This window comes from Abramis brama (assembly GCF_963993115.1).
Source record: "Abramis brama genome assembly, chromosome: 18".
Classification (NCBI taxonomy): domain Eukaryota; kingdom Metazoa; phylum Chordata; class Actinopteri; order Cypriniformes; family Leuciscidae; genus Abramis; species Abramis brama.
Genome location: NC_139980.1, coordinates 24,584,519 through 24,839,130, shown reverse-complemented (window position 1 = coordinate 24,839,130; position 254,612 = coordinate 24,584,519). Strand labels below are relative to the sequence as shown.

At 36.9% G+C, this 254,612-nt stretch overlaps 10 protein-coding genes across 24 annotated transcripts; 5 read left to right on the top strand and 5 right to left on the bottom strand.

Annotated features, from left to right (window-relative positions):
* Positions 1–33,463: 33,463 nt before the first annotated feature.
* fam49a (family with sequence similarity 49 member A) lies at positions 33,464–71,252 on the bottom strand. 5 transcript variants are annotated; one of them, XM_084091161.1, is made up of 12 exons: positions 71,114–71,252; positions 44,909–44,963; positions 38,880–38,960; positions 36,417–36,538; positions 36,192–36,297; positions 35,953–36,089; positions 35,770–35,847; positions 35,551–35,667; positions 34,876–34,955; positions 34,392–34,518; positions 34,233–34,303; positions 33,464–34,152 (listed from the first exon to the last, which is right to left on the bottom strand). In XM_084091161.1, exons 3-12 carry the CDS (start codon positions 38,947–38,949, stop codon positions 34,089–34,091), a joined length of 972 nt encoding a protein of 323 aa, XP_083947287.1. In that variant the 5' UTR covers positions 38,950–38,960; positions 44,909–44,963; positions 71,114–71,252; the 3' UTR covers positions 33,464–34,088. The 5 variants fall into 5 exon arrangements, with proteins under 5 accessions (XP_083947287.1, XP_083947285.1, XP_083947289.1 ...); XM_084091159.1 differs by lacking the exon at positions 38,880–38,960 and adding an exon at positions 38,268–38,346; XM_084091163.1 differs by lacking the exon at positions 71,114–71,252 and adding an exon at positions 55,274–55,363.
* Positions 71,253–71,688: 436 nt separating this feature from the next.
* Positions 71,689–76,164, bottom strand: fbxo16 (F-box protein 16). Its single transcript, XM_084091400.1, has 9 exons — positions 76,034–76,164; positions 75,755–75,883; positions 75,559–75,594; positions 75,256–75,462; positions 74,368–74,532; positions 74,025–74,281; positions 73,195–73,297; positions 72,677–72,905; positions 71,689–72,490 (listed from the first exon to the last, which is right to left on the bottom strand). Exons 2-9 carry the CDS (start codon positions 75,833–75,835, stop codon positions 72,462–72,464), a joined length of 1,107 nt encoding a protein of 368 aa, XP_083947526.1. The 5' UTR covers positions 75,836–75,883; positions 76,034–76,164; the 3' UTR covers positions 71,689–72,461.
* A 2,680-nt stretch (positions 76,165–78,844) lies between these two features.
* Positions 78,845–95,107, top strand: fzd3a (frizzled class receptor 3a). 2 transcript variants are annotated; one of them, XM_084092101.1, is made up of 7 exons: positions 78,845–79,182; positions 80,293–80,710; positions 87,273–87,469; positions 87,543–88,560; positions 91,430–91,578; positions 92,657–92,884; positions 93,613–95,107. In XM_084092101.1, the coding sequence occupies exons 2-7, from the start codon at positions 80,516–80,518 to the stop codon at positions 93,863–93,865; spliced, it is 2,040 nt and encodes a 679-aa protein (XP_083948227.1). In that variant the 5' UTR covers positions 78,845–79,182; positions 80,293–80,515; the 3' UTR covers positions 93,866–95,107. The 2 variants fall into 2 exon arrangements, with proteins under 2 accessions (XP_083948227.1, XP_083948226.1); XM_084092100.1 differs by having other exon boundaries at positions 78,880–79,182; positions 92,660–92,884.
* Positions 95,108–95,976: 869 nt separating this feature from the next.
* Positions 95,977–155,152, bottom strand: cdc42bpab (CDC42 binding protein kinase alpha (DMPK-like) b). 7 transcript variants are annotated; one of them, XM_084092092.1, is made up of 42 exons: positions 154,299–155,152; positions 136,172–136,263; positions 133,372–133,455; positions 132,865–132,960; positions 132,285–132,433; positions 124,928–125,021; positions 124,626–124,826; positions 123,674–123,694; positions 123,272–123,520; positions 123,028–123,107; positions 122,416–122,576; positions 122,219–122,341; positions 121,945–122,078; positions 118,691–118,933; positions 118,410–118,520; positions 117,684–117,934; positions 117,192–117,297; positions 116,029–116,153; positions 115,714–115,819; positions 115,475–115,623; positions 115,132–115,223; positions 114,728–114,804; positions 114,481–114,528; positions 113,853–113,891; positions 112,219–112,335; positions 111,817–111,897; positions 110,875–110,980; positions 110,445–110,581; positions 110,131–110,270; positions 109,950–110,031; positions 108,596–108,815; positions 108,431–108,493; positions 107,518–107,810; positions 107,092–107,386; positions 106,896–106,993; positions 105,822–105,906; positions 105,549–105,672; positions 104,939–105,056; positions 103,882–103,999; positions 103,636–103,793; positions 102,421–102,495; positions 95,977–97,478 (listed from the first exon to the last, which is right to left on the bottom strand). In XM_084092092.1, exons 1-42 carry the CDS (start codon positions 154,474–154,476, stop codon positions 97,347–97,349), a joined length of 5,451 nt encoding a protein of 1,816 aa, XP_083948218.1. In that variant the 5' UTR covers positions 154,477–155,152; the 3' UTR covers positions 95,977–97,346. The 7 variants fall into 7 exon arrangements, with proteins under 7 accessions (XP_083948218.1, XP_083948222.1, XP_083948220.1 ...); XM_084092093.1 differs by having other exon boundaries at positions 95,983–97,478; positions 103,882–103,984; XM_084092096.1 differs by lacking the exon at positions 102,421–102,495.
* A 4,772-nt stretch (positions 155,153–159,924) lies between these two features.
* Positions 159,925–162,330, top strand: lft1 (lefty1). Its single transcript, XM_084092091.1, has 4 exons — positions 159,925–160,281; positions 160,511–160,754; positions 160,867–161,106; positions 161,739–162,330. Exons 1-4 carry the CDS (start codon positions 160,014–160,016, stop codon positions 162,061–162,063), a joined length of 1,077 nt encoding a protein of 358 aa, XP_083948217.1. The 5' UTR covers positions 159,925–160,013; the 3' UTR covers positions 162,064–162,330.
* Positions 162,331–163,947: 1,617 nt separating this feature from the next.
* Positions 163,948–173,652, bottom strand: hnrnpub (heterogeneous nuclear ribonucleoprotein Ub). Its single transcript, XM_084091081.1, has 14 exons — positions 173,515–173,652; positions 171,452–172,084; positions 170,271–170,385; positions 168,348–168,421; positions 167,899–168,038; positions 167,708–167,807; positions 167,485–167,597; positions 167,118–167,381; positions 166,559–166,678; positions 166,176–166,473; positions 165,809–166,078; positions 165,400–165,692; positions 164,759–164,857; positions 163,948–164,585 (listed from the first exon to the last, which is right to left on the bottom strand). The coding sequence occupies exons 2-14, from the start codon at positions 171,882–171,884 to the stop codon at positions 164,535–164,537; spliced, it is 2,370 nt and encodes a 789-aa protein (XP_083947207.1). The 5' UTR covers positions 171,885–172,084; positions 173,515–173,652; the 3' UTR covers positions 163,948–164,534.
* kif26bb (kinesin family member 26Bb) lies at positions 173,601–190,624 on the top strand. 2 transcript variants are annotated; one of them, XM_084091080.1, is made up of 15 exons: positions 173,601–173,742; positions 173,930–174,274; positions 175,371–175,745; positions 178,343–178,500; positions 178,629–178,800; positions 181,281–181,478; positions 181,794–181,887; positions 183,066–183,328; positions 184,077–184,257; positions 184,537–184,681; positions 184,817–184,976; positions 185,127–187,842; positions 187,918–188,087; positions 189,363–189,513; positions 189,655–190,624. In XM_084091080.1, exons 1-15 carry the CDS (start codon positions 173,692–173,694, stop codon positions 189,852–189,854), a joined length of 5,379 nt encoding a protein of 1,792 aa, XP_083947206.1. In that variant the 5' UTR covers positions 173,601–173,691; the 3' UTR covers positions 189,855–190,624. The 2 variants fall into 2 exon arrangements, with proteins under 2 accessions (XP_083947206.1, XP_083947205.1); XM_084091079.1 differs by having other exon boundaries at positions 185,124–187,842.
* Positions 190,625–191,601: 977 nt separating this feature from the next.
* Positions 191,602–203,631, top strand: cnstb (consortin, connexin sorting protein b). Of its 2 annotated transcripts, none has more exons than XM_084090695.1 (10): positions 191,602–191,743; positions 193,982–194,185; positions 196,116–196,210; positions 197,684–197,714; positions 198,986–199,072; positions 199,668–199,785; positions 200,215–200,236; positions 200,330–200,611; positions 201,767–201,902; positions 202,008–203,631. In XM_084090695.1, the coding sequence occupies exons 2-10, from the start codon at positions 193,984–193,986 to the stop codon at positions 202,217–202,219; spliced, it is 1,185 nt and encodes a 394-aa protein (XP_083946821.1). In that variant the 5' UTR covers positions 191,602–191,743; positions 193,982–193,983; the 3' UTR covers positions 202,220–203,631. The 2 variants fall into 2 exon arrangements, with proteins under 2 accessions (XP_083946821.1, XP_083946820.1); XM_084090694.1 differs by having other exon boundaries at positions 200,330–200,620.
* A 549-nt stretch (positions 203,632–204,180) lies between these two features.
* sccpdhb (saccharopine dehydrogenase b) lies at positions 204,181–214,998 on the top strand. The gene is made up of 12 exons (XM_084090693.1): positions 204,181–204,622; positions 205,507–205,616; positions 205,831–205,911; positions 206,445–206,574; positions 208,614–208,663; positions 209,277–209,407; positions 209,580–209,697; positions 210,819–210,938; positions 211,036–211,092; positions 211,195–211,306; positions 211,391–211,472; positions 213,122–214,998. The coding sequence occupies exons 1-12, from the start codon at positions 204,424–204,426 to the stop codon at positions 213,219–213,221; spliced, it is 1,290 nt and encodes a 429-aa protein (XP_083946819.1). The 5' UTR covers positions 204,181–204,423; the 3' UTR covers positions 213,222–214,998.
* Positions 214,999–220,869: 5,871 nt separating this feature from the next.
* Positions 220,870–244,137, bottom strand: snap25a (synaptosome associated protein 25a). Of its 2 annotated transcripts, none has more exons than XM_084090317.1 (8): positions 243,982–244,137; positions 233,408–233,551; positions 231,848–231,889; positions 229,532–229,580; positions 227,044–227,161; positions 223,705–223,824; positions 223,364–223,508; positions 220,870–222,366 (listed from the first exon to the last, which is right to left on the bottom strand). In XM_084090317.1, exons 2-8 carry the CDS (start codon positions 233,477–233,479, stop codon positions 222,298–222,300), a joined length of 615 nt encoding a protein of 204 aa, XP_083946443.1. In that variant the 5' UTR covers positions 233,480–233,551; positions 243,982–244,137; the 3' UTR covers positions 220,870–222,297. The 2 variants fall into 2 exon arrangements, with proteins under 2 accessions (XP_083946443.1, XP_083946444.1); XM_084090318.1 differs by having other exon boundaries at positions 233,408–233,541; positions 243,982–244,122.
* Between the last annotated feature and the right edge of the window lie 10,475 nt (positions 244,138–254,612).

Here is a 254,612-nt window from a genome sequence, read left to right as displayed (position 1 = left end):
TCATTTTGGCTTTAAGTGCTTATAGATTACACACACTGTAAAAAATACATTTAAGGTTGTGTATCATTGGAGAGAAGCCACTAACAAATGCATTTGGCAGAACATTCATTAAACAGGAGCAAGAACATGAAACTTCGATGCTATTTAAGTAAGGACCTATTAATTTCATGCCAACTGCAAGACAGACCACAGTGGTTTAACATCAGTGAAGGTTTGTCTCTTGATTGCTTCACATTTGCAGAAAGGTAACTGCTTGCATAATGTCATTCAACAAATTGAGATCATTTGCATCTGGGTTGGAGTGCTCCATTGCCTCTTCTGGACGGTTCTTATGGAAATACAATTCAAACCCTCTTATTAATGATAATAGCTGCTTCACATTTGAAAAAAAAGGGCCAATGCAAATGACAAGTATGTATACGTGCTTCATTGTTGGGTTTGCGATCAAGGTTTTATGCATAATGTACCCCAAAATTACGCAGTCTGGTGCATTTCATGTCATTTTCACTTAGAAAGCCCATTCATTATTAGAGGAATAACAGTGCCAGGGTGCTGGTGATATTCAATGATGCAACCCCTGCTAGATGTCAGGGAGTATGCCGTCCTGATTTCGTTAATAGTCTCATTTGGTTTATCTAAAAATCAATAAACTGTGTCTGTAACATGAAAGAGACATATCACTGATGGGACGTGGAGACATCAAAGTTTCCCGCCGAGCCAGAAGGTATCCCCATCCTTTTGAAGTTCTTAAAAATGAGCAGCCGTTCTCCACGCAGATGCTTCTCTGTGTCATTCATTTGCTGATATAATGAGGCCCAGTAATTATTTAATGTGGTTATTCAGCATAGAAGATCAATGAAGTTGGTTGGTTTCTATTTGGAGACTAGGGGGAAAAAAAGCTCTAAGCAAGTCTTTATTGAGGGAGAAAGTGTTGACTGCAATCACTGCAGCTTGGTGCACAAGACAGTATTGTTATTTTTATAGTTACCTTTACAACTAAAACTATAAAAAACGTTGTTTTTTATTAAAGGAGCTGTATGTAAGAAATGTATTTCAATTAATCATAAAATGGCCCTGATATGTCACTAGACATTAAGAAATCATGTTCATTTCATTTCAAATACTTATATCACTGACAACAGTAGTCCGGCCAGGATATTGTCATTTAAAAAGTGAAGTTGCAGCCCTCAACTGATGTTGATGTTGTCATCTTGTGTTTTGGCCTGAAGCGCCACCCTCCACCTATCTACCAATCACGAAGTCAGAAGTGTTTCGGCATCCGGGTTGCCAGCTCAGCTCTAGTTACCACAGCTGCAGCTACAAACGTTCGTGCTGGATCCTGCAGCCTATCTGGCAACCTCGAGTCAGGGGGGAGGGGGAGGGGATACACCGCTCTACAGTAATTTGAAAGTGATTGCAGTACCAGTTTTGGCCACAATCTTACATACTTTAAACAAAAAAGCTGAAATAAAATATAAATATTAGATGAAAAAATGTATACATTTTGAAATTTCGCCTTAATTGGCAACCAACTAAACTAAAACTGAATAAATTTAAACCCAAAAATATATATATATATTTTTTTTTTTTTTTTTTTTTTTGTGAATTGAAATAAAACAACAAATGCAAAATTTGAAATATTGCCTTGGCAATTAACTGAAATAAATAAAAAAGTAAAAAAATACAAAAAAAAAAAAAAGTAAATGAAAGATAATTCAAAATATTAATAAAAACTTTAATAGTACATAAATATTACTAAAACAACACTGCTGTATGGAGGCCAATATAACATAAACTTCTCTGGTCTCTTTCAACTATTATATTCTACATTATAATTAATTTAATTAAAGCAAAGTGATCTCAGGGAGGAAGAGAGTGGTTTAGAGTTTTTGTACAAAATAATTATTAAATGCAAAAAAAGAGGATCATAACACAACATAATTTGTATTAATGAAACCTTCTGTGAGTGCAACCTACATGCACAATATGTGGGAGTCAGATAATTGCAGATTTTCAACTTGGCAAAACCTCTGCAATTACCAAAGGCAAAATGTTCCACATGATTTTCCCAGAAGCTTCTAAATGATGTACAAAAACAGTGTAAAAATACTTCCATAACAGATACTTTGTAACTTGCCAGTGTTCTTGTTTTTGCTGTTTGGTGGAATATTGAAATGGGTGAATGATGAATGATGAATGTCTTCACTCGATAGCCAAGCCTCTCTGTAGGAATGTGTACAGGCTTTTCTCTTAGAGAGGAAATGGATAGTTAATGTGAGTGTCTATAAGCCAGATGTGTCCATGCCATTTCTCATAAAAAAACTGTCAATTATGGCTATGGGGCTCAGGGCTGAGATATTAACCCATGCCTTCAACAAACATGAACTATCACCAGCACTAAACGTCCTTTATATTTTAAGCTTATATATTCTCATTTTATTTTACATGTATTTCTTTCATTTTAAGTTTGATTTGTTTGCAGCGTGTGAATAACTCCGAATGATATCAGCTCTGCACATAAACCCCAGATGTGTCATCTGGCATTACCAGATGCAGTTTATCTCAGGGGGAGAACCTCTCAAACACACCGTTCATTCAATCAAAAATTGATGGAGTAATGATTCGAAAGCAATTCTAAGCTGCTGAACCACCTGGAGGGATTTCTCTGAAAACTATCAGCCATTGTAATAGATCATTTTAATGCATCCTGCTCTGTTGCAGTTTCAGCTGTATCTAATAAATTTAACGACAGAAAGGTAAAGGCACTGAGACTGATTAAATGAAATACTGCCTTGTTGTCAAGCCTAAGAATACATGAGAGGGTCAAATAAAACGGCTTTTATTTGGCTTTGAGACAAGATTATGTTCATTTATGAGAATGAATACTGTAAAGGATGTGGGCAACTATAATTTTCTAACATATTAACATCAAAGAACTAGCAAATGTCTAGAGAAAAAAAAACTCTGGTGCTGCGTTTCTCAAAAGCATTGTGAGCTAAGTTGATCGTAGAGACCACTGGGGCTAATGGTTCTACGATCTACTCAGGCTTAATGCTTTTGGGAAATGCAGCCCTGGTCTTTTACAGATAAGGAGGTGAAAATCTGTCAGTTAACATGCAGTAGGCTAGATTTAAAGGTGCATTGTGTAATATTTAGGAGGATCTGTTGACAGAAATGTATCATATACGTAACTAGGTTTTCAGTGGTGTATAAAGACCTTACATAATAAACCTTTATGTTTGTATTACCTTAGAATGAGCCATTTCTATCTAAATACACCGCGGGTCCCCTTACATTAAAATAGCCATTTTGTGCCGACATGTTTCTACAGTAGCCCTTAACGGACAAACGCGTTTCGTCACTATGTTGTTCTTCGTGCAAAGAAGCTAGCTAAAGTCAGCGAATAAAACACTGACACAATGATGAACAAGTAACAATAATATTCACAATAACATATCGTTTTACTGAATAATCAAGTAAACATAATTTCTGAATGTATCTTTGTAAAGAAACCTCATTGCATACTCTCTGCTGTCTCAGACGAAGACATATTTTCACATAACTTCTGTCACCATTAGATTTCGATAAAAATTACACAGTGCACATTTAAGTTCAATTAAGTTCACATATAATAACTTAGGACACTAAAAGACCTTTCTACTGACTCTGAAAAACACCAGGAGAAAGATGTCTATAGATCTCTATCACTTGTGAGAACATGCTATAGTCCTGCTGCAGGGAGGCTTGAGGACTGCAAATGTGAACAGAGCAAAACTGCAATGTCCTAATGTAAGATGCCTAAGATTCTACAGGGAGACACGAAGGACAGCTGATCGTCCTCGCAGTGATAAAACCATGTGTCCCCGTAGACCTGTTCAAGAAATTGCTAATGCCTTGGTGGAATAGTGGAGTAACATCTCACAGCAAGAACTGGCAAATCTGCTGTAGTTCATGGAGATGAGATGCACTGTATACTTAAAGCAGATTGTGTCACACCAGATACTGACCGCTAACTTGATATTTTTAAATCTATGGACATTAATCATCTCAAGTCGGTGGTTTTCTACTTGCAGTACTTGCACGCTGGGTCTCTGAGGGCATGGTGTGTACCAGGTGTATTTATTCCTGAAGGCAGGTGGGATTGCTGAGAATGTATATTGATCTGTAAGTAATTCAAATTCCCCACAAATCCTGTTTCACTGTGTAACACTGACTTCAGGATTTACTCTCCTGTCAGCAGCACAAGATGGATCTGAAATGAAATGGCCTGTAGAAATACAACCTTTGTGATCTGTGTTTAATATAGCTGGTTATAACCCAGCAACCTAGACGTAGATAATAATGAGTAAAATGAATGCATAAATAACCTTTAATATTTGTATAAATGTATTTTTAATCCTCAGATATCCAATTACTGATATTAACTACATATACATATATATATATATATATATATATATACACACACACACACACACACACATATATGTATATGTATGTATGTGTGTGTGTGTGTATATATATATATATATATATATATATATATAGTTAAGAACATTGTTAAGAATACATTATACTAAGAAGCCACTGGTCATAAATTGTGCATATTATTATTTTTATTTATTTTTAAAGAAACATTTGGAAAAAATATAAATTTCAGTATATAAGAAAACACTTTTACAAAAATAATTTTAAATATTTATCTATCTATCTATTATTTATTGAATAGGCTCTTTTGAGTGAATTACATCAACAACAACAAAAACACTGACCACTATACAGCCCACAGTTGCATTTTATGGAACACCTGCAGCATTCGTTAAAAACATCTTATATTTATGCAATTATATATATATATACATACAGTATACTTTTTTGCTAAATTTGATCCAAAACAGTTAGTAATGGTGGTCAGTGCATGTTCCTGGCAATATGTTATACAACACAATTGTTGTTAGAAGTGCAAATTAATGTTGTATAGCTTTAACACATATTTAGTAAAAACATAGGAATTTAAATATGTAAATATCTTAACTCAATATTGTGGATCTCTGAGGGTTAATATATTTTACCAATGTAAAGCCTCATTTTAAAGGGAATTCTACTAAGGACGAGAAAGCGAGAGAGCGAGATTCGTTTAGGGAACTTAACATCAACACAGTTCACACAGTAGATGTGACAAAGTTATGCAATTTTTTATCATGAGTGACTTACAGTGAGCTGCGAGAGCTTCAGGTCTGGAGGGCTGTGGCTGTTTTGTGAACTGAAAGAGAGTCTTGAAGCGTAAGGGATTATTTCCCCTCCCTTCCATGTCATGGGCATGGAGGCAATGAGCACTGCAATGCAGCAAAACAAATCCAGAGAATCAGTTAAGAATCTCTGATTGCCCGACTGCAACAAACAATGTGTAGTTGTGATTGTGTAGGAATGCAATCTCAATAATTGTCCTATTCCTGAGTAAAGTATAACCAAACCTGCAACTTCTGTTTTATAATCTCACTTGTAACCACTATCACCAAACAGTGGTGGATAAAGACTATGAGTTGCATTAGGCCTGAGATGTTGTATAATGTCACTAATTTCTAATGGATAAATAGTTTGTCATAAATCTGTCATTAAAAGTGTCATTTCACAAAGACAACATGATGTTCCCAAAAATTAAATAATTGTATTTTATACTGTCACTGTACTAAAACTAAAGTAAACATAAAATATTACCATTTGGTGACATATATGTGGAAAATTCCTTAAGCAAAAAAAAAAAAACATAAAAGAGTATATTTCAGTCAGGACCACTCTGTAGAGGCTCTAAGCGATAGTGGCAGGCTTCACTAAGCAAACCTTGCTGAGGTTTGAACCCCCGGAAGCCTAAAGCAATTAAAATTTATAAGCAACAGTTACATAATTCCACACGGAAGTAATACAAATACTGTAAAGAGTTTGTACAAGATTGAGCAACAATAATCTGGATACATAGATAAATCTCCATGGACAAGCAACTAAACAAACATGCGCCTGCATAAGGAGGAGTTGGGGTTGGAGAATGGAGGATGGGTGAGTGCGTGTCTGTGCGACAGACTAAGGCAAGTGAGAGTACGATAAACATTAATGTCTTGCTTAATTGGTAGTGGGAGGAGTTACGGCCCAGCTGAGCGTCAGCTGATGGAGGCATCATGCCGTGGTCTGCCTGAATTACACTTGAGCTCCATTCAAAACAAAACATTGGCAAGTCATCGAAATGTATGATAATGTCACAATGACCTACAGTGTTTGTCACTAATATTCAAGTAAATAATTCTAATAAATAATAATAATAATAATAATAATAATAATTCTATAATAAATGTAATATTGGTATTTTGCATTATTATATTTATTATGTTTTTGTCCTTATGACTTATGAGAATTATTAACATGTTACTGCCAGTAAAAGAAAAAGAAAAAAAAAAGAGTTAATATTTTCACAAACTCATTTACCATTGGCAGGTGCAACAAAAAGTTTGCACGATTATGATATTGTGAGTATCACCCTTTGTACTATTTGAACCTACAATCTACAATTACCAGCCCTGAACTTTGTTTAGTTTAGTTTAGTTATTTACTAAAAAAATTAAATAAGTCTTTAAGCTAGATTGGAAAAGTAGCAAGGGACCACCGAATTTAAACATGCAATATGTAAATTTGACAGCTAGCTAGTTTAACTCATGTGGTTGCCAGATTGAGGACACGCAACAGGAGCGAGCGCAAATAAAAATGGAAAGCGAGGAGGACTTAAATCATCGTAAGCTGCTGATTTATCTGCGTTTTAATATACCCCAGTTCAGAGATTTTTAGATGGATGCCGAGGCTTTTTAGGTCAGATAGAATCTGCGATCTCTGACCCAGTTCGTTTGCTGGCTTCCATGGCTGGAATATGCTGTCTTTAAATGGCAACCCGGGGTGTCGAAATACTATTGGGTAAATTGGCAGTGGGCAGAGAATCACACAGACCAAAACAAAAACAGACTTTCCGACACGGAACGCACATTTCAGAGTAGAATAACTGTCTGTAGCATTGTTTTTCAGATAAACGAGTATGTGAACTTAGCATGTTTCCTAAATATCTATTTTTCTAAAAAATCCATAAAGCACCTCCACTAGGCAACACTAACTGAGGACAATGCTGAGTGTCCCCAATGGGCCCCTTCTCTGTCTATACCACTCTGCCTAATCAAGGTAGTGCATCCTATATTTGAACACTGAACATGCACTGTTAGCATATGTTTGTTAAACCCAGAGTTCTGCAATGTTTCTCTCAAAAGCAGTCGACACAAATGGAACATTTCTGGCATCGGGAAACAGCCGAAGCAGGAAAACATTGGCTTGTTCGCTGACCTCAGTGGGTTGGGGTCAAATCATTGATGCACGCTGCATAGTCAATGCTTTCTGCTCTTTCTTTTTATATGCCAGCAACCATCTGGGGACGAAGATAAAAACTCAGGTTCATCATGGTGGGCAGCTCATCAACCTTAAAAATCTCTTAAAAACTCATGAAAAGATGATTTAGCTTGAAGCAAAAACAATATGTTACATACAGTATCATTTTAATTACATTCTGAAATGACTCGATTATGTCCTTCTTTCATAAATCAGTGATCTAGGGCACTTCTATAACAGGTTTGTTGGGGTTTGAGCCTTAGAGAATTAGGGGTATATTTGATAAGCATAAGCTCCTGAGCAAGATAGACAAGGATGACTGAGTGGAGTATAAGACCAAATATCACACGCACACACACACACACAGGAAAATTGTATCAAATTATCCAGTGTGGGCTGACTATTGCTATGGTAACAGACCATGCATTACATTCTCTGGAACCATTTGCTTACTTCCCTTGCACGGTCACACCGGTGCTGTCAGGGAACGAGGCCTGCCCCTTGAATATGCATGAGATGCCACCTGTCCACACCGCCAACTAAGCACCATGGCTGCAATATCCTGTGGATGCATCACGCTCATAATTAGCATCATCTCTCCCCTCGCAACAAACATGACTGACAGAGAGACCAAGACTCTCTTACAGCGAGGCCAGAGAAGGGGTTCTTGCTTTACCTTTTACTGCAGTAATTAAGCAGGAGCACTTGATGCATATATATATGGAGTAGATTAAAATCCAGGCAGATGTAAGAGCATTTTAACATAGCAAGGAGTTGGGAAAGAAATCAAAGTAGAGAGAATCTGTTCCTCTTTTAATCTCATCTATGATGGTACATGATATTATTAGTTAATTTTGGGCCCTGAGGCCCAGCCTCTCCTCTAGAAGAACGTCTGGGTGCTGAAACAAAACTGGTGAGTTAGTGCTTCAGAAGGATATGTAGTACTGTACACGAATGTTCTTACCCTTTCTGGTGATGAGTGAAAGTTGTGGCACACTCACACAAACACTCAAGGAAAAACACCCTCAGTTAATCTTCATCTTCACAGCCCTGGAGGATACGCATGCAGAGCATTAAACCTTCATTAAACTTTTAACTCATTCCCATCTCAGATTCATGCTGGGACATGGGTGAGATGAGTGTCCAGTAAGGAAAGTTCTCCTGTGGGAACGTATTCTGAAGCTCAACAACATCAACTCTGCCACAGAAACTCTCCCTGACACTGATTATCTTTTCAAAGCTTTTTTTAAAATACTGAATGTGGAGAACAGAGGTTTACACTTAATGCCAATCAATTTTGTGAGCAGGAGCCAAGTCTGAGACTGTTCATTCATCACTTAAGAGCTTTCTGGACATAAAATGATTACAGAAGTACACAAAATTAGAAGATACTTAAAGCTCAATTTTAGTTTCTCAGGTGGCAGGAACCTCTGGAGAAACTCGTGGCACCTTTTCAGGGTGCCTCAAAAATGTAAAGGAACTTCAATTGACACTACTGTAAGTCGATGGACCCTTTTCACAGACTGTGATGATGCGTTTTAACATCATCAGCATCGTAAATCCTTTTCATATATATATATTTTTTTTTACATTTATAACACTACACTTAGTATTATATTACCTTTGCATCAAATTACAAAAAAATTAGTTAACGCTGCTGTGAGGGTGTTTCTAATACATTGGATGTGGGAGTGACGGTAAAATTGCAATCTTTCTCTCTTCTGACTGCTATCAATCTCTCTCTCTCTATTTTATACTCTTTTGAAAGTTGTTTAAGCAAATTGAAACTCAAAAAAAATCTCATCTCTCATTCAACGCTATTTTACCCAACTATGACGACTTTCGCTTTTGAAAAAACCCAGAAATGTGAAAAGGGTCAATGTCAACTTTATTTATATGACACCATTATAAAAACAACAATTGTTAATCAATGTGCTGTAAAATGTGTAAGGACAAAAACTAAATCATATACAAAATAACAGATTACAAATATAAATCAAAAACAAGACCAACAACCACAAATCAATTATGAGAGAAAATTATATTTTTGATATATTTTTAAGCTTTGTTTATCATAGTGTAGGAGCAGTTGTAATAACTTTGGAACAGCCTTCCTGTTTTTCCGGTGTAATAATGGGAAAAGCACAATCACCTCTCAATATATATCTATCTGTCTCTCTCTGTACCTGTATATATTCTGTATTTACTGGAGGAAACGCTGACCGTTTTTAAAGCTTTTGCAGTAACTTATGGGCTCCATTTTGTAAGCTCCTCAGAGAACTGACCTTTTCGACAGGAAGCCTAAATATTCTCCAGAGGGTTTCAACCTCAAATGGTGCCTCGAGTCTCTTATCATTGTTACAGCGTAGGGCCAGATGTATTCTGTCAGCGCTTTTGTGCCATTTTTATCTCATTGCAAGATTTTTGTGGACCTCCAAAGCTAAATAAGAGCTATTTATTTCAAAGACTTGAATCATTAATCAGTCCTGAATTCATTAAAAATTCACACAACACATCTGGAGGTGACAAGTGTCACAAAACTCTTTCTCCATAAAAAGATGAATTAATCCAACTTATGCCAGTCTTTTAAACTCTAAGGGTGCCTGGTTCAATCCATATTAGCAGCATAAAGGCAAACGCTCCATCTCGCCTGTCAAATTCCTTGTTTCATTATTAAACATGCAGATTCTTTCCCTACAGCCAACACACGTCAGCAGAGCCCTTTAAAGAACATCTCATATATATCTGCCCACTCTTAAAGGATCTGAAAAGTGTACTAGCAGCCTTCTTTTAAGCTCAATCTTTTAAGACTGAACATGAGTCTGGCGAGTCTGCTCTGTATTTTCTACTGCACAAGAGGTGTGATCAACGGGCATAGTTCAAATGACTCTGTACGCAATTGGATAGTCCTTCAACCAATCAGACCGACGATCCAGGTGACGTACTTTGCAGAGAAAACTCCAGGCAGGAAACGTGTCAACAAACGTGTTGGTTTGGAGCATTGATCAGCGGTTTGCAGAAGCAGCAAAAAAAAAAACATGAAAGTGAGTGGTATTTACACCCACTCAAGCAATTTGTTTGCTAAACTAAAGAAGCCATTGAGCATCGTCGAGAGGTTAAAAGGAATTGGACTGGATTATACCCACCAATAGCGCCAGGTGGATAAGCCAGTTTGTGATTGGTCCCCGCAAATTTGTAAGGGAAGCAGGATAGAAGAACATACAGGTTTCCAGCCTGAGCTGCAGGGCGATATCAAATCGCCGGCAGATCGGGCTGGGTTTACCCAGTCTATTTCTCTGGCCCTATAAATGCTAACAGCATGGCTGTTCTGATGGCAGAACTCAATGGACTCATTGTCCATTCTGTGGCATTTATCAAGCAAATGGCAATGCAATCAGCCCACAACCAACAGCCTTAAACTAAACATGACGTATATGGAGTCTTCCACAAGGACAAACTAGGGGCAGTCCCTTATATGAGCCACTGTAGCCATGGCAACAAAACACTTGCAGTTATGTATGGTAATTTCAAATGCCAAGAGAAGCTGTCAAATGCCGTTCAACTCTCCAGAATGATTAGGATGGCTCCCACAACATTAACGTGACTATTAGGATATTTTGTGAGGCTGGTGTCAATAGGGAGGTTAATTCTTTCATTAAATGGCAGAAGGAAGTGAAGTTCACAGACAAGTTCACACATTATATCCCATAAAGGTCACATCACCAAAATGCATACTTAAAATATAAGCTATACTATACTTCTTTTCAATCACACAGCATCTCAAATACTGGTTTCCTAAAACATACTAGGGGTGCAACTACACCCTCATGTCACGATTCGATATATATCACGATACTGAACTCACGATACGATATTATTGCAGTACTCAAAGACATATGGTAAAATGTTAACAAAAAATTACTGTTGATTAAAATGCTAAATTTGGTATGAAAAGGCTTGATGACACCAGAATAAAAATATTCATGATTCTGAAGCTGAAAAAATACAGAATTATTTTAGACGAATATGCTTTGCACTCCGTCACTGACTAGATATATTTAAAATAATGTAGGCCACTTTTTACTGGTAACATAAGACATTTGGCATTATCAGGATCCACAAATATTCCCCCATTGCATTATTATACAAGTAAAAATTTATGAGCAATGTTTTGATATTGCCACAGTGTTTCCTGCACATTAAGCTGTGAAATAAAAGGATTTTAACAGCAAAAATCAGCTTTAAGTGACTTTTTTAACTTGTAAAAATTGTGAACAACAGTGACAGTCTTAAAGCATTACACTATGCTCATAATCCATCACTGCATTGCAGCATATGGCATTGCAATTATGTTGTTTACACAAAGTTGCAACAATTACATGAATAACTGAAAGCTACAGGAATATTCAGCATCTCGATCTGAGCTTTAAAGAGTCCTTTCACACTTTAATAAAGGAAAGCACTCTGTTACCCTGTTGAAAAGAACATGACCTTCCAAATGATTGATTTGTGCTTTGAACTACGGAAATATGAGCTTCTTATTGGAATAAAGTGCTGCAACTTGATTCTGGCTCGAGTGGAAAAAAGTACTTTACAACATTTATCAACATCAAAACTGCAATACAACTGAATATATAAACTATATATACATGAATATATGTAGGTAGAAATGTTTCAATTCATCTTTGGGTCTTTAAGTGCATTACAGAATACCCAAAATTGACTGCTCAAAATCATTGAAGCATAAAACTAATTTATAAATAATTAATTAAATTAAACTAAATGCATAGAAATAAATAATAAATAAAAAAAAAAAATTCAACATTACTATATTTCCTAATTCTAATAGACTATCCCCAGTTTTGCTTCTGTATTGGAAAACAACATAAAATGCTGATTAATAAAATGTTTTTGCCATGTATTTTATCTTATTTTTATTTATTTATTTATTTCCATGCGATAACTAAAGAACAGTTCCCATCGTTGTCACATAAAGATGATCTGGAATGCATCATAGCATTTTAGCACGGCTACTGTGTGAAAGGCGACTGGGTTCAATTCACTTGGCAATATCACGGCCAAATGGTATTGGGGAAGAGCTCTAATAATATCTATGCAAAGCGTACTCTTTTCAATTCCACAGCTGTGCAGCCGTGGCCCTGGTCATTATTATGGGATGACAATACCCTCTGAGCGCTATTGCAAGTCCTACAATAATTCCCATTTTACATTTTGCTAGCTGTGATTTGTCTTTTTGTTCTTCTCTGTCCTAATGTTCTCTCTTTGCCTCGCAGTTTTTGCTGCCAAGGATATGCAAATGAAAGAGCATACATTCCCTTTGAATCTTGAGCAATCACATATCTGTAGATACTCTTTGGTACGGGAAACCCACTGAAATAAGCCAGCAATGTGTGAGATTGAATGTTAATTAATAAGCAGCTTTCCGCACAATTACAGTTTTCCTGCAAAAGATGTTATTTTAAAAGGATTATATGTCAATTCTGCACAGCTCAGGATAATTGTAAATGTAAATATTTACAGGTAAGTTATATTATATTATGCGTTACATGCGTTAAATGATGTTCATGGTCAGTGTATTTTGGAAAATTATTACTCTATGATTTAACTGACTGCTGACTGTTTTTAACTTGACATTTCTGCCCTGGCAATTCATGAAGCGCTGAACTTTTGAAGGTGCTATGTTTAAAAAAAAAAGTGTTGAGCACTCCAGGGCAAAGGAGGTTAACGTGAACTCTGCTCTCGCTCTCCTCATGTGAACTCATGTGTGGATGCAGTATCTGTGGTCTGAGAGAGGCATTCTGTGAAAAAAAAACATGTTTTATTGGCTCGCATGTCATCAAAGCCTCTTTCAAGTCAACCCTGTCAGAATTTTTTTTATAGCATCTTATACTAATATGCACCTTAAAGGGTAGATAATGTACTAAGGTGCATCTAGAGCTTTCCCAGTGACAAGCTAAAGGTACAGTTTTTGCATTTGTTTCTGACAGTAAGCATTTATGCAAATATAAAAATATATATATAAAAAATAATAAATAATACATTTGGCATCATAAATTTAGCTTTTTTAGCTCAAATCAGGCAAAAAAAATAAATAATAATAATAATTCTCAGCCTGCTGCAGTTAATGCAACATTCTAAACAAACAAGATCTGCTCTTTTTACTGAACGACTTATATCACTATAGTCACCATATTGAGCATTACAATTTCTCCTGTTCATATGTCTAAAAGTGGAGTGTTTGATCCTACTTTAGATTTGCAGTAATTTTTTCAAATTGGGGGTTGAAAGGAGCAAAAAGCAGATCAAAGGAGAGATGAGCAGGAACTTAGATCTTTGTTTTAATGAGGCTGGATTTTATACAATTTAACAAGACAGAGTACAAATAATGAGCACCACAAGATTAATTCTATCTACACACACACACACCTTGTGCATCATGTGTAGAATTGGCCGCATTACATGAATATAAACCTAAGAGATGTAAGATCTTCTGTAAATCTTCATGTGGCTGTAACTAATCAATGATCTCTCTTATAAGATTGAATGTGTCTGCATGTTCCTCATCATTCTAAAGGCTATATAAAGAGGAGGGATTTTCTTATTTGTCTGCAATGAGTTTTGATGAAGCCCCTGGATATAAGTAGCCTATTTAGCATAAATTCATATCAAATAGTTTTTACGGTGTGATCCTAAATTGTCTTTAACACTGATTGTGGTAAAGAAAGCCTTGACCCAACCATACACAACTAGCATGATCAGATATTGGGCTATCCAAATTGTGTTCAGTAATAACTTTTTGAGCATATTTGCACCATTACCTGATTTTTTAAGAATTTCTTTCTTTTTTCCAAAGAACAGGGTGCTAAAACAACACAGACAATAAGTGCAAATAAATATCAGTGAGCACAAGTAATCCATTCTTTCTATGGTTCCCACAATGAGTCTAAGAAAAATATTTGTTCTTTACTTTAAAGCTTGATTCTTGCAACTTATTTTTTGGCTCAGCCTAATCTATTGCTCTACTGGTTTGGATTGTTAAACTCTCGGGTTCACGAAAGGTGTTTGTAATTGTAGTTTAATTTCGCCTTCTGAATCCATTACAGGGTTTTTAAACTCCACCATGAGAGAGAAGGACTATACAATAGTTTTAAAAAACATAAGATAAGCCAAATGGCATTTTCAAAGCATTTTCAGTAACACATTACATTTACAGTTTATTCATCAAAATCACGAATTAACAATTGATAATACATAATAATAATAATAATAATAACATGCTCTTTTACTAATACATTTTAGCAAGTTGCATTAATTAACAATGAAAAATAGTACTTTATTTTATTTCAAAATTAATTTAAGCTAGATTAACAAATGCTGTAAAAAGAACTGTTGTTCATTGTTAGTTTATGATACCTATAACATAAAAAAGCAACCCTTAATGTTAATGTGTTTTCAAAAGCAAAGTGTTGCATCTCTAAACACCAGCAGAGCAACAGAGACATATTCATTTTCTTTTCCCTGGGTACTATTGTTTTGTTTCAAGTAAACAAAGGAACTACATTTCCAAAAAAAGAAGTAACAATATAGGGCATTGCATTGCAATAAGACACACAAGAGTATTCTTGTTTCTGTGTAGCTTTAAATTACACCAGCAAAAGTCAATACGCACAGGGCAGCTCTTCACCATCCCCACAAACAATAATTTGATCATCTCAGTGTACTTTACTATACATAGCGTTTGCGGGAAGCTCATAGTGTTTGCATTATTTTCAGGCTGTTCACTTGAAGCCACTAAAAGCACTGACTACGGCTCATTAAATAAGATTCTATGGAGCTGCTGAATGACTGAAATAGAAAGTGGCAGGGCAGTTTTTCCAGATCCTGCACTTGGAGATATTTTGGGATCATGATGAGATATTGATTGCTGGCAGGGCGAAAGCTGATTGGTTGACTGGCTGGACACTCATTGATCTCTGGGTCTTGTTTGGGTGCTTGAGTTATGGGCTTCGGAAGGTCCTGAGGTTCTGGGTTTTTCACAAAGATGGACAACACCCTCTAACGGAGTATGCTCCATAAAATTTAGATGGGTAAGGACAATGGAAAAATGGGCGACTTATAATTACATTTACAAAATATAGGGGGGGATGTTTATGAAGTGCCACTGTCTTTCCACAAAAACAGTTTTCAACCACCAAAAACAATAAAACAACAGATCAGTCTTATGGTATTTTAGGTAATGAGTCCTCTGCGAATATTTAGCAGCACAGACTCACTCCAAACTAGGGCTGTCACGATTACTCGATTAAAGTCGAGCAGCCTACTCATCATCTTTTGCAATTTACCCGTGTCGAGTAACCAGCAAAATACCGGAAGCGGCGCATTCCACGGACGACACTTTTACACCGTTTTCTAAGGCTACGCGATATATTAAAATAATTTAAAATCATAATATTGCATAGTGCTATTGTGAAATCACAAAGGCTGCGATTCAGTTAAATAAATATATGCGCAGATTTTGTGTTTCATAGCTGAACTGTTATCATATGCGTGGAGCGCGTCTCGGGTTTCCATCTGGGCATGCTTTGAGTTTGGGTTGCTTATATTCATCTGGGAATGCAGAGTGTTGCTTTTCACAAGATTTGTAACGAAACCCATTTGTAAATCTACACCAACACAGGAGAATACATGCATATGTTTCTAAATATGCGAATTGTTGTTCATCGCGACTTCAAAATAAAAGTTTAAACCCTCGCTCTGAGTTTGCATGTTTTGATGTGCACATGTTCTTTTTCAAGAAATTACAGCGGCTGCTGCATTTCTATAGTACAGAAGTGACCAAACATTAAAGATTAAGTGACATTTGAATTAAATGTTGTTTGGCCAATAGTAAACAAGGATTTGATCATGCCATAGTGTAACAACAACAAACACCAGGCCGTTGGCGCCCTCTGCAGGCATTTGTTAATACGAAATGTAGGCTACATGTTTATTAGTTTATAGCTACATGTATATTTATTTTACATGGCGTATTTTAACAGTGTTGTTCAATAAAACCCATAGGATTACTTACTTTGATAAATTATAAATGATAATTAATATTGCTTTTTATTATATATTTGTATTGTTAGTCATTTTAAAGGCTATTTTTATTACCAAATTTTTTTTATCCGAATACTTGATTAATCCATGGAATAATCAGTAGAATACTCGATTACTAAAATAATCGATAGCTGCAGCCCTACTCCAATGCACATGACAGCAGCCAGGGTCAGCGTCTCCCCCTCTCTTCCCTTATTGCTCTCTGACATTCTCTGAAGTATTTGGGCAGGGCGCTCATGGCAAAACAAGCTTTTGCCTTAGTCTGCAGACACAAAATAAGCCACAAACAATTATTTGATGGTCATCTCAGGATACTTTGCTTTTTATAGAACTTGCTCCATTTCCCAGAGCCCTTTTATTTACTCCTGTCTATCACGTTGATATGATTCCAGTTCCATATTTAGGCCTTTGAACATCATTATTTTTTCCTTCTGTTAACTGTGTAGCCAGTCTGACTATAAAATCTTAGAACATAACTGATAGAGTCTTGGCTCAATTAGGATTTTTTTGAAGACAAATTAAGAAATGATTTAGCAAAGCAACAAATATATCTAGTTCTATTATTAAATAAACCTGGAAACTATAAATACAGCTGTCAGAAATGCCAGGGCTTAGCTCACACTACAAGATTTAAAATTTGAGGTCATGCCATTTTCTTGACTAGAGCAAATAAATGCAGCTTTTATTCAAACTATCCAGAGACAGTGCTGCCTTGAACCAAAGAATAATCCTAAGAAAAAAAACAAGGAGCATATAACCCATATCTTGGCACCAATACAGCAAGCCTTCTCATTTAGGATTGATTTTAAAATCCTTTTTTTAGTTTAGTGCTTTAGGACATTTCAGCGTGTCACAGTAATTGCCTTCCTAGATGGACCTTTAGATCTTAAAAGGGAAGACTACAAAATGTTGTGTGGTGTTGTATGGTGTGGAAGCTTTCATGTTTTACTGGAAAATTCCCTGTATTAGAAATCTGCTGTTCATCATTTGCGTTTGGAGTTCTTCAACATGGCTTTTGATATAATTTATTATGGGATCTTTGCTATTGTTTTGTTATTGATGATAATTGCTACATGATGCTCATATTTTGCTATGCTTTTATTTAAATGAAAATGGTAGCCTACTCGTTTTAGAGTCCTGAACTATCTTTTTAAGGCTTTTGGGTCATTCCATGTCAAATAAACCAAATTTCAAATTTTGTTAATATTTTTTTCTGAAGAAAGACATAAATAGTGATGAAAGTCAAATTAAATGTAATGGATGTATATTGACAGAGTAATCCACTATTTTGCAGAGTGGGGTTAAAAATGACAATCTCACATGAAATTAGGAGCCAAATTACAGGGGGGTAAAAATTACTTGGGGAGGGCTAAAAAAAATATCCCCATATCTATGCGATTGAACCATAAAGGACCTTAAAAAATGAAGATTCCAAAAGAAAAGTTAATTAAGAATTAGAATCTAGAAGGATATTTGGATATCTGTAATACTTTTAGAGTTACAGGCATGCAAACTTTTTTAAGGCAATGTTCTATACAATTGTGTTGAATAGAAAAAAACGAGATACATTTCAGGTTTCATCATTATATGTTGTTCAGATATTCCTCTTTAAAAGAAAAAAATATCAGCTGTATGCAAAGTGACCCACAATTGGTTTTCGACCACTAAAAATGGGTACAATTGACCAATTTATTCATAGAGCCGCATTAAGACTTCCATATCTTTGGGACTGAAGTATAATATATGGCCTTTAAAATGAAGATACCAAAAGAAAAGTTTGCTAAGAACTAGAATCTAAAAGGATATTAACATATCTTTAATACTTCTTGAGTTACAGGCATGCAAACTTGGAGCAAAAAACACAAGAAGTGCTTTTTCCCATTTTTGAACTGTCACCGTTGGCATACTGAAATAAAGATTTTACAAATAGACCTACCAATCTCTGTGCTACCATCTTTCTAATGTAATTTATACCCCTCTGTAATTTGGCTCCAAATCTCAGGTGAAAATTGTCATTCCCTCCTCCCTCTACAAAACAGATTGTCTACTTTCTTCTTTTAGTATTTCTTTCACCAGAATTTTTTTCATAAAAAAAAATTTTTGCAGGAGGCCTCTGGTTAAGTTCTTGTTCTGTAAGATGTGGGAAGACCTTTTGCATTAAAACAAGCTTTCCAATTTGCATGTCTTGTATTGGAGATGAATATACAATGGGATCAATAGTATCAAGTATTATGCTTATGATATATTCATTTCAGTTCTTTTTTTCTACTAAAACCTCAAAATACATTTTGACACAGGAAAATGTATTTGCTTTAAATATTACTCCAAAATTTTACAGTGTGAGTGTAATTACGACCTCCTACTGCTATATTACACCTTTTCAGACCAGAAACCAAACACATGGTTTGAAAGCTCGAGTCTTTTCCTCACAGATGGGAAAAACTACAAAAGCAGAAAAACTTCACGTCTGACCTTGCCCTTGTTCAATAATGCACGGAAACACAACATGAGTACAACGGTAATCCGTTCACTGAGACCTCAAGGTCCTGCTCCTGTCTGAGAGGATTTGTAAGTTGGAGCCTCCACTCTGCTCAGAGAGTTGCTCAGGGAGACGATTAGAATTCCCAAAGAGAAAGAGAAGCACAACAAACCCACTGCAGGGTGATGAGGATAATTAGAACACAGTTTTCAATATTGACCACAATCTATCCAGTATGATTTCACTGTCCTGTCTGACTATTGGTTTAAAGTAGATGCCTTAGGCCTACAACTTAATTGTAAAAAAAAAAAAAAAAAAATCCACGATTTTACAAGATTTAGCCTAACCAATATATATATATATATATAGTAGAGTAGAATATTGTATTCAGTAAAATTACAGTAGGATAGAATATTGTATTTACTGTGAAATCAATCCAGGTCATTTTCTGCTAAAACGCAACAAATTACTGTACAAAAATAACCATATCACAATGCATTAAAGCTTAAATCGTTTTTCATTTAAAGTGACCATTACGGTGATTAGTGTTCACTTTGTCTGGGAACTTGGACCGTATTTACTTTAAATTCAATTACTTTCCTCCCAGTCTATGTAATAGCCTACTGTTACGGAACACAAATGATTGCACTGTGTAACATGGAAAAGATAATCTAATCTTAGTGATTGATTCTAGTCTGATCATAACCTGCAATCTAAATATGTGCCAATATTATATGTTACAGAACAGAAATCAAATCATCTTTTATAAACAGTCATTGTGAGCTCCCTGATTACCATCACAGGTTTTTAGTACACACAGATATAAACAGTAGAGACCAAACTCATTAACTCAACGATGGTGACAATCAGAATTTTAGATTAAAAATGTTCATTTAAAAACAAAACTAAAAGTTTAACTAAAAATAACACAGCACAATTCTGCTACATTTAGTTTCCTGCTCACTGTTAAATACGGTACAATATAGAAAAAGTTTACACAACTACTGTACAAATTACTGTAAGCAACTAGTAGCCAGGAATTGAATTGTTGTAATGCAACAGAATCCTTTATAAACTGGTTGCTTTTAATGTTGTATTACTAAAGCAGCAGAACAATGACTGGCCAGACGTTCCATAATCACAAATAACTGGACTTAATTGTATTGAATGTGCTTGTAGTGTGCTTCAAAACTTAAAAGTATATATATATTTATTTTAAATTACTTGTAATAATATTAATTAAGTAAAATGTATTTAAAGAGAGAACACTTTCATGACTGTTTCTTAACCCTTTAAGTGTCACCCCCCTTTTTTTGAATAGACATGAAAATGCACATTTCGAACTTAAATGGTTGTAATTAAATAGAGTATAGACGTAAAATTGGTCTTGTTTTAAAGAAGACATTTGGCAGATTTTTGTTGAAGTGAAATAAATTAAGAAAGTGAAACAGAAAAAAAGTTATAGAAGTCTGAGTTTATGAAAATGTACAATGTAAAAAAATTAATTATTAATATTTTATATCAAATATATATTTTTCAAACCTGGGCGACTCTAAAACTGCTAAAAATTCAAAGCCAAAAATCTGAGTAAGTTGTGTTTCAAATTTTAGGTTGATATCTCAAAAAATGAGCTTTCAGTGAGATTTTGTTTGGGCGCAGTACCAAACATTTTCACTAGGTGACAACCAGACTCCATTACTGCCCATATAAGGGCGCCTCAATTTCCATAAGTGGTTTGAGTGATCTGAACCATTATTTCCACAATTTTCATACAATTTATGAAGTAGACATTCTATTCAGAAGTAGTATGGGAAGTTTGGCAGATTTTGAAATGAATCCAACCTCTAAAAAAACATAAAAAGAACACGTATGTGCGCTATAGCTCGCTGCCACATCACAAATGGTGAATCTATTATTTTTTTCTTTATATTTAAAACATTTTCATATCTTTTTTTCTAAAATAATTGAATGGATGATATCTTTTGAACACTTGGCATGAAAACAAACAAACAAAAGGTTTCAACCATTCTTTCATGATTTTTCATGTTCATTGCTATTTCAAAATAAAGGTCTGAACACACCTTAGGAATATGAAAATATTCTTTTTGCAAATTGATAAATTACGGCTCCTCTGTAATTTATTTTGAAAATCATTCACCAATGAAAACTAGAGTTTGTAAGCTTTCAAATGATATATAGTTTGTCAAGATTAGTTTATGTTTAGTATAGGATATTACTGTTTTAAATATGTAATGATTTCGGGCCCACCGGTGGGCCGGTGACACTTAAGGGCACACTTACACTTTGTAACGTCAAATTAAAAGTTTTCAAATACATTTTAAATCATTATGTTTTAATAATCTTTTATCATGCTTTAAAGAAATACAAAAATTGTGTAGACTAAAGGCCCGTTCACACCAAGATCGATAACTATATCGATAAAGATATAGTTCTAAAAATAATAAAGGAATAGCAGCACCACAACTATAACGATAACGGCACAGAGAAAAATGATCTTGGAATCACTTTCAGAACATTTTTTTCCAGCTGATGTACAATAAAAACAACAACAGCCAATCACAATCCATTTAAAGCAGCAGATTACAAAACTGCCCATGCACTTATAACAAACTGAACGATATTGCCTTATCATTCTTGGTGTGAACTTGATTGTCAGTGTAGTGTGTTATTCAATATTACATATAAAGTTTATATGCTTAAAATGTACCAAATTGCAACTTTATGATTACCAATGTGTAATTTCAAATATATTTAAATACATGGCATACAAGTATAAATAGAAATATCATTAAAGTACATTTTAGTTGACCATAAATGTTTGTCAGTATATTCAGTGGTTAAAGCACACTCATTTAACCAAATTTCAAAGACAGAAAGGTTATTATGAAATTACATATAAAGATGAATTTAAGTCCTTCTTAAGTGGGTCAAAAAAGCACTCTAAAGTTCAGCTATTCTTGTATTTAATATAAATTTGATCTCTAATACATTTTCACTTAATTGCAACGTAATCCAGCCCATGAAGTTTAGCTGACAAAACTAACAAATAATGAGACAAAATATGACCAATGGTGGCTTGAGGATTGAGCTGTGGAATTGATGCTTGTCCGTGACTATGGTACATTAGTCAGAATTAAGCTATTTCAAATACTCTGTGGGCAAACTCAGCTGGGCCTGGTTCATGGTTGTCCATTAATGAGACAGCCTAATACTTCAAACAGAATTTATGCAGAATTTTCTGGCAAGGGAAATGCATGGACTGCTCTGAGGATATTTATGTGACATTCTTTATGCGCACACTCTTCTAGACCAAACCAAATCAAAAAACAAAATGGACAGCCAAGGTGCGTGGCATGCACTCCATCTTAGTCAGGAAATCCAATGGAATCCAGACTGGCGTTGATCACCTGCCCGCAGTACTAAATCAAATGGCACAGAAATTATACAGAAGCAGAATTTCTCTTAATATTAAGGTTGGAATAGTTCTATAAAAAATGTGAAAGCACATTTTAGATGACTAGAAGACACAAACAGTGGAATTCAGGATAGTTGACAATAGTTTTGCTAAACGTGTATGTATGAAATTAAATGTTGGCGACATGATGGACGTACATTGCACATGATTGTCATCATACATTGCGAATGATGACACATAATAGACTATTACAAGATAGCAGAGATAGGTTTGCAAAGTTGAAAACGGAAGACATCGATAAAGCTATGTTGCCGCCTGTCATAAATAACACTGGCAGTGTCCACTGACTCACTCTGCTGTCAGATTTGTGTCACGAAATTCATGAGTCAGACAACAACAACTATAAAATCAAGACAGTATAAACAGCTTGCAACCCTGCATTAGTTAGCTCTATTACAAAATAGACCATTGCTAATGGTGTATGATAGGATGTCCGTGCTGAAAATACTCCTTCACTAAAGCTATGTTTGAGTGACGTCCTGTGTGATAAAGCAATCCACCCTTTTCGCAGAATTTCACACCCGCTAACCAAAATTAAACATACTCCCAGATGTTTGGAGGAGCATAGGAAAGAAACAAAAGCCATTCGCCCTATTAGAAGTCAGTGCACCATCAGAATAATTTTGAAACTGATATTTCAAAGTAAACAAATAAACAAACAAACTTACAGTTGGTTCACCCAAAAATGAAAATTCTGTCATTATTTACTCACCCTTTAAGTTCCAAACCTGTATGACTTATTTTCCAAACATGTATGAGAAAATGTCTTTGGAAATTTTGTCCATACAATGAAAGTCAATGGGGTCCAATGTTGAAATAATGTCACACAGGTTTAGAATAACATGAGGGTGAGTAAATGATGACACAATTTTTTTGGGTGAACTATTACTTTAACTCTCAAAAAAATTGATTTGAGACTTGACTTGAGACATTGAATTTTGTGATTTATCAGCAGTATGAGCCCCCGTGGGTGTGTTATAAACAGCAATCTTAATTTCCTTATGTCAGGTTTTAAGATACAACATGTTGTCATTAAGAATCACCTGCTTTTGAACATTTAGCGCTCAGTCTGTCTGACTCAACAGAATCCATGCGATAACATCTATTATCAGAGTTGCTGAGAAAGCAGCAAAAATGGTCCGGGTTGGGCCAGCCCTTGTCCGTTCTGCAACTCAGTTCATTAAAACCCTGAAAACCTGTCAGTTCTCACTTTCCCATCAGGTATCAGTGAACCAAGCCAGGGCCATGCAGAGAACAACAAAACACAACACCAACGGATGCCCGCTCACACACACAACCGTATGAGGACAGCGCCCATGCCATCTGTTTGCAAAAGAATTAGGCTAGCGCCTCAGCCTCTATAGCTCAAAACCAAACTCAGAAGCTTTTAATACATGATACTGGTTACCTGTCTGGCATATTGTGGTGGCAGAGAGGTGTAGAACTTCGTGGGGACATGCTATTCAACACAATATTAGTTTTTACGACCATTAAAACTCCCTGTGCAATAAATAAACATAGGCCCATCCACACACATAACGGTAGCCAAAAAGCACCAAGGTATCATTTGAAGTACTTTGGAATACAATGTGAATGCCATGGCACATATATATAGTCATCATTTAATTCCACTGTATTAAAGTATTGCTATCTGATGACCACCATGGTACCACTATAGTGATTTTTTAATGGAAAAAAATTAAATCATAATGCAAAAATTAACTAAATCGTAATTATCTCCACACACACACACATACACACACACACACACACACACAAAAAAAAAAATATATATATATATATATATTCACAAAAGTTTAGGCTACTTGCTTGGACACCAGAAGTCAATGTCAAAAGGCTCTCTATAGAAACCAGCATACATTGCCCAATCCAGCCTTAAGTGTAAACACCCAGAAGACTGTATAGGCTATTCCTCTATTATTGTCAACAATGTAAACAGGCTTCAGGCATGGTACTCAACTTTTACTGCCAAGTGCTCATGGGAGCCTGAATTCTCACTGTTGGACAATTCATCTAACAGCTTGTTCGCTGCGTCGAGCCCACAGGTTTGGTATTAGTGTTTCATTCGTAAACAGAGACCAAAATGTAACGTTTGCAGAGGGTTATGTATGGTAATGTTGAACTCAATTAGGCCTAGTTAATCAGAGGTTAATCTTTTAATTGCATTGCATGGCATTCATACTGAATCAAAGCTGATGTTAAAACTAATGTATCAAACATTATAAAGTAAATTAAGCCAGCAGCCATATCACCCTGTAGCCCAAAACTGGTTGCCCACTGAAGCCAAGCAGGGTTGAGCTTGGTTAGTACCTGGATGGGAGACCAGACTCCTGGGAAAACTAGGTTGCTGCTGGAAGAGGTGTTAGTGAGGCCAACAGGGGGCACTCACCCTGTGGTCTGTGTGGATCCTAACGCACTAGTATAGTGATTGGGACACTATACTGTCAAAAAGCACCATCTTTTGGATGAGACGTTAAACCGAGGTCCTGACTCTCTGTGGTCATTAAAAATCCCAGGATGTCCTTCTCATAAGGTTTTATGATTAGGCTTCCTAATCATCCCCATTTACTGATTGTCTGATCTGTCTCCTCTCCACCAATAAGCTGGTGTGTAGTGGGTTTTCTGGCGCAACATGGCTGCTGTCGCATCATCCAGGTGAATGCTGCACATTAGTGGTGGTTGAGGAGATTCCCCTCTTCTATTTAAAGCACTTTGAGTGCAGAGAAAAGAGCTATATAAATGTAACGAACGATTTATTATTAGCGATGATTATTCATCGCTGTCTTGAACTAAATCAGTTATTCATTGTGTGAGCGGGGAGACATATATTAGATATCTTTGTCAATTCATCAGGCTTGTCTTTTTTGTGAATAAAAGCTTTGAGCATTGGAAAATTATGATAATTCTGTTCTGCATATCATACGATACCACCATCAACCCACTCAAGTAATAATTGGACAGTGTAAACAACCAATAGAGTACAACAGTGACCATCTACTTCATCACTGGCCCTAGAAAACAAAGAAAGACTGCACATTTTAATTGACTTATGAACTATTCATCATAATTGAAAGATTCTGCAATATAAGACCTTTCAATAAGTCACTGATTAGAAGTATAAGTCAACACATTAAATACTTAAACATAAAAAAATACTCACTAGCCGATTTTGAAAATGGTTACCAGAGAAACTTGGGTAATTGGGGACCACACTAAAGCTACTAGAGATATGATTGAAGATCATACTCTACCAAACGTTCAAATGTTCCGAACACAACAAACTGCAAAAACATGCGCCTCGTTGCTAGGCGACACATGACAAACAAAAACAACACTGTGTTCTAAAATCGGTTTAAAAAAACAGCCCTCCGACTGAAAGGAATCCTGAATCTAAAAACCAAGCAGTAAAATCTCTCAACTCCGACTGCCTAAAATCTGCAAACTTGCTCTGACTCTGACTAACGTTGACTTTTTACCGTCAACGGTAAAAACCGTCTCTAAACTTCACGGTAAAATCGAAGTTTTACCGGTTTTAACCGTAAACCGGTAAAACCGTTTTACCGTCTCTAAACTTTGCGGTAAAATCTGTGCAAAAGTCGTGTAGTGTATTCCAACCTTTAGACACACCTCCTCTTTTTCCTTCGCTCTGTCGTAATAATGCTGACCAAGCAATATCTCCAATAAACCAGTAGCAAAGCAAACAAGCCAAGTAGTAGGCACGTTGAAGCAGTCATCTTCCTCCACCGATGTCACTTTTTTGTGTAATACTTTCCTCAGTCTTTATATTCCTAAACTGTTTTTACAAAATGAGAAATTGCGAACATTCCGCACGTTCCAAAGTAAACCGCTCCAAGTTCATCTACACGCGCTCAACTTCCGGTGTCACATATATGGGCCGCGCTGAGAACGTGCAAAATGATTGACACTTTGACAGACAGAAAGGACATCTGATTGGATAAAATATTGGAACTTTTATTTATTGTTACAGACACACACACACACACAGATAGTCCACTGCAAAAAAATAACCATAAAGGTAGGCTACATTAATGTAGGCTAAGTAGGCTAAATAATGACTGAATTTTCATTTCCGAATGAACAAATGGCAGTGGCAGGTCTGTCTTGAAAGGTTTCTTCTACTTTATAATTTAAAAGAGTTTCTCTCTGTTGGGTTTCTGGTTCTGCTGAGGTTGACCTGGCTAAAGGATCATTCTTAATGCCCCTTGATGTTCCTGGGTTCCTTATGCCCACAGGTGCAGGAGCTACACAGACAAGTGAAATGAGATGAGACAGGATAGAGGGAGGGAAAGAGGAGTGGGGAGGGAGAGAGTTACTGTCAGGAGAGTAAAAAGGGGAGCTGTGAGGGAGAGGCTAAAGATAGTGAGAGGGGGACAGAAGGGAGGGAGGGGACTGGGAAGAGTGACTGAAGAAAAGATAGCAGGATGCTGCAAGAGAGAAGATGGGAAGCTATGAAAGGGGAGGAGGAAGAGGTATCAACAGAAAGGGAGTGAATGGGGCACAGTAGAAAGACACACGATTGAACAAACAACCAAAAAAGAGCAGAGAGAGGGGGAAGCCCCGCAGGTCTGCTGGGGAAATTGCAGTGGTGAGGATTTATTGCCTCAAGATTAATTGGGTTCAACCCACGCTCAGAGAAAATCCATTAAAGTCAGCCTGTGTGAGGCTATACAGCAGCCCACATTCACTGTGCATTGTGCAGACATGAGAGAGGGATTTTTCAGACAAAACACCAGCTCTTAGAAAACAATAAGAAAGTTAAGTCATGCTAATTTGTAAAATGACTGAAACAATGGCTCATTTTAACAGTCCGATGCTATTAATAATACCATTTCCGGTCCTTAAATCTGATTGGCCATTTGGCATTCTAAGAATGCTAATGCATAGTGCAACCGCAATGAGACTTTAATTGGTTTATATCACTCCTCCTTTGGTAAATTGTAATTATAACATAAAAAGGTGAAATTATAAGTCATAACTATGACATAAAATGTCACAATTGTGACAAAAACTATGGAAATTATGAAAAAGGACTTTTTGTGTCATAATTCTTAATTATACTTATTTCATACTCTTGATTTATATCAGAATAATAGCGGTTTATCTCATAATTCTGAGTTTTTCATCTCATAATTGACTTACTACCTCATAACTTTGAGTCTTTGTCATAATTGACTCATGCCATAATCATGTCTTTTCATAAATATGACATATTAACCATTTCCCCCTTGTGTAGTAGAAATGGGTTTCCATAATATGCTAAGTAGAAGTGATTATTCTGGGAGATGATATAGATATATATTATGCTTATGATATAGTAAAATACATAACATGCCAAATTTTTAAACATTTTTACTATCAACTTTATTTCTTAAACCATACCATACTTGATGTAATTTTGGGGGTAAGAGGGTTGCGAACTAAGCTTCTGTTTTTATCTTCAGACAAAAATTTAGCCAGTTGGTTCATATATTTGCAATCATCAAGCTTGTGTGTCCAATACATCTTAATTATATGATGTCATCTAAATTCAAATCAATAGCTTAGTATGTTTTAAATGGCTGTTATTAGAAAATATAGGAATATTACATGATAAAAAAAGCTCTGAATTTATTTGTGTAATTGCATATATAATAATTGTGCCATTTTGGCACATACTGTAGGAGACATACTCGCAAAAATGCATTAGTCTTTCAATGCGGCTCTCTGAGCAAAATGATTTTCAAAATGTACTCTCATGGTACAGACTTGATGACTTGGATCATTTCAGACAGGGATTCCTGGCACAGAGCTGTGTGTGCGTGTGTGTGTGTGTGTTTCATGGTATTCCCCTCAACCACTACACACACACACACACACTCACTTCTCCTTCCACCCTATTGCAGTACGTCTCTCTGACACACACCAGCATTCAGAAGCCCACACTGCAGAACACGAACATCTGGTGCTGAATACCAATCGGAGAATTCTGGGACAAGACTAGGATGTGCACCCCTTCCACTGCAGTCAGCTGGACGCCCAGCAGAGACCCATTCCGTCTGAATGTGCTGCTATGATGTGGATAACAACAAAGAATCGATCACGCCCCGTTATGCTATAATAGCCGTAATACAGCTATTATGCTCACAAAATGAATCAATTCAAAATGACAAATATGACAAATTCCCCATGCATTTGAAAATGATGCGTCATTCCCTTCAGGGCACAGACATGATGGGACCAAAGCCACTGCAAGAGAAAAAAAGGATTCTGGTTTGTGTTTTTGAGGTGACTGACAATTGCAGCTGGAAACTGACCTTGAATGAGATGGTGATCTTGGAGGCGGTGGACGTTGTACGTCAATAAAACGCTCCCACACATTTCCGCAGGTGCCTACAGTTATAATCTGCCCTTTCATACAGTTCACTGACAGAGCTGAATGTCTTGATTACTCATTCATGATTAACACAGAGCTATGCATGTGGAATGAGAATGCACTCTTTCGCTGATTTTCACACCTTTCCGAATGAGCAAGGTTTAAGTGGATTATAAATTAATTTGTGATAATGACCAGATGACTGCACATTATCCCTTATATTACATGGCATGAATGCATGGACATGAAATCTAGATTTGAGGTGAAATTATTTTATAATTCAAAAAAATTGAATCTATGATCATCTTATTATCCACCACAATGTCCAAAACAACTGGCCTTGCAACAAGACGAATTACAGCGACATCTCTTCTCTTCTCTGATGATGCGTTTACTGGTGCGAGGGCGGGGCAACCTGTCAATCACATATCAATCACAGCAATAGCAAACCACAACCATCCAATCAATTCCCTTTGGGACAAAATCCCAAAGACAAATTTTTTTCTTGTTTGAGAATATGGAAGGAAAATATCACAATAGGGAAGGAAAGACTAGCGACTTTTGTTTCATGATGACTTTAAAACTGAAGTTCTCTGAGGTAATTTTCACTGCAATTAATAGCCTGAGACGCAAGATTAAATTATCCTAAAAGTCCTGCAGTGTGAAATGTGTTCTGACTGGAAAAATAATGAAAAATCACTCATATAAGCAGTATTACTGCGTTGCCTTGAACAACATTGAATATTAGAAAATATCAGACCGCTGAATTCCGCGATTGACCAATTTAGAATAGAGTATTCCAGAGCGCTGCGTGTCATATCATCAAGCTTGATGCATTTGCAGTGCAAGCATTGTTATTCTCTTTTGAGTCATTAACCCACCAAGCATCCACATGACCAATTTGAGCACACATTTAACTAATTTCCAGAAAACAAACATCATCTGGAATCAAAATAATTAAGAATGGTATAATTTATACACACCTACAACTGAAAGTTATTTCCATGCAATTAAAATAAGACATTCTGTGCGATTTAGACAGATGCTTTGTGGTCCTTTCCCATGAATGGTATTTTCACACAAACACCATGCACCATCTAATTGAGTGATTACATGGCTGTTACTTCTTTTGAAAACAAAGACAAATCAGTGTGGCCTTGCTTTGCCAACCACGCAGGGAGCAAGAACACCAATTATCTGGCATTACGTGACGGTTGGCAGCTGTGGAATGAAAAAAACAAAAACTTTAGGAATGTGTGGCAACAGAATGAAGAAAGCTGTTTGTTTTAATCAAAGGCAAAAAAGGCCCCAAGGTCTCTGTATGAATCTTGCCAGTTATGCAACATAATTCAAGATGGAAACGGGTATGTATCATTCATCAAGCCACGGCTTACGTAATGCGCCACACTTCACATAGAGCGCACAATGAATGCTTTCATGTATATTTCAGAAAAAGGAATCTATTATTCAGAAGGAGAGAGTTTGTGAGCGAGTTCTACCAAGTTTGAACCTGTGAGACGGATCTAGAGGTTTCACGGCACAGAGAGCTTTAACTTTTGCTTTAAGCTTTTCTATAAACTCTTCAAAAGTAAACAAACCACTGGTGAAAAACCTAAACAGAATGAGACACCGACTACAGCTTGGCTGTGCTGTGCTCCTTCAAACACTGCTGATCATTCTTGCCTATATTTTTTGTAAAAATAACTTAAATTAGAGAATGCATGAAGAACACAATAGGAGCTACTTTGTGTGAACTGGATTATATAGGAGTTTATTTTGCATTGTGGGCAGAAATGGATGGATTGAAACGGTTTGCCTTTAATGCCAAAGCTCTCATCAATGTGCTCTCCCATCCATGGAGAAAACATTTGATCATCTATTCAAGTTGTTCACATAATCCATATCCCCAGTGGTCGAGCATGTGCTGTGAATATTTAATCAATGTATTCAAAACACTGAAATATCCTTTCTTTTCCAATTTCTGCACCGTCACGCCCAACTGCTTTCGCATCGGTTAACTCCCTACAGGCAAAACACTGCATTTGATTTTCTCTGACACACAAAGGGAGAAGCACTATTTCTTGTTCTAAGTAAATAACACTCCGGTTTTTGCTTATAAAGGGCATTGTTGTATTAATATACAAACTTTTGCATTTTTACTAAATGTCCAAACTTAGTGTTGTAATTTATATTTGATAAGCATGGTCCAAAGTGTCAAAAAATAAAAAGAGCAAAGAGATCTATTGCCAAAAACAAGCAGTGGCCCTAATGATAATAAAAGAAAGACTGGGAAACCATGAATATGACTTTTTCAGTAATTATTAAGCATGTTTTTAAAGTAAGAGCCATATTGTCTCAGGCGAATTAGTCTATTTTTGAAACTTTGTTCTAATCGGACATTATTCAAAAATAGCCAAGAGGGCCTAAGAATATTTTAATATGTAATATCTTGACATTAAAAATCTGACATTTAAATTAGTTAAGAATGATTCACTTTAAGTGGACTAAAAGCTACATTGTTCCATTACAGAATCACCAAAAAACACCACAGATGATTTTTTGGGCCGTTTGATTTAAACAAACTTCTTTAATAAGTAATGATTTAATGGAGGAAAGAAGAACTCAGATTTTTTTTGACTGGTGCAATGTTCCTTGCACACTGAGTCTCATGGGTTTAGATCCTGTTGGTGACGCCAAGTTTCTGTTCAGAGGCAGCATGACTTCGCAGCGCCACCATCAGGCTCTGGCACCTGAAAGGATTTTCCTCCTCCATACTGAGACACCTCTCTTGATTGCATAACAATATGGAGCCATCAGTGGCCACTCCAGCAATAGTGCTGGGCCATAAACAATAACAGCATGGCGCATAAATGCCTGCCAGTCTCAGCTGAAGGCATGCGCTCAACAGTGTGCTTGCATGTATAACACTGGAATCCTTCATTTGGTGACAAAATTTAGCAAAAAATATATTTCAACGGATCTAACACATTTGAAATTTTCTGAAGATTTCGAATGATCATGAAATATGTGGAAATATCACAGTTTAAGTCTACAAACAGAGGAAACAGTGCATGCTTGTGTTATGCTGCAACTTAAGGGGATAGTTCATCTAAAAATGAAAATTCTGTAACCATTTACTCACCCTCATGTCATTCCAAATCTGTATGACTTTCATTCTTCTGTGGAACACAAAAGAAGATATTTTGAAGAATATTGGTTGTCAAACAGTTTTGGTTACCATTAATTTCTACTGTATGGGAAAAAAAATATATAATGAATGTCAGTGGGAACTGAAACTGTTTTCTTAACATTATTCAAAATATCTTCTTTTGTGTTCCACAGAAGAATGGCATACATGTTGGAACAACATGAGGATAAGTAAATAATGACGAGTTTTCTTTTCTTTTTTTTCTTAACGGCGACATGTGGTCTTGATCTTAAGAGCACAAAACCAAAAATTACATTCTGCCCTGCTGATTGATCGGGAAACAAAAGGATTTTTATAGGCATAAATAACCCTGAAATTCTTTAAGCCTGCCATATGTGTTTCTTGCCTTTTTTCTTTTTACTAATACGTACCACTGACATTTGTGAAGGCTCATTTCCCTGTAATTTTATGCACATTTCGAGGCTCGTAATCAGGAAACAGTTCTGACATCGCAATAAATATGCAATAAAACACCTCTGGACACACATTACACACTCACCCACATAAAACTATCCTCATGATATGATTGTTAACACCTCTCAGCCTGCACAATATTTGAGAGACTTATAAAACTGATTACTTCTAATGTTTCCGGAGATGGAAGGTTTTCAGACCTGGTCTAAAGACCAGAGTGAGAGACCACTAAATGGGAGTCTCTAATCCCATTTGCTGTAGAGCTGCATTGATGAGGGCCTGTTTTCACGGCTCTCAGTTCACACCCTCTAGCGGCTCTAAGCTGTTACAAAAACACATTAGCACTTTAACCGGCTAGTCATCCAATACATGAAAAAGCGTTCAGAGCATTGCCTGCATGTGTTTTTCACAACATGAATGTGAATCATACTGAATCTTGTGTAATGGAAAATGTAATAAATTTGATGAAAATGGAGAAAATCAAATGAAATGGCACATTATTGCTAGGAAATTCTAGTGATCATCAGTAATTACTGTCGAAGTGGAAATGTTTCTATAATAATAATTAATGACAAAAAATGGAGTGATGCTCACTGACTGTCTTGTGAAGTGAGAGTAGTGAAACACTGCCATCCAGTGTTGAAACATTATCAGTGTGATTTGCAGTCAATATTTTTTGTAACAATGCAAAAAGTCTTTTCTGTCACCTTTGTCAATTTTAGTGCATCTTTCCTGAATAAAAGTATTAAATTATTTACCCCAAATTATCTTAGTGACCCCAAACTTTTGAACAGTAGGGCATCTTTGTTAAATAGAGCACAAACATGTATATTTGGAAAACCCACACTGGACCAGTGTTGACTGCATATTAGTAGAACACAACCCAAAATATCACACATAATTGTTTTTTCAAAGTTAAAGATCATTAATCAAAAATATAATCAAAATGTCAATTTTATTTCAGATTTTAAAGCTGTATTGATGAGTATTGAATATGTTAGAAACAAAGAGGCACAAAGACATGAAGAACACACATCACGTAATAACAAAAAATAAAAGCTGACATCTCCACCTTCAGCCAAACCACAGATTTGGGAACAAATAGAAAAAAAAAAAATTGGTTACATCACATTATGGTATTTTTCTGAACTGAACTGGTCTGGTCTTATCTCGTCTTAATACAAAATACAAAAGCACAACCATCCCAACACACTTTACTCATTCAATAATGACAACACTTTAGCCAATGATTTCACTGTAACTCACAACCAATGCATCAGCCCCTTTGGTTAACATGATCACGGTTATTAATTTGAAAACAAAATGGCAAATGATTTTTTTTTCTCCATGAATTTTCATAAGGCTGCTTGGTTTTTATTCATTTGTGCTTGTCGACAGTATAGGCAATTTGTTTAGAATAAAGGTCTGCTTTCTTTACATTGCAGTAACTTGGAGGGAATGATTATGTAAATACACCCAAGTATTAACATCAAGTCCTTAAATAAATGTAAACATATACATCTTTTGAGGTCAGAATATTGACCCACTTCACTTAAAACCATTACTGGAGCATCGTTCGGATATTTTTTGGAGTAGACTCATCATTTAGGTGTTTTGTGGTGAACCTTTGGAGAAAAAAAAAAAAGATTTAAAAAATAAATACAAACCATAGAACTTGTCTTTAAGAACAGGAAGGGAAACTTACTTGAGGGCATTAAGGAGACCTTCAACATTATCTGCTGGTTGATCTTTTAAGACTTTAATGCAGCCTTTCATCTGGGAAAAGTATGTATATCACATATTATGGCGGAAAAGTCATTTTAAACACAATCAAATGTGGAAAAATATGAGAATGTAGACTTACATCAATTTTTGAGGATTTGTTGAAGGCACCGTTGGGATGCACATGGTCATAGAGGATAATAACCCCCACCATCACCCTCATACAAAACAGAAGTGTATCTTCACTGTTGAACCGACTCGTGTACTCTCTATTAGCAGAAGAAGGGCTCATTGTTATAATGATATACTTCAAAACAGGCATTTCACACCTTCAGACAAATTAATTTCCATGATCTTTCCAGTTGTCAATGCTTAATCAAAAGAAAAGCATACTTGACTGCCACCCAAAGAGTCACACAAGCGGTTTTCTTCAGCGGACAGACTGATGTTATCAGCAAGTTATTACTGTACACAAGCAGCCACCAATAGCCGTTGAAAGCCATTTTAAATTTTAGAATAGAAATTCCCATGATTTTATTGGATTGTTTTTAAGGCATCTGATAAGACATATGTGAAATATGATGTTAATTAAAACAGCAATATTAAAAAAGCATTGAGGTACTCACGGTGTCTCCAGCATGACCTTGCATACACTTGCCATAGTGCTCAGGCAGTCTGTGGTGTTCTCAAGAGGTAATGTCTTATTCTACAGAGAAAAGAATCATAGGAATAATTAAAGCAAACATTTCAATGCATGTATATTGATTATTATACACTACTGTTCAAACGTTTGCGATTAGTAAGGTTTTTGGAAAAAGACGTCTCTTATGCTCACCAAGGCTGCATTTATTTGATGAAAAATACAGTAAAACAGTAATATTGTGAAATATTATTATTTAAAATAAATGTTTTTATTTTAATATATTTTATTTTATGTGATGGTAAAACAGAATGATTTCTGAAGGATCATTTGAAAATTCAAAGAAACATTTGCAATTATCAATATTGAAAAAAGTTTTAATATTTTTGTGGAAGCTGTGATCCATTTTTTCAATGAATTCTTTGAAAGTTCAAAAGAATAGCATTTATTTGAAAATGTAAAAGTTGATCAATTTAATGTGTCTTTGCTGAATAAAAGTATAAATGTCTTTAATTAAAAAAATATATTATTGACCCCAAACTTTTGAATGGTAGTGTTCTACAGTATTTGTGAGGGAAATTAAAGAGCTAAAATTGTGACTGTAGAAAAAGCGAGAGAATGAAGATGAAATAGAATGTAATGGAAGGACAGCAGGCAGTACCTCCGTCACAAAGTTTGTTGTTGCCGTGCTCAGGGTCTTCAGCATAGGTGTGGCTTCAGCATAGAACAGAGACATTCTGTTTGCCATTTCATTATTGACCTCATTTTCAATATCAAGCTTGATACAGGAACAAAAAAAAAAGAAAAACACACACAAACATTGAAATTGCAGTTCACAGAATATTGCACGTCATGTCATGACTCATGTTCCTGCACTTACATTCATGTTGTTTAATCTGTTTCGACTGATTGTTCTTCTGTAGTAGCTGAAGTCGTTCTGGATGGCTGGAATTCTCATCTAAACAAATTACACATTTTAATAAGCAATTCCCAGAACAGAGCAATAAATTGTTTTTTTATTTTTTATTCCCCTAATATGAAAAGTGGTGTGTGACAAAAGCACCTTAAGCTCATCAAAGCGGAGGGTGAAATGCAGGATTTCAGCGAACTGTTTAGCAAGGGCCTGCTCCCTCTCCAGGTGCTGAGTAGGAGTGTACGGCGGACACGTCAGAGACTCCAAAAGGCTTTTCAGTGCTTCCTCTACATGAAAGATAGGAGAGAGGATACACAGAGCTTACGTTACATTTTTACTGGTCAAGGAGAAAATATGTGGCTATAGGTGATTCTAAATGAATAGTGTACCTAGTTTCAATGAAAAAGCATAGAACTTTTTTAGGCGGATAACAAGGGGACACACAGAGTTCCAAGCCCTCTCCTGAAGGAGCATGTCATTAGGATTCTGTATTGCCTAAAATGACACACAAATCACATGATTTAAAGTGGCATGAGAAATACAACCCACAAAATGCTTTAAACACAACTGATTGACCCACAAAGAAAAAGCAGAAATATTACAATCGGACGTACATCTCGAATTTCCTGACCCGCCCCCTTGTAGGCTTGCAGGCCGGTCAGGATGCTCTCTGACTCCTGGAGAACAGCATTCACCTGGTTCCACACCTCTCTCTCACAGTCTGTCGGCTGTGCGTCTGACACAAACAAACTTCATTATGCACTGCCAAACACTATTATTACATGCAATGGATTTCACTGCATTAGATATAATACCAAACCAAGTGGCATCTGCAAACTAATGGAGGATAGAGCTTTTTTAGCTCTACATATCTCCAACAGCCATTTTCACCATCTCATTTTTAGTAGGTCTGTAACCAAGTCATTATTTATTTTATTTTACTCAGTTAATGTCCAGTTCACACAGGTGTCCTAGAATAGTAACCACCACTAAATTTGACAACCAGAAAGTGGCCAAATACTTCAATTTTGATCTTCACATCATTTGTTTAAGAGTTATCGGGCCAGATTTACTAAACAGGGCAAATTAGCATGATAACCCAACTCCAAAAAAGCACAGATGGGAGTGGAGAGTTCTGCGTGTGATCTACTGATGACACGCAAATTAAAGAACACAGACTGAGTCAGATCATTTCCATAATGACCAACACAATCTACCAAGCGCAACGCAAATTAGCATCTGGTTTAAGACATGCCATGGTCAATTAACCTTGCATGATTAACTTAAATACTCTCCTACCATAAATTTTGTGTCTGAAAGGGAAACTCCTACAAATGTATATGCAATAATGTCAGCCGCAAAAATAACCATGTCCACGCCTTTTCTGCACTAATTTTTCACTGCGTGTCTTTAGTAAATCCTGACAGTAGTTTGGGTTACAATAGGGACAATAAGGACAATAGGGTTTGCGCTGGCGCAAGCTTTTTGTCAAGTTTTGTCTAGTGAAATGTTTTGCTTTTTCAGGTGAAATGGTTTGTGTTTGTCATTTTTCTTGAAAATAAATGACACTTGGTTTGATATTTTGTCATCTAACGTAATGTAACATTCATACATTAAGTTGCGGCTTAAGCACCCAAATATTTTTAGGGGCACTGTATTGTCACAACAAAAACAAACAAATAAATGTGACATTTGCATTTAAAAAAATATTTGCTTTCTTTAAACCAGAGATTCCCAATAATTCAACATTTCTCAGAGACTTCAAAAGTAAAGGTTTATGGGTTATATTGCCACTGAATCACAATCAAAAAACAACACCCCGACTTCAGTTAGTTCACTCTCAAATCTAGCAAATACTCAGGAAATGTTGAACATTTTGGGTAAAGCTCTGTTCAAAGTTTATGACAGAAAAATAATCAAAATCCAATGTTTAGTGTAATATAATTGGGTTTGAGTACATAGTCACACAGGATTTAAATGTTTACTCGATAAGTATACAGAGGGCAAGGATTGAAAGTTCTGAGATTTCAGAAAGACAAAAACAGAGACCAGAAAAATATCACAGAACAAGCAGGAGCTGCAAAGAGTAAGGAGATCATTTAAAGAGAATGGATCATGCAACATAGACATACATAGCCATGTTGGATTTGGGGTTAGTTACAAACACTGATTGGTAAGTCATGCACATTTAGGCTGCCAACAACAAATCAGATTTTCAGAATCTTCTTTGTATTTGCAATCCGAGTTTTTTTAGAATTAAAGACTTTATGTAAAAAGATGAGAGATGCAAACATATTGCCCTCATCTGCACAAAGCATTTGCACATGCAAAAGCATTGTGAAGCTCTGTTTTGCTGTTGCGTTGTGACAAGCAGATTTTCAAGGACAATTCTGACAATGGTACTTGCAAAATGTTAGTAGCTGGAAAAAGTGACAGACACCAGGCCAGGCAAAAGCTCTGCTCACTTTCAAAGTCAAGGAAAAAGTTTGGCCCCTGATCAAGCTCTGTGCAAGTGAGCACTTTTAACAGATTCCCCATTGGTTTCTGAAACAGAAAAGCAAGAAGAGAAAGAGAAGAAAAAAGGCAGAAAGAGAGAGAAAAAGAGAAAGGTGTTGCATGTCAAAGACAGTAATCAGGAAGTCAAGCTGAGCGTTAAAGAGTGATTCTCATGCTCCAACATACAGAATTCCCTCAGCTTCTCATGGACAAAATTGATTTTTTTCTCTTTATACTTTGAGAAATCAGCAATTTTTTTTGTAGTTAAATCGCAGGACAAGCTTTTAAACAAAGTGTCAGTGCAACTGCTCTGGGCTGCGTTTCCAAAAAGCATTGTGAGTTGATCATAGAACAACTGCCACCAATGCTCTCTACGATCAACTTGGGCTAACAATGCTTTTGAGAAATGCAGCCCTGGACAGCAGGAAGCATAAACTTTCACTACAAAAAAGCAAAGAGGGAAAACTGTCTCATAAGAGCTTTGAGACCATCAGTACAGCTCCTCATGCCACTGTTGGGGGAAAAAACAGCTGGTTATAGAGTCTTGCCAACCCCAGACTCCACCTCTCCTCAAAACTTACTTTCAAAGTCCAGGAAAAAATGTGGATAGTTCTCTATTTCCCTTGTAAGGACTTTTAGAAGATTACCCATTCCAGCGAAACCTAATCAAGATATAATGATGAAAAATACAAATAAAACAAATGAATCACAATAAAAAAAACAGTGACTTCATTAACAATATAGCGAGAATGGTGAGAAATGCAATTAGAGCTGTAATATACTTCTTGTTTAACAATAACTCATCAGAAAATGTTTCAGTAACATGTTCTAGAAAATCTAAGCACTCTAAATTGGCACATAACTGACAGATAAAAGGAGTATACTGGTACTTTTAACTATTTTTTAAATGCAACGTGCATATGTAAAAAACAAGCCTTTTAATAAACACCAAAAAACTGAAAACAGGAAAAGCATGTAGCACACAAGAGACTTAAGACATTGTCAATTTTACTTTGCTCTTCTCATTTGTACTTAAGAGATTGTTCCCTCACAGCCAGAGAATAAAATAGTTTGTTGTAAATGCTGTCATTTCAAATGAGGTTATAACAGCTGTTATAAATCACACTCCAGTATTGTTATTGAGTAACTGAGATGCTTCATCATTTCAAAGTTATAACTCTACTCTATTATAGCATATAGTGAGGAAAATAAGTATTTGAACACCCTGCTATTTTGCAAGTTCTCTCACTTAGAAATCATGGAGGGGTCTGAAATTGTCATCGTAGGTGCATGTCCACTGTGAGATACATAATCTAAAAAAAAAAAATCCAGAAATCACAATGTATGATTTTTTAACTATTTATTTGTATGATACAGCTGCAAATAAGTATTTGAACACCTGAGAAAATCAATGTTAATATTTGGTACAGTAGCTTTTGTTTGCAATTACAGAGGTCAAACGTTTCCTGTAGTTTTTCACCAGGTTTGCACACACTGCAGGAGGGATTTTGGCCCACTCCTCCACACAGATCTTCTCTAGATCAGTCAGGTTTCTGGGCTGTCGCTGAGAAACACGGAGTTTGAGCTCCCTCCAAAGATTCTCTATTGGGTTTAGGTCTGGAGACTGGCTAGGCCACGCCAGAACCTTGATATGCTTCTTACAGAGCCACTCCTTGGTTATCCTGGCTGTGTGCTTCGGGTCATTGTCATGTTGGAAGACCCAGCCTCGACCCATCTTCAATGCTCTAACTGAGGGAAGGAGGTTGTTCCCTAAAATCTCGCAATACATGGCGCCCTGGTCATCCTCTCCTTAATACAGTGCAGTCACCCTGTCCCATGTGCAGAAAAACACCCCCAAAGCATGATGCTACCACCCCTATGCTTCACAGTAGGGATCATCATTCTTCTTCCTCCAAACACGTTTAGTGGAATTATGACCAAAAAGTTCTATTTTGGTCTCATCTGACCACATGACTTTCTCCCATGACTCCTCTGGATCATCCAAATGGTCATTGGCAAACTTAAGACGGGCCTTGACATGTGCTGGTTTAAGCAGGGGAACCTTCCGTGCCATGCATGATTTCAAACCATGGCGTCTTAGTGTATTACCAACAGTAACCTTGGAAACGGTGGTCCCAGCTCTTTTCAGGTCATTGGCCAGCTCCTCCCGTGTAGTTCTGGGCTGATTTCTCACCTTTCTTAGGATCATTGAGACCCCACGAGGTGAGATCTTGCATGGAGCCCCAGTCCGAGGGAGATTGACAGTCATGTTTAGCTTCTTCCATTTTCTAATGATTGCTCCAACAGTGGACCTTTTTTCACCAAGCTGCTTGGCAATTTCCCCGTAGCCCTTTCCAGCCTTGTGGAGGTGTACAATTTTGTCTCTAGTGTCTTTGGACAGCTCTTTGGTCTTGGCCATGTTAGTAGTTGGATTCTTACTGATTGTATGGGGTGGACAGGTGTCTTTATGCAGCTAACGACCTCAAACAGGTGCATCTAATTTAGGATAATAAATGGGAGTGGAGGTGGACATTTTAAAGGCAGACTAACAGGTCTTTGAGGGTCAGAATTCTAGCTGATAGACAGGTGTTCAAATACTCATTTGCAGCTGTATCATACAAAGAAATAGTTAAAAAATCATATATTGTGATTTCTGGATTTTTTTTTTTTTTAGATTATGTTCACAGTGGACATGCACCTATGATGACAATTTCAGACCCCTCCATGATTTCCAAGTGGGAGAACTTGCAAAATAGCAGGGTGTTCAAATACTTATTTTCCTCACTGTATATATCATTACGCAGGCAGGCACGACAAGTGCATACTCTATAAACACATGATGTTGTCCACATGTTGCCAGAGCTCATAGGATTGGAACGGTGACATTAGTTGTGTCCCAAATGACGCACTATACACTATGTACTCAACGATGTAGTGTATGTAAGGTTATTTTGTCATTCAAAATTGAGGTCCAATAGCCCCTCCCCCTCCCGCTATGTAATTAAAGCTGCAACAGTTGAGTGCATGAAGTGTCCAACATTCCACACTGGGCCCGGTCCTAAATGGCATCCTAAGCACTCGAGTCCTTCCTACGAGTCCTCACTTTTGTAATGTAACGCCGCATTTATGTGACCACCCTTCTGAAACATAAATTGACAAAGTGACACCCTAAGGTCTCATGGACTTAACGGACACGTGCACGAGGCAGCCATTGTAAGTCGACAAGACATATGAAGTGTGCCATTTGGGACAGTGCCTTAGTTTTTTCGGTTAATTAAGTGCATCATCCGGGTATTTAAAATGTGACTTGTATTTTTCTTTTTGGAATTTTAAATGTGAACACTACCCGCACTATATATACTGCAAAACAGCATACAATAAAGCAAAAGTTTGTGAATTGGGATGCAACTATCGTTTCTGTCAGTGCTACAAAGGTGATCATTGCTGTAATGCATTGAAGTCATCACGAAACAAAAATGTAATAGTCTTTTCTTCTCTATAGGCTTATGCTGAACTTCACATGAATGAACAGGAAAACAGTTCTCATCATTGCATCCGCTTGTCAGAGAAAGTGTTAACAGCAGTATGAACTGACGGTGACATGTATAGTTGTTTTTACCGTGGGCGTTTTATGCGATTTAAATATCAAAATGTTAGTGAGAAGAAAAATAAAAAACTTTTAGAAATCAACTTGCATATGGGATGGACATCGGTTATGCGCATCTTTGCTCACTCCTTTGAAGGTATCTAGAGTAAAACAGCTCTATATTTAACAAAGCACATAAAAAGACCCAAACCGGAAGCAATGTGACCCGTTTTACAGATTACAGAAGTTTTTTGAGCATAACCCCTATTGTGACGTATAAAATGTAGGGCATTGGCTTGATTTTATGCACTGGAAATCGACTGAATCGTCGCTAATTGCTGCAATCTCAGGTGACTGACAGGCTGGAGGGGAGGGATTATTGTCATGCCCTCGCACTGGTTCACATCAAAGACTAAAAAATGATGAGGGCACATGAATTTAAAAAATAATGGGCACAGATAAATCATTTTTAACAAATGCTGCAATTTCTTGGTGACTTAAATATATGGCAGTGTCTCTTCACTGCTCCAGCAGAGGGAGCAAGTGCTCACTATAATAATATCATCATTATCTGGCAACAGTGCCAGTGAATCTCAGCTTACAGTAGTGGAGACAAAAACTTGGCACTTTCATGAATCTAATCTTAGCTAGGATATTTATTAAATCGGTGGTTGAGTGTGTAGCACATCTATCAGTAAGTTAAAAAAAGAATAAATAAAAATAAATAAAACCGCAACCTCTTTTGAACAAAGTTACATACTCAAGTCAGTTTGATCCTCCAGATGCTCTTCTGCGCAAGAGGATGTGAAGACAATACCGTTTCTGCTGTATGTGGTTAACCGCTACACATGAGTGCAGGCGATTCAAACAAGCTTCCTGTCAAACCTAAAGTGCTCCAACCATCGGAACAACTGCACTTGCAAAAGCATGAGAAACCGTCACTTTGGTGGCTGTGAAACAAAGCGGGCACAGAACAGTCTGGCCATTTCTAAGCCATGTCTGTGTGAGCGTGCATGTGTGTGCCAAGCATTATGAACCCTATTCATTATACAGAGTGAATCATCACAGCACAACATGCACAAACCCAGCACTCTCTGCCCACATTCTAATCTGCATATTAAAAAACATTACAAATGCATCTGAAAACCCATGCACACAGGCCTTGACCTGCATTAGTAATGAGGTGACCTTATGTTGTAAAAATGTTGGAGGGGCCTTGGCAGTCGTTTGTGCAGTGTAATGAAAACCAATTCAGTTTGTTCCTTGACGAATATTTCACAAGTGCTCTTACATGCTTTTGAGAGCCAGTATGGAAAAAAAGTGAAGCGTGAGGGGTACGAGTACATGTTTTATGTACTGGAATAACCAGGAAAGTTGGCGAGGGAGTGTCACACAAAATAACTTCCTGTTTAAAGAAACTAGAGTAAAAACAAACTGCCTAATTTTAATAATTGGTGCAGGATATTAGTACTAGCTGCACGTGTATGGTTTTAATAGGGCTGGGACAATAAATCGATTCATCGCGATTCGTGGATCGATTCCAATTTTTTCCGAATGCATCGCGATTCTCTCTCGAATCGATTCTGAGCTTAGTTTTCAACAGCAGATAGCGCTCTAGGCTAGTTTTTAACGGCACGCTCAAATGCTCACGAAGAAGAGCGCTCATGCGTTCGGTTGAGTCTGAGAATATACTTGCACCTCAGAATGCTTTTATGACATGAGATTAATCTATACAGCCTACTGCAAACACCCTTGTAATTTGCTTCAACCTTTTTGAACTTTATGAATGATTATTTTATAGAAGGTTCAAGTGGTGTGTGTGTAAGGAACTGGAAGCCAGCAGATTACGGCTGTTTCCAAAGCACGCAGTGCCATCTGCTGTTAAAAAATAAGCTCAGAATCGATTCAAGAGAGAATCGCAATGCATTCGGAAAAAATTGGAATCGATCCAGAATCATTTCTCGATTCACAATGCATCAATTTATTGTCCCAGCCCTAGGTTTTAAAATGTAAACTAATAACAATATTTTTTGTCACAGGATGCAAGTTGTCACAGGTAGAAGAGATTTAAAGGGATCGTCTTATTAGTCCACCCAAAAATAAAAACTCTGTCATCATTTACTCGCCCTCATGTCGTTCCAAAATTGTATGACTTTTTTCTTCTGCTGAACATAAAATAAGATCTTTTGGAGAACATTGTGAATCAAGCAACAGAGGAGCCCATTGATTTCCATTCTATGGCCAAAAAAAGAGAGACATTTTTCAAAAGATCTTTTATGTTTCATAGAAGAGAGACATTTATACAGGTTTGGAACTAAAAGAGAGCGAGCAAGGTGCCAGAATTTTCATTTTTGGACAAACTCTGCCTTTAAGTTCAGCCCAGCACTGGGTGTACATTAACACTGAGACCCCCATGGCTTCTGGAATAAGATAAAATCAAAAGCGTCTGTCCTTCGCAATTAAACCATGTATGCTGCAATTAAAGGCCATGCGAGCAGAACAATAATCCACTTTATCCGTGGCTGAAAAGACCTCTGTTAGCCTCTGCCTGCTGAGCAGCTCATAAACAGAGCAGTAAATGAACTTTTGCATCTCGGCTGGGCTTAAACAGAGCTTGGTCTTGCTCAGGTCCTGCATACAGCCGCAATACTAACAACCTCACAAATTACTGGTTTATTCACTTCCTAATGGGGTTCCCACAGTGAGCGTGTTTGTGTTTATCAATTCCTCATGTTACGAGAGGCACCGGCCTACACTACTACAACACTTCCTGCTTTGTAGAGGCTAAACACCACAGCTTTCATTCAGAGTTTACAGCAGTTGTTTATTGTAATAACGTCTGGCTGTTTCTAAGCTCATTTGCTTACACAGAACGGAAATGTTACATACTGTGGCAAGAGGAGCAGAGTTTATTGAGCCTATGCAGACACAGCAAACAAGCCTAATCGAAGTGTAATTGTGACTGTAAATCTGATATTGCCATTGTTAACATGATGCCTCTCAGGGAAGGCTGTTCAGCGTTACCTTTTCTGGAGGAGAATGTATGCTTGCTTTTAGATCATCCACTTGATTCTTGATTCTGAAAAACAAAACATACAGAGCCAAATCAGTCAAGTTGTGTGGAATGAGGAAAACAAACCACATATTTTGTATCAATCTGACAGCATAAAATGTAAACGGTAATTCACCACGCAAACTGTTTCTCACATTTCAAGCAAGTTGTGATAAAAATCATCTCACTATAAAGGTGTATATACTGCAATCTAGTTTGCACCGCTCTCTTGATGGGGAAACAAGTCACTGTGGAACAAGATTAAAATGTGCTAGATAATGATTATAAACAAACAATGACATGAATCAGTCATTTCAATACATTTATCATGGATAGCTCTCTGTGAGATTTAAAATGCACTTCACAGCTGTTTTATGTTAAGTGGGGGATTAAATATCTAGAGAAATTTCAGCCAAGTGTAACTAATGACAACCCAAAAACACTGGAGGGCAGGAACCATTAGAGACACTCTCTCTAAAGAGGCTCATATGCACATGACAGCAATGCACACTGTTTCTACAGCACCTTTCTACAATGTGGTATGGTTATCATTGGTTGTTAAAATTAGTCTTTCAACACATCACAGACAAATCATAAGTGCTTATGTAGCCTACATCTTCAACAATACGGAAAAGGAAAAGAAACAACATTCAAACAACATAGCAGCAGCAAGCAAAGAATGGCAAAAACCAAAAAAACTTGTCACACAAGTTAAGCTGCCAAATTAACAATCCATTTGTCAAGGAAAAAGGAAACTGCCTTCATGATAAACTCATCTACAAAGCAGGTCTCTATAGAGCTCCCCTGACAAAAGACGGGCTGATATCAACATGTGTTGACCTTTTTCCCTGCGAAGGCTTGAAATGAGCTTTCTTTCCTCCTTTGTCAGCATAAACTGATACTCACGGTCACCCTCCCACCAGACGGCGTTCTTGTTGCACGTTCTTTCCTTGATGTTCTTTTGAAGATTAAGATCACTGATCCCAGTTAAAACAGCGGCCTCTTCGGCCCTCACGCATCGCAACGGTGCTAATAAACCCAGACCTTCTAACAGACAGATAGAGAGATAAAGAAGTGCCTCCCTCTGGCTCGACTCCCATCTGTCAGTGTGCATAGTGCTCACACTCGCCACCCCCCTCCTCAAACCTGAGGACAGGGCATGAACAGACCCCACGGGGACTCTGCCATGGAGTCACACACCCTTATATGGGCATACGGCTGCTCAAGCATGAGCGGATGAGTGGTCTTCCCTTCCCTCCTCCTCTGCACCTTTCACTCACTAAAGAAGTCATCACTGTACATTTGTCTACTCCATGCTCTGCAAAACCAGTGGAATTTCTGAATGAAAAACACCATGATAGACAAATTCTTTCTGTGTTTTTGAATCAACACTATCTTGGTAGGATCTTCTTTAGCCCACGATGATCTGGGTCAAAGCAGCATGGGGATATTTTATCTGTGGTATTTCCCTCTCAGCAGGTCCAGGTATTGGAATCAGGAAAAGAGAATTCCCAGAGAATAAACATGTTTTTCAGAACTCGCAATGGAATTTTCCAGTGACCCCAATTACACAAGCTGCACTATGCTGAATAGCAGTTATCATTTGAGATTAAACTGAAAGGATGAATCAGGGAGAATCCCGGCTCTCAGATTATCAGCGTTCAAATTGAACATTTCTGCTCAGTTTATGAAATATGAGAATCTCTGCAACAAGCAGAAATTCAAAGATTGCGTAAATTGAAGGAAAAAAAGCACTGAAATAATAAGAGCTGTGGAATATAATTTTTTTTAATGATGCATCACAAAGTTGATGTCAATGATTCTGCATCGAAGCATAAAAACCAAATGATTTTTAAAAAATGTAATGAAGTAGGCCTAGTATAAACAATTATAAATTATTACCGGCCATTGGGAGGTGTGGCAAAAACTTAGTTTTAGGCCCTGTTTGTGTAAAAAAAATTTTTTACAAAAAGAACATGCATTAACGAAAAAATAAAGTGCAGGACATGCTTGATATAAAAAAAGTTAGGTGTTATTAAGTGCAATAAGACATGAAAACGATCTCAATGTGTTACTCGCACTGAATGACACACCCAAAGCACGCACACAGAAAGCTGCTTCTCTACACCATGCAATCCTGAATTCAGTTCTCTTTAGAGGCCTATTGCGCTAGAACGGTCAGCTACACAACTCTACACCAGTAAACTGGGGTGTGTGGTGGGCGTTCTGGCGCAACATGGCTGCCGTCGCATCATCCAGGTGGATGCTGCACATTGGTGGTGGTTGAGGAGATTCCCCTCTTCTATGTAAATGCGCTTTGAGTGCAGAGAAAAGCGCTATATATATATATGTAATGAATTATACAGAATTACTTCAATATATTATTATTTTGAAATAATTATTTTTAATAACAATGATATAATAAAAAATATATATTGTGATTATTAATATAGTAATTGTTATTAATAAAGCAATTGGAGGAAAAGATGCATCAAGAATCATTTTATAATCGGATCGTGAGGCAAGTGAAGATTCACACTTCTAGAAATAACATTCTTTCCAGAAAAGCTGGGCTGCCACACACACGCATGCATAAATCTGCCAGGATGCCAACAATCTCCATGACAACACAAGGACTATTGCACAGCAAAGCACATTTGAGTAACAGCTTTCCTCTGAGGCAACTGCAGTATGATGAACACAACGTCCTGACCTATAATCAAGGAGGGAGTGAAGTCTGCATCATTCTTAGCTGAACCTAACATGGAAGGTTTTTAGATGATCAAAACTAGATCACATTTTTGGATAAGTACATCATAAATTCCATCACATACTTGGCATTAGTTTAAAAAAATAATAATAATAAAAAAAAAGGTTTCCCCATGAACATCGGAAAAGAGGTTTAAAGACTCCATTCGTCCATGTCTTTAAAGTGCCAGTTAGGTTCCAGAAGTAAAAACTTCATTAACTTTCTCCATAGGGAAATAACGATTACTTATAAACCTATAAAGACAGACTTACTGTGAGCTATAAAGTTGTTAAAGGGATAGTTCACCCAAAAATGAAAATTAGCCCATGATTTACTCACCCTGAAGCCATCCTAGGTGTATATGACGTTCTTCTTTCAGACGAATACAATCTGAGTTATATTAAAAAATGTCCTGTCTCCAAGCTTTATGAGAGTGAATGGCTGAAGGAAATTTGAAGCCCAAAAAAGTGCATCCATCCATTATAAAAGTAATCCATATGGCTCCAGGGGGTTAACAAAGACCTTCTGAAGCAAAGCCATGCGTTTGTGTAAGAAAAATATCCATATTTAAACCTTTATAAACTATAAATCACTAGCTTCCGACAGACGGCCGTACGCATTGATTTACTGTGGAAGACTAACCCCTGATCCGACGCACAGCGTAATGACGCTCAGAGGAAAGAGCAAAACAAAACACTGGTCGCAAATTAGCCATTTTGAAGAGAAATGTCGGAGGATTTCTAAATAATTGAAGAGTAACTTCAGTTTGTTGCACAGCCCTATTAGTTTAAACCGCAAGATACGTTTAAGCTTACGACACTCCTACATCCTACGTCAAACATGCGTCACGGGTTACTCATGTGGTGCAAGTCGACTAGCGTAGTATACGGTCGTCTGGCGGAAGCTAGTTATTTTAGATTATAAAGTTATAACTTGGGTTGCACGAAACTGGGAAAATATGCGATATTGTTGTTGAGTATTGCGATAACGATATTTATTGCGATATTCCCTAGAGAAATGCTATTTTTATTAAGTTTTTTTTTATCATATGTAATGATCATCCTAAAATAAATGGGTAGGCTAATAGAAGAATATCTCAGTTTTTTCATAAGGAGTTAACGTTACACATGCAACACTTTGATTAATGGTTGTCTGTGAGACTATGTTATTGTTACTTGGCATTTCGTTAGCAGTTTTGGTAGATTTGGGCTTACACTTTTTGAAGTCTTCATATAGCTCCCTGAGGTTGCGTTCCAGATGATTGTGGAGATTAGTTTCCTCTCGACGTGGCCCAAATTTTTCGGCACGACTTAGTGACACCGTCACTTATGTTCACATATCGCGTTTTTGCGCGTGCAAATTCGTTATTTCACATGCAGGTGCGCGGCAAGTGCGCTCAAAATGGAAGCACATTTTTCCAGGCCCGCCTATGCCGTGACGAGATGAGATGAGAACATCTAAATTTTTCAGAATTCCGCAAGCTCACGCAGGTCATGGTTGCATAGCAATGACAGACGTAAGCACTTGTGGAAAGAAGGAGATAGCGGCGCGGCCGCGCTTTCCATGCGTTTTTAGACACGATATGTGAACGGCCCCTTGCACAGTACCTGCATTTATGACACGTCTTCTCTGTTGAAGCCAAAATATTGCCATATTTCAGACGTACAGTTCTTTTTAGGCACAGGTTCTTCGCTGTTGTCATTTTCCTCGCTTGTCTCTACTCCCGCCATTATTTTTTATTTTAAAATAAAAACTAATGGCGGGAGTAGAGACAAGCGAGGAAAATCTGATCAGTGGAGCTCTGAGCCACTAGGTTCCCCTTTGGGCCCGATCTAGTCAATAGCATAATAGCACCTACTGGGGAGGCGGGTATAAAGATAGTAAGGCCCCCCCTTTCGATTGGTCGAATTTGGATAAACAACCTATGCATGCATGCATCACACAAATGCTTGGCACATAAAATAAATGCAATTTATCGCACCTCTCTGCGATACGGATATCGCCTATACTATTATCGCGATAACGATAATTTTTCGATATATTGTGCAGCCCTAGTTATAACTATGGGTCTGCAAAAACCCCTGGCTTCGCTCCAGAAGGCCTTTATTAACGTAGATTTGCAGTTCAGAATCAGAACCAGAATGAGCTTTACGCACACTTGGAGAAAAAACGCACAAGAAATTTTTTATTTTGTGTCAATATGTTGAATTTTGGGGTAAAATCATACCCTATATATTGTATTGACAACTCAACAATTAAATAATTACTAGGGGTGTGATGGACACTTATCTCACAAGACGAGACAAGACACGAGATTGGGTTCACGAGAATGAGACGAGATGAGATTTTTGCACAATATTTTATAGAAATCCTCAATGACAAAGTTCATGACTGGAAAAATAGTCTGCAGGTGCATTTTGAAATGTTTTAACAAATAATGTAATTTCAGTTTTACTTTATGAGTATAAATTATCAAATGCATTGAAAGACAACAATATACAAGCACTGTAAAAGGTTTTGCCACATACACTGACTGGCTTTTCTCCTGTATGATTTCACAGGAGTCACTTCAGACTAGGGATGTCCCGATCCGATCACGTGATCGGAAATCGGGCCCGATCACGTGTTTTCAGACTCGATCGGAATCGGACGTTACCTCCCGATCAGGACTCGGATATATATGTATATATATTCTCATTATTTTTTAACACATCTATAGTTATGCGGTGGCACAGAGTTACGCCGGTTTCACACTGCACGCGTTAGCAGAGCGTAAGCAGCGCAGGAGCAGTGCGTATGGTGAGCAGGAGCAGGACACGCGCGTTTTGCTTTCACACTGGCAGCGTTTGTCACGCGCGGCTGAACCGCTGGTTGTGTAGGCTACAGACAGAGTACTCTATAATGGATAAGTTGGCATTGCTTTTTTTCGTTTTCAAATACATTTAAGAAAAAAGACTTGTCAAGAAGCTTATTTTATTAATAATTTCATATAACTTTTGGTTCATCTTTGTTTTTATTGTTCTGGCAACAAGTTTGTTTTTGGACATTTGTTTTCTTTTTAAATTGCTGTTGGTCATTTGATTGACTGTTTAAAACACAATAGATATCATCAATGCACTTTTTGGATAAAACTGCGGTGTATTATGGCCATGATCAATGTATTGTCACTTTAATTCAGCAAAAGCGGCGCAGCAAAAATAGACTCGGCGCCGAAACGATCGCGGCACTTCTGCTCTGCTACGCACTGCCGCGCCACCTCTGCGCGCGGTGTGAATGCTCTAAAGCCTGGTTTAATCTGTTAACATGGGCGGCGAAAAAAATACGCACTGCACGCTCTGCTAACAGTGCAGTGTGAAACTGGCGTAAGAGTTAGGAGTGCAGTTCCTAAAAGCACATTACTGGCTTTGCAAACACTGTAGCACTTTTATTTTTTATTTGTTTACATGCCTGCCGGGTATTTTAAGTTGAGGTGCTATTTGTTTATATATTAGACTTTTTTTATATTTACTGTTGCACTAAAGTCCAAAAGTGAAGAATTTATGTATTACTTGATTGTTCAAGCTACCTCACAGAAGTGCTCTGTTTGTTAACAGAGTTGTTGAATGTTAAAATAAGGTGAATTAAATAAAAAATAAGGAACATCCTGGATCTGTTTTTTCGCTCTTCTTTATTCTTTTTTTATGTATTAAGTATCGGATCGGGACTCGGTATCGGCAGATACTCAAAATCAAATGACTCGGACTCGGACTCGAGGGCAAAAAAACCTGATCGGGACATCCCTACTTCAGACCTTTCTGTACATTTATGTGCTTCCAGAACTTCTGATTGAGGCTGTGTGTGACCTCCTGACTGAACTACTTTCCAGAAATTGAACATAGAAATAAAAACAGTATAACAAAAATAAATAACATTTTTCTTAGTCTTATTAAGTGCAAACAATAAATGCAAGTGCAACCATAATCAAAGTACTGTAGTGCACAGACTCTCTTTATAATTGTTGTGAAATAGCTGTTTTATTTTGCACCAGCAGTTATAGGGTTAAAAAGGCCGGGTAGAGAGAAATGAGCGAGTGAGGCTGGTGGGATTGGGTTTGGCCGATTAAAAGTTCAGAAAAGGAGCCACCCTTGTCTGTCTTTCTTCAGGCGTTACAGTACTCTCTCAATATTTAAAGTGCAAACAGAGACCAAAACAGACCAGAGCCACAAATACACAGTCAAGAGATAGGTTTGATATTGAGAGACAGGCCTAATTTGCACACATCAGGGAGCTCATGTTTTACTTTCACTTAGGGATTCGCGATCGTACGTACTCCGTGTAAATAGAACGTCGGTGCGAAAAACATTTATCACATCGCTACGCAATCAGTGAACCGTGATTCCTGCTGCACTGTGTGCGATTGAAACTCGTGCTGGATGAGCAGAGCAGACGTTTACAATAGTTTTTATTTTTATAAAAACAGCAAAATGACAGTGGAGGCGGTGCCTGTAATGTAATGTGAATGTATGGTGAATGGTGGCCTATTCTATGCTAATTTCACCCTCACGCTCCGTCATGGCGATATCGTGAGACAGCTTTTCACTCGACTACCATCTTATATTATGCATAATTGGATGTTTTTAAATAAACAGTGAAAAAAACTGTACAAATTTTAGGGCTGGATGATACGACGATATATATAATATTGACAAGTGATCACCCTATATTGTATTTATATAAAGTGTTCACAGGAAAATTTGCTTTATGTATTTCCCCGGCGTCGAAATCAGGCACATTTGAATGCCAGAAAACACAATTCCTGGCTGCATGTTAATATCCATGGATCACTGGATCTTTGGTAAGTTGTAAGGAAAACTTAGAGTCCAACCTTTAGTTTAAACTGATAATCGTTAGTTTTACTCACGTTTTCTCAGTTTACCCTATTAAATCCAGTCATGTAGCAGGCTCTTTTGCCACTCGGTCCAGCGGGAAAATAACGTCAATGCATACCCTCTATAGAGTCGGTCTCCCTACACTCTCAAAATACTTGATATGGGGTGTGATATTTGAATATATAAGCATATTTTACAATAATTTACAATAATTGTACCTTAATATTTTTATCCGATTTTCAAGTACTTTTTTTGCTTCAAAGTTTGTAATGTTATGATTCACCTCATAGATGGTTGGCTGGGTTCATCATGACTTGAAATGAATATGGAAAAAATTATTCCAACTTATAATTTCCAGCTTTGAGGTCTTCTAGGTAGTAATATAGTCTCTTTCAGCAGACATAGACATCTAAAATCTTCAGGTAAAATGGACCTAAAACTTCAGGTTTTGAGACACATTCAACACCAGACAGTAATACCAAATAGCAAATAATGTTCATCCAAGCACTGTTATTGTTAACTAAAACGATTACAAATTGTTCTAATTTAAAGAAATCTAAAATCAAATGAATGTTATAAAAAAAACTTAAACAAAAATGAGAAATGATGTCTTGGCAACTAAGTTGAAGTCCTAAAATTACAAAAATTAAGAAAAACAAATTAAAGCTAAATACTAATATAAAAAAACCTAGCCTATTAAAAATGTTAAAAACTATTAAAAATTCTAAAATGTAAACATATAGGCTTATAAATAAAAACTCATTCTAAATATTAAAAAATACCATAAAAGTAAATAAATAATGCCAATATAACACTGGTACATCCATTTAAAGGCAGAAGACTAAAATATATAATTTAAATATATACATTTTTTCAAAACATTTTTATCCAGTTAAGTTATTTTTTTTTTGTCTCAAAACAAAAGAAGCTCAAATACACACCAAATGACTCAATATCAAGTACCAGAATCTAGACTGAGGAGCTGGGTCCATTTTTAAAAGCATTAGACTCTGACCAGCTGCTAACCTCCAGGACAAAGCTGTTTGACTGTGAGAGGCAGATGGGCTCTTCAAACGACCCAGGCCAAATGACCAACAGCATGAAATATTCAAGCAAACAACTCACAGTTCCCGTTCTCACTTGGCTGACACACATAGCAATCTAACTACAAATAGACAAGTGAGATTAGTTTAATAGTGTCCCAGCAATCATATCAGTGCAAGAACATAACATGGCATCTGTTGACAAACTGTGGCTGCTGACTAAAAGATGGATTACTTGACTTGATCCTTCTACTTACGTTCAGCAGCACAGTCAGAAGCAATTGTGATGAAACAGATGGTGCTCTGTCACAAAAACAATGTCTACACCATGAAATTGTAGCACCTCTAGGCAATGACTGGACTTTTAAATGATGACATCATGGATCTAAAAGATCTTTGTTGTAATCATGAGGCAAGATTAATTTACGTCTATATTCAAGGATATCTTTTATTTGATGTAGGATAAATGGGCAAAGACTGGGTAGAGCCTGCTTATAATTATCATCATGCAATGCTATGTAAAGGTAGGAAAAGTTGTCTTCCGAGTATCAATTTCTGATATCCATTCTGCACATCAGCATTGGCAAAGTGTTTTAACCCAGACATAAAGGCAACACATCAGCCATTCAAGAAGCTCTTAAGAGCCACTCCCCTCAGTTCATCCAGAGGTTAAGATGCATGAAGAGTCAATGAAGTGTAAAACTTTAAAAACCACCAAGTGTAGATGGACAAAAAAAAGCAGAAGGAAACAGTGAAATACAATGGCTTCAGTACAGCAAGTGAAAATATTAACTCAGTCTAATTAGTGTTACATACATAACAGGTCTTTTCCCCTTCTGAACTGGTAACATGCCAACGATAACATTTTGAAATGGGCAGGAGTCGTCTTTTTTTTTTTAACAGCAAGTAGTAGCAAAAATAGACTGGATGGCTAATCTCAAAAGAATGTGATTTTAATGATGGGCCAGTTCTGGGATTTGAAGTATGACTGAGGGGGGTTCCTGTAATCCCGTTTCCTTTAAGAGCACTGTAAACTCACAAGCAGCTCACATAAAACAAACACAAAACGAATTAAAAACTTGCCCACCCTTACATAGCCAACACTAAGATTACAACAGCTGTATCAGCTAGTCAGTTAACTATGCTGTCACAAGAAAATTCACAAATATATATTTTCAGGAGCTTACTAATGGCTCATTATTATCTCATTATTGTGCTTTAACACTTAATATAGAAGCACTTATCATCTTTGTTTTTAACAGATATGAAAATCTCAATATAGAAAATAATAAATGAAACATTTCATTCATAAAGTATTTGGTTAAATCAATACATGGCTACTTAATATATAAACCATTATACAAAATTGCTTGTGCTGCCTGTTATGTATTTTTGCATTACCTAATTACCACTAATGCACCAATTCTTTTGACAAACCAAAATGTTGTTGCAAGGTTTAGTGGTTTGGTGTTTTACAAACATTCATTAGACAGGCCATACATCACACTTTCCATTTGTCCCATTTTTTTTTAAACAAAAGTTGCTTCTTGTTGTAATTTTATTTTATAAGTAGACACAGCTAACAAACAACAACATGATGTTGTTGATACTGTATAATACAGAGTAGGAACATTAAGATATAAAACTGATCGGGAGTCTAAATATTGTGCCACTTACTGTATGCAATGTGTCAGCTTCACACACACAGCTACAGAAAACCAGGTGAGAAATAGAGCTTCCTCTGCGATAAAAACCCTGGAGAAAAGTAGCAAAGCGAGCTTACTTTACAATGTGTGGGAGTTCTTAATCTTTTAATGCTCAGTGCGGTCTCTGAGAACCACCAGAGTAGTGCAGAAAACACAGTGATAGAACACCACACAATAGACTCAAAAGTCTAGCCTACCCAATAACAGTGTAGTAAAAACAGCCATTTCCTGTCTGTCTCCACAACAAGTCCATTTGCTGCAAGCGGCTCATCACTAGTGGTTTCTCTCCATTCTGCTGTTGCTGAGATAGCATTCATAATGGAGAAATATTATATACTAACCTCATAAGGGGACATCTAAACATAGCCAAAGAAAAATATCAGATACTGTAACAGTTATAATGAGTGAATCATCAAAATACTCCCCGTCTTAAATCAATGCTTTAGCAACTTGCTTGCACAATTTCTGAAATAAAAACTTGTACTTGTACTTGTGTACTTGTACACGCGTGCAAACTGCACTGCCAAATGGTGTTTGTGTAAAGCATGCTCATATGGGGAGCTAATCTGCAAAAAGACTGCAAAAACACAGTATCACACCCCACGCTCAGAGAATGTGAAGCAGACTACAGACAGAACCAAGTGTTGTGGCTCACTCGCACTCACAACATTTTATATCACGATTTTTATTTAATTAATTGTGTAAGCACATCCAAGTATAAAACACTGGTACACGCACTAGGGGTTAAACGGATCGTTGTTGATCCGTACGGACCAGGCCCCATGGTTTGGCACGCATGTTATTTAAGGATCAATTGCAAGTTTAAACGTAATAGAGTGAAAGGTTATCATTTGCACGTTTTGTCTTCTAGTTTACACATTCAATAGATTTTAAATGGTGGTTTAGATTTTAAACCACAAGAAGAGGCAAGGGAGAACTTAATTCGGTATTGCGTGCTGTTATCTGCAGAGGTGGACAGTAACAAAGTATATTCACTTGAGTACTGTACTTAAGTACACTTTTTGAGTATCTGTACTTTACTTGAGTATTATTTTTTCTGGAAACTTTTTACTTTAACTTCACTACATTTGAAAGATAAATATCGTACTTTTTACTCCACTACAAATCTGTCAAGGTCCTTGAGTAGAAAGTAACATCAGTCAGTGGATGATTTTGGTTGCAGGGGTTGCATTTTGGTTGGAAATGAAAGTCGGGTTGACGTCAGAACCCTGCATCTCATTGACATCAGAACCCGACGTCAGATTGACGTTGGATATTGTTTGAAAATAAAAGTCGGGTTGACGTCAGAACCCGACTGATGTTGGTTTCTGACGTCAACACGATTTTCATTTTCAACCACAATACAACGTCTGTCCAATGTTGGAGATCAACGTCAATCTGACATTGGATTCTGACATAAACCTGATTTTCATTTTCAACGTTGGGTTTGGTTTTCTAAATGCGAATTTTGTCACTTTTTTGGAGCACACTAGCTTATACTGTAGATAACAGTAAGACTAACATATTCATACTAAAAGCCAAAAAACTTTAAATAGGGCAATATTTGAGGGAACAGCCATTTGGGTGTCGGAAACCATTGTGGACTTTATTGAGTGCACTTATTCAATCTCACATTCAATCCCACTACTGGAACTGTGTTCTAGAAATAAATTTGATATTGATATGAGGTTAGGTATGCAGGCATAGATTCAGAGGCATACGGTAGCCTACTTACATACAACAATGCAACAAAACAATGCATTGACATTTACTTTTTACTTTTGATACTTAAGTACTTTTAAAATCGAGTACTTCTGTACTTTTACTTAAGTAAAAATAGGTCTTTACAACTTTTACTTGTAACGGAGTAATATTTGACCAGTAGTATCTATACTTTCACTCAAGTAAGGAAGTTGTGTACTTCGTCCACCTCTGGTTATCTGTGTGCACAGCCGCACACACCCGAGGCGCGGACACAGACAGAGAGGTGCGTTTCAAGGCGGGCGTACACGGTGCGATTTGACTCCGCAGATGATTTTTTTCACTCAGGAAAAATCGAGTGGAAATCATCCTCGCATGGTCGCGGCTCGCAGCATGTGAGAGGAATTACGAGCACCTCCCGACCTCCCAATAATTTTTAAAAACGTTTAAAAAATTTGGGGAGTCGGCCCGAATTTCACCACCGTATACGTCCCCTAATGCCAAATCATACACAACCACGTCACAGGCTAGATCGATGGGGCTATACCTCAGTGGCAGCAACCATACAGTGTGCGCATACAGTCACACACACACGCACACACTTCTCTCTCTTTCTCACGTTTTTGTGTTGAAAGGAAAGGCTACAGTTCTCTGCTTTTCAACAAATCATTTGCACACACATTTCTGCCATTTTTCTATCTGAAGCTAGTTGCCTGCAACATTGAAAGCTCCGGTCTCTGTATTTAGCGCAAAAGCTCACGTGATTGCCGCCGACTCAGGATAAAATTCGTGCAGGACAGTCGTGCCGTGTACCCAGCTGCTTTGACGCAATTATTAGTTTAACTGACTCGTAACGTGTGCAATATCTCGCGACCTCCCGAGTGTCCGAACTCGCACCGTGTACGCCCGCCTTTAGATAGCGAAGACTCCGAAATGATTCCTCTTTCGTGTCCCCAATGCACTTGGATGGACACATACTGTACACATATATTATGTCAGTCAAAATACCCGTCTCGACAAGTATTCTCGTAAACACATTCGGTTATGTCTTAAGTGAATGAGCTGAGAAAGAAATCGGATGTGTATCATTATACTGGATCTGTGACAGCAGCCTATAATACCTGAAATTGTCTGCCATGTTAATCAAACTACAAAACACAGCTTTAACAAAGATTAATCTATATTAAATTTATACAGTGAACATAGTGTTATTTTACATGTAATTATTACATTTCTGTACCCGAAATGAATACTACAGCTAGACCTTATTTTTGTAACTTTATTTTGTATTTATCTATTGTCTTTTTACTGTCTGTTCACTTGCCTTTAATGTTATAACTTTATTAGTTAGGCTAGTAGTTTTTGCTGTGGTGTTGGTCGGAGTACTTAAAGTGAGCTTTAAGTAATAAATGGAAACAAAGTTATCCACCCAACCCAAAAAAATGTTCTTGCTGATCCGAAAAATGATTCGATCCGTAATATGATCTGAACCGTGAGTTTTGTGATTTGACTAGTACACACACAAACCATGACCATGCAAAGGGCTTGTGCGGCATAACAAATGCTGTGGGGAAAAATGCGGACGAAATCATGGAATCTAGTCATGAAAATGGAATTAACAGTATAATGCGGAATGTCATGGAATTTGGCAAATATTGGATGAATAAACCAACAGTAGTGCTGTACAATTAATACAATATGGACAAGTATCTGTGAATTTTAAAGCACAAAAACACTGCTATTTAAATATGAAGTCTGCATGTTCTGCATTTCTCTGTGAAAATGAGTGCCGCAGTTTCATCTACTACACATTCTTCAAGCACACGACACTCGTCTCACTATATGAGGTCACTTCACCTGAACATCCACTCCAGAGTCGGTCTCAGAATTCCCTTCACAAACATTTCAACATTTTGTTTCATATTAAAAATATCATCATATATACACAAACTCAGAAGTCTTTACAACAACCTGTCAAAATAAAAGTTTGGTTTAGCTTGAAGAAACTGTGACTAATGTACAGTAGAATATATTTCTCAAAGTTAGGGGTAATTAGGGGTGGGGGGAAAATCGATTCACATTGATTTTTATAGGCTATACTGTACCTGAATTGTATACATTTTTTCTATTGTATTTGTCCTATTGTTTGTAATTTGCTGCTTTGTTCCTATTTTTAATATAAAAAAATAAAATAAAATTGCCTGCCTTGCTTGACTGCCAGTCATGTGTGTAATGATTGCAGTCGGCTTAATAATAATATTGTGTTGACTGATATGGGAAGAAAAACTAAATCAATTCCAAAGTTCAAATTTAATTCAGTGGATTTTTTTTCTTCAAGACCCACCTATTCACCTGTCTACCACAGTTAAATAGGAAAAGTAACACAAAACAGTAAAACTAGAGTCAAATCTATGTATAGCCTAGCCTATATCGAATCGAAATTTGATTCAAAATCAATAATAGACTTTTAATCGAATCAGGAGGTACCAAAAGATTCCCACCTCTAGTAATAATAATAATAATAATAATAATAATAATAAAGGTATTAAAACTTTATTTTTTAGGACTATGACATTTTTCATCCATGTTTTAATTTTAACAGTAAACTACTTTTTTGACAAGTCGTGAAGCACTTTGTCAAAAAATTAAAAATGATTTTCATTTGATTACATTTTAAAATATGCATTAAGCTGTTGTTTTTTGTCTTCAGTTGACTCAATTTTAATAAAAAAAATATTATATTGTTAAAGTTCTATGAATTCAATTGATCAGACATGGTTTTTAATTATTTAAATTTAAAGAACCATTAAAACAGAATCCAGAAAAATTAAAACAGAAAATTGTGGGAAAGAATAAAAATGGATTTCAAAGGCTACCATGCTACTTCTTGTCATGAATACTGTGTCTTTAACTTTACCAGCCATGTCTACTTTAGACAATTACATTACACCCTCATACTGTTTGTCAGAACACCTACTCTTCATTGATTCAAATAGCATATAACTTCAAACACGGTTACAGAATTGTATAAAATTCTCAAATAATATGTTGTTTTATTTTAAAAGAACTTGCTTTCAAAACTGTAATATAACTTGTGTTTGTAGCTACAAATTGATCCTACAGCTTGCTAACTGCACAGGGTGGTCTAAAGCACAATAAAATATTTAGTGCCGACCTAGTGCAGAAAGGTCAGTGAGCCGTGCACAAGTGCATTTTGTTTGCTTTAAAAAAGCTCTCAGAACACCACAGAGCTTAAACCTGCTTCTTAAACTGACACCTGACACATACCATATCAGATGTGAAATTCTGCATCAGAAGACTAAAAGCAAAGGTCTGTCATAATAACGACTTCTTCAACCAATAAACTCAAGAGCATAAAAGGCTGAAAGGCACAAGGGATGCTCCACCCTGTATAACATAACAGAGACACCAAAGGGCGAGACCTCATGGTTTCATCCATTTTTAAAGACCTCTCTGTTTTGACTGTGTGAAGTACAGCAAACCTAAAATTGGGTTAGGAGAACTGTGCCTCCCTCGGGCTGCAGTAAATGTGACTGAGGCTTGAAGGAGACTGGTTCATTTTTGCCCCTACATGGGCACTGGTGGGCGGGAAATGTGGCAGGAGGCAGGGCGACATAAACACTGCCACAATGGTTGCCTTGCTTCCTCTGCCTTAACACTGTGCTCAATGGGGTCATGAGGGGTGGGGCAACACTTCCAAAACAACGCATCCCATTCAAACACCACATGTGAACCTCTGGTCCTAAAAATATGAGTGTTTATAGTGTCTAAAGAAATTTAGATCCTTCAGATAATGGCTTCTCTTAATTAAAGTATGCAAAACTTCATCTAGCCAATGTTGGCATTTTGGATTATCGGGCAGAGGAAAGAGTGTTGGAAAACAAAAAAACAGATTCAGTGCATAAACCGCTGGGGGTTTGGTATTCAGAGGCGGCCTCCGCAGCCCATCATAAAGCGTGTAGGACTTAGAGGCGTACAATTCTTCTTACAGTCCGCTTTTGGTCTGAATAGCACTTCTGTTTTGTGATCTTGGCATCTCAAAAGCTCTGAGATACAAAGAGCCATGTGGGGAAGAGCCTCATTAAAGCTTGTGTTGGTTATCTTACAACTACAGCTGCACAATTAATCAAAATAAAACTGTTATCGTGATGTGGTTTAGTGCGAATATCAAATCACAAAGGCTGTGATTCAATTAATTAAACATACTGTATATATATTAGAGATGCACCGATTACAATTTTCTAGGCCGATTCCGATTTCCGATTTTTCATTGAGTTTGACCTGCCGATACCGATTTTAGCCAATTCCGATTTAATTTTTTTCTAACCACTTTACAGCACACACAAATATTTATTTTCAGTCTTTTCTTTAACCCTTTCACGCCTATAGTTTAAAATATTCTAACTGACACCCCCACCCCCAGAGTGAGTTTTTTCAAGGCGAACGTTCCCTTTAATGTTTCCATGGCGACGCGTCACACGATACACTGCAGCCACAATAATACTGTATGACAGATGTGTCGCTTTTATTTCGCAAACTTGCAAAATATTCACAAACTTGCTTACCATGTCATCAACTAGCCTATCTGATATTCCGATTCTCAAATACGTGTAAGTGAGTGTGTTTGGTCGTTTAAAAACCTTTATAAATAATCTTGATCTATAACATGAGATGGGCGCCGCAATGTTGTCCTGTCAGTCGGATTTACAGCACGTGAATTCATCATTTTCTCCCGAAATAAATGCAAGATATTGGCCGGTGAACTGAGAAGAATAGAGTAAACTTTATAGTTAACGTACTTCCACTATGTTTGTCTGATATGAATAACACATGTCGGCAAATTATCACAAGTGAATGTATCAACTGTTTTCCCAAACTTGTAAAGAGAAATTTTAAGCTCCTTGCAGTTTTCCACCAAAATAAATGCTTGATAGTTTAATATTTGAAAATGAACAGATTAAGTATATTAAATATTAGTATTATAATTTTACAGCTGCACTGTAAAGTAAATTATAATTGTATATTATTGTTCTTATACACTTCTTTTTAAATAAAAACTAGGTTAGATTTTAGATATCCCAAATCTTGTAGTCCTACTTAGAGAGAACATACACTTACAAACCTTTGGGCTCATTATGGTCCCATATGTAATTAGCATTAGTGGTCGACCGATATATCGCCAAGGCCGATATTTGGCATTTTTGAAATATCGGCATCGGCCGATAAGTTTTTCTGATTGGCCGATGTGTTGGAAGCGGGACTTTTATTTTGACGGCGCTCTGGACTTTTATTTTGACGGGCGGCGCTGAGAACATCAGCGCCAACGGCAGCTCCTCAGATCACACAGCGCTCACTCACATTCTCCGTCTTCATTAATTTACGATCTCTATCAGTCATATCTAATACTTTGTTAGACAGAACTGGTAAACAAAGAAAGTAAATGGTAAGTAAAGTAAAGCGTTTGCTTTTATATTATTTGTAACACAAAAAAGACAAACAATCAGGCTAACATACTTTCTCATTTAACGTTACCTTCAACATTCAGCAAATGTGCATCTACGTCATTTAAACAAATCTCTGAATATAATAAACATTTAATTTCACAAACCTTGCAGATTTAATTGAATCCAGCTGTGATATCTTGTGAAGTGTGCATTACTGTCTGCGAGTGACGGTCGGTCCATGCGAAGTGAGTGAATGCGAACAGAAGATCAGCTTCACAGGAGACGCGATCAATATGCTGATATAACCAGTTGCCAACTGTGTCATATTCATATCTGTGATATATCCAGTTGCCAACTGTGTCATATTCATATCATTTTCACTGTGCTGTATGTAAAATTAGCGTTACCAAGTCTTTATTGAAAAAAAATATGATTACCAGCACGAAATTGCCAGATTACTGAGTGCCCTGTTACAGTGTTTACTTTCTTTTTATTCACATATTCATATTTCTAAACAATTATTTTGTGAAAAATACTGTAATAGGATTGCAGATTCAAGAAGTTGCCATCTAAAGTATAAAAGCATTTTTATTTTAAAGATTTGTTTTCTAATTTATTTCTAATTTATTAAATATTGATTAAAATAAATATATATAAAAATATCGGCTTTATATCGGCCACCCTATATAAAGCCGATGCTCTCAAAGAAAACCCTGCTCTCAAAGATATCGGCATCGGCCATCAAAAAAACAATATTGGTCGACCACTAATTAGCATGACTCTATGGTATGTTGAAAAACTACTTGCTTAACAAAAGCACTAATTATTCACCCTAGTACATAGTACAGTAGTTGTTGCAAAAAGGGTTTTAGCTTTGCAACTATTTTAGATTCCTGACTGACTCTATCAAAAAAATATCTGGGTCATGGAGGCTTCATGAACCAATTCATTGTTTCTTGGTGTCATAGGAAAAAGAGCACTTGGTATTTGGCTAACCCTTCCAGTCCAAATAAATAGATAGCAACAAATAAACAGTAAAGCAAGGGCCAGATTACATAAATTTAAACAAGTGAATCCAAATTAAAGACAGAGAGAGGAAGAGAGAGAAAGAGTATCTGAGCTATGATGGATTTCATTCACAGTGCTTTCACAGACTGTTACCATGGACAAAAACATCATAAATCTAACTTCCAGCAGCTGCTCGATTCGATGAAAAAGCAGCATCACTGAGAAGAGCCAGACAACTCTGGCGGCCAAGGTTACTGTCAAGTTTAAATGCCAGCTGAGGAGTCAGGTCTGGCAACACTCCAACTCACAGTGTACAGCTGAACACAGAGTTGTCACTTATAACCTACACGATCACCTGCAGATAGCAAAACCACACTTCTGTTTTCAACAGGAGGCCTACAAGCTTTCACAAACAGCCTACTTAATATATTATGTAAAAATATTACCAGTGGTTTCTGCAATCATTGCACTTCACATAAGCTACTTCCCCTGTGATTACCCTCAGCGTAATCGCCTGTCTGACAAACAGGGCAGAAATAAGAAAGTGTAAAACAAGCAGGAAAGTGTTGAAAGTGAACAACAGAAAAGATCACACTGGTGTTCCACATACGGCTGGGGGAAAAATTGACTCTTAGATGCATAGCGATGCAGATGTGGACGATTCTGAATCGATTCACAAATGTCACAAATGTATTTCTTTCTCTAATATCATAATATTGACGGAGCGCAAAATGCAGAACTCTGAAGCGTGCACGTGCAGTGCCCGGACACGGACAGTCTGTGGCGTGCACATAACAGAGACGCAAGATGGCTGAGCATGAAATCCAAACGGCACCCTCTTCGTTAAAAGCTAACGTATTGAAAATTGGCAATTTCATTGTGACCTATTTTGTATTTTTTGTATGATAGCTGCTTTCTGTATTGTTTAGTTTCCACATCAATATGCTGTAAACCGATCTGTTATACGTAGGTTTACTGTACTGCCCTCCACAGTCACAGTGTGTATCAGTGCAATGCCAGTTACAAAAAGTTACATTTTGACTGTGCTCTCTGCAGATGTTCATTTACTTTTTTTGTATAAGCTGTTTTTTATTGTGGTATACAGCAAAAATTTCTAGTCATAACTCTTTATTATTTAGTTGTGTATAAGAGCGGCTTTGTATGTTACTAATTATTCAGAAGTCCACATACATTATTTTTATTTGAGAGCTGCTGGTACATAATTCTATATTTTTTAATGAAAGCTGTTTGTGATTTTGCTACAGCAAAACGTTTTTGTTTGTTTTTTTGTCTGAAGGATTATATTGCTCATTGCACATAACAGGAGGATGTTGGTCAGAAGTCTACTATAGTATGTTAGAGATTCAGAATATGCTGAAGTGTATTCATTTACTACAAGTATGCTGCTAGTACAGGCACACATTTATTTTCCTGTTGGTTCTTTGCAATGTTGGGACATATGCTGGCAAATGCAACCTTACCGTTAATTGACTTGCCAAATCACTTCCATTTGTTTTATTAATAAAATTAATTTAGGATGTATTGTAAGTAAATTCTTTATGGGTTATTATAAATACTTTGCTTTAAAAGTACCAAGTAGTGACACACAAAAAAACATGCACCGACAATCGTTTTAGCATCGCAGCCCTCTGAATCGTAATCTAATCGAATCGAATCATAAGGTGCCTAGAGATTCCCACCCCATTCCACAATACAGCACATCTGACGCAGTGCTAACAACCTGCCATGCGTTTGGTTGAGTGCAATTGACCTGTTTTTGCGATATTTCAGAATGTAATAAAGTATTTCATTAAGGTTTGGAATGCACTGACACCAGATGTTAAAGTTAAGACCGCGGCAGATCATTTACCTACTTCATGTCAATAGTTCATCATGCATTCTTGAGTAGTAGACACGCAGATCAAATCAGGCTACTGGATTGTTCTGATATTAGTAAAATCTCCAAGCTGCAATTTGCTGATGAAGACTCTTATTAGAGCTCAGAGTTACTAAGCACATTATGAGTCTAAGAGTCCATCTGCGTCAAGCCGACAAAACCAGTAACTGAACTGCAGGTTTACTTCAACAAATGCAATAGGCCTAAGCCAGATGATAAGATGATAAGCAAGGTAGTCTCATCCATTTTTTTTTACAGATAAAATGTAAAGAAAATGATCTTTTTGATCATAAATTAGCATAATCTATTATAAAAGTACCGCACAGCATTAAACCAACTTTTCAAACTAAAGAAATGCAACACATGTTATGTAGCATTAAATACCAGTGGAGAAGTGGAAATCACATTTCAACTGAATCTACATTAAATAAAGAAAAATTTATTTTTGATAGGGATGCATTATTGATATAAATATGAGCAATAACTATAATTATTTTTACGTTATGGTTGATAACCAATAAAAATCTGATATTACAATTCTAAAATATTTTGTCCAAATAAATAAATAAAAATACAATAAATTATTTTAAATGCTAAAGGTGATTTTAGATATCCCAACATTTTTAATGATTACATTACATTTAGCAGTTTTATTAAATTATTAGTGTTTTTGAAGATTTAAGTAGCATTAGATGATGAAATGTAACCTAAATGTAAAATTAAATTATATGAGCAAGAACAATTAAATATCTAATATCAACCAATACAATACTTTTTTTTTCCCTAATAACCAATTTAATAGTGCATTCCTAATTTTTCCATGTTGTAATGGGAACAATATACTGTCGTAAATTAATCATGTAATCAGCTCTGAAAGCTTGACAAATCATGAGTAGACTAATCCAACCACACTTAGAAAACTCTGGACAGCTAAAACAACTGAGGGAGCATACTGTTTTGCTGCTACACATGCACTGAATTGAACAGACAAACGACCTCTGTGGATTAACAAGTGATTTTACACTTGGCCTTGTTGCCAGCTGGATGAGGCAGCGGAGGACTTTTGGACGACACACAATGTATTTACACACTGCCAAAACACTGCACATTCACTACTACCACTTGCATTCTCTTTGGCGATCTTTTGCATGCTCTGCCACCATGCTTGGCATGGCATGAGATGCCTAACAAAGACTGAAAAAGGAAAATTAACCAATTAATCAATTAGCTCCTCAGTAAGGAAGGCCTTGAAAATGAATGCAGCACATGTGCAGTTGTAATGCAAACTAATTTAGGCCCAAAATATTCCCACTGTTCAGATGCAGACTGACATATCAGAGTACAAAAAAGGCTTGAGCAAGCAATCTATAATCAGAAGAGAACAGAAAGGTATTTCAGGCAGTTTTGCATGAGTAATATTACCGAGTACTCGTCCATAAAAACTACATCATCAATCTTCAGGATGTCAATTTACATAAATTCCCATAATCGATCATTGTTAAAATTAACGATCAATTAATCGACTACCAGGTTATAATGTTACTTAACAACCATTTGCTTAAAAAAGACAAAATATGTGTTGTTTTAAAGCTTAGAAGCTTGGCTTTACAGTGAATATAGGGAATATGACCATCACTTAGCAAGTGCTTTTAAATTTGCTGCCATATTAGAAGTGCTCTATTTTCATAGCATAAAAAATAACTGCTTTACTTTAAAATGTGATCTGTAAAATCTAAGGGTGCTCCAATTGATCGGGCTCCAATCATTATCGGCCGAAATTAGCTTTATATAGTTTGATCGGTGGTCGATAAAGACCGATCAGATGACGCAAAACTCACAAGATTGCTTCACTACATTAACTGGTCTGGCAGTTCTACTAGGTGTCTGAAAACATCTTTGAGGAGAGTGGAGACATTGGAACAACAGAAACCCAGCAATAACAGCAAGAAACTAGAGCTGTGCAATTTTCTTTCCATCACAACGGTGCGCTTTATTTCCTACTTAAAAGTCCAAACTTAATGTCCAAATCAGCTAGATCAGTGATTGTGAATTTTAATCTTCAGGTTCACACCTAAATGGTTAAAAACACACAGATGTCAAAATGTCCATGTTAGTGAGTATTCACTTAAACCGTCAGTTATGTATTAAGTGAACATAAACAGTTGGAAAATAAGTGGCATGTGTATCAGTATATTGGATCGGTGCATTATGTCTTAAAGTGACAGCAGCCTATAGGCTATTCCTGCTGCCGTCTGAGTCATTAATGTTAATCAAAAAAGAAAAGACAAAGATAAAATCACTCTCTGCTCTTTAGTAGATTTAGTAGGATTAGGCTAATCTATATCTAATTTAGCCTATGCAGTGTTGTTTTACATTTGATTACTTTCTGTTGATAAAGACTGTTATTTTATTTTTATTATTTATGTCACAAAAATGCTATATTTTTTAAGCTCTAAGCTGTGCCTAATCACCTCTAAGAAAGGGAATGGAATATGTTGCACAAATAAACATATTCTCAAATAAAGAGTTGTCAATTCATGATACCTTCTCATCTCTTCATTTTTTATATTTAAAATACATTGTTGTTAAAACAAGTAATAAAAACTCAGTGAGTGTTTTAGCGCAATTTTCTGACGTCATGGGATCACAACACTAAGAGATAGTAAATCTTTTTAAGTTTTTTTTTTTTTTTGTGCGTTCCCGAGATTAGACCTTCCTTAACATAATGCCGAAAACCCGAAGTCTCTAGGTGGTCTGGTTGAGGAGGAGATAGAAGTGCAAGATTGGTGCGCACAGACAGAACAGAAATCATGAGTTAACAATCGCAATTTTGTCCGTTGGAAAATTGCGCTAAAAAATAGTATTATTTATTTTACTATCGGCCAATACTGCTTCTGGAAGCTGCGCTGGAAGTAACATCACTTATCAATATCAGCCAGGATTTTATTACTAGTTTATTCTATATACTTTTATTGTGCCTTTACAGTAAGTAGTTCTTATGTTCAGTAAAATCACTTGTTTGGAGGGACTTGTTTTTTGGACCCTTATTATGTTTAGAAATAAATGGCTAGCCTACCTAATCAATTGCAAGGCTTGGACACATACACTTACCCCAAGTTTCACAGACAAGGCTTAAGCTAGTCCCAGACTAAAATACATGTTTGAACTGTTTTAACTGAAAGCAACTGCACTGACATATCTTAAAATATGTCAGTGCCATTGTTTTGTCTCAAGATGCACACCGGTAATGATTTTTTCTAAGGCAAGTATAAATGCTCCTTAAATGCCCTAATTGAACTAAGGCCTAATCTTAATCTTAGCTCTGTCTGTGAAACCAGGCCTTAGAATATGTAACTACGGCGCCCGCACGTGTTTTGCGCATGAAGCCGCGGTCACACAAGACTTTGGGCACACAAAATTTCTAAAGACACAGTAATGATCGTGATATGCCATCTTTTTTTTATAAACATGAATTCAAAATATAACAAATTGTGATACATTCAAAATGTAAAAATAATCTACTCAACTTTACGACAAGAATATGCGTTCTTTTAATTCAGCCAAGAAGTCACACCGTGACATATCGATCTTTTATGTTTTATTCTTCACGTGATGCAAAATCACAGGTAAGAGTTCAGCAAACCTGATCTTTGGACCACAGCGAAATGCGAAACTGTTCGCATCGATAAGTTTTAATCGATTAGCTACATTATTATTGACAATTAATCGACAGTCGATTAATCATTAGCATTCCTACTTCAGGTGCTTCTGTGCTTTTCTAACCACAATGGAAACTTTGTCAGGATGGGAGACTGGTCAAACTATCCTGAAATAAGATCCCTGTCATTTCAAAGACATCATGCAAAGGCATAGCCAGAGGCTCAGCGCGCAGAGCACTGCAGCTGTCGCAATCCGTCTGGCAGCAGGCAGCGTTTCACAATTGATCTGGGACAACAATAATAAATCTAGAAACCCTCTGGCTGCACAAAGAACAAAAATTAAAGCCTTAGCTAAAGAAACTTGAAGTGCCCTAACAATTTGGCAACTTGTCAGATTCACTTCAAACTCCGGGGGTGTCCTAAATGGCACTCCATCCTTCCCTGTAAAGGATCCAATGGGTGGGATTTTAGCTTCCCAGCTCTCCTGAGTGTCAGTAAAGAAACAGCTGCCGTCGCTTGGTGTTGACAATAAAAACCTGGAGCTTCTCTTCCTCTGCTCAGCACTTTGAAAGAAGCTTTATCTTGAGAAATGCAACTGTATAGAACCAAGGCTACATTTTAGGGAAAATCACATTTAGTGCATGACTGGAATGTCAGTATTTTGGAAATTTTGGAAAATAGTCACAATAGAAAATGAAAACTATGCAAAAATGTTTACAAAGCAGTCATCTCAAGTAAAATGATCTTCCATTAGCACTCTTCGTTTACATTGAAATTACTGGTCAATGTCATTTCAGTAAACTGTACTGGGGTTAAACCTTCAAAATACACTTCCCGGCCAAAAAGAAAGACTCTGTTTGGATTTAAATAGGCAAATGCTAAAGAGTCTATGATTGGATCATTATTGCAGTGTTTTGCAAATTTTAATTGATGGAGCGTGTAGCTTTTCATTTCTTAAACAACCATGTAGAAAGACACATCATGGCCACATTTCAAGATGACAATGTCAAGATGCATCAGGCTCAAATTGTGAAAGAAAGGTTAGGAGGGAGCATGAAGAATCATTTTCACACATGAATTAGACTGGAGTCCAGACCTTATTCACTGAAAGTCTTTGGGATGTGCTGGAGTAGACTTTACAAAGTGCTTGACTCTTGCATTGTAAGTACAAGATCTTGATCAAAAATTGATGCATCTCGTAATGGAAATAAATGTTATGTTATTTCCATCAAGAGGTACATAAATTTTTGGTCAAGATCTTGATCACACCCCATCAAATAAGGTTAGAAGAACTGTTGCCAAACATATAACATGCTAGAAACATAATAATCACTCCAAGAATGATCCAGTCATAGACCCTTTAAGCATTTGCCTATTTAAATCAAAACAGCGACTTTTTGTGTGTCAGCAGTCTTCATCCTTGACAAAATACACATGAATTAGTCATTTCTTTGAGATATAGGCTAATTCTTTTCAAATCCTAATTTCCATTTAAAATCCTATACATACAAACGTGCTTCTGAATAACCAGCAAGCAGATAAACCGTTGGCACTTGGCAGTTAAACAACAACGTTGCTCGCACGAGACTGCCAAATGACATATCAATTTAACCGTCAGCGGGTGGGCTTCACTGTAAAATACCAGTACGCTCGTAAACCAAACAAATGAAAAAAAAAAAAAAAAAACGTACACATATATAGTATAGATACATAATGAATGTATAACATTGTAATGTCCTTTAAAACTGGTCAAATACTCATAAAAACCGTTAACCCAAATGAATCACTGAGTTCTAATGCCTTTCTCTTTTTGTAAATCATAAATATTATTGTTTCCGAAAATCGAAACAACACAACTAATAAAGTAAGACAAAACGTCATCTGGAACCAGGTCAATATCTAAAGACTTATATTTTTCTACCGTGAACTTAAGTCACTTCCTGCGGCTTTGAGAATATTGAGACGTTTGACAGAGCGTAGCTAACGCACTCTTGACTGAATTCAAGCGTATGCAGGAATAAAGGCTTTCCCCCCAATATTTTATAAAGATAGACACCTCTATAAAGTCATATTATACTTACCAATAATTCCGCAAATATAGTTTTCCTAGGGATTTCGCCTCTGTCAACTCTACCGACTCAACCCTCGGACAGCTCCACCTTACACTTTCCAACTTCAGTTGCAGTCAACTGAGTGTACTAGACATCTCAGCAACACAGCCATCCGCGTGAACACAGCGACAGGCGCTCCGATTCAAAATGGCCGCCTGAGAGTTAAGTTTTCATAATAAAAGTCCTGCGCCTGGTCATTCATAAGCTTTTGGACCTGGATAACCTTCAGATTTTCTCTTGCTATCTTTTTTTTTTAGGCTGATTTGATTGAGAAGTTTGGATGCTGAAATACATGGACTCTATATCACGGTATTTTTTATACATATTTCAACTGATCATTCCAGCATAATAATTTAAGATAACTAACAAAAAAATAGATACATTATTTCATTTACTTGTTTAGATAGTGAAATTGTGTATGCAAACACTGCTAACTTAGGCTTTATCTGATTAAAAGAGTATGTTGAAAAGAAATTTTGTATACCCAGGACCATTTAGGCCAGTGAAAAAATATGAGTACAGATTGATCAGTTTCACATATTTTAATATGACATAAATGTAATATGATTATTTAATATATTTGTTTTTTTGTTTTCCATGGTAAACACACTAGTAATCAGTTTAAAAACTCATAAACAGGTTATATTTGAGAGAAGGCAATATGATGAACAATAAATCAAAAGACATTTCAACCATTAGCTCAAGTTACCGTGAATAAAGATTAAAGGGAATCTGCGTCAGCTCCCAAAAATGAAAATGCTGTCATCATTTACTCACCCTCAAGTTGTTCCAAACCTGTGTGAATTTCTTCAGCTAGAAGAAACAGTTGATAGTAGCTATGGAAGTCATTGGCTACCGTCAACTGTTTGGTTACCCACATTCTTCAAAATATCTTCTCTTGTGTTCAGCAGAAGAAAGAAATTCACACAAGTTTGGAGCAACTTGATGGGGAGTAAATTATGACAGAATTTTCATTTTTGGGTGAACTATCCCTTTGATCTGAATCTCAGACGTTCTGAGCAAATAGGGACATCTAGTGGACAATAACAAATGTAAGGGACTCAGAGAAGACAAAAAAAAATAATAATATAAAACTAGAATAATATGGATGCATTGTGCTTTGTCTGGCAACAAAAAATGATGACATTATTATTAAGACATAATTATTATTAATTAAAGACATAATAATAAATTAACTTTGTATTCATAACTTCAAGGCGTTCATGTTGCTATCACAACATGATCCAGTAGATGGACTCTAGCTGTTTTATACAGTCTATTCTCCAGCTTCATTTGATTCTTCATAAATTGGACTCCTTCATGGCTGTCCTTCAAAAAGAGGCATAGCTGGAACAGAATAATGCTTATTATACCAAATTCTCTCATTTCTTTATAGTGTTATTTATAATTAATTATAATGATTTAAATATTTTTTGGTGCAATTTCACAGAGAATATTTTAAACCGCTGGTTAACTTAAACATAAAAGCACAGTATATTTTTTTATACTGGTATTGAAAGTACATTGGCTTACTTGGTGTGCTTCTATGGGATCTCTGTGATGCACGGAACCCCTCCTTACTCAGTCTGGGCACTGGAGGCCTTACAGGACCAGGACGTATCCCTGCATTCCACTGGGAGGTCTGGGAAAGTCTCTTTATGGAGTCCTTGTTAGCCGGAAGTGCTTGTAAATTGTGTGCTGCCCATTGCGGCCTGTTATGGGTTTGCTTTCCTGGTGCACTGAGATCCAAGGATAAAAACATCTGGGAAAATATACAAATAAAAGCCTTGTTTTCTCTTATATTTCTAATAAAACACATATATATTATAGCATATAATATAATGCATACAACATAATGTCTGTTTTCTTCCCCTAGCAACACAGTGCCTTCTGCCTCTGTGCAGCACATTTCCATGATATTCCACATATAGTCTGTTCAATATGCATGATGCCTCTTGGTTATGTGGTCTCTGGAGAATTATTTTCATGCTGCTGCTGATGATTTCTGTGCGCATCAACAGCACAGTCACATGACACTTATATTGGCTTACCAAAGATTTGGCCTTGCGCAGCTTGTATGTTGAGAAAGATGGTGCTTTCGTTGTTTTTTCTTGTCTTGTTGTGTTGGAAGTAGCACTTTTCCCCTTTTCCCCTCTGTAGCAATAAAGATGGCTTAGCATTTTCTGCTGTAATTGTAATATTTTTCAACATGCAGACAGCACATTTACAGATCACTAAAGTAGTGCAGCACACCTGTTAGTGGGTCACATGTAGTTTTGTGATATTATATTACCTAAGGACTCAACTCAAATATAGAACATACTGAATAAATATGTATATATTTATTTAAAAGTTTGGGGTTGGTAAGACTTTATAATGTTTTGGAAATACAACTTGTATGCTCAATAATGCTGCATTTATTTAAACAAAAATATTGTACAAGATATTATTAAAATTTTAAAAAATTCTTTTATATTTTAATATATTTTAAAATGTAATTTATTCCTGTCATGATAAAGCTGAGTTTTCAGCATAATTACTCCAGTTTTCATTATCACATGATCCTTTAGAAATCATTCTAATATGCTGATTTGATGCTCAAGAAACATTCCTTTTTATTATTAATGTTCAAAACAGTTGTTTCCACAAAAATATTAAGCAGCACAACTTTAAAAATTAATAATAAGAAGAAATGTTTCTGGAGCATCACATTTTTTCAAGTTTCTGTAACAATGTAAAAGTCTTCACTGTCACTTATGATCAATTTTATGCATTCTTGCTAAATAAAAGTATGCATGTCTTAAAAAAAATCGTACTGATCCCAAACTTTTGAACGGTTGTGTATCTATGTGTGTGTGCAAAACAAAATAGGTTCACTCACGTTATTCTTGCATGTTCAACTGGGTCAAGGTTATCCAAGTAGTTAAAGCGTATTATGTCGGTGGGATGCCTGTCTGAGTCTCTCCACGGAGGAAGGCCTTTGGCTGATTTCATCAAGTCATTCCCATCTTTACTTTTCCCATGCAGACCTGAGAGGACAGACTTGAACTCCCTGTGGCCGGTCACAGGATGTGACCCCATGATCTCACTGCCAATTACTTTCACCTCAGGAATAATAAATTCTTCCTTCACAGGCATCTGGAATATATGAGAGAACACAACAATTACATTTATTCCAGCATTTCTCAATGGATATTTCTCTCTTCCTCCACATTATCTCTTACCTTAGGCCTGCTAATATGAAGCTCTTGCACTGTCTCTATGTAATGCCTCTTCCATACACCTTGTTCAAATGGTGTTGGAGCAAAAGTTATGCACCAGCCTAGTTTCAGACATTTAGGCATCCACAGTTGGTCAAGCTCGACCAGGTTTTTCCAATGCCAGCTCACCTGTGAATGAAAATATTACAGTAATTAGATAATACACAGATGTCAAGCATAAAGTACAGTTCAAAAGTTTAGGCACAGTAAGATTTTGTTTGATAGAAAATAATAAATTCATTAAGCACGGATGCACTAAATTGATCAAAAGTGAGAGCAAAGATATGTATAATGTTACAAATAAATAAATAAATATATTAAAATATATTGAAAATAGACAACACATATTTTGTTTTTTGCACAATTACAATACTTTTACAGTTTTAATGTATTTTTAAATAAATTAAAATGGTTAAATAAATGCATCCTTGGAGAGCATTAGAAACTTATTTAAAAAACATTAAAAAGTAACAGTAACAGTAACACTTTAGTTTAGGGTCCAATTCTCACTATTAACTAGTTGCTTATTAAAATGCATATTACTAGGATATTGGCTGTTTCTTACTTACTAAGCACATATGAATGCCTTATTCTGCATTACCATATTCTACATCCCCTTACCTAAACCCAATACCTAAACTACCAAAACAACTACCTTACTAACTATTATATGCAGTAATTAGGAGTTTGTTAAAGGCAAAAGTCATAGTTAATAGTTAGGATTGGACCCTAAACTAAAGTGTGACCAAAAATCTGTGGTGTATAGACACTGTAAGTGTAGAATACATGTATAAAAGTTTTTTTTTCTTCTTCGTTGCATTAAAACATTCATACAATGGACACAATACATACCTGAGCACATCTACAGAGGCTTCGGGGGTCTAGGAATGAAAATATATACAGGGATATGACCCTGGGAAGGACTCTAGTGAAGTCAAGGGCTTCCTCTGGTACCCAGCTGCACAACGTCTGTCTGAGATGTTTCAGCTGGTTAACAGAACATCTGGAGAAAAAATCTTGTAGCACCTGTTTCCGCTGGCTATCTGTCCACTTCTCAAACTGGGGCAAAGGGAAGCATAGCTATATCAACTGAGCAAATATCAAAAACAAGAAAGTGTAAATATTGCAGTTTTTTACAGCAAGTGCATGCCTTACCCACTTTCCAAGCAGATTTCTTCTCTCTTCAAAAACCTGCAAAAAATGTTTACAGAATTTACCTTTGATATGAAATTATGCAATAATATTATCAATGTTACCATAGCTAAAAAAAAATAAAAACCTGAAGTCAACATATTGAAACATAATGGCAAGCAGAAGATCATATAGTATAATTTTTAACTGTTGCAGGTACATTAGCATTGGAAAGAGGATGATTTAGAGGTGTCCAGGTGCTCAATTTGGTCTGCATTTTTGAGCTGGGGGCTTGTGGCATCTTTCATTGAAGTTCAGACGTCTGAGATTCAGCTCCATTCAGTCATACCTGCGGAAACCTCAGTCATATTAGCAAGCGTGCTTTATCAGAATAGCATTCCGATGTTAAGGCAAACAAATGTGCTGTGATTTTCACACCAGCAACAATAAAATAACCTAGACGTACAGTACATTACAGTAGCAAAGAAACCAAACCTACCATTTGAAGCAATGTCAACCAAAATACTCATGATAGCTATTATAACGAAACCATTAAAGGTTAACTGATTCGATATTGATGGTTTTTTGCTTCCTGCTCGGTAAGTTTACCAGTCTCCATAGCAATCTCACTCCCTCTCCTCTGTCCCGCCTCTTTCCAAAACACTGGAGATGCCCGATTCGCAAACGAATCTTTGTCGCCGGATCTTTTAAATGAATCAGTTCACAAAACCGATATAATTAAGTCGCCTAAACAAAGGATTTGACTGAAAATAAATTAAAAAATATATAAATTTAAACTGTACTTTCTATAATAGATAATTATCATGAAACCACCTTACATTTACTTTGGAGTTGTACTTTTTCTGTTAGACATTTAGACAAAATGTTATATTTATAAATGTAAGTTTTATCATTATCAAAAACCCGATTTTATGATTTTGTTCACTGAAGTAGGCTGTATGTAAACAGTTCTAGAGACTGAATAAGAAAGCTGGCAAGACTAAAAATCGGTGAGATTAACACAAAAAAAAATTGTTATCTTTATACCCGAAAGCACCTTCATTCTGATCTTTATGTTATTATCTCCCATGGCACCTTTTTCTTTTTCTTTGCTTTTTTCTATAGTTGCTTCTTTCTTTACTTTTTTTTTTTTTTTTGTATTGACACACTTCCCACATCTTTTTTCAAAAGTGTGTTAAACAGTTTAGAAGCAGATCTTCTAGAAGTGGTAAATGCCTCACTTCTCTCTTGGGAGTTTTCCAAACTCCCTGAAAACTGCAGTTGTGAAAAAGAGCAATCTGGATAAGACCATATTAAGCAACTATAGACCGATCTCAAATCTTTCTTAGGCAAGATCATTGAAAAAGTTGTCTTCAATCAGCTGAACAAATTCTTATGCTCGAATGGATACTTTGACAATTTTCAATCTGGTTTCCGACCACATCACAGCACAGAGACAGCGCTCATAAAGATAATAAACGATATTCGCTTAAATACTGATTCAGGCAAATTATCAGTGCTGGTACTACTCGACCTCAGTGCTGCATTTGACACTGTCGATCACAACATACTTCTTGACAGGCTGGAAAACTGGGTGGGGCTTTCTGGGATAGTCCTAAAATGGTTCAGGTCATACTTAGATGGCAGAGGTTATTATGTGAGTATAGGAAATCATAAGTCTGAGTGGACATCCATGACATGTGGAGTCTCTCAAGGCTCAATTCTTGCGCCACTCCTGTTCAACCTGTATATGCTCCCAATGAGGCAAATAATGAGAAAGAACCAAATTGCTTACCACAGCTATGCAGACGGCACACAGATCTACTTAGCCCTATCGCCTAACGATTACAGCCCCATTGACTCCCTGTGCCAATGCATTGATGAAGTCAACAGTTGGATGTGCCAAAACTTTCTTCATTTAAACAAAGACAAAACTGAAGTCATTGCGTTTGGAAACAAAGATGAAGTTCTCAAGGTGAACGCATACCTTCACTCTAGGGGTCAAACAACTAAAAATCAAGTCAGGAATCTTGGTGTGACACTAGAGTCAGACCTTAGTTTCAGTAGTCATGTCAAAGCAATAACTAAATCAGCATACTATCATCTGAAAAATATTGCAAGAATTAGATGCTTTGTTTCCAGACAAGACTTAGAGAAACTTGTGCATGCTTTCATCACCAGCAGGGTGGATTATTGTAATGGACTCCTCACTGGCCTTCCCAAAAAGACCATAAGACAGTTGCAGCTCATACAGAACGCTGCCGCCAGGATTCTGAGCAGAACCAGAAAATATGAACATATCACACCAGTCCTCAGGTCTTTACACTGGCTCCCAGTTAGATTTAGGATTGATTTTAAAGTATTATTAATGGTAGGCCCTATATAAATCATTAAATGGCCTAGGACCTCAATACATTGCAGATATGCTCACGGAATATGAACCCAACAGATCACTCAGATCATTAGGATCATATCAGCTAGAAATACCAAGGGTTCACTCTTAGCATTGCGAGTCCGCTTTTAGCTATTATGCCAGCCGCAGCTGGAACCAGCTTCCAGAGGAGATCAGATGTGCTCCTACAGTAGTCACATTCAAATCCAGACTCAAAACACATCTGTTTAGCTGTGCATTTACTGAATGAGCAGTGTGCCGCTGTTCGTCCGACTGTTTGTACTGTACTATATTTTATTTTATTTTTCTAAACTGTTTTAATTATTCTTATTTCTTTTTATTATTTTAATTCCTTCTATGTAAAGCACTTTGAATTGCCATTGTGTATGAAATGTGCTATATAAATAAACTTGCCTTGCCTATTGTATTGTATGCATAATGTGTAATTCTTGCATTTGTACAAAATGTATGTTGCTTGGATAAAAAAAAAAAGATGAAAAAAAGGATTTGGCTGATGGGAAGAAAATAAATTATTAGCCAAATAGCAAAAAATGTTACAAATAAATTGTGAATATTTTATAGCATAGGCCTATATACTGAATTAATTTTAGTATTGTTTAATGTAAATGCAAATAAAATGTAGATTGGAAATTAATTTGTTTTATTAGCAGAATCGTGACTGCAACAAACTATTTGAAATGCATGAACGTACTATCAGCATTATTGTTACTCCAAAAACGCAGATAAACAAACCGTTTAGAACGTAATATATCACGCCGCGACCACGCGATGACGTAATCACACAATGACGTAAAAGAATCAATGACACGTTCTGAACCGATTCTTCTAAACGAATTGCTCAAAAGAACCGATTCGCGAAAATGAATCGAACTTCCCACTACCAAACACACGCCCATCATTCCGGGCATCCACAAATCAGCAGCGCCAACTTCATTTCATTATAGTGCGGAGAGACGCTCCCCGCTCCCAACAGCTCCAGGCCATTGCAACGATGATATCCGTGGATAAACCCAAGTCATTCTCTTTTTACCTGCTGAACGTGTTTTTTTCATGCTCAATCCAGTGACGTAAGTTCTAATATGCTTTTATATTGAGTGAGAGCAATATTCGTCGCGCGTCATCGACAAATGCGCGCGCCCGTATAAATCCGAAAAAACCTGCAGAAAGACACACAGGGCTCGTATTGTTAGAGACGCGGAGTGGGGTCCCTCACGTGAATGGTTTCAACTCGAGAGGTAAGAAGGACTTTTTTTTATCATAATCGAAATTAATTTGGCACAGGAACATGTTTTAGTAAAAAATAAGAATAATACACCTCAAGAGTAACGTTACACCAGACACATTTTGAAGGGAGTTTCATTATAGCGAAGCTGCAACACGGTTCCCAATGGACAGGGTTATTGAAGAAATGGGCTATCTGTTGTTCGCTTTTATTTTCATTTTTGATGAAAAAACGACAGCAATAATGTTAAGAATGTTTCGTTTTTAAAAAAAAAAAAATAATAATAATAATCATAAAATCATTTTAGCACAGGTCACTTGTGATAGTAAAATCCTGGTTGGTAGCCTATAAGGTTTTGTGTGTGTGTGTGTGTGTGTGTTTGCAATGAGCGTTAAATGCGTTGAATTAAATTGAAATTAAATTAGTATAGGCTACTAGAGGTGTCAGGCACAAACCAGCATCAAGAACATAATTAAAATAATTCAGCATTGTGTGTGTGTGTGTGTGTGTGTGTGTGTGTGTGTGTGTGAACCGTTTAGACGCAGTGTCTATTCCTGTGAGCATCACTTTGTGCTCTATGTTGATAATTTTCTTTTGAAATCAACTATCTCCCCTTTTTTATAACTACACTATATATATATATCCTAAAACTACATCAACAATAGTTTAACAGTTTTAAAGTTATTACATTACAGTTAATTGTATAATATTGCAATAAAATTTAAATTTTATATAAACAGTTTTTTATTTTATTTTATTTTATTTATTTATTGTTATTAATGGCTGCATTTAGAGTTGAAATAGATCATGGAACATAATTCAGTTCTGAACAGGTTAATACTGTGTTCTATCCTATTGTTCCTGAGGTTATAATGTTCTCATTTCATTTACACTGAACACATAGTTACATTGAAGTTTCCCCTTGGTAAGCATCTTTTATTTGCTGCCACTATAATATGGCAGTGCTTTTGATCATGCATTGTTCGCTTTGAAACAATTTCCCACGCCTTGAGAGATCTCCAGAAGATTTTTCATGTTTGACTAAAGTGTCACCGCATTCATGAATAATTCATGTTAGCCTGTTCATTTCAAAATGTGACATTTGTTGCTCTTTCTCACACAGATGAAAATGTACCTCCGATAAATGCATGGCAACCTCAGTCATACCCACACCGGATTATGGACATGCACTGAAAAATAAATGGATCTGTCACAGCAAAATGGAGAAGCATATCCGTGCGATTTCAGTCTCGTGTCATCCAACAGATAATTAACGAAGGAATGACGGAGCTCAGATTTTCTTGATATAATCGTCCTTTGCCAGTCCCAGCGCAGACGGACATGCCATGGATCTCCTTTGGGTTCTATACTCCATGCTGACTGTATGTATGGCCATCAATTTGGAAGCTCCTGGCAGCCATAGCATGTTTACCTGTGAGCCTATCACATTAAGGATGTGCCAGGGCCTTTCCTACAATACCACCTTCATGCCAAACCTTCTGAATCACTATGACCAGCAGACCGCTGCTCTCGCCATGGAGGTAAACCACATGACACAGGCTGACTGTTTAAACAATGTCATCAAATTGCACTACATTAAACTACACTTTATCAGAAAACCCCTAAAGGGTGTATATTAGTACCTAAATGGTAACATAAAAGTACTTTTTGAAAGGGTACCGCCCCAGTGACGGCTTTTGTACCTTTTTTTTCTGAGAGTGTTGGACTAGTTCGAATCATCATGCTCTAATAACTGCGTGACCTCAACGGCAGTCATATAGATGTGGGTTGTGCTTATACATGTATGCATTCATATATAAATCTTTCCTGAATAGTGAGGAAAATAGTGAGAGCAGAGAAATAATTAAAAACTTTTTTGAGTCATGAAAATATGCAGGGAAACCCTTTGCCATGAATCTCTTTAATATGCTGTTTATCTTTATTTTCCCTGCACGAAACAACGAATGCTAACTGCGAATGTTTAAGTGCATTGCTTCAAAACGTATGTTCTAACAGCGCCAAAGATTTGTCGTTTTCGATTTGACCCAGTTCTTTCTTGTGCCCTGCAGATAATTCAGATCACATTACAGAAACGTTTAAAGGGAAATTAATCTTTAATCTGTCCTACGGGGCTGTTTGCTGTGTCTTTTTTTCGTGCTGTTTTAAACAATTTTTCTAGTCCTCTTTTGCATGTGGCCGTGGCAAAATAAGCATCTTATAAGTATTTATATAACAAGGTTGCTTTACAACGGCTTGCTAGTTGATGTTATGGGCAGTTAATGGTGCTTGGACGTGTTGTTTATTTTGATTGCTCTATAATCTTTGTATCTGCGGCCATAACGCCTGGATTGATTCAAGCCGATGGTTAATCCTCTTTACCGGGCCGCAGTTTTCAGCTGAGCCAAACTGAGAACAGCTGCATTAGCTTGTTACAGTGGCCAAGAGTATCTGTTGGACACACACAGCGCTGTAAATGTTATCTAAAACCTGCTGTCCTCAGTCACAAGGTTTTAACTTATTCACTCCGGTCCTTCCTCAGTATAACAGAGGGATGGGACAGAAAATGAAAAAGAAGAAGAAAGATAAGGAAAAATGAATGGATGGAGTTGAGCCGAGGCAACCCATCTGCTCTTCCTCATGTACATTTGTGTGGAAATGTGGAGTTATATAACCTTTTGCACTGTAGCCAGCGCAAACACACAGAAAGCGATGATACTTTTTAAACCCACTGTTGCACAAAGGATTATATTCAAAAGCATTTGAATGATAATCACAATTCACATGTGACACTGTGCATAATATATTTTCCAAGCACTATGTAAAAAAAAATATATATATATATATATTTTTATTATTTATATTTTATATATTTAAAAATATTTTAAGATTTTTTTGTATTGTTATTTTATAATTACTTCAGAAAATATTTTATTTGTTTGGATTGCAAGAATGAAAGGATTTTGTTCTTTAAATTAACATAAAATTAAATAACTTATTAGTTCAGAACGTTTTTGGCATGACTTCTGCATTTGAGGATGTAAAATTAACAGAAAAAGAAAACCCGCTGGAATGAATGGGATAGTTCACCCTAAAATGAAAATTCTGTCATTTCCTCAACCTGAAGTTGTTCCAAACCTGTCTGAGTTGAGCTGCTGAACACTGAACAGAATGTTGGTAACCAAACAGTTGATGGGCCCTATTGACTTGAAAAAATACTATGGAAGTCAATGGGGCTCGTCAACTGTTTGGTTACCGACATTCTTCAAAATATCTTCTTTTGTGTTCAGCAGAAGAAAGAAATACAGGTTTTTAACAACTTGAGGTTGAGTAAATGATGACAGAATTTACATTTTTGGGTGAACTATACCTTTTAAGTTTTCTGAATATCCAGGAATTGGTTAATGAGTAGCTTTTACTAAAAAAAATTTTTACAAACAGGTGATGATAATAGCTAATCAACTAATCTCGAGTTGAAGGAAACCAGACTAAATCTTTCATTTCATCAGCCGCCAACCAATTATTTCTTTCTGGCTTCATAAGGAGCAGATTAATCGTCCTTGCTTTCCGATTCAAAACCACTGTAGGACAGTGGCAACATCTTGCTCTGAACTCTGGGTAACCTCATTTGTGAAGTGGGACAGTTGCCTACAGGGATGGTTTCTGGGATTGTTGTTGTGTGCAGTAATAGCAGGAAGGTTCAGGGAGGACTTGAACTGATCATGCAAAGAAAATGCTGGGTAAAACTAATAATATTCAGCATTCCAGGTGCAGCAGTGATTGATATAGTTTGACATCTAGTTAATATAAACTTCCTCCCCCATTTGTCAGACATGCAAAGATACCTTGACCTTGTCCTCGTGTTGTTTTTACCATGTTGTGATCATTAAGGGCTTCCTGCAGTTGTAATGCAATCTGGCAACTCAAACCCAAATTATATCAGCTATACATTGCTTGGAAATTCTTTATTTTTTATAGATATTTATGAGGTGAGATGACTTAGGAATTTGAAGTTATCTGAACATCACTCACATTTTCCTCAGAGATGTCATATCTAAGACTGGTGACAGAAGCAAAAACATGTACAATTATATTGTTTTGCATATAGTAAAGGGTTCAACATGATTGTTCATTCTGTAAACGAGGAAAATATATGTTAGGCTGTATCCTTTATGCACATTTATTAATGCATAAGCATTAGGACAATCTTTATTGGAATGGCAGGGTTGACCATTATTCCCCATCCATATCTCCGTCTTTGTCCTCTTTCCTCTTTTCTCTGTGTGTTTCTCTCCACTCCCTCCTCTCTTCTCCTCATCCCTCCCCCCACGCAAGGTACTGCGGTTGCTGGGGAAACGGATCCCAATTGTATTGCAACAAAAGAGCAGGCTTTCTCTCTCAGGAGGTGGTCGTCACTCGCACTCTGACCTCTCTCCATTACACCCCTCCCTTAAACCGGCCGTTTATGCATCGCTGGTTACCATGGTAGTGCTGTTGAATTCACTGCCTTAAATAGTGACCGGTAGAAAAGGGAAAACCAGTCAGAAGGGAATATGAGAATTTATATACAATTAAAATAATAATTGGTAATCTCGCTATGAGGACGAGACCTAATCTTCCTTATCGATGAGCAAGTGGAGGTTCACAGAGAAAGGCATTGCACTCTGGATTTATGGGTAGAGGGAGGAACAAGTGTATTTACTTGTGAATGGACACATTTTAAAATGGTCAGGTTAGGTGACTTCTAGATTTCTTCTGTTTGCCTTCTTGTTTTACTCAGATCTAAGAATAAGTCAGTTAAAGACACATTATATCAGCCAGTATTTCAGATTCTTTATTTTATTTACCCAGCAAGCAATTTTGCGTTTAAAAGACGTCTAATAGCCGTCCAAACACAGCCCAGACATCTAGGCTAAAGTAAGGCAAAGTTTGGGCTGTCAGTGAAAATTTAATAGACGTCTAAACCATAGCCAAAAATAGACCAATCATCAATTAGATAACAAAGAAATGAAATGAGTGAAGAAATGAAATCAAACACCTTGTAATCACTGTTTACTTTGCTTACATGATGGAATATCATACATATCGCAAGTTATTTTGGCAAAAACGACATGTAACCAAATTCAAGGTTATTTTGTCTAGAAGTGTGTTACTCATAGCCGGACTATATCGGGTCTATAGATAACCTAGATGGTGAAATGACGGCTATTGCTTGCTGGGATATTGTCATTGTCATCACCACTTAATCTTTTACTTTTTTCAAATGTTTTTATAATATTATTGCAGTACTTTAATTCATGCTTAGAATTTAAAATGATTGCTTTTATTGTTAGTGTATTTCCTTTTATTTATTTGTATATGTTTTAATATTGCCCATTTTTAACATAAAAATAATTTAAAAAATGGCTGTATCCCTAATTGTTACACAAGTGTGTCTTGGAGTGCTAAAAGAATTTAGGGCTTAAAAAGTCCCTTTCAAAAATAGAGAAAGCTATTTGAATTGAATTGAGGAGGGTATAAATTAAATGCATTTGAATTGAGGGTATAAATGAGTCCTTCATTAGAGGCAAACCGTAAAAACACACAGCAGCTCCAAACATGCAGCTGCATTGAACGTCAACTTGCTAATCTGCGTTTCCGACAATAGTGATGCTCCAAATATGTAAAACGCACAGATCCAGCCATTTTACAAAAGACCTGACCATGTTGCTTCTGAGGATTATGGTTTCAAATCTCTGGTTATATGGCATGCCTCCACATCTCCCATACAGGTTATATAACATCAGCTGTATGAACCATCATGTGTAATGCTTTGAATCACATGCTCTCTGCCCAAAGAAGCAACCATCATTGTGCCTCTTCTGCTTTCTGCGTGTGTGTGTACATATCCCTAAATAACTTTCCGCAAGGCCCTTAAGAAACACAAAAGCACTGGAATAGGCATTAATGTGTAGAAAGTGTATGTTTGCCCTCAGGATAACAGTGGGCAAGATGCACACATTTGAGTTCCTCAGATCATACCATCGCATGTAATGTGGAGTGACAGCAATGATGAGATAATGTGTTTCACCAGATCAGCAAATAATAGCACTTGCTTTATTTTTATCTTGCCTAAAAGCTAGAGTATGTCCACTCAATTGAGCTCAGAATGGTGTAAGACATGTCATAAAACCTTTTGTACCCGATTACAGCCGCAGATGCCAGTAATGGTAAATCAAGGAGCGTGAAGTTCACATTTTCTTAAAAATAAAAGTCAATCACATTAAGGTTTTATGTCAGCTTTACTTATTGTCCACAAAATATTTAAATGATCTTTGTACACAAAAGTTCGTTTGACCAGCACATTTTTGGAAGCTACGTGATGAAAACAAGCATTTTTTTTTTTACGCGGGCTCTTTCTCGTGTCATGTTGGTGGCACATCTCAATGGTATATGCTGCGTTAAATATGGATTAGGTGCGTGGAAATGATTGCTGGATTTAGATGCTTTGTGTCAAAATGGGCAAGCATAATATCCATCCTAATCCCTTTTTACAGACATTTTGGGTGGTAGCCTAGTGTGCTGGCTGTGACTGAAGGCTTTCATTATGGATATGTATTATACATTCACTACATCATAAATGTGTTGGACTGTTGCAATAGACTGTTTTTTTTTTTATCTGTTTTTTTTTTTGCAATAGTGAATAATGGTAACGCTGTTGTTAGTGATAGCTTGGGTGATTTTCTCCACATTAAGTGAAAAATCAGTGGTTTATAAAGATAATGAAAGTCATCATGGCATGTAATTTGTAAAAAATAGCATTTTTAATTGCCAAAAATGTTTAAATAATAATAATGTAAATTATAATGTAATAATGTAATTATATAATTTATTATAGCATTTTAATAGCCAACCCCTAGGAGCTATATTATTATTATTGTAATTATTTTTTTTTGTTATTTATTTTTGTTTGTTGTTGTTGGTGTTTTGTTATTTATATATATATATATATATATATATATATATATATATATATATATATATATATATATAGTAAGTGGGTAAATTGTTAGCATTTTTAACAACCAAACACTAGAAGTTATATTTCTGTATATTATAATTATATACATTATTATAGGATTTTTAATAACCAACCCCTAATAGCAATATTATTATTATTTTTTATAGTAATTAATTGTTTTTTATATGCATCTTTTTGAATAGAAATGATGTATTTCTTCTTACCATTAGTAATTGCAGAAAAATGAAATGTATAGCACTGTAAATGTAAAGCCTGTTCATGTTGGCTGTGAATGATTATAAGTTTTGGTCCTTTTTTTCAACACAAGGGGTGTCAGAACCCCCACCCTTCCATCACAAAAGCCCTTACTCTGCAGGGGTGGAGGCATTATTGTCTCTCTGTCTGGTCCTGGGTGGAGTCTTTCTCCTTCTCCCCTGTGGGATTTGCATATTTATGTCCGGCCCCGAAGCTGGTACTACTCCCAGAATGCCTCATGGTGTAAGTGGGCCTCAGCAATAAACAGCATGTCTCCCCGCCCCAAACAAAGGCCTCCTCAGAGAGATGAGGGAAGTATGTTACTGTGCTAGAACTACAGATCAAATTTTATTCTCATTTAACATAAGGGTGACTAAGTGACTGTTCGGTGTGGGTCATAGACGTGGTCTGGTGGATATTGCGCGGTTGAGTGGTTAAGATTCTCCAAATGATTTCAAGATGACTGGAAATGCTTTGTCAGTTACAGTAGTTAAGTGATTAGGTTTGTTTTTAGCAGTTATTAGATGGAGGCCAATAAAATACCAGCATGTATTTTGTTCAGTGTTTATTTTTAGCATTAAAACTACGGTTGAGACTATGCATCAAGACAAACAGTTTTGCAACTGTCAGTGCTTGGCTTTTATATGGAATTTTATTGGGACGTTTGATCACCCTATTTAACATATTGGACATGGGTCACGCAGGATAAAAAACAATAGTTTTATCAAGAAACCATGAAACCCAAAATTAGAGTTTTGTTTATTTATTTATAAATATGTAAATAAAATAAAAAAATATTATTAAGTATTATTATTATTAACTTTCCATATTTTTCTTGTCTGTCCATACAGCCCTTTCATCCTATGGTGAACTTGGAGTGCTCTACTGAAATACGCCCATTCCTGTGTGCCCTTTACGCACCCGTGTGCACAGAGTACGGCCGTGTGACCCTGCCATGTCGGCACCTGTGCCAGCGTGCCAAGAGCGATTGCTACAAGCTCATGGACATGTTTGGGGTCAGCTGGCCGGATGAGATGGAGTGTAGCAGGTACAGAATCACTTTTATTAAGACATCTTTATGATATGATATCATATTCTGAAATGACACTCTTGTCTCTTAGGTTTCCAGAATGTGACGAGTCTTACCCCAGAGCGATAGACCTGCTCCCGCACAGTGACGGCACGGAGGAATCTCCCTCGCCGGTTCAGCGGGATTATGGCTTCTGGTGCCCACGAGAGCTGAAGATCGAGCCTGACATGGGCTACTCATTCATGGGCGTCCGCGACTGCTCACCTCCCTGCCCCAACATGTACTTCCGCAAAGATGAGCTCATTTTCGCACGCTATTTCATCGGCGTCATTTCCATTGTGTGCCTGTCGGCGACACTCTTCACCTTCCTGACCTTCCTCATTGATGTCGGGCGCTTCCGCTACCCCGAACGGCCCATCATCTTCTACGCGGTCTGCTACATGATGGTGTCCCTGGTCTTCTTTCTGGGCTTCCTGCTGGAGGACCGCGTGTCGTGCAACTCAGCGAGCCCGGGGCGTTTCCGCGCCTCCACCGTCACCCAGGGCTCCCACAACAAGGCCTGCACGCTGCTCTTCATGACACTCTACTTCTTCACCATGGCAGGAAGCGTTTGGTGGGTCATTCTCACCATCACCTGGTTCCTGGCGGCTGTTCCCAAATGGGGAAGTGAGGCCATCGAGAAGAAGGCTTTGCTGTTCCACGCGGTGGCCTGGGGCGTCCCGGGAGCCCTCACCATCACCCTCATGGCCATGAACAAAATCGAGGGTGACAGCATGAGCGGCGTTTGTTTCGTTGGGCTCTACGACCTCATGGCCTTGCGCTGGTTCCTCTTGGTGCCTCTCGCACTGGATGTGGTCGTAGGTGTGGTGCTGCTGTTAGCCGGTGTCGCGGCGCTAAATAGGGTCCGAATGGAAATCCCCCTAGAGAAGGAGAACCAGGACAAACTGGTGAAGTTCATGATCCGGATCGCCGTGTTTTCTGTCCTGTATCTGGTGCCACTGCTGACTGTCATTGGATGCTATCTGTACGAGCAGAGCCACAGATCCGTGTGGGAGACCACCTGGGTACAGGAGCGCTGCAGAGAGTACCACATCCCCTGCCCCTTTCAGGTAACAATCACTTGTTTATGAAATACCTGCATTACCGTCTTCAAGGCTGCATTTATTTAAACAAAAATACAGTAAAAACAGTAATATTGTGAAATATTATTACAATTTAAAATAACGGTTTTCTATTTCAATACATTTTAAAATGTAACGTATTCCTGTGATGATAAAGCTGAATTTTTAGCAGCCATTACTCCAGTCTTCAGTGTCACATGATCCTTCAGAAATCATTCTAATATGCTGATTTAGTGCTCCAAAAAAATGTATTATTATTATCAATCTTGAAAATAAAATTTAGTGGCAGCTGTGAGACTTTTTTCAGGATTCTTTGATGAATAAAAAGCTCAAAAGAACCGTATTTATTTGAAATATACGTTTTTTGTAACAAAGTAAAGGCCTTTACTGTCAATTTTGATCAGTTGAATTCGTCCTTGCTGAAAAAACGATTAATTTCTTTAAAAACTAAAATTGCACTGACCCCAGACTTTTTAACTGTACTGTATATACTGTATATTCATAGTTAAAAGCAAGTTAAAAGTCTTAAAGGGTTGAATATGCATTTATTCTGTATATAATTATTTGTATGTGAACTTTGTACAGAATTACTAGGAAAAAACAAGCATATTAAAAATTGACCTCAGGTGAATTTGTACTGCTGTGCTTGTTGTGAATAATTGAAGGCCTCCACACACAGGCTCCTGCCAACTCTGTCTTCACTCTATATTAGAAAATGTTTTAGTCTGTAAAATATTGACTGTTGTGACTAAGTGGTCACTTCCACTCATTTCTGGCCTTAAATGAAGCTCACATCAAGAGATACAATTCATCTGTAAATTTAAATTGAATTTAAATGGAAGTATTTAACATAAAAATATGACACAGTCTTTTCTTTATACAGTACAGGTCAAAAGCTTGGAAACATTACTATTTTTAATGTTTTTGAAACAAGTTTCTTCTGCTCATCAAGCCTGCATTTATTTGATCAAAAATACAGAAAAAAAGTAATATTGTGATGTATTATTACAATTTAAAATAATCGGTTTTCAATTTATTATACTTTAAATGATCATTTATTTCTGTGATGCAAAGCTGAATTTTCAGGATCATTACTCCAGTCTATCACATGATCCTTTAGAAATCATTCTAATATGATGATTCATTATCAAAGCTGGAAACAGTTCTGCTGCTTAATATTTTTTCATAACCTGTGATACTTTTTTAGGATACTTTGATGAATAAAAAGTAAAAAAAGAAGAAAAAAAAAGAAAAAAATTCTTTTGTAACAACAATATACACTACTGGTCAGTAATTTGGGGTCAGTCATTTTTTTTCTTTCTTTTTTTGAAATAAATCAATACTTTTATTCAGCAAGGATGTGTTAAATTGATAAAAAGTGATAGTAAAGAAGATTTATATTATTAGAAAATATTTTTTTATTTTGGATAAATGCAGTTCTTTTTAACCTTTTATTCATCAAATATATTAGGCAGCAGAACTGTTTCCAACACTCATAATAAATCAGAATATTAGAATGATTTCTAAAGGATCATGTGATAGACTGGATGTCACATGTGACACTGAAGACTGGAGCAATGATCCTGAAAATTCAGACTTGCATCACAGGAATAAATTATTTTTTAAAGTATATTCAAATAGAAAACTATTATTTTAAGTTGTAATAATATTTCACAATATTACTGTTTGTTTTCTGTATTTTTGATCAAATAAACGCAGCCTTGATAAGCATTAGAGACTTCTTTCAAAAATATAATAAAATCTTTTGACCTGTACTGTATGTCTAGAAAAAATGCCCTCATAATAGCTTTTGACACTGGGTTCATCAGACATTTACAGCTGCATATCTCAGTTGATCATACAGCCACAGCTGCACTGAATATATCTCATGTCTAACATGATGCAAACCAACTGAAGCAGAACTGAAAACCAAAAGACTGTCATGGAAAGTTTCAGCTTCACCAAAATCTCAGTAATAATGTTTATCCGTGTGTGTGTGTATGCCTGAGGCAGCGTGCGATTGTGGGATTGTTTTTAATGAGAGAGAAAGAGAAAAGGACTGTCATGTGTCATGTTATATCTGTAACAGTACTTCATGAAGTGTATTGCTATAAATAGCAGATTTCTAGTTGCACTGCAGTGATGTCATCATATAGTGGCCACACAAAGTATTTGGACACACTAAAAATGTATAAATCTTACAATTATATTGCATTATATAACAAAATACCAAACCAGATGGGATATTTTAAAGAAAGAAAGCACAAGCCGCTATATAAGCAAACAACATTTGTTAGGTTTCATTTGATTAAACTATAAAAAAATATTGTTCAAAATAAAGACAAAAGTATTGTTACATTTAGTCAAAATAGTGAAATGTCTAGATCTAGAATCATTTTTTAAGATATTTGTTATGCAATGAAATTAATTTTTAAGTATGGCTTAAATTGACTGTATCATTAGGTGTTTTCCTATGACTTTAAATGAGATATAAATATGTAACAGTGATGTATATGAATGTAAAGCAGAGCAGAAGACATGCTCCATCCAGAGCACAAAGAGAGAGAGAGTATGTGTGTATTAGATAAAGAGGAGGACAGACATTTGTGTTGGCTGTAGTTGTGTTTATGCCTTTGGCAATTGTGCAGTGAGCTGAGATAAAGCACTTCCCATCCACACAATCGCACACGCACAACCCAGGGCTAAACTGACATCCAGAAATACACTCACGCACACACTGCATGAGGTTATGACCAAACACCGAGATCCGCAAGGGAAGAATGTTCTGATCACAAATCAAGTCTCTTCTGTTCTTATGTTGCATACTAAGCAAATGTGTGAAAATGAATCTTCACAGGTGGAACAGACAAGCAGGCCAGACATCGCCTTGTTCCTCATCAAGTACCTGATGATGCTGGTGGTGGGCATCCCCTCCGTGTTTTGGGTCGGCAGTAAAAAGACCTGCTTCGAGTGGGCCAGTTTCTTCAACGGGCATCGCAAAAAAGAGTGAGTCTCATGAAATGCTTGGCAGATTTCTAACATTATTGTTTAGGCCTATAGTGTAATGCACATATTTTGTGTGAGCTAAAGGCCATGGGTTTGATTTCCAAGAAACACAAACTGATAATGGCCTAAAAAATCATTTTATATATAGAGCTGTAATTTGTTTATGGATTTATTTATTTAGTCTAAATACACTACCGTTCAAATGTTTGGTCAGAAAGATTTTTTTCTTTTGGAATGCATTAAATTGATCAAAAGTGACAGTAAAGACATTTCATAATGTTAAAAAAAGATTTCTATTTCAAATAAATCCTGCTCTTTTGAACTTTCTATTCATCAAAGGATCCTGAACAAAACATGTTATGGTTCCCACAAAAATATTAACTGTGTACAAGATTGAGAATAATAAGAAATGTTTATTGAGCAGCAAATCAGCATATTAGAATAATTTCTGAAGGATCATGAGGATCATGCTGAGATCTGGAGTAATGATGCTGAAAATTCAGCTTTATCATAACAAGATTTTTTTTTATACATTTACATTTTAATTACATATTCAAATAGAAAGATTATAATATAGAATTACAATATTTATTGTAATTTAAAATTACAATATTTTAAATTGTAATAATATTTCACAATATTAATGTTTTTACTGTATTTTTGATCAAATAAATGGAGGCAATGAGCATGAACAATTGAGTATCATGGTACGGATATATTGTGCATCTGTCATATGCTTCAATGTAAAGTCAATGGAAGACAAAAACAGCCACAGGAAGTAATTCAGTCAGTATACAATTTGATACATTTCTTCCATTTGTGTATGCAATACGGATATTTAATGAAGGACAGGAAGTAGCTAGAGGAAATAGTTCAGTAAGTGTGTACTGTCTCATAGGGTTTAGTGTTAAGGCTTGCTCTCTACACACCCCTGTCCCTTATATCAGGGCATTAACCTCCTCACCCTCCCCTTGTCCCACTCCCCCCCCCTCCCTCATTCATTTCCCCTCCACCTTCCCCCTCTCTCTTCCTTCACTCCTCTGTCACTCGCTCCCTTCTTTGCCGCCCCCCCCCTCAGCAGAGCAGTGCACGAGAGCAGGCAGGTGCTGCAGGAGCCCGACTTCACCCAGCTCCTCCTCCGGGACGCCAACACTCCAGTGGTGAGGAAGTCTAGAGGCACGTCCACGCAGGGCACCTCCACTCACGCCTCCTCCACACACCTGGCCATGCTGGACGAGCCACCCAGCGCCAGCACCAGCCGCGCCAGCAGCTTCCACGGCAGCCTGCACCGCTCACGAGACGGAAGGTGACGCATTCACACTCATATCATCATGAATCTGAGGACTTTTTATCACATTTTGCGAATCTGTTGAATTCCAATTAGTCACTGTTTGTTAAAAAGACTTGCAAGAAATGAGTAATGCATAGAAACACAAATAATGAGCACAATGGTGATGCATTGTACTATATAAAATATTAAAGTCACAAAGAAACAAAGGTAGCAACAGATCTTTTCTTTTGCATTATAATGTACATCTGAGTGTAACGGATTATCGAGAAAAAAATAAATAAATCAGGGCAGAGAGTTGGTTGAGGCATCAGTTGTTGATTGTATTTTGGGATGGGGGCGCTGCACTCAAAAATGAATGCAAGCTCGCAGTCGATTGTGGAGGAGCGGAGTATAATGATTGGAGAAATCCAGCATACATCACCATTTTCATCTGAAGATTGAGTTATGATATTTTGATTAAACTTTACAAGATCTTCTTTTTTTTTTAAAACGAAACACTACTATGGGATCAATATCTTTGGTGAGCATAAGAGACTTATTTCAAAATATCATGGATGAATCATTGAAAAAAGGACCTATACAAATAGATGGAGTGAATTTTCTACTTCTACTAAACCTACTAAATTCAGCAACTGTCCCATGATAATAGAGCCCCCATTGGGCACAGCTGGATGAAACCTACAGCTGCCTTCCAGATCAAAGATCTAAGCATCACTGAACCTCATTCTGTTTCCCATATTCAGGTACACAGCTTGCAGTTATCGTGGTGTGGAGGAACGTGTCCCTCAGGGAAGCACCCTGCGCCTTAATGATCCGCTCCAGCACTGCGCCCTCAACCGCCTCGACAGCCAATCACGGCACGGAAGCCTGCAGCGCCTGGAGAGCCAATCACGGCACAGCAGCATGCGGGACCTCAGCATCACTGCGCAGGCCATCCAAAGCAGCCCTGGCAACGGCATTCACCGCGTCGTAGAGGAGGACGCGACCAAGGCCTGAACTTTAACGTGCCGACCAAACGAGTAAAGAGAACATGGACTCTTCTGGTGAAAACTCCTCACGATGGATCGCACAAATATGAGAGCATTCAAACTACAAAGTGCGACTATGTGCGTTCCCTGGGAATTGAACCCACAACCTTGCCGTTGTTAGCGCCTTGCGCTGCTAGTTGAGAACGAATGGAACGAAATGAACTATTAAATAAGATCAGTTGATCAGGATGCCAAACACTTGTGCAAAAATGACATACACTACCGTTAAAAAGTTTTGCGGTCAGTAAGTTTTTTTTTTTATTCTTAAAGAAATTAAAGCTTTTATTCAGCACAGATGCATTAAATTGATCAAAAGAGACCGTAAAGACATTTATAATGTCACAAAAGATTTCTATTTCAAATAAATGCGGTTCTTTTGAACTTTCTACGCGTCAAAGAATCCTGAAAATGTTTCTTTAGAACCAAATCAGCATATTAGAATGATTTCTGAAGGATCATGTGACATTGAAAAATTCAGAATAATTTGAAGAATAAATTACATTTTAAAACAATCTCAACATTTCTATTTACTGTATTTTTGATCAAATAAAAGCAGTCTCTGTGAGAATTAGAGACTTCTTTCAAAATCATTAGAAAACCTTACAGACCAAACTGAACGGTAGTGTATGTATGCTCTGTTAGCTTTTCTCAAGTAAAATCTGTGTGGAACCTTTCGGTTCCTACATAAACAGGGTCAAACGTAAGGGCTTTTGATGCATCATCATTCTGTGATGTGTTGAGGCGCTTGCTGTTTTATACTTCCATGATTTGAGCATTCTGATTTGTTTCACTACAGATGCAGTTTTGAATGTTTCTTCCCATTTTTTGTTGCACTTTTGACCTTTTTGTAGAACGGAACTAGTGATGGATACTGAAATCCTGCACATTTGGGTCGAATTTCAAAGGACAGTTCACCCAAAAATGAAAATTCTGTTGTCATTTTACTCACCCTTTTGACTTTATTTCCCCGTGGAAGACAAAAGGAAAAGTAAAGCAGAACGTCCAAGCTTCTCTTTTCCATACAGTGATAGTAAATCGTGACCAGTGGTTGTAAAAGCCCCATAAAAAACATAAACGACCCAAGTGCATTACATTGCAAGTCGTCTTATATTTGTGGGAGGGGCATTACTTCTCATGTTTCCTTTAGCTGAGGAAACTGACAACATTTTCATTTTTGTGTGAAATATCCCTTTAAGTGTGAAGAGCTGAATTTAAAGAAAAAAAAACAAAACATTTTACATCAGTCATTTTAGAATAGATATTGTAGGATTTTTTCAATTGGAAATTGGCATATACTTTACAACCAAGCTCTTCTCTGAGTTTTAGCACTGATAATTAGTCGAATTAGTCGCGTCATTTACCGAAAACTGTGAAAAGCTTTTTTTTTATAAACATGTTTTATGTGCATACGTACAAAATAAAACATCACCAGTCTTACATTCTTATCCATGTGTGTCATTTCCCTCCGTTTATTGAATACATCAGCGTCAGGTTAATATAGTAACGTCTCCATATATGCATAGTGGCCAGTTTATCCAGTCTTTGATTGACCTTTCACCTTAAATACATCTGTGCAAAACGATTCCTCATTGCTTGAAGTGATATCCACCTTTTTCAAGTGAGTGAGAAACAATACAACCATGAAACATATGGAATGGACATTTATGACATGCAAAACTGTACAAATTATTAAAAAGCATATCCTAAGAAAAAAAAAAAAGAAACCACTGAGATGAGAATGAGCTCATATAAATGTGTGTGTATAGGTTACGGAAATGCAGGTTTCCATCCAAACGTCTGCTTTCCTTTGCTGTTACTTGCTACTGAAATGATACTGCAAAACAGAACCAATTTATTGTAAACTTTTTAACAAATTATCCAATTCAGTGAGTTTCCCCATTTGTGGAATGAACAAACGTGAACCTGGTGCAGAAATCAAGACGTGAGGACCTAACAGAAGCCTGCATGAGGCACGAAATTAAATCAACTACAAACAGAATAAGGAACAAAGTGAAGCCTGTGTTGCTCATTAGACATGCGATTTCTGAGTTTTAAACAATTCTTTTTTCTTTTTTTTTTGGATGGAATAAATGTCCTTGGAACTGCAACAGCGGCAATTTGAAAACTACATAATGACAAATACATACTGGTTTTGTGGGAGCAGATTATTGTAATATAGTTTAATGGTAAAGTCTAACCTTACATTTAATAGCAGCGGTGAATGTTTTAACACTTAACGGGATATAATTACTGTTTTTCCAGGGTAGAAAGTTCCAAACTATGCGTGTGAAGCAAAGTGTGTTGACTATTTCCCATACTGTAACCATGAAACCATCCAGAAACGAAACGAAGTGGCTTTTGTCTGTCTGCAAATCTCAAATTACATGTTGGACAAGTTCAACAATTTGGACCTAATAGTTCCAGATTGCAGAAATATGATATTTGTACAGTTTCGGTCGATGCATGTATTGCCATCTGATAAAGCAGAAGTGAAGCCGGCGGACATTATGCAGTTTTTTGTTTTGTTTTTTTTAAAGCACACTTGTAGTAAAACAGCTTGGCTTGTGTCTCACAAAAATCTTCAACGAAATAAAAATACACAAGGCAGTATTGTCTCACAAAACAAAATAAAAATCTAAAAGAACCGACGCAACTTAAGTTTTTTTAAATGGTCTTGGCGCGAGTATATTAAAATAATTTTTTAAAAATAAAAGCAGTGAGATTTTTTTATCTCTTCAATATTTCCTTATTATATATTATACTATACTTTTAACCTATGTACATTACTGTGATGTGTTTTCACAGGTCATGTTGTTTCACGGAAGGTTCGGATTACATGGAGACTGGCGATAATGACGGTGACGGATCCCAAGATGTCATCGTGTCAGAAAAGCCTCTATAAATTCCTACAAATATAGGACAGGAAGCAATAGATGAGGTCGCCTGATATTCCGTTAGCTGAAGTAACAAACGAATCACTACACACATCACTTTTAAAAGCAAATAAAAAATATACATCCTTGCGATTTTTTCCTGGTAAATTAGTGGGATTCTATAATGGAATCATCATTCCCGTACGGTCCACAGCTGAGTGAGGGACGTGACAGTATTTTCCACCTTGAAATGGCTAAATGATAAATAAATAAAAGTTCACCCCTAACCCGGTCTATGTACAAACGCCAGTAACAATTAAATCCAGAACTAGTAGCCTCCACTTTTTCCTCCAATCAGCTTCGCGGGGTCGTCGCTCAAACATCCACGCATCCACGCGCACATACAAACGCTCACATGTTGGTGTGGTTTTTCCTTTGTATGTTCCCCAGTGGTGATCCTTTATGCAAATTAGGTGTAGGGGCCTGTAGTGCCTGGGTGCGACTGTATGGGAGGGGGGCGGAGCACTGTTACAGGCAGACTCAGAGTTTGTTGTGATTGGTTCACCGTTGAGTCCATCATGTGTCCCACCCTGTGCGGTCTGTGCTCTCCAGTGAGAGGGACTTTGTCTTGTGTGGGGAGGCGGGGCTTGGCGGGCTGCTGAAGTTAGAGCTGTTGGAGGCAGTGGAGTGCCGGGGCGAATCAGAGTCCTGAAAAACAAAAACAAACAAAAATATTGTAAAAACAGTGACACTACCTACAGAATAAAATTGATCAAGAGAGTCTCCACTATAATAATCTTACCCCGGTTTCACAGACAAGGCTTAAGCTAGTCCCAGACTAAAATGCATGTTTGAGCTGTTTTAACTGAAAGCAACTGCACTGACATATCTTAAAATATGCCATTGTTTTGTATGGAAGCTTGTTTCCGCCACATAATAAAAAATAAAAAAGGTAATTGCGACTTTTTATCTCACAATTCTGACTTTTGTTCTCACAATTGCGTGATATAGTCACAGTGCTGAAGTGCCAACTAGTCTCTCCCTATGGAGGATCCCTTTACCACTCTACAGATAAAGCGTTGTCTGGAAAATTCGTTTCGCGTACCTACCTCGAAGTGACAAAATAAAATAAAATTCTGTATCAAAATTTATAAGGAAAGACCAGTACTTTGTTTAGGCTTGGTTTGTAGGGAATTACAAACCTGCGCACATATATTCAAACGCACATAACTATAGAACCAATTCTTAATGCGCATGTGAACGCCATCAGCGTTTATCACAGGTTCACGTTTAAAGTCTGTGTAGAGAGAATGGTGTCGTCTTAGCGGCCCCTAATTTAATAACAAATGATCGTTGCGACGGAAGCGAATCAATCAAAACTAACCTTAGCTGGAGAATAATTTTATTAAAGAACCGCTATAAAGCCAAAACAATCTCTGTTACCTTAAATTATACGTTTATCTCTGTAAAGCTGCTTTGAAACAATCTACATTGTTAAAAGCACTATATAAATGAAGATGACTTGACTTGACAATCGCGTTACAAAGTCAGAATTGTGAGACATAAACTCGCAATTCTGAGGAAAAAAGTCTTTTTTCCTTAGAATTGGACTTTATAATTGTAAGTTTATATCTCACAATTCTGAGAAAAGATGTCAGAATTGCGAGATATAAATTAATGTAATACGTTATAAGTTAATGTCACAGGGAACGAGTACTATCCTTTGCGATAAGTCTCATTTACAGTTTTTCTTTATATTCATATATTCTTTTACTTATTTAGAGTAATTATTATTATTTTTTTACACGGACATGTGCATGAATATAGATGCAAGTGGGTTGTTGCAAGTATGTAAGCACATGGTAGGAGTGTGTGAATATGCGTGGCAATAGATATATGAATGTATATATGTGTGTGTATACGTATATATGGATGTGCAAGTATAAGTATTGCACATATGTATAATTATATATGCACATATAGTTTATCTCTATGTAAGTGTGTATATATAGGTATATGACGTATACGCATGTATAATTTGTATGCATTCTTATCAAGTTAATTTTACTTAGTCATTTAATTTTATTTTTCTCTTTCCTCACATTTATGTATTCATACGTTTACATGGTTTTATTTACGTATTCAGTACAACATGTATGACTTGTACTTATAACATTCAGGAATGAGGGCAATGTGAAGTCTTGTTTCAACATATTGTATTGCTGTTATTGGTTCCCTGTTTATGTAAAGCTTACTAAAGAATAAAAATAAAAAAAGAATTGCGAGATATAAACTCTATAAAAGTCAGAATTGAGAGTTTATTTCTCGCAATTCTGACTTTATAAGACACAATAGTGAGTTTATGTCGCAATTCTGACTTTATAACACTCAATTGCGACTTTATATCACGCAATTCTGACTTCATATCCTGCAATTCTGAGAAAAAAAGTCAGAATTGCGAGATGTAAATTGTGAGATAAAAAGTCGCAATTATCTTTTAAAATGTTTTATTCTGCGGTGGAAACAAGCTTCCATAGTTTTTGTGTCAAGATGCACACCAGTAGACAAGTTTATAAAAGATTCCCTGAGGCCTAATCCTGGCTTAATCTTAGCTCTGTCTGTGAAACCAGGCCTAAGTCTACAGTTTTACTTCAAAAACACAAGAAAAAGATGAAGACAATGGACATATGAAGCCTTTAACTACACTACCCTTCAAAATGTATAGGGTCAGTAAAGCTGCATTTATTTGATCAAAAAATAAAGTAAAAACTGTAATATTGTGAAATATTATTGCAACTTAAAATAAAGGTTTTCTCTTTTACTATATAATAATAAATTTTATTATATATATATATATATATATATATATATATATATATATATATATATATATATATATATAAATATAATCAATTTTTTTTTTTATTTCATGTAAATTTTGAAAATGGTTATGCTGCTTAATATTTTTTGTGGAAACAATGATGGGTTTTTTTCAGGATTTTTTTTTATGTATAGAAATTTCAAAAGAACAGCATTTATTTGAAATATAATTTTTTTTAAACAATGTGACTGTCAATTTTGATCAATTTAATGCGCCCTTTCTGAATAAAAGTGTTAATTGCTTTAAAAACAACAACATAATTCTTACTGACCCCAAGCTTTTGAGCGGTAGTGTACACATGCAATGAACACATGAAATCCTGTAAAGGTGCAAATAAACCCAGTCAAGTGGAATCTGTCTTTCAGCAGTTTTTAAAAGAGGATGGCTCTGTAAACATGGCATGCTTGGTTCACCATTTAACATGCCGCCATCAAGAGAATATTAATCAGTCTTAAAAGGATAATTCACCACAAAACATTAGACCCCACTAACTTTCATTGTATGGACATAAACAGTTGAAACATTCTTCAAAACATCTGTTGTGTTCTGCAGAAGAAAGAAAGTCATACAGGTTTGGAACGAAAGGAAGGTGAGTAAATGATGACAGAATTTTTGGGTGAACTATCCCTTTAACTTACCCAAAATATAGAAATAGCACAAATGTGTATGTGCTAAACTACATGATTTTCGCTTGATTTAAGTGAAAGTTTACATTATATACTATTGCATTTGCCTCTCTGATTGGTCACTGCCATGTCTAAAAAGCATAAAAGTATGGGTGGTCCTTCAATCCAGCTGCGTTTTTGAGAACAAGGCACTATAAAGTAACTCAAGTGCTCATCTTCAAAAACACTATACTAATAGATAGAAAATTTTATATAGAAAATAGTGCAACGAATCTAGAATTGAAACACACTCTTCACAAGTACATTAATGCAAACACTGCAAGCTAAAAAAAAAAAGTTCACAACAAAATGCACACGTTGCATTCTAAGCTTTGCCACAAGGGGTGCTATAGAATAAATTGGAAAAATATCGAAACTCTTTGGTCATTTTTTTCTAGAGAGATGCTAATGGTCCTGTCCGATTCAATGATCTATGCTAAGCTATGCTAAAAGTGGTACCGCCAGACCCGGAGATCGGCTGAATGGATTCGAAAACGGTAAAACTCAACTGTTTAACTCTGGGGGAGTTGTAAAATGAGCCTATTTCCAAAAAAAGTGGAGTATCCCTTTAATGTTTATCCCTAGCTACCGGAAAAATGACACATTTGGTTTAATGACTTTTTTTCTCGTAAAAACTTTCTCAAATTTCTTATCTAATCTGTCTCAGCTGCTGCCTGAACCCAAACAAACAGATGAACTAGAAGAACTAACTAGCACTATGAGCACCATTCTCTCTAGAACATTGGATGTTGTTGCACCCATTAAATTAAAAAAGGTCAGAGAGAAAATTAAAGCACCATGGTACAATAATACTACGCATGTTCTAAAGAGAGAAACCCGTAATTTAGAGCGTAAATGGAAACAAACTAATTTAGAGGTCTTTAGAATCGCGTGGAAAGACAGTATGTCACGTTATAAAAAGGCCCTAAAAGCGGCCAGGGCTGAGCACCTCCGCAAACTAATAGAAAACAACCAAAACAATCCAAGGTTTTTATTTAACACCGTGGCTAGACTAACAAATAAACAGACGTCACCCGAACAAAATATCCCGTTACAGTTTAGTAGTAATGATTTCATTAACTTCTTCACTGAGAAAATAGAAAACATCAGAACCACAATTGTAATGCAGCCGCTAGAGTTCTTACTAGATCAAGAAAATATGATCATATAACACCGATTTTATCATCACTGCATTGGTTACCTATAAAGTTCCGTATTAATTACAAGGTATTGCTACTGACTTATAAAGCCCTAAACAGCTTAGCTCCAGTCTATTAACGGATCTTCTATCGCCCTATAATCCATCGCGCTCTTTAAGATCAATAAATTCGAGGCTTTTGGTCATACCTAGGATATCCAGATCAACCAAAGGAGGGAGAGCATTTTCACATTTGGCTCCGAAACTCTGGAATAGTCTTCCTGATACTGTTCGTTGCTCGGACTCGCTCTCCCAGTTTAAAACTAGATTAAAGACGCATCTTTTCGGCCAGGCATTCATATAATATTATTAATCTTACAGTTCAAACTACAATCCGGCCTCTAGTTCATAAATGCCAGAGGAGAACTGGCCCCGACTGAGCCTGGGTTCTCCCAAGGTTTTTTTTTTTTCTCCATTAGGTCACCTGATGGAGTTTTAGGACACCATTAGGCCACTTGATGGAGTTTTTTCGGTTCCTTGCCACTGTTGCCTTTGGCTTGCTCAGTTGGGGATATTTTGGGGATATTTAATTTTATTCTATCAATCAATAAATTCCACTAGAAACAAACCTTGTTGTATTATTTTATTTTAATTTAATACTGTGAAGCTGCTTTGATACAATCTGTATTGTAAAAAACGCTATACAAATATACTTGATGATGATAAAACGTTCATTTTCACAGGGGCTGGCCAGCAGGAGCAGTATGAAGGTGAAACATGCGGATGGAAGCTTGCCATTCCCAACTGAAGCTCTCTGCTTCACTTGTTGGCAGTGGACGATAAGGCTGTGGGCTTCAAAAATGGGCAGTGAGTAAAGCACTCTGCAGGGCTGCCCGAGTGTGCAGATGACAGCAGGCGTGTATGTGCGTGTGTGTGTGTGTTTCACTGCAAACGTGTGGCGTTTACCTTCATCTTACTAAGCAGGGTCCTTAAAGCCCTTTTCAGATCAGGGGTCTTCTCCGAGGGCGATACCGCCTGCCACTGAGAAGGAAAGGGCAGACTGAGTGCCAGAACGGCTTCCACACTTGCTGAAGGAGAATGGGGCGGCCAGGGAGCGCAAAGCGCAGAGATATGGGGAGATGACGGGTGAGATAAGGGCGCGGGTGGGTGGTTTGCTAAGGAGATTGTTGGATGTAGTGGAATGGGGCGGCAGGCATAAAGTGGAGTAAGCACTGACAAAGCTAGGTGGAGGGGAACACAGCGCATTTAACTGCTTTGGGGCAAAGACATTAGAAGTGTTCCACCGTTACAGGCCTCATGGGAAGGGATAGGGCCAGCAGTTTTTATAAGTAAGGAGGTGTGCAGAAAAATCAAACGGGTTTTAGAACGACATGAGGGAGAATAAATTATATTTTTTGAGTAGCAATAAATAAAGTCATTGACAGTAATTTCTGACTTTGTGTTTTCAAATATAAAAGTGGTGTATGAGAGAAAAGAGAGCCTAAAAAAGAACAAAAACTAACTTTTGTAGACAGTTTTTTCAAGGCCATGTTGCCTGAAAACTGTTTGTGCATAATAATATGCGACTTCACATGCTTAACATCGGAAATTATATGACTTCTATTTGCACATTCTAAAATGTATTGAAGATTTTAAATTAAATGTACAGTCTTATTTATTGAAAACCATAAACATTATCCACGCTATTGTATACATGCTTTCTGTCAATTCGCAATTGTCAAGCTTGCTGACAATTCTGTAATTTAGGTCAAATAAATGCTATTTTTAATGCATTAAATGGCCAATATACATAAAGATTGTGACAGCAGGAGAAAGCAATGTAGATGTTAATGGAAAAACTAATCAAATTAATAAAACTGTGATCATTTTCTCCTCCACCATGGTTAAAGTTTATGGCCCATCCAACTTATCTCCAATTATCTCCAAGTTTCCCAGTCGTAAATAAGACTTGTCAATCATGCCCAATTTCTGATGAGGAAACTCGTATTTACAATAATTCCTATAGCATGTGAAGTCAGCATAAGGCTCAAGTTGAATCGTCACGGATGCTATAGCTTGCTGATCATGTGCTGTGACGTCCCTGCATAGTGCAAATCTGCCATTAATGTGATGAGGTAATGAAGATACCACTGTCCTGATTCCTCCTACATCATGACTCACCTCTCTATCAAACTGAGAGAGTGGCGCTTCGCCCACATCCATCCCCCCTCCTGACGACAGCGAGCTCTCTGAAGGTGATGTCATGGTCTGGCGTTTCGAGCTGTAGCTGCTGCTCGACAGCTCCCTCCTCAGAGCGCTGCCGTTCTGAGAGGAAGTCCCTGATAAAGAGGACAAGAAAGAAGTGGGTTGGGAATGAAACGCATGGAAATCTGATACGTATAACAGCAGCCACGCGTGTGTACTTACGCATTCCTAGACCACTGCTTGCGCTCATGGAACGACCAGGTTCGGCTCGGTTTTTGGTGATTGATGGGATGCTGACGGATCCACTGAACCCAGCACGATTGTCCTGAGCACGCACATTCTACAGGTTACACAGAGAAACACCACACACACACACACACACAGAACAGTGACACAAGCATGCAATGAGTGAGACAAACATGACTTGATGAAAACAAACTATGGGTTTCAATATAATGATCTTTATGATATCATGTTGGTATCAACACATATCAATACAGGATGCATCAATGACCCATGACACATCAATCAATGTAGAGAGAAGACAGTGTCACATGATCCTTCAGAAATTGTTGGAATATGCTGATTTGGTGCTCAAGAAACATTTCTTATTGTATCAATGTTGAAAACTTTATTTTTTTGTAGAAACATTTTTGGATACTTTTTTACAGGATTCTTTGATGAATAGAAAGTTTAAAAGAACAGCATTTAATTGGAATAGAAATCTTTAGAAATGTCTTTACCATTACTTTTGATCAATGTAATGCATCCTTGCTGAATAGAAGTATTCATTTAACAAAAAAATGACAGTGACTTGATAAATGACCAGAATACAAAGCAAAATGACCAAAGTACAAAGCAAAATGAGGTTGTAAAAGCATATTCTGACTTCAATACAAGCCAAGCTCAATAAACAGCATTTGTGATAATGTTGATTACCACAAAAAAACACTGTTGAGACGTACATTATTAGTTACACATTAAATGTAAATTGGCATATAAAAGGTTAGTGAGCAATTTTTCGTGTTAAATCGTGTTAAAATGCATATTGTTTACAACTCTTTTGAGTTAAGTTGAGTATTTCAACTCTAACAAATTGTCCCCTTTCACTTAGATTGCAAGTGCCTGACTCACAATTGAAGCAATGGTTATCTTTCATTTTATATAGAAAAGGAGTGAAATAAATGGTTGTAGCAATCAACATTATGCCACAAATGCTGTCGACTGAGCTTAACGTGTACTAAACCCAGAATATTCTTTTAAAAGATGAGCTTCTCACCATTGGCAGATCTCGGAGGATCTGCATTCCATCTCCAGGCCCCATATGAGCCACGTGGTTAAAATTAGTAGGATTTGAGATCAGCTTGCTCCTCCTCTCAGGATCTTTCAACATTTCTCTGCAAACACACCAGTTCATATAATAGCCTTACAATGACTATAATGACATTTTGAAACTAAGAAATGAGTTGGATGTTGAAAACAGACCTAAAAAAGTAAGCAACAAATGTCATATGAACTTTGTCTCTAACGGTTTCATTAAAAGTGCATTTTCAGCACAGTAGTACACAAATATGTGTATGTGTATGTGTGTGTGGCCCAGGTAAACCCTACATTATGAGCACAAAATGTTCCCACAAAGATGGCAATATCCGAAATCCTTGTCCGTGTGGGGACATTTGGTCCCCATAAGGAAAGCAGCTTATAAATCAGACTAAATTATGTTTTTTGAAAAATTTTAAATGTTTTCTGTGATGGGTAGGGTTAGGGTATAGAATATAGAGTTTGTACTGTATAAAAATCATTATGTCCATGGAAAGTCCCCATAAAACATGAAAACACAACGTGTGTGTGTGTGTGTGTGTGTGTGTGTGTGTGTGTCAGTCAATCACCTCCTCTGCAGCAGTCTCTCCTCCTCAGGAATACGAAATGAGAATCGTCTCTTGTTGCTCATGTTGCGTACCATCTGCTTCCTGCTGTTATCACACACCTCAGGCACCACCAGTTCGTCCCCCTCTAAACACACACAAATAATGCATTATCAGACATATTATTCAAATCTGAATTATTCATTATTTCAAACGGCACTACTAAACCAAAGGCAGAAACATCAACGATTGTCACGATTTATGCATTTGACTGAATTATGGAGTGACCGCTGTTACCTGCAGTCTTGTTTCTGAAGTAGATGAGTCTGACCGTTTCTAAGCCCAAGAGATTCAAAGAGCCATCCATGTTCAACGGCCGGACCTGCACAGAGCCAGTGAGATCCTGGGATTATTTAGTCATTCAGAAGATGACTCATTTATGGTTTCAGTAAATAAATAAATAATAAAATCTAGCATTTTTGCCTTTATTGCATTTACATTTTTATAATTTTTGTGTGTGTTAACAAATGTATTAACAAATTGACAAACACAAATTTGAGCACAATGCTAATGGTAATGTCTCAAACTGCAATATTGTCAACTCTGTTGCTTTTCTGAAGGTATTAATATGAACATTTATTAAACATGCATGTATTCATTTAGATTTGTTTTAAATGTATTCATTTAGAGATGGCAGAATAAAATTTATTAACACTGGTTATCTGAGAGAATGTTTAAAATTGCACGTACTTGAAATATTTATGAAATATAAATCTACTTAGCATATTTATTTTTAATAATATTTACAAATATATAATTTTTTGCAAGCTTCAGCAATGTGAAGAGTTGGTAATTTAAAAAATATATTTTTAAATAAATCTCCAATGCTCACCAAGGCTGCATTTATTTGATTAAAAATACAGTAAAAACAATAATATTGAGAATTATTATAATTTGATATTCAAAGATTATAATTATAATATATATTATATTTTAAAATGTAATGTGCTGCTTAATATTTTTGTGGAAACCGTGATATATATATATATATTTTTTTTTTCAGGATTCTTTGATGAATAGAGAGTTCAACAGAACAGCATTTATTTGAAATAAAAAAAAATTGTAACAATGTAAAAGTCTTTACAGTCACTTTTAATAAATTTAATGTGTTCTTGCTAAATAAAAGTATTTATCAAAAATGTTTCATTCAATTTATCATTTTGAATGGTAATGTATATATATATATATATATATATATATATATATATATATATATATATATATATATATTATTTCCTGTGTCAAATGCACCCAGATGCAACCATTCAGGTGTGCAACAGTTGTTCATTTCTGATCATTTAATATCATAACCTTTTTGAGGGGAATGGTCTGAATCCATTCCGTAGTGTTCACATCAAACACATCCACTGCATTTTCACTGTAGACTGACAGGTAGGGGGCGTTGTAGCCTGAGAGATATAAAACAGCCACAAGGTCAATCCAAACAAACCTTTTCACTGCCACACCGTTTAAGCAGAAGATTAACGTCTCTCCACTCAGTACTCACAGCAGGCGGTGGGCGTCGCGGGCCACATCAGCTCCTGCTGGCGTGAGCGTCTGCCATGTGTGTCCACGTACACTGCAATTTTGCTGAAGCAGAGCAGCATTTCTTTATTGGAGATTTCCACTGCGCAAAGGGCATCCAGGTTTTCAGCCTTAATAAACGCCAATGTGGGGTCATCTGGATGGAGTAAGCTGGCCGGAGGGGCTTCTCCATGCAAACTGTACCGCATGAAGCCCGCTTGGTAGCCTACACATAACTGCTGGCTGAACAGCGCCATCCACTGGATAGTTCCTGGAGCCTGAGATTTAGAAAGGGCTGTTGATGTTGCTGTGTGTGCTAGCAAAGACAATCTTTGCGATCTAATGAGTATGAACACTAATTACATCTGAATATACTTGATCAGAAAAAAAGAGGTTTTGAATACTGTACTTGTATGTCCACGAGATGGCAGTGGCGGGATTTGCTCTTGTTCATTTCGAAGCAGGAGATCTGCCGTTTAATGGCGAGGCAGAAGCAGGCGGCATTGCGCACCACACCGGACACCAGCGCCTGGCAGTTTTTAGTATCTGCCACCTTAATCTTGTCAATCTCCTTCCCGTCGAGCCCCGCCATGGGGACCAGACACACTTGTCGGTTCCTGCCTGAGATGACGGCCAGGAGGTGCTCTGTGGGCATCAGTTCTATGTGATGCACTTTCTTAATATCACCCACGCGAACGATTTCTAGCAGAAAGAACAAAAATGTACAGTGGATGTTTGTCTTGTATCTGTTATTTCAGTTTAAATGTGTATGCGGTTCAACAACGACAGTGGACTACTGTTAAAAATGCATAACAAAGAGCCACAAAGCCAAGAAAGAACTTTTAAATCTAACAAATCATTAATTTTGATAGTTTACAACCTTTAATAGATTGGTAATGTATGACTGCTCTAACAAATAGAGAAAAATAGGGGGAAAAAACATTATTTTACTGCTTTTATCCAATGAAAGGTTTACTCAGTCTGTCAAAATGACAGATAATGGTTATTTTTGGTCCAGCCTCTCCATTTTAATCTGTTGTTTTCATTTTCCAAAAAATTAAATAAACGTCTAGCATTCCAATGCAATAGACCCATTTTTCCTGTCAAAATGATGGAGAGCATGTCAATGTTTTTAACATTTGGAAATTACAGTAATTTCTGAGTAAACTTATTACCCTGAAGCAACCTGGCTCATTTATCAGCATTTCTTGGGTTTGAATCAACAATCTTTCAGTTACCAGTCCAGATTTTTGACCACTAAACCTCACAACCAAGTTTAATAGACAATGAAGAAGTAAAAGGATTAAAGATTGAAGTTTTACCATCTTTGGTGACGTGGATGACGAACAGGCCCTCCTCATTCCCCAAAGCAACCCGCTCATGATCTAGACACAATCAAATATTTTTGGTTAAACACCAGATAAGGGAATTACTATTTGGTCTTTAACATTGTGTTGATCTGACAAGAGTTTTGTGAGTCTCTGTACCTATAATAGCAGCAGTCTGGGTGGTTTTGATGAGAGGAAGCGTGCTGTCGTAGGCTTCTTTAGGCACGTAGACGAAACGCTCCTTCAGCTTGTTTTTCCTCAGGATGCGTTGCAGCTCGTTCAGAGCGCACACCCACTTCGTCCTCTCTTGCTCGTTGTCGGCCAGGATCAGGATGCACGTCTTCTGACTCGGGGAGGCGGACAGCTGAGATGCTGTTACCTGTGGAATGAATGGATAGCACTGCATATAAGGCAATTCAAAAATGTCTTTAAATTAAATAACGAAACTCTGCATAAGGCTATAGTGAGTCCAGTCATGGTCATTACATAAATCACCTGGTTGCTATTATTTGATCTGTGATATTTTGAAGAAAATCACAATTATTGTGTGGTGATGGTGATGAATGATGAAAGTGAAGAATTTAGCACAGAAATAAACTACTATTCTGCCCTACAAAGGGACAACGTAGTGAATACATTAACACTTGAACTGAGAAGAATGGCAGTCTGTCACAAGACAGGCCAAAGTTTTAGAGATCTGATTTTTGCTAGAACTCAATTTAGACAAAATGTGTAGTTACTTTATTTAGCTTTTCTATGGCAATAACAACAATTATGAAAACTAGAAGAAATTGTTGCGCTCCAAATTGACAAAAAATCCTTGTTCTTCAGGTGCGTTGAGCCAAGGGAATGTGGAAAACGAGCAAGAAGGTTGCTGGTCGCACACTGGATTCAGTCCAGAAGTCTATCAAAAAGTTTTTTATTTTATGGATTGCATCGTGCAAAAAGTGCAAAGTGAATTAAAAACAAATGGATAGGAACAGATGTTTCAGCACACTCCTGGAGCACTGAAGATGGCAATGTGCTGAAACGTCTGCTCCTGTCCATTTGCTTTTAATTCACTTTGCACTTTTTGCACGATGCAATCCATAAAATAAAAAAAATGTTTTGATAGACTTCTGTAGTCTGGACTGAATCCAGTGTGCGGCCAGCCACCTTCTTGCTCGTTTTCAATAACAACAAGTATATAATGCATACTAATTATATTGCAGGAATATTCTAAATAAATATTTTTAAGCACTTTTTAAAATACTGTTGTTCATGTCAGTCTCTCCCTGTACAATTTTTGATAACAAAGCCTTAAAGAAAATTCCAAGTTCAAAAAGAAACTCAAATTACTTTTCTCAAGGTAGACTATGCACTGATGTGCAAAGGTTTGGTGTCAGTAAAAAAAAAAAAAAATTGAATAACACTTTTATTCAGCTAGGATTTATTAAATTAATGGCAACAAAGACATTTATAAAGTTATAAAAGATTTGAATAAAATAGAAACAAAGTGCATGTATGCTCTTACCCTAAAAATACAGGGGATATCCTTCTTGTTAGCATGAATGACATCAGACTCCAGAACCGAGCTGGCGGAAAACTCTTCATCCCTGCTCAGGATAGAGAGTCAAGCGCAATATATTGAAATATTTCATGAAATATTTGACTTAAATATTTGAGCATCACATTTGAATGAACACCTCGCTCACCTCATGTCGATGACCTGGTTAACTATGACACCAGGCTGGGCACCTTTCCCTTCTCCAAGCTCATACAGGAAGAGTTTGAAGTCACAAACCACTGCCCATACCCTCTGCCAACCCCTTTTCACCCCTGTGGGCTTTGGCACCTGGAAAAGACAGTCGAATCTCCATTTCAAGGCAGTCAAAAAAAAATTGTGGCTAATAGTGTACAGACAAACGAACAACAATGGGAAACGTAGTATGTGTATAATTCAGATGACCATGAATAAAGACAGCAAAGCAAATAGTGAAGAATATATAAAGAGCAAAACAAATCTTACCCTAAGATGTCCCTCATATGCAGTCCCAATGCCCCTCTGAGCATCAATTCCTAATTTGCCCTTTGTTTGGTCAGGTGCGACGGGGCACACAGAGGGGGCTTTATCAGCACAGGTGACGTGACAGGAGAAGTTGCAGACTATAAGGAGAGATGGAGAACACAGGCACTGAGTATTACAGAGCATTTTGTCAATAAGGCATCCTGGGATTGGGGCACATTTAATAAACCAATGTGAAAGGAAAGGGTCACCCTTACATTATTCCAAACTGGAATGACTATTTCTTCAGTGGAACACAAAAGGGAAAATTTTAAAGGATTATACTGGTTATCCTTATGCGTTCCTCTGAAGAAATAAAGTTGTACGGGTTTGATCATCTCGAAAACTAAAAATGTCATATTCACAGCTTTCATTTCTCTTGTGTTGTCCTCACCTTCACAGGCGCAGCCCTGACGGAGAAGTCCCACCATGAGAGAGGTGCACTGATTACATTTGGTGGGAATGGTGAAGGACTTCACAATAAACTGGTGTGCTTTGGGCTGTGGAGCAGAGAAAATCAGCAATGTAATTAAACTATTTCCATAGGTGTCCCAATTGAAATAGACAAATGCTTAATAGGAGTGTTGGACAAAATTCCTACAGCACACAATACAAGTTCTTTTATATCACAGTAACAGTATATATTACAATACAGTTGTTTTTGCTGGAAATTCATGAAAAAAAAGTTTTTGGGGATAATCTGCTAATATTAATACTTAAAGAACTTCGACACATATGTATAGCACAGTACAATCATTACAGCATAAAAAATATTTTGCAATAAATTAATACGAAATTAGAAATGAATACTTTGTTATGCATTACATTAAGATTTCCATTTCAAATAAGTGCTGTTCTTTTTTAACTTTATTTCATCAAAGAATCCTAAAAACAACGTATTGTGTTTTCCACTAAAATATTAAGTAGCAGAACTGTTTTCAACATTGATAATAAGAAGAAATGTTTCTTGAGCACCAAATCAGCATATAAGAATGATTTCTGAAGGATCATTTGACACTGAAGACTGGAGTAATGGCCGCTGAAAATTCAGCTTTGCCATTATAGGATTATAAAATATATATATATATATATATATATATATATATATATATATATATATATATATATATATATATATATATTTTTATATATATATATATATATATATATATATATATATATATATATATATATATATTTTTTTTTTTTTTTTTTTTTTTTTTTTTTTTTTTGAATGATAGTGTAATCTATACAGGTTGACACATTGTACAGATAACGTAAATAGTCCGATATCGGCATATCACCCAGATTTTGTGGCCTAAATCCCTTGTGTTACCTTAGGTGATGAGTGTCCCAAGCTTCCATAGCCTGATCTGCCTGTTGGAGTCTGAAGACTACGTGACGTATGGTCAATCAACTATGAGAAGGATACATTAACATATCAGTGCATTTTATTATATAACCATAGGTCGTGGTAAGAGTTAAAGTGATGAGTAAAAATACTGTCATAATTTACTCATGTCATTCCAAACCTGTATCTGTGCAACACAAAAGCATAAACGTTAAATGCCGGATACAGGCTAGATCACTTTATTTATGGAAAAGATTGGCCAGTACATCTGCTTTTGTGCTTCACAGAAAAAAATAGCATATTGGTTTGGAATGACATGAGAGTGAGTAAATCCAAACAGGATTTTCATATTTGGGTGGACTATCCCTTTAAGAGTCCAAATGATACCTCAATAGGCTCCATGTCACTGGTGGTGGACGGGGACCGTGAGCGTGATATGCGGCGAGATCTTGAGTCTTCATCTCTTGATGGAGTGTTGGAGGGAGTGAAATCTGCCGAGTCAAGCTAAGAAGCAAAAAGATGATAATTATCTTTACTAAAGGTGTCATACGGCACAGACTGTGACATCAGAAGAACATGCCACCATGCAGAGCGAAACACACTCAAAGCGATACATTAAGCCCATAAAGCTTATCATGACAATAACACTTTTACTGGAATTACACCCTCTAAGCAGAACAAAGCATGTGCACCCAGGCTCCAAACCAATGAGTAAAGGCACAATATTTCCACTACACAGAGACCACACACCAACTATACATGCAAGACAGAATGAAGGGCAGAAACACAAACCCATGGAACTATATGGAAACCATATCCACACTTTATGAGGGTCTTACATTAAAGTGATCTGTAAAATATTAGTTCACTCAAATGAAAACTCTTTCATCATTTACTCAGCATAATGTCTTTGCAAACCTGTATGACTTCTGTATAACTCTTCAACAAACAATTACACTACTGCTCAAAAGTCTGAGGTTGGTAAGATTTGTTAATGAAGTCTCTTCTTATGCTCATCAAAGCTGCATTTATTTGATCAAAAATACAGTAAAACCGTACAACTGTGAAATATTATTACAATTTAAAGTAAATGTTTTCTATTATAATACATTTTAAAATGTAATTTATCCTGTGATGATAAAGCTGAATTTTCAGCAGTCATTCATCCAGTCTTCAGTGTCACATGATCCTACAGAAATTATTCTAATATTATCATCAATGTTGAAAACACCTATGCTTGCTCATGCACCTATTTTTGTGGAAACCGTGATCTTTCAGCCAACTTTGATAAATAGAAAGATCAAAAGAACAGCATTTATTTTAAATAAAAATCTTTTGTACCATATTAAATGTCTTTACTGTCAGTTTTGATCCATTTAAAATTCAATGCATCCTTGCTGAATAAAAATATCTTACCGACCCCAAACATTTGAATGGTAGTGTATTTCCCCTTTTCCTCATATACAAAGCTATCCTATAGCTTTTTGTAGTTTGACAGTCTTTGTATGAAAAAGGAGGACAGTACAAACTCTTACTAACTTCTGTGAACCAAGGAAGAAAGTAAGCATCATCTTGAGGGAGAGTAAATTATGAGAAAATGTTCATTTTTAAGTAAACAAACTTATTTTTGTCTTTATAATCTTTATATATGAGCTAAAGTTAAATTTAGATCCAAATATTGAGCCACGTAAATTAATTCTATATCCTTCCATTTAAAAAGGCTTTTGAAATGACTATAAAAGCTCATGGTATGGAAAATAAACCACCAAGTTTAATTAACCAACCCAGACAAAAAAACAGTTTCTCTGAAGTACATTCATATGATATGCATGTGGATAGATTAAAGGAAGTTTCCCAAACACATTTCAGATGCATTTGAGCATCAAAGGTCTCATGCAATACAGATATCACCACAATCAGCTGCCACCGATGCAGTTTGCAAAACAAGCCATCACAACCACAGGAGAAAAACAATATGATAGGGGGATTTTACTGTGACGCAGGACAAAAGTGGGTCTTACACGTCTGGTTTTGCTTCCGAGACCAAAAGAGGGTGACCGCTTCATATGGAGAGAGAAAGAAGATGAGAAGAGAGTCAAACTTCATGTGCAATGTCAGCTGGATAGGATAAAGACCTGGGATGGCAGGCAGGAAAACGGAGGGAAGGGAATGAGGGCATGTAAGAACACGTCTAATCTGTGGATGGATTTCTGAGGATAGTTTACATGCACAAAGAAATCACTTCACGTCAAAGAACTCCAAGGAGTCACTACCAAAGAGACTGAGGTGGATGTAGGATCAGATAAGGAAAACATAATATCGGTAGAGTGTAAAAACAGGTCAATATTTAATTCAATCCTGAAAAGTATCAATAAAAAGGATTTGAGTAGTGAAAAAATTACTTTATTTCCCAATTTGTCTGTACTGTATATTTTTATGCTTATTTGAGTATTGTGCTATTAGCTTGGTAACATGCTAATGTCAAACTCAATTAGAATCAATTGCGAGTTGAGTTTTCTGTTGTTTTCTGATATTATTCCTGTAGGAGATTCATAACGGGAGTAGGGCTTTTGTTTGTCTGCTTTTAAATGTGTAAAATGAATGATGTAAAAAGACATTGCACTATAACATGGCTGAAGGAGAACTTACATCTTCCCAAAATTCAACTAAAGAAGATGAAGAGGAAGAAAATGAGTCCTGATTGGCAACAGAATGAAAAAAAGCAAAAACAATAATCATACACATTATGACAGGAGAAAAAAACAGAAAATAATAAAACAGATCAGGAGGTTACAGAAGAATACAGAAAACAAACAGAAAAAAAATAAATAAGAATGATGAAAATGATTTATTTGGAAACCAGAGCGACCTTCTATGCAGATGTTCTCAAACTTACATCAAACTGATCCAGAGCAGAAGTGGGCGCATTGAGGAATGCCAAGAAGGAATTCTGTGAATCCTGATGCTTCACACCTACAAATGACAGAATCTTATTAAAAGATCTATTTAAATTTCACAAAGCCAGACCTGTTGTTAGCATGCGACACTGTGAAAAGCAATGCTGCACAGATCATGCGGATATTTGATTGTCACCAGAGTTGTTTATTGTTACTTAATTCATTTTTGTTAATTGAAATAAGGCAGATATAGAATAAAATAAACAAAACTTAAACAAAAATGAGTTGAAGTACAAAATGACTCAAACTAAACTGCAATAAAAATGAATTAATGCTGTATAAAAAAAAAATCTAATAAATGACTAAATAAAACAGAAAATATGTAAATAACACAGATTGTTACCTCTTCTCAGCCTCAGCTCCTCTGTCTCCTTCCTCAGCCTCTCAATTTCCGTCAGCAGCTCCTGGTTTCTACTATCGGATTCTTGCAATTTGCTGTGAGACAAAAATAACAGACAGAAAACTATGTCACTCTATTTAAATTTAACCTCATTCGAGAAGAAAGTGTGAACAAATGAAACTAAGTTCAGCCATTTCACCAAATTAAAAAAACAAAGAGAATATCAAAAAAATGTTTGTTGAGCTGAAAAAACAAACAAACATTAGACTTTAAATCAAATCAGCAAATAAAATCTCTGTGGTTTCAGTAGAGTTGAGCAGAACTATGTTGATGTGTGTGGCCTCACCATTCCGTGGCAATGCTGGATGCTTTGACTTTGTTAAGCTCGTCCTGGATGGACTGTTTGGCTCTGATCTCGGCATCCAGCGCAGACTGCAGCTCCAGACGCGCAGACATGTCTAGCTTAGCAAAGCGCCTCATCTTCCACGGCATGTCCTGACAAAGCGAGAGAGACCCACCACATCAGAAGAGCAGGAATAAGAGGATATGCGTTTCATCCTTATCTGATGTGTGTGTGTGTCTCACCGTTCCTCTAGCTCCCAAGCTGGTGTTCCTGAGCCCTTCAAGCTCCTCTGTCATTTTTGTGGCCAGAGCTTGGAGGTAACCACGAGCATCCTTCTCGTCGCTCACCCTGCACAGATCAGCTTGAAATGAAGCATACAATCTGTGTTCTTATTTAAAATTGAAAAGTGATGAATGGTCACAAGATGGCCACTTGATCTGCATCATCTGCATGATGTGAATCTGCACAGCCATGCAGATCTGGGTAAAGGTCACCATCATAATGTCTTTCTCTGCAGGTGTGATGGCAAGCAGCTGCAGGTAGGGGGCTCCACTCACCACTGGATGATCTCAGTTATCTGGGCCTCCCAGTGGGCAACGCTTTCCTTCTTATCAGCCAACTCTCTCATCTCCTCCTCCAGCTGCCTGTGACTACTGCTGAGCTGCTCATACATCGAGTTCAGCTGAAGAGAGAAAAAGAGACCACAAAGGAGAGTAAAGATGGGAGGAAGCAGACAGATGGAGATTGGATGGATAAGACAGCCATTGCTATGTGGTTAAGGTGCTTGTCATTGTTATCAGTGTTGTTATTGTTAACTGAAACCATTAAAATCCATTTAAACTTAAAAAAAAAAAAAAAACGAAAATAGAAAGACTTCAAAGGAAATCAGCAAACTAAATTTCTCTAGTTTCGGTAATCTACTTGATATGTGTGGTCTCACCATTTTGTGCCAATGTTGGATGCTTAAAAAACTAATTAAAATAGAAATGTTGTTTGGTTGTCCATCCTTAAGTATAAATCTATTCTGCTTGTTTTATCATCTGAGTGATTAGAAAAGTAATAGCACATTTTGTAGTTTATCCCATCCTTGATCAACCTCTCTAGCTTTTATCGGTTCTTTGTTCTGTAGGAAACTGAACTTTGTCCAAAAGACAGGAAGCAAACATACTTTGTTACGGCAAGTCTATACAAAACTTCTGTAGTGCTCTTTTTTATTGGAATGTGACTTTATTCAGGCATTTTACATCCTGGTTCAATTCCTTCCAAATGCCATCATTCTTGCTTATGTTTCGAAACCCCATCCAATCTGGCATTTGACATGACAGCCCTGGCCGGCTGCGCTATTGTTTTAAACTGCCTTTGTGTTTTGGGTTTCCAGGTATTTTTACGAAATGAATAATGTTTAATATCCATGCCACCAAAAATAAGGAGCCCTTTAATATCTGATATGTCCAAACTTGCAGAATTATTTGACTGGCTGATTCCGATTTTACCTCGCGGTCCAAAGTAAACAGTGGCTGAGCCAAGAAGCAATTTTGTTTAAGTGTGCGTGGTTACAATCTCTCTCTAGGAATGTTAGCGGATTTGTGGAGAGGGTGCCAAAGGAGAAGGGGGAATTTCAGACAGGATTTGATGTATACTTTTTGTGATGAAAGAGACACAGGCTAATGAATATCATGAACATTGGCATATGTGTTTTTGAGAGTGATACAGATCTCACCTTCTCAACTTCACTTGTAAGCTTCTTGTTATCGTCTGTCAGATGGGCTCTCTCCCTCTCGTACTTCTGCTTGTTCTCTGTTTCAAACTCCTCTCGCTCAGTTTGGCTATTGCAAACACAATAATGAACATGATGAAGTTTGCAGTACAGCTACATTCTGCTACCATGGAGCTTTTTAACACAAACTATTCAATGTAAAGAAACAAATCTACAGGTTCACTTTGGTTGCTCAAGAAAAGCTGGTGGTTTCATCTTCAAATATCATGACCATGAACACTTCGCAGACCACAGTTGGTTATTCTAGTCAATACATTCAAATTCAGATTTATGCCTCTAAACGCCATTTCTCTGGTCCTTCAGTTTGGCCTTTCTGTGTAAGTGGGCAGCAGACAAGAAAAGCTGTAAATATCTGCTTGTGCGAAGGCTGAGTGTGCCAGCAGCTGAATAATTACATGATGGAAAGAATGAGTTTTGATATAGTTATACATGTACCTTTCTCTGCGGGTTTTCTCCAGTTTGTCTTTAAGCATGAGAATCTCTTTCTGGAGTGTGAGGTGTTGACCCTCGGCATCACGTAGCAAGTTCTTGAGGCCCTTCAGCTCAGTGCTGTGGAGCGTCTCCCGGCGAGACAACTCCTCCTCGTACTGTACGTTCTTCTTCTCCAGCTCTGCCCGCAAGCGCATCAGCTCCTGCTGCTGGTCTGAGCTTGGCGCTGTGTGAGACGGCCCAGTCTGTTTCAACTGCTGCAAGAGGACCAAGACATACATATGTGAGTGTAAAGTACAGTAGAAGAAAAGACTAACGCTGCATCCAAAATCACGTACTTGAATTTGAATTTACTATGTGACGTTTAAAAAAATATGCTCTATATAGTATGAAAATGGGTAGTATGAATGAAATTCGTATGTACTACATCCGCCGTCTGTTGCGTCACTTCACTTCAATTCATAAATCTCCTCCCATGGCCTCACGGGATAGTAAAGTGTCCATCAAATGCGCACTTCAGAATACTATGTATTTGGACATACTACTCTTTTAGTGTACTGTTTTTCGCATACTATATAGTACATACTATATAGCAGTATTTGATTTTGGACACAGTGTAAGAGAACAAGAGAAAAGGGGGAATTGAGTGTCTAAAAATGTTTTTTATATGTAAAAGTCATATTTCATATTCCAATTATTAATGCATATTAATGTAGTCATGCACTGTGTCACCTTCATTCCTTCCAGCTCCTCTTCTAGTTGTCTACTGAACTGTTCAGTTCTCTCTCGTAGCTTTCTCTCCTTCTGAGCTTCTGCCGCCTGCTCCTCAGCCAGGGCCTCCAACTGAAAGGACAACACCACAAACATCAAATATGCAGCCATCAAATCCACAAATATGATACCACTGATGATTGCTGGGGCACTGCATCAAAATTAAAGCCATATTGACTTTGCTTATATAGTGGTCTAACACCAGTAAGTTCCAGCAGGGTGGGTGGTTTTGAAGCATATACCTCTTTGCGCATTTTCTCAGCCTTGCGTATCTCTAGCCGCAGAGCCTCTAGTTTTTGCGACACTCCTTCCAGCTCCTCTTCTTTGTCTCGGAACTGTCGGCTCAGCCGCTGCTTTTGTGATCGCAGATCACTCAGCTGTTCGTTTAGCTCAGAGAACTCCTTCATGGCCATCTTCTTTTGACTGTGAGCCTCCTTCAGCTCCTTCCACTGAGCCTTCACCTTCTCTCCCAACTCCAGCAGTTCCTTCACATTTTCATTACAGAATCAACATTAATATAACTTACCTTCTAGGATCAACTTAAGTCATTTAGTTAAAGAGTAATCTGTTAAATGGCACAGTTAAAGATTAAAGTCAACTCAGGTCGCTGTGACCATTAAACTATGCCAGCAAATCATAAACAAGGAAACTAGTTGGTCATTTATGGCAATTACCCAGAAAAAACAAAGCATAGAGCAGATTAAAGTGGCTAGCTAGTCTTCCAGTCTAGCAAAGCTGTCTGTTTGGATGGTTTTTAGACCACTTAAAACCGTCTAAGACCAGCAAATCTCAGACTATATTAAGCTATAGATTAAAAGCCTAATTTTTGGATTTAAAAGGGGCCATGACATAATTTTTTAAAAATATTTTACTATGTTCCTTTAGGTTAACTTATGATGTTAATAAAAGCTTTTGTACTATATATATATATATATATATATATATATATATACACTCCTGAACAAAATCTTAAGACCGGGGGAAACATTGCAAGTATTTGCATTTCGCGCTGGTGGATCATGACCGGGTTGTAAGTACTGCTTCAAAATGCCAAAAGAAGAAACGGGAGCAACAGACAAAAAATAGAGAGCAGGCAATTTATTGAAAACTGCATTTAAACTCAAACAGGCTGTTCATCAGCTGATCAAAAGTTTAAGACCATAGCCATAAAAAGGTAAAATCTACACAAAAATATGGCTTTCATGTCATTGTTCTTCAAGCAGTCCTACTGTCACGATCTCCTGATGGCAAAGGCAAAAAGGCTTTCTCTCTTTGAACGTGGCAGGATTGTTGAGCTGCACAAGCAAGGGCTCTTGCAACGCGCCATTGCTGCTGAGGTTGGATGCAGTAAGAGAGTCATTTTACATTTCTTAAAAGATCCTAAGAGTTATGGGACAAAAAAGTCAAGTGGTAGACCCAAAAAAAATTCACCTGCACTGAGCCGGAGGATCCGACGGGTTGTTCGTGCAGACACAGGTCAATCCTCGACCCAAATTAAGGCCCTTACTGATGCTGACTGCAGCCCAATAACCATAAGACGTCATCTGCGAGAGAAGGGCTTCAAGAACAAAAAACGTCTTCAAAGGCCACGTCTCCTCCCACGCCACAAACTTGCCCATTTGGAATTTGCAAGGGAGCACCAAACATGTGACATTGAAGGTGGAAGAAACTTTTATTCTCTGACGAGAAAAAATGTAACCTGGACGGTCCTGATGGCCTCCAACGTTACTGCCATGACAAGGAGATCCCACCGGAGATGTTTTCTACGCGGCACAGTGGAGGAGGCTCCATCATGATCTGGGGTGCTTTTTCCTTCAATGGGAAAATGGAGCTTCAGGTTGTGCATGGCTGGCTATGTGGACCTGTTGCAGCGGGCATCCCTCTTGACTGAGGGCCCTCGTCTGTGCGGTAATGACTGGGTCTTTCAAGGACAACGCTGCAGTGCACAACTGACGAAGGACTTCTTCCAGGAGAATAACGTTGCTCTTTTGGACCATCCTGCGTGTTCCCCTGATCTAAATCACATTGAGAACATTTGGGGATAGATGGCAAGGGAAGTTTACAAAAACGGACGTCAGTTCCAGACCATGGATGCCCTTCGTGAAGCCATCTTCACCACATGGAGCAACGTTCCCAGCAGCCTCCTGGAAACAGACGCATAAAGCATGCCGAAACAAGTGTTTGAAGTGATCAACAAGAACGGTGGGGCTACTCACTACGGAGTCCTTTTTTGACACTTTTAGTTCTGTTGTGGGTTTATTTTTGGGCTATGGTCTTAAACTTTTGATCAGCTGATGAATAGCCTGTTTGAGTTTAAATGCAGTTTTCAATAAATTGCCTGCTCTCTATTTTTTGTCTCTTGCTCCTGTTTCTTCTTTTGGCATTTTGAAGCAGTACTTACAACCCGGTCATGATCCACCAGTGCGAAATGCGAATACTTGCAATGTTTCCCCCGGTCTTAAGATTTTGTTCAGGAGTGTATATATATATAGCCTTTAAGGCTTGTCAGTAACTGGCCACTGTTATGATTGGCTAATGACATTGCATAGGAAACAGTATCAATGCCCACTGGCTAGTGGCTATTGCATGTGAGTAAGTGTTTTGAAAACATTAGACAACAGACAAAGCATTATGAAATTGTTTACTTATGATTTGTGATGCAGCTGCTGTCAACAAAAGTTTATTTGCGAACTATTACACCGTGTTTCGTTTACTAAACAATCTGCAGTCAAATTTTCTGAACAAACATAATCCTCCAACACCATCTGAGACGCCATTAAAATAAACAATCCACTTGTTCCTGATGCTGGTAACCTTCTGAAGTCTGTACAGGGATGCAAACGAGTGCGTCAAAGCAAACGTTCCTTTACGCTTCTATTTACTTTTTCATTTGTCCACTTGTTGACAGACTCAAGCGTGTGAAGTAAAGTGAACGGGCATCTGTATACTGTATCCAGTGTTGACAGTATCAGTGATTATATTGGGTTCTATTTGCTTTTGACATAACGCTCACATCCAGTGTCGGCAAGTGTCAGCCATTAAGCGACAGAATCCCAGTAGGCGGGTCCTATGATGCGATGATGTAAAACTACAGGTATTTGTCAATGTCTTGCTCTGGAGGCAGGCATATGCAAATGTATTTGCCCATGTGACATCACAAGTCCTCCAATATCCAAATAAGCTGTTTGGAGTTTGATTAAATAAATGCTTTGTTTATAATAAGGAGGACTTTTTAAGCTCTGAAACTTGCAGGATTTTGCAGGAAACTTCTTATACATCAAAATATCAAGGCTTTATTAGATTTTTCATGTCATGACCCCTTTAAGATAAAAATGATTAAAGCTAGTAAATCACCTTGGCTCACCTGGTGAGGGCATGGTTGCACTAGTTAACCATATTTTAAACCATAGCTTCCCCACCATTGATTGGCGTATATGGCTAAATAACAGTATGATATTGTGCCTCATTTTTTTTTTAAATACAACGAAATAGGTACCTTGTGCAGATCATTTTTATCTTGTGTGACACCCTTCAGCTGCTTCTCTAAGCCCCTGATGACCTTAGACGAGTCTTCCAGGTCTCTTCGAGCAGTGCTGGCCTCCTGCAACTGCTGTTCCATTTGACCAGAGTCTGACATGACACAACATTATATAGTCTTTGTCCAAAGATGTCACTAACCTCAATGGGTAATCAATAAGAGTACAATAAAGACCCAAGACCGGGATTGTGCCCTTAACTGTGTGCGTTTTAACCCAATATCGAGCTCTCACCTGCGATCTGTTTCTTCAGGATGTCGATCTCACTCTTTAAACTCCTGATCTCTACCTCTGTATTAGCATTCACAGGGGCGTCCGAATCAGGGTACTGCAGTGCTTGCACTGTCTGCGTGGACTCTAAGGGAAAAAATAAGTTTCAGAGAGACAGAAGGATAAAATGTGATTTATTCTGGATGTGTTAGTGCCCTCACCATGTAGTTTACGGGTAAGTTCGGTCTTCTCCTGCTCTAGACGTCTGATCCTTCTCTCATAGGCTTCAGAAGCCAAGCTCTCCTCCAGACTACGCTGAAGATCAGCATCTACCTGTGCAGGTCCAATGGACTCTCGCAGACACCCTCGATCTGACAGTGTGCTAAAGAACCACATATATCACACAAGTGCAATTAAAATTGTATTAAAATAATAATATTGTTAAAGTGCACAGCACCTTACACTACTGTTCAAAATTTTGGGGTTGGTTAGATTTTTAAAAGTTTTTGAAAGAAGTCTCTTATGCTCACCAAACCTGTATTTATTTGATGAAAAATATGGTAGAAACTATAATATTGTGAAATATTCTTCAAATTTGAAAGAATTTTTCTGGAAACCAAGAAAAAAACAAATTCATGATCATTTGACGAATAGAAAGTTCAAAGTCTTTTGTAACAATGTCAATGTCTTTACTTTCACTTTCGATCAATTTAAAGCATCTTGCTAAATAAAAGTATTCTTTCTTTCAACAAAGAAAGTCTTACTGACCGCAAACTGAACAGTAGTGTACCTAATTAAGAAAGGCATGATGAATAAAAAGTTGTCTGACTCACCATTTGCTTGTGTAGGTGAAGCCTATGAATGGGAGGTGGTGTCCAGAAAATGCTGTGTGTGAAGGTGGGGGCAACGTCTCCTAAAATATTTCAGAAAAACAATCTAAGACTCAAACATCCATTAAAGTCATCCAGTAACACTGCATAATGGCCTGCTCAACTACATACTAATGCATTTGTGTGAATAAACAAACAAAAAAAACATTGACTACAGGATAAAATTAGAACAAAACTAGACGCATACACAGTTTTTGAGGCAATCGTCATCCACATCAAAGTTGGAGGTGTCAGTGGGGCTGCTGACTTCAGGGATGTAGGGGGCTTCGCACATGCGGATGTTGTCCCAGTCGATGCCTGTGAAAAAGGGGTGCTGTTTAAAGTCGTCGATGCCATTCTGGCCCAGCCGGTGTTCTCTGCTGCAGATCAGCCGGCGGATGAGATCTTTAGCCTCCTCGGACACATCCGTCACCTGAAGTGGGAACTGGAAGCGCTCCTGAGAAAGAAAGAGTTGGAATATACTTGAGCATTGCAGAGTAAGACTATCATTTATCTCTACCTAACTACGCTAGTTACGGTGGTTTAAGATGTGCTCCATTAGTTAAGTCCCACACAAAACTAAATGAACCTTGATGAAAAGGTGAATTACCTCATTGTTAGGTTGAGATGACTAATCCAGAATAAAATAGTGAAGGAAAGACAAAAAGAATTTTTAATTCAAAACTTCTATAATTCACTCATGACTTTTTTGTTTTATACTAAGTAAGATACACATACAAATTATTGTATTGGTTAACTAACAGAAGGAATGGGTTACCTAGAAATTAAAGGGGACCTATTATGCCCTTTCTTAAAGTCTTAATTTTGTTTTTGGGGTCTACTAGAATAGGTTTTCATAGTTGCAGCACCTCTCTTCCCAGTCTGTCAGTAACGCTCTGTTTAGTTTCTGTCTCTATAAAGCCCCTCCTTCTGAACAGCGCAATGTGCTCTGATTGGTTGGCTGGACCAGTGTTTTGTGATTGGTCAACCACTTCGAAAGTGTTTCAGAAATGTCACGCCTCCTACCATAACCGCGAGTTTCAACAGGCTACTTATGCAAATCAACAAAGAGGCATTTCAGGGAGTTCATAAACAGTGCTTACTGATATAGAGAATAACTCCCTTTGGAGTGGACTTTGTGCATCATAACTTTGCAGACCCTTTCATGCTCAAACAGCAACCTCACACACTAAAGAAATTTGAAAATGTAAAAAAGCACAATAGGACCCCTTTAAGCTACTCTAACCGCAAACGGATTTCAGAAGTGCACCTCCACAATTAAAGGTGAAATGTGCAATTTCTCAGCACTAGCATCACAAACTGCAACTTCATAAAACACTCGTTTTCCTGAACAAAATATAATGATTTGGATAGCGCTACAGTGTTTTTACACTATTCAGGGGAATCAACCAATGAATGGCTTGCATTCAGTTGTCTCTGAAGGAAGAATGTATTTTAAAATTGAAAGATTACACACATCACCTTTAAACAAACATAGGAAATAACGACATGTTCAATTCTAGTGGTACAGAATTGCCTGTTGGTATACGATGCAAACAAACCTTATGGTTCATGATCTTGCCGTATGTCTCCACCAGAGACTCAGCATAAAAGGGTGTCTCTCCATAAAGCATCTCGTACATGCACACACCTAGAGACCACCAGTCACACTCCGGCCCATACTTTCCCTTCCCGTCCTCCATAGCCTGCAAGATCTCCGGAGAGATGTAGTCCGGGGTCCCAACTGCAACAGAGGACTGGACCTATGAGAAAACGTGTACAGGAAGACAGAAATTTATAACACAACACTTACTGAGCAAGAAATCATGTGCTTGACAGCTTTAGGACTGAAAATCAAACTCACTGTCCCATCTTCCATGAGTTTAAGGCAGGAGCCAAAGTCAGCCAGCCGGATGTGACCGTTCATGTCCATCAGGATATTGTCTGGCTTAATATCTCTGATTAAACATAAAACACAATCACAAACACTCATTATACAAAACAAAAATGAACCATAACAAAGGAGTATAATAGAATGATAGTGCGCCATGGCAATGTCATACTAAATGAATACAGTAATCATTCGGTGCCATGGCATGTATGTATACAAAAATCACATCATATAAATAAAATAAAATAATATAACTAAATATATTTACTTTTAATATTTAATTATATATTACATTTATAACATTTTATATTATAAAATTTAGTTTTAATTAAAGTATTATGTATAAGTGTGTGTGTGTGTGTGTGTATATGGTATGACCAAGGGCCTGTGGTGACTTAATAAGGGTCAAAGGTCATGTCTACATGTCATTGGACTGAGCCAAACAGCTAAAGCCTTACTGCAATCTTGCACTATTCAAATAACACCACAATTTGTGTCATGACTCGAGATTTCTAAACCGTCTGACATTCATACACCTTCTATGTGTAAGACAAAGTCTTTAAGTTTATCTATATCAATAAATCATGCAACTGTCCTGTGGTTGGCACAAGTACAGTGCTGGCTGTCGTAAAAGATATAAGCAAAACTTTGAAGGACACGCGCACACTATCTCACTCAAATAGCCGGGGGATTTACCAGCGTCAGCACATCATTAATCATAACAGCTCATAAACCCTAAAACTCAGCACTACTGAGTTTTTTTTTACATTATAGCCAACGTTTCAAATAAGACATTACAAGCTCATACAATGTGTGTGTGTGTGTGAGAGAGATCTTCCAGCTTTGGCACAGTGCTAGTACACGGAGTGAGTAGAGTAGGGGAAAGCACACCGAGTTTTTACATAAGTGTTGATTATTAATTGTCAGCAACGTGCAAGATATGACGATGTATGTGTGTGCGTGTGTGAGGTGAGAGGCAGGCAGCCATCCCCCGCTGGCAAGCAGTTGAATAGAGGGCCAAAAAGAACCATGTATCAGGGCTTTAACACAGAGAGGTTTGTCTGAGATTGTGTGAGGAACTCAGTGGGTGGTGGAATGATTTCAATAATGGCTTGACCTCATCCACACCGAATAATGAAGCAATACTGTCAAAACTACAATGTTTATAATATATAGCACTACTGTTTTGGGGTGTCATTTTCTTAAGTAATTGTGACCATTAATAAATAAACCAGACCAAAATGATTAAAAAATGTACTGTATACATAAGATTTTAATTCATTTTAATCATTTCACTATAAGTATATTTATACAGTACAAAACAAATTCATATAAAATATATTACTTAACTAAGCACTACCATTCAAAATGTAGGGGTTGTGAGATTTTCTAATGTTTTTGATTAAGTCTTATGATTCGATAAGTCTCCAATGCTCACAAAAGCTGCATTTATTTGAACAAAAATACAGTAAACAGCAATATTATGAAATAATATTATTACATTTCAAAATAATAGTTTTTTTATTTTTAACATAATTTAAAATGTAATTTATTCCTGTGATGGCAAAGCTGAATTTTAAGCATCATTACTCCAGTCTTCAGTGTCACGTGATTCTTCAGATCCATCCTTGCTGATTTGGTGATCAAGAAACATTATAATAATTATGTTGGAAACAGTTGTGCTGCTTAATATTTTGTGGAAACTTTTTTCAGGATTCTTTAAAGCATATACTAATTGAAAGTAAAGAACAGTAAAGAACAGTATCACTTTTTGATAAATTTAAAAGTATTCTTGCTAAATAAAAGTATTACTTTAAAAAGAAAAATCTTACTGACCCCAAACTTTTGAATGGTAGTGTATCTGTATAAATATATAAAGCACCCAAATTATTAAATTTTTTGTGGCAGATGAAAGCATTGTTTGACTTTTAATAAAAAGTTATCGCAATGAGACAATGTCTCATCAGGGGGGCTGGCAAAACATGCAGATGATGCAAACAAAGTATTTATTTAACGTATACATTTTCAAAAACAAAACTGAACCTGATACACAGCAAATCTCTCAAAAGCTATAATCCATGACCAATTCTGTGGACCATCCTTATCTGATTCTGTCACTGAGGTCTTTAACGGTTTTCCTTTCTAAGAAGGTCTTGGCTTGATTGTACGATTCTCACCGGCACGGTCCTGTGCCACAGAGCAAACAGCAGAAAGCGTAGGAGGACAAGCTAAACCAATTAAGAAGTAGAGAAACTCTGAACCAAACAAATATGCTCTGCAGAGACCATAGATTAGCATTACAAGCTAACAAAGTTTACCACAGATAATGTAGTCTAGCCATGACATAGATAATGTTACATAGCCATTGAAAATGACACTATAGCAACTCAGCAAATGTAACACTTATTTTCACTAATACTCCATTCTCGTGTACGTTAAGACTCCAATCATAGCTAAGCTTCCTTTTAAACTATTTTAAACTTGGCTTGCATTAAATCTATATTAGATTTTGTTAACTTGGCCGCATGCCTCCTGCTAGGCAAAAAGCCATTCACTTTGTAATGGTGCATTAAGGGGTTCGGTCTGGCCAGCAGGGGTTGTAGTGTAGGTGATAATTGGGTGGCTCTGTCCCGGTCTGCTGTCTTAAGGAGCAGCGGACAGCGAGCAGAGGGAGGTAATCCCACTTTAAGACCACAATAACCATCTGTGAGCACCATCTGGACCTGCCTCATGCCTACCACAGGAAGAGCTGGTCAACTATAGAGGGGGTGGGACTCATTGTATGGGGATGTTGGATACATTTCAGCAGTTCACTCAGTCCTTTTTTTTTTTTACTCAATCCTTTAAAAAAAAAAAAAAAAAAAAAAAAAAAAGGAAAAGTGGAGTATGTGGAAACTTCAACTTGTAGGTCAAGGCCCCCTGGTTGAAAAAAAGCTGTTCTACAAGCACTAAGACCGCCGCCGGTGTCGCCAAACAAAGCTCTTTATGAGGTCATCCAATCACCTGTGCCGTTTCAAATGAATGTGACTTAATCCTCAGGCGACGACTGTGCATCTTTCTCTTTGATAGGGGATCTTAACAGGTAACAAGAGATTCCCTCTTGACTTTTAAGGTGCGATGAGCCATGTCTCTGTGGCGAATGAAACTCCAGCTAGCTTCCTTAGGAATCAGCTGAGACATCACACACATGGTTATTGATCAATAGCCGGACACACATATGGCCCTGATCAATAACTGAATATAATGCAATAGTCACACACAACAAAATCACAGATGCTAGTGTGTCCGGTTGGCTCTTCAACTGTGACGTGGGCCGGTCCTCATCAGTGGAAGGATCAGAGCTCACCCTATGCAAATATCTGGCAGAGAGGAACCGGGCACTTAACACCACTTACGAGCACAATCTCTAAAAATCCTCCACTTTAACACAACAGCTTGCCCACTTAGTCTAATGAGGGCTGGGTGAAAGCAAGAGCTTCAAGCTTTTCCTGGAAGAAGCTTTCAGGGCAGGAGTCCACTAATGTGATCTGCAGACCAGAAACAATGTGTGAAACCTGTATTTAAAAATGTAAATATTAATAAATAAATGAAGAGACAAAATTAATTAGAGATTTAAGAAATCCATTTAAAGGCACAGTTCACACAAAAATTTAAATACTGTCATCATTTATTCACCGCCATGTCATTCCAAACTTTGCATCATGCCAGGTTTGATGTCAATGCTGAGACACTGTCATATGACTTTAGAGCTGTATTGTAGAGTTGTATCAACTAGAGCTGCATGGTTAAGTGAAATAAAACCGAAAATGCATTATGGCTTAAGGCACACTGAGCACGACGCTATGAAGCAAAGCGAATGGTCAGGGGGAAAAAATCTTGCTTTGTCGTTCCGCGATTGATGATCGTGCATGGTATATAGCTCTGTATGGATCTATTAGCTTCGCAGGGATCTATTGTTTCGATTCAAGAGCGTCTTCGCATCGTACATTCACGTCGCTTAATCATGCTCAGTGTGACAGGCCTTTTGGTGTGATTATTATATTAGTGTGATTTAATTATATAAATAAATGAGCTGCATATTTTAGAGTGAAGCATGTCACTTGTACTATAAAACAAAATTATGTTTATTACATTATATTTATTAAATTCTTGATTTTTTTTATTTCACAGTGAAATATTAAAATAGTAATATTTCTTATTTTGTTGAATATATTTAAAGTGAAATAATAATAATAATAATAATAATAATAATAACAATAACAATAACAATAACAAGAATAATAATAATACTAATAATAATAATAATAATTATTATTATTATTATTATTATTATTATTATTATATGGTCATATGTAAATTACAACATTTTGGGCCAAATTGTACAGTCCTATAAACAAGCACAGCAAAACTTAAATCACAATAGATTTTATTTTAAAAAAAATAGTCTAGTATCGACTATTTTTATGGTGATTTTTGTTATCTTAATTGTATGTTAAACAGTAGTGTGAACATTCAACATCAGGGGATGTTTAGCAGAAAGTTGAAAGAAACTCATTCAAGTTTGGAATAACATGAGGGTGAGTACATAGAAGTTTAATTTTTAAGTGAAACATCCCTTTAAATCATTTTTTAGATGATACACTAATAATTATGGACCCATCACTGTGCATTCTTGCAGACTGTGGTGTCTCAACTATTTTCACACAGTACATCCACCCTCAAATGTACAGGCGCACTTATTCCCATATGCACACCCTTTAACATGGCTCATACAAAAACACACCCACACCAACCCCATCCCTGGAGACCAATCCACTCCGTCCCCACCCTCCACAAACCAGGCGTGCCAAACTCTCACGAGAGGAGAGTTGACCACACCTCTAACCCCATGATTACTGCCTTTAACTTTCCCCTGCCTGTCCCTCTGGGTGCCCCAAAAACAGACTGCAATTGGCAGACCAAGACTGCACATCAGTTTGTGAGGAAGACAACACGAGTACATTAGAGAAAGTGTGTGTGTTTGTACCTAAATGAAGTGTTCGGTGGGAGTGAAGCACACCCAAAGTCCCAGTACAAACACATTCATCACACTGAGTGCTCTATGGAACTGGTGCCTGTTATTATGCAAATATGGAGAAGCCAATTCCTGTATGATAACCAAAGATGGGCTCCAACCCAGCCATCCCTCGGACTAAACAGCCTTTTTTCCCAACTCATTTCCAACTTTAGTGCATGCTTAGCTGATTTGAAAACCCCATGAAATCGAAGTGGGTTTTTTGGCTTTTAATTCAAGTGTATTAGCTTTGAGTTCATCTATATGCTAATATACACCACCATTCATATTTTTGAAGGAAGTTTCTTATGCTCACCAAGGCTGTGTTTATTTGATTATTTCAGGAAACACAGTAATATTGTGAACTATTATTAAACTTTAAAATCACAGGGTTTTTTTAAAAAAATATATTCAGATTAATTTATTTTAATATATTAAAATATACTTATCAGTTAAAAACAGTTGTGTTGGTTAATATTTTTGTGGAAACTTTGATACATTTTCTTTCAGGATTTTTTGATGAATAGAAAGTTCAAAAGAACAGCATTTATTTGAAATAAAAATCTGTTGTAACATAAATGTCTTTACTGTCACTTTTGATCAATTTAATGCATATTTGCTGAATAAAAGTATTCATTTCTTTCAAATAAATCTTACTGACCCCAAACTTTTTACTCCTAAACATTGACAAAATTCACTTTAAGCAGACACGTGCTTTTAAAATGTACAGTCTTCTTTTCCCATGAAAACAGATCAAATATAATGATGACTCATAGAGCACTACACAGGATTTTGTCCAATCAAATGCTCTCTAGAATTAGAATATCCCTCCCCTAAAACCACAACCAACTAGCAAACATGGTTATTGCTGTGACATAACTAAAGCACACTGGCTTTTTAGAAAATAAGGATAACCCTAATCCTTTTTGTTTCAATAAAGGGGTCACATTCTGGCTGGTTAAAGGAACACTCCACCGTTTTTTGAAATAGGGCTTATTCACCTTCTTTCCTACATTTAGATAGGTGGGCAAATGCATTTTTGTCTCAGTGCATGCATTGTTTTAGTTTGACAGGGTCGGCACTAGCTTAGCTTAGCATAATGAATGGAATCCTTTGTTGCCAGCTAGCATGGCCTGAGTAAAAGTGATATACATTTTTTTTAAAACCCACCTAATTACTTCTTGTGGCCTGCGTATTCACAACAAGTACAAATAGCGATGCAGATTAACACTAGGCGATTTCCTAGGCAGATATTGACTTGGGACTATATTAGGGGGAAGCACAGGCGAAGCACTGCTGCTTGGGCGCAGAGATATCACGCCCAAGTAGCAGTGCTTCGCCTGTGCTTCCCCCTAATATAGTCCTTAATATATAAGTCAATATCTGCCTAGGAAATCGCCTAGTGTTAATCTGCATCGCTATTTGTACTTGTTGTGAATATGCAGACCACAAGAAGTAATTAGGTGGGTTTTTAAAAAAAATTATATCACTTTTACTCAGGACATGCTAGCTGGCAACAAAGGATTCCATTCATTATGCTAAGCTAAGCTAGCGCCGACCCTGTCAAAATAAAACAATGCATGCACTGAGACAAAAATGCATTTGCCCACCTATCTAAATGTAGGAAAGAAAGTGAATAAGCCCTATTTCAAAAAACGGTGGAGTGTTCCTTTAACATGGCTTTGGCTGTCAAATATTATCAGAATCATCTTTTTGCAATGACATCTGTCAATGTATTTAAGTATCAAAAGAATCTGTGTATTCTCACTAAAATAAAACTATTTTACAGGCAAACCAGACTGCAAAATGGATTGCTGTGGACAGTGATAGGATTATATTCAGGGATATGGAAATAAAACAACCAATATAATGACTTATAAAGCCACTTTTAATATTCAGTGCTTTTGTCAGCCAAAAAGCTGTCTTTAGATGTTTACAATTTGTAGGCTCAGAAAATATTGTTTATAATAGTGTTTAATTAACCAGCAAATCATGTAATTAATTCAGTCAACATTTGAAACTGATGGACAACCCTGGGGCCGACTGCATAAACTGCTAAGACTAGTCTTACAAGTTAGTCATCAAATTTGTTTAAGACTGTTTATAACTTTTTTTAAGTCAGTTACATAATGTAGATAAGTCTAATTTGATTGCGAAGAGTAAGACTGATTACACCTAACTAACTGCTAGTTGGTCATTATATTTCTTAAGACATAGTCTTAACATAATGGTTATGTTTATGCAGCTGGCCCCTGGTTTAAAGATGCCAGGACCCACCTGTGAACATAATGTAGCTGATGCACAGAGTCAATAGCCAAGACCATCTCGGCCAGATAGAACTTGGACATGTCCTCAGGCAAACGATCTTCAAATTTACTGAGCAGAGTCAACAGATCTCCCCCTACATAGTAGTCCATCACCAGATACTAGGAGGAGATAAAACAGGGAGTGAATAAGACAGAAAAAACCGAAGAAAGGGAACAAAAGGAATGGGAAACAAAGATATCAATCATAAACAGTTTACAATTAAAATTCCCTTTACCCTCGGATTAACCCATCCCATCTCAGTTATCCATGACATTCTTTCATCTAAAACCTCTTATCGCCCTCTTCCTCCAGTTTCATTGCCTCACACTCCCCCTCAATGAAGCTGAACTTAAAATGATAGTTCATATCGAAGACCCTTTTCTCCAGTCACGCTATATACACAACACGGCACAGATAAATATATAGTCTGCTGTAAGACAGTGTCCCTTGCAACTCTAAGTCGTGATTGATGATCACGTTATCTCCCCCTCTGCACCTTATCAAGTGAATGTGAATCAGACCCAATGTGAGCTTGAGAGTTCTCACGCACCAAGTTGTTCTCATCCTGGAAAGCATAGTGCAACGTTGTGATCCACTGACTGTCCCCATTCACCAGCACGTCCCGTTCCTCCCGAAAGCATGCCGTCTGAGGGAAAAAGAGGTAAATGTCAAAGAAAACCACTTTTAAGAGTCAGCGATCAAAAACGTGCCCCACATACTTAGAATGACTCCAACCAAGGGGTCTATTTCCACTGCGAGGAATGCTTTCTGAATCATATAGAGCAAAGACTGTTTGTTTTTAAGTGGTTTCTCGTGTAATTGGTAAAGACAGAGGGAGTAATACTCTAGTAGGAAGCTAAGGAATGACATGCCAGGGATATAGGAGAAACGGCTGCATCAGCTGAGTGGTAAAGCATGATGCTAACTGGATCAAGATTTGCACATTATATAAAAATCAGTCTTGAGAAAAACATTGCTGTAATTTGCAGCTAAAGCAGTTAGCTTATTTGGATCAAATCTGCTGAAGAAAGAGATGTCAGTAAAAACATCAGCCCACCTCAGCCCTTTTGAGCATTTCCCATTTGTTGAGAATCTTCATGGCAAACACTTTGTCTGTATTTTTCACCTTTACTACTGCAACCTGTAAGGAAGACAAGAACATCAGTCTTGATGTGATCTTAAAACATAATTCTACCTGGAAACAGTGTTTGTTATTACCATTTACACAAAAGTGCTACTTAACTTGTTTGTTAAAAGTGCTGCCATTTGCATTCCTTGCAGAAAAAGTACAGCAGATTTGCTCATTTCTACTGGTACTGCAACTAATCAAGAAGAGATGCACCGAAATTTGGGCTTTTTCCGGTTTTGGGCTGAAATGGTTTTGGAGGGCCGAAATCAATGACGTTTAATTAGCGCTTCTCCAATGACACGTTTTCATTATCATGTGACCATCCTCTCCCGCGGCCTCATGAGATAGTAAAGCGTCCATTGAATATGCACACTTCAGAATCACGCCGGGTAGTAGTAGGTCACCAGGGTACTTTTTGCCAGCTCTTTTATTTGTACTGTGAATTCGGACATACTTCTTTTGTCACATACTGTTTTTAGCCTACTATATTGTAGGGAAGAATGTGATTTCGGATGCAGACAGTGTTTTAACCAGGGAAAGATGTCAATAAATCATATGTCAATATATTTCAAATAATTCCATATCCTCACCAAGGCTGCATTTATTTGATTAAAAATACAGTATTACAATTGAAATTAACAGTATAATTATACAGCAAAATTAAATAACTTATTTAAATGTATTTTATACGTATAAAAATATAATTTATTCATGTGATACAAAGCAAACATTTTCAACAGTGTCACATGATCCTTAAGAAATCATTCTAGTGTGCTGATTTGGCTCAAACAATATTTCTTAGTATTATCAATATTGAAAACGGTTGCGCCGCTTAGCCTAATATTTTTGTAGAAACTGTGATACATTTCTTCAGGGTTCTTTGATGAATAGAAAGAACATAATTTATTTGAAAGAGATTTTTTTTAACATTATGAACGTTAGTCAGACAGTCTATTCCCGTCTAAGCAGGCAATTATTTGTAACAATAAGCAGCAAATTCAATCTCTGTGAGACTACAAACAGTACAGTTCAAATACAAGGAAAACCAGATGCCTGTGAATGTCATGAGATCATAGTCCCAGGAAAGTAACATAATAAACATATATCTAGCATCTGCCTTAAAGAGGGAATATAAAGCATTAGGCTCAGTTGGATGCGTGATGTCTTCACTCTATTAAATGATGATCAGTGAACACAACAGTGTTTTGGCAATGTTCAGTGACTTGATCAGGAAAGAGCACACTATTCTTGGCTCTGACTTTGCTGATAGAGGAGTCTCTTTCAAATTTCTTTTGCTCTTCGCTTTCTGCCATCAAGTGTACGATGACAGTATGTGATGTGATTTCCCTTTCCACACCCTACACAGTTTTAATTAAAAAATTGCACTTCAGTAAGTGGGATTTAAATGTGTTGAAAAGTGTTAAAATAATGTGGCAATGCAAAAAAAAAAAATTTTGTCTTCAAATTCGAAATTCAGTAGCAGCTACTGGCTCAGAAATCCTCACAGGAAACGATGTCATCTGCCATTCTTCTTCTCGCCCAAGCCTTTCCTGATCCATCAGGAGATGAAAGTGTGTGACTGACCCTCAGTCTGTTCCTTCGCACGTTTTCTCACAGCTGCATGGCTTCCATTCTCGTGTTATTTTGGCAACAGGCTCACATCAAGCAGAACAGACTTTCTGCTAGGTTTCCATGAGCTGTTGATTCCAGCTGGACTGAAGTGAGGCCGGAAACCCTGTCGAGTGGTGTGTCAGACGAAAACGTTCCCACTGAGGCGGGCATAGATGAATCATAGCTCACCAGACGTTGACAAGTGGAGAAAAGCCCAAGGACTGACAAATATTGCCCTTTAAAATCTATCAAATGATCTTTGATGTATTTCCATCCACCAAATCTAACAAATGTGTTGCCATTTTTATAACTCAAGCCTATCCGTTGTTAAGAACGTTTAAACTGTCTTTTTGCAGACACAGTTGTTAATGTATTTCACTTCTTGGAAAATTTAAGGTACTTGATTTCTGAGCAATTTGTTTAAAGCAGATCTGTATTTTAAAGGATTAGCTTAATGAGAATTTGGTCATCTTTTATGTATTGCAATTCCCTAACCCGCTTGACTTTTTTTTCAATGAAAAAAAAAAAAAAGATCTGAATGAGGACTAAATCCTTCAAGCTTCAATAAGGGTGGAAGAAATACCATAAAATGATGATAAAAATAGTCTGTACAACTTGTGCGCAATATTTCAAGTGCCAAGATATACCTAAAAAAATATTCCTTTTTTATTTTTGTAGGAAGAAATAGAGTGGCATGGGTTACAAAAGGTACATTTTGTACAAAAGTAAATAATGTCATGACTATTCCTGGAACCGTCAAAGTGTCACAGAGCTATTTTCTCACTGTGAAATAAAACCTGAATAAAAATCCCATAACCATTTCCTGGGGTTCCCACTTCACAGGCCATTCTGAACAGCCAGGCCTCACGAAGTAACCTAATAGTACTGGTTTCCCGGCCTACCTGTACACCACACATTCCCCAGTGACTACATCACACGTCTGTCATTACAAAAGAACATCAACTGCCTCAGGCTCTTAAAAGCACTACATGAAGAATATCCTTACTCTGCAACCTGTGCTTATGGTAAATCAGTATACTCATCAAATATTGCAATGGGGCTATTACGGGATCTTAAAAAAAAAGAATGTTCCAAAGGAAACGAGAACAATAAATACCTCTCCAAAAGCTCCCCGTCCAATCACCTTCAGGATCTCAAAATCCTCCTTGCGTAAGCGCATCTGTTTCACCTTGGATGTGAAAGGTTTGGCTGTAAAAACAAAATAAATGTGACAAAAATCAGTTAAAACAAACAACAACAACAAAAAACAAGTAAACAACTATTTTAATTTATTTTACACAAATTATGAAATTGTTAAAAACATGAATATACTGTCATTCATAAGTTTTTTTAAAAGTGACTATTTTAATTGAGCAAAAACGCATTACATTGTGACAGTTAAGACATGTATAATGTTACAAAAGATTTCGATTTTAAATAAATGCTGTTCTTTTAAACTTTCTACTCATGTTCTGATGATGAAAAAATGCATCTTAGTTTCCATAAAAATATTAAGCAGCACAACTGTTTTCAACATTGATAATAATAAGAAATGTTTCTTGAGCACCAAATCATAATATTAGAATGATTTCTGAAGGATCATGTGACTCTGAAGACTGGAGTAATGATGCTGAAAATTCAGCTTTGCCATCAGAGGAATTAAAATAGAAAACCGTTATTTTAAACTATAATAATATTTCTGTATTTCTTTACTGTATTTTTGATCATATAAATGCAGTCTTGTAGGAGACTTCTTTCCAAAAACATACAAAAAGCTTAACCCCAAACATTTGAACTGTAGTGTATGTAATTAACAATTCATTTATTTATGAAAAAAATAATGCTGAAGCTGAACATTTTCAAATATTATGTAAAATAAATAAAGCAATGTTGTACGTGCTATTTTTTCACAGGGTGTAGCCAATCCTAAACGGAGACCTGCCATCCCTGGCTCAGATGTCTAACAAGTGGGAAAACATGGGAACAGAGAAGTGGATGATCTCAACCGCAGTGCGATAAGGTTAAAAATCTGCCATGTTTATCCTCAACAAGAGTTCAAACACGCCACCCACACCTGCCATCATCAGTCTATGTACTGCAGCTCTAAACCCTCAGAATGAGGTAAGCTTGACCTTCCTAAAATATCAAAGCTCGACCTCATCTAATGGCTCTTGTACACATTACTGAGGTGTGCTGTAGCAAAAATTTTCCATGGAGCACATGCACTGCCTCTGCCGCAGACTCACAATGTTGTCCCTAAATCTCTTCCAATCAGCATCATGCACACAGGGTGGGACATCTCTGTTGCCATAGCAATATTGGATTGTGCAGAGGAGAGAAATTCAGAAAAGTCTGGCCCTGTGAGAAATAAGGAAATGCCTGTCAGACTACAACAAATAAGTCAAGCTGAACTGTTATAGGGGGGTTTGGCTTGGCTATTTCAAAGTGGATAAAAATGAATGATGAAAATTCTCCTGGAATATATAGTGGATCCAGAAAACTTAAAGGGATAGTTCACACAAAAATGAAAATTCTGTCATCATTTACTCACCCTCAAGTTGTTCCAAACCTTTATGCATTGCTTTCTTCTGCTGAACACAAAAGAAGATATTTTGACTTCCACAGTGTGGAAAAAAATACTATGGAAGTTAATGGGGCTCGTCAACTGTTTGGTTACCGACATTCTTCAAAATATCTTCTTTTGTGTTCAGCAGAAGAAAGAAACTCGTACAGGTTTGGAACAACTTGAGGGTGAGTAAATGATGACAGAATTTTCATTATTGGATGATCTATCCCTTTAAACTTACACTGCACTTAAAAATACGAATTTCCTTTGTAACAGAATATGAAACCAAATGCATGTGCAAACAAAGACTGCTAGCCCTAATTTCACCTTTCTGAGCCATTTTTGCTATTACTTTTAACCTACTTTAAAAATTATTATAATTTTTTTACCAAAAAAAGTGTGCTTCATCTTTTGTGACAAAGATGGTTTGGTTTTTTATGTAATACATTTTTTAATACTTTGGGTCCCCAATGCATGTAAAAATGAATGCATTATGCATTAGACATCAAAGTGCAGAAATACAGCTAGGCTATTACAAAACAGCTTCTGAGACCTTTTTTATAATGTAAAAATGTGGTTTTACAAATCCAACCATTAAAAACATTGCACCTTAACAATAATAATTAAAAATAGCACAATATTTGAAAAACTATTACACGTGTTTGCTAAGGCTAAAACCATCCAGAAAACTATAGCATTGCGGCACACGGGCAATACCAGTTAATTTTTTTTAGAAGAGGTCAAAAAAATACTTTTCCTATCTAATAATAAAAAACTAAGAATAAATACAATGTTTTCCATGTGATATTCCAATTCTATTTAAGGGGTCATTATCTCTTGAAGTTACAGCATCTGTCTTTCAGAGCAAATAAGTGGGTAGATCACCAAGGTACAATTGGTGGCTCCAAGGCATTCTGGTCCCGGCAGGCCTTCATTACCCCACCAGGTCATTACATCTCATCTGAACTGCTCCACATTACTACAGTGATTACACTTAAGCACTGACCCACTGACAGTCACATATCACAGGTCAGGTAGTTTATCTCACACTGACAGCTAAAAACATGCCCACAATACCAACTATGTGTAAACACCGCTAAGTAAAGGTAGGCAGCATAACTATAGTATTAGATCACGCTAGGAGTTTACGATGACGGTATATCTCACAACTGTGTGAATATATTATTATATATAATTATTATATTTTTTACAGCATGCATGGAACTTACAAACCATTTCAGCAATAAATAAATAAATGTTAAATAAATAAATAAATACATGTTTTATTTTTTGTATTTCTACTATTATATGCATGTACATTATATATTTATACTTATGGTAAATATTTTATAACACTTCTGGACGAGGAACGTGCACGGATAGGAATTCTCTAAATAGACTTTAATGATGACCATGCGAATAACACAACACTTCTTAAAAGACAATAACTGACCAGGGACTGGACAAGACATGTGCTGAGTCCCAATTCGCATACTATCCGTCCTAAATAGTATGCGAAACTAGAATTAGTACGTCCCAAATCGTAGTATGTTGAAATGAGTATTCCCAAGATACCCGGATGGTCTACTATTTCCGGTCAGAATTCGAAGTGCAGATCAATGCACACTCTAACGGCTAACACTGCCCACAACCCATTGCGTGGGGGAGGGAGGAGCTTTGTGGTGATGGTGGTGATGATGTAAACATGACAGTCGGACGCAGCAGCGGAGATGCGCCCTCAGTTTTTAAGTGTAAGAATTCAAATGTTTAACCCTAATTAAAGCTATATTTAACCACACATGGTTACTACACTTTTACTATAGTAAAAGCATGGTTCATTTTCATCGGGGCATTTTTGAGTATTATACATAATGATGAAATTAAGTTTAAAATATGTTAAACAATAGTTATACTATAAACTTTAAATATTTTAACCTCACACACGACCTGCGTTTGGTTAATCTACGACGACGCCCTGCATACTTTTAGGTCGTAGTATAAGTAGGCGAATTGGGACTCAGCAAGGGAGTTTAAATACAAGACGAACCAAATGACTGACAGGTGATAATCATACGTAACCATAGAAACAAATGAGGAGATAATCAGTAACCAAAACAGAACAGAGCAGAGAAACATACCAAAATAAGAGTTCAAGTCCGTGACAATATATCTTCTTTATATATCTGGAAATATGGTTTACATATTAAATAAATGTGGTAGTGGATATTTTTAGATAATCTAGTGAATTAGGCCAAATAAAAATAAAATAAAAAGAGAGTGCATTTTATTTGATTCGATTTTTCTTTATTTAGTACCTGATTAGGGGTGTAACAACATATAGTTAGCCTATATAGAGTTATCACGATATAAAAATAAGTATCATTGATGTAAACGATATAATTTGTGATAGAGTTAGTTTATCCAAGGCTCAGCTTAGGTATAATTCACTAAAAAATGTAAATTCTGTCATCATGTACTCACCCTCAAGTCGTTTCAAAGCTAAAAGATTTTGCGTTCATCTTCCAAACACAAATAAAGATTTTTTTTTTATGAAACCTGACAGATTTCTGTCCACTCCAATTAGTCGATTCCTCTAAAACTTTAAAAGATCTAAAAAATGTCATAAAGGCATCGTAAAAATAATCCATTGAGTGGTCTAATCCAAATCCAAGTCTTCTGAAGAGACACAATGGCTTTATATGATGAACAGATTCACAATGGCATGCATACTGTAGTAAACATGGACGTTCAAATGCTTGCTTAATAATATAACAACATTTTAATAATAATAATAAAAACTTATTTTGGCTTAAAATATTGCAATAGTATTGAATCGTGAGTTCAGTATTGCGATTTGTATCGAATCGTGACATGAGTGTATAATTACACCCCTATACTTGATGGATGCAAACCAAAAGACAAAGGTAAGTCTGGCATCAGTTCTCACATTTTGTAACAATGTAATTCAGATGCTATCTGACTGGATGTATTAAATTCATATCTCCCAGCCTTACCACTGAGACAGGGCAAAAATAACTTCAGACATCCCAGGATAGAATCAGCCACGCTTGACCTCTAAGAAACTTTCAACAGTTGAGACACGTTAACGTCAGCCATATGTTTGTAAAATAAGTGTGTCATTGCAGTGGGAGTCGTGCGTTATGTCACACACACCATTGACAACATACAACCAGGCATAATGCTCATAACCATAACCACTAGAGTCCTAAAAGACTCACAGACAGCATGGACTGCGAAACAACCACTGAATAAAATACTCTGCAAGCATGAATCTCTATGTAACCATAACATAATGGGACCTGCGAGGCCCTTTATAGAGTAAAAACAAATAAACGTGGATCGAGTGAGGGGCCCATCAATGGAGAAATGCATGCGATACCAGTGCATCATGAAGACAGCTCCGCCCTATGTATCTAAGGATCAGTGGGTTAACAATATTAGCTTTAGTGATGCTTCTCTTGTTTAATTTTGGCAGCCGAACAATAGCTATATAGTATCACTCACCTGAAAACCTAATAAAACAACACAGGCATGTCAAACATAGCAACGGTTGTCATGACAAATGAGAGTGAGGTAATCTGCGGTGCTGTAAAGGTAAATTTAGATTTAAATTTAGTTTTTAACTTTAATTTTAGTTAGTTTTAGTAATTTTGTTGTGTTTGTGTAATTTTTCTTTTACTTATTTTACTTAATTTAGTTTACTTTATTTTAGTTAAACTAAAATAAGTTTATGTTTTTTATATTTTATTTTATTTCCGTTAATGTTTTTATAGTTTTTGTTTTAACGATAATAACCTTGGTACAAAGGGATGAAATTTATGCAAAAAACAAATACTGAGGTTTTGAAAGTAAGTGTCAGAGTAAACTCACTGGCATTGTGGGACTGGAAAAACACGTCTCGTCTTTGTGTCTCCTACCAGACTGGTTAAGGGTGTGCGTGACACGGCGCTCATGAGAATCTGCGTGAGCTTGTGTAAATTTGCCCTCCCCGCTGTATTCAGGGACAGGAGTGTGTGCAAAGAAGGATGCAAAGAGGAATACTAGGCCCTGAGAGTGTGTTCCCACATCCACTCCTCTGGCAAGGGGACATCTGGAAGCCATAAGAGGGATTATTTACGGCCACAGTGAGGTAACAACCCAAAAATGCCGCTTCCAGAAGAACACGTCCTGGCTCCTGGAGCTAAAAGACCTGAGGATGGCCTTCCTCTTTCATAACCAGAGAGGCTAATAAGGCATTGAGAGCATTAACACAATAGTACAGTTATGACAATGTGCTCTGACCTCTACAACTTTCAGAGGCAGAGGCTGTGCACTAACAAGGATGAGCACAGTGAAACTAATAAAATTGTACTTTACAATATAGGTGTCATGTGAGCACTTTTGTAGCCCTCTAATATGAGACAAAAAAAAAAGTTACAGAAATTTAAACATAAGTAAATAAAAATAAGGTATTGAAAAAGTTCTGCGAGGTGCAATATTTCAATCAGAAATCTTAGGAAATGGAGTAATCAGTCTTCAGAAAGCCTGCACAAAATTCCCCAGCAAGAAATGTACAGTTAATTCAATTTCACCAAAAATAAATACATGTTGGTCAGACATGTTGTACGATGGTGCTCATGTGCATGATGTGAAGTCCCCATCTTTTCTCTGTGAATAAAATACTACTAATAAGGCCAAAGAGAAAACTTTTAATGGCCAAAAACAAACAAAAACAAATATTTATTGTCACTGTTTTTGTTCTATTTTTATCTTAATATAAACCATATTTCCAGCAAAATGGTAAATAAAGTGAAAAAATATATTTATATTATTATTATTATTCTAATTAAACACAATTCCAACATTTAAATGATATGTTTAATAATAATAATAATAATAATTAAATAAATAAATAAAATAATAAAACGTATTTATTCATGTTGTTTTCGTAACTATATGACCTGTGATTCCAACAATGTCTTGCTTAATCTGGAATAAAAGTCCCAGTGCCTCACAACTGCTACTGCTAATAAAGGTCATAAATAAGACGAGTCCCAACAGACTGAATAAATTACATTTACAAAATGAAGGGATCTTGAGGGGTTTCCTTAATAGATGCGATGGCAGGCCCTGTTATTAAACAAGCTAGCAGGATATCAAATTAATAAAAAAATAAAAAAATAATGGGTGCTTTCAATCCCCAAGGCAAAGTCATGGCTCAGAGTACCATGTATTTAGTGGGGGGGTGATATATGAAACCTTCCGTGAGGAGAGGGGAGAGCATTAAATCATTAATAAGTACCAAACATACATAAACATGCCTGAGAATCACTTTCATACTGCATAAACATGCAATGGGGCGATAAATTGTGTTTAATGCTAGAGTGAGCACCTATGACGGCCAAATTCCCAAAGCAATATATATCGCCCCTAAAGCATCCTCAGCTATAGAAGCATGATGGCTTGACTTGTGTCAGACAAGACAAAAACTACAATTGTCTAACCACTGCAATGCAAAAACAGGATATTCCCAAAATACAATGAAGCCAGAGGAAGACCACTCAGTACTAACAAAGCAATAAGATCTCAGGGTTCCTGTGCTAATGTTCATCAAGAAAAAAATGCAAACAGACGGGGTAGATGAAGAATCACCAATTAGACATGCCCGAACTCAAGCACCATGCTCCAAGTGCATTAATGGTGGAAAAGAGCAAAACACATGGCCCTTACCACAGACAGCTATGTTAAAAATTTACTGAATGCAGAAAGGTTATGTGACAAACGACATAAACAGAAACTCTCCGCACAAAAGACGGAGATGAAATGAGACGGTAAACATGTCAAAAGCATGTTCGACACTTTTACTGTATCTCATCAGTGCCTGCAGTTGCATCACCCGTTTTGTAACATGATCCCCTGCTTTTTCAATCTTCATAAGAAATACATAGACTGAGTCATGCTACCAAGGTTAAATAAGATGGCATTACAATACAGGAAGCAACCATTCACCTTTAAAAGGAAACCATCAGGCCCAATGGGGAGCAGACAGACACCAGAGATGGCGTCGTGCATACTAAGACCCAAACTGCTATTGAATGAATTCAATATGAATTCACGTGTAACAGCGCAGCGCGTCTGGGTTGTACATCACCACGTAGACTCACTATTGGCCGACACTGGTCATGTGTGTGACGTACAACACAGAAGCGCTGCGCATTCATTCAGGCTCACACAGACGAAAATGAATAGTTGAATAAAAGTCGTTATTTTTGTTGTTTTTTGCGCACAATAAGTATTCTCGTCGCTTGATAAACGTGTGGTTGAGCCACTTGGACTATTTTAACAATGTCTTTACTAACTTTTCTGGGCCGGCAAATTTCGATCCCTTAGAAGCCTATGGAGGAGTGATCCAGCTCTCAGATTTCATCAAAAATATCTTAATTTGTGTTCCGAAGATGAACGAAAGTATTACTGGGTTGGAACAACATGAGGGTGAGTAATTACTGACAGAATTTTAATTTTTGGGTGAACTAACCCTTTAAAGCTTCTCAATGTCGACAACAGCCGTTTTCAAATGCGTGTTATAAGCGACCCGAACTCGTCGAGTTTGCGTGGAGCAGCATTTACTGTGAACCGAGCCACTGAAAACACAGGATCGTGAGCTGCACACTGATTTTGCCTTTATTTCGATTAATCGCAGCCAGACTAAAAAAGCAAAAAGCATAATAAAAGTGGTCCATTTAGACTATGTCATATGGACCACTTTTATTATGCATTTTGCTTTTTTAAGCAAAAAGCATATGGTTTTCAGTCTTCTGAAACCATAAAACAGATTTCTGTAGGAAACACTGAAAATTACGTTTTTATTCACTGAAAATCTTGGTCACCATTCATTTTCATTGAATGGAAAAGAGCAGCTTAGACAATCAGATATAAATATCTCCTTTGTGTTTGACAGAAGAAAGAAAGTCACAAGGGTGAGTAAATGATGACAATTTTCATTCATGGGTGAACTACTTTATCGATTTAGTCAATACAGAGATGTTGCTACTGTATGTCAGGGAAATAAGGGTAGTGTATGATACTGTTTCATGTGAGGGTCAATGTGTAGGCTTATTAATTTAGCCATTTCTCAGAACCTAATGCAGACACCTTTGAAGAAAAGCAAAACGGTCATATCCCCCAAAGAAGATTACATAGTCATCCAACAACATTGACATTGACACAAGAGCTGTGAAAAATTTCCACAGACAGCAATGCGTTTACGCTCAATTGGCAGGGATATAAAAATACCAGCATTAGCTTAGCAGGAGTTTTTCAGTCAACATAATACCACCCAGTCACCTCCCTGTGGCAAAATATGTAATGGTAGATGTAACTCTACCCTACTGCATTCTCTGAGAACAGAGGAGTGAATGAAATCCTGCTGGACGTTTCCTACCACGACTGACTGAAAACCCGGAGGCAGTCGGAACTGTTGAAACTTCACCACCCATGTAATATGTTCAGATTATCATCACTGTCATCGTAATCATTATTATCTTAAACGCTAATCAACTTCGTTGGAACATGCCACTGTGACATTTTAATTTGGGCTAGACACTGTCTGTCAAAACACTTTCCCATTAAAAGCAAACATCAAACCCTATTAGTAACCTGCAATTTGTAACGTGATCCATACACACATGCTTCTCACCGTGTTGTTCACATAAGGCTAAAGGGATAGTTCACTTTAAAAAATTAAATTTGTCATCATTTACTCACCCTCTTATTGGTCCAAAGCTGTATGACTATATGTCTTCCTTAAATTATAAAAGTAAAAACATTTTTGAGAATGTAGCCTACTAGTTTGCGTTTAATTAAAAATCTGTTCCTCACACAAAGCTACCGTATGAATTAATAAAACTTTTTTTTGACTTATTTAGTCAAAAGTCTGGCTAAACTGCATATAATAAAATTTCAGAACAATTTTCTCCAGCTGATAAACAATAAAAACACTGACAGCCAATCAGAAGAGCTCAAGCATTTAAAGCGGCAGATGAGAAACCTGCAGCACATGCTTAGAATAAATAGAGCGTTATCGTTTGTTGGTGTGTGGGCGCTAAAATAGTTATCGTTATGGTTATCGTTCTTGGTGTGAATGCGAAGATAGTTATCGATATGGTCATCTTTATAGTTATTGTTCTTGAAAGGGCCTTAAGACTGAAGTCATAAACATAAGTGCAGTTAAACCTAAGTGCATGTTGAAAATCTAATATTTTAACTCTGACTGAAGTCCAAATCATGTGATGTGAACACTTTATATACAATGACAGAAAGCAGTCATGGTCTAAAGCTGGCACAAACCCCCCTTTTCAGCAGCAAAAATAAATGAAAGGGACAAAAAGGCTTTATACACACACACACACACCTCTGCAGTCCTCCAGTGCAGACACTTTCTGGGCCACATCCAATCCCTTAGGTTGTAAACGACTACTAATTATAACTTACAGAGGAAAGGTGTCAGTGCTAGGACTTGAAACCGTAAGTATCCCAAAAATATGCGTTTGACGAAACATGTTTCGACAAGACTAGAAGAAATGCACACAAGAGTTCAAAAAGTGGATCGACTCAAAGAAAGATGTTGCAAAACACGTCGACTGATGACAGACAGGTGGGGGGGGGGGGGAGAAACCGTGTTCTTTCAGCTTTACTGAACAGCCGACATGCAAAATACTGTCTCAACCGCAAAGCCTTCGAGAACGCACTTTGTTTGGATTCTTTGTGAATTACGAAAGAAAATTATTTAACGACCAAACCAAAAGCTTTACTGAAATTAAATTCAAACTGGTAGGCTACCTGCTTCCTACAACAACATGAATTATATATGGGAGTCATGTATGTGAAAACCCCCATCTCTTTCTTTAAAAACCCATCCCCCCCCCATCCATGGAGCATCTCCTCGCACCCATGCCATTCTTCTTAACCCCCCGCAGCAGGTCAGACACATGCTGACAGCACTCATAATGAGAGGACTCATCTATGACCTTGACAAATTTGACATGTGACAGCTATCAACAGTGCCTTTAAATTTAGTCTACTGCCAAACACATCTTTAAAACAAAAATAATAATAAAAATTAAATAACCTTTGGTTTGAAAAGCGGAGAAGAAACACAATTAGATTCTGTTACCAGATTGGACTTATCTCAGACATTTACCATGCCGTGAAGAGACTCCTTTACGCATTTTCTAGGCTCTTCATGAGTTCAAAATACTATCATATATACACACATTTAGCCCAGCACACAGCATTGTTTTGGATGTTTGACAAGTTCAACCGCAAATTATACGTCATAAAAGCTGTTGTTTTTTTGTTTGTTTTTTTGGTATCTTTAGGTTCGGTGTTAAAAAAATGACAGTGTGAATGCTAAGCAAACTAGGACTAGATGTATTATTTCTTTTCTTTTTTTGGTCCAGACCAAAAGAACCGAACTACAAGTGTGAACATACCCTTAGTTTAAATTTCCTGGCTTTTTTCATGATAGCAGAGGTCTAGGGGCTATGTAACTACCATATAAGTTTCAAAACAGTCAATCCACAGACAAATGCACACAGCCTGCATAAAGTAGCTGTGCCTTTTCACGAGCCGTTGTGACTTCCGTATAAATGTGATGTCAGAACTACTCAGTCACCGCCTTCTTCAGTCACCACCCCGAGCACTGCCCACCATCCCTCCCTCCTTTTGCCCAACCCCCGGACAACATCGTTGCTGATCGAGCAACAACAACACGGAAACATGTCGAGAACATGCTGTTCAGTCGATGGATGTAGACAACTGCACTCACGCGGGACCCAACGCAACAGAGTGCGGCACGGGACTAGATTTGATGGCCAAGTGTGGGCGGTAAGGTACTCGTGTGTGTGCGGGTTGCGGAAGAATTATACGATTTGCGAGACTCCGCAAAATAGAAATATCTAAAAATAAAACATCTGTTGCACAAAATCAACAAGAATAACTAAAACTAAATAAAAACGATTTACAGGCCAGAACAAGTTTCTATATATAATATGTTTGCAGCGTTGAGCAATGTAGCCAATCACAGACATAATGTGTTGATTTCTTGAACGCAATGGCCAATAAGATGCATTTAAGATAGAATCCACTCACCGCTTAAAACTGAGTTTTTGTTCAGTGCTGAATTCTGCATGCTGGCAAATCCTCTGATTATAACAAACAAAGTGTTGACATTATGAAAGATTTATTGTGCAGTCAGCTTCATTGATAATAACGGAGCTTTGTGAGATCGAGATGAACTGAGATATCAGCTTTTTAGGAATTATTATTATTTATTATTGTGGTTAAAAAGTATATATATATATTTTTTTTTTTTTTAGAAAATGACCAATTGTTTCGCTAGATAAGACCCTATTCCTCAGCTGGGATCGTGCAGAGCCCTTTGAAGCACTTCAGAGCCCTTTGAAACTGCATTGATTTGGACTTCATCAATTTGGTTACCGTTGAAGTCCATTGTGTGGAGAAAAATCCTGAAATGTTTTCCTCAAAAAACTTAATTTCTTTTCCACTGAAGAAAGAAAGACATGAACATCTTGGATGGCACTGAGGTGAGTAAATTATCAGGAAATTTTTATTTTGAGGTGATCTAATCCTTTAATAACAAATAATTTATCACCATCATTACAGGTGTTTCATTTACCTTACTTGCAAGCCACAGCAGGCTACAGCATACATGACCCTAGTTACCTGTGGTTGACCTGGCCGTGCGTCACTCAGAAAACAACAGGCCAATCAGAAGAGAGGCTCATGAATAATAAGTAGACAGGCCAAAATCGACCTGTTCTTGGCAGAGCTCCTGAGAAAGGAGCTGTAAAATATATTGAGATGGCTTTTGGTACTTATACCGCAACTATATATTCATAAGGACATCAAAACCTGGGACCTTTAAAACGTGATCAATTGTCACCTGCCACGAATGGTTTACTTAGATCTCATATGGTAAATAAAACTGAGTGTCCATTATTTTCCTCTGCTGAAGCTGGTACCCTGAAGTGACAGTCTGATTGAGACGCTCGCCAAAAAAGAACTAGGATTGCCATTTTGACACAATGCCATTTTGGATTGTCTAAAGAAAAGAACTCATGATATGATGCAGCTGACTAGTTTTTAGAATGGAGCTGCAGTCTGAGCTGCTAAGCAAATGAACTTTGACAGTTGAGACAGGAAATCTTGAAAGGTCAGATTGGTAACAAGACCAATCAACATAATGTGATATCAGATAACCTTCCATGATGTTTATCACCTGTCTGAGGCTGATTTCAATCTTTAAAAATGTCTGTTTAATTGCCTGTATTTTCCATTTTACAAACCTTACTAAACCATGTACACTGTTTTACAACTAGCCAGCTATTACAGCAATTCAGCCTAACTATTCATCTCAGGGGTGCAGCATTTTTTGCATGCAAGAGTAATTATCTCAAAATACGAGGCGTTTACAATTTGGAAAGCTTGTAAAATCTTGATCAAGCGTAAGTCATGCGTGATAGTTACTGAAGTGTGAGGGTATTTTTGTCATTTGGAAATCTCATGAGGTAGATTTGACTGAAACGTGGCCTGACATGCACATTATGTGCGTGGCTAACAAGTACAGCACCAAGCAAAACATACCTAGTGTTTACGGGGTCAGCCAAGATAACCAACAGACAAAAATCACTCCAACCACAGGATTTCCTCATTTTGTGACACTCGAGGCTGCTTCATCGTGCTGCATGGCCAGCGAGAGCTTCCCGTGACCCTCGAGGACTGGAAACTATGATGCAAAACACAAATGCACGCCTACTGAAAGAGAAACCAAACCAAACCAAACCCGCTGAACCCGCAAATCACTTTGCTATTCAGTAGTGTCTACATTGAAAACACTTCAGGAAAAAATAAAATAAATCTACGTATGCGCTGTTTGCTCTTCATTTGAGAATAAAAAGTAATACTACATGCTAGACACTACCACTGCTAGACAGTGTACATAGTCATTTTACAATAGCTTTGAATTTTACTCATCCAATTGGAATTTAGAGTCAGAATGGTTTTGGAAGTCATATTTTTAAGTCTTTACTGAATGTTGGGGTCAAATCTCTGGGTCACATTGTGTCACAGCTTAGTGGTGCATGTGGTAGCATTCTGATAGGATGGTCTACTGTTCCAGTGTATCAAAGCTCAAGGGCGTACACCAAAAATACACACACACAAAGTATTCAGGCACATAAATCAGGAAGCAAGCCCAAAGTAAGGCCAAGTGATAACTGTGTGCATGCAGCATTATAGTCGGTCAGCAATGTCAGAGGACACTGGCCAATCTGCACTGCTACTAAAGTTGCCAACCGTTTTGTAAATCATAAAACTACCCCATATTTATAGGAATAGTTCACATAAAATGAAAATTCTGTCATCATTTACATATATGACTTTCTTCTATAGAAAACAATTAAAGCTATTTTCCAAAAGCAACTCAATGTATTTTTTCTATACAATGAAATCCAGTGTTGTTTTGTCCCCCATTGACTTTCATTGTCTGAGTGAAAACAAATGAAACGTTCTATAAAATCTACTTTTGTATTCTGCTGATTAAATAACTGGGTCATTCCTAGTTGTCAACTCAACTAGAGGTCCCTGGCTAAAATACACCTGTAGGACTTTCTTTCTTCTGTGGAACAAAATATATTTTGAAAATGTCTGTTTTGTTTTTCCTTTTTCATTCAATGAAGGTCAATGGGGTCCAATGTTGTTTTACAATGTTGAAGGTGAGTAAATGAGGACAAATTTCATTTGAACTATCCCCTTAAAGTAGTAGAATTGGGTTCCAAATTAGATCTATCAATTTTATATTATTTAGCCCATTTTTAGTTGAAATCAAACCTTTATGACTGACTTTGCAAAAAAAAGTCAATGGGGTCCCATGTTGTTTTACATTGTAGGTGAGTAAATGATGACCAAAACTATCACTTTAAGGCAACAGAATTGAGTTTTACTAAATCCATCAACATCACACTTGCACAGCTGCAGACTGTAGCATTTCGCAGTATTTGTTTAGACATGTTCAACTGTCACCTGCCACCAATGGTTTACTTAGATCTCAAATGGCAAATGAAACTGAGCGTGTCTGTTATTTTCCTCTGCTGAAGCTAGCGAACTGGCAGACTGATTTAAATGCTGGCCAATGAAGAAATTGGATGCACTGAGAGGAAGATAGATCGAGAGAATGGCGACAGAGAGTAGGCATCAAACCGCTGCCGTACGAGCCTCTTCACACTGCACATCAGAGCGGCAAAGAGCTAGAACTCTGAGTCAGCACTTCCATGCAAATCTGGCCTTAGTCTGAGCGGAATGCAGCACTTCTTCATCTACAGTGTACAAGGAGGGTCTCAGAGCACCAATGCACTGCAGCATTGGCTATCTGGCTACTTCTGAGTGTTATCTCAAATAACAGATCTCTATTAGCGAAACACACCCTAAAACGTGTCTAGAATGCATTACAATACATATACAATGACAAAAACATTCTCTCTTCCCATGTGTGTGCATACTACAGCTTCAGGCATGGGCGGGTGTCTAAGTGTATAATGTTAGCACTAAATAAGTTCCTGTTTGACTGTGCTGGAGGGTGTGCTGGAATGAGGGACCAGAGTGGGAATGGAGTCAGATGAGGGAGAAGAGGTGAATTCTTTGGCTTTAAACCATACTATTACAGCCGAGCGATCCGAGCCAAGCCCTCCGCAGGAGAAACATCATGTGACAGGGAGGAACAATGCATCCAGATCTCTGCATTGCTGAGGCGTTATTTTGGGAGTTTGGCATTGATCTTCACCTCAGTGTGGAGCAGCTCAATTTCTGGCATGCCTTGCATTTTAGCAGGATACGCAATAGACTGTGAAATATTGTCACATGTCCAATGAGTGACCTCACACTAACCTTATTAGCATACCATGGTATTTACACTATACACCAACAAAATTCAAATAATACCACGATATTACCAAAGCACCATGTCCAATCAACCATGATAAGTACTTTTTTGTAAGTGAAAAAAGCCTGTACATTACTTTCACTGGTCAAAGGGTTCCACATTGATCCAATTTGATTTTGTACTGACAGTGGGAATACCTGAGAGGGAATACCTTTTAAACATAATGCACTGGTTAATGAATGTATAATTTGGGAAACCCCGTCAAACCATTCCCCAAGCTGCCTCCAATATTCTATGGCCAGTAAAGAGAAAACGAATGAAAAGCTGAAGTGTATTTAAGCATCTTTGCCAGCTGGCCCTAGATTCATTTCATTGAAAAGCCCAGGGAGTCTGCATGAATTCACTCTTTCACAATGAAAAAATAATCAGAACAATACAATATGGCTCTAGGTCACTGGTCTAGACTTGGTTGGCAATGGAAGGGAAGGGAAGAAAATGCGAATGAATCATTCATTCTGTGTCTCGTAGGGTTATGCATACATTTCTCTGGAGGACTGGGACATTCCAGGGGGTTTCGCATATAATTGCAGCTTAGCGGCCTTGTCCCAACATACATGTGATTCTCATTATGTTGTAGTACATTGTGACGGCCTCAAGGCTCCAATTACAAACCATCAACGCTGAATGTGGAATACTCATCACTGCCCTTACCTAAACCATCAGTGGTTGATGCACCCTCAGTAATTCTGTTTATGAACTGCCCTCAGACGCTGAGGAAATGCAGAGCAACCAGCCAAATTTATCCCCCCGGTTCCAAAGTTACGCTGCCTTCCAGCCTTCCAGCTGGAACTTTTTTGTAATATGAACACCGTAAAATGTGTTAGTGTGTCACAAAAAAAGCAAGACACAAAGTCCCTTGTGAAGCTAACTTTGACCTTGGTGACAATAAACTGCGACTTTGGTCTCCGTTCCAATGACTGTCACATTGAAATGTGAATGAAAGAGTGAGTGTGTGCTAATGAGCTCATGACTGAGTGACCCATCTAGTCGGTCTTTAAATAGTCAAGTCCACAAAGGGGACAAACACAATGCACAGCCGTTTCCCCGTATGACATCATGTGTCCAGTGGCTCAGTGGAGTTTCCTGACGTTGCCCTATAGAGACTCCCCACAGGAAAGGTGCACTTACACTTTTTCGCACAAGCACACATGCACAATGACGCACAATAGCTCAAATTACAATAATTTCAAAAACGTCCTGGCTAGTGTGCAACAACACTGACCGGCACTGTCAAAGTATACAGGCCTAACTAAGTTGCTTGAAGGCTAGTTTGATTTGCATTTTCATTCAAATAAAAGGATTGTAAACAATACAACAATCTAAGCAGGGACTGTGCTGTGAATTGGCACTGCATTCAGACGATGGTCAATGAATCTAAACCCATGCTGTTTGCTGCATTCTCTTCATTTCTCAGAGTTACATAACATGACAGTTAATTAAGCCAAACTTTTTCCAGAGATAGAAGGCTGTTCATTCTGCTCCATTTTAAACTAGCAATTAGATCATTTACAGATGCAGGATGAACTCTGCCCCCATAAAACTTTGCCTATTTGCCTTGAAAGTGCACTCAGTAGGTTTTTGTTTACATATAGCCTAGCATCTTATTCATTTCAATAGATTTTGGATGTGATTCTGACATGTATAAACCTGGATACATGACGTGTGTTTACTCACTGCATGCTGATCCACACCATCAATCAAAATTTTGACTTGGGTTAGGCAAGGCAAGTTTATTTATATAGCACATTTCATACATGGGGTAATTCAAAGTTCTTTAGGCCTATATTAAAAAAAAAAATTTTTTTTTTAAATAGTAACCATAAAAAGGTAAAAAAAAATACAATAAAAGTTACTAATTAAACTAATTAAAAGAAATAAAGGTATAGATAAAAAATGTGAGGGTCATAAAAGGAAAAGAGACTTAAACAGTTATGTTGTGTTTGTAGTATATATATATATATATATATATATATATATATATATATATATATATAGCCAGTCAGTGTTGTTGCACACAAGCCAGGACGTTTTTGAGATTATTGTGATATATATATAGTGATGTGATATATAGTATATATATATATATATATATATAGTGTGTGTGTGTGACTGTTTTGTGATTTGTAAAGTGCCTGATAGATAGATAGATAGATAGATAGATAGATAGATAGATAGATAGATAGATAGATAGATAGATAGATAGATAGATATGAGTGCACCTTTAGCTACTGCCTGAATATTATATGTAGCTAAGCTAAGTGTTAGGCCATCGAGAAAGAATATACATACTATTCTACTGGTGAACATGCACAGAGGCCATAAATAAATTAGATCGTTTATCTGTGGCCCATGTCGAAATGAAAGCCCACTGCACTGTATCCACCTTGTTTCAACAGTAAGTAGGGACTCATTAAGGTGAGCTTCACATTCCACATTCATGCACAAACCAGTCTAGCGATGATGTCATCTTCATTTCTGTTCCCCCCTCGAAAACAACTCGATGTGTTTTCCATACAGCAACTTTGTCTGTTAAGCAGCTGGCTAACGTCAGACAATATAACAATAGTTTGTTTGGCTCCCGCATGTCACAGTGAATCGCCAAACAACTGACGTGTGGGACGCGTGAAAGACAAGGCGTGCAGTGCATGAAATGTGTCTTACCCCAGTCTAGGAACTCCAGAACGTTTTTCTCTCTTCTGAGGGGAGAATTATTGCACTCATCATAAAGGCAGACAAGAACATCCAACAAGGTCTCCACGCTAAAGCACTGGCCGCTGGATTGAGACGGGCCATCTAGAAACAGCTTCTCCAGCTTCTTCAAACGCACCTCTCCAGACATGGTTTCAAATGGTGCTGATGTCTCACAGTAAGGTCAGGATTTGCTCCCCACGGTAGCAAATTGGACCGGCCAGTGGCACACTTGAGTGATCGAAAAACTTAAAGGCTCAGAAATATATAGTCAAGCTTAAGGGGGTCAATCATGGTCCCTCTCTTACCGATGCGTCCATATCAATCCACAACATCATGAATTCGCAGTCCTTAGATGCAGAGAACTTGCAGCCATCGACCCTGCCCTGGCCGGTGGATTTGACGTATATTACCTAGGCTTATGTATTCCCGATTTCAGATTCTCCTTTGAAGGACACTTTTCACAAAAGAAGTCACCAAAGAAGTTTTAAGCAATCCCCCGAGACATGGTGATATCTGTGGTTATCCATAATGCAGCAACAAAAGCGCATCAGCAGCACGGGATCTGCATTGCTACAAAGCCCCATATGCCCCTCCTCTGTCAGGACTGCGAAAGCCTTAGCAAGCTGTTTTTCCTTTAAATTCCTCTCTGTATATACAAAACGCTGGCGGAGAGAGCAAGCCGTGGGTTCGACAACTGTTACGCGATATTATGCACTTGTCGGGGAAGCGTTGCGGCGAGGGACTGAAAATATGCGTCCTCGTACATGTCGGTGGAGGACTCTGCTCTGCTGCCTGCCTTCCCTGCTCTGCTCCCGGTCTCTCTCTCTCTCTCTCTCTCTCTCTCTCTCTCTCTCACAGCTCGCTGCTGCTGCTGCAGGCAAAACCCGACATCATCATGGCGACCGTCACGGCATCTGCTGCGGGGAATGGAGGGATATGCTGGTGGGAAATAGAGTAGTGTATACTAGAGCAGTGTGCGAATTATCCGCCAATTATTCACTGGCCTTCAGAGGGCTCGACCTTTTGAAGGAATTTCTGTCAGTAATTTGTCGTTGAGGTTCGTTTCGCTTAACCCAAATTATCTTTTAGCGCAGTGCGCTAATTATTTAAACACTTTCAAAACACTCGAGTTTTGTCATTTCCTTGTGGTACATAAATAATAAAGTGATAACGGCAGGACTTTTTTGTTGACTTGTCTGAAGGTGACGGAAAGAGCTCGAACAACGTAACGTACTGTTGCTATGGTTACCTCTGCAGGCCAACGCGACTTCTAATTATAGCAGTTGTCTTTGACTAAAACTATGCTAACTTTTTTTGGTTACTCATTCGTTTTAAAATGCTTTTTACGCATGTATTATGTAAGAATACATACTTTTAAATACATTGTTTTGAGTCTCTTGTGGGACTTACTTAGGTAAGGAAACTTGTACTTGTTCCATTAAAGGGATAGTTGACCCAAAAATGAAAATTGTATTATTTACTCACTCTCATGTTGTTACAAACCTGTATGAGTTTCTTTCTTCTGTTGAACACAAAAGAAGATATTTTAAAAGAATGTTGGTAACCAGACAGTTGATGGCACCCACTGACTTCTCCTATGTAAGTCAAATGGGTAACGTTACCGTCAACTGTTTGATTACCAACATTCTTCAAAATATCTTCTTTTGTGTTCAGAAGAAGAAAGTAATTCATTGAGGGTGAATAAGTAATGACAACATTTTCATTTTTGGGTAAACTATCCCTTTAAAACTTATTTGTAATACACGTTCACAATAAAAATAAATTTAGATTTCAGAGCGCCATACTGTTATGTTATTCCCTTTTACTGTCTATGGTTATCCCTTAGTGCTTTAAGAAATTAGGGTGATATGATGCTATATGTTGATTAAATAAATGATCCACTGTTTGAGATCAAGCTATATTGTGTTTATTATTTTATCTAGAGGATATCTCAGTGCCACAATTTAGTTATTAAAACAATAAACTGCAAAAGACTCGAGAAATCAATTTGGTCTTATGTGTGGTCTGATAGATGGCGGTATTATTATGAGTGTATGGTATGCAAGGAATATGTCCAGTGTCTTGGCTGAGCGCTCGAATGTAGGTAAGAGACTCAAATATTAGTCGGTTTATACTAAGCGTCCAAGCAGTTCTTAAAAATATTTATTAACATACATGGTTTTTTTTTTTTTTTTTTTTTCTTTGGTGATTTGTATTTGCCATCATTGTACGCTTATGGGCGTGTCCTAAAATATGGCGACCACTACCCATAATGCAATGATGTACATTCCCATTCTCTTGAGTAGGTACTCATTTTGAATAAGTAATTACTTCACTTCTATATAGTATGAATGTGTGTTGTATGAATGTAATCTGGGCATACTACATCCACCATGTTGTTATCATCACGTGACGTCACGTTGCTTCACTGCCATTCATAAATCCTCTCCCATGGCTTCATGGGATAGTAAAGTGTCCATCGTATGCAGAATCTCGCTAGAAGAAGTAGGTTATCCGGGTACTTTTTGCTAACTCTTTTATGAGTAGGCTACTGTGAATTCGGACATGGTTCTTTTGTCACATACTGATTTTTGCCTACTATAGGGAAGTATGCGATTTCGGATGCAGCCTAGAGGGTTTATGCGCCCCTTGAGAGTTCTTGAAATTATACTTATGCCCCATGAATGACCTTTTTTGCATTCACAAAATAAAATAAAACACACTACACACCATAAAACAAATAAATGCGATAAAAAAAGCAATGTATGCATGGTAACTAGTGGTGATTGGTGTATCATTCAAACAGTAGGCCTAATTTCTAGTGAATATTGATGGGCATGTAACCCAAAGAAACACGTTTTCTCTTTGGGAAAGGTATTTTGTGCAGAAACGTTGTTATTTTTTAAGAAAAATGAGCACGTTCGCCCTCTTGTGTCCAATATTTTGCATTGCAATTGCAATGAGAAATTTTAACAAGAGCCTCTCTGCTATTTATTTGTCCGTGTATTTATTTAACGTTTATTGAGTAGCAGATATGGTTGTAATTGTTACATTTAAGTTAAGATTTTTTCAAAACTGGCTACAACTGTGGGGCTATGTCTAGAAATAAATATTAAAGATGAGCTTAATATATAGGCTATTAGTAGGCTGTTTTCATATATGTCACTTTTTAAATATAAGGCCTATGTCTTAAGCAAACAAGCTGTTTAGTTCGATAGAGTAGCTAAACATATTTGTCACATCAAACGAAAATGTCAAAGCACAGCTGTTCACGTGTAAGCGTTTGACGTTTGAGAACGTGACATCTCTTCTCAAGGTGGCGCATTTCATAAACATTCTTCAATAAATCTGAATCTGACAATTGCCACACCAAACCTAATAAGGTGCTAATAGTGTCTTTCATGTCAAAACATTTGATGTTAGAACCAAACTGCGGCAGGATGTAGGGAATGTTGAACAGGAAGTTAACATTCAATTATTAATTTCATTTGACCATGAGATTTTTTTAAACAATAAACATCCTGAAGCACATTTAAAAAAAATTTTTTTTTTAAATATATATATATATATATATATATATATATATATATATATATATATATATATATATATATCCTGCATAGGTTATGCATTTTTACGATATCGATAATCACTGACGAAAAGAACACTGAATTTTCAACGTCGTTACCTTTATGACGTCGCTATAGAATGTTTGTTGTTTTATCAAACCGAGGCGGGATCCGTTTGAATAGTGCTGTCTTTCGTATGTAGTAGAGAGGTGTTAATTAACACATGTTTTGTTGATTGGCGTGTACCTCCATCCTTTGATTAAGGATATACTACCTTTGAGAATTAGATGGTACTTCTATTGACGAAAGGGCCTCAAAATAATCGACAAGGAAGGACAGAAGACTGACAGTAATCACACAAGGATCCTGGACTTCAGTTTACTCATGCACCATGTGTATTGTACAAAATGAGTCAAGCAGGCCCCTAGACTGAGGATTTTTGGCAATTAATTTCACATCTAACTAACATGACTTTCAAGAATAAAGATTTAATTTGAACAGCATTTTTTTTTAAATATATATATATAGCTTATATTTAATTATTCACATTTCATATTCCAGACTTATTACCAGATGTTCAAACTGTTTCTAAACTATTTGGAGAAACATACCTGTATCTAGTTAACTTTTTTGTGTGAATAGGACAAATATTAACAGATGACAACTTAATCATTTCTTGCAGCTGATATGGTAATACTCCTCTGGGCTCAAACAGTGAGCTCTTTTGTCTGATTCTGCATTTGTATTGCATTAATTTGCCTCCATCTCCAGCCAGTCATTTGTCATCTGTTCTTCCTGTGAGCTCCTTTAGTCTGTCTGACATCTTAGAGCAAATAGAGGGGCCAATACACATACTTACACACTGGGCCCTCAGTGCCACTAGCCCCTCTTCTAATGTTAGTGTGACCAAACAAGGAATGGTAAATCTGGCAATGGAATCAGATAATCACCAACCTGTGAAGAGCCTCCCAATCCACATCCTATACTGCAGCCCTGGATTAAACAGTCTGTTTGCCTAATAATTTTAATCTGTGCATCAAGCTGAAGGATGGTGGTCTTCGAATAAACATCTAATCCCTCAGCCCACCCAATGATGATGGGACCACAGCGAGGGTGATCAGAATGGTGCTTAAACAGAGGGACTGAAAACTCTATACTGACAGACTCTTGCCAGACAAGGAATGTTTTACAATGTCCAGGGGAATGTACACATGACGAACAAGGGTGCTACATCAACGTGCACATGCAAACTGGAAAGGAGGGAGCGTTCTAGGTTCACCATGTCTGGAAGGTCATCGGTAAATCCACACAACAAGAACATTATGTCAGCAATACAGATAACATAAAATGCAAGTAGAGCAGGTCTACATTCACACATAATTATGTTAACTTCTTGCTTGTATTGCAAAAATAGAACTTGTGACATGTTTTGTTAAATTGCATAATGTTAAAAAAATCCCTCTGTCTATCTATCTATCTATCTATCTATCTATCTATCTATCTATCTATCTATCTGTCTATCTATCTATCTGTCTATCTATCTATCTGTCTGTCTATATATATAGATTTAGATATATACATCTGTCTGTCTATCTATCTATATACATACTGTATCTATCTATTATACACATATCTATCTATCTATCTATCTATCTATCTATCTATCTATCTATCTATCTATCTATCTATCTATCTATCTATCTATCATCTATCTATCTATCTATCTATCTATCCATATTATGCATAGCCTACTGTATCTATCTATTATACATATCTATATATATATCATCATCTATCTATCTTATCTGGAAACTGGAAATGTTTGTATTTATTATTATAATTATTTTTATTTAAATAAAAAATGTTTTATTTATTATCATTCTAGTTTTAAGTTGTGCATTTTGCGTTCATTTCTCCGATGAATCGTGGCTTTCATGTATCACCTATTCACCTTCCCTCTGATGTCAGTCGCCCCCCACCCCCCCTTTGACAAAGTGCGAACAAGACTGGGGGTCTAACGGGTGCATATAAGGACGGGCCGCTGTCAAAGCAGATTCATTTCAGACCGTGAACATCAGCACAGACTCAGAACCTCTCCTGCACCTTCGCGTAAAAGATGTCCTCAATCCGTACCGCGTGTCTCCTTTGCGCAGCATTTTTCGCGATGGTGAGGGGTTTCACCCACGAAGACATGAAAGAGGCTCTCCTGAAGAAATTGGGACTTAATGAAGTTCCGAAAATTCACAAGAGGGATCTGGAGAACCTTGTGATTCCAGCGCACATTAAGAACAAATATGTTTCCATGCTGAAATTGCACCACGCAAGGAAACGCCGCTCGCTTCCCAGTTTAGCCGGCATCCTGAGGGGAATCCCTGGCAATGCAGGTAAGATTAATTTGCTTAATTAACTTAAATGCACAATGTATAGCCTAATGCAAAATTTAGAGACAAAGAACCAGTAAACTGACATTAAATACAAAAAATAGTGCATAAATTGTGCCATGCAAATGAACATGTAATGTGCTGCAATTTAAAAAAATAAAACTTTAAATAGTAACTTATAACTTTAAAACATAGTTTTACAAAATAAATAAATTGCTCTCGTCTATTCCAGACATCTCTGGTGAATTTGTATATTCTGACACGACACGTCAACGTGTGGTCTTTGAGATGACATCAAGGATCCCTGAGAACAGTGAAGTGACCATGGCAGAACTGAAACTGTTCAAGAAAGCCCCACACAAGCGCTCCATCCCAGAGAGAAAGGGCCACAGGCCCGTCAACAACGCCAGGGTGAGCATCTACTGGGTAGAACCTCTGGAAGACGGGTCAAACAGAACTTCACTAGTGGATTCTAGGTAAGCAGAGACGGACACAGACAGTCATTATTCTTTCTTCATTATGCTAATTCCACTGCTGATTGGCGTTAAGGAACATGCATGCTAATTGTAACAACCATTACCTCCTCAGATTGATTCCCATTCACGAAACCGGCTGGAAGAGCTTTGATGTCACCCAGGCAGTACACTATTGGTCGAAGAGCCGAATGGAGATGCCCATGCACCTTGAGGTGTGGATCGAGGGCGAGAGACCCGGCAGTTACGCGGCAGAGATGGCCAAGTGTGTCCACTTCACAACTCAAGATCCAAACGACAACACTCTGGGAAAACCTGAGCTTGTTCTTTACACCCTCAACCTCGAAGAGTTTGGGTAAGCCTTGCTTCATTTCTTAATATTCGACTCTTTTCTGGAGTAGGCCTTCCTTGTATTAGCTACACCTTCTGAAAAAAGTATTCTAATTTTAAAGAACAAATTCACTATTTTTTTTTTTATTTGTTTCTTTAATTACTTAATCCTAACTTTAATAAAATGTAACATTTACTGTTACATAAGCCTGCTTTAAAAAAAAAAAAAAAAAAAAAGTAGCCTATTAGACCTAGGCCTAATATGCTAATTTGGTTAATTTATATTCCAGTTATTGTTAAATGTAAATATATAATATAATATAATTTGATATATATATATATATATATATATATATATAGGGCCTATGCTCAAATAATAAATTAGGTTAGGTCTATGCATTTAGGCTATAGTGTAAATGTGGCAAATTTAGGCACATAAATAGACCTACTTTTTTTTATAAATATTTTATACATAGAGTTAGCAATTGTCAAATTGTTAAATTGTCAAATAAATATATTTTTTCATGTGATTTAGGCTATGTAGCTTAACACCGGCTGTAAAGCCTTACGGAATTAATTTCTTAAAAAATAAAACGGATGTGTTTCATTTAAAACGCTCAACAATGTGTTAATATTCTTTTATTGTTCACGTTGCAGGTCTAGTGGAGACTGTGAAACCAACAAAGACAGTGAAATGTGCTGCAGGGAAAAATACTTCATCAATTTCCGAGCCTTGACTTGGACCCAGTACTGGATCATCGAACCGTCCGGGTATCAGGCGTTCCGGTGCAACGGCGGCTGCCGGCAGCCCAAGCGCAACTACGGCTACGGAGAGAGAAAGTGCGCGGTTGTGGAGAGCGCGCCTCTACCGATGATGTATTTAGTGAAAAAGGGAGATTATACTGAAATTGAGGTGGCTGAATTCCCAAACATGATTGTTGAACAATGTGGATGCGCAATGGATAATATTTCAGTTGTATGAATATGCCATTTGCCATCGTGATGACGCACTGTACTTTGTTATAGGCTGGCTAAGAAAGGGTGTTGGCAACTTAGCCTTCATGACATACCTTAAGCACTTTGTAAAAATTTGTAAATATTGCTAAATTGATATGCATTTATTTTTGCATTTGTATATGATGCCATATGAACTGAAAAGATTGAGCTGTAGATGTTATATTTTGAGCAGTAAATAGGGTTTGTTGTATATGTCACTTTGACTGAATATAAATTAAACTATTTTTCATTGAAACCTCTATTCTTTTAGTGACTTTCCCTCTTCTTAAACCAAATAAACATTTGCATATTCCAGTGTTTGCAGATGGCCACATGGAGAGCAGACGTAAATAGCCAACACAAGGCAGTTATGTTTTTGTTTACTCTACACACACAAATAATCACATATTAAACAGAACAATTTGTAGTTTAAAAAGGGGTGTCAAGATCCTTATTTAAATATACCTAATAGCATAAAGGGTTTTGATACATATAGAAAAAAGTATGGTGGTAACCATATAAAATATCAGTCAAAACAAATGTTCTTCAATCAAATAACATTTAAGAATCTTTTTAATTTCTCTTGTCATTTATTTCATGACATTAGTAGTTCCCACAGTAACTATTTAAATGATATTAAGAGAAATACCTTACATTAGAGAACAAAACACGATTAATCTCAAGACGTTTATTACATTATTTAATGACACATTTCCTTACATCATGAAACACTTTAACATTCATCTCATTGAAAAAAGAAAACAATGCCAAAATACAAACATCATAAACCATACCACCTGCCATCTCTAAACAACACATAATGCCACATTTTTAGTAAAATTTAGACACTTTCGTCCTCAAGCAAGGTCTACGTAGTAATCGTTGCAAATCTCTCATGCCATGCTATGCACTAATTTCATAAGGGACAGGGTCATTATTTTATCCCACATGAAATCATTTCAAGAAAAAAAAATACTTTTACATCAATTTATATGGTATACAGTTAAAAAAAAAAAAATCCACTTAAACTATTACATCATGATTAAATACACCAATTTTAAGTCAAAAATAGCTGCCCTTTTTCTTTGGCCATTTGGCACTTTTTAAGAAATATATTAATTGAAACAAGTCAAGGGCTTGTCTTGACGAAAAACAGGATGTGATCATGGGTGTGTGAGATGTGGTCTGAATGAGTATCAAAATGCAGGTCATTTAAATTGAGAAAAGCCATATCAGTTAGAAAATTCTGATATGACCTATTAACTCTGCAGTATTTCACAGCTCGCTCTATGTAACATTAATGCATTTGAGAATTTAACAAAAGAACTTGCTTATGTGCTGGCTGTTATATCTAAAACCGTTGTCATCAAGGCCACTATTTGCCCAGTTAATCCCAACGGAAACATTTTATCCTGTAATAAAACGGTCCAAATTGTGGACCAGAAATGGGAAAGTTGCATTATTAAATAGATCCATCTAGTGGTTACTCACATAAGCTTTTGCAGAACCATTTTAAAGTGTGTTGCCACAAAACGTTACTCAGAAGTATTAGTAAGCTTAACGTACAATATATATTTGAAGTTATTGTTGAAAAAAATGTTGATTTGTGTAAATAAGTTCAATGAATATACATGTTTCATCATGGCTTCTCTTGGTTTTTTACATGATACAAATGCATACATTTAGTTTTGAAACTATGCAATGCATTTAAAAAGTCACATTAACTAAATTGATTTACAAATATCTCCACCGTATGAGACGGGAAGACGCCGAAAGGTCTTACGGTGCTGAATTAAGAGACAAATCTGATTGACATTCAAAGGCTTTTTTAAATGGATTGTTCAAGATATCAGTCAAAAGCCATAAAAAGTCGTAGAAAAGCAAGCACATCTTTTATTGCAAACCTATGAAGTAACTGTTACAGTCTGGTCTAATAAAGAAAAACTTGAAAATGCAAACAGTAAATAGAGAACAATATTTTCACTCCTCCACTGAACATGTAAAGTAGAGTAAATATGAATGATTATTGACAAAAGTTTTGAAAATATTAAGGTTCACAGGGATTTTTTAACACTACAACTTGCGCAAAAGAACTTAAAATAATAAAATAATTTACAATGAGTAAAAATGACATTTTACAGAATAAAATTCACAACCCTGAAATTCAAAGCAAGACATATGCAGTGATTCCTGATATAACAATATCAAAGCTGTGATACAAAAAAGGGGGGAGGAAATGCATTTTACAAAAATCTGAGAGTGAAGACATCACACACCTATGTAGAACGTAGACTGTTTACTTCTGAGGCGGAATGTTTGTTTGCCACTTGCTTCTCATTTAAAAATGGACTTCCTTTAAAAAATTACAATAAACGAGGACCATAAAAGTGGATGGATATTCTGTGGCTGTGCATCTCAGTGCAACCGAGGCCATGAGTCTTTAATACAAATGTGCACTTAGTAATATCCTGGGTGGTACTGTTGATTCCATGGCTTCTGGTTCCAGAACTAAGGGGTCAAAGAAAGTTTAATCAGTCAAATGGACTACAATTTGATTTTGTTGTAAAATATTTTGGGAACTGTAGCCAATCTGTTGTTGGATTTCTAATTGAAAGAGTATGTATTCATTTGTGACCCAATCAAATGTTAGCTTTCTCAATAATATGCATAACTTTACTCACCCCTTGTTGCCAACTCTGGTTAAAGTTTTGGGCAAAAGACCCGTTTTTGTTACCAAAACCCCCGCGATTCTGCTGGTGGCCTCCTCTGCCGCGGAACTTCTAAGAATGTGAAAATTCAAAATTACTCTCTGTGTCAAAGTCAGATCAAATTGAAGTTTATAAGGATGTACAATTCAAGAGGTTGGGGCCAGTAAATTTTTTCAAGAAATTAATTTTATTCAGCATGCATACATTAAATTAATCAAGGAGTTAAAACTGGATTTTTTGCAAAATACTTCTGTACACACATTTTTTTAAATTATATATATATATATATATATATATAAACTTTATTATTGTTTTCAGCGTTGATGATGTTTAAGAACTAAATTAGCATATTAGAATGTTTTCTAAGGGATCATATGACAAACTCAGCTTTGCCATCACATGAACAAATATATTGAATCAATTAAATATATTAAAATAGAAAATTATTATTATAAACTGTAATAATATTTCAAAACATTACTGTTTCGACTATTTTCAATCAAATAAATGCAGCCTTGGTCAGAATATTGTTGAAAGACATTTCTTTCAAAAAACAATCATACTCCATATTTTTTGAATAATAGTGTATTTGGTTGCAAAATATGGGAACTAACCTGCTGAAAGTGTCCTCTGTGGTTGGGTCCACCGCCGCGGTGCATGTTACCTCTGTTTGCAGGCCCTCCACGGCTCATTGCTCCACCTCTGCTGCCCATGTTGCCCCTCATGTGCCCGCCCCTCATGTGCCCACCCCTGGGAGCCATTCCCCGGCTGGGCATCCCACCGCCTCCACCTCTGCTGAAGCTGCCTCGACTATGGAACCCACCTCGGAAGACAGGTGGTGGTGGCGGGGGTGGCATGTAGCCACGTGGGTGACGATTAAAACCGCCAACACGAGGTGGTACTGGTACTGAAAGGAAAAAATATTTTAATTATAAATAGACCTCATTTTAACTGATTCAATGGCAGCTCACTGAAGAGCACCTCATACAAAAGTTCTGTATTAGTCCACAAAAAGCCCCTTACATCCTCTAAAGTTTCCACGGGGCTGGAATCCACCTCTGCCTCCACGTGGTCCTGGACCACCACCCCTACTGAACTGGTTCTTAGATCCTCTGCCTCGTCCACCTCCCTTTCTGGGGGTCAAGGTACCCTGGTTGACTTTCTTCTCTGGTGGCAAAGCACTCTTACTCTCTTCCTTGTACTGCTCCAAGAGCTTGACGGACTCCTCCTTCTGCAGTTCCACATAGGTGACCTCTGAGAAGCAGTCTCCTACTTCTGGCAATGTGTAGATACCTGTAAAGAGGTAAAAAAAAAAAAAAAAAACATTTTGTAATCCTACTTTACGTACCAGGTTGGTTTTGCAATGGGGAAATAAGACATCACATCTTACCTTTCATTTTTAGAACGGCGTGCTCGGGTACATCTTTGCCGTCAGTTTCCGCTTTCTTCTGCGCTCTCTCCTTAAGGGCCTCATCTGTAGGGAAGACCACTACAGCTTTGCGTTGGAAGCCAGCAAACAGACACATCTTCCTTCTCTGGGCCGGTGCAGAGACATTAGTCTGATCCAAAATATAGTTTCTCTTTTTGCGGGCAGCAATTTCAATAAACTTGCCCAGGAACAAAGGAGCACGCTGAGAGATGGCTGAGAGCTTTGTGGTGTCTTTGTTTTGCCTCTTCATGCTGTCAATCTGCAAGTACAAAAAATGAGATTAGATGAGAAAATAAGACAGAAATTAAGCAAGACAGGATAAAAATGTAAAAATACACACTCACCATCATCTTCTCCAAAATAGTGTTGGTGCTGAGGATGTTGAACTTCCCAGGGTTCTCTTCAACATGTTTCTTTACCCAAGCAGTTTTTCCAGATCCAGGAAGGCCGACCATGACAATCACCTTGAAAACAACAGTGATAATCATATGATTAATGCATGCACAACAAATATTAACCACTGTCATGTTGTTTCATGTGTTGTGAATGTTCATAGGTTGTTGTTTTTTTACACTTGAGTTCAAAATGTTTTAAAAGAGGTCTCTTATGCTCCATCAAGGCTGAATTTATTTGACCAAAAAGTTATATAGTACCATTTAAAATATTTTTCTTTCTATTTTAATATATATTAGAGCAAGATAATAAAATATAATACAAATAAAAACATTATTTATTAGTAATAATATTAATCAAATATATTACAATTTAAAATCCAATTTATTCCTGTTCTGGAAAAGATAAAACATTTCAGAAAACATTCTAATATGAACCGTGATACATTTCTTCAGTTGATGAATAAAAAGTTTTTAAAAAAGCAAAAACAAACTGAGTTGAGGTGAGTACCTCGCAATCTTTCTTGGTCTCAGGTCCCTTAGGTCCTCTGATACGCACATCCACAGGAATTTGCTGCAGGAAGGTGAAGCCCTCCACCTGAGGGAAGAATGGCGTCTCGTTCTGACCGAAATTGAACTCAACAGCGCAGTTGTGGCAAAGAACATGGGGGAACAGAGTTTGTCCGGCCAAGGTCTCCTTATTGACCTTGAAAGCTACATCAAGGTCCTTGCCATTTTTGGAAAATGAAATCTCCACTTCATCAGCTTCAAAATTCTAGGTGAGATAAAGAACAAATTAGAACAAAGTACATAAAAATAAATCTGAAGTAAAGGGGAAAAACAACTGTTGTGAGAGCGATGTGAACTCCAGGCCTTACAATGAAGCAGCCGATGACATCATTCTCATCAAAACTCTCCCCGTAATCTTCCGTCACACAGTTTGAAGTCTTCTTCCCTTTGCCCGAATAGGAGTAGGAATGCTCCTCCTCACCTAGAACAGTAATATAACAGTCATATGTGTTAAAAAATATTAAATAGAGCTGCACAATCATACATTGTGGCCACATTGGGACCATGTTAAGAGCAACTAACTGCACTTACCCAGCAAAAGACTTCCATTAGCCAGGGACCAGCCAATATGGACATCATGAAAGTCCATGTTTTTACTGTTTAAATGCTTGACTGGGATTTTCTCAGTGATCTGCAAATGCAGGAGACAAATAATGAATAACGCACTGATCCAAAATTCATCACTTCCTCATCCCGTTACATAAAAATGCCACAGTACTCACCTTCATTTCGAAGCAGGCTTTGCCCTTGTTTACTCCATAGGAGGCACGGCCACCTGCCCAAAGGTAAGCAAAACTCTCCATGGTGAGGGACGAGGCGCTGTATCGGTCTCGGGAGACTTTGAAATGGAGGTCGCAATTGTCTACGGAGTCATCGAAAATTGAAAAGAGTTTGTTAGTCCAAGAACAGCAACTTTACAGTTTATAACATTTCTACAATCCTGGTAAGTGAGCTTCTTAACATATAAAGGTTGGTTGGTTAATGGTTTAACACCATGCCAGCCTCCTTGGCTAATTTCATGGCGAGCAACAAGTTAAACTATACAAGAACAATTAAAAAACCTATACAAGGTGAAACTCTAAAATGGTTTGTGTTGATATTTTCTAAGAGAACTTTTTATAATTGAATAAAGTATGCTTGAGATACTGGACTCATTTATTAAAGCACTCACAGGGATCCAGGCAGACCAGTGTGTCATCAAACTCTTCATCCTCTTCCTCCAGAGGTGGCAGGGGAGACTTAGCCCTGAAATAGAGGCAATAAGCCATTAATTCCACGAGTGAAGCACAACAATTGGACTGTGATGGACTGGCATGCTTCCAATGTCCAGGTGAGGTCCTTCCTCATAGCCACTGCAGCACCAACAGTAGATTTGCATTACCTTACATTGACTGCTCATAACATTCTTACTGTTTTGTAAATTCACATTTATGAATGCAAAATTTGCCATCATTGCTTACCAGTTTACCCCATGACGAAGCCTGAAAGAAAACTTGTTGGTGAAATAGAAAGTGGAAATATCTTGCAATGTGAAGAGGTTGTTGACATTTTCGTTTTATTAAGTCATGGTCTGAAAAGGTCTAAGGTTATGTATATAATATCTATGCAAATCTTTCTGGAAAGGTCAAAACAAACTAAAGTCCATAAATCTGTTTTGGCCTATCTTTGACTATACAGACAATACAAAAGACTTCAACAAAAAGGGTTAAAATTAACATTTTATATACATCTATATCTGTATATATATAGTAACCTTAGAATAATAGTTTTATAAGGGACATCTGGAAGAGGAAATTTGCTGCCATGACAAAATCCAACATTCTAAAATAGAAATGAAACCATCTGTATTTGTTTTAGATTGCTAAAAGAAAACAAGCATGTAGACAGCAAATAGTATATTTGCCCCATAGACTTCTACTGCACTAGTTTTTACAAACTAAAGGAGTTGAAATTGCTTTCCATGGTAACCAAGAGTATGCCGCAGATGTCATCTCAGGGTCATTAAACAAGTCTTTACATTTCTGAGTATATGGGAGTTGCCACCATTATGTTCTCCCAGGCCCCATAAATTCAAGTGACGGCCCTGTCTAGATCATCCCTTCAATAAACCAATGGCTGCCATTGGTAACTGGGTCAGATAATGCTAGAATTTCCGTGTTAGAAAAAACAGCTTCTACAGGATGACTCGCAAAGTATCGAACACCTTTGTAGATTTTTTAGGCTTGAGACCCATTGTAATTCAGATAAATTAAAATATTTACATTTTCCTTTTTGTTCCATATGCTGAAAGAAAAGCAGATTGGGAAAATTTGCTATCCAAACATTGGTTCACTTAGAAAATCAAACCTTAGACAGAAGATTCCTAATGAATGCATTATGTCTGGAATTGAGCACCACACACTTAGAGAAAGAACATGCATTACAGAAATAAATATATTTCCTTTTCTTAATGCAATGTGAAGAGTTGCAAGAGTTTGCAAATGGTTGGTTGTACTTACCTGATGACCACAAATGAAAAACTTTAAAAGGAAGAGTTATTACAATACTTTACACTTTATCTAAATACACATACACACAAAAAAACAGAAAAATATTACATTTAACCTTTCAGATTTAGATTATACAAAGAAAAAAAGAAGAAAAAAAAAACAAAATACAAACGACGAAGGAACGTCTGAAGATTGAAACAACAATTTGCTTCATTTCCATTACTTTACCGCCCCATTACGTAATGATGCACTGTGCGATACAAACTCTACGCCACTGCCCCATCACCCCCCACCCCGCCATGAAAGAAGCCGCATCTTGTGCTATCGTCATTGCTTTGGTCACTGTCTGAATCGCCACACGCGCAAACAGTCAGCCTGACAACAGTGCAAGTGTGTGTGACAATAACATTGTTTTTTCCAATTGTTTCATGAGCTTTCTGCAGGTAAGGTGTTTTGTATTAGCCAGGAATGACCCCCAACAAAGTTTTACTTTAAGAGGTAGATGAGGGTTGCATTTTTCTAGGTAAGGCATTGGCACTTAAAGCCAATATATATATTAAAAGTGGCACTTCGGGGATAATGAAGGCCATTACTTCCATCCTTACCGGCTGTATTTGCTTTCTTCAATAAATTCAAAGTAGCCCCTTCCATGTTCCTCTCGGCGTCTCTTAACACCCTTCTTATTCTTCTGATCAGCACTGATGTCTTTGTCCGCATCCCCTTTGAAAATAAAACAAACAGTAATGAAATGCCCGGACGTGTTGGACCCTGGGTTTTAAGGGTGGCCCACACGACTGGAGTGCTCGGACTTCAGAGTTACATAATGAACCGACCACCTCTGATCAGACAGAATACTTTGCTTGGTTATGTCATTATGGCATTCAGTATTCAAATTGCAAGCACTGATCTGATTGCATAAAGCAGATCAGACAAAAATGTGAGTGTGTTGAGTGCTTTTCTCTACAATATGTAATGCATTGACAAACAAATATTATTTTTAAATATATTTAGCCTATTGTAGCTGGCTAACCAGTCAATGTTCACATCTTTGATGACAAATAACTGGGGAACATCAACACATTATCCTGAACTGACCTTGTGCGGAAGTAAATGGCGCCTTCTAGCAATCTGAACCGAAACTACACAATGCACCTTTCTTTCGAGGCTAAAAGTACTTTTCCGCCATTGTATAATATACCTAACCGTATCACCCGCCGAGAATATATTATTTCACTGTAACCCCCGCACTTCTGCATTGTCTACTGTAAGGTTTTGTGCAGAGAAACGTATGTATCCGCGCGAGGGCGACCCGCCATGAGCATGCAACGAGGCGATCCTCCCGCGAGACAATTCGAGTTTTCTGAAACTACCAAAACCGACCAAAACAGTACAATAAAGCATAAAAATCCGTTAGATGTAGACTATAATATAAATATACCTTTTATCATAACGAAATATCAACAATAACCAACATAAGTTACCCCTAACAACAAAAGGCTCGCGCGGGTGATTTATATAGCTTTGCTGACAAGGCTAAAAACAAAGAAACCATCAAAATCTTAAACTCAACCGAGTTAGACCACTTGGAAAAACAAGCTAGTAAAGTGAAACCGACAGGATTAGCTCATTAGCCATCTACACAATAGCCACCGGTTAGCCGTTAGCCACATATGCTAAATGATGATCTCACCGGCTTCAAAGCGCACGTGAACACGATACTCCCGGCGTCTAGAAAGCCATTTTAACACAAAAAGCTCACCCTCTAATGGATGAGATTGAGGCTCACCGTCTTCATCGTCGATTTTGTCAATGATATCGTCGTCGTCGTCCTCCTCCTCATCTTCTTCAAAGGCTTTGTCCATTTCCACGCCGGCGTCCCCATCCTCCTCCTCTTCACCCATTTCGTCGTCCTGACCATCACCCACAACAGCGGCATCACCCTCGTCTCCATTTTGCTCTTCGGCCTCCATGCTCTCGCCCTCTGGCTCTTCTTCGCCCGTGCATTCTTGTTTGACTGCAACACCGTTTCCACCGGCCTCCTTTTCTCCTGGTGCTTCTGGCGCGACGGCGTCTTCCTCTTCGGTCTGGGCCTCTGCATCGAGCGCGGCCTGCAGCCGCTCCATAAGCTCGGCCTTCAACCCCTTGTCGGAGAGCTGACGCTTCTTGAGCTCGTCCTTCAACTCGTTCACCTTAAGCTTTTTTACGTTGATTTCACTCATCTTGTCGGTTTAGTGTAGATGGTCTATGAAAACTAAAAGACTCGATTGTTAGACTATTGCAATCCAGGGAGAGCCGACGGCCGCTTTGCTTCTCTGAATTGCGCACAGCCGCGGTGTGTCGGTGATTCTGCGTCTGTGTCCACCCGCTCCACCGGCAAAACAATTCAATGGCGCCTGGTGCTAGACCCCTCCCAATGCAACTGCACACAGAGAACATGGGCGTGTTCAATCGTAATGATCCTCAGAGATGCTTACGTTACGACCATAAAGACTATCCATTTTGGCTCAGCAGGGTTTCTGCGGGTTTTATTTCGCCCTTACACAAATTAAAGCCTTGAAAAGGTCAGAAATCAGAGCAGAAAGTCTTAAATTAAAAAAATAATCATGGCGTTAAATGTTGCATGCATTGCAAAAAAAAAATTATATCTTGTTTTTCAATTCAAATAGTCTATCTAAACATCTTTAAATCAGGACACATTCACTTTAGATGCAAATGTAAAATTAAAATTGAACAAAATGAAGGAAGTTTATGCTTAAAACAAGAACAAATATTTGCCAATGAGTTATTAAAACTTCCCCTTTGAATTAAGTTGATTTGATGATGATTATTATTTCTCTATGGTTTACTGGCACTGTAATAGCCTATAGGCTTATATTAAAATCTTTTTTTTAATGGTTGAAAATCAATAGACCCTTCTCCCCATCTTTTGCCCCATGTTGGGGGTGCCTATGATTTCAACAATTCAAAGGAATTGTTCCCCCCAAAATTACATTCCAAACCCATAAGACTTTCTTTCATCTTCTGTACACAAACAAAGATCTTTTTGATGAGATCCCTCCATAGACATATGCAATTACCATTTTCTAATCCATGTGGGGAGAGAAATCTCTCAGATTTAATAAAAAAGATCTTCATTTGTGTCTTACGGGATTTGAATGACATGAGGGTGAGTAATTAATGACAGAATTTAAATGTTTGGGTGAACTATACCTTTAATTGTTGAAAAACTATTTAAACACCTTTAACAAAACTGAAAAAAATATTTTCCCAAAATAAATTCATACATAATTCTGTAATATTTTACAAATTATTCAATGCTTGATCAATTTCAATTCTGTATAATTCAACACAGTCTTTCGAAAGTCTTGTGCTGTGCTGTGTGACGATGCATTTTCATCTAACCCATTTTTTTACAGTCTATGATGCAAATACACTAAATAGACACTCATTTCCGAAGTTTGCAGTGGCTTGAATCAATCCGCATGTGGGCAGCACTGCCGTTTGCAGATCTACATTTTGGTCGATGGGTGGCGCTATCTCATGATCAATCTTAACATACGGTAACCACAACAGCGTGATCTATTCCTTAGAGCAATGACAAGTGGGTGGTACTGTAAACGGAGAACAAAAAAAGATGAAGACCTAATCCAACAACAACCCAAGGACGAATATAAAAATCTATTTTTCATCATATGCCTTGCATGCACAGTTTTCCTTAGGAAAGTTAACAACGAGTAGAATATTAAAAACAACGGTAACTTAAATAACAGCTCGCAGGAGGTGGTGTAATTAAAGGACTTTTTGTAGGCTATATGCGTAAATAGAAATCAAATATTCATTGCTACTCACCGGATCACCAAGTTGTCCAACAACATAAAGGCGCGGTGCGCGAAATCACTGCATGTGCCTCTAGAACATCACGCTTTTTTTAACCAAGTAAAGTCCGATTTTTCGTGAAACACAATAGTTTTTTATTCGAAACGAATGGAAACTTGTTGTGAAGGATAGGAGCTTTATTGAGCGAATATGAAGAATCAAACAGGATATTGTGAAACAACAGGCAGTCAGCGGTTTATGGTAAGTAGGTGACTAGGCTATACTTCTGCATGCCTCGTGATTGAATATAAGTATTATGCATAATTTGTTAGGTCAGTTATATTCCATCATACCTAAATATGATTCATATTTAATTGTTTAAATATTAAAATTTAGAATTTGACTATCCATAAAAATTAATATAGCACGGCTTGCATCTATTTCACAGATGACCAACGTTAAAATGAGTCCCGTGTTGAGATGCCATGCAGCGCAGAAGGAGCGTCCCTCGCCCGAAGGCGCTGGCTCTTCAGGATATGATTCCCATGCAGCACCTTGGACAGGGTGCGCGGGCTCACTCCCGACACCCCTCACTCACACTCTCTTACGGTCAAAATGGCCCAAAGAATCGTTAAACGGCTACCCTCCTGAATACAACTCCATCAAGTCCACTGGGACGACAAGAGAGACGTTATTCGACACGGGACATTTGTGTAAAAAGTGCATTTCTTATTTCAACATATTCAAAGGGGAAGCGTTTAAACAAGTAATTGACGGAAACCTTTCTACCAAAGTAAGTATATTTCTTATATCATCAAGTTGCATGCATTTAAAAAAGGAATAGGCTACCATGAATTCTTTGCATTTAGAGTTGAGGACCAAATGCCCTTGTGTTGGGTGGTATCTCCAGTGGACTGCTGCATGTATGTCCGCCCCATCAGCCAGAGTATGTCTCATATTTCAATTACATATGAGTCGAATGCCCCCCCCCCCCTCCTTTGAAACGAGTTTAAATCGATTAGCTTTTGCAGTTGGTCTGAGATTCATGTGACACTCGTCTAGCCCTGATTGCACTGGAATATGGGGCATAATGGATGGAATATGAAAACTCAGTTCCTACAGAGGAGAACAATAAAGTAAATGACACTATAATGTGATCAGCTGAGATAGAGATGCATTTGCGGCTGGCATGTGTCTTTTTATTTGGTGGTGGGGAGAAATAGGTTAGTGGATCATTTCTTGTCTTTTTTTTAGTAAACTCAAAATCTCTGACCTCTTTTTTCATGAAATTTAAGATGGTTTGAGCAATTAATGAATTTAGGATAAAGGAGGGATGGGATTTTTAAAGGGATCGTTCACCCAAAAATGAAAATTGTGGCATAATTTACTCACCCTCATGTTGTTACAAACCTGCATGAGTTTCTTTCTTCTGTTGAACACAAAAGAAAATATTTTGAGGAATGTTGGTAACCAGACAGTTGACGGTAGCCATTGACTTCTATAGTATTTTTTTCCCTATGGAAGTCAATGGGGCCCGTCAACTGTTTCATTACCAACATTCTTCAAAATATCTTCTTTTGTGTTCAACAGAACAAAGGAACTTTGGGACAACACGAGGGTGAGTAAATAATGACACAATTTTCGTTTTTGGGTGAACCATCCCTATAAGACAGATGGATGTGATTATTTATCATGTCACCAAAAGGGTTTTTGGTTTGAAAATAATGTTACAATATTGAAATAATATATTTGTAAAATTTCATTATGGATAAAACAGTAAAAGTAAACTTTGATTAGTACTGTATAAGCAATTTTCACTAATAATCTGTTATATTTACTTGTTTTTGATCTGTTAAGTTAACAACAACATTTTTCTTTCTGTGCCTCAGGATCCTAAAGTCTTCATTCATCTTTATGAGAGCATGAAACCACCTGCTAGTACTGTAGAAGCCTGGGGCAACGTGGACGGACGCTGTGGCGTCTGCTCCACTCACTTTAGCCAGTTGAAGCAGGAGGCTATCCGCACGATCCTCACCCAGGACCGGGCCATATGGGCTCCACCTACCACTGCCAACATCTCATCCACAAGCCTTGAATCAGGCTCACAAACGCTCCCCAGAACCTCAAGCCACCGATCTGTTGTCTCAGACCCCCATCAGAGGCCCGGCAACGCAGGGCCGGATTGCTGGATTAAAGGACGTCAACATTTGGAGTCCCTGTGGCCCCTGTCTTCATGTAAAGGAATCAATTCAATAGCTCAAAAGGTAGGCCAAACATTTTTTTTATGTATTTGATCATATTTTTGCTATTGTTTAAACAAACACTTTAAGTCTTTAAAGGGCTGATACGCCCAAAAATGTTAATCCTGTCATCGTTTAATCAGCCTACGTCATTCTTAACCTGTATGACATTCTTTCTTGTTTGGGATACAAAAGAAGATATTTTGAAAAATGTTTCAGTGTTTTTTGTCCATACATTGGAGGTTAGTTGGGTCCAGTGTTGTTTTGGACCCAAATGAGTTTCATTGTACATACAAAAACAGTTTTTGTGTTCCATAGAAGAAAGAAAACCATAGTTTGAAACATTGTGATAGTGAGTAAAATATGACAGTATGAAATAACTTTTGGTGAACACTTTCATAATACTAAACATAGACTACACATCAAAAGTGTTTTTTTTTGTTTTTTTGATAGAAATAAACAATTGTATAGCCATGACATTAAATTGATCAAAACTAATAGTAAAGACTTTTACAAATTACATGTCAAATAAATGCTGTGCTTTTGACATTTCTATTAAAATAATCCTGAAAATAATATATCATGGTTTCTACAAAAATAAGAATAATAAGAAGCACAACCACTTCAAAATTGATAATATTACCAATTTCTTGAGCATCAAATCAGCATATCAGAATGATTTCTGAAGCATCAGACACAACTGGAGTAAAGGCTGCTGAAAATTCAGCTTTGTGTCACATATTTAAATAAATATATTCAAATAAAATAATATCTCATTATTTTTACTGTATTTTTGATCCAAAAAATGCAGCCTTGGTGAGCATATGTATGTATTCCTTTTCCAAATTCCTTTCTCTGCTGTTCATATTTTATATCCAGTACACCATCTGCGTGCATAATGTAAGATATCAATTAAATATACATAGCTATGTCTGCCCACCAGGACTTACCAGGAAAACACGTCATGTGTGCCATCTTATACAACCCTCTAATCAGCCTTGATTATGTCCAGATGCAGAAGATACAGAACTTTTCTGGTTAATGGTTTAACCCACATTTTAGCCATACCACAGAGAAGCCCGTCAGGAAAAAAAGAAGCTGTATATCAATATCGCTGTAATATTTAATGACCAGTGAAATATTCATACACAGCGCTCGTAAATACAGATGAAACGAGAATGCATTATGAAAGTGCGGCAGAGAGTGAACATCTCAGACAGCTCCATAAGCACTCAGTACCAGATCTTTATGCGACGCTGACCGAGAGCTTGACGGCAGACCTAGTCCATTAGCCCAGCTCCATTTCATTACACAAACATCCAAGGTAAATTCTCTGTCCTTGAAGTGGAATTAAAAATAAAAAAAAAGATTATTGCTTGAAGTAAAAGCAGACAAGATGCTTTTTGTAGTATTTTATTTGAAATAGCAAACACACAACACTGACAGGCATGGTTTAATGGAAAGCGTAACTGCGGAAATAAGATGCGCACATAATTAAATCTAAGATTCTCTCTGGAGGACAGAGAAGTGAGAGAAAGAAAGAAGAGACAGAGGAAAGAATAACAGTTAAGGCAATATTGCCGTCTCTGCCCGAGGGTTGCTCCCAGTGCTAATTGGCGTTACATTCTGCCAATGGAGGGGAGCAAAGAGGGGGCTCCTATTTCGCATGGCTGGATAAAAGCATTGATGAGACATAAAGGCAGGGAGTGACTCTGGATATGTGGATGACTGCAGGCAAGCAATGGTTTTCTCAAGCATAGGCACAGTTCAGTCTGAATATTAGGTTAGATTTTGGACTGAAGTATGACTCGTCCTGTCAGCGCCTGCAGCCTCATTCATCGCCTGTATGCTGATACACATATAAGAAGGTTCATGACTTCATCTGCACAAATGACTCAGCTTGTAGTGGCAATACCTAATAATATTGTCTGACTGCAGTGCATTAAACACACTCATGTTCATGGTGTAGTGTTCACACAGCCATCATTTTTAAATCAGTGTCAGAAAGACTTTTAGTTAGAACAGTATTTATTTATTTTAGTATTTATTTAGAACAGAATTAACTGAATTACTGTCTGTCCAGTTTATTGTATTAAAGAGGACCTTTTTTACATTTTAAACTTTCTTTAGTGTGTAATGTTGCTGTTTGAGCATGAAAAAGGTCTGAAAAGTTACAAAGCACTCCAAAGGGAGTTATTTATGAATAAGTCCCTGAAACACTGCGATTGTTTTCTTCCGGGAACGTACACGTCGCAATATTTCCCAAGGTAAAACCCAAGGTTTACGCAAATAAAGGGGACTAGGCCTGGTTGAGTTGCGTTAGTTCTGTGTTAAAACTCGCTGTTATGGTAAGGGGCGTGACATTTCTGAAACACGCTGGAAGCAGTTGACCAATCACAACACACTGGTCCAGCCAACCAATCAGAGCACACTGCGCTGTTCGGAAGGAGGGGCTTCACAGAGACAGAAACTAAACTGAGCGTTACTGACAGACTGGGAAGGGAGGTGCTGCAACTATGTAAAATATGTGAAAAATATATAATGTTTTTTGGACATTCAAGCATGAAAACCTATTGTAGTTACTGAGCTTGACAATATCAGTGAAGATGATTCTTTCTCAGTCCTCCCAGAGTCCTTTACATTCAGGAAAGGTGTTTGAGAAGGAGAATGTGACCTCTACAGCACTATGCAACTACGGCGCCTCACAGCCTGCCCGTTCTTCCAGTATGTCGTCTCTGCTCCCTTCAGGAACCTCTGCTGCCTTGTCTTTCTTTGTCAGGTAACAGACCAGAAAAAAATCAAATAAACTGTGATTTGGTAAAGGTGTGATTTGTAGAAAAGAAAGAAATGCTTTGATAATTTACATGCATCTAAGCTAAACGCTGTCAAATCTTTGAACATCCACAGGGCTGCACAAAAGCTGAATGTAATGGTTAGAAGAGGGAGGCGGTTTTCAGAAAGTGGTGCTTCCCAACAGCTGACAAACTTCAGTAGCCTCATGCAGAAGTCTCCTCCTCCAGTACCAGCCAACATTTTTCAAGCTGCTAGTAAAAGCAAGGAAACACCTGGGATGGGGAAGGTATGGCTAAAATGTTTACTAAAATGTTTAATTTTGCTACTAAAAAACACCAAAACTTATGGGTGCTTCTATTATTACATAATATTGCATTGTTAGATTATCCTAACTGTTCATTTGCTAATAAATTAAAGACAATAATATAATAGCAATATTATACAGAGGTGCAGTCATTTTATTTTATGATTTTTACTGATTGTATAAATATGAAAGCCTGTGTTCTACATGAGAGTAAAAATTAGTTTAAGTTTAAACGTTTGTACATTTTGTGAGATGGAAAGTTCATTGTGAGATATTTTGTCACATTATGAGATATAAAGTCCAAAATTTTGAGAAAAACAATTGGTCACACTTTAGATTAGGGTCCAATTCTAACTATTAATTAACTATTAACTATGACTTTTGCCTCTATACTCCTAATTACTGCTTATTAATAGTTAGTAAAGTAGTTTTAGTTTAAGTATTGGGTAGGATTAGGGGATGTAGAATATGGTCATGCAGAATAAGGCATTAATGTTGTTTTTAAGTTCTAATAAACAGCCAATATCCAAGTAATATGAATGCTAATAAGCAACTGGTTAATAGTGAGAATTGGACCCTTAACTAAAGTGTTACCGGACAGTTACAGTTGTGAGATACAGAGTCAAATTTACACTACTGTGGAAAGATTTTTTAATGCTTTTTGAATGAAGTCTCTTATAAGTCTCTTCTAAAATGCTAAAAATGGGTGATTTGGCTCTCAAGAAACATTTCTTCATGTTGAAAACAGTTGTGCTTATTAATATTTGAATAAAAAGTGCAAAAGAAAAGCTTTTGTAACATTATAAACATATTTACTGTCACTTTTGACCAATGTAATGCATACTTGCTGAATAAAAGTATTAAATAGTATAAAGTATAAAAATCTTACTGACCACAACCCTTTTGAAAAAGTGTAACTTTGTTTTATTTCCTTAGTGGCGGAATACAGCTTCCATGGTAAAAATGCCCTGTTCCCATACACCCATTATTTATTTATTCTGTGAGCAAAGGTGTACAATAACAGTGTTACCAAGATGAAACAAGTAATATTTGGCTGGTCATGTGATGTTAATAAGGCAGCCCCCATGAGCTCCATGTAAATGAAACAGCTTACTGTTATGACTGGAGTCTTCATCTCACTTGAGTGTACATCATTTTCCTAAACACATGTGTCTTTGTCTACTTTCTGAATGAGGAAAAATTTTCCTTACTTACATACCACACTCAGATGGTTTAGATGTCCTTCAGTTTGACCTTGGGATGTGGCTGATCTCTAATGCCTCACATTTTAGAGAAGACCTTTGAAAGTGATGTTAATGGCCTTCCCATTCCATCACACCACCTCCTTGAGGAAGGGAAATCAATTTAGTTTAATTGTAAACTCATCCTGACTTCACTCTCCACAGTTCACACTGATGGGACTCATCTTGAGTTTCAAATTATCGCTCTCAGGGTAGCACCTGGTAGCAAGATCGCACTCAGCTTTGCACATCCAGCAACTGTAGCAGAGATAATGGGTTCTTAAATAATTCATTTCGTGTAAATATGATTTGACAGACTCAGAACAGAGAAGATAATATCACTAGACAAATGCATTAGATATCAGACAAAGCATTAACCTAAACTCGGTTTAGTTGTGTGTTCAATGACATCATGCTTTAAAAATTGGAATATTTTAAGTCTTAAATATTACTTTTATAGTTATAGTTTCAGGAAAAAGAACATTTTTGTCTCAGTAAAAGTATGGCACTGATGATTTTAAATGTTGACCACGTTGGTTTTAGCTGTCTTATTCTCTGGTTTAGGACTTCACAAGTAATAATGTGTACATATATATATATATATATATACAGTATATATACAGTATATATATATATATATATATATATATATATATATATATATATATATATATATTATTAGTGCTGTCAATTCGATTAATCGCATCTAACATAAAAGTTTTTGTTTACATGTGTGTGTATATAAATTATTATATTAATATATATTATACATATGTGTGTGTGTGTGTGTGTGTTCACAGACACACACACACACACCATATTTAATTATCGTGTTTAATCGATTTGACATCACTAATTATTATGTAAACATTCAAATGCTAAATATATTACAAAAAGTACTTTAAGGAGCAAGTATACATTTTCAATCTTAAAATACATTTTGGGTAATGTGCAAAATTGATTTAAAAAATATATTTTGGACATATAATAATGTATATTGATGGTCAAAATATGTAACTTAAACTTATTAAAAATCATTTATTAATGTAAAAAAAACTATATTAGCCAAATATATTTTGGCCATTTTTTATATTTAAAAAAAAATATATTTGACAATATGTATTTTTGCCTTATGGGATTGAGCACTTTTTAAATGTAGATTTGAAAATATTCTAGATTTATATGTAATATCTAATTTTTGTGTTTTTCCCCCAATTTTAGGTCAAAGTGATGCTGCGAGTCTGTTCGGTTCCTGAGTCAGACCCTTCCCAGTCCTACTCTTTCAAACTGGACCTGCACAAGAAACAGATCACATTGCTGAATGTACCCACCCTCACCCCTCAGAGACAGACTGCTGGCACTACAGTCTCCTCAAAGACCTTCACCTTTGATGCTGCCTTTGGCCACGATTCAACCCAGGTCAGGGCCACTGCTTTGTTATTTCTGTCTCATGATATGAAAACTGATCTGTCTAATGTCTGGAGCCCATCTGAGTCATAATATCCAAACATCTGCAACACTTTCAGATTTGGTCACTTGAGTGCAGATATTCAATATCTGGATATTCTTCTCCAGTGCAATCAATTGAGCTGATTTCTCTCTGTATTAAATGCACTTTGGCTAAATAATGCCAAATCCCTGGGAAAGGTCCTTGAAATGTACAGGTCAACTGTCAAATGATTAAACAGTGTTGTCGTAAAAAAGAAAATGAAAAAAAAGTTTATTATTTTTCAGGCTGAAGTTTGTGAGAACAGCTTGTGTGAGGTGCTTCAGTGTGTGGTTGCAGGGGCTGATGGTTGCATCCTAAGCTTTGGTCAAACCAGTGTGGGTAAGTGAGTTATATTAAAATCTTTTTTATCCTCTAAAGCCTGGTGTATGGAAATGGTCAGAAAAATAAGATTTTTTTTTTTAAATGGAACCTTTTAGTGAACCTTATGACAAAATATATGTAAGTGTATATATAAGAAAATCTAACAAATAAAAAATTGCAAATGTGTTTTATGTTTTGTAACATATTTGATACATCAGGCCTTTATGAACCAAATAGTATGATGTGACAAGACTGCTCAAACTGAGCAAAAATATGCAATTTGGTGCTGTCGTTGTTATTTAAATGGCCAGAAAGAAATTCTGATAACTTGTAATTACTGTATAACAGACTGCTTACATAAAATGCATATACCCATCAGTTGTCACTTTATCTCCCAATAATAGTTGAATAATATTTAAGTGCTAAGTTTTGTGATCAACGTTCTGTATGATGTGACTATTTCTCACAACAACAAAAAAATCTTCAGAGTGCAAATTTATACATCTCACAATGTGACATTAAATCTCACGATCGTGGCCTTGTTTCTCATATTTGTATCTTCATAATGCACTCTGCGACTATATGCTGCAGTATGACTGTCTTATTTCACAATTACCTTTTCATTTTTTTACTCTGGGGCAGAATATAGCTCCGTATCCTATGGTGTTGATGCAGAAAGGTTCAGATTCACATGTTTTTGTCATGTCTTGTGACTTGTGGGGCCTCTCAATGAATGTGCTTTAAATATTGTTCCTTCAAGAGATGACATAGAGGCTACACAGTGGGTCATCACGGTCATTTACCTTTAAGGTTATTAATTGTTATCCACCCAAAATCATGACAACAATCTCTACATGGCATTTGGAGAATGACATCATTCTCTATTAGCTAGATTGAATTACCCGGCCTCCATGTTGGCCCTTGGCTCCCAGCCAGACATCATAAATCTTTTAAACCGGCCCATGCTTGACTGCCAGTAAAGTGCTTTACATTTAATTGGTCATGACATTGCCACAACGCATTTTACACCCCAGTTTGTAAAGTCATTCACCATGTATTTAACCATATTGCAAGCTGTGGCTTTTTGTCATTCCGAATGATGATTTATTTAGCAAAACCCTTATGGGGGGCTTTTCTGTCTAATGATGGTCTGTTATGAAAAATGGCATTCTCACTTTCTTTTTATCTTTTTACAGGAATGTCTTACACCATGATTGGCCATGATGGTTGTACTCAAAGCCTTGGAGTCATTCCATGTGCTATCTCTTGGCTTTTCAAGCTCATTAACAGGAAGAAAGACAAGACATGGGCAAACATCTCAGTTTCTGTGTCAGCTGTAGAGGTCTGTGGGGAAAACAATGCCATTAGGGATTTACTCTCAGATGTTGACACAAGCAACTGCAAGGAGACATATAAGCCAGATGCTTTCCTCAAAGAGGACCCCGTCTGTGGAATACAGGCAATTCATTTCATTTTATCTTCTATTTATTTGTGCAGCACTTTTCACAATGCATATTGTTCCAAAGCAGCTTTGCAAAATATAGTGCCTGACAACCTGAGGGCACAATTGCATAGAAAAATTGCCTATAATGTTAGTTGGATGATGGAAAAGCCTCAAGCGAGTGCTCATATGTAGCATTTGAAGGAATATTCAGGGTTAAGTGTTGTTAAGTGCAATCGACAGCATTTATGGCATATTGTTGATTATTACTTTAAAAAATAAGTAAAAAAAAGGTAGGCACTTATAATGGAAGTGAAGGGGGCCACTTTTTGTTCTTTTTTAAGCATAATTCTTACAGTCTTAAATTGGATGTAATACAAAGTATTACACATATTGTTTGCTTCTTGTGGTTATACTATTAAAAATGTGAGTATTTTGATGTTTGTGGATTGGCCCCATTCACTTCCAATGTAAGTGCCTCAACGTAACCCAGATTTGTGCTTTTTATGAAGAAAAGAAGGGCACGAGTGCAAATCATTTTTGTGGTAATCAGCATTATGCTACAAATGCTGTTGATTGAGCTAAACTTGTACCCGTGATATTCCTTTAAAAACATTTTGCATGAAGTTTATAACCCTTTGCATGGCATATTATCAATATTCATGAGCAATCAATACAAATTTAATACATACTCATTGATATGTTAATTGAGACATTCCCATTTACTTGAGAGTCTCCTTATTGGATTGTGTTATCTTGATTCTAGCTCTGCAACCACAGTGTGCTAAATGCTCCAACTCCAGAAAGAGCAGCTTTCCTATTAGATGCAGCTATTGCATCTCGCAGTGGGACGTTGGACAGTGGAGGGAAACCGCTACACTGTTGTCACATGTTCTTCACCCTGCATGTTCGCCAACAGCACATAGGGAGCAGCACCAAGTCTGGGAGTGAGTTCAGTTGCTTTTTCGTGTCTCTAATATGTTGTTCAATAATATGTATGTTCATGTGCAGATTCTCAGTACAGATCTTGATAAACAAAGGCCTATTGGATAACATTTCTCATGCGATACTGACCCAGGAGAGTGAAATTGTATACTTTTTTCTATTTTCAGCATAATAAAATAGATGGTCTTGCATTCATGATATGATCTTTTTCATAACATTTGTTGCTTCTTTAATATTATTTGTTTCATTTCTTGTATTAATAAAATATATATTTTCCTCAGTGAATGTGGATCAAAGCAAGCTGAGCCTGATCGATTTAGGGAGCTGTGTGGGGGAAAGGGGTGAAAGCAACTGTGGAGTCTGCCTCGCTGAGCTTGGAAACTTTATCACAGCCAATCTCAACAGACATAAACATGTCCCTAATTGGTACGTTTGTGTATATCTCAATTATAAAAGTAGGAATTTACTAATAGTATATGAACATAAAGCAGAGTGATTTAATTAAGTAAAATGTATTTAAGTAGCTAAATTTAATTATCAGTGATAATTTGTTCAAAACAGGGAAAGTAAATTAGCCATGCTCCTGCAAGACTCTCTGAGCAATGTCAACTGCTCCACAACAATTATTGCCCATATATCCACCTCGTCTGAAGACATTACAGAAAGCCTCTGTACAATGCAGACTGTGTCTCGAATGCGAAGGCAGAAAAAGAAGACAAGGGTATGCTTTTATATTTTATTTTAACTGTAATTTAATAATCTAACTATTAAATATATTTATTATTATGGAAGTGTTCTCCAGTTTTCAAGTGATGTGAATTTAGGCAGAGTTGTACATTTTTACTTTTTTTTTTTTTTTTTTTTTAAGAAGTCTTCCTCAAGCTCGCCCGGGGGAAGAAGCTTAGGCAATGAGAGGAAAGTTTATAATTCTACCAAGCTGAGATTCCAATCTACAGGAACTCTGGATCAAGATCTCTCCTCTCCTGGTTTCTCTAGTGATCCAGCATTTTACCCTGGGAGTGACAAGTCCTGTGATACCATTATCTCTGTTGATCCTTCTGGCCTCCTAGATAAAGAGGTTACAAATAGAAGCAGAGAGGTGTTGCCTATTATTCCATCCTTACTCAAGAGCAAATTAGAGTCCAAGAAGCTCTCGTTGATGAAGTTTTGTGAAATCTCTCCACCAATTGCCAATCGCATGAAGCAGATATCAAAAGAAAAGACTAGAGAAGAGTCAACACCAACAATATTGCAAGATAAATCAGAGTTTGAGTGTCTGAAGTGCAACACATTTGCAGAACTCCAGAATCGACTGGGAAACATAGACGGAACAGAATTGGATCTATGCAAAGATCCGGAAACGAACACTATGAATAAAGCACCTCACTTAAGCCAAACTGAAAAGAAGTCTAATTCATTGGACATCCAAGCATCAAGCAAAAGGGAATATGATAGTACCAGACAAGGAAACTTATCAAAAACATTTGCCATCATTCACAACAGTGAGGAAATTCCAAGTACTTCCAATTCACAGATTATTCATACATGTCCACCACAGCTAGATGTAGTCAAACCAAGTGATCCTATGCTGTCTGGTCAATCTCCAAGCAAATATAAGCTTTATAATAAAAAAATGGACATGATGCCCACTTCACTATCTCTGAAATTAGAAGACCAAGGAAAGATAAGATTATCAGATTTCACAATGCAACCTGAGACACGAATTTCTCCTGTCGGCAAGAGTTCTCCGAGATCTACCTCGTCCTCTTCTTTTTCATCATCCCTATCTTCCAGTTTGAGCTCCCCACCGGCTGTTTTTGCCTCTTTGAATGGAGATGTTTCACATTGTACAGCAAAGAACCAGCGAGAGATGAGGGCCACCATTACCGTGACCGTTCAGCAGCCGCTCGATCTTAATGGACATGATGAGCTTGTTTATACCGTGGTTGAGGAGGTAACAATAAATGGGGCCACTGAGCAAGGAAAGGCAAAAATATTAAGTATTCATGAGTCTCACTCTCTCCAGGCTTTAACGCCAGGAAGTCAGTCTGTAAGGATTATCGGCAGCATAGGTGAAGAACAAACAACAAGTTTTTATAGCACCTCTAATGCAAAAACTTCAGAGAATGAAGTCTCCATGACCTCATCTGATGCAGCTGTACGACACACAAAAATCAATCCACATATTGACAAGGTAAGCGGCTTCATTGATTCAAAAGACCTGCCGCAGCATGATAGTTGGTCTGACGTGCCGCTGACAGAAGATGTGAAGGAGATACCTAGAGGAGCCAATGCTAAACTTGACCCTCACTGTGAAGTCTTGAAGTCCAGACAAAATGCTTGTGAAATTACACCCGAGCAGAGCTGGCTGTGCCAAAACAAAAAGAAAGACATCAAGAATGTCCCACAAATGAACACAGAACACAAGAACCCATGTAATCCAAAAGAAACTCTTGAGAAGAAACAACAAGCCAAGAAAGACGGACTTGTGGAATGGAACAAAGACAATGTGCCATCAACATACACAAACAGTCCCACCCTGAAAAGGAAAGAAACAAAAGAAGAGTCTGCAATAGCCAGAAGTGCAATGCTAAACCAGGCTACTGAAACTAAGACCAACACGAAATCTCATTTTGAAGAGAGCAGCAAGTTATTTAATGCAAAACTGAAAGCATTATCCGGCAGGAGCCAAACTTGGGACGAGAGTAATATCGGGAACTCAACAGGAAGCTTGAAAGGTAATTCTAGCTCACCAAGACTTAAAAGCAAGTACCTTGAGGAGACTGCTTTCATCGATATGGCTCCTAAAGGCCTTTTAGATGAACAATATTTTCCAGCTCAACCCAGCCCACTTGGTTTTAAAGAAGACTTTGAGGACTTTGTAAGGTGTCGAGCTAGTCAGAGTCTTGGGAGGGTTCCGCAGTTCTTCCCCATGCATGATGCCAACGATGCATCCCGGCCATCCAAAAATGGTCACTCTAAGACAACAGCTGTCAATAAATTCATGCCCAGTTCAAAGATCCAGAAGATGCCAAACTTGTCCCCCAAACCCACTAGACACTCGATCAACAGAAGCTCAAGTTTTTCTCCTAACGGAGCACCTGTCACCCAAAGCTTCTGGTCAACACACTCCCTATCCCGAAGTCAGGACAACGGTGGTTTGAAGTCGCCCGGTGCAGTCCGGAAAGGAAGAGTTGAACTTTTAAGAAGCAGTAGAGACTCTCTTTCCGCTTTTAGTCAAGGTGGGTCTGATTTAGATGAAAGTGAGGAACTGGGGACGATGAAACCTTTCGTTCACACGTTGCCATCCCCGTACAGTCGGATCACAGCTCCGCGGTCACCATACCACTGCAGCGGCCATGCCAGCGACACCACCAGTGTTCTCAGTGGAGAGCTGCCTCCTGCCATGTGTAAAACGGCTTTACTCTATAACAGAAGCAGTATGGTCAGTAGTGGCTATGAAAGCATGCTAAGAGACAGTGAGGCTACAATTAGCAGCAGTTCAACGCACAACTCCATCAGCGATCAGAGCTGCTCACTCGGTGCTGCTAAAGGGGCGAGAAGTACCAAGAAAAGAACCAACATAGGTAAGGAATTTTCTAATTCAGTGTATTCTAGCATAAAAAACAACATGGTTTTCACTGTATTGTCTTTGTCCACAGGATCCAGTATAAGACGCCCATCTCAAGACAACCTCCAGTCGCTGAAGAGATCCTTCAGTGGGCCCAAAATGCACCGGGTGGATCGGGGTGTTTCTGAATCTTATGAAATTAAAGTCTATGAGATTGATAATGTAGATGGCGTACAGAAGAGAGGTGGGGCAGGGAACAAGGTGAGGTTCAAAATGTGTCAATGAAAAAATTGTCTGTCTGTCTGTCTGCTTTGTATTTCATTCACACACTGCTATTGTTGTATGGTCCGTTAAATTGGTAGCGCTTGACTCAATTGCTTAGACATGAGAATCTGTTCTTTAGCCAGGTATCCTGACTTGCAACACCGTTTTCTAAAAGTGGAGGCTGGAATACCCTACATGACTTTTGCCCAGGTTTTTTCCCTGATTTGCAGTCTAGAGGAGTCAGCATTAGTTGGCGAAAGTCAGAGCCAATTAGTTGGCGAAAGTCAGAGTTGACTAATTTCACCGAAAATCGTGTAGTGTGTGATGGGCATTGGATTGGATACGATTCCATCCAATCAGAGGATATCAAACATGTTTAATATTTTGATCCGTTTTTAGAACACGTTTTCATTTGTCATGCATCTTCTAGCAACATGAGTTTGTGTTCAGAACAATGTGAAAGTGACGAAATCTGTTCAGATTTTATAGTGTATTCCAGCCTTAAGACTAATTTGTAAAAACTTTAAACATTATTCCCGTTTCACACAAGCTGCAAATCTGTTTCTTGTTTCTTTTTTTTACTCTGACACAAATTAGAGACCAGATACTGATTCAGAGTAAATGTGATTTTGCAATCTTTATACATCCTGGGTTTTTTTTCTATTACTGAAAAATATGCAACTCTTTGTTGAATATTTGGGAAGTATTTTGTTGTTTTGTTTTACAAATGTATATTTTTACAGTTTTTACTCAACAATGTACTGTACACATTCAGGAAAATTTTTACAATGTTGTATATACAATGTTCCCTAGTAGCAAAGATGCTGTTCCTCAAATGATGATTCATTTTATCAAAACAATATTGTAATCACAAAACCAAAACTGTATGTTCAGGAATTGCTTTTTTTACGTGAATATTCACTTTAATTTATGTAGTACTTATGTTGCAGAGTTTAAAATGTATAGCTGCTCATTCACTGTAGTAAACGACCATGGCCGTATTGTTTTAAATAAATCTCACAGTGTGTAATTCAGTGTATCTGTGTATTTGGTGGTTTTTGTGGGTTATTTAAAGGCAATATTTGATTTAGACTCAAGATAACTTAACTGCATACAGTGTTTGATTTTGTCTGTATATAAAATGTGTTATAGAAAAACTGTAATAGTTCATTAGTATAAAAACCTGTGGTGTGATGGAAGGCTAAATGCTAATCTCAGATCTCTCACATTTTATATGGAGGGAAACTGACATTTTGTCATCCACGTTTCCAGGGTATAGTCCTCTTTAGTGCAAAGCTGAAATTCCTGGAGCATCGACAGCAGAGAATAGCAGAGGTGAGACTCAAGTATAATGCTCTCAAGAGGGAGCTGGAACATGCCAAGCATCATCTGATGGTGGACCAAGGAAAATGGACCCGTGAATGTAAGGGTTAAAAATATTTGCTTATGTATATTACCTAATATTAAGCACTGCAGGATAGAAAACTGTAGGGTTGTTTATGGTTCTGCTTAAACTCCTGTCTTATCAATAATTATAATGCTATTTGTGTGATGTATTTTGCAGTTGACTTATGGCAAACGTTTGAGGTAGACTCCCTGGAGCACTTAGAGGCTTTGGAGATGGTCACTGAACGGCTAGAGCGTCATGTTAACCTCTGTAAAGCACATGTCTTGATGGTCACCAGCTTTGATGTTACGCCCAAGTGCAGACGAAAGTGGCAGCATCGGCCCACTGTAGATCATTCAGTGTTTGTAGGAATATAGCATGCCAAGATTTTAAATGATCACTTGTACCTGTTATGCAACATACTTTATGAAATAATATGCAAATCCATGCCTCTAAAGCATCTCAAAATCATCACATTATACGGAAGCTTCCGCTGGTGCTGATCGGGCTAATCTAATTTGCTGTAAATGTTTGTGTTGTTAGCTTTAGCATTGGGAGAGATCAAAACAACATATTGGACTGCAGTATTACTTGAAATCCTAGATTATTCCTTGTTTTTCCACTGTTCAGGCTTTAATTCTGGGTAGTCAGGATTAAAGATTTCCCTTTGTACATTTGTAAATCCGGGGTTAACTTTCCTACTGGCATATTTGCTAGGTTAACCCTAACCTTAAGTAGCCTATATGAGATGACCTGTAATATAACTGCTTGTCTATCTGTGGAAATGAACAATATTTGAATCTGTTTCTCTCCCAAGCATTATTTTATGATTTGTTACGTGTTGTTAAACAACTTACTGTAATATTCTCGCACCTTATTGTTTCACACAATATACTTTTGGGCTTAATATCACAATTTTAAAAATTGTGATACGTTACTCACTACTTTTTCAAATTTACAAGTGTGAAATAAAATTAATTTTGGAGGTAAAAAAAAAGTGACTTACTTTATTGAGAGTTATTATATCTAATTTTTTAACACCCAGTGTTTATTTTGTTGCTGTAAGAGCAAATAATTTGAAGGTTTTATTGTTAAGGTCTTTAATCCGTGTATGCGCTAATAAAAACTTGTTATGCATATAAATGCTTTTACTGAAATTGTGTCAATTTATTTACATGTTTAATACCCACTGTAATCATCAGATGAGAAACATGACATGATTTTGAATGATTTTTTATAAAACATTAATAGACATTGAAAACTGTGCATGTTTTGTGTTGTTCACATTCAGATGCATTGTAATGAGTCAAATGTTCAGCTCATTCTGCTGTCACAACACATAGGCCCATTACTGGCTGAGATGAAGTGCAGCCCCTTAAGAGTTCACTCAGATATGGTACAATATGATAAAACCTACCCTAATATGAAGTCAGAGACATTACAGACCACAACAAACCACCATAATGACTGCAGGGTTCGAGGGTTGTGTTTAGCCTACTTTCTGCTCCAATTCCTACATATTGTAATGTCCATTTCATGTTTGCTCTCATAGTTTATTTATATTTTAGGGAATGACTTCTGAAAATATTTGGAATATTCTTGGATATGATGCTGATGGATTACTGAAACTGAACTCAAGCAGACTTTTTCTTTATACCAGCATTTTTCTTGTTGATGATGAATAATTTGATAGTAACATAAATATATGAAGAGTTTATTCAGCTTACTGGTTTCAACATTGTTGGATATTGTTCAGTTTTGGGCAGTGAGTAAAAACTTACAATGCAAGTAAAGTAGTTTTGAATATAAAAAGAAAACTACGTTTTTCTCTAATGTCACGTGACAGGAGTCACGACTAACTATTTAATTGCTTTAAGGGCTAATTTGTCATGTTTGCAATTATGTGGGCAAATAGACAATTGTATCGCCTTGAATGAATGCAGTTTTAAAATGAACAGCAGCCAATTTGATGTCTCCAAACACTTTCAATGTCAGTGCCACATGTGAACCGATGGGTGGCACTAACGTCCACTGTTGTCCAGCAAGATCGAAACCTTGAAAAGAAACGCCCCTGTTTGGATTGTAAACAACTGCACAGATGCAGAGACAGGCAGGGCATCGAAACTGATTTGAGATCGGTCTGTATTTCACAGAGAGGGGTCTGGGGTCGCTGCTTGAGCAGCTCTGGGAACAGATATGAACGGTGCGCGTGCACGCGTTCACAGATGCGGACTATTGTAACATCATTACAGAGACTACGTTAAACGTAAGTACGACATGAGTCGTGTGTCTGTTTTTCTTTTTGAAACGGTTCTGATGAAAATAAAATAGCGCGAAAAGACAAGACGCTGTGAAATGGTTAAGGGATACTAAAGCACGCGCCCTTTACACCATTTTTCATTTGTGTGCAAGGTATGAATACAAAACTAGATCGGTAGAAATATATTACAAGAGCTGTAACGTAAATATAAATGTATTTTACCAGTCCACGTTGTAATGCTGGGTTTCGCTTAAGCCGTTTATATGTACATTTATTAATTTAGCACACTCATTAATTAAAATGGTGAAGATTCATTCTAAGTTCAATACGATGCTATCTTCAAAGTTGACCAGAGGGGCAGAGAACAGTTTTCTTTTCTTTTCTTTTCTTTTCTTTTCTTTTCTTTTCTTTTCTTTTCTTTTCAAATGGGTCAGTTTTAGTATGTGCTTTTCTTTAATATAACGTTAGGCCTCAGGGCACGCATGTGAACACCTGTCTGTTGTTAAACATAAGCATGTCCTGACATCTATATTTGCAGGCTACTATACAATCACTTTGCCTGTTAAATTATGATAATTCATGGTTTAACTTTAGTGTACTCTAAAAGTCATTGTTAAACCCAACCTTGATGTGACTGGATGTCACTCAAAAATAAATAAATAGCCTAAATTAATAAATATAAATAAATTAGTCAGTTAGATAACAGCACCAAAACAAAACCGTGGTGGTGCCATGGTACACAATCAGAATGTTATATGGCATTTTTAATATATACCATGGTATTAAATGATTAAAATGACCATTTTTACATGGTACTTAAAGTTAAGTACTTACTACTTAACAGTAGGCAAAACTGAAATATTGTGTTTCCATATAAAAAAAAACAGATAAACATGGTTATACTACAGCAATTTTTTATGTTATGATTTAAGATTCTTTAAGTTACATTATTGCTGCAAATTACTAATATTGCAATATACACTACTGTTTAAAAGTTTGAGGTCAGTAAGAATTTATTTACATATACTTTTAATCAGCAAGTATGCGAAATGACAGTACAAATTTTATTTTTTTCAAATAAATGCGGTTCTTTTGAACTTTTTATTCATCAAAGAATCCTTAAAAAAATGATCATGGTTTCCAAAAAAAAACAAGATTTCTTTTTGCTGTTGATAATAATAAGAAATGTTTCTTGAGAACCAAATCAGCATATTAGAATGATTTCTGAAAAATCATGTGACACTGAAGACTGGAGTAATGATGCTGAAAATTCAGCTTTGCCATCACATGAATAAATTACATTTTAAAATATAGTCAAATAGAATAAATAGTTACATACTACTGTAATAGTATTACTACAGTCACTGTAATAATATTTCACTATATTAATGTTTTTACTGTATTTTTTACTGTTAAAAATGTACCAAACTCAGACTTTTCAACGTTAGTGTATTAAACGAACTTATGCCAATGAAATTTATTTCAGGACAATTTCTGCTAACAAAACTGTTGCACTTTTGCTGCATCAGGTACAGTGTCAATCTCAGCATGTCTCATTAGGTTATATGTTCACACTGTTCAGCTTTTATTAGGGTTCATCTTGACATCGATCTGGCCAGTAGTGGTCATGTTATGTCAAGAAACATCTCAACTTTTCTGTCAGCCTTTTCCACCTCATCATTCTGTTACCACTCTGACAGTGACAAGTAATTTACTATGAGGACACTCATCCACACTCCACCCATTTTCCATCTCTCTGTCTCTGGTTTCACTGCTCGTCCCTCAAAATGCCTAGACAGAGTGAAAGACAAGCATCCCTATCCCATGAATTATACAGCGCTGCTATAACCGGCTCTTGTTTTTGAACACACCTGTCAGTTTGAGCTTGCTGTCAGCTTCGGGAGTAAATCAAGTGAGTGTTGGTTCGTTTTAGGACACCCTGTTTCACAGCTTCACAAGTTTTTCCTCAAGTAAGGCCCAAGATCTGCCTGAAAAAAATTTCAGCAACACCAAACATGTCCTACTTGTGTTTCCTCTTTGAATTCTTTTCAATTTACGATCACTGTGATGCATTGTCACTGATGGCAGATATGACCAGCATAAGAGACAGAGCAGGGTGAAGAACTTGAAAAACCACCCTGTCCCCAATTGGTGGATATATTTAGTCCTTAATGCTTTCTCTTGAATTCTTATTAAGATATAGATTCATTTTCATTATGGTCTTTCTTTGTGATCACCTTGCAGTTATGGGAGAATCCAATACAAGGAAGTCTGTACGATGGAAAGAGACGAGCACAATAACCCAGACCGCAGAGGACATCATTACGTCTTACCTAACAGCCTCTGATGAGAATCAGAACAAGCTGCACGAGGCAGAGGTTATAGACGTGGAAGCTGTTACACTCCACTCGGAGATTATGAACCCAGAAGAGAGGTCTTTAGATCATGGTAGGCATTTTATATCGCTGTATTCTGGTGCTGTAATTCTTGTCTTGATGAAAGAAATATTACTTAAAAGTTTATAAATAATTCAATCAAAAACGTGAAATGGAATTACTTCCTTTTTTCTTTGGAACACAAAAGGTAGAAATATTTAAGAATATACTATTTATTTATTTGTGTACTTTTTATGTAATTGAAGTTATTCAATAATTATTCAAATGATTCAAGTTCAAAAGAACAGCAATGTAACAACGTTAAAGTGTCCTAACTAAACAAAAGTACTAAGGACACTTTTACATTGTTACATTGCTGTTCTTTTGAACTTTGTTCTTCAAATCCTGAAAAAATGTATCACGTTCTCCACAAAAATAATAAAAATTTCGTATAAAAAAGAAACATTTCTTATGCGGCAAATCAGCATATTAGAATGATTTCTGAAGGATCATGTGACACCAAAGACTGTAGAAATGATGCTGAAAATTCAGGAATAAATTACATTTTAAATATATATTAAAATAGAAAACAGCTATTTTAAATTTCACAATATTACTGTATTTTTGTTCAATTAAATGCAGCCTTGTTGAGCATCTTAAAAAACTAGCATATAGCACACATGTTATATGGATCACTTTGATGGTGCTTTTTATGAGGATTGAGAGTAATCACTATGATATGTTGTTGTATGGAAAAGCGCTGTGTGAGGATCCTTTTAAATTATTATTTTGTTCCAGAAAAAAAAATGTCTGTTTACTTGTTAGGAATGACATGAGGAAATAATGACAAATTTGTCATTTTGGCTGAACTGCTTCTTTAAGGTTAAATTTTAGACCAACTGCTAACCACGTGAACACATTCCAAAAACAATCTTTCCTTTAATTATTAGCAGGTATTAAGTAGTTTAATTAACCATAAACCTAAGTAACCATAATGCACTCAAATCACTGGATTTACAGTACAGGTCAAAAGTTTGGAAACATTACGTTTTTGTATATTTTTGAAAGAAGTCTCTAATGCTTATCAAGGCTGCGTTTATTTGATCAAAAATACAGAAAAAAACAGTAATATTGTGAAATATTATTACAACTTAAAATAATAGTTTTCTATTTGAATATACTATAAAAAATAATTTATTCCTGTGATGCAAAGCTGAATTTTCAGCATCATTGCTCCAGTCTTCAGTGTCACATGTGACATCCAGTCTATCACATGATCCTTTAGAAATCATTCTAATATTCTGATTTATTATGAGTGTTGGAAACAGTTCTGCTGCTTAATATATTTGATGAATAAAAGGTTAAAAAGAACTGCATTTATTCAAAATATAAAAAAAATTCTAATAATAAATCTTCTTTACTATCACTTTTTTTATCAATTTAACACATCCTTGCTGAATAAAAGTATTGATTTATTTCAAAAAAAGAAAGAAAAAAATGACTGACCCCAAATTACTATATATACTAGTGTATATTGTTGTTACAAAAGATTTATATTTCTAAAAAATGTGCTTTTTTTTTTTTTTTTTTTAGTTTTTATTCATCAAAGTATCCTAAAAAAGTATCACAGGTTATGAAAAATTTTTTCCAACTTTGATAATGAATCATCATATTAGAATGATTTCTAAAGGATCATGTGATAGACTGGAGTAATGATCCTGAAAATTCAGCTTTGCATCACAGAAATAAATGATAATTTAAAGTATAATAAATTGGAAACCAATTATTTTAAATTGTAATAATATATCACAATATTACATTTTTTTCTGTATTTTTGATCAAATAAATGCAGGCTTGATGAGCAGAAGAAACTTCTTTCAAAAACATTAAAAATAGTAATGTTTCCAAGCTTTTGACCTGTACTGTACCAGTTTGCTAAATTCATAATTATGCATTTGCATCAGAGTTCCTAATGTTTTTTTCCTGATGTGATCTCTGTACAGGTACTCTCCCTGGACCTAGTCCTTCTCTTCTGGCTTCACTGCAGTCCCTTGTTGAAGAGAATGATCACATGCTCCTCCCTCATTCCTTACATCAGGTGAGTGCACTGGGAGTTTGAAAAGGTTACGCCCACAAAAAGGCCAGAGCCAAAACACAAATTGGCATGAAAGACCTTAAAGGGCCATTTAGTTTCAATGCATTTTTATTTGAACTAAATGTATTAATTAAACAGCACGTAAACTTGTAAAAAAAAAATTAAATAACCTGTTAAACATGAAAGTATTATGCAATCAGGTAAGACATTTCTCCTTTTATAGCTTTTTAGCATAAAGAGTCCTTTAAAATTCAAGAACCCTAGAGTTATATATAGAACCCCACTGAACCTTTTATTCTAAGAGTGTTGATAACTTCTGTTGTTTACTTTTTTTAAAGGGAAAAAAATCAGTAATCTTATAGAGTGCAACAGTCTTGTTCTGAAAGTATATATAGCTCCATTCATTTTCTCCATAGGGAAATAGATTTTTAACGGTAACATATAAACCAGCCTTACTGTGAGCTACGAGTAAGATAATATTTGCTTCTGTTGAAGCTGTTATTCTGCATTATTTCAACTTAGTTTTAAAATAATCCTGTTTAACAGCAGAATTTGTGGTGAAAACTACATTACCCATGATGCTGTACAGAAAATTCCACCAATCTGAGTCGAAACAAGATAATGCTTCATGGGATAATAGTTCTCTCTATTACTAAAGCTGTTAAGTTCACAGTTTTGAACCGTTTTTGTTTTTTTTTGTCTGATTTTCAAATACTTTTTTGCTTCAAATCAAAGTTTGTAATGTTGTGATTCACCTCGTTGCTGGTTGGCTTGGTTCATGGCTTATAATGCTTTAACAAAGACTTTTTAAAAATCCCTATGGGAGAAATGATTGGGAGAAAAGTGGACGGGCTCTAATGAACTCTATTCTTATAAGCTCTTTCGGTTTTAAACTAACTCTTTAATTTCAACCAAAATGTGATATAAGTAGTACAAAAATAGTCTATTCTTGTTTTTCCATATTTTGCGTGTAAAAAAGCTTTGACTAAAACACCATGCACATTTATAATCAGATCTGTCAATAAGACAAACTGCTGAAATGTGCTCTGTGAGTTGTTTTTTTAATCTCCCTGTAGAGAGGGGTGCAAATTGCCTCCCAATGAGATTATTGTAGATAGATAAAATCAAGAGTACAGGAAAAACAATTCATTTTCCTGCATTACACTAAATATAGACGATCCATGTAAGAGAATGCATTAGATAGGGCAGTTATTTTCTCAAACATTCAGACCCGTCAACATGTTGGCATGCGCTTCATTCTGTTGATTGTCCTTTTAAATGTGCTCTTCACTAGAGCTTCTCTTGATCAGGGAATTGAAATGAAATCAAGATTCAGGTCTAACAGGAAATGCGGCTTTGATCGACTAGAGCTGAGAGTCTTTTTACTGAGCGCTTGATGAAACTGTCTTTGTGATGATCCAGGAATTGGTAAGGAGATGTCATATTTTACTTGCTGATATTTTTCGTCCATAACAGATAGCGGAGGGCTACTTCCTTGAAGAGGACTGTATCCTTTTGCATATTAAATCCACCACTGTTATTCTCCTGATCTCTGTCTGTTTCCTCTTTGCCTTTCCTTTACTGTCACTAAATGGTCCCTGTTGATGCTGTTGTCTTAATGACCAGGGCAAGCGTAACCAAGGGGAAGCTCATTGGGGTGTGTCTTTCCATGCTAACATTTAGGGTGTTGGGAAAAGGAAGGATGTTGATAGATATTTAATTTTAAAAAGAGATTTATATATATATATATATATATATATATATATATATATATATATATATATATATATATATATATATATATATATATAATATAACTGTTTTATCTCTGGTCATCATGGGCTTTGGTAAATTTTTTAAATGTTTTTGAAAGATAAAAAAAAAAAAAAAATACTGTGAAATATTACAATTTAAAATAATTGTTTTCTATTTAATATATTTTAAAATGCAATTTTTTTCCTGTGATGGCCAATCAGAATTTTCAGCATCATTACTCCAGTCTTCAGTGTCACATGATCCTTCAGACATCATTCTAATATGATGATTTGATGCTTAATGTTAAAAAGTGCTGCTTAATATTTTTGTGGAAACCATCATACTTTTCCAGGATTCTTTGATGAACAGGAAGATCAAATGAGCAGCATTTATTTGAAATAGATTTTTATTTTTATTTAGATGTTTTAGATGTATTTACAGTCACTTTTGATCAATTTAATGCATCCTTCCTGAAAAAAATTATTAATTTGTTTTAAAAAAAAACTTACCTCAAACTTTTGAATGGTACTCTCTCTATATGTGACCCTGGACCACAAAACCAGTCTTATGGGTAATTTTTTTTTTAAATTGAGATTTATACATCATCTGAAAGCTGAATACATAATCTTTCCATTGATGTATGGTTTGTTAGGATAGGACAATATTTGGCCGAGATACAACTATTGAAAATCTGGAATCTGAGGGTACAGAAAAATCGAAATATTGAGAAAATCGCCTTTAAAGTTGTCCATTTCTATTGGCTATAGTGCTGCATCCATTCACAAAAATAAATGTTTTATATATTTAAGGTGGGAAATTTACTAAATATCTTCATGGAACATGATCTTTACTTAATATCCTAATGATTTTTGGCATAAAAGAAAAATCTATAATTTTGACCCATACAATGTTTTGTTGGCTATTGCCACAAATATATCCGTGCAACATAAGACTGGTTTTGTGATCCAGGGTCACATATAAACACTTTTAAACATTGCTTTCTTTAAGCGTTGACTATCTCAGATCAGTGGGCAGTGGAGTTTCTTCATCTGGAGAAGCTGTACCATGAAAGACTACTGTCTAATCTGGCCTCCATACAAAAGAAATGGGGTAAGAATGCCAGATGATTATGGATAATGGTAAAAAAATGTACACAAAAATGTATTTCCTAAAATAATAATAACTTTAACCAGGGGAGGTCAAATTGTTTGCATGTGAGAGGATTTCCTAAAGCATTATTTGATCTTATAAAGATGAGACTCCTTTTATAAATAGGACAATACTTTTGTAAGTTGAATTGCTAGTTTTATCTTTTACAAGTAAACCGCAGTTGGTATGGTTTGATCTCAGGAAATTGCTCATTTCCCAACCGTGCTTCATTGCCCAGACCACATGTGACTCTTTTACTTCACCAATTTCACTGCAGTACAGAGGTCAGACTCTCACATCTTATCTGATTTACTGTCAACAAGGTCTTACTGTGGAAAGTGAAACTTGAAGAATGTCGCATAGCTGTAGTTTTTTTTGGTACAAAGATTTTTTTCATGAAATATCAGGAACTGAGAATGAAATGTGTTTTTAGACTGCTTTCACGTAATCTGTGAGTACATATTGTATACTGTATGAGAGAGAGAGAGAGAGAGAGAGAGAAAATGAGACACACAGTGCAAATATTTAAGACTCAAATCCATATGTTTGGTTTCAGAGTCCCAGAGGAAAATCAGCATCCAAACCGAAAGTAACTCTACTTTAAACGCTAATGGAACTGACCGAGAGCGAGAGCATATGGAAGTGTTGAGTCATATCTGCAGAACACACCAGAGGTGAGACTGTGTGTGGACAAGAACTGTCCGAGGAGAAGAAAATAATAATCATTACATTTTATTTCCAATGTTAAAATCTTTAACCCTGACAGAACCAGGGCCTTGTCAAGTACCATCAATTTAAACTGATTTATAGGGAAATACCTGAAGAAGAATGGAATTTTCGAACCAAAATTTGTTTTTCATTTTTATTTTCTTGTCTTAATTTAATATATTTAAGAGCTTTTATTTGACTATATATATATACAGTTATGCAATATACATTATAATTATGTGTACACACACACACACATATATATATATATATATATATATATCAAATTATTCATTATTTGCTAGGTTTGCTATTGTATAAAAAAAATTTAACAACACTAACAAAATTAAATAACTCCTTAATTAATAATTTGACAAACTCTACTCCTCTTTCAGGCCTAACTTCTCTTTGGAAAAGGTAAAATAAAAAACATTATAACTGTTTTATTATCTGTTATTATTGTTATTATTCTGTTTCTGTGAGTCTGATTAAAGCAGTCTGTTATTGCAGAACATGGATGACATAAAACTACAAAACAGCCCAACCCATGTGACAGAACACAGAAGATCAAAACAAGAACAAGCTTCAGTGAACCCAACCGGGAGAGAAAACCGGGCGGACAACTGCTCATGGCTGGAAGCTGAACAGGAGCCAGAAGAGAACTGTGAATTGAATGAGGAGGATGAGGAGGAGGAAGGTCTCGAGGAGGACGAGTACTGGAATGAGGAGCTGCAGGACGACACAGACTTTGACGGCCAGGTTCCTGTGGATGAGCTGGACGACCTCATTCAGGTAAAGGAGGTAGGACGCTGTAGGAGTGATGTTAATCTCTTGCATATTACCATCTGCTTATAGAAAAAATAAGCATGCTGAGACACCATCCGTCCGCTGCGATCTTTCCAAATCAACCGCTTACAGAACGATTTGTATTCCTCAGAGCTTAGATATGCAATGATGTATTAATATGGGTCCTCAATTTGATTCTTTTTACGACTTTGTGAAAGGTCAAATGGGAATTTCTTCCAATTCTCGGGCCACATTTTTTAGCCACAGGGTTTTTCTGCTTTGTGAAAGCAAAATAGTGTGATGTCATCCACAGCATTATGGCAGCCAGCTGCAGGAATTTTATAAAGAAGCGTTTTGGGAGTGTATGGTTTCCTAAAGCTGTTGGGCGTGGTTGTTTTAATAACAGTCCAACTGCAAAAACCTTCTCCAGAACTGTATTGGACACACATTCTGAAAGAGTTACTGACTTTTTTGATCAACAAACACGACAACTGAGTGATGATTACATGTGTTTGTTTGCTTGTTGTACACAATTATTTTATAGTGATTTAAAGACTCTCATCACTTTTGTTTAGGCCTCTGATTTGACTTGAAAAATTACGAAAATGTTTCTGTTATTATTTACTCGCCATGCCATTCCAAAAGAATGCATGAATTCTCCATTTTGAAGAATGTCGGTAACCAAACAGTTGCTGGTCCCCGTTGACTTCCATAGTATTTTTTTTTTCCATACAATGGAAGTCAATGGGGCTCATCAACTGTCTGGTTGCCAACATTCTTCAAAATATCTTCTTTTGTGTTCAGCAGAGGAAAGAAAGTCATTCAGGTTTGGAAAAACTTTAGGGTGAGTAAATAATGAATTTTGGGTGAACTGTCTCTTTAAGTCCTACTTAAGAGGGTTAAAAAGCACTCTTAAATTCAACTAAAAAAATATTCTATAATACATTGGTTCACATTTAAGTATATTATTTCCATAATAAGTGCTCTTTTTAAAAGTACTCTTTTCACAAGGGATCACAATAATGCAGTTCAGTTCATTATGATGTTGCACATACTCCCCCCTTGTGGTTATTAGTTGTTATTACATTATTTGCTATGTACATGCTTTAAAATGAATTCTACCTCAGATTTTGTTGATTTTTTAATACTGTCTTTCTCTAGACGTTCCCCTCAAATGGCTTAGTCTCTATTTTAAAGAAGAGAGCCTGCATCAAGGAAACCGAGAATGCGACTCCACAAAAAGACTCGACCAAACGCAAAGTCCGTTTCAGAGAGCCAAATGATGCTTTCGATCAAGGTACAATTTCATCACATTTTTGATAACAAATGGTCACACAGGGCCTTTATATATTCATATTTCTGTTTTGTATTAATGTGAGAATGATTTTTCTCATGCTTCCAGATGAGGTGTCTGGAAACTCGTGCCTCGTCCTTCTCCTCTTGTGTCTGGCTACTGTGGTGATTAGCATGGGTGGGACTGCTCTTTATTGTCTCGTTGGAGAGGCGTACTCTAATGTGTGTGTCGACTTCTCGCAAAACGTGGAATTTTTCTTTGGACCTTTACGACGAGGAGTGGACGCTCTCACACAGTGGCTCTCTTCTGGTGTATCATAGCAGCTATTTTATGCTAACTTAAGTGGAACTCTTTCTTTATATTACCATTTCTGATGATAAACAACAGTATTTCTCTTGAGATAATATGCAGAAATGCACATTACCAGACAGGCCTTAATAAATGTTTCTTTAGTGAGTCTGTACTCATCACACAGGGCTTCCTTAATGCATAAATACATCTGTATAAAGTATTTAATACTGGTACTAAAACATGCTTATTAGAGAATTTTAATATACCACAGCTATTCCTCTGATCAATAACTACATGCATTGACAGAATTGCCTTTGGAGCATTACACTGTTTTTGTACATTTTAGTACTCCGATACTCTACATTCCATGGTTATCTTTGTATGTATATTTTTATTTTGAGATAGATTGGCTTGCCACTTTTCAATGGTGCTGTAAGCACAGAAATTCACACATCAACATGAACAAGCAAAAATAGGTGTTTCTAGCAATGTTAACTTATGGGATATTAACTTATCAAACAGATAAGTATATTGAATAACGAATAGCAAATGACCAGGCTGAATAATGAGGATCGATCAGATCTGACTGGATTATGTGACTTCTGTGATTATTAGCACTTCTGTGGTCAGCTGGTACAAAATAAATCTGAAAATTATATAATTGTAAAAAAGACAGCAAGCAATCAATTTGTTTTTACTTACAAGCATGTTTTGTGTTCAATAATCAAAGTTAGTGTGGGTTTTTGTGTTTTCAATAATAGTCTTACCCCCGGTTTCACAGACAAGGCTTAAGCTAGTCCCAGACTAAAATGCATGTTTGAGCCGTTTTAACTGAAAGCAACTTGCACTGACATATCTTAAAACATGTCAGTGCCATTGTTTTGTCTTAATATGCACACCAGTAATTTTTTTATCTAAGGCACGTTTATAAAAGCTACTTAAATGTTCTAATTAAACTAAGGCCTAATCCTGGCTTAACCTGTGAAACCAGGCCTACTACAGCAAGTGTTTTAATGTTATTCTCAGAACTAGAATCCTATTTTTCCTTTGCAAAGTACACATGACATCTCTGAATTATGACATGAAATATATTTTGGAAGTGGGTTTAAGCTGTAACTCTGTCTATGATAATAGTGGAATGGTCTTCTGAATGGAAGAAAAGATGACGCAAATGGAACTGGCACACATAACCTAGGTGAAGTAGGAGCATTTTACATTGGAGACCAGTGTGTCATCCGTAGACTGACTCATAGCTAATTTCATTTCAGAATCCAGTAACAATTTCTCTAACAATAAAGCATTAACAACTCTATTAACAAAAAATATTATAGTGCCACAGCCCTGATTAAGTACCTGATCAATGTACTGTTTCTTGCCAAAAGAACAATATGCTTGAACTTTAAAGTCAATTGTAAAGTAAAGTGCATATTGAAATAATTCATTCATATTGCTTAATTTGATTTTACAATATGTGATTAATCACAAAAACATACAGTGGGGACGAAAAAAGTCTAGAAACGCATTGAAAATAAAGGATTCAAAGTGTAATTATAAACAGAAAGTGTTAGATTTTTCAAAACAAATTTAAAGAAAGAAACGTAAAATGAATACAAAAATGTCTAAGATTCAGCACCATTTCTTTAATTTTGCCAATATGTGAACTCCTTTATATGTGAAAATATCAAAGTTGGTGCTGCTGTCATTAAAGCAAAAACTAAATAATTATGCTGATAAAATCATTTGGAATAATAAAAAATGCATTAGAAAAAAATGGAAAATTATTTTCACAAGTGACTTGAACTTGACATTTTTGACTGATTTCTTCAAAACAGTCACTAACAAGCTGCGATCCTATCATTTATAAATTGACATTCAAATGTTATTTACAGCTTATTTACATACATTTGATTTTATATATAATATGTTAATAGTGGTCACAAAATATAGCTTACATTACACTGCAGTACTGTTGTGGTAATATCACCTTTCCAGCACAAGATGTCTCTACTACTTCAGAGTGTGACAGTTTCTGGAATTTTCACCCACAAACAATTGGATTTGTATATGAGCTACAATTTCAATTTATCTGAATCACAACCTGAGCTTCTACACCTCTTCTGCAGTATTTTACACTGATAATGTACACTGTGTAAAAAAGTACAGTGACACCAGAGGAGCAGCAGCGGTCGCTCTGACCTCGTCTGTGTCGCATCGCACGCGGATTACAGACACAATGGCGACGCTCACAACGTCAAGCAAAAGACCGTACCATATCATAGTGTTCGGGGCGACCGGTTTTACCGGTCAGTTTGTAGTGGAGGAAGTCGCGCGGACGTGTACCGAGGGTCCAGGAGGGTCGTTACAATGGGCTGTAGCCGGACGGAACCGCGACCGACTGGAAAAAACACTCATTCAGGCAGCTGACGCTCTGTGTACGTGTTTGACGCAGTACATTTAAGTTTAACAACAACTTTTTAGATTTTGGCGTAGCTACCGGTAATTGTACTTTACATTGAGGTGCTCACACATATTATATAACATAATTAATTACAACAGAAAATACTTAACATATATAGTAACTCTATTTACAAAAATGCATCTGTATTAATTCTCATTCGGATTGTAATCACAATACGTGTGACCATTTAGTAATAATAAAAACTGACATAGTATTATCAAGTTTGTCCCTGTACTATCAAGTTTGTCACCTATTTTTGTTTATTGTTTATTTTAAAACAATAATCTCAAATTTTAGAATAGTTAATCAAGAATTTCATTAATTCATTGTTTTATTATATTTTAATATATTGGTATATGAATATATCAAAGGATAATATGTTTACCCTCTAATACCATAAAATGCTACTGCCACAGTGCTTAAACTACTAAATATAAATTATTTTTAATTTAATTTTTTTTGCTAGGCCAGAAAGAATTACAATGTATGCTATTTATGACAGATTGAATTACCATACTGTCATGGCTAGACATGAGGCAGTCAGATCATGGTATTAGACGAGTTTCAGCAGATTTTGTCTGTTGAGATTATCCGATGGGATTACAAGGTTTGAGAATATTGTTGATTAAAGGCATAATGTTCTGACGATCCCATCATAATCTGGAATTGCCCATACTGAGATGATTTTTAAACCATGCAATAGGCTATCTATCTATCTATCTATCTATCTATCTATCTATCTATCTATCTATCTATCTATCTATCTATCTATCTATCTATCTATCTATCTATCTATCATTTTGAGCTGTTAGAGAAGAGAGATCCATCCATCTCTGACATTGCATCATTTGTCTGCAGGTAAACCAGAGCTGAAGTGTGTGGAGGTTATTGTTGCAGATGTAGCCGAGCCAGAGTCATTGGCCATCATGTGCAAACAAGGCTTCATTGTGCTCAACTGCGTGGGACCAGTAAGTCCACAAAGACTATAGTAAAAAAGCACAGTAAGGGGTCAGTTTACACATCTGTGCATTCACACCTGTCCCAGCGCACACACAGTCCCACGATAGCTTTATGACAAAAAAATTATAAATGGAGTTGTGTTATTCTGAGTGAACTGTTGACTGTAAAATGCCATTTTGCATATATGGAAGTAGATTGTGCTGAGTTGTCTTCTTTCAACAGTATAGATTCTATGGAGAGCCTGTGGTGAAAGCTTGCATAGAGAATGGGGCCCACTACATTGACATCTGTGGAGAACCTCAGGTAGTTACTGTTATGCTTTTATCACTGTTCTTTGCAGTCATTACTCCAGTCTTCAGGGCCACATGATTCTTCAAAAATCATTCTAATATGATGATTTGGTGCTCAAGAAACATTTCTTATTATTATCAATGATAAAAAACAAACAGTTGTGCTGCTTAATATTTTTGTGTAAACTGTGACTTTCCATTCTTTGATTAATAGAAAGTTCAAAAGAACAGCATGTAAAAAAAACAAAAAAAACATACAGTACTGTGCAAAAGTCTTAGACATGTTAATACCCCTGGTTACCCCCCCCATAGTTTTAAGTCAGTTAATTTTATCTTTTTTTCTGTAGTGTGTCAGTAGGAAACATCAGTTTACATTTCATAAACAGTTACATAAACTGTTCATAAACTGGGGGGGGGGGGTTATTAACATGTCTAAGACTTTTGCACAGTACTGTATTTTGTAACAATATAAATGTAAAGAAAAATCTAACTTACTCCAAACTTTTGAATGGTAATGCAGATCTCTTTGTTTGTTTAATTATACAGTTTTTAGAGGGGATACAGCTGAAGTACCACAGTAAAGCTCAGGAGAATGGTGTGTATATCATTGGAAGCTGTGGGTTTGATTCAATACCAGCAGATATGGGCATCCTTTATACACAGAATCACTTCAAAGGTAGGTTGCATGTCTGGATAATATTTTATTATTAACATATATATATATATATACAGTGAGGAAAATAAGTATTTGAACACCCTGCTATTTTGCAAGTTCTCCCACTTAGAAATCATGGAGGGGTCTGAAATTGTCATCGTAGGTGCATGTCCACTGTGAGAGACATAATCTAAAAAAAAAATATCCAGAAATCACAATGTATGATTTTTTAACTATTTATTTGTATGATACAGCTGCAAATAAGTATTTGAACACCTGAGAAAATCAATGTTAATATTTGGTACAGTAGCCTTTGTTTGCAATTACAGAGGTCAAACGTTTCCTGTAGTTTTTCACCAGGTTTGCACACACTGCAGGTGGGATTTTGGCCCACTCCTCCACACAGATCTTCTCTAGATCAGTCAGGTTTCTGGGCTGTCGCTGAGAAACACGGAGTTTGAGCTCCCTCCAAAGATTCTCTATTGGGTTTAGGTCTGGAGACTGGCTAGGCCACGCCAGAACCTTGATATGCTTCTTACAGAGCCACTCCTTGGTTATCCTGGCTGTGTGCTTCGGGTCATTGTCATGTTGGAAGACCCAGCCTCGACCCATCTTCAATGCTCTAACTGAGGGAAGGAGGTTGTTCCCCAAAATCTTGCAATACATGGCCCCGGTCATCCTCTCCTTAATACAGTGCAGTCGCCCTGTCCCATGTGCAGAAAAACACCCCCAAAGCATGATGCTACCACCCCCATGCTTCACAGTAGGGATGGTGTTCTTGGGATGGTACTCATCATTCTTCTTCCTCCAAACACGTTTAGTGGAATTATGACCAAAAAGTTCTATTTTGGTCTCATCTGACCACATGACTTTCTCCCATGACTCCTCTGGATCATCCAAATGGTCATTGGCAAACTTAAGACGGGCCTTGACATGTGCTGGTTTAAGCAGGGGAACCTTCCGTGCCATGCATGATTTCAAACCATGACGTCTTAGTGTATTACCAACAGTAACCTTGGAAACGGTGGTCCCAGCTCTTTTCAGGTCATTGACCAGCTCCTCCCGTGTAGTTTTGGGCTGATTTCTCACCTTTCTTAGGATCATTGAGACCCCACGAGGTGAGATCTTGCATGGAGCCCCAGTCCGAGGGAGATTGACAGTCATGTTTAGCTTCTTCCATTTTCTAATGATTGCTCCAACAGTGGACCTTTTTTCACCAAGCTGCTTGGCAATTTCCCCGTAGCCCTTTCCAGCCTTGTGGAGGTGTACAATTTTGTCTCTAGTGTCTTTGGACAGCTCTTTGGTCTTGGCCATGTTAGTAGTTGGATTCTTACTGATTGTATGGGGTGGACAGGTGTCTTTATGCAGCTAACAACCTCAAACAGGTGCATCTAATTTAGGATAATAAATGGAGTGGAGGTGGACATTTTAAAGGCAGACTAACAGGTCTTTGAGGGTCAGAATTCTAGCTGATAGACAGGTGTTCAAATACTTATTTGCAGCTGTATCATACAAAGAAATAGTTAAAAAATCATATATTGTGATTTCTGGATATTTTTTTTTTAGATTATGTCTCTCACAGTGGACATGCACCTATGATGACAATTTCAGACCCCTCCATGATTTCCAAGTGGGAGAACTTGCAAAATAGCAGGGTGTTCAAATACTTATTTTCCTCACTGTATATATATATATATATATATACTGCAATTACTTCTAATCTACAGTACCGTACAGTATTAGGGGGGAAAAAATCTAATCCTGACTTGACTTATAACAGGTTTAGAGGTGCTATTTGCATCAGTGTCCTAATGCTAAAACGTACATATGTTACTGTGATATTTACCCTGTGTATGAACTTTGACCTTTGCTTCACACAACCCTTGTGCAGTCGGTTTCTTTAATCTCATCCCAATTAGTGGGACGTGTCGTGACAAAGGCAAAGGTGCTTAGTGCTTACAGGATGCGAGTGTCTGTCGTTGGCCTTTGAAGTGCTGCTGTGGGCAAACGTGCCTGTAGAGCAGCAGATGCCTGACAACTCCTCTGTATGTCTTCCACAGGAACGCTCACTGCTGTGGAGAGCTTTTTAACCATCAACACGGGACCTGAGGTGAGCAGTATACAGTAAACAGTATTTGCACAACTATTTTAAGGGTCCATTGGAATTTGATTGACTGTTATTGAAAATGAGCTCTCAAACTTTGGTTTGATCTAAGATTAAAGCAGTGCTTATATTAAGCTCTGGGAATTCACAATCGCAGCTGCTCATAAATAATGCAACTAACTGTCATATCCCGATGGAGCAAACTATTTGTGGGAATTCATGTTAATGAGTAACTTGATTGCAAAGGAGACATAGTTTATGTGGATTTTTTTCTTTTTCTTTTTTTTTGGGGGGGGGGGGATTGATCACAAAAAAAAGAAAAAAGAAAATGTTTAAATACATTCTGAAACACTATATAAAATTACATAAAAGCTTTACATAAATTAAATTCCAATGTAATGTTAGCAGATGGCATAAAGCGAGTATGGAGAGTATATGGAGAGTATTATGGCCCATATTTTGTAGTATTTCATAAGCAATCTATCAAATTGTATTTCCTGCTGTTTTAATCGGGTATGAAGAAAGCTATAGCAGATTGTTTGCATCTGACCTATTGCATGTCCTCAAAACAGCAAAACATGTCTTGGCTTTTGTTCAGCTGTCTCGTCTTCTTCATCAGGGTGGATGTGCACATGATGCGACATGGCAGTCAGCCATCTTTGGCTTTGCTGACAGTGCCGGTCTCAGAAGAATAAGGAAGAAGTTTGGGCATAAACCTCTCCCGGCCGTCGGCGCTAGAATTAAAAAGAGGTGGCTTTAAGTATTTTTATAATAATTCTCGACATTAGACTCTATTAATAATATCTTGATCATGTTTCATGTGCTTTATATAGCAGTTGACTCCCAAAGGAGTGAAGGAGAACTGTTCTCAGGATGGAAATCTGTACTTGTGTTAATTTGCTTGCTATTTTGGCGTCCCCAGGGGAGCTGTTTTCTTCACTAAGGAGATTGAGCAGTATGCTATTCCCTTCATGGGCTCAGATCCATCTGTGGTGCGACGGACTCAGCGCTATATGCATGAGGAACATAAACACTGCCCTGTGAGTCTAAAAAATGACATGCACTTTTGATACCAATGTAATATATTTAAATATATTTAAAAAAAATTTGTTTATAATTTTCTATGAAATTATATATATTTATACATGTGTGTGTGTGTGTGTGTGTGTGTGTGTATGTATATACTTATAGTCATCTTTTTATTGTTTACCATGAAATAAACTCAAATGGACCCTTTTCAAAGTCTGTGATGACACATTTCCAGTTATATTTTTTCTTTTGCTATTATAGCAAAATAACACATTCTATTGTATTATATTTAGCAATTTGTCATCATAGTAGCAATTTGTCATCTTTTTTAGTTTATTGGTTTATAGTTTACTTTTTAGTTTATAGTGATATAATCTCAAATTGTAATGTATATTTAAAATATCAAAATATTTTTTTAAACAATTCAATTATTTTAAAATATTAATAAAAATGTAATAAATAAATATTAAATTTTATATTGTATATTTCAATGCACTCTTAAAGTCTCTTATGTTCAACAAGGCGTCAATATTATGTATTATTTTTTGTCCTTCATAGTAATTTGACTAAAACAATGTTTTATAAACCATGCCAATCAGTTTTTGTGAGCAGAACAATTTTAACCCAAACCCATTATTCAGTTTTCTTAAACTGTTATTGGAATGTAGATCCAATGGGTTCTTGCCTACCCATCTGCATCCTCTTAAAAAAGACAGACTTTGACAGTTTCTTCCCTTGCTTTCCAAACACCATTATGCCCATTACTAGTTTTAATTACATTTCTTCAGTCTCTGTCTTGTGCGAGCATGATTACTGTGATAGTGCTCTGAAAGCCTTCATGGAAAGAGCAGGGGATGATTCACAGTCTTTGTGATTCATTGTCCTGTTCTTTCATCTCCATAGCGATGACCACTGTGTACAGGGTGATGTCATGAAGGTCAACATGGTCATTTTTGATTGATGTCTTGCAGTGGACTCAAATGTCTGTTAATAATTCAGCAGTCACAAATGTGTGCAGTTCACTGTCCAACCCACTTAGTTGTTGTATATATGGCCTTCATTTGATTGAATCAATTGTCAACAGTTCACTGTTTTACAGTACAATTGGTTTCCTCTGTCCTCTTGTCCTCAGGTTCAGTACATGGCGTATGTAGGTATTGGTGGTCCCTTCTCCGTGGTGAAGACCCTCTTTGCAGGCGTGCTCTTCTGGTTCATGGTCAAATTTAGTCTTGGCAGGGGATTGCTTACTCAGGTCCAGAAAACTTGCATTCGTACCATAGAACAGCATGAACTGCTTGTATAAACTCGTGAATATCAACTCAAGTGTGTTTTTTTATTCTCTTTACTAGTTTCCAGAATTTTTCTCATTTGGTTTGTTCTCCAAGTCCGGACCGTCAAGAAAGCAGGTACAATAAAAATGCATTGAAACTCACAGAACAAATGACTAAGCCCTTATTTGTTTTGTTGAAGATACATTTGGTGTCTCTGCCATTGTTGTCTTATTTCAGATGGATGGAACCTCTTTCTGCCTGAGGTTTATGGGGGAGGGCTACACAACAGGTCAGGACCCCTCTCTAGGCAAGCCAAATGCCACTATCAACACTGAAATAACAGGACCAGGTATTGTCCTAGTAATTTGATTTGACACAAAATATTCACCTTAAATACTCAGACTTAAATGGTCACTACTGTCGTGTTTTGCAGAGCCAGGATACATTGCTACACCGATTACCATGGTGCAGGCAGCTATTACACTGCTGAACGAATCTCACTGTCTCCCTAATAAGTGAGTAATCTGACCTCAAAATAATATATGGATGATTCTTCAGCTATTGGCACTTTGGTGAACTTTAAAAAAAAACACATTTCATATTCTCAGTAGTTTATTTACTTAGTTCACTAACATTGTTGAATATTGGATAATCACTACTGTTCAAAAATTTGGGGTCAGTAAGGTTTATTTTTTTATTTTTTGAGGGGGGAAGAAGTTAGTACTTTTATTCAGCAAGCATGCATTACATTTCTCAAAGTTTAAGTAAAGACATTTATAAAGTTATAAAGGCATTATATTAAGCAACACAGCTGTTTACAAAATTGATAATATCAATGATTTCTGAAGGATCATGTGACATTGAAGACTGGAGTAATGATGCTGAAAAATCATCACAGGAATGAATTGCATTTTAAAATATATTCACAATAAAAAAAAATTCACAATATTACTGGTCTTACTGTATTTTTAATATACAGTGCTATGCATAAGTTTAGACACCCATGCTAAAGTTGACTAAAAAGAGGAATAAAAAAATCATCTTTTGGAAATTGAACTTAATGCCTTAATTAAAAAAATTAGGAAAAATCCAACCTTTAAGGACACCAATTTTCTTTGTGAATGAATAATGTATCGTAAATAAATAAATGTTCTTCCTTAAAATACAGGGTGCATAAGTCTGGACACCCCTATGTTAAATTCCCATAGAGGCAGGCAGATTTTAATTTTTAAAGGCCAGTTACTTCATAGATCCAGGATACTATGCATCCTGATAAAGTTCCCTTGGCCTTTGGAATCACATAGCCTTCACCATACCTAGAGATTGGCATGGAGTACTTTCCATAAGATCATCTCTCAATGCAAATCAAACCAGCTATTAGGCTAACTGAAATAAAACCATGCCAATCTCTAGGTATGGTGAAGGCTATGTGATGATGTGGGGCTATTTTAATTCCAAAGGCCAAGGGAACTTTATCAGGATGCATAGTATCCTGGATCCATGAAGTAACTGGCCTTTAAAAATAAAAATCTGCCTGCCTCTATGGGAATTTAACATAGGGGTGTCCAGACTTATGCACCCTGTATTTTAAGGAAGAACATTTATTTATTTACGATACATTATTCATTCACAAAGAAAATTGGTGTCCTTAAAGGTTGGATTTTTCCTAATTTTTTTAATTAAGGCATTAAGTTCAATTTCTAAAAGATGATTTTTTTATTCCTCTTTTTAGTCAACTTTAGCATGGGTGTCTAAACTTATGCATAGCACTGTAAATATATGCATAAAAGGTGAGCATGAAATACTTTTTAAAATAATATTACCGACCCTGAACTTTGGAACGGTAGTGTATATATTCTGTCATTTTTGAACATTCACAAAACAGTTTAATTTTCACTACATGTGAAATGATAATTGTAGATTTAATTTGAAAGAAATCAACCCCTGGGTGGAAGAAAGATTTTCTTCATATTTGAAGAAACATCTATATATGTGTTGGGGTGATTATATATAATTGCTGTGGTTAAACATGAAAACTCTTCATTTTTGGATACTAAATTTCAAAGCTACATGTGAATTTTAACTGTAGAGTCACATTTACGGGTTGATGCTGAATGTTATTTGAGTCCTTTCTTACCTGTTGTCCTTTTGTTGGTCCTCACAGAGGTGGCGTGTTCACTCCGGGCTCAGCGTTTGCAAGAACCACCCTAATAGAGCGTCTGAACAAACATGGAGTCCAGTTCTCACTGAAGAGCGGACAGTAGACATGAGTACTCTTGTCAGATTCACTCAGCCTAGCTCATCTCTGTTGAAATTTTGCATCGGCTTAGTTAGCCAAAAGGATTGTGAATCGAGTGCTTTAGGCCTGTTCTTTGTTTGTTTGTCTCAGATCTTAAAGTATATACTGTGACCCTAAAACACTTTTGAGCACTCAAGTCACACTTAAAAATCTTTGAATGTCATTGCATTAAATGACTAAACATCAAACAAAGTGCTGATGCCAGAAAGATGATGCTAGAACCTTTCTCTTTAGAAATGTTTCTGTTACTTTCAAAAATAAATCTCTATTTATCAAATATTTATAAAGAATTTGCAGAAAAGGCGTGGTAACTTAATATTTGTGAATTTGCCCTTTAAATTATTTACTTAATTATTTAAAGTTCACCCAAAAGTGAAAATTCTGTCATCATTTCTTCACCACAAATGAAGATATTTTAATGAAATCTAAGAGATTTCTGTTCCACCATTGAATATCTTTTCACCCATAACTCTGATACTTCAAAATATTCATAAAGAGGTCGCAAAAGAAATCCATAGGGATAGAGAGGTTTAATGTTCTGAAGAGACATGATCACTTTACATGAATAGAATTTAAGCTTTTATTCACATAAGCATTGATCAAATTTGGTCACAGAAGCTCACACAGCTCATTTGAGTTTCTGTAAGAACCAATGAGGTTTGTTACGGTTCAGCTTCCGTTAACTATTTGAGCGCTCTGTGTATGTTCGTTGATCAATGTTTATATGTAAATAAAACACAAAATTAAATATGTTAATCATATTAAGTGATTGTGTTTCTTCAGAAAACTTGGATTAAACCGCTCAATTCATTTGGCTTTGGATTTGTTTTATTTTTAATTTTTTAATTTTGTTTTACTATGTTTTGAAGCTTGGGTGAATAGATTTTCAATGAGGGGCAGAAATCTCTCAGATTTTATTAAAAATATCTTAATTTGTGTTTTGAAGATAACTGAAGGTCTTGTGGGTTGGGAGTGAGTAATTGATTTGGCCATTTTAATTTTAAATTTTTAAATTTACCCAAAAGGGTGAACTATCTCTTTAATCTCTGTTTTAACATGCCTTTGACAGGAATCTGCCACTAGGTGTCTCCTTTTTCCATTTCCACATCTGCCGGTTATTTATGTGGAGATGACAGGAAAGGTCATTTGGTGTGAGAGGGGTAGACGTTGTTTGGGGAGATTAGGAAAGGCAATGAATGTATCTTTTTAAGGGAAGACGAGAGGTGACTGGGGGTCGCAGTGGATGTAGAACAGGGGCTGAAAGATGCAGGCCAAGGTTGAAGCAGCCTGGCAGGCGCAAGTTAGTATGACTCAGCTTCAGCTGCTTTCAGTCTTACAGAAAATGAAGAGATGCAGGGACGGAGCTTGTTTTAATCTGTATTGTCACACTTGACTAAAGAGAGTGTGTTGTAAACTCACAGACCTTGCATACATGCATTGAGGACATGTAAAATATATGAGAATTGGATAGGATGGCATATAGAAAGACAAATGTGTGGGATTCCTCTGTAAAAATTAAATAAAGAGCTGAAGTTAGTCATTGAGTGAGGGTTTGAGAGTTATCTTGTCAAATTGAAATTAATTGTTACATTTTTTAACCGTATTATGATATTCTTATATCTTATTGATTCCTGTCATTCTAACTATAGGAGTAAGACGAACCAACTAAAACTATAAATCATAATAGAATTAATTAAATCAATTGCTTTTACTTGCTTATGTGTGCCTGGAGTTGATATGACAAAAAATTATGTATATATATATATATATATATATATATATATATATATATATATATATATATATATACAGTGCAATGCATAAGTGAATACACCCATGCTAAAGTTGACTAAAAAGAGGAATAAAAAATCATATTTTGGATGCCTTAATGCCTAATTTAAAAAATTAGGAAAAATCCAACCTTAAAGGACACCAATTTTCTTTGTGAATGAATAATGTATCGTAAATAAATAAATGTTCTTCCTTAAAATACATGGTGCATAAGTGAGTACACCCCTATGTTAAATTCCCATAGAGGCAGGCAGATTTTTATTTTTAAGTATTTTAAAAAAAAAAAATTTAGGATACTATGCATCCTGATAAAGTTCCCTTGGCCTTTGGAATTAAAATAGCCCCACATCATCACATAGCCTTCACCATACCTAGAGTTTGGCATGTGGTACTTTCCATAAGATCATCTCTCAATGCAAATCAAACTAGCTTTTAGGCTAACTGAAATAAAACCATGCCAATCTCTAGGTATGGTGAAGGCTATGTGATGATGTGGGGCTATTTTAATTCCAAAGGCCAAGGGAACTTTATCAGGATGCATAGTATCCTAAAAAAAAAAAAAAAAAATCTGCCTGCCTCTATGGGAATTTAACATAGGGGTGTACTCACTTATGCACCATGTATTTTAAGGAAGAACATTTATTTATTTACGATACATTATTCATTCACAAAGAAAATTGGTGTCCTTAAAGGTTGGATTTTTCCTAATTTTTTAAATTAAGGCATTAAGTTCAATTTCCAAAATATGATTTTTTATTCCTCTTTTTAGTCAACTTTAGCATGGGTGTATTCACTTATGCATTGCACTGTATATATATATATATATATAGGGAAATGTATGAATTCTAAAAAAGTTTTTAATGTTTAAAGTTAAAACCAGTGACTTTTTATATACCCTACCTTTGAAAAGTTTGGGGTCCAGCAGATTCTTTTGAAAGAAATTAATACTTTTATTTCGCCAGGATGCGAAATGTAGTGACAGTAAAGACTTTTAAAGGGATACTCCACTTTAAAATGAAAATTATGTCATCATATACATACTCACCCTCATGATGTTTCAAACCTGTATGAATTTCTTTCTTCTGCTGAACAGAAAGGAAGATATTTAGAAGAATGTCAGTAACCAGACAGCTTTTGGTACCATTGACTTCCATAGTAGGAAAAAAATATACTATGGAAGTCAATGGTACCAGAAACTGTCTGGTTACTGACATTCTTCTAAATATCTTCCTTTCTGTTCAGCAGAAGAAAGAAATTCATACAGGTTTGAAACAACATGAGGGTGAGTAAATGATGACAGAATTTTCATTTTAAAGTGGAGTATCCCTTTAAAACAGTTAAGAATATTAGTGGTTTTTTTGTTGTTGATAAAATAAATGCAGTCTTAGTGAGCAGAAGAGACTTTTGAACAGTATTATATGCATTAAATAGGGACATGAAAATGTAGGCTACTACACAAAGGAAATGACCCAGTAATGTTTGTAGATTTGAGACTCCTATATTGGTTTGTTTGTTTCTTTCTCTCTCTCTCTCTCTGTTTTGTCTGCGCTGCTATTCCCATATTCCCGTCACATCCTCAGCCAGTTTCCCCCACACCCGTAAGCTCTTTAACACATCTTTATCTTTCAAATGCCATTCCCATTCCTCCTTTCCCCCCGCCTTTCCACCAAGCTTGCGATCCAGTCCGAAGGCTTCTCTCTCCGGCATATTGTATGCATTGTGCATAAAACCCTTATCAGTCTTCTGTACTTTGTCTTTCTCTTTCTCTCCCTCCCTCATTCCAGTCCTCAGAGGAACATTGTTTCTGTTGCCATGTTTTAGAGCGCCTGGTACTCACGAGTCTACTGCAAAGCCTTATGTAAGTCGCCCTCCCTTCTCACGCTTTCATTTTGCCCAAGCATCACCCTCAATCTCAGTCCTCCTCCGCCCCTCCCGAAGTCGTCCGACGGATTGCATGAAACGACCGCGTGCGTAATCTCGGGAGGGTTAGGACTATGTGTGATCTTTCTCGACTTGCCACAGGGACGTGTCAAAGATCTGGACAGATCCGGTGAAGCCGTGCTAATGTGTTGCAGTGAGCGCTGGGGCGGAAGAGAAGGATTTGCTGTATGATTTGGACTCCTTAATAGCGGACTTGTTTTGTGGTTGCAGGACATGGGGCGGCTATGCAGCATCAGTTACAGCTACAGGGGGAGGAGTGGAGAGAGGGGGAGGGGTGAAGGTGTAGAGAAAGTGAGACAGGGAGGGTGAAATGCTATATGAGCCGGAGAGAATGTGAAATTCAGTGAGAGTGAGAGTGAAAGACGGACTGAAGGCGTGTCATTTTGACTTGATGTGACAGGAAGAGAACATGTTGGTTCAGTATAAACAGCAGAGCACTGAGGCGAGTTTGAACTATTTAGAAGGAAATAAGTACTAGATTCTAGAAGTTTCTAACTTTTTATGCCAAGGAAACCATAATATAATGAACCCCTTGTCACAAGAAAGGAGATGAATCTATTTTTACATTTGGTTTTTAATTCTTACTGTTGAAAATTTGGCTCTCAATAGAATGAAATGTTTATTTGACTGTTTAAGCTTGGGTTTATATGTAGATATTTATTTATTTTTATTTTTTTTGGAGGGGTCAATGTTTATATATGCCATTTTTTCCTGATGAGTAATTGTTCCCAACATTATTTTGAATCATTATGTACTGTTCCAGATGGACTTAAACTGGAGTTTGTGGACTGATTATTTGATTGTTTAACTATGATCATGATCACTTGAAGACCTTTCTATATAATTATTGAGAATAAGTGAAATTGTCCCACTGACGAAGGCAAAGAGCCGAAACGTTTGTATAATCTTTATCTCCTGTTTGTCATAAAGCATTTTTGTACTGATATATATATAGGTCTCAGCACCTAATTAGCTGGGAGAGCGCGGTGAGTGTTTTGATAGCTCTCAAATAATTAATATAATATTCAAATAATTGTGTTTCATGGTTTATTGCAGTAAATATCCAAATTCTGTCAATACACATTCAAAAGTTTTGGGTTGATAGGTTTTTTTATGCTAAACAAGGCTGCATTTATTTGATCAAAAATGCAGTAAAATTGTGAAATATTATTACAATTTAGATTGAACGGTTTTCTATTTTAATATATTTAAAATAAAATGTATTCCTTTGATGGCATACTTCAGTCTTCAGTGTAACATGATCCTTCAGAAATCATTCTAATATGCTGATTTGGTTTTATTATATTATATTATTATATTAACTAATATATTGACATACATTTTTTAGCATAGGATACATAGGATACTAATTATAGAGATAATGTACTTCCATACTTTAAAAGAATATACTTAAGTGTGAACTGAATGCTTAATATTTTTAGTTGAAAACCGTGATATTTTTCAAGATTCATTGATTAATAGAAGGTTCACAATTACAGCATTTATTTGAAACAGTAAAAATAGAAATCTTTTTTAACATTATAAATGTCTTTGCTGTAATTTTTAATCAATTTAATGCATCATTGCTGAATAAAAGTATATATATAAAAAAAAAAAAAATCTGAACCCAAATGATAGTGTATGTTAAGAAATAATTGCTAAACATAATACCGTAAGTTAACACTTTGCAATTCCTATAGACAGATATAGATATCATGCAATGAGGATACTAATTATAACATAACATTTTGGAGGGAATGGGACACAGATGCAGAATATTTTGGACACCGTAAAGAACAAACAGCCACTCTTTAAACGTATTTTGCTCTCTCAGATTAGCCCTGTGGCTGAGAGAGGTTGCATCTTCGTCGTAAATCTCCAGCATCTTTAATTACCTCTGGGTCAGCAGAAAAGCACACTACAGCACCTCGTTCATCAGCCAACCTCACACACAAGGCCAAAATGAAAGAAAATCACATTTGTTTTTCCTCAGGAGGGAATGCAGCTCACAGCACTCAATTTTATTAACCCGAAGGGCTGGATTTCACTGAGGGAAATGCACCGTTCCCTGTTTCACACGTCTGTTGACTCACGTATTCGAAATGCAACACGAGGCACAATGATTGCCAACATACGTTGGCATTGTATTATTGCAATGACTGGCACTATCACATATAGGATCATTCAACAGACATTCAAGGTTTGTTTATAAGCCTATGGAAAACCAGCAACGGAGACAATATTTAGATGGACCACATGTACAACATCTCATCTTCATTATCCATTTTTTCTTCTTCTGTGAAACGACTCCACTTTGAAAATGGTGTGTAAACATAGAGGCTTTCTATGCCTGCAGTGTGGATATTTTTAAGCTAATGAATATTTCATGTGGTTCAGTGTTGCCTGATATTGCAACACCTTTTCCAAATGTCTCTTGCAAATGTGTGATGATACAAGAGACGTGAGCTTTTTTCCTGTTAGCTCTATTGTTTAAAGTCACCATGAATCATTGACAACTTTAGTTTCTTTATAGAATATTGCAGTATTTATTATAAATGATTTAGGCATGCACATCATTATTAAAAAGAAAAAAATTAATGTGGCCTAGTAATCTTTAATCAAATTATCTTCCCCTCCCTCTTGAAAAGAAATCTCTTCTCTGATGATGCGTTTACTAGCAAGAGGGCGGGGCAACCTGTCACTCACATGACATCAAAGCAATAGCAAACCACAACCATCCAACTATTCAATCAATTCCCGATGGACAAAATCCTAAAGTCAGATTTGTTCTTGTTCAAAAAGCTGTTTCACTTGGATACACATCACAACAGGGAAGGAAAGACTATCGCAACTTCCGTTTCATGATGACTTTAATCATTTCATCTATAAAAATGAATAGAAACAAAGCCTTTCTGATGTCTATTTTCAATAAATCTGATAGCATACCCTTTATTTTACATCTCGTCCTCTTATTTTAATGCATACTTTTGCAGTGTACCTCTGGTCTGAAGTGTTTATCAGTTCATTATAATACACTGTAACAGCATATATGATAATTAAGCTTCTTGAAGAAGTTTTTGGATAAACTTTAGAAATCTTGCTGGTTGCGTTGTTGTTCTTGCCTAATGGAACTAAATTAGGCTGATGTGTCTTGATTATTTCATTGCAGCAGCAAATTCATCCTTATTAATTATATCTAGCCAAAACTGGACAGCTCAAGGTGACGATCTGAAACAGAGACTGTAGAAAAAGGAATGGGAGAAGTCAACAATAAGTAGTCCTGCTTTTTAATTAAAAGAGCCAATCACCTTTATGATAGAGTCATCACCTGTTTGTTTACAGGTTAGCCTGTAACTAGCCAGGACTAGCCTGTTTTAGCATGAGTTTAATTAAACAAGCTAAATTTATGATACAATGGTTGTCATTCATCGCCGAGTAAAAATGTGCAATTAAAACATAATCTATTATCAAGATTTTAGTCATTCCCCATTCAAGTTGTCTATCATTGAAAACAACAGCTCCGGGGCTGTTACCAATATGGCGGCTGAGTGAACTCACTTGCCTTAATGGACTTTGTCTGAAAGCAATTTACTCCAATCTGTGATTGCTGTCTCGTATCGTATTCAGTGCCAGTTTTGTCTCATTAGAAATGCATGACCTTCATAACGACTAATATGTAAAGCGTGACACTAGTAGCAACATCGAGGCTGCAGGGTTTTATTCCCAGGGAACACAGTTGCAAGTTGCTTTGGTTAAAAGCGTCTGCCAGCTATGTAAAATTCAAGTTCGGCGTGTTCAGATCTCCTGTTCTTTTCTCACAAAGCAGCTCTGTCAAGCGACATTGAGGTTTTGCTTGAGACAATAATGAAAACCCACAGCGATTAGGGGTTTATTACTTTTAATCAATTCAGCTATAGCTACAAAATGTCAACCACTTCACAGACTGACAGGATACAGAGGGAGTTTTAATATTACATGCGTTGAGGACATCAATCTCACAGTTTAACCTATGTCATTCAGGTAAGGTATTTATTTGACTTCTTATAATAACTATTCAATATCGTAGTGATTTGGTGTGCATAGCTCTAAGTACAGAAGCAACAAAAAAATCCTTTTTTTGTTATGAATTATTATAATTTTTTACCAATAACAAACCACACGGGGAAAGTAAACTAACAGGATACAGTCATCTTATAAAAGTAAGTTCTCTCAGAAATATGCGTCTTTGCTTTACATTGCAAATGATTTATTTTTATTTTTTCAGATCATCCAAAACCTATGATACAGTAAACAACCGGACCCCACCTTTCAGAACATCATTTTCTACACCAAGCTGCATATTCATTTTTAGAAAACAAGTCATTTTTGCAGGACCACCACACCAGCATTGTTTGGTTTCCATCATATTTCCTCTTTAAGTCACTTTGCATTATTTTACAACAAAGGTCACAGTCTGTAAATATATATTATCGACTGAAATGGTGGCACTATTGCAAACTTGCAGTAATATGGAACGTTCCACTGTGTCCTAATACTGAGCATGCTTTTGTCAATTTTGCTACTGCCATGATTAAGTTATTTTTTTTGTCATCTTTTTAAAACAAGTTTTATTTATAAGACGCTAAGATCTACCATTTGTCATGCATAACGCACAATTCACATCACTCGGAATGCAATGTTTTTACTACTACAGCTACAGAATCTAGTTGCACATCGTCTAAACAGTAACTGATTATGGTTGTGATGAGGGATATGAACCAAGGACATTGATTGTAAGTGCTTGTTGTATTGGTATCATTTGCAAAAACATTTTTTTTTCCCATTTTTCATTGTCATGACAACATCAAAATAAGGAGCATGACAGTAGCTGAGTGGTGTGACACAGTTTTACCAAGACGATACTGAGATATACTGAAAAGGAAAGACAACTTGTATAGCATTCCTAAATAGTTCCTCCAGCAAAAATTCGATATATATACACATAGGCTATATGCATACACATACAAGTAGATATATGTATACATACATACATATATGTATACAGGCAATAAAGAGAATAAAAACTTCACAAGTGAGCAAGAGCCATCGAGTCAGCACTATATACAACCTTTGGAAAGAATGGTACAGAGTATAAGAAATCATTTTACGAGGACAATCATTGAAAAAGCTGACAGACGACACATAGAACAACATTTACAATGGGGGCCGGATGATATGTGCATGTGTGCAAACCTAGAAGGTAAATACCATGATAAGCGCATTGCCTTTTGACAAACTGCATGGTTGGTAAAAGCAGGCAGACCAGAGCTTTAGCCACTGCCCAGCATCTTTGTGGCCCTCTGGTTGGCTTCATCAATCCTGGTTTTGTTGGAATCAGCCTGAAATAGACCAAACAGTGCTTTATTAGCAAAGATGTTTTTATTCATGTAAATCAAACCTTCCATATATATATATAAGTTTGTATGTATGCATATATGTATGAATGTATATCATTTAATTTAGTAATTCCCAATTAAGTTATGGAAGTCAAACAAGTTTTATAGATTGTTATTATTATTATTATTATTATTATTATTCTATAATATTGTTTTATTTTTAAAGTCATCATGACTAATCTTTAATCAAAATATCATATATTTTATATAGAAAAAATTGTGCATATATATTTATATATAACATCATATAATATAATACAATATATTTAGATATTTCATATTTCAAAATATATATAAAATATATAACAAAATACAGCATTTAGTAATATTAATAATTGAGTAAATCCCAATTATGTCAAATCAAAATTGATAAACATTTAATCAAAATAATATGATATATATACATTATACATATATATTTATATATAACATGTCATAAAATAATAAAATATAATATTTAGATATTTTATTTAATATTATAAGTTATATATAAAATATATAACAAAATACAACATGTAGTAATTTTAATAAATATTAATTTAGTAAATCCCAATTATTTATGTAAAATCAAAATTGACTTAATATTTAATCAAAATAATATTCATATATATATATATGTGTGTGTGTGTGTGTGTGTGTGTGTACAGTATATATTAATATATAACTTATCATAAAATAATAAAATATAATATTTAGATATTTATTTAATATTTTAAGTTATATATATAAAATATATAACAAAATACAACATTTAGTAATATTAATAAATATAAATTTAGTAAATCCCAATCATTTATGTCAAACATGTCAAACATGTTGCAAATAAATATTCAGGTCAATTCTTAATTTGTTGAATTGACTTTTAAAACTGCACTTTAGGATTTTGTTTAATCATTGGAAAATCCAATAGGGGAAACTGTCCTTGAGAGCCAATCCATACCTTCTCCATGATCCTGTCGATCTGGCGGTTCTGGGTGTCAATCTCATTGCCCATATCAAGGGCCATGTGGCGCAGATTACCAATGATGCCTCCCACCTGCTCTAAGTTCTCATCCATCTCGTTTTCCCTGGCGTCATCTGTTACCCTGCATTCATATAAGAACGGTAGAATGTCACTTTAAATCACCAATCATTTCTCAAAGCAGAACGCATACACATGGGCGGGCAATCTACACATTTGACCTCTTAAGTCTTTTTATTTTAGCTTTTGGCTACACGATCAAACCTCTCTCTTATAGCTAACCCTCTTGACTGAGTGTCCTGGAATCCTGGACGTCTCACCTGCGGATGAAGCCACCGCTGATGGCCATCTGTTCGCGCTCATCCACTACGCGGGCGGGCTGGCTCGCAACCACTCCATCCTGGTTGTTTCCCCAGGCCTTGCTGGCTCCACTCTTCATCCTGCACAGAGTCGGGGGAAGCGTGAGCACTAGCGTAACCGGACACTTCCATATCAGCAGCAGTGTGTCCACAGATCAACAACAAACATGAATTACCAGGCAAGCATAACAGGGATGGGCTCATTCTCCCAGGGGCTTTGCAATTTGTAATGCTATATCCTGCGGACATTTAACATACATGTACTCGATGCTGAGACGCATACCTTTCTGAAAATGGGGGACGTGAATAGAGGTGGATAGCCATTTATAAACAAAGATAAATGGGACTCGGAGGTCACTTCTGCCCGCCCCATGGCACATGAGCTGTCCCCCTCTCAAATTATGACAAATAACAAAGAGCACAGGCCTTGGCGACAGACAACACAGAGTAACAGGACTGCCACATCAGTGGAGACAAGTGTAAATAACTTCAACAGAAAAGAAACTGGAGGAAGAGAAGCACATCCTATCTTGCCCTTTCATTGGCCACCTCTCAGCTCAGTGTTTCTGACACTTAAATGTGTTAAAGTGAATGTTATAATGAAAGAAAAGCAATGACAGATCGATATTGTTATGAGATTACAAGCCCATAGCCGCAAATGAATCAATTATTGCTATTTATAGCCTCTTTTACATGCTAATTATCCAAAACATATGCAATCTTATCAAATATGACAACAACCTATTATGATTATTACTATATTTGTAGACATGCTACTGGGATCTTCTGATCATTCAGAGGCCAGAGGTGAGGTATAGAACAACAATAATTGGTAACACTTATCAATAAGTTTCCATTGGCTAACATGAACTAACAATGAGCAATATTATTTTTGTAAATGTTATTTAGTAAAAATATAACTGTTCATTGTTTGTTCATTATAGTCATTTTAGCATTACTAATTAACACAACTTTATAGTAAATGTTGAAATGAACTAAGACTAATAAACGCTGCAGAAGTGTTGTTCATTGTAGTTTATATTAACTAATGTTACAACTAATTAGCCTACCTTATTGTAAAGTGCTACCCAATAATCAAAAGCATGAGAAGAGCCCATTTAAAGACTGAAAGCAATTTCATAATTGCTACTGCAGACAATTTGATTTAATAGTCTATCAACATGACATCCTTGAATTCATTCTAATAGCGTCAAGAAAATCATAAACTTAATTTATAAATTATAAACAAGAATCTACATTGCATCTTTTGCATAAACAAGGTTTTATTCATCTGCTGTTGTTCTTGCTGTGAGTTGTTGATATGGATTTTAGTTCTAATATTTCTTGATTTATCTAAAGAGAGATGGCCAAGCCTCCCACTGCAGTATTATTTATAGAGACGGACTAAAGCTACAATTCCCCCGGCTGCCGTCCCTCCGTTCTCTCTCTAAACAGCATGTTGAGCTTTATCTAATGTGAAGGAGCCGTTAATACTCAAACTGGCAAACAATGCCTACAAAATATATTAGAACCTTGAATATCTTATTTTCCTTTACATATTCTGTAAGAGAAAAAAATATACCTTTTGCTGTCCAACTATGAAAGAATCTTCTGAAAATTGAATTTGTTTTTAAAAATAATCAGATAAAAAAAAAAAAAAGTATTTAAATAGAATATTTTATTTAAAAAGTGACTGTTATTTTGATAAAACTATGGACTGAGTTAAATGTGAACCACACAATCTGACCCAAAATTCAACCTCCCTGAGCGCACGGGTTCATTTGCTCCTCTGCACCAGTCCGGGACTTTATGACATGCTGTCACATAAAAAAAAGCCTTGAATATCTGCACTGTATCTTTTTCTCTGTCTGACCTAGATCTCGTCTGCTCCCCTTGGGGAACCAGCAAAAGCACTGGTTCTCTCCACTGAACTGCGGCTATAGACTGGACTTTGTGTCCTGTTCTTTGCCGAACTATCCCTGCCAACATAAATGAGACAGGCTTGAAACTGTTAGATCATCTGAATGACTTTCAGTAGGAGTTGGTCATCAGCATTGTTACTATGCATAATTGCTCTTTATAACAAATAGCAGCAATGTCAGTATCATTAGCAAGAGATGCATAAGCATGCATTTGGCATTCAGGGACATGCTATTGCAGTCATACAGGTAGCATTGATGGATGTGCTTTCAAAGTTGTAAAAAAGCTAGTGTATGCTTATACATTTTAAAGCAGAAAATGTTAAATATGTTTAATATAGGCCTATATAGCCTATATATGTGAGTGAGTTGCTCTATCACTTTGAGTCATTTTAGATCAAGAACAATATTTCTGAATTTCATGCATTGAATGAAACAGGAAAGTGCTTTCTAATGATTTTTCCAAACTGTTGTCTAGATATACTCATTTAAATAGTACCTGTCAAAAATGCATCAATAGATTCCAAACATCTTCAGATAGTTCATTCAAACATACATTAAACATTTTAGCGATATGATCCTCTCGACGTTTCCTGAGGTAAATGGAATATCACGTGACATGTTCACGCGCTGTTTCATTGAGGTCTTTTCGCGGTCAAAACGCTGATGACACGACAGATTATGCATTTTAGTAAGTTATACTATATCTTTTAACATGCCCTCTGATGTTCATTCATGTTTTTCGCGCTTATAAATAGTAGTAAGGACGTCACATCACTGACCGCCAAAACGCCATTTGTTATTTGCATTCGTTTTAAAATTTGCATTTTGAAGACTTTGAGTTTGAATTCATTAAAACGTAATTAAAACACAAAACAGTTAAGGTATTTTTCCGTAAACAACTCAAAATGACGAGCTCGTCACATATGCGTTATGTATGTTAACTAATCTTGATGGACTGGAAAGGAATAATCATTTATCGGAAGATAAAATACTTAAGTTGATAAAAGAGTCAAATTTACTTTTCGTTCAGTATTTTCTATTCATTTGTACTGAGACTACGTTTAGTGACTCAACTTTGGCACATCCATGCAGTTTTAGTGGTTTGATTTAGTGTTCATAATATGTTGACTTGGCCTTGGGTTGTACAGCATGCCTTATATTCATTTCTTTGATAAACCGTCTAATAAAGGACCCAGAGCTAAGGCTATTGGACTGTTGTACTTCTGTGAGCATGTGTGACCATGCCTCATGCTCACTGTCTGTGCTTAGGATCATGGGTAGTGAACTTGGCAGAAGTTGGGCACGTCTGGCTAGGGCTACAGGCCTCTCAATAAGATTTATTTTTAGGCAGGCAGGCAGGCAGGCAAGCAGCACCTACTTGTTACATGGACAGGAACAAAGACCACAGAATTTTCCTAGATCGTTCAAATTCTTTTCTGCATCCTTCATGTCCTTATTGATTTGGTCCATTCCCTCCTCGATGCGTTCCAGTTGCTCTGATTAAACAACAAGTAATTTATCCCCCACAGAATGAGAGCAGGTGTCAGGAAAATAAAGGAGGGAGGAAAGAAAGAGGAAAGAGAGGACAAAGAAGAGAAGACAAAACTTCAGACAGTCACTGTGACAAAAGGAAACTCAAAAAAAAAGGGAGGGGGAAAAAAAACGGACGCCACCACATACGTAAGACCCTTCTGCCACATAGGTCAGTACCTACTTGTTACATGGACATATGAAAAGGCCACAGCATTTCCCTAAATCTTTTAAATTTTTCTCGGCCTCCTTCATGTCTTGGTTGATATGGTTCATGCCATCTTCAACACGATCGAGTTGTTCTGGTCAGGACAAAGGGATGACAGCAGTGGAATGAATTTTACTGGCCCTTGTTTGACAAGAATATATGAGAAATGAGCACTGCTGAACTGGATGCGAAATTGTTCAATGCATCTAGAGGGGACGCATGCATTAGAGTGAACCTATGCAAAAAAAGAATTAGGAAAGAGTTAAAAAAGCAAGACTTCATCCTTTAGCTAAATATGCATCAAAGTCAACATGAAATCAAAACGGGCCCTATTTACTTTCTTAATGCACATTCCTGGTATTATCGGGAATGAAAAGAGATTTAAAAAGTGTCTTTTTAATCCCTATTCAAAAAGTTTCCTGCTGACATCACTGAGGCCACACAGGCTATTGGATAACGTTAACCTGTAGTCAAATAGCTATTTTTTAGTATTTAGATTTACAAACTTGGTTAAATTCTGATTTGTAACGCCCACTTTTCACCAATTCCCAATAAATAAGAGTCAAGCCCCTTCAAACATTTTTAATCATTACTCAAAATATGTCACAGTACAGAAGTAAAATGGGTTGCAGTGGCAATTCAAGTTGACTTTCGCATTTAACACATGGAAAACTTGAATTTGATCCCAGCAGCCAATAGCAGACAGAGTCTCCCACAAGGGGCACTGCAGGAGGGCGACAGTGTCTTTTTAATTAGACCTTAGGGCAGAATAAAACACTGCCCGGATCTCTCTCAAGGCTTAGTGGCTGTAGTGCCCTTTTGCTTGAAGCGGACAGCCTCTTTTTCTCCTCGTTACAATGGAGGGAGCAGCTTATAGTTTGTTTGTCTCTGTGCGGTTAGGGGATGAAATGGCTGAGGCGCTGAGTGACCTGTGGTGATGCAGTCTGGCGTGTTTGTCGTGCAGACAGGGTGTGTTCGATATTGTTAAGAGGTTTAGTAAAGGTATCAGTCACAGGAAAGAGAGGCAAACTTGAAATGGTTGAGGAGGGAAACAAGCCTACCACATCAGTTGCGTTTGTGTAATCCCTGGCATTCAAAGACACTTTCATTTAGGCAAAGCAAATTAACCTAAATTTGATTAATTTCCTTGTGTCAAAATTCTAGAGATTCTCATTTAAAACAGGAAAATTGACTTTTGACACCTCATTCCTTGATAAAGCTAGAGCTTAGCGTCACCTCTGGGCTGAGAGTATTTAAATAGGCTTTAGGCTGTAGTTTGAGGGGATGAAGGAGTGAGATCTCATTCCCCCTATGAAAAGACTAATTATTGGCTGCAGACATGGGGCCCTCACACACAGGGGCCAATCAGAGGGCTTCTAAGGAGCTAATGCTTAAAGCAAGGCCAATTATGTAGTTTTTAAAACCACACTAAGCCAAACAAGCTAACCGTGTGCTTTTAAAATGGGAAAAAGCTGGTTACAGCCTTGCCGATTTGTTTATTTAATGGTCCACTTTGACTTTTTACTGAGTCAAGTGACGCTGTTGCAGTATTTAATATCTGGTTTCAATATTAGGATTACGCCAGGGATTATACAAAAGAGTATTAGTGTAGTTTATGGGAAAGAGTATCATTTGTCATTACCAGCTAAATCGATCGTTGCTTTATTTGTTTATTTGAACTTGTATTGTTACAAGCTGGCCTAAAAAACTAATGTGATGGCAACTACTTTTTAAACTGAACTGTGAATATATTTGACATGCAAACATTAAATGGACAGTTGCAGTGGCCAGTCCTGTTTATTTGGTAAAAGAGCATATTGAAAGAATATTAAATGAAAGAGAAAAGTGTGTTAAAAGGGTGAAAGATTTAGAGTTACTTCAGAAAAAGCAGAAGAAATCAAAATGACATTGCACAGAAATTACTGCAACTGAATTAACAAACAAAAAAATTGATAAAGATAAAAATCAATTTATAATACATACTCTAGTTGCATATTATAATGGCACATTGGCACATTTAAATTTGATATGAAAAGCTAATAGACATATGCAATTTATATTCAAAGATGTATGTGCCAAGAATGGAAGAAAATTGTTTTGTCGTCGTCTAAAACGCATCCACACTTACCTCCCTGCTCGTCCAGCATAACCAAAGTCCTGATACCAGCATCTTTACTCTATGCATCAAGAACCATGGTGAAGAAGGGTGGAAGAGAGGGTGAAATACATGGAAAACAAAGTGGAGAATAAAGGACGAAGAAAAAGAGGTGAGATTCAGCACACAAAACACAAGGCTCATTCAGAGGCAGTCTACTTTTTTAGGCTGTACTGGTGACATTTCAAATTGCATAATGTTCTTCTCCTTTTTATTAGACTAAATAAGCAGACGCTAATTACTGTAGAGCATATAGCCCTGATCAATATAGTTTGTAAATGCACTCTCTGCGCTAATGTGAGGGAGAATCTATTTAGAGTCGTTTCTGAGCTTTTGTAGCTTGAGGCAATTCTAATACATCCTTAAACAGTACAAAAATCCATCAATGAAATATTCTGCTGAAACATGATCGGATTGAGGCAAAAATGAATCCGCTTGTGTGTTGGAGTACAGTCAATTTAGGCAATGCAACAAATACAGTGTGGTCTCATTGAAAGTGAGAACGAGTGATGCCTTTTCGTTCCTCTTATTGAGGGCAGATTTCGCACACGCTCTTTGGTGTGCCCATTAAAACGACGACAAATCATCTGGCACTTCATTAAAGCTTATAAAGTGAGTTACACTCATACAAAAGGACGCCTACTCCTCCTCAAAAAATGATTAGGGGACATTAGCGTAAAGGCCAGCACAGAAGTTCTTCATATCTTGCTAGAGACGTCCTTGCCATAGTGCCCTGAAAAGGTCTGCGTTATAAATCAGCTCCTACTGTGCCGGTCTTCAATGAGAAACGTCTTTGAGTAACCTATTTAAATCACTATTTGGTCACTGGCATCCCAGATCTCAACACTTGCAAAATATGACTTTTCCGTGAACGTAATGATCAGCGAGGTAAATTTACTGTGCCGTTTTTTCCCCTGGTGTTTGGAAAATAACAGGCAGCTGTGACATATTTCAGAAAGTGCAGCTTCAGCGCTTTGAGGGGAACGGGATATCGATATTTGGGATAATTGTAAGGCTCGGTGGTGCATATATCAGCGGGACGTGAAGCAGCACCCCCCTCCTTCCGGATGGGATCACAATGTGCCCTAAATGGATCCTTGGGGATTAATTTGTTTGTGCCATAAACCACTGAATTTTCACGCAGCAGTAAAAGCCTGGAACAAACTCAATGCTTCTACTAGTATAAATAATGAATGTGATTTACCTCCATTTTGGCCTAACGCAGGAATACTGCTGATCGTCTATAAGTGCCGAGAACATTCGATTAGTCTAACTAGAACATGAAAAGGCTGGTATAGACTGACATAGTTTATTAGACCTGACCGAGACATATCCCTGATCTGTGTGCACCCTCCCTCTCCATGTTTTCTTCTGTCTGTCAGTCTCAGAGTCTTCAGGCGATTTTTGTCAATTTGTCAACTCAAAGGCGACTTATCGCTTCTCTGATCTGCCAGTAATGGACATGGCGAGGTGCTCTTTGCAGAGATACGGGCTGTGATTATCAATATGACCTTGAGATATGTTGTGGGGAATTCACAGTTCTTTCTCTTAGATATACACACACCTCTCTTCTCTTTCTCTAACTAACACCCTCAACCCATCAAGCCTAGAATAGTCAAGCCCAGCTTGTGCTCAGCTCTGTCTGAAGACTAAAGCTCTCATGACAGAACAAAAATGATCAAATTAGGATCATTATTATCCTTATATTGATCTATTTCTTCTATTTTTTGACCATAGAATTATGTTCAGTTTCTATGGATGTCAATTTAGCATGTTAATAATACATTTCATCTGAAAAAAGCTTTTATCCAAAGTGACTACAGATTAAATGTACTACATTAACCTGTTAAATTGACAGCCCTAGAAACTGAACATAATTCTAAATGCTAAATGAATAAATGTAATTTAAACATTTTGAAAGAAGTCTCTCACCAGGGCTGCATTTATTTGATCAAAAATGCAGTAAAAACAGTAAGATTGTGAAATATTATTGCAATTTAAAATAACTTATGGAAACTGTTTTTTTTAAAAGTAGAAACCTCTTTTAACAATGTTTAAGTCTTTACTGTCATTTTTGATCAATTGAATGCATCCTCGCTAAATAAAAAAATGTCTTTAAAGAATTTTACTGACCCAAATGTTTAAATAGTAATGTATGTATAGAGATTATTCCAGATCATATATTAAACATTTGTGATCAGAAAACATATGCATACAGTTATATGTCATTTTTGATTATAAATATGAATAAATATATTATATAAATATAATAAAGCGTCTTTCTCTTACCTCTTCCACAAGCTGCAGCATACGACGGGTGCTCTCCAGTGACTGTGGGGGGGAGGAAAAATATGTTAAAACCAGAATTCATTAGGAACTGACAGAGATAAAAACCTCCACAAGCTGTAGCAAGTGTGGGAGGATTTTTAACACACACTATAATCAATAAATAATCAATTGACGTTATTTGCAGCACTAATGTACCAGAACATTTAACATTTTAAAAATATACAAACAATTTGCAGCGCTCAATGACTGCACTACTTATTTTTTATGTTTTATTATTTAAACGCATAATAAACAATCTGTGCAAAATAATGTCTCACTGGTCGGTGCTCTGAGGCACCAAGTCAGAAAGAACATTATTCATCTCTCCTTTCAAACTCTAGATCCATTAGTCCATCCACCATTATGACCACCTTATGTTAGCTGAACAAATTCCTTTTTTCTCTCTAAACATTCAGAATACATTCGAAATATGCAATTTATATGAGTAAATTACAGCATTTTTCACACAAATATCATGGACTGGGTGTCTGGATATTATGAATTCATATCTCTGTGGATCAGAAGGCTGGAGGAAATTTTTGCAGTGTGCTGTTTGTGTTTTAATATTCTGCTCAGCTGTGAGAATCATAGCGTGGGGCGGCAGAGAGGAGCTCCATCAGGCTGCAAACACACAGGCGCCACCCCCAGCACACACACACACACACACACACACACACCAAATGCTGCAGCGTTATGTAAGGCAGAGTGCAGGTGAACCTCGCTCCACATGACACACACACATTCACATATGGACTCTGACATCTCACAGTCACGGCCTATAGAACAAGCTGTGTACAAATAAGTAAATCTGTAGCATAAATTACAGCAATTTATCCAAGCCTCAATCAACAGAACATAAAGACATGAAATAATTAACTTGTGTCAGAGACTTGGATAAGAGCAAAACAAGTTTGATGTCTGCTTCAACTAAACAGACGACTTAGCAAATGAAATAATTTTTATTATTATTATAATTTTTTAAAATAATGGACTAGTGGCATTGATGCAAAAAAAAAAAAAAAAACTGTAAAAAAAGTTCCAATAACAGGAAGTTACCAAAATAAAGGAAGTAGTAATCACCTGGCCAACATGGCCGCCTCCATGAGGAATAAATCAGCTTTTATTGGGCTATTGATGTGACTGGAGTCTTAATGTCATGTGAGTGTACTTTTTTTTTTTTTTCTCAAAATTGTTATTCATTTCGGTACCATTTGGTTTGGCAGTCAAAAACACATTAATGCAGCAACAAAGCTTTATTTTGATTGTACACTACTTTTTTCTTCCAAAAAAAAATTTGTTTCCTTATTGCTGAATGCATTTTTAAACAAAGTACATTAATTAACTGTAGTATACTCATATATATATTCATCATTATCAGAAAACATGTCAATGTTGCACAAAGCATTTGCACATTTTGATTTCTTAGTTGGCATTACGTTAGTCTTTGGTTGCAATCAGTTGATGTTTGAAGGTTGTTGTTCATGTAAGTGTAGCATGAAGGCAGAAAGTGAATGTCCTCACCTCATCCGCCAGCTGGTCTGCACGTTGCTGCATGTCAGAGAGCTCATTGCGCATGTCCGAATCATCTGCCATGGCTGCTGGGTGTGTTGGGTGGAGCTGGTCTCCAACTGGGAAGAGTGGGTCTTACTGGAAGTCTGGGGAAAGCTGAAAGAATTGGGCATAGAGAAAAGGAAAAAATTAAACAATGGAGCTCACTTGAATAATAAAGTGTGTCATCCAGATTTTAAGAATGAACAAAGACAATATACTCATCCTAAACCTAAACTCTCTCTTTCCCAGACCCATAAGCACCAGAAAAACAGCCATGGATGTTAAATTCATAGGGGAGATAGAGTTATACAGCTAATAAAGCAATTTCATTTACACAGGCTAATTAAATGTCATGAAATAGACAGTAGGACATTGTCTGCTCTTAAAGAACCCGTCGCGTCCTCTCGTACACTCTTTCGAAGAGCATCGAGGTGGTGGCTGCTGTGTTTAGCTTATTAAATTCTTCCCTGAGGTTCTGGGTGTTCCAGGAGAAATGATTCCCTGCTCTGCCTTGGAAACTGTGAGCTTGACAGATATATTCCTGAAAAGACTGGCTTGACAGCTAGCAAGATATCCCAAGAGGTCTAATAAGAACAGCTTACTGAATAATTGTGAGTGTGTGTTAAACTGCACAAGCATGTGAGCTTAAATTATTCCATCCTTATTCAAAGCAAAAAGTAAACATGCTTCCGCAAAACCATCCTGCATGCAAGGCCAGACATTGTCCAGTCATTTTTAAATGTTTAAGCAGAAATTTCACTAAATTCTGTTTAAGAAAATGCAATATAATTTTTTTTAAAGATATTTTACAGATGTTTTGGCAAATATCTCCAACTCAACCATCCCCAATATTATCAGTGAAAAATCCAATGAATTCCAAGCAGGCATTAAAGAGCGATACTGCTTCCATTAATTGCATAATTGTACTCAAGCGATTAAATTTAACACGCCTGCCTGACCTTTCCCAGCGAAACACTCCAGAGACTCTAAAGGCTGCAATATTACACTCCCATCTCCAATAGTGAATGTCATCTTCTGCTTTGGTTAAAGATCAGGGAGCACCAATCTAAACTTGATTGACCCAACAACCTGGCTGTGTACTGATGCAAGCTCTCTCAGGGTAGTAGAAACATGTTTGTGATGAATTTGCAGTATTGTAACATATGTCCCTAGCTGGTGCCAGTGAAACGCACTAATACAGAAACGTCCCTCACATGTCCTCGCTCAACCTCTGATGAATGAGCTCATTCAGATTCTGATGAGTGCATAAAAATGTCAGGTCAGTGAATGACTGTCATAGTGAATTCTTTGTGGTAGTATTCTTGAAATAACCTAAAAGTTAAGCACAATTTGAGAGACCAGACCAGAGGAAAAACAAAGAGGTACCTTGCAGTCTCTTTTTTTGTCTTAACTAGGCCAGTGAAACCTCAGGATTTATGTTTACTCCACTTCACGCTGTTCCTTACTGCTGAAAAACAATCTTTTGATTTGCTTCTCCCTCCACATCTTTCATCTTTTAATTTTTTAACTGAGCATACATAATGCTATTTGCCATATTATGAATATGAATGGCACTACTAGCAGTCCTTTGGATTGTAGGCTAGCTAAACCTGAAAGTTTAGGCCAGAGAACTGAGTAGATGGAACCCTCTCGAATTTAAATTATTTTGCAATTCACTTCTGCTTGCAGGTTAAAATAATTGTACTTGTTGCCTATATCCAAGGATTATTAATAATGCATTGGGTAGTGGTAACCTTTTCTATATTTTTTTTTCCAGTGCACTACCAGTGTAAATATGTACATGCTCTCATTCATGCTTTATTGATGACTGCCATTATTTTTATGCTTGTTGAATGATGGCAGACCATGCCAATTCTGAGGCAGTCGAATGTGCTTTTGATGAGGCCTGTGTGCATCTTTTCAGAACATTACTATGCAAATGTGTAAATTACAAACAAGGAATGAACGGGGATTACAAGAAATGAATACTGGTAAACTGGAAAAAAATGCAAATAAAGCAGGGGTCTTCATCCTTTCAAGACTGGCCTATAATTATGCACACAGAGTACCATATTAATGTATTTTCAAACTGTGTGATGTCTAGCCATTACTGATGTATAGAATTACATACTTAAGCATCACATTTAACTTTTAATTAATACATTTTAAAGTGGGAAGGACAGTGAAACATTTAGCAGAACTGTTGCTTTGAAAAATGAAAAAAAAAGAAGATTTATTTCATCAAACAATTTGAGATTGGACCCACGTTTGGACCTCTGAAATAAAAGCTCCCCAGTAATGCCTCTAAAAGCAGTAGACATATCAAAAGTTGTTTCTTGAACTAGGCTACTGAGCAATATTTATTGATTTGGTTACTGGAAGTTGTATGTAGCTGTATGTTTGTTTACTGAAACAATGAGAAGCTCTATGGTTTAAACATGCTCTTTTAGAATAGCTGTGTGTGTGCGTGTGTGTGTGTGAAAGCTCGCTCATCCTCCGTCTCTGGCTGCCATTTTGTTTTCTCTCCTCAAACATGCAGCCTCTCCCTTCACTGCAGCACTTCAGTTACCACACAAAAACTGTCCTCCTCCAAAACTTGACACTGCACTCTCTTTTTTCCCCCTCACATGCTTTGCTAAACGCTAACGCCACCTTATATCCCCTCAAACGGAATGAACTTATCATGCCTGACCTCTAAATCTCCGAGTCAGGCGAAACAGACGTGTTTTACGAGATTACCTTTGAAATCGGGTTATGGTATTTCCCCTTAACAGTGTTATGTTTGTTGCAACAGATTGACTCTCGTAGAGCGGGTTATTGAGCTTGACATGTTTTAAAATCTCCAAGAGAATCCTTATTCACAGATGCAAGGACAGAAACTCAAGCCATATGCCATTTGTTACTCATTTCACTACCTTTTATGCTTGGCAAATTGATGGACATCTGATATGGCCATCAAACTAAATTCCACAGGAAATTGACAGCCTAGCCTTAGTTTGTCATAAAATAACATACTGAATGCATCAGAAAGTTGCATAGCTAAAGCGCATTTAATGTGAAAAAAAAAAAAATACACGTCAACAGTTTGTTACGTTGAGCTGAACAAAAATATAAACTGAAGTGGGCGATGCATAATTTAGGGAGGTCCCTGAGTTCATTTATGCTTTCATTTGTCTCCAGCCATGCCTTGATTGAAAACCAAGGAATAACGGATAGAGCCGGCAACCTGTAAACTATAGCAATGGCTTATTATTCACAACGCAATGCAACCAGATGAGGAGGACAGGCCTGAGCGATGCCGCCCCCTCCTCTCATGAGCAGTGATTAATAGCATCAGTTCCCTTCCTCCTGAGTGGAGGATTGCGTGGAGTGATTCCAGGGCTCTATTAACATGTCTCATAACCTCTTACTGTTCACACTTCTTATATAAATCAAGTATATAATATATAGAAATAGAAATTCCTATAAGATGAAAAGACCTCTGCTGCAAAAACAATCTAGTTCAAAATGGATTATACTGCCGTGAATCAGGAAAACTCCATCACCAGCCTGAGGAGGTGAGTTCCTTAGGTTTCCTCTCATCTACACTGCAAAATTCCAGTAAAACTATCTACACATCCTTAAACATAAATTTAAGGCATTAAGACTTGCGTTCAAAGAATACATCTTGAATTATCTCATTATTGCCTCATAGCAAATTGTTTTCCTGTTTAAAGAGATAGTTCATCCAAAAAGGAAAATGTTGTCATCACTTACTCGCCCTCAAGTTTTTCCAAACCTATATGAGTTTTTTTTTCTTCTTTTGAACACAAATGAATGAAGAATTGAAGATTAAAGAATGTTGGTAACCAGACGGTTGATGGGAGCCATTGACTTCCTACTAGTATTTTTTCCTACTATGGAAGTCAATTGCTACTGTCAACTGTCTGGTTACCAACATTCAAAAAAAGACAATTTAAATGTTTCGGTGAACTATCCCTTTAAGCATATATTTGACTAAATTGTGTTATTTATGCTCTCTCTATATATATATATATACCAATGGGATATGTATGAAAAATGAAAACTAAGATAAACTGTCTGAAAACAAGTACCTCGTGCAATTTTGCATCTCAAGATTTGTTCATTTAAATCTGCATTGGAACAATAAGCATAGTGAAAAGTGCTAAATAAATGAACCAAAAATAAATAAATAAAATAAAATAAACCTTGTACTCTCCAATAGAAAAGCATTAGGCTTGTGATCTGTGGCGGTCATTAGTACTGATCTAAACTATACATTCCAGAGTGCGTGTGGCTGCATGCTGAGTATCCTTCATAGCAGAATCTACACTACGCACTCATGTTGCTGCACCATTAATGACTGCAGCAGCCTCAGAACCTCATCTATATCCCCCCTTTTACATTGGGTTGAAGGGTCTTGTGATTTAGCAGGGATCCAATGGCCACTGCAATTGATTTGACAGAGTCCATTTCACAAGCCCGTTTGTTGTCAGCTCTGCAGCAACACTAGCATCAGGTCCTCTGCAGAGAGCCCTCCTTTCTCATCGCCTGTAAACTCCCACTCATGGGGAAGCCCCGGGATGAATTTATTAACAACGGGGCCATTAAAGCAGACAGTGTGTTCCCCACCTGACACCCTGATTCCCTCGCCTCCCCATCTGGCTCCAAGGTTCTTGGCGATGTATGACGAGTGATGAACTGATGAGTTTGACAGCGCAAGGATTGGAGGGCTGGCTATGCAGTCTGTTTGACTGTGACCTTCACGTTTTTATTGCAGCTCCATAGAAATGATGATCAGAAAGCAGCAGAGGAATGAGAGCGAGTGCAGCCATCTTTTAAAATTTTCTATAGAAACAGACCCACTTAAAACAACAACATTCAGACGTCCTCACACCTGCTGAAGATCTGTTTTCAACTGCCATTGCCATTCCACCAATACCATTGCTTTGCCATCTTACTTTTGATTGGTGTCCAAACATACTGTTATTGCAGTTACATAATATGCCTCTTCAACAACAGACGCTGCAGAAAAGGGAGGTATGAAGAAAGCACAGAAAAATGACACCTGAATGATAGCATCAGCAGGTGTTCAATATTTGAGGAGTCATAAACAAGACATTAAAAAAACATTTAAAAAGCCAAGAATCCAGAAAGCAGCCAAAAGCTTTTGCTCAACGGAAACATGATTAACAGATATATTTACTTGTAGAGTGGTGCAGGGATGACGTCAAAATCCGGAAGACTAATTCGCCACTGGTTCCCTCGAGATTTTCCTATGGGTTTTTATAATGTTTTTTTTTTTCAATTAATGAGTAAAATAAGGTCTGTGGTAAACATAATTTGATGATACTTGGACGTTTTGTTCTACAATGTCCTGACACACCCCAAACGATCTTATCTTGTTACTTATTAGAAACATCTTTTTTTTTTAAATAAACATAACAGCTTCAAAATTTGCATTTTTGTGTCCAAGTATCGGCAACTTACCACAGACCTTACTCATCAATTGAAAAACCCCATTATAAAAAGCATAGGGAAATCTCAAGGGAAGTGCTGGTGAATTAGTCTTCCGGGTTTGACGTCATCCCTGCAGCACTCTATTTCCTAGAGGTACATTTAGCTAAAGGAAGTAAAACTCTCCTAAATAAACACTTCAATTAAATTATGTATTCTGAATATTCTTTTTGAAAGCACCAGCTAATGATCGATTACCATATTTATTATATATAAAGATATTTTAAGATATAAAAATATATTAAGATTAAGATAATTATCTTTATATTTTTCTTATCACATTAGCAAATCATTTTTGGTCTTAATATCTCATGCAATTTTGCATCTCAAGTATATCATGGTTTAAAGATTTAAAAAAAATTGAATGCAAAAACAAAACAAAAGTACTTTTTAGGCCACTGTTTATTTTAAATCTGATTTGGAACAATAAGCATAGTGAAAAGTGCTACAAAAATGTACCAAAAAATTTACAAATAAAGATATTCATAATGATCTATAATGATAAGGATATTCACTGCAAGACCATCAAAAGGTTTATTTTTGGATTATTTATAATCAAAAAGAGTGAATGCCACAAAATCAAATTTCTTTAACATGTTTTTTCTTTTCTAAATGAGAAACATCGGTGATTGACAAGCAAAGATTGAATATACATGCATCAAAACTTCAACTATAGCAAGTTTGTCTTTCTACATCCTATTGACTTGTTTAAATGAGCCAGTGTACATTATTATCAAATGACTGTTTGGCATCTCAAACATAGGTCAACAGTCAAATAATCCTCAAAATAAATATGCAAACATGAAGCAAAGGCTAATATTGAATTTATGAGTAGCGTTTACTATAGCATGCTGCTTAATACTGAAATATGATTCCACTTTAATGGAATTGGACTGTCTAATAATGTAAACTGAGAAAGTATGAATCATCTGCATAAGCTCATCTATCTTATCATTTATCTCTTATATATGCACTACACTGTAGAAAACTTCATGACATGAACTGATTGAACTCCCTGTACTCTGAAAGAGCGCCATTCTAAAATGGCTTCAGACTGCAGCTATGAGCAAATGAACAGATGCCGTAACATTTGTCCAAATTGCTCACAATAACAGCTTGCAAAAGTAGCCAAATTACACAAGTCCATTTGATCTGGTGCAAACATTAAGATGCCTACGAAAGACAATTGACACAGGTAAGAAAAATCATATTGATCACGCAAAACGCATTCGTATTTTAATCCATTTGTACTTTAAACAAATGCCCGTCCTATGACGCATTCTCACATCTATTTCCACATCATAACAAACACAAATATGAAGTTAGGAGTTTATATGAGCATTTTCAAAAACTAGATGTCAAATACAAAATACATTGCTTTAGCTCTCTCAGTATTACGTGGCAAGTACAAACTACAGTAAGTTTCATCAGCTAGCTCTTAATCCTTTGCTTAATCTCACTTTTATTCAGTAAGTTTAAGATTGCACTTATTAACCACTGTGACCTCTCTTAAATTGTGTTCACACAGAGAGAGAGAGAGAGATAGAGAGAGAGAGAGGGGACAGTGTCAGTCCTTATGCCGATTTATGATGCTTCTCTTTCCACCCTCAGAAACCTCCAGCACTATTGATATTCATAAATGGTGGAGGGGAACCCACATGTGTGGGCAGAGCTTACAGGCTGAGATGCTTGGCATGAGGGTGCTTCTTTCTGCAGTCATTATGCATCATACAAGCTAATTCTTCAGGGTATCTTCTCTTTTCTCATTTCATCCTCAGCTGCCCTCCTCTGACGTACTTTGTTTTTTATTCTCTACCAACATTATCCCCCCTCTTTCTATTGCTCGTCTTTTTATCCATAGCCGTCTTCAGTCTTTTATGCTCTTGTGACGCATTTGTCCATATTTTCAATCTGTGGGTGTTCAGCCAAGTGCACTTGTGCAGGATTGTCGCAGAGATATCCAGTATCCATTTTGTACTTGGGCCCACGTTATTATTTGCGAGATGTAAAGTGTTCCCCAAGACTACCTGCTCTTTTTCATTGGAGTTTGCAAATCAGTTTCCATTTTTTACCCAGCTGGTGCTTTAATCTGAAACAATTTTGTGTTAAAAGGCGATATGTAATTAGGAATATGAAATCAAGGACTTTAGGGTGATAGTTATACATGTAGCTGACAATAACATATAATTTTCAGTAATAGGCTGGTAAAGCTTTTGATTTTCTTTTTTCTTTTTTTTCTTCATTATATCTATCACAACATTTCATTGATACAATGATAGTGTATGTGATTAATCAAGACATCGGAGCAACCATAACAAAGCACTTCACTGTCTCAGTGTCAAGATATGATGAAACAATTTCCAAATGACATATTAATTGGTTTGTATGAGTTAAGTGAATCACTCCTGACTGAGCTCAGCCATTTGTTAAAAGTAGAATTTGTGAACATGTGCTGTTCTAAAATACATCTAATAAAGCCTGAATGACTTATTGGCTAATTTAGAATTTGCATGCAACTGTTTATCCTTATACACCAATCAATTTGCATAAATATCCCATAAAAATCCACGGGTATCCTATTATATATGAACAAATCACTGTATCTTTTTGTTTATCTCGAATATGTGTACTAGGCTACAATTCAAATTGTATGATGCTATATTATAAAGAATGTATTAATATTAGGTACCTAAATATGTTAAGTAGTAATGAGCATCGATAAATCAAGACGAATCGCGGTCTGGTAGGCTATCGCGTGAGTCACCACTTATTGGGGAACATCCCTGCCGCCCTGCGCTTTGCAGTCAAGCCATAATAAGCCGCATTAAACCATCAGATTCAACAACAGAAGCGTGCCAACCGCCGCAAGACACATACAGACCGGAACAAGCGAAACTGAACGCTCTACTCACTGTAGTAAAGTATCGTTTTCTGTTGCTCATATGCGTCAGTAACAGTATGCGCATTTACTAACCTTACAGCAACAGAATGATGGCCAAAAACAGAGTGATGTTAAACAATACCGTGGCTTTAAAGCATTTGCAGGTGCAAGATGAGGGCACGTGACTGAAAAAAGGGAGCTCGTCTGCAGTATCCTGACATGCCCAAATCACGCGGGCATTTTGACCGGATGATTAGATGATATTTCGGGTTGTTATACGGACATCCGGTTAATGTAGGGATTTTACGCTCGCGATAATAGGCTACTATTGTGTAATCAGTACATTCTGTGAGCCAGAAAGTGTTTAACACGTGAGGATGGAGTCAATGTGGCGAAGAATTGAATCTGCATCATACAAAGGGTTCGGAGAACCATTCGATTTTTATATTGGTGACAGTCGGTTCTCGAGCGCGAAATTCTTCAGCCAATGTGGTTAGAACACTAAAATGCTATGATGGTGTTGTTCAACATCGCTACAGAATGTACAGCAAACACGAATGCCTGTGAGCCGGATCTTTAATAGAGAGTCAAAAACACAAGTATGGATGAGTAGCCGACAGAATGATTCATACGAGCCGATTCTTTTTAGTGAATCAACAATTTACAGCGCGACCTGTGAAGATTTAATCCCGAGAAAAAGATCCCTCTCTATATAAGCCTGATCTTTTTATAGAATCAAAAACATACAGTCTAGATCAGGTAGTCGAAAGAATTAATCCTATGAGTCGGTTCTTATAGTGAATCAACAATATAGGCTAGGCTACATCACGACCAGTCATACTCTTATGACTCAGTTTTTTGAAGTGAATGAAACACACCTGAACAGGACATTATTACTTTCGTCATGTATGACTGGAGTTTAATCAAAATAATTGTATGTTGTTAAGTCTCGTGAGATCAGTACTGGTTGATCATACGACAACGTAGGCTACGTTGAATGTTGAGTTGACACGTACAGCTTTTACATTGAGTTTAGTATAATCAATAATAAATTAATTAATGCATGTTACTATTTTTAGTTTGTTTAGTATTCTTAATTAGTATTAAGACCAATTATTGTAGGCTATTGCATTTATGCCGCCTCTTAAAGTCTGTAAAAGCCACGAAATCTGAAGTCTGAATCTGAGTTATTTTCCCAAAAAAATATCTGACTTAAAAGTAGCTGGTAAGAGAATCATGAAATTCTTTAAGACTGCCACCCCTAATCATACGTGAGGGTATCTCCAGCATCCGCCTCCGCTCGTCTCTGCTCAAGCCCCCGCCCATCGTCTAACACCAGGAAGACACGAACTGATCATTACCGCTGCCCCATCGCATACATACGGCAAGGTTGAGATTATTTTTGGTTCAAACAATTAATATGTCGGTTCAATTTAATAAGTCTGATCACTGCATCATCCCATCTGACTTTCCCCACTCTGCTTTCTTTGCAACACGCACATGCGGCACATTAATTCTCGACCACTTTGTCGCATTTTTCCATATTGACTTCCCCCCCCCACTATCAATCGCTGATCACTTTCGTTAAATCTCAACCCGATGTTATCCAACCTTACTTATTTATATTCTGAGATAAAAATGCTTCTGGCAAGGAAAGCAATTAGCCGACCTGGTCATAAAATGATACTGCAAAATGAAACATCTAGGCGTTTTCACTGTCATTTCAGTGATTGATGGCCTGATGCAACAGAGCCCTTTTTAAAAACGGGTAAACATCTGGTCAAATCAGCCATTACTTAGATGGCGCCTATGCGCAAAACTTTGCCAGACATATAATGGCAATTTAGCTGCAGAGGCTGGATGTGAATTCAGGACAGAAACGCAGTCGCTGTCCAGGGTGCTGAAACACAGAAACCGCCCACATCGTGCCGCATCCAACACACGATTCAAATGCGTATAAACCACACATGGTCATCCCTAAAATCTGACATCCTAATTAGCCATCAGTTTTCACATTGCATTTTGACAAAACATCCATTGCTGCTCTTGCCTCAACCACTTTTTGGCCAAACAAATTTAAAAGAAAGAAGGAAAGACATATCGTATCAAATCCTTTTTATCATTTCCTCTTTTAAAGAAAGCTTACCTGATCCCGTAGTCTTTGTTAGACCGTCAGTAAGGAAGTGTCTGTCTGCGAATTTCAACAGCGAACCACCATCAAACTCCCTTCTGTGGGGACTGAGTTGCTGCAACGACTATGCGTGTGTGTTCGTCTTCAATGGATAGCAACTCTGCCCTCGACAAAGATGGCGTCCGCTTTGACGTCACCGACGTTTAATAGAAATCTGTCGGGGAGGGGAGGCCCAAATAAAATGTAGCACCTGCCGTGGAACATTGTTTGGCAGCAGCATGTGAATGTTGATTTGACAAGAACAAGAAGACTCGTCCAATCTAATTTGGTCTGAGTATCACTCACAGAACTTTTTTTTTGTCTGTTGAGAACAATGGGAATGTTATACCTTCTGAATGTGTGGCATTTTCTCTCACAGCGTGAAGTGAATGTGTTATTTTTGTTGACTTTAGCATAGTTTATTTTACGTTTAATCGATCAATTAGAAGTCATTTAAAATAGTTGACCATTTAAATGAGTGAAATAAGTTTTGCACGTTAGACTGCATGTCACTATTGCAAGCTCCAGAGACAGAGGATACTCTCAATCTCAGCCATTGGTCAAATGGCAAATCTTGCAAGCCAATCAGGAAAGGGATTTTCACCTATTCTTATTTTGCTCCACTCAGAGTAACATGCAATGAGGTAAAAAACAAAGATGTATATTTATTTTACTTACTTTCTTAAATTCCCACTGTACGAGTTTAAACTGACTTATGTCAGGAAGTCATGTGACAACAGCTCATCATGCTCATTAGGGAAACCCCTCTGGAGAACATTGGGAAACCAGCAGGACAAACTGCTACAGCAAAAGCACCTAAAAACTGGAAGAATGACTTGCAAAAGCTGAAGTAGGTGCTCTTGAAATAAGTTGGACAGATGTCATATTTTTAGTGTTCATAATTCATTCAATTTGTTTATGTCACCGTGAGTATTTCCTGCAGATTCCACAAGAATTACAGAGATTTTATCTATTTTAATACAGTTTTAATACGTTTTATGTGATATGTACCCCCTTATTAGCCTTAGTTTTCTCATCATCTCAGTATGCTATTACTGGGTAATGGAGTGAGAATATATTAGTACAATAAATGTTTTGTGAAGATTTAATGGTATTTTTTTGTAAAATAAAAATTAATAATATTCATAAATTTATCAAATATGTTGTTATACATTGGTAGGTCCCAATTAAATATTGAGTTACTTTCTCTTCAAATCAAAGACAGTTTAAAGTCAGTAGCTTTTCGTGGAATATAACTTGAAACAAAGCAGATCTTGCTCTCTTTTTTTGTAATGTTAAGATTAAAGCGAATCTTTAAAAAAGTCTCGCTGAATCTTTGAAGCCTTTGAAGTTTTTTTTTAGTTTTTTTTTATATGTAGCATTTGACTTTGCTGCGTTTTTTGCACCTTTGGAACAGGGGCAGTAAGAAAAGAATTAGTCGTTGCATTATCAACTCTCTTTGTGACTAGACCTTGCTCTCTTACACGTCACTCACACACTCATTTCCCCCTTAATTAAACCAGAGAGAGGAGAGTGAGAGCACAGAGGGAGCTGGGCAAGGGGGTGCTGACAGAGATAAAGAGAAAAAGTTGGGGTTGGAGCGGGTGGGTGTAGATCAGAACACGAGAGGGGGATGGAGGGAGAGAACAGGCCAGGGAGAGGATGAAAGTGAGAGAATGAGGAGAAGAGCTGTTGAAGGGAGGGGGAGCACGCTTCAGCAATGGATTCGACCAGTGACTCAGCAGTCTAAAAACATGTTTATACTCTGCTGCTACAAAGGAATCCTTTAAAATATGACTCAGAGGAATGTGAAAATCTCAGCATCAATACATCACCTGTAGTTATTTGACTTGATGATCTGACTGTATTGTTTTTTAAACCTCTTATTTGCATGTGGTGTTTGGTCAGTCAGCTTCATCTTAAAATAGTGCAGTGTAGTGCACTGACCCTTGATAAAAATAAATTCACTATTAAACAATTAGCCATAAGGCAATATTAGAGTGATTTTATTTTTATTAAGGATAAGTGCATTACAGTGCACAGCTACTTCCTGAAATACATAAAAGGAGATCAAATATTCGATTATTTAAAAATTAATAAATAAATGAGAAGGATAGAAACTGCGATATGAGAGACATCCATTTTGGCAATATGTGTGATATAAAGTTTTAGTGGCAATTATCCAAAAAATTTGGGCTGCAGGATGCGGATATTGACCAATCAGAATCAAGTATTCTAGAGAGCTGTGTGTTATGTAAAATGGATTGTTCCAGTCCTGGCTTCTGATTTGTCAATTAAGCATTCTATCCCTGCAAAAATCAATGATATAGTAGCATGTTTGTTTACCATATCACTTTTGCCTTGCATTTCTTAAGTCTCATCTCAACTATTAAGTCATTTCTAACAAATTATTCTTTAAGCATTATATAATGTAGTATTAGATAATGTTCTTAAACATAAGTACTTATTGTCAATTGTTATTGAGGAAATCCAGCTTTTTATACCTGGGTTGGAAAATCCTGCACTAAACAAACACCGTTCCCCACAGAATTGTTTTAGATCTTCTGTTTAACCACAATTTATTCCTACTTTTGTTTTATTTCCCCATGCATTTTCTAATCTGGTGACTTGTTTTTATTTAGAATTAATACAAAAGTTTGCTTTGGCTGCCTTGTGACTCCAGCAGACAATATTGTTCTAGCTGCTCATTACATCCTGTCTCCTTTGCCCTAGACTTGCATGACCTATTTTCCACAGAGGTTCATTCAGATTTCTCTCTAGTTGCTCCTCTGAGCCCTGTAGAGAGAAAATGCCAGACTGCAAGCTTGATAATTCGGGAAAGCGACATTCAGTCTGATAATTGATGAGCGGCTAGATTTCAGAACGGTGGCAATGTTGATAAGTGTGTGACTGAGGGTCTCAAATGCACTGATGCAGATATATGTCAGAAGAAATATTGATCCGTATTGATCTGAGCTTTATAAGGGACTGTAGTTTCATCTCACCCTTTCATTCAATTCAAACAAGAATGGGTAATTAAAATAAACACAAAAAATACAAGATTGTTATCAAAAATGTGTATTAATATGCTTGGATAATCACCAAAATGCACAAGATTAGAATCAAAGCACCTTCATTTATGCCTGCTGTCATTCTCTTTCTGAGTGTTGTGGGGGCAGGAAAGGGTCACATTGATCCCCTGGGCACTGAGGCAGGTCAAAGGTTAATTACTACCTACATTGATTTGATCCAAAGTCATGTAACATCAATATGTATTTATGTATATGTACGAGGGTGCAAGCACAGTGGAGTCTTCAGTAGACTTAGAATGTTTCATTCTTGCCAGGATGATAGTGTGTAGACTAGAGAATAGTTTTGACATGCAATGTGTGCATTAGGCTGGAATGTGATATCCCTTCTAGCCAATTAACAGGACGTCTTATACTTTTGCCAATTGAATGTGAGCACTTCCTCTTTCCAGAAAAAAAAAAAAAAATCAACTCAGCGGAAATAGTGTTCTCCCACTCTGATTCACAAATTTAATGTATTCAGTATGGGCAGAAATAAAGACCTGAGAGACTTTTATAAGGGCCAAACTGTTATAAGGCAACTGGGTCAGAATATCTCTGAAATGAGAAGGATTGTGGGGCAGCAGTGACGAGTATTTACCAACAGTGGTCTGAAGAGGGACAAACCACAAATCGGTGACAAGGTGTTGGGCGCCCAAGTCTCATCGATGCACGAGGGCAACGAAGGCTAACCCGTCTGTCACAAGTCACACAAAGTTTTAATGATGTTATGGGAGGAATGTGTCACAACACAAAGTGCATCACACTCTGCTGCGTATGGGGCTGTGTATCCGCAGACCAATCAGAATGCCTGTGATGACCCCTGTCCACCATTGAAAGCGACTCGGAACTGGACCTTTAAGCAGTGGAAGAAGGCCGTCTAGTCCGATGAGTCCCATTTTCTTTTTCATCACGTGGATGGCCGTGTACTTGTGCACCGTTTGACAAGCCGGTGGAGAAAGTGTGAAGCTCTGGGCAATGTTCTGCTTGGAAACCCTGGGTCCGGCCATTCATGTGGACGTAAATTTGACAGGCACCACCTACCTAAAACAGACCAGGTATCTTCATGACATTCGATTTTTACAGGAAATCAAGACAAAAATACTAATTAAGTCAATGATTTTTGCAGTGATGCACTTGCTCATTTGCATCATGGGAAGAACTGTGGAACAGCTGAGATGCTCTTACTGCATGACTACATCTGATGTGTCCAGTGAGCAGACGTAATGACCACACTCTCAAAACAAGGACATCAGGACATATACACAGTGTTAGACCATGCAGACTTGCATCTTGCTACAGCATGAAAGTTTTCAGTTGATTGCACTCTTTTTAGCGTCTATGTGTTATTGTTTGGAAAATAGATTGGAAGTGGGGCAGAGTTTTGCTAAAGATAAGTCTTTCGGGGTTCGTACACATAACTGCTCTATCTTTCGCTCATTCTCTTTTTCTCCTTCTCCGCTGTGAGTAGTGCAGTGTTCTGGTTGGTGAGGCAAACCTGCCTGTTTGTGATCATTATCATTTCAGGCTTAGTTGGAGACATCAGCAGAATCCAGATAATGGTGAACGAGTGTGTGTGATGGATTTAAGGGAAGACTAGTGTAACAATGCTTAAGCTTCATAGATGGAACACCAGATTAGTCCTTGATGCCTTAACCTGCATGTTGCCATGGAAACATGGGGGTTTTCTCTCCCCATGCGTCACCTGCAGCTTCTTTTTTTTTTTTTTTCTGCAGAGATGCTCACGTTCATGTAGAAAACGTGTGAAGAGGTGAAAGCGGATGTCCTCAAGCCACGTTGTGTCATAATTTACATGAATTTGATGAACGATGCTTCAATTCACTCGTGACGCTTCCCTTCCTGCTGCATGAAGATGTAGAGCAGCGATTCCCAACCAAGAGTACTGAAGTAGGTTCCAGGGAGTACTTGGAAAGATTGTGATGTTGCTTTGTAAAACCTGTAAAAAAGAACGTTTGTCAAAATGTTAAAATTATTCAGGTTTTTTTAAGAAATACAAAATGAGCTAAATGGAAAAATGTTCCATTACTTTTAAATATTATAAGGAATTTCAGGGTCATGACTTTTTAAAAAGAGGTTTACTTCCCATTTGATTATGGCATTGTAATGATTGTATTTTGCCATCTAAATAACTTTTTTATTTATTTATTTTAAACAAAGTGAAATCTCGTGTTGATTATAGCTCATACATTAACCCACTTTACAGTTTTACTCCCAAGGGTCCTTAAGTGTGTATCCCAGTACAAGGTTCCCAGTTTATTTCTGATCTGACATAACTGTAAAATGACTCGTGGTTTCAGTGAAGGAGTCAGTTGTGAACTCTTTTGGTTTATTTGTGAAATTCAATCTGCTCATCATATAAAGTCTTATCAGAAACTAAACTAAATCGCTCAATTCAAATGGATTAGTTTCACAATCTCTTTATGAACTTTTTGAAGCGTCAAAGTGGTAGTTACAAAGCTATCAATGGAGGGACAGAAAGCTCTCAGATTTCATCAAAAAGATCTTAATTTGTGAACGAAAGTATTGAGGGTGAGTAATTTTCATATTTGGGTGAACTGACCCTTTAAAATAACTTTTTTTCTTATTGTGAAGGTCATGTCGTGTCGCATCCAGTGTAGACGCCGCTCAACCCCAGTGCGTTAGACATGACTACAACACAATCGTACATTAGTAATATTATCACTGAAGGGTTCATAAAAATAGCTTTTTCAGACTGCTGGAACGGCAAAAAGACAATCAGCATCACTGATTATAATGGGTTCTATTGTCTTTTTTTCTGCATCGTGCCACTCTCGTGCGGCTTAAACACGGTGTAAGACTGTAGAGCATCAGGACCTGGATCCAGACTGTCATGTCTGGTGCCTGCAACACACACAGTATCTCTTGCAGACCTGATGCAGCATTTTTTGCCATGGTGTTAATGGCAGATCTTACCCTTAAGGGCCGCTCAAAGGGAAACTAGTACCTCAGTGCCTCCTGCCGCTTAATGAACTGCAGCCTCCAGCTATGCAAGTGTGTGCGTGTGTTTTTTATGTGGCTTTGTTTGTGCCCAGAGGTGGAACACCAGACGCCTCCACTGCAGTGAAAATGAAACTGCTCAGCACTGAAACCGTGACCCACTCCAGAAAAACCGGATCGATGGAGTGCAGAGCAGATCTCTGCCAGCTTCACCCTGCTGGCTCCGCATTGCTAAGCCTCACGCTCTCATCCTCGGAACCCTGTCACTGAAATATTGGCACTTACTCCAACACTGCATGCTGCTCAACCCCAGTGCGTTAGACCTGACTACAACACAATCATACATTAGTGATATTATCACTGGAGGGTTCATAAAAATTGCTTTTTCAGACTGCTGGAATGGCAACAAGACAATATCATTTCTTTCCTCACAGCATCTGGTAGTGAGATTAAAGATTAATATCTGCCTGGGCATTCTCAAGAGTGCTCTTGCATATGCCTGATTCAAATGCTAAATGACCACTGTGGTGATTAAATTACTCATCATATTACTGGGTCTTCACTGGCACTGGTTTCAAGACTATTTTTTGTCAATTTTAAAACCGATGAAAGTACCCTGGCTAGGTACCAAAATAAACCAAGGACAGCAAGTAAAAGATGGCTGGAGTGGGAAGGCAAAGGGGATGCTACAAAGAATGGAAGCCAAATGCAAATGGTAATTGCAGAAAACTGCTCAACAGCAAGATACTTGAACTTCTGCCATCAGCTTCTATCGACTGAAATTGTACACCAACTCCTTGGGAAAAGAACTTGAGTGAGGAACTCAAACCAAAATAATCCTTCACTCTACAACAACAGCAACTGTATTTAAGGCTGCTGGTAGGAAAATCTCACTGAACATCAGAGAAAGAAAAAGAGAGTAGTTTTGGTAATAACTTGAAAGAAAATATTACTTTTAGAGATACCGTTGTGCCTAACATTTTATCTAGGTTGAGGCATATATATGCAATATTGTTCAAAGATTTGGGGTCAGTAAGATTATTAAACTTATAAGCTCTATTAAGATTATAAGCGCTTTTATTCAGCAAGGATGGATGATATTAAAGACATTTATGATGTTACAAAAGATTTCAATTTCAAATAATCATTGTTCTTTTGAACTATCTATTCATCAATGAATGATGAATAAATGTATCAGGATTTACAACAACAACAAAAATGTAAGCAGCACAATATTTTTTTTATTCGCTACTTTGTAATGATATGGATTTTCTGTCCAAATATCTTGAGTTTTGGTTTTCTGTCCATATATAGTAGCACTATTTTAAGTGCTTCACATAGGAGGTTGTAAACAACTCCACATTCCTCCACCTTACATGAATTACCCAAATAAACCAGTGATGACCTGTTTTATTGTGACTGACAGACTGTACCCTTCACCAGTATGTGTAAGAAAGTTGCTGTATATGGGCATCCAGGGACTTTCACATCGTATTCGGCAGACCTCATAAAACCCTGATTCACAGGTCATATGATGTTGTACAACACTAATAACTATGTTTGTATGGCTATTCTGTGTCTACTCAAGTGTATGCAGATGCCCAGTCTCTGAACTGAGAATGATGGGTCTGCAGGAGGGTCTCAACTCTCAGTCAGGACAGAGCCAGTCGGCTGTGCTGAGATCAGCGGCCCCTGGTAGTGGGGCAGAGCTGTGACAGGCACTGAATAAAACACAAACAAACACAGCTCAGGCCAAACCTGGCCAGCAGAGTACTCCGTCTCCTCTTGGTCCCAGGAGGAACAAGAATGCTGAGTAAGCTCCGTGTGGGGGTGTGTATGAGTAGAAACACTGCAGTGCCGCAAGGAAAGACTTTCAACCCCGAAAACAAGGCATATCATTTCGGATGGAGCAAAACAAAGTCTTAGCACAGCTCTACATGACCAGATTAACAAAAGTAAAACACAGATTATTGGGTAAAAAAAATGTTTGTAATAATTCCTTTTTTTAAAGTCTCTTATGTTTACCAATGCTTTATTTGATTAAAAAATACAGTAAAAAGCAGTAATATTGTGAAATATTATTAGAGTTTAAAAGACCTGTTTTGTATTTGATTATATTTAAAAATATGCTTTATTCCTGTGATGGCAAAACTGAAGTTTCAGCATCATTACCGTAGTCTTCAGTGTCACGAGATCGTTAAAAATTCATTTTAATATGCTGATATGCTGCTTAATTATCAATTATCATTGGTGCTCAATTATTAATTAGGGTTCTTATCAATGTTGCAAACTGTTTTTGCTGCTTAATATTTTTGTGGAAATCGAAATACATTTTTTTAGGATTCTTAGATGAATAGAAAATTTGAAAGAACAGCATTAAAAAAGAAATACTTTCTTTTGATCAATTTACTGCCCCCTTGCTGAATTAAAAGTATTCATTTCTTTAAAAAAAAAGAAAAAAAGTGTACTCTACATTTTTAATGGTAGTTTATCATGGTTTCCACAAAAATATGAAGCAGCACAACGGATTTCAACATGGAAAATAATAAGAAACGTTTCTTGAGCACCAAATCAGCATATCAGAATGATTTCTGAAGGATCATTTGACACCGAAGACTGGAGTAATGATGCTGAAAATTCAGCTTTAGCGTAGAAATAACTTGGATTTTAAAATATATTAAAATAGACAACAGTTCTTTTAAATTGTAATAATATTTCACTGTATTTTTGATCAAAGGAATGCAGCTTTGGTCAGCATAAGAAACACAAAAAATGTACTTATGAGAAATCCTATTAAATACAACAATGAACAAAGTATTAAGATAAGAAAAACAAAGTGAGATTACTCAACATGCACGCATAAAAACAAAATTTGCATGTGCGTGTGCTCATCACTCTTGAAAGCTCTAGTTTACACTGAAGCCAAGAGCATTGATTTTATAAAACATTCACTCCTCTATTTCCATCCCTCCATCCCTGACTCACCCCACACAGCTCTGTCGTTACCCACTTCTACAGGGATCAATGTCACAGACGAGTTCACACTCAAACTATCGCTTTCATTCGCCCTGTCCTTCTCTCTCTCTAATGCACTAACTCTCCGAGCTGCCCCATATCTCTCTCTGCCACTCTCATGTTTGTTCTTTTGTTGTCTAGCATCTCTTTCTCAGCTTCTGAAACAAACGTAGTAAAAAAAAAAAAGTCTATTTAGAAATGCATGCACATAAAAAAAATCCATATATTTCTCTCCAATGCTATTTACAGTATCTGATAATTGACATAAATTATCCATAATCTTATTGGATATCAAATGTATATGTAAAAACCTCATAGCTTCAGTATAGCCTTGATTTATTGCTGTTGGTTTTAACCATTTATTTTGTTATGTAACCATGCCCAACAGACCTTGAAGGCATAGCAATCCTAATGATCGAATTCGGTGGTAAATGCTGGTATCAGCAGACGTGTGCATTTAATCAGATCCATGTCGTACAAACAAAAAACACTGTATCTTTGTTTTTCAGACGCCACTATTGACATTTTAAACATATTTTACTCTGTGGTTACAGTAAAACATTGTGACGTTGATTTGATGAGGCTATTTATTTCTTTAGTGCTGTAAGAATCCATTTCACTCACTATTGGTACATTTCTATTGGCTAACTAAAAGAATACATCAGGGACTAAATCAGAGAGATTGTTTATGGACTTAAAATGGCAGCTAAGATACATAATATATGCAATCCATACCTGCACATTTTGGACCCTCATCCACATGTTATTTTAACTGAGATCAATTTACAACTCTGAATAATCACAATAGTTTGGAATATTAGTTTGCAGCACTGTGCTGAGCTGTAACACGAGAGCTTGAGGATCTCACAACAACAGCCACCCAAAACAGACACTATTCGTATGTGAACACTATTGCGCCATCTGTTGGCCAAACAGAGGGACCGTGCAATAAAAAGGACAGCTGAGTGGCGCATTTCCTTATACCAGAAAGAATCTAGAATCTACTCTGAAACCACTGCCGTCTCAGTAACCTGTAAAGTGCAGAAAATAAGAACAGCTTTTATTGGAAGTCATTCTACTAGTCACAGTTTGAATCACACATTTCCACTATGAATACATCAGAAATAGTTAATCAGCAGATAATGTATTCTTGTTAAAGCATGTGGATAGAATAGCTGGTTTTTTTTCTGAGATAAACAACATGAGGGGTTTTGCGCAGCGCTGCCTGTGGTGAAAGGCCTGAACTCAGCACGCCCGACAGACGCTGAGACATGGAGGAGACAAACTGCATGCCAGCACGTAGGCAGCAGCTCTCATCTCCTGCCTCTCCTAAACGCATAATCAATCTTACTTAACGCACCTACTCCCTCTCTGAGGCGACAGAGAAACAGCCGTGAGACATGCAGTATTAATCCCTAAACTACAGCTTAAAACACACTGTATGTTAGAATGGTACCAAAACTAGAGTGCTGATGCCCATGCAAAGTTTGATGCAATGATGCCAAAGCATTTTGGAAGGTTGTCAGGACATTGCTATCAGGTTGC

Bases quoted from the DNA above. Each gene is read 5' to 3' on its own strand.
- lft1 (XM_084092091.1), top strand. From the start codon at position 160,014: ATGTCCTCAATCCGTACCGCGTGTCTCCTTTGCGCAGCATTTTTCGCG. The intron at 160,282-160,510 runs GTAAGATTAATT...CGTCTATTCCAG, and splicing joins GGGAATCCCTGGCAATGCAG to ACATCTCTGGTGAATTTGTA. The intron at 161,107-161,738 runs GTAAGCCTTGCT...TTCACGTTGCAG, and splicing joins CTCAACCTCGAAGAGTTTGG to GTCTAGTGGAGACTGTGAAA.
- hnrnpub (XM_084091081.1), bottom strand. From the start codon at position 171,884: ATGAGTGAAATCAACGTAAAAAAGCTTAAGGTGAACGAGTTGAAGGAC. The intron at 167,808-167,898 runs GTGAGTACTGTG...CTGCATTTGCAG, and splicing joins AAGCCTGCTTCGAAATGAAG to ATCACTGAGAAAATCCCAGT. The intron at 166,679-167,117 runs GTACTCACCTCA...GTTGTTTTCAAG, and splicing joins AGACCAAGAAAGATTGCGAG to GTGATTGTCATGGTCGGCCT.
- kif26bb (XM_084091079.1), top strand. From the start codon at position 173,692: ATGAAGAATCAAACAGGATATTGTGAAACAACAGGCAGTCAGCGGTTT. The intron at 184,682-184,816 runs GTACGTTTGTGT...TGTTCAAAACAG, and splicing joins CATAAACATGTCCCTAATTG to GGAAAGTAAATTAGCCATGC. The intron at 184,977-185,123 runs GTATGCTTTTAT...TTTTTTTTTAAG, and splicing joins GGCAGAAAAAGAAGACAAGG to AAGTCTTCCTCAAGCTCGCC.
- fam49a (XM_084091159.1), bottom strand. From the start codon at position 38,340: ATGGGGAATCTGTTAAAAGTGCTCACTTGCACAGAGCTTGATCAGGGG. The intron at 36,539-38,267 runs GTGAGCAGAGCT...TGTTTGTGTCAG, and splicing joins CTTTTTCCTTGACTTTGAAA to ACGCACAGCCGACAGACTGT. The intron at 34,153-34,232 runs GTAAGTTTCCCT...TTTTCTCCAAAG, and splicing joins GGTCTCCTTAATGCCCTCAA to GTTCACCACAAAACACCTAA.
- sccpdhb (XM_084090693.1), top strand. From the start codon at position 204,424: ATGGCGACGCTCACAACGTCAAGCAAAAGACCGTACCATATCATAGTG. The intron at 205,617-205,830 runs GTAAGTCCACAA...TTCTTTCAACAG, and splicing joins TGCTCAACTGCGTGGGACCA to TATAGATTCTATGGAGAGCC. The intron at 209,408-209,579 runs GTGGCTTTAAGT...TGGCGTCCCCAG, and splicing joins GGCGCTAGAATTAAAAAGAG to GGGAGCTGTTTTCTTCACTA.
- cnstb (XM_084090694.1), top strand. From the start codon at position 193,984: ATGGGAGAATCCAATACAAGGAAGTCTGTACGATGGAAAGAGACGAGC. The intron at 194,186-196,115 runs GTAGGCATTTTA...ATCTCTGTACAG, and splicing joins AGAGAGGTCTTTAGATCATG to GTACTCTCCCTGGACCTAGT. The intron at 201,903-202,007 runs GTACAATTTCAT...TCATGCTTCCAG, and splicing joins AAATGATGCTTTCGATCAAG to ATGAGGTGTCTGGAAACTCG.
- fzd3a (XM_084092101.1), top strand. From the start codon at position 80,516: ATGGATCTCCTTTGGGTTCTATACTCCATGCTGACTGTATGTATGGCC. The intron at 88,561-91,429 runs GTAACAATCACT...GAATCTTCACAG, and splicing joins ACATCCCCTGCCCCTTTCAG to GTGGAACAGACAAGCAGGCC. The intron at 92,885-93,612 runs GTGACGCATTCA...TCCCATATTCAG, and splicing joins CACCGCTCACGAGACGGAAG to GTACACAGCTTGCAGTTATC.
- snap25a (XM_084090317.1), bottom strand. From the start codon at position 233,479: ATGGCAGATGATTCGGACATGCGCAATGAGCTCTCTGACATGCAGCAA. The intron at 223,825-227,043 runs GTAGGTGCTGCT...GACTCTGTGCAG, and splicing joins TGTTCCTGTCCATGTAACAA to GATGAAGAGTGGAGCCAGCA. The intron at 222,367-223,363 runs GTATGGATTGGC...GGTCTATTTCAG, and splicing joins TCGACAGGATCATGGAGAAG to GCTGATTCCAACAAAACCAG.
- cdc42bpab (XM_084092092.1), bottom strand. From the start codon at position 154,476: ATGTCTGGAGAGGTGCGTTTGAAGAAGCTGGAGAAGCTGTTTCTAGAT. The intron at 123,108-123,271 runs GTATGCGTCTAG...GAAATATTTTAG, and splicing joins ACGATTGCCTCAAAAACTGT to GAGACGTTGCCCCCACCTTC. The intron at 105,673-105,821 runs GTAACAGCGGTC...GTGTGTGTTTAG, and splicing joins CTTCAGAAACAAGACTGCAG to AGGGGGACGAACTGGTGGTG.
- fbxo16 (XM_084091400.1), bottom strand. From the start codon at position 75,835: ATGCCACAAGCCCCCAGCTCAAAAATGCAGACCAAATTGAGCACCTGG. The intron at 75,595-75,754 runs GTACCTGCAACA...CATTTTTTGCAG, and splicing joins ATCCTCTTTCCAATGCTAAT to GTTTTTGAAGAGAGAAGAAA. The intron at 74,533-75,255 runs GTATGTATTGTG...TTTCATTCACAG, and splicing joins GCCTCTGTAGATGTGCTCAG to GTGAGCTGGCATTGGAAAAA.